This window comes from Scyliorhinus canicula, chromosome 3, assembly GCF_902713615.1.
Source record: "Scyliorhinus canicula chromosome 3, sScyCan1.1, whole genome shotgun sequence".
In the NCBI taxonomy this organism is placed as follows: Eukaryota; Metazoa; Chordata; class Chondrichthyes; order Carcharhiniformes; family Scyliorhinidae; genus Scyliorhinus; species Scyliorhinus canicula.
Window position 1 is genome coordinate 148,786,083 of NC_052148.1, and position 229,275 is coordinate 149,015,357.

At 46.3% G+C, this 229,275-nt stretch overlaps 2 protein-coding genes and 1 pseudogene across 4 annotated transcripts; all 3 read left to right on the plus strand.

Moving 5' to 3' along the window:
- The first annotated feature begins 51,855 nt into the window (after positions 1 to 51,855).
- anapc4 (anaphase promoting complex subunit 4) lies at positions 51,856 to 167,663 on the plus strand. Of its 3 annotated transcripts, none has more exons than XM_038791465.1 (29): positions 51,856 to 51,922; positions 59,040 to 59,154; positions 62,788 to 62,893; positions 62,983 to 63,115; positions 65,883 to 65,957; positions 75,277 to 75,303; positions 75,396 to 75,440; positions 78,080 to 78,164; positions 85,715 to 85,825; positions 86,132 to 86,215; positions 87,059 to 87,145; positions 91,729 to 91,793; positions 100,350 to 100,392; positions 100,597 to 100,673; positions 119,143 to 119,243; positions 120,868 to 120,919; positions 126,136 to 126,191; positions 130,260 to 130,306; positions 132,185 to 132,241; positions 134,676 to 134,732; positions 136,156 to 136,249; positions 140,474 to 140,571; positions 140,661 to 140,722; positions 140,951 to 140,986; positions 141,114 to 141,215; positions 143,049 to 143,126; positions 158,997 to 159,167; positions 162,850 to 162,973; positions 166,648 to 167,663. In XM_038791465.1, the coding sequence occupies exons 2-29, from the start codon at positions 59,047 to 59,049 to the stop codon at positions 166,876 to 166,878; spliced, it is 2,412 nt and encodes an 803-aa protein (XP_038647393.1). In that variant the 5' UTR covers positions 51,856 to 51,922; positions 59,040 to 59,046; the 3' UTR covers positions 166,879 to 167,663. The 3 variants fall into 3 exon arrangements, with proteins under 3 accessions (XP_038647393.1, XP_038647391.1, XP_038647390.1); XM_038791463.1 differs by lacking the exon at positions 51,856 to 51,922 and adding an exon at positions 51,976 to 51,994 and having other exon boundaries at positions 166,648 to 166,878; XM_038791462.1 differs by lacking the exon at positions 51,856 to 51,922 and adding an exon at positions 56,957 to 56,996 and having other exon boundaries at positions 166,648 to 166,878.
- A 10,464-nt stretch (positions 167,664 to 178,127) lies between these two features.
- On the plus strand, positions 178,128 to 178,679 carry LOC119963644 (annotated as a pseudogene).
- Positions 178,680 to 180,794: 2,115 nt separating this feature from the next.
- On the plus strand, positions 180,795 to 220,671 carry LOC119963012 (chondroadherin-like). Its single transcript, XM_038791466.1, has 7 exons — positions 180,795 to 181,312; positions 182,550 to 182,736; positions 193,559 to 193,662; positions 208,256 to 208,409; positions 211,234 to 211,451; positions 219,749 to 219,914; positions 220,024 to 220,671. Exons 1-7 carry the CDS (start codon positions 181,115 to 181,117, stop codon positions 220,203 to 220,205), a joined length of 1,209 nt encoding a protein of 402 aa, XP_038647394.1. The 5' UTR covers positions 180,795 to 181,114; the 3' UTR covers positions 220,206 to 220,671.
- Positions 220,672 to 229,275: the final 8,604 nt, after the last annotated feature.

Below are 229,275 nucleotides of genomic sequence, written 5' to 3' on the forward strand. Positions count from 1 at the left end.
GCCTTGCCCCAATTTAGAATTTTGACTTTTGGGCCAGACGTATCATTCTCCATAGCTGTCTTAAAACTAATGGAATTATGGCTACTGGTCCCAAAGTGATCCCTCACTATCACTTCTGTCACCTACCCTTCCTTATTTCCCAAGAGGAGGTCAGGTTTTGCCCTTCTCTAGTCGAGCCATCCACATACTGAATGAGAAATTCCCCCTGAGTACACACAACAAATCGCTCTCCATCCAAGCCCCTAATTCTATGGCTGTCCCAGTCAATGTTGGAAAAGTTAAAGTCTCCAACTATTACCACCCTATCTTTCTTGCAGCTATTTGTAATCTCCTTACATATTTGCTCCTCAATTTCCCGCTGACTATTTGATAGGATTGCCTGTAGTGCAATCCTATCAAAGTGATCACTTCCTCCTTATTTTTTCAGTTCCGTATAGACTCAGTGGACGGACCATCGGCTATGTCCCCTCTCAGTACTGCTGTGATATTCTCCCTAATCAAAAACGCAACTCTCCCTTCTCTCTTACTGTGGTGATATGATTTGCATACCTGTCTGCCATTGGGGCAGAACACCGGCTTACCATTGGCCCTGGTCGGTCATGTGCCTCTCGACCGATTGGTCGAGAGGCTGAGTTAACCACGCCTTCTTGCCGAGGTATAAATAGTCAAACGCCCGGCGGTAGTCCATTTTATTGTAGACAACCGCAGGGCTAAGTTCTAGTTTAATAAAGCCTGACATTTGTAAAGCAACTCGTCTCTCGTGCAATTGATGGCTCATCACTTACCTCCTGGGCTATCTTTCCTATAGCATCTGTACCTTGGAACATTGAGCTGCCTGTCCTGTCCCTCCTTTAGCCATGTTTCAGTAATAGCTATAATATCCCTGTCCCAAATACCCATCAATGACCTGAGTTCATCTCCCTTGCCCGTCAGGCCTCTTGCATTGCATTAAATGCAGTTTAATCTAGACTTCCCTTGCTCTCTGCCCTGCTTTCTCAGCCTATCTGTCCGGTCATGGTTTGTGCTCTCTCCCTGTGTTTTATTTTTCTTAGCCTTACTGAACCCATTCACTGAATTCTCCACAGTCTCTGTACTCTGTACTGTGGCCCTTTTTGATTTTTGTTTGTCTGCCTTTCACTTTTCCCCTTCCTGCCTTTTGCTTCTGTCCCCACTTTAATTTCCTCTGACCTCCTGCATCGATTCCCATCCGCCTGTTTAAACCGTCCCCAACAGCGCTCACAAACACTCCACCAAGGACATTGGTTCCAGTCCTGCCCAGATACAGACCGTCCAGTTTGTACTGGTCCCACCTCCCCCAGAACTGGTTCCAATGTCCCAGGAGTTTAAATCCCTCACTCTTGCACCATCTCTCATCTTATCTATCCTTTTAAAAAAAAATTTAGAGTAACCAATTTTTTTTTCCAATTAAGGGGCAATTTAGCATGGCCAATCCACCTAACCAGCATGTCTTTGGGTTGTGGGGGTGAAACCCACACAGACACGGGGAGAACGTGCAAACTCCACATGGACAGTGACCCAGGGCCGGGATTTAATCCGGGTCCTGAGCGCCGTCATCCCAGTGCTAACCACTGTGCCACCGTGCTGCCCTCATCTTTACTATCCTAACATTCCTATCTGACTAGCACGTGGCACTGGTAGCGATCCTGAGAGTACTACCTTTGAGGCCCTACTTTTTTTTAAAATTTAGTGTACCCAATAATTTTTCCAATTAAGGGGCAATTTAGCGTGGCCAATCCACCTAGCTTGCACGTTTTTGGGTTGTGGGGGCGAAACCCACGCAGACACGGGGAGAATGTGCAAACTCCACACAGACAGTGACCCAGAGCCGGGATCGAACCTGGGACCTCAGCGCCATGAGGCGGTTGTGCTAACCACTAGGCCACCGTGCTGCCCTGAGGCCCTACTTTTTAGTTTAACTCCTAACTCCCTAAATTCAGCTTGGAGGACCTCACCACGGTTTTCCCCATATCATTGGTGCTTATATGCATCATGGCAGCTGACTGCTCCCCCTCCCCTTCCAGAATGCCCTGCAGTCCCTCCGAGACATCCTTGACCCTTGTACCAGGGAGGCAACATACCATCCTGGAGTCTCGTTTGCGTCCGCAGAACCGCCTGTCTATTCCCCGTACCACTGAGTTCTCTATCATTACAGCTCTGCCACTGTTTTTCCTGCCCTCATGTGCAGCAGAGCCAGCCATGGTGCCATGAGCCTGGCTGCTGACACCTTCCCTGGTGAGCCATCTCCCCCAACGGTATCCAAAACGGTATATCTGTTTTGGAGGGAGATGACCGCAGAAGACCTCTGCACTTCCTTCCTACACTTCCTCTGCCTGGTGGACAGCCATTTTCTATCTCCCTCAGTAATATTTAACTGCGGTGTGACCAACTCACTAAACGTGCCATCCACAACCTCCTCAGCATCATGGATGCTCCAAAGTAAATCCATCCGCAACTCTAGAGCCATCAAACGGTCTAACAGGAGGTGCAGTTGGACATATTTCTTGCATGTGAAGGAGCCAGGGACACCGGAAGGGTCCCTGAATTCCCACATCGCACAAAAGGACAATGACACAGTGGGAGGGATTTGTCATTCTGTATGGCATTATCAACTCACATGTGACAGGTCAATGGGTGGTGGCCGGTGGAACCTTATCTCTGCACCTTACACCAACCTCGATGTTGATGACAGACCTGTCCTCAGCCATGCCAGCAACGTCCAGAGCCCGTTCCTCAAAGGGGGTGAGGTCCGATACCGCACCACCCATCTGAACCCTCTCCCGTCTGTTGTGTGCCAACTTTTGCTGCAGGGGGTGCAGAGGGGGTATCATGAGCCTTGTCGTTCATCATGGAGGTGGGGGGGAGTTTGGTGGGGGCGCAGGGAAATGCTGAGTATGGGGGAAAGGGCAGTATGCGGGGAAAGGGGAGTATGGAAGGTGAAGGGGAGCATGAAGGGAAGGGTGTATGGTGGGGAAGGGGTGTATGGGAGGGATGGGGAGTTTGATGGGATGGGGATTATCGGGGGAATGTGGAGTTTGGTGAGGGAAATGGACATGGGTAGGTCGGGGCATGGAATAGTGCTGGACGGGGGTAGTACCAGGTGCATTCTTGGGGAGGGGTTAGGGGTAGCGGGTGGGGCTGATGCCAGGGGGCCAGTGCCAACTCACTCGTGCAGCCCTGCGGAGGTTGTTGACCGTCTTACGGCACTGGGTGCCAGTCCCCTTGATGATGCTCCTCGGACTGATGGCCATTGCCACTTCCTCCTCGGGGGCCTGGCTGCGAGCATTGAGGGGTTGACTGTGCATGAGCCATTTAAGTGCTGCTCTCCCTTGTAAGGGGGGGTGGTGAGCACAATCCCAACAAATCAGCCACGTAAAGCCTGTGGGGCCTCGTCAAGTTGAACAATTAATGTTTTATAGCAGTGAGCGCCTCACCAGGCTGAACATCGGGAAGCTCGGGGCAGTTCTTCCTCGCTACTGCACTTAGAAACTTTTCCATTCAATCGCATCCACTATGTCTGATAAGCAATCTGGTTATTTGGTAATAATGGAGGAGTCCAGAGAGGTGGGAGTGAAATAAAGCAGCGGGTCATCAGCGTAAAAGTGAAAACTACCCGCTTTGGCGTCTGGACGTGGGGTTGTTGGCCAATGAGGAGGTGTGTAGGAGGGTCCAGGGATGTATTGAGAGGTACATTGAGGTTAATGATACTGGGGAGGTCCGGGTGGGGATGGTGTGGGAGGCTCTGAAGGCAGTGATTAGGGGGGAGCTGATCTCTATCCGAGACCATAGGGAAAGGGGGAAGAGGAGGGAGAGGGAGAGACTGGTGGGGGAGCTGTTGAGTGTGGATAGGAGGTCCCGGAGGAGGGATTGCTGGGGGAGCGGCGAAGCCTGTAGGCCAAGTTTGATTTATTGACCACCAGAAAGGCGGAGACACAGTGGAGGAAGGCGCAGGGAGCGGTCTACGAGTATGGAGAGAAGGTGAGCAGGATGCTGGCGCATCAGCTTCGCAAGCGGGACGCGGCTAGGGAGATTGGTGGAGTGAAGGATAGGGGTGGGAATGTGGTGCGGCAGGGGGCAGAGGTCAATGGGGTCTTTAGGGACTTCTACAGGGAACTGTACCGGTCGGAGCCGCCGGCGGTGGGAGGGGAAATGGAGAGCTTTTTGGAGAGCGATTTCCAAGGTTGCAGGAGGAGCAGGTGGAGGGACTGGGGGCGCCGATCGAGTTGGAGGAGCTGGTCAGAGGGATTGGCCACATGCAGTCGGGGAAGGCGCCAGGACCGGATGGGTTCCCGGTGGAATTTTATAAGAAATACGCGGACCTGTTGGGCCCCCTGTTGGTCCGGACCTTTAACGAGGCATGGGAGGGAGGTGTTTTGCCCCCGACGATGTCACAGGCGCTGATTTCCCTGATCCTGAAGCGAGATAAGGACTCCTTGCAGTGTGGATCATACAGGCCGATTTCACTGCTGAATGTAGACGCCAAGTTGCTGGCGAAGATCTTGGCCACTAGAATAGAGGACTGTGTGCCGGGGGTGATAAATGAAGATCAGACGGGTTTTGTGAAGGGGAGGCAGCTGAACACCAACGTGCGAAGGCTGCTAAATGTGATAATGATGCCGGCAGCAGAAGGAGAGGCGGAGATTGTGGTGGCATTGGATGCGGAGGAGGCCTTTGACAGGGTTGAGTGGGGGTACTTGTGGGAGGTGTTAGAGAGGTTCGGGTTTGGGGTGGGGTTTATTAAATGGGTGAGGTTGCTGTACGAGGCCCCGATGCCGAGTGTAGCAACAAATGGGAGGAGGTCCGAGTACTTCAGGTTCCACCGTGGGACGAGGCAGGGGTGCCCCCTGTCCCCCTTGCTTTTTGTGTTGGCAATTGAGCCTCTTGCCATGTCTCTCAGGGAGTCGGGGAGGTGGAGGGGTCTGGTGCGGGGTGGGGAGGAGCACCGAGTGTTGCTGTACGCAGATGACTTGCTGCTGTATGTAGCAGACCCGGTGGGGGGAATGCCGGAGGTGATGGAGATTCTTGCTGAGTTCGGGAGTTTCTCGGGATATAAATTGAACCTGGGCCAGAGTGAGCTGTTTGTCGTACACCCGGGAGATCAGGAGGAGGGGATTGGTAGGCTCCCGCTAAAGAGGGCAGTGAGGAGTTTTAGGTACCTGGGGGTTCAGGTGGCTAGGAGTTGGGGGACTCTGCACAAGCTTAATTTTACTAGGTTGGTGGAGCAGATGGAGGAAGAGTTTAAACGGTGGGACATGCTGCCGTTGTCGTTGGCGGGTAGAGTACAGTCCGTTAAAATGACGGTGCTCCCGAGGTTTTTGTTTTTGTTTCAGTGCCTCCCCATTTTCATTCCGAGGGCCTTTTTTAGGAGGGTGAACAGCAGCATTCTGGGATTTGTTTGGGCGCACGGGACTCCGAGGGTAAAGAACGTCTTTTTGGAGCGGGGCAGGGATAGAGCGGGGCTGGCGCTGCCCAACCTCTCTGGGTACTATTGAGCGGCTAACGTCTAGATGGGACGTTAGTGGGTAATGGATGGGGAGGGGGCAGCATGGAAACAGATGGAGATGGCGTCCTGTGGAGGCACGAGCCTGAAGGCACTGGTAATGGCGCCGTTGCTGCTCCCTCCAATGAGGTACACTACGAGCCCGGTGGTGGCGGCTACCCTCAAAATTTGGGGGGCGACACAGAGGGGAAGTGGGGGGCTCGGTGGAGGCCCCGCTGCGAGAGAACCACCGGTTTGTCCCAGGGAACATGGATGGCGGGTTCCTGGGGTGGCACAGGGCAGGTATTAGGAAGTTGGGAGACCTGTTCATTGACAGGAGGTTTGCGAGCCTGGGTGAACTGGAGGAGAAGTTTGAGCTTGCCCTGGGGAATATGTTCAGGTACCTTCAGGTCAAGGCGTTTGCTAGGCGGCAGGTGGAGGGGTTCCCTTCGCTGCCCCCGCAGGGGGTAAGGGATAGGGTGCTTTCGGGGGTGTGGGTCGGGGATGGGAACGTGTCTGACATCTACCAGGTGATGCAGGAGGTGGAGGAGGCGTCGGTAGAGGAGCTGAAGGCTAAGTGGGAGGTGGAGCTGGAGGAGCAGATTGAGGAGGGGTCATGGGCGGACAACCTGGAGAGGGTGAACTCCTCCTCTTCATGTGCGAGGCTTAGCCTCATCCAGTTCAAGGTACTGCACAGGGCTCATATGTCCGGGACGAGGATGAGCAGGTTTTTTGGGGGTGAGGACAGGTGCACTAGGTGTTCGGGGAGCCCAGCGAACCATGCCCATATGTTTTGGGCATGCCCGGCACTGGGGGAATTCTGGCAGGAGGTGGCGAGGACGGTGTCGGGGGTGGTAGGGTCCAGGGTCAAGCCAGGCTGGGGACTCGCCTGGGGTTGGGGTGGAGCCGGGGGTGCAGGAGGCGAAAGAGGCCGATGTTTTGGCCTTTGCGTCCCTAGTTGCCTGGCGGAGGATCTTGCTGCAGTGGAAAGATGCGAGACCTCCGAGCGTGGAGACCTGGATTAATGACATGGCGGGACTCATTAAGCTGGAGAGGGTCAAATTCGCTCTGAGGGGGTCGGTACAAGGGTTCTTTAGGAGGTGGCAGCCTTTCCTCGACTTTCTGGCTCAACGATAAGGTACTAGGTCAGCAGCAGCAGCAACCCGGGGGTGAGGGGGGAAAGTGGGGAGGGGGGGGGGGGGGGGGGTGGGGGGGCGGTCTCAGGGGGGGTATGGTTTAAGTTAATTTGCTTATTGTTAATTTATTATTTTGTTGTTTATTGGGTTTGGGGGGGGGGGGGGGGGGGGTGGGGGGGTTTGTTACATGCGTTGTTACGGGTTCCGGGGGGTGTTTATTATTATTGTTATTATTATTATTGTTCTGTTGATATATATTTTTCAAAAAATTCCAATAAAAAATTTTTTTTTTTTAAAGTGAAAACTACCTCTGTGAGGTTGCTGAGGGGAAGTATGTAAACGAGAAATAGGAGTGGGCCAAGGATAGATCCTTCAAGGACAGCAGGGGTAAAGGTGAGGCAGTAGACGAGATCCATTGCAAGTGATACTCTGGCTGTGAGATAAGAATGAATAAGAATGAAACCAGATGGCAGCAGTTCCACCCGGCCTGATGATGTGGGGGAGGCTTTGAGGGATGATGGTGCAGGCAACCACGTCAAAGGTTGCAGACTGGATTAACAGAGAAGGGGAAATTTACATTTGTCACAGTGGGTAAAATGTTCCAACATTTAAACTAAGGGCTGGTTGTGGTGAACCGTCTCCAGTGCTGGCTTTTCTCTCCATATAGTGCAGCACTCACTATAGTAAAGAAATACTGCAGACATCTCTGACGTCGTACCACTGGGAGGTGGAGCCTGACAGAGCCGGCAAAGCCAAGGCACTACAGTCTGCACAGTCTGCACTGTGAAACCCCACAGAGAACCCCCCATCTCACCACACAAGCACCAGGAACCCCTCGACATGCAACAGGGCAAACCTTCCCATTGCGCCCCTCCCCCCCCCCCCCCCCCCCCCAACCCCCCAACACTCCCCAGGTATAGAATCCTCAACCCCACACGAACACCAGGACAACCCCTCCAATGGTGCTCCCCAGAGAGGACTGTTTGTCACTGTCCCCAGCACAGCCATGCGAGGGGATAGTGCATGGGTGCCAAGGCATTGCCAGGGCATACCACGCTCCCCCCTGGTGGCTATATTTACCAGTACACTCCTGGAGAGTTCCCTTTGACTGCTTCACATTTTTAAATGCCTGTTGTAAACCTCGCACATATCACGTTGGCAGGGGGTATTTCTTTTTTTTGTAAATAATTTTTATTGAAAAATTTTGAATTTACACAACAATAACGCACCATAGTAAAATACCAAAAATAACAACAATATTAACAATCATAAACATTCGCCCCACCCCCATGCACAACACAGCATTTTAACAACAACGCAAATTAACACAATATAAAGTTACAGAGTAGAAACTACAATAAGGAACACCCTCCCCCCCCCCCCCCCCCCCCCCCCCCCCCTCCCCCGGGTTGCTGCTGCTATTGACCAAGATACCCATCTTTGAGCCAGGAAGAACAGAAAAGGCTGCCATCGTTTATAGAACCCTTGTATTGATCCTCTCAGGGCAAATTTGACCCGTTCCTGTTTTATAAATCCTGCCATGTCACTGATCCAGGTCTCCACACTTGGGGGCCTTGCATCCTTCCACTGTAGCAGAATCCTTCGACGGGCTACTAGGGACGTAAAGGCCAGGACACCAGCCTCTTTTGCCTCCTGCACTCCCGGCTCTACCGCAACTCCAAAAATCGCGAGTCCCCACCCTGGTTTGACCCTGGATCCGACCACCCTCGACACCGTCCCCGCCACCCCCTTCCAGAATTCTTCCAGTGCTGGGCATGCCCAGAACATATGGGCGTGGTTCGCTGGACTCCCCGAACATCTGGTGCACCTATCCTCACACCCAAAGAACCTACTCATCCTAGTCCCGGACATGTGGGCAGGGGGTATTTCTAAATGTGTGTGGGAGCAAATGGCGGGGAAGTCCACTTACCATATTAAAATTTATTCAAATATATTGAAATGAGGTTTCCATCCTTTTTGGGCAGGAATCTTGTGATGTCATTGGTGCGGGACAGGGACAATCAGAAAATGAGATCTTGTTGGCGCAAATCTTATTGTACGATTCTCGCAAGATTTTGCACTCACATCGCATCGTCGCTTGCGCTCATGACAAACGCAGGCACAAAATCTCCTCCAGCGGCATGGGGGAGGGGGGCGATTCTCCAAAATGGAGACTAAGTGTTCACGCCCTCGTGAACGCCATTGCATTTCACGCTGGCACGAAACGGGCACGGGGACGACCAATTCTGTCCCCCACAGGGGGCCAGCACGGAGCTGGAGCGGTTCACGCCGTTCCAGCCTCCCCTCCTGGCGCCAAATGGGCGCCGTGCCAACCCACGCATGCGCAGTTGGGCGGAGCCAACCTGTGCATGCGCAGTTGCGCTGCGCCAACCCGCGCATGCGCGGGGGACTTCTTCAGCGCGCCGGCCCCAACGCAAAATGGCGTGGGGGTTCAGGGGCCAGCCACGTAACAAAATAGGCCTGGGGGGGGGGCGAGGGGCTGGCCTGCCAACCGGCGGGCCCCGATCGCGGGCCAGACCCCATCGGAGGACACCCCCGGTGAAGGAGCACTTTTCCCCGCCCCACAGGCTGCCCCTCGACCCCTCGCGCAGAGTTCCCGCTGCTAGCAACCAGGGGTGAGTGGCCCCGGTGGGACTCTGCTTTTTCTGCGTGGCCGCTCTGCCCATTCGGGCTGGAGAACGCCGATTCCAGCGGCCTGCGGCCAGCGCCGCATCAAACGCACTGGCGCCAATTTTCCGCACCTCGGAGAATCGCGTGCCGGTGTCGGAGCGTCGGGGCACATTTGCGGCGATTCTCTGACCCGGCCCGGGGCTCGGAGAATCATGCCCAAGATGTACGTTGTCTCTTTGGCAAGAGCTATTTCGGTATCTGTGCTGTATTTTTCTATGTTCTATGTTCTTGATTGTGACAGTGGCAGAAACCTGATGACTTCACATTGTTGCTGTACTGGAGTTAAAATACAGATTGGGGCTTGCTTGACATTTCTGTCAGGAGCTCCACTCTCAAGCATAAGGGGTAGCAATAATGTCCCAAATATCAATGACCAATCAGCTGATCTTAGTCAAACTAGAGAGTCATATGTAACATAACACTTGCTTAACCCCTTCTGTTTAAGCCAACATATGTAAAGCCCTACATTTAACTTGGATGAGAGAAAAGAAAGCCAGTGTTCTTTCTCCTGATTGCTCTCCTGTGAGCCATTGTACAGTGTATGCAATTGGACTTTTGAAGCAGAGCTGGATTCGATTATTACCCTCCAGAATGAAATAGCCTCAGGTTCCCTGACTAGACACTCCCATCATAAATTATCATTTGGGTGAAGTACATCGGAAGGATGGCTGATGACATCCCACTGCATCAAGCATGAGTCACCGCTTTCAGGAGACGGAAGAAAAACTGGATAAAAAACATTACTAAAGTAAGTTCTGAAATTGTATTTTTTTTAAAGTCAGTGGAATTATGAAAGAACTCCCTTGTCTGTATTTTAAACAGTGGGGTAAAATATTTTCAAGGCATTTTACTTCAGCAAAATAAATCAATAAAACCTTTTATGACCTAAATAAGTTAAAGATCTTCAAGGCCTTTATCATGTAGCCTAAATTATCATAAAGTATTAAAATAAAGAATGTTTAGACTTTTTATTTCCGGTAATAAAATCTAATTTTAGATAACTTACCTGAAAAATTCTAAATTTCACAAACAAAGTAGTTCAGAATAAAAACCTCGGGAAAAGTAATTTCAGAACATAGACACCACAGGAATAGAGAATTACATTTTGCGCACTAATCACAACTTTATTAAATCTTTCCCTATAATGTAACACAGTTTTGAACTTCCAACAAGATATGGGGCACCATGCCGCCCCGACTCCGGCACGCGATTCTCCGAGGTGCGGAGAATCGGCTCCATTTGCGCAGCGTGTTTGGCACGGCGCCGGTCGTGGGCCGCTGTACGAGGCCGGGCCGCTGATTCTACGGCCCACATGGAAAAAGCAGAGTCCTGCCGGCGCCGTCCACACCTGGTCGCAGTTTTCGGGAACTCTGCGTGAAGGGTCGGGGGGCAGCCTGTAGTGGGGGAGGGGAGCTCCATCCCCAGGGGGGCTTCTGATGGGGTCTGGCCCGCGATCGGGGCCGACCGATTGGCGGGCCAGCCTTTCCCCCCCGGGCCTACTTTGTTGTGCGTCCGGCCCAGAAACCCCGCGTCATTTTGCGTTGGGGTCGGCGCATTCCGTAAAGCCACCACGCATGTGCGGGTTGGCGCGCATGTGCGGTTTGGCGCGTCGTCACTGCGCATGCGCAGGTAGGCACCAACCCCAGTACATGCCAGGAAGTGAGGCTAGAGCAGCGTGAACCGCTCCAGCGCTGTGCTGGCTCCCTGTGGGGGACAGAATCGCTTGTGCCCGCGCCCGTTTCGCACCATCATGAAACGCGATGGCATTCACGACGGCACGGACACTCTGTCCCGCGATCAGAGAATCGCGCCCATAAGCTTTCAGCTGGTCTCCTATCAACAACTATTTGATATGTATATTGAATGTCAGTGACATCACTGCCCTGATGTTTTGAACAAAATGAAGAAAAATTAATTTTACTTTAGGAGCTTATCCTGGAGACATCTTTACTCTGGTTTGCATACTCTAATAATATTCACCGCTGAAGGTTCTTTCAATCTGGTCTATTGCATTCTCTGCTCCCAATTGAGTGTAGGCCAGTAAGGTAAATTTGGTTGCAACTGAATCTGAATTGATACAGTACAGGCAGCTTATACGACTCCAACACTGGGGATGAGGTGAGGAAGTTGGGTGGGGGTACCAGAGAGAGGTAGGAAAACGAAGCCCTTTGAGAAGATGGGGTAGATTGGGAAGATATTCTGGGCTGTATTGGATAATTTTGAAAGATAAGACTGAAACCATAGTCCCACAATATTAGATGATAGAGTGGGTTTGGAGGAAAGAAGTTGAACCGTGACATCACAGTCTGCAGGTAAGTGATTGGCTGGTGACTGGTAAGTAGTTTTTCTTTTCCCTGAGGTGTTCTCGTGTGGGGCGCAGAGGTTGCTGACTTAGTGGTTGCTGAGAAGGGGAGTAAATTTTTAAAACACTTACTGTTGGGAGTTTCCAGCTGAATCCGGTTGGAGTGAGGACAGAGTGAATGCTGGGTAAGTAGTAAAGATTTAAATTGTTTGCGCGGGGCCCGTAGCAGCTGATTGCTGTTCTTGTGAGGGGCGCAGTGGTTGCTGGTTAAGTGTTTTATTTTTACCTGTATTAAAGTTGGGCAGTTCCTAAACGTGAGACACTACTCTTCCACCTCCTTTAACCTAAGGGGTAGAGTGAATAACAGGTAAGCTCTTTCTTTCTTTTTCTTTTTTTTATCTAGAGGGGATGGCAGGGAAGGCAGTGCAATGTTCCTCCTGCAGAATGTTTGAGGTGAGGGACGCCGTCAGTGTCCCTGCTAATTTCACCTGTGGGAAGTGCACCCATCTCCAGCTCCTCAGAAACCACGTTAGGGAACTGGAGCTGGAGCTGGATGAACTTTGGATCATTCGGGAGGCAGAGGTGGTCATAGATAGCAGCCTCAGTGATGTAGTTACTCCGAAGAATCAAGATAGTTGGGTGACAGTGAGAGGTGCTGGGAGGAAGCAGTCAATGCAGGGATCCTCTGTGGGCGTTCCCCTCAGTAACATGTATACCGTTTTGGATACTGTTGAGGGGGACGACCTACCAGGAGTAAGCCACGGTGAATGGATCTCCAGCACTGAGTCTGTCCCTGTGGCTCAGAAGGGAAGGAGGGAGAGCAGGAGAGCGATAGATTTTTTTTTAAAAATAATTTTTATTGAACATTTTTTACAAAATATATAACAAACAGTAAAAAAAACAACAATAAAACAACATAATAAGCATAACACCCCAAGACCGTAACAATGCCTATATAGAGCCCCCCCCCCCATCCCCCCAAACCCGGTAAACAACAAGAGAACTTGAAAATAAATTAAATTAAATAAACATAGTCAACCCCCCCCCACTTCTTCCCCCGCTCCTCCCCCCCCCCCCGGGTTGCTGCTGCTGCTGACCTAGTTCCCTATCGTTGAGCCAGAAAGTCGAGGAAAGACTGCCACCGCCTAAAGAACCCTTGTACCGATCCCCTCAGGGCGAATTTGACCTTCTCCAGCTTAATAAAACCCGCCATGTCATTGATCCAGGTCTCCACGCTTGGGGGTCTCGCATGCTTCCACTGTAGTAAGATCCTCCGCCGGGCTACTAGGGCCGCAAAGGCCAAAACACCGACCTCTCTCGCCTCCTGCACTCCCGGCTCCACCCCAACCCCAAAAATTGCGAGTCCCCAGCTTGGCTTGACCCTGGATCCTACCACCCTCGACACTGTCCTCGCCACTCCCTTCCAGACCTCCTCCAGTGCCAGGCATGCCCAGAACATATGGGCATGGTTCTCTGGACTCCCTGAACACCTGACACACCTGTCTTCCTAGTCCCGGACATATGGGCCCGGTGCAGCACCCTGAATTGGATGAGGCTAAGCCGCGCACATGAGGAGGAAGAGTTAACCCTCTCCAGGGCATCCGCCCATGTCCCATCCTCGATCTGCTCCCCCTGCTCCCCCTCCCACTTAGCCTTTAGGTCCTCTACTGACGCCTCCTCCACCTCCTGCATTACCTTGTAGATATCAGATACCTTCCCATTCCCGACCCAGACCCCCGAAAGCACCCTGTCCCTCACCCCCCTCGTGGGTAGCAAAGGGAATCCCTCCACCTGCCGCCTAGCAAACGCTTTTACCTGCAGATACCTGAACATGTTCCCCGAGGGGAGCTCAAATTTCTCCTCCAACTCTCCCAGGCTCGCAAACCTCCCGTCAATGAACAGGTACCTCAGCTTTCTGATGCCCGCCCTGTGCCACCCCAGGAACCCCCCATCAATGTTCCCCGGGACGAACCGATGGTTCCCCCTTAGCGGAGCCTCCATCGAGCCCCCACTTCCCCCCTATGTCGCCTCCACTGCCCCCAAATCTTGAGGGCAGCCGCCACCACCAGGCTCGTGGTATACCTCGTAGGAGGGAGCGGTAACGGCGCTGTTACCAGGGCCCCCAGGCTTGTGCCTCCACAGGACGCCATCTCCAACCTTTTCCATGCTGTCCCCGCCCCCTCCATCACCCACTTGCGCACCATCGACACATATAATACCCCGAGAGGTTGGGTAACGCCAGCCCCACCATCTCTGCCCCGCTCCAAGAAGACCCTCTTCACCCTCGGGGTCCCATGCGCCCAAACAAAGCTCATGATGCTGCTAGTCACCCTCCTAAAAAAAAGGCCCTAGGGATAAAGATGGGCAGGCACTGAAACAGGAACAAGAACCTCGGGAGAACCGTCATTTTGACGGACTGCACTCTACCCGCCAGCGACAGCGGCACCATGTCCCACCTTTTAAATTCCTCCTCCATCTGCTCCGCAAGCCTGGTAAAATTAAGCTTGTGGAGAGTCCCCCAACTCCTGGCCACCTGCACCCCCAGGTACCTAAAACTCTTCACTGCCCTCTTAAATGGGAGCCTACCAATTGCCTCCTCCTGATCACCCGGGTGCACTACAAACATCTCGCTCTTACCCAGATTCAGCTTATAGCCCGAGAAGCCCCCAAACTCAGTCAACAGCTCCATCACCCCCGGCATTCCCCCCTCTGGGTCCGCCACATACAACAGCAGGTCGTCCGCATACAGCGATACCCGATGTTCCTCCCCACCCCGCACCAGACCCCTCCACCTCCCCGACTCCCTCAACGCCATAGCCAGAGGTTCAATTGCCAGTGCAAAAAGCAAGGGGGACAGGGGGCACCCCTGCCTGGTCCCACGGTAGAGCCTGAAGTACTCTGACCTCCTTCCATTAGTAGCTACACTCGCCATCGGGGCCTCATAAAGCAACCTCACCCATTTGATGAACCCCTCCCCAAATCCAAACCTCTCCAGCACCTCCCACAGGTACCCCCACTCAACTCTGTCAAAGGCCTTCTCTGCATCTAGCGCCATCACTATCTCCGCCTCCCCTTCAACCGCCGGTATCATAATAACATTTAACAACCTCCGCACATTCGTGTTAAGCTGTCTTCCCTTGACAAATCCTGTCTGATCCTCATGTATCACCCCTGGCACACAGTCCTCTATCCTGTTGGCCAGGATCTTTGCCAGCAACTTAGCATCCACATTGAGGAGCGAGATTGGCCTGTATGATCCACACTGCAGGGGGTCGTTATCCCGCTTCAGGATCAAAGAAATCAGTGCCCGTGACATCGTCGGGGCAAAGCCCCCCCCCTCCCTCCCATGCCTCATTGAAGGCCCGCACCAACAGGGGGCCCACCAGATCCGCATACTTTTTATAAAATTCCACCGGGAACCCATCCGGCCCCGGCGCCTTCCCTGACTGCATTTGGCCAATCCCCCTGACTAGCTCCTCCAACTCAATCGGCGCCCCCAGCCCCTCCACCTGCTCCTCCTGCACCTTTTGGAAACGTAGCCTGTTCAGAAAGCTCTCCATCCCCCCCCCCCCCCTCCCCCCACACCCCCCACCAGTGGCTCCGACCGGTACAGTTCCTCGTAAAAGTCCCTAAAGACCCCGTTCACCTCTGCCCCCTTCCGCACCACATTCCCACCCTTATCCAACACTCCACAAATTTCCCTAGCCGCATCCCACCTGCGGAGCTGATGCGCCAGCATCCTGCTCGCCTTCTCCCCATACTCATAAACTGCGCCTTGTGCCTTCCTCCACTGTGTCTCCGCCTTTCTGGTGGTCAGCAAGTTGAACTTGATCTGCAAACTACGCCGTTCCCCCAACAATCCCTCCTCCGGGGCCTCCGCGTACCTCCTATCCACATCTAGGAGCTCCCCCACCAGTCTCTCCCTCTCCCTCCTCTTCCTCCTTTCCCTATGGGCCCGGATGGAAATCAGCTCCCCCCAGGAGAGCAATAGTTATTGGGGACTCGATAGTTAGAGGGATAGATAGACGGTTCTGTGGCAGCGAAAGAGACTCACGGATGGTATGTTGCCTCCCAGGTGCCAGGGTCCATGACGTCTAGGACCGTGTTGTCAGAATTCTTAAGGGGGAGAGGGAACAGGCACAAGTCATGGTACACATCGGTACCAACGACATAGGTAAGAAAAGGGACGGGGATTTAAAACAGGAATTTAGGGAGCTAGGATGGAAGCCGAGAGCCAGGACAAACCATGTTGTCATCTCTGGTTTGTTGCTGGTGCCACGTGCTAGTGAGATGAGGAACAGGGTGAGAGTGCAGATAAACACTTGGCTGCAGGGATGGTGTAGGAGGGAGGGTTTCAGGTACGTGGATAATTGGGGCACATTCTGGGGAAGGTGGGACCTGTACAGACAGGACGGTTTGCACATGAACCAGAGGGGTACCAATATCCTGGGAGGGAAATTTGCTACGGCTCTTCGGGGGGGGTTTAAACTAATTTGTCAGGGAGCTGGGAAAACGAGCTGTAGTCTAGAAGCCAGTGTTGAGAGTAGTGAGGTACTGAGGAGGGTATCAAGGTCACAGGAGTGTAGCGGCAGACAGAAAGGTGGGTTGAAGTGTGTCTACTTCAATGCAAGGAGCATCCGGAATAAGGTAGGTGAACTTGGAGCGTGGATTGGTACTTGGGACTACGATGTTGTGGCCATTACGGAGACATGGTTAGAACAGGGTTAGGAATGGTTGTTGGACGTTCTGGGGTATAGATGTTTCAGTAAATGTAGGGAAGGCGGTAAAAGAGGTGGAGGAGTAGCATTGTTAATTAAGGATAGTTTAACGGCTGCAGAAAGGCAGTTCGAAGGGGATCTGCCAACTGAGGTAATATGGGCCGAAGTTAGAAATAGGAAAGGAGCGGTCACATTGTTAGGAATTTTCTATAGGCCCCTAAATAGTAATAGAGATGTTGAGGAAGAAATTGCAAAACAGATTATGGATAGGTGTGGAGGTCTCAGGGTAGTTGTCATGGGTGACTTTAACTTTCCAAATATTGATTGGAACCTCTATAGGTCCAACAGTTTGGATGGGGCAGTTTTTGTACAGTGTGTGCAGGAAGGTTTCCTGACACAATATGTGGATAGGCTGACAAGAGGGCGGGGGCACATTGGATTTGGTACTGGGTAACGAACCGGGCCAAATGTTAGATTTGTTTGTGGGAGAGCCCTTTGGGGATAGTGACCACAATTCAGTGCCTTTCACTATTGCAATGGAGAGGGATAGGGCCATACGGCAGGGCAAGGTTTATAATTGGGGGAGGGGCAATTATGATGCAATTAGGCAAGAATTAGGGAGCCTAAGATGGGAACAGAAACTGTCAGGGATTGGCACAAATGAAAAGTGGAGCTTGTTCAAGGAACAAATACTGCGTGTCCTTGATAGGTATGTCCCTGTCAGGCAAGGAGGAAATGGCCGTGTGAGAGAACCATGGTTCACAAAAGAGGTTGAATGTCTTGTCAAGAGGAAAAAAGAAGAGTATGTAAGGATGAGAAAACAAGGTTCAGTTGGGTCGCTTGAGGGTTACAAGGTAGCAAGGAATGAGCTAAAAAAAAGGGCTTAGGAGAGCAAGGAGGGGGCATCAGAAGTCCTTGGTGGGTCGGATACTCTTATGTGAGAAATAAAAGAATGACCAGGGTGAGGTTAGGGCCGGTCAAGGACAGTAGTGGGAACTTGTGCATGGAGTCAGAAGAAATAGGAGAGGCATTGAATGAATACTTTGCTTCAGAGTTCACAAAGGAGAGGGGCCATGTTTTTTGAGGATGAGAGTGTGATACAGGCGGGTAGGCTGGAGGAGGTAGATGTTCTGAGGAAGGATGTATTAGCAATTTTGAAAAACTTTAGGGTTGACAAGTCCCCTGGGCCAGATGGGATATATCCAAGGATTCTTTGGGAGGCAAGGGATGAGATTGCAGAGCCTTTGGCTTTGATCTTTGGGTCCTCACTGTCCACGGGGATAGTGCCAGAGGACTGGAGAGTGGCGAATGTTGTTCCTCTGTTCAAGAAAGGGAATAGGAATGACCCTGGTAATTATAGGCCAGTTAGTCTTACTTCGGTGGTCGGTAAGTTAATGGAAAAGGTCCTGAAGGATAGCATTGATGACCATTTGGAAAGATGCAGCTTAATCCGGGATAGTCAACACGGGTTCGTGAAGGGTAAGTCTTGCCTTACAAATTTGATTGAATTCTTTGAGGAGGTAACTAAGTGTGTAGATGAAGGTAGAGCAGTTGATGTCGTATACATGGATTTTAGAAAGGTATTTGACACCCCATGGTCAGCTCATGAAGAAAGTAAGGAGGTATGGGATAGAGGGAAATTTGGCCAATTGGATAAGTAACTGGCTATCATATAGAAGACAGAGGGTGGTGGTGGATGGAAAATTTTCAGACTGGAGATCAGTTACCAGCAGTGTACCACAGGGATCAGTGCTGGGTCCTCTGCTATTTGTGATTTTTATCAATGACTTGGAGGAGGGGGCTGAAGGGTGGGTCAGTAAATTTGCTGATGACACCAAGATTGGTGGAGTGGTGGATGAGGTGGAGGGCTGTTGTAGGCTGCAAAAAGACATTAATAGGATGCAGAGCTGGGCCGAAAAATGGCAGATGGTGTTTAACCCTGATAAGTGCGAGGTGATTCATTTTGGTAGAAAAAATTTGAATGTGGATTACAGGGTCAACGGCAGGGTTCTGAGGAATGTGGAGGAACAGAGAGATCCTGGGGTTCTATGTACCGTTCTATGTTCTATATTCTATTATCCTCAATCATATCAAATGCTGTGGACTCAGAATCACAGAAAATACAGGGCGGAAGAGGCCCTTCAGCCCATTGAGTCTGCAACAACGCATGAAAAACACCTGACCTACCTCCCTAATCCCATTTGCCAGCACTTGGCCCATAACCTTGAATGTTACGATGTGTCAAGTGCTCATCCAAGTAATTTTTAAACAATGTGAGGCAACTCACCTCTACCACCCTCCCAGGCAGAGCATTCCAGATCATCACCACCCTCTGGGTAAAAAAGTTTTCCTCATATCCGCCCTAAATCTCCTGTCCCTTACCTTGAACTTGTGTCCCCTCGTGACTGACCTTTAAACTAAGGGGAACAGCTACTCCCTATCCACCCTGCCTATGCCCCTCATATCAGGTCCTCGATCAGGTCCCCACTCAGTTTTTATTGCTCCATCGAAAACATCCCCAGCCTATCCAACCTCTCTTCATAACTTAAATGTTCCATCTTAGGCATCATCCTGGTGAATCTCCTTTACACATTCTTACAGTGCAACCACATACTTCCTATAATGTGGTTACCAGAATTGCACAGTACTCCAGCTGTGGCCTGACCAAAGTTTTATACAACTCCAACATGATCTCCCTGCTTTTGTAATCTATGCCTCAATTGATAAAGGCAAGTGTTCCATATGCCTTTTTCACCACTTTATTAACCTGCCCTTCTGCTTTCAGAGATCTATGAACAAACACGCCAAGGTTCCTTGGTTCTTTGGAACTTCCTAGTGTCATGCCGTTCATTGAGCATCAAGGAGGATGCAGAGGGATAATGCGTGGGCACAGAGAATGACATTTATGATAGGGCTGCAAGAAAGGCCTAAGTTGAATGGACGAATGTGATTCAAACATGAAGTTACAGGAGAGGTATGCATAGAACTGGGAGGTATTGAAAGAGAGGCAGTAACTGATGGTCTTCCAGCTGCCTTCCATTTAGCTAACCTGTGCAAATCGTCCTGAAGTGTTGTGCAGTCTTGCTGTGATTTGGAGGTGTGATACTAGGGAGCACGGAGGTTTAAAACAACGGAGTTCTTTTACAGTGTGTTATCTCTGACATGCCTGTTCCCCTCTCTCTGTTTCCTGTGCTAGGACTTATGATGTCACTTCCAACAAATTCATTAAGACAACAAAGCTTCCCTCGAACTAATAAAAATTATTGCAAATACATAACATTTCCTCCCTCCTTAAATTGAACATCCCTAACAAATTAAAAATACGTTCAACATGAACAACAAGTCAGTCAGTCTGGAGGACATCGCTCTCAGAACGGTTGACAGCAAACCTCTGCTGTGTTCCTTTTCAAACTGGTGGGGCCCACTGGTGTTTTCATTGTTGCATAAACATCATTGGTGTTTGGTTTCACCAGCGTTGGCATAGGAACTAGAGGTTGTCCCTGTGTCTGGTCAGAAGGTGAGGGTCGCTTTCCTCAACAATGACTATTAGTGTAAGGGTTGTAGGAAAGGTCGTCATGACTTTGTAGGTTTGAGGTCCTGCCGGATAGGACCACATGAGAACGATGCCTGCAGGACTTGGCCGAACTCAGCGGGCACTCGACCCATCGCGGGGGGGGGGGGGGGGGGGGGGGGGGGGGTCGTGTTGAGCCGCCCCAACCGACGGTGCTATGTCTTTTCGTCCGACGTCATTTCGTCCAACGACACTTCGTCCACGTCTTTTGGTCCAACGTCTTTTTGTCCGCACGTCTTTTGGTCCAACGTCTTTTTGTCCGATGATTTTTTTCGTCAAAGACTTTTTGTGACTTGTTACGTTTTTTTGTCGGATGATTTTTTTTGTCAAAGACTTTTTGTAACTTGACTTTTTGTAACTTGCTTAGTAGCACTCCACTCCACTCCCCACATTAACTTTTTGTAAATAGAAATCTTCTCTAATGCACATAGCAAGGTATAATATGCAATAAAGGATTTTTATTACCGGTCTCTTTCCTTTAACGAGCCTCGTTAAAGGATAGTTATTTTCGTTCTCTTTCCTTTAACGAGCCTCGTTAAAGGATAGATATTATCGTTCTCTTTCTTAATTCACCCATCCCGAAATGGCAAAGTTCATTGTGTCAACGAAGAGTAAAAGGAAGGTAGCTGATGGAAATAACTATACAGTATCTACGATTTTCATTCGAGCAGTCCAAACCTAGGAAAAGAATACTGGAGATGTGAGAAAAGAAGGCTGTGCTCAGTGCGGATTCACACGGTAACGGAAAACAATGAGCCGAAAATTATTTATTTCTCTAATGAGCACCTTCATCCAGCTGATGTTGATTCGTTAAATGCTAGAAAAGCAGTTGCAGAAATAAAGCATGAAGCAGTGGAAAACATAGCAGCAAGTTCGCGTAGCATACTAGCGGCCAAGTTTACGCAGCTATCAGAAAATACCTGCTCTCAACTCCCTAGGTTGCCCGTCGTCTCAAGGACTATTCAAAGGTGCCGACAAAAAAATTCTGGATTTCCCGCTAATCCAGCGGCTAGACACGGTTTTGAAATACCTGACAAATATTGTAAACTTGACAATGGCGAACAGTTTCTGAGATACGATTCGGGCGCCGAGGATCAACAGCGCTTACTAGTATTCGCATCAGAAAATGCTCTTCAGGATTTAGCATCATATCGTCATTGGGCATGCGATGGGACATTCAAGATTGTGCCACAACAGTGGTTTCAACTGTTCTGCATTCATGTACAAGTTAAAGGAAGCAGTTTTCCACGGGTCTTTGCATTACTGCCGAATAAAAGAAAGCAGACATACGAATTATTCTTTGACCAATTGAAAATTATGCAACCTAATGCAGATCCGATTGATATCATGGCAGATTTCGAAGTTGCAGTTCACAAGGCAATTAATTCATCATTCCTTAATTCATCTGTCGTGGCATGTTTGTTTCATTTGAGCCAATCTGTGTTTCGAAAAATTACCGATTTAGGCCTCAAAGAAAAATACAATACAGACTCTGAATTCTGTCTTAAAATTCGATGTTTTTCAGCATTAGCTTTCCTCCCCGTTGAAGATGTCGAAGAGGCTTATGAAGATTTGATAGACGATGAAGAAATACCTGCTGAATTCATCGTTTACTTCGACTTGACTTACATAGGCATTGTGAGAGGACGTGGTGCCAGACGAAGGAGAGAAACACCTACATTCCCGACAGCTGTATGGAATGTTAATCAGCATGTTCTACAAGATCTACCAAGAACAAATAATGCTGCTGAGGGGTTTCATTCTGCGATAAAGCGTTTGGCGGGTGGAGCTCATTTGAATATCTGGAGGTTAATCAAAACTCTGAAGGAAGAGGAAGGGTTCATAATAGGCAAAAAGGCTCAAATTCTTCAGGGAGATCAGTCGACTTCATGTACGCGATATAAGAAAATAACTGAACGCCTCAAAAGATTGGTCGTTGAATATGATTCTACAACAAAAATTGATTTCTTGAGGAATGTCGCTTACAATTTACATCAATTTTAAGTAATTTCGGGAATTAGATTAGATTTTAACTGCATTTTTAGATTTTTTAACTGCATTTTTCAACTTGCATTTTAGATTTTTTAACTGCATTTTTAGATTTTTTAACTGCATTTTTCAACTTGCATTTTACTTGCATTTTATCAATTACTTGCATTTTAGCAATTAAATTCACTTGCTGTATTGTACTTGCATTTTATCAATTAAATGGTTTTATACGGAGTTAATTTGTAATTGGATAATTGGACAAAAAGACGTTGGACCAAAAGACGTGCGGACAAAAAGACGTTGGACCAAAAGACGTGGACGAAGTGTCGTTGGACGAAGTGTCGTTGGACGAAAAGACGCGACACGCAACCGACGCCATGCTGACCGTGCCGGTGCCATTGCCGCCAATTCTCCAGTTGCCAGAGAATCGTTGGGCTGGCGTCGGAGCGGCGCTGCGGGATTCCCCACCCCCCCACTAGGTGTTAGTTCTGAAGTCTTCCCTCATAATACCATACACGTCACTTCTGAGAGTATCGGGACTCTCTGTGTATGTTTCCTCACTTGCTCATAAGTGACTGGTTTGTTGTCTACTTGTTCAAAGTAGAAAATACTCCCATTTGAGCAGTATGATGAACTACCTGACAGTGGTAATCTTGAAAGTTAATTTGCATTAACATGTAAACTTGACTGTTTTACTTAATGATATAAGTATACACAGTTCAAAGCAATGTCCATCTTTACATTCTACTTGCGACAAGTGACGGAATTCCCATGTGTGGTCCAAGAATGGTAGTTAATGGCTAATGGTCAAAAATGTGAACTTCTCTTGTAAGGAATTGATGGAATTTTCTAACTCCAAAAATCATCCTAATGCTTCCCTCTCAATCTGGGCACAGTTACTTTCAGCTATTCTCAAGGTTTGAGAAGCAAAAGCATTGGCTCTTTCTTCGCCAATGACACGAACCACAAAAGAATAAAGAACAGTACAGGAACAGGCCCCTCATCCCACCAAGCCTGTGCCGAGCCAGATTCCTTATTTAGACATATATGCCCAAATGATCTGTGTCCCTCCATTCCCCGCCCGTTCATGTCTCTATCAAAATACATCTTAATCATTGCTATCATGCTGCATCCACAACCTCCACTGGCAACGCATTCCAGGCACCCGCCACCCTCTGTGTGAGAAACTTGCCCCCCCCCGCCCCACATCCCCCTAAACTTTCCCCCTCTCACCTTGAACCTGTGCCCCCTTGTAATTGAGTCTTCCATCTTGGGAAGAAGCTTCTGACTATTCACCCTGCTCGTAATTTTGTACGCCTCAGTCATGTCTCCCCTCAACCTCTCCTCAAACCTAACAACCTCCAGACCGGGCAACATCCTAGTAAACCTTATTTGCACTCTCCAAAGCATCCACGTCCTTCTGGTAGTGTGGCGACCAGAACTGAACGTAATGTTCCAAATGTGGCCTAACTAAAGTTTTATACAGCTGTAACATGACCTGCCATCTCTTGAACTCAGTGACCTGGCTGTTTAAGGCAAGCATGCCAATTGCCTTCTTGACCACCTTATCCACCTGTATTGCCACTTTCATGAAACTATGGACCTGAACGCCCAGATCCCTCTGTATGTCAATGCTCCTAAGGGTTCTGCCATTTACTGTATAATTCACACTTGAATTTTATGTTCCAAAATGCATCACCTCACATTTGTCCGGAATGAACTCCATCTGCTATTTCTCTTCCCAACTCTCCAATCTATCTATATTATGCTGTATTGTCTGACAGTCCCTTCACAATCTGCAACTCCACCTACCTTAATGTCATCTGCAAACTTCCTAATCCGATCATCAACATTTTCCTCCAGATCATTTATATGTTTTACAAACAACAGTGGTCCCAGAACGGATCCTTGTGGAACACCAATAGTTACAGATCTCCATTCTGAAAAACTCCCTTCCACCAATACTTTCTGTCTTCTATAGCCAAGCCAGTTCTGTATCCATTTAGCTGGCACACCCTGAATCCCATAATAATAATAATTCTAATCTTTATTATTGTCACAAGTAGGCTTACATTAACATTGCAATGAAGTTACTATGAAAATCCCCTAGTCGCCACACTCCGGCGCTTGTTCGGGTACACAGAGGGAGTGTTCAGAATGTCCAAATCACCAAACAAGCGTGTCTTTGGGATTTGTGGGAGGAAACCGGAGCACCCGGAGGAAACCCATGCAGATGCAGGGAGAACATACAGACTCCGCACAGGCAGTAACCTAAGCCAGGAATCGAACCTGGAACCCTGGTGCTGTGAAGCAATAGTGCTAACCACTGTGCTACAGTGCCGCCCATACTTTATCTTTTGTACCAGTCTGCCATGAGGGCTCTTGTCAGATGCCTTACTAATGTCCATGGAGATGACATCTACAGCCTTTCGCTCATCAATTAATTTTGTCACCTCCACTAAAAACTCTATAAAGCTGGTAAGACATGACCCTCCCTGCACCAACCATGTTGACTATCCCTAACAAGTCCATTCACTTCCAAATGTGTCTAAATCCTGTCCGTCAGTATCTTCTCCAACAACTTCCCCACCACTGATTTCAGTCTCATCGGTTTACAATTACTTAGATTATCCCTGCTTCCCTTCTTAAACAAAGGGACAACTTTGGCTATTCTCCAGTCCTCCAGAACCTCGCCTGTGGTCAAACATGATGCAAAAATATCTGCTATTTCCTCTCTTGCATCCCACAGTAACCCTGGAATATATCCCATCCAGCCCAGGGGACTTGTCTACCTTAATATGTTTTAAGATATCAAAAACTTCCTCCTTCATTCTGCTGACATGTCCTGGAGTATTCACACACCCATCCCTAACCTCAACATCCTCATGTCCCTCTCCTTGGTGAATACCGATGCAAAATACTCATTAAGGATTTCACCCACTTCCTCTGATTCCAAGCATAACCTCCTTGTGTAGGCCTACTCTTTCCCAAGCTACCCTTTTGCTCCTTATATACGTATAAAAGGCCTTGGTATTTTCCTTGACCCTGTTTGCCAATGACATGTCTTGGCCTCTTTTAGCCCTCATCACTCCCCTTTGAGTTTGTTCATGAATTCCCTATATTTTTCAAAAGCTTTGTGTGTTTTTATTTGCTGAGACCTTATGTGTGCTGCTTTTTTCTTTTTGACTAGTCTCACATTCCTCTGTCATCTATGGTTCCCTAATCCTGCCATTTCTGTCCTTCCATTTTCATAGGGACATGCCTGTCCTGCACTTTAATCAACCGGCCTTTAAAGAACTCCCACATGTCAAATGTGGATTTACCCTCAAACAGCCGCTCCCAATCCACATTCTCCAGCACTTGCCGAATTCTGTTGTAATTAGCTCTCTCCCAATTTAGCACCCTCACTCGAGGACCACTCTTGTCTTTATCCAGGAGTATTCGAAAACTTACGGAATAAGATCATTATTCCCGAAATGTCCCCCTACTGAAAGTTTGGTCACCTGGCTGGGCTCATTCCCCAACACTAGTTCCAGTAAGGCCCCTTCCCTAGTTGGACTATCAACTACATTTATAAAATAGATTATCCCAATCTATCACCTAATAAATTGCTCTCCATCCAAACCTCTGGCACAAGTCAATATGGGGGAAATTAAAATCACCCACCACAACAACCCTGCTATTTTCACATCTTTCCAGAATCTGACTACATATCTGTTCCTCTGTATCTCGCTGGCTGTTGGGAGACCTATAGTAGAACCCCTAAATTGCGATAGCACCCTTCCTATTTGTGGAGGGGTCTGTCACCAGGGGGCATAGGTTTAAGGTCCATGGAAGTTTAGAGGAGATGTGCAAGGCAGATTTTTTCTGAAGTGGGTAGTGAGTGCCTGGAACGCATTGCCAGGGGAGGTTGTGGAAGCAGATACTGTTTTATTACACTTCTGGTAGTATATTATGATATACTACTGAATGTAATATATGTTACTCAATACTGTTGTTGATGAGGTTTTCTGAATCTTGATGAGAAAGACTCGAAGTCGTCCAGTAAAAGCAGATTTATTCTGTAACTAAAACAATAATTTTGTGAGTTTTTTACTTTAATATTAATACTAGCAATAAGGTTAACAAGATCTAAATACAGTATCTTGTCATGTGAGAGTACTTTTAAGAAATGGGTGTTTATCAAATAGCTGCAGTGATGTCAGAGTGTGGGTGGAGCTGGGCTGTCTGTCTGTTTTTACTTTCGTTTTTGAGCTGGCAGCTACAGTGTGTGTTTAGTTTCATTTTCAGAGTTAGAGCTGCACGGCCAGAGACCTCGGCAGTCAGTGGGGGATATGAGTGGTCTGTGGGACAGATGGGCAGGGACAAGGGTTGCCCGCAGAATGGGTACACATGATCCAAGGGTTGGTATGCTTGTGGTTGACCCCCCGTTGACCCCCCAGTGCCCCCCCACCCTCCCATGGCAGCCCACTCCTGCGGAGAGTCCGCCACCCTCCGCCAAGCACTGGGATGGAAACCCAGCACCCCCGGGCTGAGGAGCAGATAGTTTGAACCCCAGCTACCCCTGCATCATCTGGCACTGCCAGCCTTGGCAGTTCCCCATGTCCTGCACCATCGTGTCAACACCCTCGGCGATGCTCCTCAGTCACTGGGACATGCGCTGCAGAACCTCGGCAATGCCCATCTGTGACTGGGATAAGCTTCACAGGGTCTCGGCCATTCCCATCTGAGAGTGGGACATGTCCCATAGAATTTCATCAAGGTCAGCCTGGCGCTGGGTCACATCCCCCAGCGAGTCGGACATGCTGCCAAGACCCTGAGCCATGGCCGTCACCGACTGTGAGATGACTTGGACACCATCACTAATGGTGCCAATGTCATGCACCAGGTTCTCCACTGCGGTCGGCACCCTAGCAGTGTTGGCCTCAGTGCCACACATTGCCAGCAACATCTCCTGTGCGCATAGCCGCTGGGACTCCTCCAAGCGGCTATGGACGTGCTTGAGTGTCACTAACATTTCCCACCATGAGGCATGTATCTGCGTTGTGGAGGGTGAAGAGGATAGCTGTGATGCCTCGAACGTGTCTTCCTCAGAACTCTCCTCCAAGGTGTTCTCATCGTGCTCAGGAGAGGGGGCCCACCAGGGATGGGCCAGTGCCATCGGCTGGAGGGCCTGCGGGAGAATGGTCAGTGGGAGGGATGGGTCAGTCAGTAAGGCTGACTGAGTTGTCAGTCAGCAACTCATGTTTGACAGGTCCTTTGGCTGAGGCACGGTGATTCCTCATCTCTGCGACGTCCGCCAGCCTCCGCGTGGGTGACCGCTCTGTCCTCGGCCAACTCAGTCACCTCCAGGGCCAGCTCCTCGAAGGTGATGAGGATTCTTATGTCCGGCACCGCACCGCCAGTCTGAGCCCTCTCCCGGCGATTGTGGGAGAGCTTTTCCTGAGGAGGCACAGAGAGAGCATCACTAGCCACACGCATGGTTCACAGTGGTGGTGGAGGGGCGGGGTGGGGGGATGGAGGGGAGGAAGGTTTGAAGGGAAAGGGGTGGGGAATGTTGATGCCTACTTATTTGTGCTGCCTGGCGTAGATTGTCCGCCTTTTTCGAGCACTGCATGCCAGTTCTCCTGGTCACACTCCCGAGCTCACAGCTGCCGCCCCCATCTCGTACCGGCTGCCCCATGGCTGACCCTCCAGGACCCTCAAGGGAACAGGACATCCCTCCTGGCCTCCAATGCATCAAGCAGCTTCCCCAGATCTGCATCCCTGAATCTTGGGGACGGTCTCCTGGGTGCCATTGTTGCGAGCTGGCTTTGGTTGGCTGAGCAAGTGCTGCTTCAGTGCAGCTCGACCTGGTTAGCGGGTGGCTGTCATGCGAGGAGCCGGTGAATCAGCTGGTGAGCCTTCATTTGTAGCAAGAAGCCCGTAGGGCCTCATTAAGTGGACCAATTAACGTTGAATAGCGTTGCCGACCTCGTTGGGCCGAGCACTGGGAAGCCTGCAGCAATTCCCGCTCGCTACAACACTTTCTCGAGAATCATTCCCTAAGGCTCAAGCTCTTCCCCAGTCTCTATACGTGCTGCCCCGGATCCTACCCCCCCCCCCCCCCCCCCCCCCCCCCGCCATACAAGTTTAAACCCTCCCGAATCACATTAGCAAATCTCCTGGCCAGGATACTGTATTGGTTCCCTTCCAGTTTAGATGCAACCCGTCCTTCTTGTATAGATCCCACCTTCCCTGGAAGACATCCTAATGATCCACATATCTGAAGCCCTACCCTGAACACCAGATCCTTAGCCATGTGTTCAACTGTAGTATCTCTCTGTTCCTAGCCTCACTAACACGTCGCACAGGAAGTAATCCTGAAATGACTACCCTAGAGGTCCTGCTTTTTAGCTTACTACCTAACTCCCGGTAATGTTTTGGCAGGATCTTGCTACTCTTCCTGCCTATGTCATTTGTACCAATGTGGACAATGACATCTGCCTGTTTTGCCTTCTGTTTCAGGATGTCCTATACCCGCTCAGAGACATCCATGGCCCTGGCACCTGGGAGGCAATACACCTTCCTGGAGTCTCGCTCATGACCACAGAAGCGCCTATCTGTGCCCCTGACTATCGAATCCCCAATTAGTATTTCTCTATTATGCTTTGCACTGTACAGTAGGGCCATGTGAGAGATGTAAGAGACCACTACACCTACACCATAAGGAGATGCATCGCAAGCTAACTGTAAGGACAACCTAGGATCAAAGTGTGTGAGAACTTCAGATTTGAGCAATGCTTCTTTGGCTTGCACAAAAGCATTATTGAATTGATCCGTCCACTCCCACTTCTTGTTCTGACACAAGAAGTTATGTACTGTTTTCAGAATTATTGCCAGGTTTGGGACAAATCTTCCATGTAGTTCAACAATCCCTGGAAGGAACGTAACTGGTTAACATTCTTAGGGGATGGCAACCCGCCATGAAAGGCAGAAGTGCACAGTCCCCCCGCCATTTCGCACTGGCCAACTTTTCAGCTCTTGTTACATTGCCCCTTACCTGCCATCAAACCCGCAGAGCTGCGGGTGGGGCTGGAAAATTCCATCCTAAACGAACTTGCTTCAATCATAATTTTGGAATACTTTTGTTCAGTAAGAGGCCCCATCTAGCGGCTGTTGTGTGCTGAATTGTTTCAGTTTCATTTTACTCTTAATAGTAGCATAAAACCTCACTTTTATAGGCCTTGAAATTAAAACAATAGCAGACCTTGGTTAATTACAGGGAAGGGTGGTGGTGTAGGAGGATGTGTGGAAGGGTTGGGAATAGGTTGGGGATGTGAAGGCCCTGCTGATCACATAAGCAGGGGGAGGTTGCGATATTATTGCTGGACTAGTAATCCAGAGACCCAGGGTGATGCTCCAGGGATCCAGGTTCAAATCCCATCATGGAAGATGGTGAAATTTGAATTAAATAAAAATCTGGAATTAAAAGTTTAATGGGGGCCATGAAACCATTGCCAATTGTCGTAAAAAGCAATCTGGTTCACTGATGTCCTTTAGGGAAGGAAATCTGTCATCCTTACCTGGTCTGGCCTACATGTGACTCCAGATCCAATGTGGTTTATGTGGTGAATTATAAACACTAATAATCCACACTGTATTGTACAACATGTGTTGAGCCTGTACCTTGTACTAGATCATGTGTAGTTGCGCGGCTCTACCCATAGGGGGAGATGAGGAGCTTGTACTGGGCTCCACCCTTGGCTCCGCCCATGGCTCCTCCCCTAACCGGAAGTATAAAGGTTGCTGTTGTGAGCCTGCCTGCCAGTTCATCTAGAGTTCATCTCGTTACAGGCAGGCTCTGTTGTAAGACAATTAAAACCACTGTTCACTTCTAACCACGTGTCGCGTGAATTGATGGCCTCATCAGTTTATTCTTTTGATTGATTGATTGATTTATTGTCACATGTACCGAAGTACAGTGAGAAGTATTTTTCTGTGGCCAAGGGGATGTACACAGTACATACAGAGTAGGCAAAAAGAATAATCAACAAAGTACATCAACAAATAGTGATTGGTTACAGTGTGGAACAAGGGCCAAACAAAGTAAATACCCTCAGGGATGGGCAATAAATGTTGACCCAGTCAGCGATGCCCACATCCCATGACTGGATTTAAAAAAAGAATCTCCTCCAAACACCCCTCCAGCCAGTCTCACTCCACAACCAAGGGGCAGGAGGGGACATTTGGTGCAGGAGGCCACAGCTGGGGAGCACTGGGAACAGTCCTCCATTATATCAGCTATACTATCCCACTTTGCTATCATCTGCAAACTACAACGCTGTGATACCAATTCTCACTCCAAATCATTCTAGTTGTCAGCCTTGGCGCAATTGTAGCACATCAATTATGCGTTCAAGCTTGACTCCAGAAATCTAAGCACATAATCTAGGCTGGTACTTATGCATTGAGGGTATATTGCAGTAGTGGAGGTGCTGTCTTTTGCTGAGATCTCAAGCCTGTCTTCAGGGGGACACTATCCTTCACTATTCCAAGTTCAGCAGGGTATTCTCTGATGTCCTAACCATCATTTATCCCTCAACCATCAACTTAAATAGTTGGTCTGGTGCTTTATTTCATCACTGTTTAGAAACATAGAAAATAGAAGCAGGTGGAGGCCATTCGGCCCTTTGAGCCTGCTCCGCCATTCATGCTGATTATGGTTGATCATCAAGTTCAATAAGCTGATCCTGCCGTCCCCCCATATCCTTTGATCCCTTTAGCCCCAAGAGCAAGATCTAATTCCTTTTTGAAATTAGACAACGCTTTGGCCTCAACTACTTTCTGCCGTCGCAAATTCCACAGATTCACCATTCTCGGGGTGAAGAAATTTCTCTTCACTTCTGTCCTAAAAGATTTACCCCTTATTCTCAAACTTTGACACCTAGGGCTGGATTCTCCGCACCCGGGCGCCAAAATCGCAGCCGGCGCCAGGACGGAGAATCCATTTGCCCGCATGGAATTGGGAGTGGCGCCTGTTCCCCGATTCTCCGGACCCCGAAAAGTGGCATACCCGGAGAGTACACCGCGCCGCATATCATCGACCTGCAGCCACTGCTAGAGGCATGCCCCACCACTCTCCGTTCCTGACCGGCCGAAGTCCCGACAGCGTGGATCTAACATGGTCCTGCCGGTCGGGAAACTAGCGTGGCAGCGGCAGACATAGTCCGCCGCCACCCTGGTCGGGGGCGGGACGATTGGAGGGCAGGGGAGGCCTTATACTCAGCCGGGCAATTTTTGGGCGGGCGGTCAGGGTCGCGCGCGTGGCCGATCGGAGGCACTATGTTTAAGGTCTGAGTCCGCCATGGAGCACAGCGTGCCGCTGGAGGCCGTCACTATGTGCATGCGCGGCCTCCGACCCATACCTGCAGCAAAAGCTGCTAGTTTCACGCTGGTTCACTGCTAGCCCCCTGTAGGGCTAGGAATATACGGCCCTTTCACGCCAATTTTTCTGGCGTGGGGATATAGTCCCAAAAACGGAGAATCCAGCCCCTAGTTCTTTTTTATGTATACATTTAGACTACCCAATTCATTTTTTCCAATTAAGGGCCAATTTAGCGTGGCCAATCCACCTACCTTGCACATCTTTGGGTTGTGGGGGCGAAACCCACGCAAACACGGGGAGAATTTGCAAACTTCACATGGAAGTGACCCAACGCTGGGATTGAACCTGCAGCCTCGGCACCATGAGGCAGTGTGCTAACCACTGTGCCACCGTGCTGCCCTAGCCCCTAGTTCTTGACCCGCCCACCATCAAGAACAATCTTTCTGAATCCATCCTGTCTAACCCTTGTTGGAACCAACAATTCTACGGACACGTGCTTGTAGGATTAGAATAGCGGTTTTAATACACTCACAACAGAGCCAGCCGGTTAGCCATTGAACTTTCGGTGAACTGGCCGGCTGACCATGTGGCCTGATCTTTTATACAGCAGCTTCCGGGGGAGGAGTCCTGGGCAGACCCAAGGGAGAAGCCCCCATACAACTCGAGCATTCCCAGAGCTACTCCCCCTGGAGGACAGGTAGTGCATTGCACTTACAATACAGACACATGTACATACAGATTATAATCCGGTGTGAATCACATTCACCACATTCCTGTTAGAATTTGGTAAGTTTCTATGAGATCCCCTCTCACTCTTCTAAACTCCAATGAATATAATCCTAACCGATTTAGTCTCTCCTCATATGACAGTCCGCCATCCCGTTTATGGGAGCTTGCTGTGTGAAAATAAGCTGCCACTTCTACATTACAAGAGCGATGATATCTGAAAAGCAATTCATTGGCTGTAATGTGTGAAATAAATTTTATCGATACAAGTCTTTCTGTATATGCACAAGGTGAACAATTCTGCGGTGAGTAACTCATCTCCTGATGACCAAAAGCCTGTCCACAATCTACAAGCACAAGTCAGGAGTGTGGAAGACTCTCCACTTGCCTTGATCAAGAAGTTCAACTTCATCCAGGAAAAACAGCTCGCTTGATGGGTACACCAACTACAGATGTTCACCTCCTCCACCACAGATGCACAGTGGCAAGTGTGTACCACCGAGAAGATGCACTACCAAGGCTCCTTAGGCAGCTCCTTCCAAACCAATCATCTAGAAGGACAAGGGCAGCGAAACCTGGGCACACCACCACCTCGATATTTCCCTCACCATCCCAACTTGGAGATACATCGCCGTTCCTGTACTAATAAAAGCAAATTACTGCGGATGCTGGAATCTGAAACGAAAGAGAAAATGCTGGAAAATCTCAGCAGGTCTGGCAGCATCTGTAGGGAAAGAAAAGAGCTAACATTTCGAGTCCGATGACTCTTTGTCAAACCTTTACTGTTGCTGGGTCAAAATCCTGGAAATCCCTTCCTAACAGAACTGTGGTTGCAGCTGCACCACATGGGCTGCAGTGGATCAAGAAGGCAGCTCCCACCACCTTCTCAAGGGCAATTAGGGATGGCCAATAAATGCTAGCCTAGCCAATGAAGCCCATGTCACTTGAATGAATGGAAAAAAACAATCCACGTAGAGCCCGCTGTGAGGCACACCACTTTCTACTTTCTGCCAGTCCTAGAAATTTACCTTCATACCCTTATACAAAAAAAAGGCAAATAAAATGTTGGTTTTTATCTCCATGGGGCTGAAATACAAAGGGGTGGAAATGATGTTGCAGTTACATTCAGTTGTCATTTTAGATCCCATTTCAGTTCATTTCTGGGCACTGCGTTTCAGGAAATACAATATTGGAGCAGGCGCCCCACTGATTTATCCAAATGAAACTGGAGCTAAAGGGATTAAATGACAGAGATAGCTTATTTAGAGAAGGTTTGTATTCCCTTAAGTTTACTAGATTGGTTTACCTGTCCAGACGTGGGTTGGAAAGGGATGATATATCATATTTGCCTAAAACAGAAGAAAGGTGAGATATGTGTGCAGTTTGAAGTAGTATAAGGGAATGACATGACAACCACTTCAGAGCAGACTTGTCCATTGTCTCTACGGGGGTGTTTTGTTGTGAACTGACTTTTAAGGGAAAAAGTTAACATAAGATAAATTTGCAACATACTGTATATTCCTTGAATTTCCTTAAAGTTCAAATAACCATTGATTTCAGCCTTGAATATTGTTATGATCCCAGCTGATGTTATTACTGGACAAGTCAGAACCCTGAATGGAACTTGGCCTGACAGATCATAATTTTCATTTTTAAACCATGGAGGGTATTTACTAAACAGATTCAGGAGTCTGTTGTTGATGTTTAAGCAAAGGGATAAATCATTTATTAAACTTGAAATATTAACTATACTTGTGACACTAATAAAGATTATTATTTTACACTAAAAAATTTGAAAAGATTTTAACACACACCAAGAAAAAATGATTCAACCTCACTGTATCCCTTTAATCCCAGCAATGCTCTTACAGATGCAACAAACTCCAGATAGAGTTCCTTATTCTGCTTGTGGGACTTTTCTTGAAGTTAAGAATTGAGGAAGATTAAGAGTTAAAATGAAATTGAGATCAAATAAAGAATGGGGATAAAAGGGGATTGATAAGTGCAGCTGTCTGAAGGGATGTTTTAGCGTGAAATAGCATACCAGTGACTCGGGGGAAGCAATGTTGTGTAGAAGAGGTGACTTCAAAATGGAGAGATAAGGGAATTAGCAGACATATTCTAAAAGCTGGGTCCACAGGGTGATTAACATTAAAGGGAAAGAATGATAAGAAGGAGTGGTTGAAAATACCAAGGAGACTTCACCTCAAAGTAAAAAAGACAGCGCTGAGGGATATGAGGAAAGTTACATGCTTTGATTGTAATTAGCTTATTATACTGGCATTTAAATGGCAATAGTTGTATGTTGGAGTTATATGTCTCAAGAAAGGAAACATTAGACTTCCGGTGGCGGCGATGACATAGGAAGCCGCACATTTGGGAGCTCCCGATTCAAACTGACTTTTCGGCTCTATTTAGAGCCCAAAATGGAATTTTTTCGACATCTCCCGGTGGGAGAAGGTGTGCTGATCGACTTTCTCCGCATTTCATGACTCGAACTCAAAGTGGAAAGGGGGAAAAAATGGCAGCAGCTCCCCAGAAAAAACAGGGGAAGGATTCCAAGATGGCGGCCGGCGGAGCACCAGAGGAGTGGAAGCAGTGGGCCCAGGAGCAGCAAGCTGCTCTCCTGCGCTGTTTTGCAGATTTCAAGGCTGAGATACTGAGCTCTCTGCAGGAAACTAATAAAAAGCTCTCGGAGATTCAGACGACCCAGGGTGCTGCCATCCAGGCGTTGCAGGCGTAGGCCACTGAACGAGAGAAGGAGGCCGTGGTCCTCGTGAGTAAGGTGGAGGGGCACGAGGCACTCCACAAGAAGTGGCAGGACCGCTTCGAGGAGCTTGATCACCGCATGAGGCAGAAAAATCTGAGGATCTTGGGCCTTGCGGAGGGGCTGGAGGGGTCAGATCTGACAACCTACGTGACTACGATGCTGAACTCGCTAGTGGGGGCAGGATCTTTCCATCTGCCCCTGGAGCTGGAGGGAGCCCACAGGGTACTGGCCAGGAGGCCTAAGGAGAACGAACCCCTACGTGCGGTGCTGGTGAGGTTCCACCGGTTCAGTGATCGGGAGTGTGTGCTGAGCTGGGCCAAGAAGGTGAAGAGCAGCAATTGGGAGAATGGGGTAGTACGGATCTACCAGGATTGGAGTGCGGAGGTGGCTAAGCGGCGGTCCAGGTTCAATCGGACGAAAGAGGTGTTCTACAAGAAGAAGATAAAGTTTGGAATATTGCAGCCTACGCGCCTGTGGGTAACTTATTTGGACCGGCATCATTATTTTGATTCCCCGGAGGAGGCATGGGCCTTCGTGCGGACGGAGAAACTGGACTCGAACTAGGGGTTGGGGGTTGCGGGGTCGGTTGTAATACTTTATTGCTGGTTTCTGCTGTTGCTGTGTTCTCTTTTTCTGTACTTTTGTAATTTTGATATGGTTATTTATTGGGGTGTTGTTCTGTTTCTTGTTGTGGGGCATTGTTTGAGTTTTGTATCTTGTGGGAAGGGTTGGGGGGTTTGTTGTATTCTATGTCAGGTTGGGGGTATGGAGTGGGGCTGGTATTTGGGAGCTGCGTCAGAAGGGTGTGGTGGGGCAGTGCGAAAGAGCGGGCTTTCCTCTGGTTTTCCGCGCTGCGGGGCTGGGGGGTGGAGACGATGACGGGGGGAGTCGGGGCCTCAACTGGCTCTTCCCCGCGCTGGAGCGGTGCCTGGAGGAGGGATAGGATGATGGATGATCCCACTTTGGGAGGGGTCGGGTTATTGGCAGGAGTTTCCGGGGTCAGCAGAAGTTAACTGACCCACGGAAGTACAATGGAGGACGGTTCGCGGCTAGGAGGGTTCCTAGCCTGGGGGGGGGGGGGCAGGGGGGGGGAATACCGGGTTGCTGCTGGCAGGGTCAGGAAGGAGCTGGTGGGGGCCGGGGGGACAGAGGTGAGGTGTTGTCGCTGTGGGGACTGGGTCGGGCGGGGGGTGCTGGCCTGGGGCGGGCTGTCGCCGGGTTATGGCTAGTCGACGGGGGAGGGGGGCGGGACGCCCTCTGATTCGGTTGGTCACCTGGAATGCGAGAGGATTGAATGGGCCGGTGAAGCGGTCGAGGGTACTTGCTCATCTGAGGGGGCTAAAGGCAGATGTGGCAATGCTTCAGGAGACCCACCTGAAGGTGGTGGACCAGGTCCGTCTGAGGAAGGGGTGGGTGGGGCAGGTTTTCCACTCTGGGTTGGATGTGAAGAACCGGGGAGTGGCGATTCTGGTGGGGAAAAATGTGTCGTTTGAGGCATCTGAGGTGGTGGCGGATAAGGAGGGTAGGTATGTTATGGTTAGGGGCAGGCTACAGGGAGAGAAGGTGGTACTTGCTAGTGTGTATGCCCCAAATTGGGACGATGCAGGCTTTATGAGGCGTATGCTGGGACGGGTCCCGGATCTAGAGGCGGGAGGTCTGATTATGGGGGGGGGGACTTCAAAACGGTGTTGGATCCTCCACTGGATCGGTCCAGTTCCAGGACAGGTAGGAGGCCGGCGGCGGCCAAGGTACTGAGAGGGTTTATGGACCAGATGGGAGGGGTGGATCCATGGAGGATTGTGAGGCCGAGGGCACGGGAGTACTCTTTCTTCTCCCACGTACATAGGGTCTATTCTCGGATTGACTTCTTCTTGATGAGTAGGGGACTGATTCCGAGAGTGGACGAGGCCGAATATTCGGCCATTGCAATCTCCGACCACGCTCCGCATTGGATAGAGTTGGAGATGGGGGAGGTGCGGGACCAGCGCCCGTTGTGGCGGTTGGATGTGGGGTTGTTGGCGGAGGAGGAGGTGTGTAGGAGTGTCCGGGCAAGTATTGAGGGGTACCTCGAGGTGAATGATACAGGGCAGGTCCAGGTGAGGATGGTCTGGGAAGCCCTGAAGGCAGTGATTCGTGGGGAGCTGATATCCATCCGGGCACACAGGGAGAGGAGCGAGAGGAGTGAGAGGGATAGACTGGTGGGAAAGATGCTGGAGGTAGACAGGAGGTACGCAGAGGCACCAGAGGAGGGACTGTTGGGGGAGAGGCGCAGCCTACAGGCTAAATTTGATTTGCTGACCACTAGAAAGGCGGAGGCACATTGGGGAAGGCACAAGGGGCAGTGTATGAACATGGTGAAAATGCGAGTAGGATGCTGGTTCATCAGCTCCGCAAGCGGGATACGGCTAAGGAAATTGCTGGAGTGAGAGACAAGAGTAGGAATGTGGTGCGGAAGGGGGTAGAGGTGAATGAGGTCTTCAAGGACTTTTACGGGGAACTGTACCGGTCGGAGCCAACGGTGGAGAGGAGGGGAATGGAGAGGTTTCTCGAAGGGCTTTCTTTCCTGAAGGTGCAGGAGGAGCAGGTGGAGCTGTTGGGGGCACAGATTGAGCTGGAGGAGCTAGTTAAGGGGATCGGGCAGATGCAGTCAGGGAAGGCGCCGGGGCCGGATGGGTTCCCGGTGGAATTTTATAAAAAGTTTGTGGACCTAGTGGGCCCCTTGCTGGTGCAGACACTTAATGAAGCGTGGGAAGGAGGGACTTTGCCCCCGACGATGTCGCGGGCGCTGATTTCGTTAATCTTAAAGAGGCACAAGGACCCCCAGCAGTGTGGTTCATACAGGCCCGTATCTCTCCTCAATGTGGATGCCAAGGTGCTGGCAAAAAGTCCTGGCCACCAGGATAGAGGACTGTGTGCCAGGGGTTGTACACGAGGACCAGACAGGTTTTGTGAAGGGAAGGCAGCTGAACACAAATGTGCGGAGATTGTTGAATGCCATCATGATGCCGGAGATTGAGGGGGGGGCTGAGATAGTGGTGGCGCTGGATGCGGAGAAGGCCTTCGATAGAGTGGAGGTACTTATGGGAGGTGTTGGGGAGGTTTGGATATGGTGAAGGGTTTATTAGATGGGTTAGGCTGCTATATGAGGCCCCGATGGCGTGTGTGGCCACGAATGGGAGGAGGTCGGAGTACTTCCGGCTTTACCGAGGGACCAGACGGGGTTCCCCCTTGTTGTTTGCATTGGCAATCGAGCCGTTGGCGATGGTGTTGAGGGATTCAGGGAGGTGGAGAGGTTTGGTGCGATGTGGGGAGGAACATAGGGTGTCGTTGTATGCCGATGACCTGTTACTGTATGTGGCGGACCCAGTGGGAGGGATGCCGGGGGTGATGGAGCTGCTAGCTGAGTTTGGGACCTTTTCAGGCTATAAACTAAATTTAGGCAAGAGTGAGGTGTTTGTGGTGCACCTTGGAGACTAGGAGGAAGGAATTGGTAGGCTCCCGCTTAGGAGGGCAGGGGAGAGTTTTAGGTACCCGGGGGTGCAGGCGGCCAGGAACTGGGGGACTCTTCACAAGCATAATTTCACCAGGCTTGTGGATCAGATGGAGGAGGAGTTCGAGAGGTGGGACATGCTGCCATTGTCGTTGGCGGGGAGGGTGCAGTCCGTCAAAATGACGGTGCTTCTGAGGTTCTTGTTCCTCTTTCAGTGCCTGCCCATCGTCATCCCCAGGGCCTTCTTTAGGAGGGTGACTAGCAGTATTTTGAGCTTTGTGTGGGCACAGGGACTCCGAGAGTGAAGAGAGTTTTCCTGGAGCGAGGGAGGGATAGAGGCGGGCTGGCGCTGCCCAACCGTTTGGGGTACTATTGGGCGGTCACTGTGTCAATGGTGCGTAAATGGGTGATGGGGGGGGGGTGTGGAAAAGAATGGAGATGGCGTCATGTAGAGGTACGAGCCTGGGTGCCTTGGCAACGGCGCCGTTGCCGCTCTCTCCTAAGAGGTATACCACGAGCCCGGTGGTGGCGGCGACCCTAAGAATCTGGGGACAGTGGAGACGGCATAGGGGGGAAACAGGGGGCTCGATGGAGGCTCCATTAGGTGGAAATCATCGGTTCATCCCGGGGAACACTGATGGGGGATTTAGGGGGTGGCATAGGGTGGGCATCAGTAAATTGAGGGACCTGTTTATTGGCGGGAGGTTTGCGGGCCTGGGGGAATTAGAAGATAAATTTGGGCTCCCCCAAGGGAACATGTTCAGATATTTGCAGGTAAAGGCGTTTGCTAGGCGACAGGTAGAGGAGTTCCCTTTGCTGCCCTCGCGGGGGGCGATGGACAGAGTGCTTTCGGGGGTGTGGGTCAGAGAGGGGAAGGTGTCTGACATTTATAAGGTAATGCAGGAGGTGGAGGAGTCGTCAGTGGAGGAGCTGAAGGCTAAATGGGAGGGGAAACCTGGGGAGCAAGTAGAGGACGGGACTTGGGTGGATGCCTTGGAGAGTTAACTCTTCCTCTTCATCCAATTCAAGGTGCTGCACTGGGCCCACATGTCCGGGACTAGGATGAGTAGGTTCTTTGGGGGTGAGGACAGGTGCATCAGATGTTCGGGGAGTCCAGCGAACCACGCCCATATGTTCTGGGCATGCCCAGCACTGGAAGAATTCTGGAAGGGGGTGGCGGGGACGGTGTCGAGGGTGGTAGGATCCAGGGTCAAACCAGGGTGGGGACTCGTGATTTTTGGAGTTGCGGTGGAGCCGGGAGTGCAGGAGGCGAAAGAGGCCGGTGTCCTGGCCTTTGCGTCCCTAGTAGCCCGGCGGAGGATTTTGCTGCAGTGGAAGGATGCGAGACCCCCAAGTGTGGAGACCTGGGTCAATGACATGGTGGGATTTATAAAATTGGAGAGGGTCAAATTTGCCCTGAGAGGATCAATACAAGGGTTCTATAAACAGTGGCAGCCTTTTCTGTTCTTCCTGGCTCAAAGATAGGTATCCTGGTCAATAGCAGCAGCAACCCGGGGGGGGGGAAGGTTCCTTATTTTTGTTTCTTTTTTTCTCTATGGTTATGTAACAACTTAACATTGTGTTAATTTCAGTTGTTGTTAATATGTTGTGTTGTTCATTAAGAGGGGCAAATGTTTATGATTGCTATCATTATTGTTATTGTTGGTATTTTATTATGGTTCGATGTTGTTGTATAAATACAAAATTTTTCAATAAAAATTATTTTTTTAAAAAAGAAAGGAAACATTAAACCAGAGACTGCAGAACTGGAGAAATTAGTCGGGTTTGTACTCAGAGAATGGCAAACAATAGGGGTGAATGAGGGGTGGAAATATGTGTGCAATTTGTACAGGGGCAGAGTAAAAATTCATAGAATCACGACAGTGCAGAAGGACGCCATGTGGCCCACCAATCTGAACCAACCCTCCAAAAGAGCACCCTACATCAGCTCACTCACTATCCCTGTAACCCCACCTAACCTGCACATTTCTGCTCTCCAAGGGGCAATGTAGCATGGCCAATTCACCTAACCTGCACATCTTTGGACTTTGGGAGAAATCCTGAACACTCAGAGGAAACCCACGCAGACACAGGGAGAATGTGCAAACTCCACATGGACAGTGACCTGGAACTGGGATCAAAAGCAGGTCCGCAGCGCCACTGCACCACCATGGTATTTATTATTCAGAAGGGATTTAGAAGGTTGAGGTTCTAGTTCGCAAAATTCACGGAGAGGTTTAAAAACTCCTCTGGTGAAAGTGAACTTAAGGACTAGCTTGAAGTCAGGAGAAGTGGTTGTAGGGGTGGTACAAATATTTCCCATTGCAGGGATCAAATCATTGCAGGGAATCAGATAATAGTGATGCCGACAATGGTTGAACAGCCAGTAGAAAATCAAGCTAGAGAAAAATTGCAAATGGACCATCCTGGAATGTTTCCTGATTATGTGGCAATGAGATCACAGGCACATAAGATGAGACAAGAGAAGGAAGAGTTAAGAGCCTTGGATGAGAAGAATGAGATCAGGTTATCAAATACTATCTTTAGTAAGCTGAGTTAAGAGAAAAGAGATGAAGCAATAGAAGCAGATGTGTTTCGCTCAAAGATTGATAGAATTACAACAGGGCAATTCCAAATTAAAATAAACTTATCGAACAGCTTATTCGGAATTGGAAACTCAGTGTATTTATGAACATTATTGTATAAAGGACTGCATATAAATCATTGGTGTATTATCTGGAGCCACAGGGATCATTAGAGAGGTGGCATCAAACTTTAAAAACAATGGTATAGTCAGAATTACCCTCATGGTTGGGACAAAGGGATTCCATTTTTATTTTTGCCATTCGGTTTGCACCAAATGATTCTATAAGATTTAGTCCTTTTGAATTGGTTTCTGAACATGAAGTTAGAAGACCAGTGAAATTAGTCCAACTAAAGTTATTGAGAAATTAGAGACTACACTTTTGGGTTAGTTATCAAATTTCGGAGTAAAACTCCTGAGTGTTACGACACTCTGGGTTAGTGTGCGGTCGATTCCAGCCCCACAGACCCCAGAGTCCCAACACAAGTAAATTAACCAACAAAGTTTCTGAGATCTTTGGCCCTAAACTGCTCCAATGACTTACAGGCACCATATTTGTAAGTGAAACACAACAACTATTTATTTTATAACAAAAATAGACGTAACACATGCAATACTTATAACAGAATAATGGCCACTTAATCTACTACCCCCCCCCCCCCCCATTTTACTATCCCACCTTCTACCAAAACACGCACAAGACATACACACGCAGAGGGAGGGGAAGTGTAAAAGTTAAAGAGGATTAATGTGAGATGGAAGATGAGCGCCCTTGCTTTGGATGTTGTAATTGTTTTCTTCAGCTGACAGTCCTTCCAGGACGTGGAATGATTGAGAACCACCGGTTGGATAGCTAAAGAGCATCTTCTGGCTGGAACATTCAGTCCGAATCCCCAGACTGTGGGATTCCCTCTGGGGAGTCACCTTAACGCTCATTAAAAAAAATATTGTTATTGAACATTTTGTAATGAATATAAACAATAAAATAAAACAAACCCCACCCTCAAACACGACAGCAACCCTCACCCCCTAACAGCTGACGGTGACTAGCTCTTAAAGATCAGAATGAAAGGCCACCAACTTTTATAGAACATAGAACAGTACAGCACAGAACAGGCCCTTCGGCCCTCAATGTTGTCCCGAGCCTTGTCCGAAACCAAGATCAAACTATCCCACTCCCTGTTGTTCTGGTGTGCTCCCTGTGCCTATCCAATAACCGCTTGAAAGTTCCTAAAGTGTCCAACTCCACTATCACAGCAGGCAGTCCATTCCACACCCTAACCACTCTCTGAGTAAAGAACCTACCTCGAACATCCCTCTTATATCTACCACCCTGATATATGAATTGTAGTTATGCCCCCTTGTAACAGCTACATCCACCCAAAGAAATAATCTCTGAACGTCCACTCTATCTATAAAAACCTTTAATTGCACCCCTTAATATGTACTTAATTTTCTCAAGATGCAAAGACCCTCAGTCATACCGAGGCACTGGGTGGAGCAGCTGACCTCCACTCCAAAAGTACCTGCCTGTGAGCGATCAGCGAGGTGCAGGCTAAGACTTCCGCCCCCGCACCTGTCTGCAGCTCCGGCAGGCCTGACACCCCAAATATGGCCACGAGGGCACTGAGCTCCAATTCCATCTGTGAAAATGACAACGTGATGCTGAAGAAGGAGACCCAAAATCCCATCAGCTCAGGACATGCCCAGAACATATGCACATGATTTGCTGGGCCCCTCCCACAATATTCATACTTATTTTCCAACCCTTCAAACAACCGTCTCTTCCTAGTCCTAGTTAAGTATGCCTGGTGTACCACCTCGATTGTATCAGCCCCAGTCTCGTGCACGATGAAGAAGCGTTCACCCTACGCAAGGCCTCATGCCATACCCCTTCAACTAATTCCACCCACAATTCCTCCTCCCACTTGGCCTTAGTCCCCACCATGACGCAGTATCCTCTGCCATTATCCTCCCATAAATTCCCGATGTGCTCCCCTCTTTCCAACAATGAGGCTGGTGGCGCTAGTGCAAACAATGGGGAGACCTTCCTCGCAAAGTCCCTCACCTACAGATACCTAAAGTTCTCTGCCTGTGAAAGCCCAAACTTCTCTGATAACTTCTCTGGACTCACAAACTTACCTCCAGTAACAACGGTAGTACAGTGGTTAGCACTGTTGCTTCACAGCTCCGGGGTCCCAGGTTCGATTCCCGGCTTGGGTCACTGGCCGTGCGGAGTCTGCATGTTCTCCCCGTATCTATGGGGGTTTCCTCCGGGTGCTCCGGTTTCCTCCCACAAGTCCAGATAGACTTGTTAGGAAATTTGGACATTCAGAATTCTCCCTCTGTGTACCCGAACAGGCGCCGGAATATGGCAACTGGGTGATTTTCACAGTAACTTCATTGCAGTGTTAATGTAAGCCTACTTGTGACAATAAAGATTTTTTTTTTTAAAGTCCCCCATACGTACCACTCCCCTGTCCACCCAGGTTTGAAATCTGGAATCCAAGCTTGCCAGTTCAAACATGTGAGGCTGGATTCTCCATTTCAGTGGCTAAGTGCCGGCTCGAATGGAGAATCCATGGAGGTTTACGTGGAAAGAAGGAAAGAATCGGCGCCCATCCCTCACCGATTTCAGGACTGGTCATGCGCTAGCAGCGGCGCCAGGTGAAACCCCTGGCTCCCGCGCCACAAACAGCCGGATAATGGCCGTGTGCCTGGCTGTTCACGTGTACTGCTGACAACCTGCAGCGGTCGCACTGTACAACATGACGCCGGCCTTGCGCGGAATGGACCCGCCATCCGCGACCCCACTGACCATACCCTGGCCATCCCTTACCAGTCCCCCCATCCCTCGCGGAAAACCCCTGGCCAGCGGCACGGATGTCAGCCGCATGTGGCGGCACTGGACACAGTCCGCAGCTGCCATGCCGGGTTCCTGACCACTGAGACCACACGTGTCACATGCCATTGGGAACTTGGCCCATCGGGGGCGGAGCATCACGGCAGGGCCGACCAATGATGCGCCAAGCTGTTGCAGCAGCGGCAACGCGATGACGCCGTTTGCGAGGGGACGGAGCCGGCCCCGATTTGGGCACGATGTCAATTCTCTGCCCAATCGCCGATTACGATTTCAACGTTGGGCAACGGAGAATCCCACCCGTGGTCATCACAAATTGATGCCAACTCCGAGATCCTACCTAATTTAAAACGCTGCAACAACTGACCCTGCTTTCAGCTGGTGGCTGGATTGAATCCTTAAGATGCTTTGTCTCCCATCAAACCCAACTCTCAACTTGGATCTTATTCTTACTTGCTGTCCAGTCTACCAGCTTTGCTGAGTCTCCAACGGGGGTGTTTGACAGAGATTTACCCTTTATGCGAAATTTGGAAGAGCCTCCTTCATCTCAGAGTTCAAAACAAAACTAAAAACTAGATGAAGCCTTCCTGCCCTTAGCAGAACATTCTGGAACGACAAACACCAATAAGCATAGATTGGCAGCCAGGAACCCGTCACAGTAAATAGCTCATTGACCAACCAAGTCCATCAAGATGAGTTATTACCTATGTCAGCACATCCTTGGCCGGGATTCTCCAGCAACCGGGGGGGTGGCCTGTACCGGTGCCAAAGAGTGGCGTGACCCCGCGAACCGTCCTCCAAGCCAGGTCCTGCCGGTGTGGACCTTGTCTATCTCACGTCAGTGGGACTGGCTGAAAACAGGTGGCCGCCCAGCCCATCGGGGCCCGGAGAATTGCCAGTGGAGGGGGGCGCTGCCAAAGGCCCCAGACCAACACGCCGCGATCCCCGCCCGAAAACCGGCACCGGAGAATTCGGCAGCCGGCGTCGGAGTGGTGGGACGGGATTCACGCCCCCCCCCCCGGGTCGGGGGGGGGTCAGAGAATCCTGGTCCTTTTGCTTTTAAATTAAAGGAGGTCCACCTTAAAGCGATAGGTGAATTTCTCTGCATGTACAAAAATTAAAATAGCAGAATGGCAGAAATTAAAAAGGAAATACAAGAGACAGACAGGGAGAAGTAGGATCTTTAGAGGTTTGTGCGGTGGAAAGGAAGATAGCACAACAGGGAAGGAGAGCACAGACCCATTATGTAGCAGTGGAGAAAGTGCTAATGTTATTATCTGTGTCGGGCAAACCATTGAAAGCTAGATTTAATGGACCATATCAGATTGAAAGAAAACTGAGTCAAGTAAATTATCTGGTACGCACAACAGATAGATGTAAATTTCACAGAGTATGTCAGAATTAACATGCTTAAGAAGTAATGGGAGAGAGGAGATTAGGACAAGCATGAGGTCTTGATAATAATGAAGCCGGAAAAAGAGGAAGAGTTACATTCTAAGAGTGAATTTCCTCTAATTCATCTGGGTAACGAGTAAGTACTGGAAAATTTTAAACAACTGGCTGTTATCTTCCAGATAAGAGCCGAGGCAAATTGGGAGAGTTACAGCAATCTTCTAAATGTATTTCTGGGAATAAATGAGGTAGAACGGAGATAGCAATGCATGATGTAGTTGTGGGTGAAACTGTTCCAATAAAGCAACATCCATATAGGTTAAATCCAGCAAAGTTATCACAAGTACAGAGGAAATTGAATACTTGCTCCAAAATGACATCATTGAATGAGTTCTAGTAATTGGACTTAACCTATTGCAGTGGTGCCAAAGGTTGATGGAACACAAAGACTTTGTGTGGACCACAGGTAAGTGAATGTCATCACCAAGAGGGATTTGTTTCCTATGCCACGACTGGATGATTGCATGGAAAGAGTTTGGGCAGTCTAAACTCATTACAAAAGTAGACCTGTTAAAGCGATATTGACAAGTACCTGTGTACCAAATTTCAGCATTCATGTCGCCAAATGGACTTTATCAATTTAAAGTATGGAATGAAGAACGCACCTGCAACATTTCAGAGACTACGAATAAAGTTATTCAAGGGCTGAGTCATTGTGTGGTGTACATTAAAGATTCAGTGATGTACACTGAGTGATGGATAGTCGAAGTTGGGAAGAACATCTACAGCACCTAAAAAAACTGTTTGAACGCTTAATAGAAGCCTGTCTAGTCATGAATTATTTGGAAAAAGCGAATTTGCTAAAGGACATATCATGAGACACGGTCAAATGGCTACATGAGATGTGAAAATACAGGCCATTTGGGAGTTTCCAGAACCTGCAAGAGATTTTAAGATTTCTGGGAATGAGTGAATTTTGTCATAAGTTTGTGCCAAACTTGAGCAATACGGTAGCACCACTAACAGAACTCTTGAAGAACAAGAAATTTAACTGGATGGAGGATTCCAAACTGCATTCCAACATTTGAAATGTGTTGACAACAGCACCAGTGTCAGCTGCACCAAATTATGACAAACAATTTAAACTGGTTGTGGATGCTACTGACATTGGTGTGGGCGCTATGTTGTTACATGAATTTGGAATTGAGAATCCTGTGAGGTATTTCTCAAGGAAACAAAATACTCATCAACAGATGTATTCAACAATTGAAAGGGTGACTTTAAATTTGGTATTGGCATGACAACATTTTAAGATGTAATTTGCCAGTAATTCAGCGGAAACAATAAAGACCATAATCCCCTATACAGGTGGCTGGGGGAGCAGGGGAGAGTGCAGGTGGTGAGGATTAAGGAGAAATAGGAGGAAGAGCTGGGTGGAGATAGGATGGAGAGTATGGAGTGAGGCAATGTGCAGGGTGAATTCGACCTCCTTATGTGCAAGGATGAGTGATACAGTTCAAGGTGGTACATAGGGTGCCTATGACTCGGGTGAGGATGAGTGGGTTCTTCCAGGGAGTGGCAGACGAGTGTGAGAAGTGTGGGTGAGGACCAGCAAACCACGCGCATATATTTAGGGGGCTGTGAGAAGTTGGAGACACTGGGAAGGGACGTTCACGACACCAACAAAGATTGTGGGGATAGAGGCCGGGGCGGACCCTATGGTGTCGATTTTTGGGGTACCGTAAATGCCAGAGCTGATGGAGGGAAGGAAGGCCGATGTTGTAACTTTCGCCTCTCTAGTTGCTTGGTGAAGGATTATGCTGGAATGGTGGTCGAAAATGCTACTGGGCGGGGAGAGGGATGGGTTGGCCTGGCTGAGGGACCTGTATGACTTACAAGGCGGGGACAGTTCATGACCATGTTTGAGGAATTGTTCGTTGCGGGGGGGAGGGGGTGAAAAGCTTGTATGAACTGTAAACCGCGAGGTGCGGAGAATGTTCTCTAATTTATTTATGTTTTTGTACTTTTGAATATGTTTGGAATAAAATACATTTTTAAAAAATGTTCTGCACAATGGTATCTGCTGTTCTTTGCTGGTGATTTCTTGTCAGATATATAAGCACATTTACTTTGTCTAGAAGCTTGTCTATGTCATTGTTAAGCCAGTCTTGGTGCTTCCGTTTAATGAATCCTAAGATCTCAGAAGCTCTGCTGTAAGTAATGAAAGGCAAAGTCAGCATAGTCCCAGATGACCATAGGTTGCTTCCCCTTTTGAGGAGAGAGCTGATTGGTGGTGATTTAACCTGAGGATCACCACACCTTAGGTGAGGGGCATGGTTGATGAGGCGAGCCTTCATGAATAACCTCAGCAGGTACGGGAATTTAACCTGCACTGCTCGTCTTGCTCTGCATCATGAACCAGCTGTCCAGCCAAGTGACCTAATCTAGCCCCAGTAACTAATAGCCTGTGTATAGACATGGGGTTGGATTCTCCTTTTGAGAGACTAATTGCTGACGCTGGGACTGAATCCCAAGTGTTCTATGTTCATGGTGCCGTTCTAAGAGCGATTCACAACAACCTAATGGCCTAGTACAGGTGCCACATGGATCGAGTGCAATTCCAATGCATGCCGGCTTGTGATACGAAAAGGTCAGGATTGGTGGTGGAGACCGTGACAAGCGGAAGCTACAGATAGGCATTTACCCCACTCCCCACGCACCCTTATTCCAGTACTGGTTGCACTGGAGTATGGGCCGGCTGGGGCCAGGGGGTATCTAGGCTGGGTGTCCTGAGGAGGCACCCATATGACCCATGCCGCTAAGTCCACAGTGCGCAGCCAGATGGCTGCCTTGCAGGCTTGGAAATGGTGGTCCGTTCCCGTCCACCCCGACCGTACTTCCTGCCCCCCCCCCCACCTCGCTACTCACCCCAGCCCTGGCAGAAGCCCTCGGACAGTAGCACAACTGTCAGCACACTATAGCAATGTTGGACACTTTTCATACCCTCAGCAACCACGGCGCCTACTTCCCAATTTTAAATACAAGTCAACCTCGCCGTTGATAATTCCCTTCTGGTGAGGGTGGAGCATTGTGGGGGGTCCGGAAATTGCCAGTCGGGCCCGTTAATGATATGCCCACAACGTTTACTGTACAATTTTCATGCCCACGCTGGCATGCAATGTTGAATGCATTCGCGCCGCTGTCGAGGCACCAGAACCTGCCACTCCTTTGCGCGCTGGTCTCCATTTTCGGCTGACGCATGATTCTCCGCCCGATGGCGTTTCCCAATTTCGGCGCTGCTGAATCATGGAATTTATGGTGCAGGAGGCCATTCGGCCCATCGAGTCCGCACCAGCTCTTAGAAAGAGCACCCGACTAAAGCACACGCCTGCACCCTATCCCCATAACCCAGTAACCCCAACTCATCTTTTTGGACACTAAGGGCAATTTATCATGACCAATACACCTATATGACCAATACATCTTTGGACTGGAGGAGCAAACTGGAGCACCCGGAGGAAACCCACGCAGACACGAGGAGAATGTGTTGACTCCGCACTGACAGTGACCCAAGCCGGGAATCAAACCTGGGACCCTGGAGCTGTGAAGCAACTGTGCTACCCACTGGACAGAGAATCCCTTCAATGACCTCTTTAACGTTGTACCATTGCACTCATATTGGTACAGATGGACGTATGTATTAATTCTAAATGAGTGTTGTTTTGTTACCTGTGTGGTAGGTAACATGTGCTACTCAAACCTTGGTTAGTGATGAGGTTTTCTGAGTCCCGATGAAGAAGACTCAAACTCGTCCAGTAGTAACAGGTTTATTGAGTAACTATAACCCAGTAACGCATTGCATGCGTTCTTTACTTTAACTTTGATACTAGTGATAAGGTTAACAAGATCTAACTACGGTAACTAAACGTAACTCGCTGCTGTTCGCACTAGCAATCGAACCGCTAGCAATCGCGCTCAGGGCAGCAAAAAATTGGAGGGGGATCCGAAGGGGAGGTAGAGAGCACAGAGTCTCACTCTATGCGGATGATCTGCTCCTCTATATCTCGGACCCACAAAGCAGCATGGACGGAATCATCGCGCTCCTGAAAGAGTTTGGAGCCTTCTCGGGCTACAAACTCAACATGAGCAAAAGTGAGATCTTCCCATTACACCCGCAAGGGGGGGGGGGGGGGGGGGGGGGGGGGGCAGCACTAAAGGGGCTGCCGTTCAAACAAGCCCGACATAAATTCCGCTACCTGGGGATCCAAATAGCCCATGACTGGAAAGGGATCCACAAATGGAACCTCACCAGCCTGACGGAGGAAGTTAAAAAGGACCTGCAAAGATGGAACACACTCCCGCTCTCCCTCGCGGGGAGAGTTCAGACGATCAAAATGAACGTACTGCCCAGGTTCCTCTTCCTGTTTAGATCCATTCCGATCTACATCCCCAAGGCCTTTTTCAAAGCGCTGGACAAACTCATCATGGCGTTCGTATGGGGGGGTAAAAATGCTAGGATCCCAAAGAAGGTCTTACAAAAAACAAAAACCAGGGGAGGGTTAGCCCTCCCGAATCTACAATTCTACCACTGGGCAGCAACAGCCGAGCGAGTAAGGGGATGGATCCAGGAGCCAGAAGCTGAGTGGGTGCGTGCGGAGGAGGCCTCCTGCATGGGAACCTCCCTCCGGGCCCTCGCCACGGCAGCACTCCCATCCCCACCCAAAAAACACTCCAGCAGCCCAGTGGTGACAGCCACCCTCCAATCCTGGAACCAACTGCGGCAGCAACTTGGCCTGACCAAAATGTCGAACAGGGCTCCCATCTGCAACAACCATAGGTTCAAACCAGCACTGACCGACGCCACCTTCAAAAGGTGGAGGCAGGACGGGGGGACACTGACAGTCAGGGACCTATACACGGACGACAGGATCGCAACACTGGACGAACTGACAGAGAAATTTCAGCTAGCTGGGGGGAACGAGCTACGGTACCTGCAGCTCAAAAACTTCCTACGAAAGGAGACAAGGACGTACCCACAACCGCCACGACAGACACTACTGGAAGACCTACTGGACGCAAGTATCCTAGAGAAAGGGAACTGTAGTGACATGTATGACCGACTGGTAGATAGGGACGACACCGTACTGGACGCAACAAGGAGGAAATGGGAGGACGACCTGGGGATGGAGATCGGGTGGGGACTCTGGAGCGAAGCACTGCATAGGGTCAACTCCACCTCCACGTGCGCAAGGCTCAGCCTGACGCAACTAAAAGTGGTACATAGAGCCCACTTAACAAGAACCCGTATGAGTAGGTTCTTCCCGGAGGTGGAAGACAGATGTGAACGGTGCCAAAGAGGCCCGGCCAACCACGCCCACATGTTCTGGTCCTGCCCCAGACTCGTGGAGTACTGGACAGCCTTCTTCGAGGTAATGTCCAAAGTGGTGGGAGTGAGGGTGGAGCCATGCCCGATAGTGGCGGTCTTCGGGGTTTCAGAACAGCCAGATCTATTCCTGGGGAGGAGGGCGGATGCCCTTGCCTTTGCCTCCCTGATCGCCCGCCGTAGAATCCTGTTTGGCTGGCGGTCAGCAGCACCGCCCAGAGCTGCGGACTGGCTGTCCGACCTCTCGGAATCTCTCCAAATGGAGAAAATCAAATTTGCCATCCGAGGGTCGGACGACGGCTTCCACAGAACGTGGGAGCCATTCATGCAACTGTTCCGGGACCTATTTGTGGCCAATGTACAAGAGGAAGAATAGTCGGGGGAAGGTAGCGGGAGGGGGGGGGGGGGGCTACAGGTTTGTTACGGGGGTTCGATGGCTAGCTAAGGCCCAAAACCAAGCTAAATAAACATGTTGAGGGGGGGGGGGGGGGGGGGCGCAGTTACTACTACGAAGATGCTTACCTGTAAATATGTATGTTAATTTTTGCGTGTTTGTTTTTGTTTGTTTTTTTTTGTTTCTCTCTCCTAACAATTTGTAATTTGTTCAATATAAAATACGAAAACTGAATAAAAACATTTATAAAAAAAAACTAAACGTAACTCCACTAGCCATCTGAACTAATCTGCTATTGCCCTGATCACAGTGCACCCAAGAGAGAGAGAGACCCAATGTGGTTGCCTTTTATACCCCTGTTGGTCCGACCCTCTAGTGATCCTGTGGTGCTACAGATTACACATTAACTCCTTGTGTGCATACACATAGAACATAGAACAGTACAGCACAGAACAGGCCCTTCGACCCTCGATGTTGTGCCGAGCCATGATCACCCTACTCAAACCCACGTATCCACCCTATACCCGTAACCCAACAACACCACCCCCCCCTTAACCTTACTTTTTTTAGGACACTACGGGCAATGTAGCATGGCCAATCCACCTAACCCGCACATCTTTGGACTGTGGGAGGAAACCGGAGCACCCGGAGGAAACCCACGCACACACGGGGAGGACGTGCAGACTCCGCACAGTGACCCAGCCGGGAATCGAACCTGGGACCCTGGAGCTGTGAAGCATTTAATGCTAACCACCATGCTACCGTGCTGCCATATAGAGATCACTACAAGTGTGAACGGTTGTGATGCACTCGCCACTCTGTCTAATTTAAAGCTTGCTGCTCCTGGGGTATCCTTACCCGGTGTTTCCCAACACTCGTGCAACCCCAGCCTCTGGCGCGGGAGCGAGCGCCCCCGCCGTGCGCGGCCCAGACGCATGCGCAGCCATCCAGCCGCGAGCCGTGTTTTGTTCTCGCGGTACCTCCGCGGGGAGCGAGTGCGCATGCGTGCTGCCGGTTTGAAAGTGAGCGGCGCTGCGTGGAGTTGGACGCAGGTAAAAAGAGCGGCTGTTGCCGCTGTCGGGTGCGCCAGGACACCCCCTCCCGGCGCGCTACATTTATCTTCAGTAAGGCAGTGACCGGCGGCGGCTGCTGGGAAGCTCCGGGTGTAGCCCCCCAACCTCCGGCAAGGCCGCCCTCACTCCCCAGGGTGGCAGCTCAGGCGCTTCTTAAGGATGTGACCTGTCTCTTTGGTGCATTCAGCCAAATAAATATCTTAATGGGTCAGTAATACTGCAAAAGTATTGTGCAGTAGGTCAGTTACAGATATGTACAATCTGTGCATGTTGCACGGGCAATCCCTGTCTTATTAGTAACACGGAAACAGCAGAAACCAGGGAGATCACACTACATCCACCTGCTTTGATTGTATTCCTTAATACCTTGAATTAGTAAGATTCTGTTGCTTTCGGATTTAAAATTAATTGAGCTTGCTATTTTTTTAAATGGGAGAAATGTTCACACTTCTTACACCCTCTGTGTGAAGTAGTGTTTCTTAGCTTCTCACCAGAATGGCCTGACATCTGAGTTATGTTCTCTTGACCAGCATAAAGGTTTCTCTCTAGCTTGTTAATTCCTTGCATACATCTAAAAGTCAAATTGTCCTTTTAACATGTCAGAAAACTGAAGCCAAATTTGTGTAATCTACTGGTAACCCTTGGAGCCATAGTAACAATGCTGGTGAATCTGTGCTTCACTCCTAGAAGATTAATATATCCATGTCAAGGTGGAATAACTTAACAGAGTTTTTAATGAAATAACAGATGGTTGTTGAGGGTAATGTGGTTGATGTGTATATGCTCTTCCAAAAGGTGTTGGATAAGGTGTCACATCATAGGTTTGTTAACCGTGTTGAAGCCCATGGAATAATCTATGATGGGTAGTGGTAATATGGATGGAAATAGGCTGAGGAATGGGAAACAACAACGGTGAATGGTTGTTTTCTGATTGGGGGAATACAGTCTGGTTCCTCATGGGTAGGTACTGGAACCACTGCTCTTGATATACTAATGACTTGTACAGGCCAGTTTTCAAATGACAGAACTTGGAAGTATTGTGAACTGTGAGGAGGATAGTGATGAGCTTCAAGAGCATGGAGGTGGGCCAGTGGAAGCTGAAACTTAATACAGATAAGTGTTTGATTGACAGAATGAGAAGCAACAATTTAAAATCAATAGTTTAATACTAAAGGGAGTTCAGAAACAGAGAACTGGGTATATATGTACACATTGTTGAAAGTGGCAGAGGAGGTTGAGAAAGTGTTTAAAGCATACTGGATTCTGAGGTTTATAAGAACTTGAGAAAAGGGAGTAGATCACATGAAATCTTGGACTGCTCTGCCATTTAATTCTATTCCTATTTGATTTACAAATCAAAATATGTGTAGAATACAAAAGTTATGATGAATGTTTACAAAACATTGGTTTGACCTCAATTGGAGCATTGTATCCAATTCTGGAGATGACACTTCAGGAAGGATGTGAAGGTTTTAGAGAGGGCCTAGAAAATATTTGAGAAAGATTTCCAGGAATTAAGGACTTCAGTTATTTGGGTAGATTAGAGAAGCTGGAGCTGATTTCATTAAGATGTTCAAAATCACTTGGAATCTAGACAGTAGATGGAGAGAAACTTCCCATTGGTGGAAGGGTTGCGAAGCAGATCTAAAGCAATTGGCAAAATAAACAAGTTGGTGCTGTGAGTGGTTATGATTTGGAACAAACTGCCTGAAGGTGTAATGGAGGCAGATTCACAGGGGCCTTCAAAAAAAATTGTTAATTATCTGAAGGGGAGAAAAATTGTTGGGCTACAGTGAAAAGATGAGGAACTGTGTGCAATTCTGGTTGCCACACTTGGAAAGAAATGATTGCACTAGAAAGGGTGCAGAAGAGATTCACCAAGATGTTGCCTGGGCTGGAGTATTTCAACTATGAAGAGATGCTGGATAGGCAGGGAGCAGAGAAGGTTGTGGGAGGACCTTAAGAAGGTGTATAGTTAGGGTAGATGGGAAGAAACATTTCCCCTTAGTAGAGGTGGCAATAACCAAGGGGCATAGATTTAAGGTGAGGAATCTGCAATTGCTCGTACTTCAAGTTTGAAAAAGAATCCTTTTGAAAATTATTCAGGGAATTCAGCCTTTTAGACATTACATTGCAGATTATAACATTGCTATGTAAATTCTCCCCCCCTCCGTTCTTTTGTTGATTACTTTCAATCTGTGCCCTCTGGTTGGTGACCCTTCTTCCACCAGAAACGATTCTCCTTATTTATGCAATCAAAATGTTTCATGATTTTGAAAACCTACTGAATCCCTTATGTGCTCTGAAGGAGAGAAACCCACAATTCTTTAATCTCGCCACATAAACTGAAGTTCTTTATCCTCATTCTTAGAGTCACATAGTCATTCATGGCACAGGAGGAGGCCATTTGACCTATTGAGTCCATGTAGGCTCTTCTCCATAGCTTGCATGTTTGTGGGGCATCATGGTGGCGCAGTGATTAACACTGCTGCCTCATGGCGCCGAGGACCTGGGTTCAATCCTGGGTCACTGTCCGTGTGGAGTTTGCACATTCTTATCGTGTCTGCGTGGGTCTCACCCCCACAACCCAAAGATATGCAGCGTAGGTGGATTGCCCACACTAAATTGCTCCTCAATTAGAAAAAAAAGAATTGGGTACTCTTAATTTTTTTTTAAACTTGCATGTTTATTTGCTCAAGTGCCTATCCAATTTCCGTTTGAAACCATTGATGGTCTCTGTTTACAATTTATGTAAATGACTTGGAGGAAGGGATTGAAGGGATGGTTGCCAAATTTGCTCATGACACAAAGTTAGGTAGGAAAGCAAGTTGTGAAGAGGACTTAACGAGGCTGCAAAAAGATATAGTATGTTAAGTGGGTGGCAAAGATCAGGTAAATGGAATATAATGTTGGAAAATGTGAAATTGTGCATTTTAGCAGGAAGAATGAAAAAAAAAACATCCAAATGGTGAGAGATTGCAAAGCTCTGATGTGCAGAGGGATCTGGGTGTCCTAGTACATGAATCATTAGATTAGTATACAGGTTCAGCAAGTAATAGGAAAGGCGGTAGAATGTTATTTATTGCGAGGGAATTGAATACAAAAACAGGAAGGTTATGCTTTAGTTGTACAGGGCGCTAGTGAGACCACATCTGGAGTACAATGTACAGTATTGGTCACATTTAAGGAAGGATGTCAATGTGTTGGAAGCAGTTCAGAGCAAATTTATCAGAATGGTGCCTGTAATGGGTGAGTTGTCTTCTGAGGAAAGGTCGGAGAGACTAAGCTTGTATTCACTAGAGTTTAGAAAAGTAGGAGGTGACTTGAATGAAACATATATGATCCTGAAGAGTACTAACAGGGTGAATGTGGAGAAGGTGATTCCTCTTGTGGGAGAATCTAAAACTAGGGGTCATTTAAAAAAAATAAGTAGTCACCCTTTTACAACAGAGATGAGGTGAAATTGTTTTATCTCAGATGGTCATGAGTCTTTGGAACTCTTCCTGAAAATGTGGTGGAAGTTAAGGCAGAGGTGGATAGATTATTGGTAAACAAGGGATGATAGGTTATTGAGGGTAGGCAGAATGCAGATTTGAGGTTACAATCAGATCAGCCATGATTTTAGTAAATGGCGGAGCAGCCTCGAGGGGCTGAATGGCCTGCTCCTTTATCATATGTCCGTATGTGCAATGATGTGGCAGATAATTCCATGTTCAAACCACTCTGTAAATGGAATGTAGGTTTAGTTTTCTTTATGATTTTCTTTTATTCACAGCATATAGATATCACTGGTGCAGCTGTTATTTATTGCCCATCTCTAATTGCTGTTTTTTAAAATAAGTTTTATCCTTGAGGTTAGAGCGTGGACAGGGCAAACCCTTAATCCATCTCATTGCTTGCTCCAAAAAACAATTAAAATTCAAATTGAATCCAATTCATGGTCTCCACAAGAGAGATATGCAAGATCCAAGCTGACAAGAAAGGGCATTCCACCTCATCTTGGGCTTGATCTGGTGCTTGATATTAGCCAAAAGTCCAAGAAGCGATCCCTAATTGCTGTTGAGAAGGTGGTGGTAAGCTGCCTTCACATAAAACTGAGTGACTTGCTCAGTCATTTCAGAGGACAATTAAAACTTAACCACATTAATGTGGGTCTGGAGTCACAGAGGGCAGACTGGATAAGGACGGCAGATTTCCTTCATGAAACATTAAAGAACAAAATAGTTTTTACAATAATCTTTTAGTTTTATGATCACCATTATTGATACTTTTCCAAATTTTATTTCATGAAATTGAAATTCCTGAGCTGCCATCTTGGGATTTGAACTTGTGTCTTTCGAGTAACATAACCACTATAGCACCTTGTTACAAGTGTCCTCTCGTTAACTGTTATCTGATAAAATAATCTTTCAGATTCTATTAGGTTATGCCTTGATCGGACTGGAAATAAGTTTGATCTCTCAATGCTCTTTTAATTCCTCTTATCTTCTGGTTATTCCATGCTCTACCTTTTCCACTGCTTTTATATCAAGTACAGCTGTAGCCGAACAAACATCAAGGTCTGCCTCTTCCTCTAAATATGAAGCCAGAATTCCATTGGCCTTGTTGTGACTTTACCTACATGTATTGTCACTTTTAATAATTTGTACCTGCACACTGAGACTCCTCTGCCACTGTACTCATTTAAAATCTTAGCCTTGAATGTGTATTTTCTCATTCTTGTTTCCTAACTCTATTACTTCAGATTGCTATATTGAACTGCACCTGTCACCTATCAACCCATTGTGCAAGGTTGTTATGTGCATTCTACAAATGTTGTTATTTCTTTCAAATACCTCTGCAAGGTATTGTGAGCATATTTCACTATTATTGCCTCAATTCTTCAGACCGAATCATAACTTATTAATTAAATAAGAGCAGTGCTAATCCTGATCCCTATGGGACACACTCCTATTTACATCTTGAAAAACTTCCTTTCAACCTGTCCTTTGCTTTCAGATTTTCAGCCATCTCTTTATCCCCTTTCGTTCACTTGCCATTCATTATCTTTGTGGTAAGTCTGTTTAGTTTACAAATGGACAATTTGTTTTGAAAATTCATGAAAGCCATCATTGTGCTAGTGTGATTACAATGAAAGAGAAATATACCTGAGATTGAAGCTCTTGTTCACCAGTTCATTTTTTACTGGCCAAAGAATAACAAAGGGATTCATGAAATCTCCTTCACACTCATATTTTTCATTGAGGTTGCATACTCCCAAGTTGCTAACGTTACTCCAAGAACTGATGAGACTACTTGAAATTATTATTTTGAACTGTTTTACTGTTTGTAGGTGAAAATGTTGATGAGAAATCAAGCATAAATGATTGTAGAGTTATAGAGGTCCACTGTACAGAAAAGGCCCTTTGGCCCATCACATCTGCGCTGGTCAAAAACAACCACCTATTCTAATCCCATTTACCATCACTTGGCCCATAGCAATGTATGCTTTTGCATCACATGCACATCTATATACTGAAATGGTATGAGGCTCCCTGCCTCCATTACCCTTTCAGGCAGTGAGTTCCAGACTCCCACCACCCTCTGGGTGAAAAAGCTTCTCCTCACGTCCCCTTGTCCTCATTCTGCTGGTCTATTCTGCTTCCATGTTATTTCTGAGAGTTACTACTATCCCTACGGATTTAGATTCAGACACTGACCATGCCATGGGGTATTGTCTGCCAGTATGTTGGCAACGCTCATACCCTCAGTTTCTAAACAGTTGATCTGCTATCCTGAAAGTTATCATCTTTTTTAAAAATTGGATAATGAGGCAGAATGATTAGTTATTTAGAGTAAAATGTTAGTGGCATTGAGCAATATTTTGTATGTGACTTCTTCATTGAGGTCAGAGCGCTCATTCTGAAAGCTAAAGCACTCTGCTGAGGAGTTGGAGAAGGTGTATGGAAGCGTCCCTGTCTGGGCCTTCACTGCTCAGCCCAACGTTGAGGGAGTCAAATCCATTTCCTCAGCATGTGTCTGAAGGCTATTCACCTGATTACACAAGACATAATTCAGTTTCACCTGGTTAAATGTTTTCTTTGCTTTCAGGGAGGATACAAAGCAGAAAGGAAAGTAGTTGCTTTTGCAATGGTCCCCAACAACGGTTCAACATCTGGTTTTGCCTCTGCAATAATTGCCCCCTCATGATCCCCTATGGTCAGTGTGGACTAAGCTGAGGATGCCACTGGCCAGTGTGGTGTCTGGGATCACTTTTGAGCATGTATGCAGGTTCATAAGATGTCCAGAGGATGGGGTCTATATATTTTTAGCAGAAGGGTGTAATTGCACTTTTCTCAATTGTCTTGAGAAGATCACTGGCTTCTTAGCCAGGCTGTTTAGCCTGGTGGAAAGGTTTCAGTAGGAAACATGCTATTTTGGGGAACATCTGAGTTGTCTGAGTAGTTATTGGCTGCCGGCAATATCTTGGGATGGAGGTTTTGTATTCCACTTGGACTGCTTTAGCTGTCCGTTATCTGTGTTTTCTGTTGGAGGAGGGTGAAGTTTGACAAGACATTGGATAGCTGTTTGGATTACTCTGAGGTGTATAGTGAGATATAGATGTCCACAAACACTTTTTTTGCTCTTATTTCGTTAACCCTTTGTTAATTGTACTTACAGCATTTTGTATACTAATAGCCCTGTCTCATCTAAATAAGAGATTGCTCGGGGCTGATTTAACTCACTGGTTGGTTGGGGCTGGTTTAGCTCACAAGGCTAAATTGCTGGCTTTTAAAGCAGACCAAGCAGGCCAGCAGCACGGTTCGATTCCCGTTACAGCCTCCCCGAACAGGCGCTGGAATGTGGCGACTAGGGGCTTTTCACAGTAACTTCATTGAAGCCTACTCGTGACAATAAGCGATTTTCATTTCATTTCGTCCTCAAATATGGCACACAGACCATCCCGACAGATGATAATTATGAAACGCAAACACAGTATCATGCCTGAAATCTGTGTCACTCTTTCTAAATGTATTACCCTTCACATTTCTGTTGTTTACAGCTGTGTTGTGTTTAATCTCAGTGATTGGCACTGACTCTTTTTCTTTACTGACAGAATCATCATGCCAGCATTTCGACAGGTTGGAGAGAAGCAACTTCCCAATGAAATACTTTACATGGTGTGGTCCCCTAAGCGGGACCTCATTGCACTCGCTAACAAAACTGGAGAGGTAACTAACTGATTTCTTCTGGAGATGGATTCATAATTTGATATGAATATAAACATATATTTAAATGCAATGTCAGTATTGCTTATAACATTACTGCAAGTCCAGATCATGAAAAAATGGCATTGCCGTTGTGTTTACCTTGTAAAAAAAAAAGTGTTTGACTATGATAATTCACAACTGCCATGTCAATATTTCAGGTAAATGAGATGATTTTCTCCATATAGAGATAAGGCTGTTATACCACTTAATGGACAATGTATTTCTCTGCCGCCAAGATGACAATGTATCCATCCAACACTGCTAATGTCTAATGTTAAGTGAGCACAAGCTCAATTCAGAGAATTTTGCTAATTGTAAAGTACTTCAAAGTTTCAGGTGCCAGACCAATTACTAGCTTTCTTTGATGATTGTTTCTTTGTCGAAAATATATCTGGTATGTGGTTGATACGTAAAACAGGGAGAAAGATGCAGAAGAGTAATGCAAAATCAAAAATGGATTTTAATACACTAAATATGTGGTCATTTGGCAGAGTTTTTGTTTTTGTGTTTCCCAGAAATTAACGTCTGAATTTAATATTAACATGCTCTGAAGCATTTGATTTCTCTTTGCTTAACTTCAAATACTGAACATTATAAGGAAGGATGGGAGTGATATCATGGCACAGAACTTACAATATCCAAGGCAGGGGTGTTGTACCTGGGAGATATCTTAGAAAATATGCTGTGGATCCACCCACTATCCCACGCTCTAGAAATCCATGCAAAGATTGCACAGGATTTGCTCGGTAAATTCAAACTTCCGATGGGCAATTTCCCTGCAGTAGGACCCATCTAATACTCTGATTTAAACTGGGGACTTGGATGTTTTTGATTTTCGTAGTTACCCATGAAAGTTGGAACTTATAGTTAACCAGTCAGGTGGGTAATTATGGTACTGACCCCCGCCACTTCCCCACCCCCAACCAACCTCCGATTAATCCCCCCCTCCCCCCACCCTCGACTGCCTATCCAATTCCCTCGATCCATTCAACCTCCCTCAACCCATCCTACCCACTCCAACCCATCCTACATGTTTACCTTCTCTCGTGTCAATGACTGGGAACTTCAAACACTTTACAGCATCTAGGGACAATATCTGAAATGTACAGAGATACATTTATTATTTTGACCCTAGAAATATAGAAACTTATTAAAACAGAGTGGGCACTATTGAATAGCTTCATCACACCTGGTTTGGGAACCGCAAGGCCGTTGCGATGCTTCGAACTCCTTGCAAGATTTAACATGTTCTCGCGAGAAATCGCGATCTGGTGCTAGACCTCGCTGGGCACGAGCCAGATAAACATATTTAAATGACCCATTAGGCTGATTTAAATATTTTGGCACCGGATTCTCCCGCAGGAACTAACCCCCGTGCCTGGGAGTCCGAGCCATTTAACACTGGTCCCCACAAATGTGCGCCAGGCTAAATGGGGTCTCCCACACTATTGGAGGCTCCCGGCTGGTCGGGCTCTGGGCATGGTGTACTCTGGCACTCACCCTGGCACCCAATCACCTTTGCACTGCCAACCTGACACCATGGCACTGCCACCCAGGCACCCGACAATGCTGCCATGGCACTGCCTGGATGGCACTGCCAGGCTGACGGGGACACTGCCAGGTTGCTCATGCCAAGGATCGGCCGTGGGTGCCCCCCCTTAAGAGGTGGAAGGGTCTCGAGGACCCCCTAAGAGGTAAGTGGGGCATTGGGGGGTTCGGAGGGGGGGGGGGGGGGGTTCAGAGGGGGATGGGGGGGTTTGGATGTCGGGGGGGGTGTGGGGGGGGGTTCGGATGTCGAGGTGGGGTGTCCGAGGGGGCTTCAGAGATTGGGGCAGCATTTAAAAATGGTGCCCCAATCTCTTCCTGCAGAGCTCATCAGTGCAGGAAATGAGGTAGGTGTGGCTCCAGCGAGGCTTGTTCGACCGAGGCCAAAAAAATCAACAGAGTTTTGTCTGGTAGCAGGGTCCCTGAGAAAGACCCTGCTATCCGCGCCCAAAACAGGACTCTGGTTGCGTGTTAAATCTCTTGCAGTATGTTACAATCTGTAGGAAGCACAATGTCAGTTAAATGGATATATCCATTTTTAAAATCATTTTGTACTGCCCTTCTGCACAGAATTACATTTTCATTTTCAGCTCAATCACCAGTATTGATTGGGTAACCTTGATGTGAAAGTGCCAACAACAAACCCTTCCTATTTTTATGAGTTGACTGTGTAAATCGATTTAATTTAGAAGGAACTAAACTTGTGTAAAATGAAAAATAGATCTTAAGAAAGTGATGGATAGCAAAAATAACATTTCAGAATTGTAGGTGCCCATAGATTTAAATTCACCCAAAACTAAATTGCCTGTTTGCCTTCCTGTACTAAGCTCCGCTTGATTCCTAAAACTTGCGCTACTCGCCCAAAAAAGACCAAAAGATTTTTTAATTTGGTTCTGAGCAATGAAGTGGGTGAACAGTTCATGTGGAAGTATGAGAATTTTGAAAAGAGCATCCATAATGTAAATTATATCAAGTAATATGGTGCTGGTTTAGAAATGGCAATGTTCAGTGAAGAAAGAAGGGATCCCGTTTAAATTAGTTTGAGTCAGTTGCAGGGAATTTTTAATTATGAGATGGATAAAAGGCAAAGCAAGAGTTCTTTTGTATTCGTTCATGGCTGAGCCAACATTTATTGCCCATTCGGGGGGGGGCACTTAAGAGTCAACCACATTGTTGTGGATCTGGAGTCACATGTAGGTCAGACCAGGTAAGGACAACAAATTTCCTTCCCTGAGGACATTAGTGAACCAGGTGGGATTTTACAACAATTGACAATGGTTTTATGGTCATTTTTAGACTTTTAATTCCAGATTTGTACATGAAATAATAGACTTTTGGAGAGATATGGATTGAAATGCAACTAAAGCTTATAAAGAAAGCATTTGATAAAACATCTGATAACAGTGGTTGCTAAAGAAAACATGAATATTGAGAAGTGAGGTTAGAAAGGCTAAAAGAGAATTTCTGTACTGAAGGATTGCTGCATTTTTGGAGATGTTGCTTTTAGGTAGGCTATTAAATCATCGAGGCCCATCCACCCTCGGGTGGATGCGAATATTCGCATGGCATTCTATGAATGTCTATGAAAAAGAGCAGGGGAGTTCTCTCCACAACTATTGTAATCAAAGGTTATGATCAGAGTCTCTGAAATTAGAGAAGGAATGTTTCTCTTGTTGCTCCAGGATGAATGCTATCACGGCCAGATGACCTTCCACCTTTTCAATGCATCATTCATTTTCGGTACTACCTGCATTTTAAAGAAATAGTTGGATATATGCTTGAAACACTTGCAACCTACCAAAATTTGTAAAGTGGGATTAGGCTAGATAGCACTTTTTCGGCCAGCGCAGACATGGTGGGTTGAATTGACTTCTTCTGTACTGTAAAGTTTCAGTTTTTTTATCCAGGTTGTATTGCCAATTGTGTAGATAATCTGTTATGTGTTACTAATTTATACTGCAACATAACTATTGGTGGACAGAATGTAAAACTGGGTGAGACACTCAATATATCAAAAGGATACCATAAAAATCTTTTGTTTAATTTTAGGTTTTACTTCATCGTCTTGCTCACTTTCAGCGTGTGTGGAGCTTGGCACCTAATGAAAACACAGGCAAAGAAGTAACATCATTAGCATGGAGACCTGATGGAAAAGGTAAAGCACCAAAGGCACCGGAGTTCATGACCTTGCACAGTTGTTAAATTGTATTTGTTTATAATAAATCCTCTTTGTTTTTCTACTAGTTTTAGCCTTTAGTCTTGCGGACACACGGCGAATTGTTTTATGTGATGTGGAGAAAGCAGAGATCCTACACTTTTTCTCCTTGGAAAACATAGTCACTTGCATGCACTGGACCGAGGTGATGGATCCAAAAAGGTAATCAAGAACATTAGGTCTGGCAGCATATGTGGAGAGGGAAGCAGTTAGCATTTCAGGTCTGTGTCCTCGCATCAGAACCAGCGTCACAGACCTGCAAAGTTAACTCTGTTTCTCTCTGCACACATGTTGCCAGACCTGCTGGGTATTGCCAGCATTTTTATGTTTTTATTTCTGATTTCCAGCATCCGGTGTTTTATCTTTTTGTATCAAAAACATAAGCCCAGTCTTACTGGAATTACAGCAAACAATTTTTTTTAAAACCTCATTTTGTAGAAGTAAAATCCATTATCTATGTTTTGGAGGCAGCAAAGCCTTAATGCTACTTTATTTGGGCCAAATCTTGTTGTAGTGGGGCATCTTGTGGCATCTGCTGAGTCGTTTTTTGGTTGCTTTAAATTTGACATTTTTTTTGCGCTGTAACCTACTCAAAATATGAGCTGCTAATGACATGGGGAAAGCAACAAAGACATTGAAAATTTCAGTGAATGATGGCGCCAGCAGTTTATCTCCTTAACTGTCATGATTTAATAATTGAGAAAGAAACAGAAACAACAGAGAAACCAATGGAATTCAGTGACTGTGTTAAAATAATTATGTACAGAAAGAAATAAAGTGAGTGAAAGAGAGGGTGGTTACGAGAAAAAAAGTATAAATAAAGCTAAACAAATTAAATATTTGAATTTTTAAAGAACTAAATAGTTTAAATGATTCTCTTCCTGGGAAGAGAGATTGATTGCTATTGTATTAATCATTATAAAGGGAACATACGTTCTTTATTACCAACCCTAACTTGCTGCAGCAAGATTAATGAACAATGAATGTGCAAGTACTTTTAAATAATGAAAACGTGAAGATTGAGATGCTGCCTGTGCAAATCAACTGGCTGAGTAAAGCAACCAAGTTCTGGAAATTCCCAACTCGCGTGTCTCTTAATCCCCTAAAATTACACTAATTTGCTCTTTAATAATTACATTCACTTACACACCCTTATTTGTTCAACAACATTTGGTCTGTTATATGTCCTCAAAATGTTCCATCAGTAATAAACTGTTACGATCCCTGTGGGGATTGATAACGTGAAAGAACCGAACTTCCCAAATGACCCCAGTGGAAAATTCAAGTGGGAAAATATCGCTTTTTAAAACGAACACTGTAACAATTGAGCCAAAATTAACATAAGGTAAAGATAAATTCACAGGCAAATTATACTCAATAGAAACTAAATTATATTTTAATTAGGAATATAGGAGCAGGAATGGGCCATTTGGCCCTTTGAGCCTGCTTCACTATTCAATAAGATCGTGACTGATCTGGTTGTGTCTTGGCTCCATTACAGCAGAACATTACATCAGAGGGGAGAGGCCCTTCGGCCCATCAAGTCTGCACTGATCCAGGTTCCTTATATTGACCTACTACTTAGTGCCCAAACGATCGGTATTCCTCCATTCCCCGCCCGTTCATGTGTCTATCAGGATACATCTTTAAAGTTGGTATCGTGCCTGCCACTACCACCTCCACTGGCAACGCATCCCAGGCACCCACCACCTTTGCGTGAAAAACTTTCCCCACACATCTCCCCTAAACTTTCCCCCTCTCACCTTGAACCTGTGTCCCCTTGTAATTGAATATTCATCCTGGGAAAAAACTTCTGACTATTCACCCTGTCTATACCTCTCGTAATTTGTAGGTCTCCCCTCAGTCTGCGTCTTTCCAAGTTTATTCAACCTCTCCTCATAGCTAATACCTTCCAGACCGGGCAATATCCTGCTAAACCTTTGCACTCTCCAAAGTATCCACATCCTTCTGGTAGTGTGGCGACCAGAACTGCATGCAATATTCAAAACGAGGCCTAACTAACATTTTATACAACTGTAATATGACCTGCCAACTCTTGTACTCAATGCCCCGGGCGATGCAGGCAAGCATGACCACCTTATCCACCTGCCTTCTTGACCACCTTATCCACCTGCCTTCTTGACCACCTTATCCACCTGCACTGTCACCTTCATGGAACAATGCACCTGAATGCCCAGTTCCCTCTGTATGTCAATGCTCCTAAGGGTTCTGTCATTGACTGTATAATAACCACCTGAATTTGATCTTCCAAAATACATCACCTCGCATTTGTCAGGATTGAACTCCATCTGCTATTTCTCTGCCCACCTCGCCAATCGATCTATATTCTGCTGTATTCTCTGATGGTTCCCTTCTCTATCTGCAACTCCACCTATCTTAGTGTTATCTGCAAACTTGCTAGTCGGACTATATTAAAGATTTATTGTTCCTAGCTTGACATCGATCGCTTTTTATTTTAAACATTCAGCATACTTTCAATTCATTGTCAGAGAAGATGAGTGAAGTTTTGCGTCAGGGATGATATCCATTGCAGCTTTGCATAACAGAATCGTATGACTTGTTATGTATAGTTGCAGCAGAAATCTTCCCCATCATAACTCTTCACTCACCTATAACTCCTATAATTAATGTATAAATGGCTTTATATATACAGCACAGAGAAAACTTTCCTTCATGGTCAGACTGTAACTAATTTTTAATCTATTAGTACAATATGACCCCAAGTGACATTGAGCAAATTGCATGTTCCTTTGGGCAGACCTGATTTGGAGAGACTAATAAAAATATATATGGAACCATATACCAGCTTCCAAATACTCTAAAGAAGAGGGAAAATAGATACAGTTGAAGATGTATAGCTATTTCAGATTATTGTTTCATATTTACTGTTCTTTACACTTCTTTCCAGTGCGACTACCTCAGTCAATTTGCTCGATGAAGAAGGAAGCCTTTTCTTGCCCAAGTTGCCTGCACTACCAAAAAGGTAAATTTAATGAGATGAGACCAATGATATGCCATTGTCCAGGATTTTGCAGTTGTAGTAACAACAAAACTTTACGTTTGCTGTCATTAAAACTAAGTGACAGCAACTTTTGGCATCTACAAATTCAGACTGCTGTCAATGATTCACTGCTTCCCCACAGAGTGCACTGTTAAAGTGCAGACAGCAAACCTTAGAAATCACTTGGACTGCGTAAACGCCCCACTTTACACTAAGATTGCTGTAAAAATGCCTGATAAAATGATGCTATGAGTGAGGTGTAATTGGTAATTTAATGGTGCACTAAGTGATAACTAGTGCTGTACAAACTCTCCGGCCCTGAGAAACTAAATTTATATTTGTGGAATGTCAGATCTCTACATTATGATGAAAATTCTACAGATTTTTAATTTTTAAAAAACTTGCATATCCTTTTTTTCACTTCTAACTTATTTCCATGTGTATGCCCCGAAGTTTATTTCCCTGTCTGTAAAATATAAGTGAATCATATACGGTACATTTTACTTCCTGGCTTACTGCTTTTGAGAATTCTTCAATGTTGTTCAGCCTGTTTGGTGGCAGCATCATTGCTGGGTGCCTTGAGATCACCTTGACGCCAGAATATGACTAGCATTGAGAAAGGTGAAATCCGTGCCACAGAGTATGCTAAATATTTGTCTGCAGCTTTTGGTGAGATCAGTGACAACTGCTACCATGACACTCCTGACATCACGGTAGCATGGTGGTTAGCATCAATGCTTCACAGCTCCAGGGTCCCAGGTTCGATTCCCGGCTGGGTCACTGTCTGTGTGGAGTCTGCACGTCCTCCCCGTGTGTGCGTGGGTTTCCTCCGGGTGCTCCGGTTTCCTCCCACAGTCCAAAGATGTGCGGGTTAGGTGGATTGGCCATGCTAAATTGCCCGTAGTGTAAGGTTAATGGGGGGGATTGTTGGGTTATGGGTATACGGGTTACGTGGGTTTAAGTAGGGTGATCATTGTTCGGCACAACATCGAGGGCCGAAGGGCCTGTTCTGTGCTGTACTGTTCTATGTTCTATCCATTTGTGATCAGGCCCATGCTATTGAGACACAGCAAAGGCCCTAATAATCATATTTTTCCAGGAGGGTGATTGACGACATGCAGTGAGGAAGCTCCATAGATCTTCACATTGCATCTGTAAACATCTGGCTGAGGGCAACTTGCTTGCGCTCTTCGAACAGGGTCATATCATAGAGATGCAATAGTGATACTTTAACAGTTCATCCTTTGGTGGCCTTCATCACACGTCCCTTTTAGGAACACACCGTTGGACTCGGATGCTGAAGAGATGGGGCGCCATCCTCACTTCAAAGTTGCTGACAGCACTCAGAGAAAATCACAAACCTCTGTGGCGCCTGTCCATGACATTCTGGCAGCAATGACAAGCCACATTGAGGTGCGTAGGCATCACTGATGTGTTGAGTGACTGTGAAGTTGGACAATCACTTTGTTCTGAAGGTTACACACCACAGGGAAAACACCGTGAATTGAGACACTTGCCTTCAGCTTGTGCAGAAGCCAAGATTTCACATCTGAATGACACAAACTTTGCTCATCAAAACAAGGAAACATAGACAAGGAGACATTCTTGGGAGCTTATTTACAATCGTGAACATTATGTACAAGTGGTTAACGCCTGTGCCCATACTGTGCAAGTTCATCGTCTTAACCTTCCTAACCCTTCCGCTCTAACAACATGCACAGAGCAGGTGTAAGCAGCCTGTTGAATACTATGTCCTGCCTGTGATGACTTTGGCGGAAGTCCTCTTAAAGATGGAGATTTGGAGGACCCCGATCTGCTTTCAGGGTACTACAATGAGGTAATAGCATCCTCGTTGGCCTGTGGTGATGTAGCTGCGTGGCTCACAGGACGAGGTGAATCATGCAGGTGCCGCATCTTGGAGTCACCTGGGAGAATGGCCCCAAGTTGTGCACCTACTGACTCTCCTCCCTATGGGTGCCCAAGAGTCCCTGGCTGACTCCTTGAAGAGAAGGAGGAATCTTGAGTAAGTTTAAGATCCACCAACCTCTCGTGTTAATACTGAAGGATGCCAGCAAGTGATTCAGCGATGGAATGCAGCTCCCATAGCAGTGTAGGACCAGTATCCTGGACCAAGGTCTTCACGGTGGCTGCCACCTTGCCTGTGCTGACCTCTGTGTATTGGTATGCCCAGGCTATTGTCTCTTTTTGAAAGCGGACAGACTCCTCCATGGTGCATTACAATCTGAGGAGTGCAGAAGATAGCCCTTTTTCATGTTCCTGCGCTTATCTTTGCAGTTCCACCCACTGAAATAGAACCAAGTCCAGAAGCTTATCTTCTGACTTGTACTCAGTCGTTCATGACCTCCAACTGTACTCTTTGGATTTTTCTGCCTCCACCTGCATATATCAGACAGTGCAGTATGCACACCAGCTTGTGAACCCAAAGTTAATTTAGAACTAGGTCCCAATGAGTCACGTGTTAGGAATGGTCAACATCCTCGCCAAGATGGGCTCTATTTTCCAAGTCCTTGAGGACCTTCAGCTCAGACATGTCTCGGACCTTTCCTCTTGTAGGCTAGCTTATCCTGCATAGAGACAGATGGACAGAGTAGCAAAGGCCTCAGCTTCATCCCTTTATGTCCCTACCTCAATGAATTTCAAGTTTGACAAGAAACTGAGATCTTCAGCTGCATTTCGCTTCTATGCCTACTTCTTTGGTCAGGAATCTTTCCACTGTATATTGGATTCTTTCTCCCATCTTCTTAATTCTCATCCCAGATGGATCCCTCCCTCTGGCTCCCTGCACTGTCAGAGGTGCCATCTTTCAGGTGAGACAATAAACCATCTGTTCCCTCAGATTAACATAAAATATCCCATTTGACACTATATTTCGAAGAAGAGCAGGGAAGTTACCCGTGGTGTCTAATTAATATTTATCATAAGTATTGCTACGTATTTTATCGAAGCCTTTCACCTTGCACTGAACAGAACCATCTGACCCTCTTCAATTGGGTCAATGGTTTTTCTTGACACTTTAATAGTTTATCCTGTTTTACCAAATCTGCTTCCTCAGTACCTTTCTTAAGCTACCAACACTGACTTCACATGTCCAACTTTATTACAAATGTTTTCTTATCTCTCCCATTATCATTGGTTTCCTTTTACTCTGAGGTACACTCTCCTTAACATTACCAATTAAAGCACTTTTGCATTGACCATCTGTGAATTTCTCATTTCTGAGTTTTTAATCCTTCACAGGTTGAAATTGATGTTGAAAATCAAACTTTGCTTTGTGAACCAGTTCAAAATAATCTGCCATTTTGGCTGCTTGTCTAGCAGTTTTAACTCTTTGCTTTTCCACATGAGTTCTCACTACTGCGGGACGTGAATCTTTAAATTCCTCCAAAATAATTGTTTCCCTAAGAGTGTAATATGTTTGGTCTATTTTTAATATCCACCTATAAAATTATTTTGTTTAATTCTTTCAAAATCCATATATGTCTGACCTGGTTCTTTCTTTAGATTCTAAACTTTTGTCGCTAGGCTTCTGTCACTAGTTCAAGTACACTCAATATGTTTTTGCTAACCTCATCATAATTCCAAGATACATACGCTGATAGCGATTCAAACACTATCTATACCTACCAACTTTGTTTGAACCATCACCATCCACATGGTCTTTGGCCAATTCAATTGTTTAACTACTTTCTCAAAAGAGGTGAAAAAGGCCTCCACATCTTTCTCATCAAATCTTGGCCATGCTTGAATATAGTCAAACATACCCCTGCTAAGCTTTTAACCCGGAAGTAGTTCTTCCTCTAGACTTTCCTCAGCTTCTGTCTTTAACTCAACCTTTAAAGTTGATGCTTTCCTTGCAGTGCCAGTTTCCGAAGTTCAAATTCTCCGTCTTTCCTTGTCCCTTTCTTCCTTTCCTAATCTTTCCATTTCTACATCAACCTTCCTCCTTACCATTTCCTGGTGACAAACTCTCCCTTTTCCCTTTGCTTCTGCCATTGCCAATCTCTCCCTTTCCTTTTCTTCTATTTCCTTTTTCTTCACTTCTATTTGTAATTGAATTTTAGTTATTCTAATGTCTCTGGCAATTTAAATATTGAGCTATGGCTTGTGTTATCTCTACCTTCCTCGCCCCTTTAGATAAGGTTAACTGCAGCTTCACTGCCAAACCCAAAAGTATTGCTTTTGTCTCCCTTTTGTAAACCATCCCGAGTAAAATTTTTGCAACTGAAAGAGTCATCTCCAGTCACTCCCTATTTAAATTTCAACACCTGAAATAATACAATTGTTCCACACACATTCACTGTCTTTAGGGTCAATAACCCCAAGCCAAACAAGGAGCTATATTTAAGATCCTGGACGAGCCCCCAACAGTGGCTGTGGTACTAGACCGAAACCCTAATATTTTATTTTATTTTTTAAAATAAATTTAGAGTATCCAATTCATTTTTTCCAATTAAGGGGCAATTTAGCGTGGCCAATCCACCTAACCTGCACATCTTTGGGTTGTGGGGGTGAAACCCACGCAAACACGGGGAGAATGTGCAAACTCCACACACAGAGTGACCCAGGGCCGGGATTCGAATCTGGGTCCTCAGCGCCGTAGGCAGCAATGCTAACTATTGTCACACGTGCCACCCCTAGTTTCTTTAATTTTTTTTATAAATGTTTTTTTATTGAGCTTTCATATTTTATATATGACAAATTACAAATTATTAGAGAGAGAGAAAAAAAAAGGAAAACACAAAAATTTAACATGAATATTTACAGGTAAGCATCTTCATAACAACAATTGTGGCCGCCCCCTTTAGCCAGCATACATATTTTACATTCCCCAATATGGCCGAGGCACATGTTTATAGGCATTTATTTATAGTTTGGTTTTGGGCCTTGGCTTGCCATCAAACCCCCATACCGAGCCCGTAACCCCCCACCCCCCTCCCCCCGGCTACCTTCCCCCGATTCCCGTCCATTTTCCCCTGGTTCTTGGCCACCCGAATATTCTTCCTCATGTACGTTGGCCACAAACAGGCCCCGGAACAGTTGCATGAATGGCTCCCACGTTCTGTGGAAGCCGTCGTCCGACCCTCGGATGGCGAATTTGATTTTCTCCATTTGGAGAGATTCCGAGAGGTCGGACAGCCAGTCTGCAGCTCTGGGTGGTGCTGCTGACCGCCAGCCAAACAGGATTCTACGGCGGGCAATCAGGGAGGCAAAGGCAAGGGCGTCCGCCCTCCTCCCCAGGAATAGATCTGGCTGGTCTGAAACCCTGAAGACCGCCACTATCGGGCATGGCTCCACCCTCACCCCCACCACTTTGGACATAGCCTCGAAGAAGGCTGTCCAGTACTCCACAAATCTGGGGCAAGACCAGAACATGTGGGCGTGGTTGGCCGGGCCTCTTTGGCACCGCTCACATTTGTCCTCCACCTCCGGGAAGAACCTACTCATACGGTTTCTCGTTAAGTGGGCTCTATGTACCACTTTTAGTTGCGTCAGGCTGAGCCTTGCGCACGTGGAGGTGGAGTTGACCCTATGCAATGCTTCGCTCCAGAGTCCCCACCCTATCTCCATCCCCAGGTCGTCCTCCCATTTCCTTCTTGTTGCGTCCAGTACGGTGTCGTCCCTATCTACCAGTCGGTCATACATGTCACTACAGTTCCCTTTCTCTAGGATACTTGCGTCCAGTAGGTCTTCCAGTAGTCCTAGTTTCTTTAATAAGACTGTGGAAAGAATGATCCACCCCAGGGGTGATTGCATAAAGAAATAGGATTTGGAATTTTTATATAAAACAAAATTTTATTATGAATGCAATATTAACCTCTTTACCTTCACACCCAAAAAGAACAGGTTACATTTGGGGCAGCACGGTAGCATAGTGGTTAGCATCAATGCTTCACAGCTCCAGGGTCCCAGGTTCGGTTCCCGGCTGGGTCACTGTCTGTGCGGAGTCTGCACGTCCTCCCCGTGTGTGCGTGGGTTTCCTCCGGGTGCTCCGGTTTCCTCCCACAGTCCAAAGATGTGCGGGTTAGGTGGATTGGCCATGCTAAATTGCCCGTAGTGTCCTAAAAAGTAAGGTTAAGGGGGAGTTGTTGGGTTACGGGTATAGGGTGGATACGTGAGTTTGAGTAGGGTGATCATTGCTCGGCACAACATCGAGGGCCGAAGGGCCTGTTCTGTGCTGTACTGTTCTAAATTCTAAATGTATCCCTTAAAGATTCCTACTCAATTTCCCAGTAAAATAAGGGCCCATGGTATTCAAGGCAAGGTACTAACATGGATTGACGATTGGCTGTCAGACAGAAGGCAGAGAGTTGGGATAAAAGGTTCTTTTTCGGAATGGCAACCGGTGACAAGTGGTGTCCCGCAGGGTTCAGTGTTGGGGCCACAGCTGTTCTCTTTATATATTAACGATCTAGATGACGGGACTGGGGGCATTCTGGCCAAGTTTGCCGATGATACAAAGATAGGTGGAGGGGCAGGTAGTATTGAGGATGTGGGGAGGCTGCAGAAAGATTTAGACAGTTTAGGAGAATGGTCCAAGAAGTGGCTGATGAAATTCAACGTGGGCAAGTGCGAGGTCTTGCACTTTGGAAAAAAGAATAGAGGCATGGACTATTTTCTAAACGGTGACAAAATTCATAATGCTAAAGTGCAAAGGGACTTGGGAGTCCTAGTCCAGGATTCTCTAAAGGTAAACTTGCAGGTTGAGTCCGTAATTAAGAAAGCAAATGTAATGTTGTCATTTATCTCAAGAGGCTCGGAATATAAAAGCAGGGGTGTACTTCTGAGGCTTTATAAAGCACTAGTTAGGCCCCATTTAGAATACTGTGAGCAATTTTGGGCCCCATACCTCAGGAAGGACATACTGGCACTGGAGCGGGTCCAGCGGAGATTCACACGGATGATCCCAGGAATGGTAGGCCTAACATACGATGAACGTCTGAGGATCGTGGGATTATATTCATTGGAGTTTAGGAGGTTGAGGGGAGATCTAGTAGAAACGTACAAGATAATGAATGGCTTGGATAGGATGGACGTAGGGAAGTTGTTTCCATTAGCAGGGGAGACTAGGACGCGGGGGCACAGCCTTAGAATAAAAGGGAGTCACTTTAGAACAGAGATGAGGAGAAATTTCTTCAGCCAGAGAGTGGTAGGTCTGTGGAATTCATTGCCACAGAGGGCGGTGGAGGCCGGGACATTGAGTGTCTTTAAGACAGAAATTGATAAATTCTTGATTTCTCGAGGAATTAAGGGCTATGGGGAGAGAGCGGGTAAATGGAGTTGAAATCAACCATGATTGAATGGTGGAGTGGACTCGATGGGCCGAATGGCCTTACTTCCACTCCTATGTCTTATGGTCTTATGGTAAACAACAAGAAAAGAAACATACAGCTCTCAGTCCATCTTAAAATCTTACAACACCAGGTTAAAGCCCAACAGGTTTGTTTCAAACACGAGCTTTCGGAGCACTGCTCCTTCTTCACCTTAGGAAGGAGCAGTGCTCCGAAAGCTCGTGTTTGAAACAAACCTGTTGGACTTTAACCTGGTGTTGTAAGACTTCTTACTGTGCTCACCCCAGTCCAACGCTGGCATCTACACATCATCTTAAAATCAGCATGGGGCATAGAGGAGTACTTGCTTCTTGGTACAGATTTACGCTCCGTTTAGAACCCCTGCCAACTCTGGCTAGATGTCTGCAAAATGTTGATTCATCTGTCGTGTTTCATCTTCCTTGTCCTCAGACATGACTGCTCTGCTTTAAAAATTGTTACTCTTTTTATAACTGTCCTACGGTAAGAGAAAACTGCCTTTACTGTGGTCAAAGGGAGGCGGTGGCATAGTGATATTGTCACTGGACTAGTAAACCAGAAACCCAGGGTAATGCTTGGGGACCCGGGTTCGAATCCCACCACTGCAGATGGTGAAATTTGAATTCAAAGTCTAATCGTGACGATGATACCATAGCCAATTGTCATAAAACCCCATCTGGTTTACTAATGTCCTTTAGGGAAGGAAATCTGCCATCCTTACCTGGTCTGGCCTACATGTGACTTCAGACCTGCAGCAATGTGGTTGACTCTTTACTGCCCCCTCAAGGGCAGTTAGGGATGGGCAATAAATGCTGGCCCAGCCAGTGACACCCACTTCACTGTTTGAAAAGGTGACAATGCCAACTGACTAAAAAGATTGAAAATCTAAAAAACCGAATGGTTGAAGATAAAGAGCTGGTGCTTTCCCAGAAGTGGCTAAACTAAACTGGAGTGTTATTGTGTCATCTGTTGGAAAGGAACTGGAAAACTACATCTTAACAATTGTCATGACCCAAAGGAGAGAGGGTTCTTCGAAGTGTGCCTTTCTCATAAATATCGTACTGTGAAGCTCAGTAGTTAAAGCTATTGTTGGATAGGATCCCTGACCAGTCTGCATGAATAAAGAACAGCATTTTTTGAACTGTGCCTCATTTGATGGGGAGTAATGTATAAGCTTGTAGCAGCATAAGATGCTGTTTAAAATAAAATGTACCTTTTGTGGAGGGGATCTTGTAATACCTGGTACTTCACACATAAAAATTACAAAAAATGGAATTTATTAATTTCTTCAATTGGGGGGTCATTCAGTGAATTTGGATATCTTGGTTTACTGATCCCCCACGGGGATTGTGACACTAATCTGTTGTTCCTTGGGCCATACCCTACCTGTGCACCAAGGTTTGTTGAAATCCATCCATTCTTTTTTGGAATGTATTAGTTACACTAGCTGGCGAAAACATAACCATAAGAATTGTTTTTAAAGTTAGTCTGTGGTATAAAAATATCACTGAGTTGAGTGGGGAAGGAGCTTCCTAATCTAAATTTTGGTTGCAGATTATCCTTTAATTTCATCGCTACCTCGTATTTTCATAGTTACTTAAATAGCTTTGGGGCAGCACGGTGGTACAGTGGTTAGCACTGCTGCATCACAACACCGAGGACCCGGGTTCGACCCTGCGTCACTGTCTGTGTGGAGCTTGCACATTCTCCCCATTCTGGGTGGGCCTCACCCCTACAACCCAAAAAGATGTGCATGGTAGGTGAATTGGCCATGCTAAATTACCCCTTATTTGGAAAAAGAAATTGGGTATTCTAAATTTATAAAAGAAAAAGAAAAATTAAAGACATTTAAAAAAAAATACTTAAATAGCTTTTATAATTGTAAAATTATCTTAAGAATTGGCAATAGTGTACTCAGTCTTTTAAGTATCTACTTCTAATGATGTGTATTTGTTTTTCCTTTTCCTTATCAGTTACAATACCCCGGCAAAGATTTTCAGGTATGTCCATATGTAGTATGTTTTTGAAATCCATAGTTCTTAGAAATGACTTTGTTTCCCGAGCCACTAACATTCATCTTCTCTCTTTTTAGTGAAGAAAAATCAGATGAAGTCACAAAGCTGTTAGGTGACAAAAGGTATTTTTTCTCCATTCTAAAAATGAAATGATGTAATAATATGTGTAGTTTGGTTGCTGAAAAGGATATAACCAAACTGCTATTGTATTTTATTTAATAGCAAGAAGAAAATTTCAATCTCAGCAATTATTCTAAAGCTATGCATTTCCTTTATAATTTAAATTGGCATTGCTTATATTATGGGTATAACTACAGCATATGAACTGCAACCCAGATGATGCAAGTCAAAATATTTCACAATGTCAAATTGTGAAAATTGAATTCATTAAAATTTGGCAAATATTGGGCTGATGTTATTCATGAAAGCCTGCCTTCTCGCCCTCTCCTTTCCCCTGAGTGTAGTCATCCTCAGGTTAAATCACCACCAGTCAGCTCTCCCCATCAAAGGGGCAAGCAGCCTATGGTTATCTGGGACTATGGTGACTTTATTTATTTATTTAGATTGTGTAAATTTTATTTGTCCTTGCAATGCAGATGATGCTTGCAAGTTGGTCTACAGGCTTGAAGAATTAATTACATCATTTGGAACTAGATCTCATGCAGGCTAGACTAGTTAGGGGTTGCATTTTATGACAAGTTCATGGTCATTCTCTGATGCAAGCCCAATATTTGCTAAATTTTAGTGAATTCAGTGTTCACTATTTGCCACTGGAGTTTTTTGAACTCAGGACACCGAGGTTGCTAGTTCTGTATGATAACCATTTGGCTACTTCACCCAGCACACTCCTGGAAAAATTGTCTACTGTTAATGATGGGGAAAGTATGGGTATTGAATCCAGTGTCAAGAGTGCTTTTCAAGTGAACTGTTGTGATGTTAATTTCTTGGACATCCTATGTACTCAAGTAATAGTCAATCTCATGTAAAAATGGACCCCTGACCTTTGACCAAAAGATCCTTAAATTTGCACATATCTCTTCTATAAGTTGACCTTGGTTTTTGAGGGCTAGTAGAATAATGTATTTTTCATGTTTTTTGGGGTAAAATTTGGGGTGAAAGTTATTACTGGTAATAATTTCCTGATATATTTATACTGTTAATACTATTAGATTATTTACACATTAATCACAATAACCTCTGGTACCACGGTCTATATGACGCCTAAAAGCTGTTAAGTTGAGAAATACTGTCAGTTATTAATCCATTCAGAGGTGGGACGCTAACATAAACAACAGATGCTACCAACATTGTTGACAGGTCAGAAACTACGTTTCTGCCAATCACATCTTCTAAGCCAGTCGATACTATAATAAATACTCTTACTACCAGCAATTTTAATTTCTTGATACTATGTCATATCTACCAACTTCTTTCGGTGATATACATTTTCTTCACGTTTTCTTTTGCTGTTTTTTTCCCCACGTGTTGCAATGAAGAGATGTTCCTGGGAAGCCCACATTCTATGACATCAAACAATGAAAGCGTGAAATGGAATTTGGTGATTAATTGTGGTTTTGTTCTCATTGCACCCAAGAATAAAATCTAGGCTACGGCTCCGCTGCTTAGCCCAGGCATTTTCAAAGTCGGGGTCGCGACTCGCGGGTGGGTTGCGGGCGGGTGTTGGGAGGGTCGCGGAGCCATCCGTCGCGGCACTCCCGATTGCGCAGATTCGCGCGTAACAGCCTCAGCAGCCGGATTTTAACAATGCCGGCTGCGAGTGGCCTTCAAAAAGTCTGCGACCATATTTTAAAAATGCGCCCGCGCGCATGCTAGCCTACCGTTAATTGTGCACTGTGCATTAGAATCATAGAATTTACAGTGCAGAAGGAGGCCATTTGGCCCATCGAGTCTGCACCAGCTCTTGGAAAGAGCACCCTACCGAAGCCCACACCGCCACCCTATCCCCACATCCCAGTAACCCCACCAAACACTAAGGGCAGTTTTGGACACTAAGGACAATTTAGCGTGGCCAATCCACCTAACCTGCACATCTTTGGACTGTGGGAGGAAACCGGAGCACCCGGAGGAAACCCACGCGCACATGGGGAGAATATGCAGAATCCGCACAGACAGTGACCCAAGCTGGGAATCGTACCTGGAACCCTGGAGCTGTGAAGCAATTGTGCTAACCACTATGCTACCGTGCTGCCCAATGTCTGTGCACCGATGAGTGGGCACGCATGCGCAGTGCGGCCACATTTTTTTTGTTACATGGTCGTGGCCTTTTTGAAGGCCGCTCACAGCCGGTGTTGTTGAAAGCCGACTGTTGTGTGCGGATTTGCGCAATGGGGATCGCTGCGACAGACGGCTCCGCGACCCTCCCAATGCCCGCCTGCGACCCACCCGCAGGTCACGACCCCGACTTTGAAAATGCCTGCTCTATACAAAACTCTTATCACCACACACCTCAATTGCCACCTGCAACCCCTTTACATAATCAGTGTCAATTATTGGATACTTGATATCAATTTGACATGTAATTGGATAGTCTCTTAACCCATTCCTAAGATTAATTGGTAAATATTATTCACGTTTTGAGTTAACAGTTCTCCCTCAACATGCATGGATTTCAACCCCTCAAATGTTACTTATTCCCATAAATTTGTTGTAAAAAAAAATTGTCTTTTCCGGAAGTATATGTGGTATTGAAGATGATGAATGGCAACTTTCAAATTAAAATTTTCTGTCCGTGTCCTACCAGGCTAAATACCCTTGTTGTTGGAGGAGATTCTGGATTCATTGAACTATATGCATATGGAATGTACAAAATTGCAACAGTAGCACAGGTATGTGGAATGGTTTTTGCATAGATTTATTATGAAAATTGTAGAGTTGTGTTTCTTTGCACTTCTTATCACTGGACCAAATTTGTATGTTCAGGTTATGTCCATGGCCCCAAGGTTCGTTTTACGGGCCTTAGTGCTTGGAATTGTAGGAGGAATGTCTTCTGTTGTTACAAGCTTGATCATGCCTTTTGGCCAGGTCTTTTAAGCAGCCAGAAAGCCTCCAGCCCAGATGATTGGCCTAATGCCTCTGCATGGAGTGGCACAGTATTTAGCTCTGCTGCCTCACAGCGCCAGGGATCCAGGTTCAGTTCCGCCCTTGTGAGACTGTGTGGAGATTGCATGTTCTCCACATGTCTAAGTGGGTTTCCTCCAAGTGCCCCAGTTTCCTCCCACAGTCCAAATATATGCAGGTTAGGTGGATTGACCATGCTAAATTGCCCATGGTGTGCAACGGTGAGTTTAGGGGTTGTAGGGATAGTGTGGGGGAGTGAGTGTAGGTAGGGTGCTTTTTCAGAGGGTCAGTGCAGACTCGTTGGGCCAATGGCCTCCTTCTGCACAATAGGGATTCTATGAAAAAAGATTAATCTTGGTCATGCCAGTTGGCTGCATGTCCATCCCTATTTTTGTGCAGTGTCAGACCCATTACTTTTAGGTATTCCTCAATAATAATTTTGCATTTGCCACTTTCACCTGTGACTTGTTACAAGCTGTATTTCAAGTTGCTGCAACCCAGTTCTCAACATGAGACAGTGTAGCTCCCTGTTTACTGGATTGAGGGAAGGATTTAGGAGGCATCAGAGAGAGGTGTGTTTATACTCTGAGGTGATCGCACTACACCTGTCCTTAGCCAATTACTGATGCATACAAACTAAATCACAACAACCTGAATGGGCCTGAGAGGGATTCACTAGAGAAACAATCAAAACAATAACCTGCAAGGTTTTATGTTCAGTAGCAAAGGCCCAGCCGTTGCTGTTCATTATGCTTACAGCTGCCAGTAGCACAGTGGTTAGCACTGTTGCTTCACAGCACCAGGGACTCGCATTCAATTCCAGGCTTGGCTCATTGTCTGTGTGGAGTCTGCCCGTTCTCCCCGTGTTTGCGTGGGTTTCCTCCGGGTGCTCCGATTTCCTCCCACAAGTCCCGAAAGATTAGGTGAATTGGACATTCTGAATGCTCCCTCAGTGCACCCGAACTGGAGCCAGAATGTGGCGACTAGGGGATTTTCACAGTAACTTCATTGCAGTGTTAATGTAAGCCTCTTGTGACACTAATAAAGATTATTATTATTAATTTATGGTTATTATGGTATGTATAGGAAAATGGCTGGGTGTCTCTTGAATTAATTAGATTGAATAATTTGCACGGAGAACACAGAGTCCAAAATAGGAAGTATAAATTAGAATATTTAATTAAATGTATAGTCACATACAGAAAGCAAAATAAAGAGAAGGAAAGAAAGATAGGAATTGGAAAGTGAGAAATAATGGGAGGTTTTAAGTTTAAATTGAAAATAATCTCCAACAATAATTAAATTCTTTCTGACTGAGACTCCACACTTATAAAAGTACAGTAAAAGGTAAAGAGGTATAGCAGTACTTGAAACTTGAATCATGAGAGACTATTCAGCCTGTCATGTCAATGCTGGTCCTCCAAATGAGCAATTGACCCAGTGCTACTTCCCTGTCTTTTCCTAGTAGTGTGTAAGATCTGTACTTTCTGTTATTGCATATATTTTGTGACGCCCCACCATGCAACTAACAATGCAGAATCTTTGACTACTTTTCGGTGCAAAGTAATTTTATTTGGTATCTATTGATCGATTATAACAGAAATTCTTGCTGCAGAATTTACAAGGTTCTCCGTTCAGCCCTTGCCTGCAAAAGACTGTTTTGAGAATTAGATTATCCTTAGTAACATACAGAATGACTTGAATTCAAAATACAATAGCAGTAACCGTTTCTTTGCATGAAGCAAAATATCTGCGTAGGTTAGAAGTAGAGATGGAAAATATGAAACAAAGACAGTAGATAGTTTCTCAGGCAAACAGTATAGGATGATTCTAGAATGGAAATAATAGCCTAAAACTATTACCTTTAAGGAATTTGTTATCAGTCGAAGTCAATCTATTCCTGCCCCTGTAACATGCTGATTGGTCTGGATGGGTCTTCAATACATTTGGTTCGATGATTGGGTTGTCAATCTTCAATATGCAACACTAACTTGGAATTATCTGTCATGTCTTTAGTGTGTGTTGATATGCAAAATCTGTTCTTATCATTGCACTCGTATGCACTTTGTCTTATGATTCCTTCTTTTCGAACAGTGGAAGGCTCATATGAACTCTCATGTCAACCTGACCTTCATTAGAAATATTGTACTCGTTGCAAGCTGTTTCTTGCAAACAGATATCCATTTTGCAAAGGCAAGCCATATCCATTTTGCACACTCATGATGGAATCCATTTTAAATGGTTTCTGATTGAGCTTTTTAAGTCAATTATTAATTCAACTTATTAATTAACCCTCTTTAAACTAAAAGAAATAGCTAGTTTCTTTCAAAGTGTTTCAATTTTTTTGAGATAATGATCCAATTCCCTTTTGAAAGTCTCAATTAATCTGGCTTCACCACATTTTCAGGCAGTGCATTTCAGATCCTAACCACTCTGCATGGAGAAGGTTTTCTTCATGTCACCATTGCTTCTTTTGCCAATTACCTTAAATCTGTGCCCACTGGTTCTCAATACTTACACCAATTGTATAAATTTCTCCCTATCTACTGTCCAGATCGCTCATGATTTTGAATACCTCGATCAAATATCCTCTCAACATTCTCATCTCCAAGGAAAACAGCCGATACTTCTCCAGTTTATCTACCAAACTGAATTTCCTCATGCTAGGATTCTCCTGAATCTCTTCTGCACCCTTTCTAATGTCTTCACATCCTTCCACTGTTGTGCCAAGAGCTGGACACAATACTCTAATTAAGGCCGAAATAGTCTTTCCCATTCGACCCATCTCGCCACCTTTAATGCATTAAGCACATATGCACCTAGCGTCCTCTGTTTCTGCCCCCACTTTAGAATTATAACTTTTATTGGATGTTCTCCATGTTTTTCCTACCAAAATGATTCACTTCTCTGCATTAAATTTCATTTGCCACTTGTCATCGTTAGAGTCATCGAATTTTACAGCATGGACTTGTCTACCTATTTCACCAAACTTTATGTCCTTTTGAAGTCTACACTAACCTACTTATGGTTCACAATACTTCCAAGTTTCGTATTATCTGCAACTTTTTAAATTGTGCCTGTGCATCAAAGTCTGTGTCGCTAATGTATGTCAGGAAGAGCAGGGATCTAAACAGCAATCCCTGGGGAACTCCGTTATAAACCTTCCCCCAATTCTAACCTGTTCACCGCTGCTTTTTTTTTTGCTATCACTATATCGATGTTGCTACTGTCCAATTTATTCTATGAGCGGTAACCTTGCTCCCAAGTTTGTAATGTGCACTTTCCCAAACAACTTTTGGAATTCCTTGTGCACCAGATGCATTTCCTCATTAACCTTCTCTGCAACCTCATCAGAAAACTCAAGTAAGTTGGTTTAATACAATTTGTCCTTCAATCCATGCTTGGTTTCCTTAGTTAACAGCATTTAACCAAATTACACGATCAAGGTTAAACTGACTAACCTGTTTTTGCTGGGCTTAACTTTACAGTTTTTTTTGAACAATGGTGTAACATTTGCAATTCCCCCGACTTTATTGCACCACCCCTGATAGTTTGGAAAATTATATCCAGTACTTCTACAATGATAGTTTGGAAAATATATCCAATACTCAATGCATACTATGCTCGGTTCAAGCAGGTAACCAACAATCCGCTGTCGAGTGCCCCAGCAGCCCATAACTCACCCATCTTGACAATAAGGACTCCTACATCAGACTCCTATTTATTGACTACAGCTCTGTCTTCAACACCATAATCCCAGCCAAGCTCATATTAAAGCTCCAACACCTAGGACTTGGCTCCCCACTCTGCAACTGGATCCTCGATTTTCTGACCAACAGACCACAATCAGTAAGAATGAAGTAAGAAGTCTTACAACACCAGGTTGAAGTCCAGCAGGTTTGTTTCAAACACGAGCTTTCGGAGCGCAGCTCCTTCCTCATAGCTGCGCTCCGAAAGCTCGTGTTTGAAACAAACCTGTTGGACTTTAACCTGGTGTTGTAAGACTTCTTACTGTGCTCACCCCAGTCCAACGCCGGCATCTCCACATCGTAAGAATGAACAACAACACCTCCTCCACAATAGTCCTCAATGCCGGGGCCCTGCAAGACTGTGTACTTAGACCCCTACTCTACTCCCTGTGCACACCGGACTGCGTGGCAAAATTTGTTTCCAACTCCATCTACAAGTTTGCTGACGATACGACCATAGTGGGACGGATCTCGAATAACGTTGAGTCAGAATACAGGATGGAGATAGAGAACCTAATGGAGTGGTGCAGCAACAATCATCTCTCCATCAATGCCAGCAAAACTAAAGAGCTGGTCATTGACTTCAGGAAGCAAAGTACTGTGCACATCCCTGTCAACATCAACGGGGCTGAGGTGGAGATCGTTAGCAGTTTCAAATTCCTAGGAGTGCACATCTCCAAAAATCTGTCCTAGTCTACCCACGTCGACGCTACCACCAAGAAAGCACAACGACGCCTATATTTCCTCAGGAAACTAAGGAAATTAACCCTTACCAACTATTACAGATGCACCATAGAATGCATCCTATCTGGCTGCATCACAGCCTGGTATGGCAACTGCGCGGCCCAGGATCGCAAGAAACTTCAGAGAGTCGTGAACACCGCCCAGTCCGTCACACGAACTTGCCTCCCATCCATTGACTCCATTTACACCTCTCGCTGCCTGGGGAAAAAGGGCAGCATAATCAGAGCCAAAGTTTCTTCGAACCAGATTCCAACAGCTCTTGCCAGTGCCTGTCCAGATGATCACCACCTTGAATTTTGCACAACTAACTCCATCCAAACAACAGCAGGGGATATTTACCGATGTTGCCAAATAAAAGTTCACTGCATAAAACAGGCAATGGATGCTTTGTTTGGGATGGTTAACTCATTTTCTACTTCCCCAGTGGGAATCAGAAACAGGGCAACAGAGCTCTTGTTTTGTATAACAGGTTTTCTCAAAACATGGTATTACTGATGGCGCTTATGCATCTGTGTAACCTCCACACCCCATAGAACAGGAAGGAATTTATCAATTGATGTGCAGCCAGTCTTTTATAGGCACACATGTTAGTCATAATTTGCTAAAAGGGTAGCAGGCTCCACTACTTATTGTTTTCTACGACACCACCATTACCATTATTTAGCAAGGTGAGAAGATTGGTTAGATTGCTCCTTGAGGCTGTCATGAGCAAAATATCAATATAATGAAACATGGAGAGTTGTCCGAATTGTGGTTATACAAATCATGGGTGTTGAAAGAAAGGTTCAGTTGTTTGGACAGGTCATCAATAGTTTGTATTTATATAGTATAGAATTTTTTAAAATCCTTAAGCATTTCACAGAGGTATTGTCAGACTGAAATTGATGCCGCGCAAAAGGAAGAGATATTAGAAAGGATGACCAAAAGCATAGTCAAAGAGGTGAGTTTTAAGGAGGGAAGGGCATTAGAGAAGTGAAGGAGCTTATAGACCAAACATTGGAGTACAGAGCTTAAAGAATTGAAAGCATAGCACCAATGGGGAGTGGGAGATCAAGGAGTTTTGCAATATAACACAGGTAAGTTCTTAATGATCGCAGTTACCATTTGTCACTCACAAAGCTGTGAATAGTTTAGTGGATCAGTAGCGCAGAAGCTCTGGATAAAGTGCGCCTGCTGAATCAAGCATTGGTGCAAACTGTATTTTCACACAAACTACTCGTCACATGGAACTGCTGCCAAAATTAATCAGCAGTTTCAATTTAATGTAATTTAATAATCAATGTACATTCAATCTTCCATGCTGGAACCGTGATCTCTTCTGAAAGAAATTAGGATTTAAGAACAAACTATAATTTGTGAATTTAAAATCTTGAGCTTGCACTATTAAATCATTGGCATTTTGTTCCATTGTTTTACTTTACGCCCCATTTCATTTTCTTGAAATTTCTTTTAAGTATCTTGACATTATATTTACTTTTGTTGCCATTTAAATTGTAAATATGTGGGATTTCTCATGAGAAAATCTCTTCTAAATATTTCAAAAGGAGATGGTAGAGTTTGGGGAAGAGGTAATCCCAAGACAGGAAGCCAAGCAGATGAGATGGCACTAGTGATGTACTTACCAAACCAGCCACTGACCTACATTTATCAACAGAAGTACATGCCTTCAGAGGCTACTGTTCATAGGCAAAGCTTTGATCAAGATATGCTGAATGTTGTAATCTGACCCATGTATTAACAAGCTCCACCACTAGTCCTCAATTTTCAATCTTAGGCTCTTTCTAAGAAGTCATTCAGCAGCATGCCAGTCAAGCAGGTGACTGATGCATTGTTTACAAATCCATCACGCTTCCAGTGTCTGAATAACTAGCATCTGCATGAAAGTGCTCTTCATTTTTCCCAAATAACAGAATTCTCCAAAGTTGACCTGCGATATTGGCATCACCCATGTGGTATTTTAAGTTGTCATCGCAATTCTGGCATATTGGTAAACTGCTAGGACAGACACTATGGTTGTCAAGGTAGAATTTTAGTTCAGGTCAATACTCAGGCAATAGGAATGAGCTTTTTTTTTTCTTGAGGCAATCCAGTGTCTCCAGACAGACTGACTAAAATAGGATTGACTCTCTTAGGTGGGCAAAAGTATCCCCTGAAAGCATGACTTCAGACAATTATCAAATAGCTATGACCATTGGCAGAGTACCAGTGCAGTGAAGTATATGTAAATGCAAGGCTTAATACATGTAACCCATCTTAAAGCAACACTTGACATACTTCTTCCAAGACGCAGTTTGGCAAAAGTATCTAGCTGTAACTAGATGTAGTGTGGCATAAGCAACACAGAGCAGTGGGAGGACAAAGACAACTAACCAAAACCAGGAATTCACCTACAGGCTACTTGGTTCTTGGATGCTAAGTTCTCCTAAGTGTCCAATCCACCCAAAGCATCGCCATCTCTCTGGCCAAAATCACCCTTACTTATGTTACCAGTTGTTATATTTCAACTGCTATGGATCCTATTCCTTTTGAATGTTGCAATATTATCCAACAGTACCAGGATATACTAAGGGCACTCTGGGTATCAGAATTGAATAATGCAATGATGTTCAAATGGCAACAATAGTTTTTGGCAAAAAGAAGAAGACTGAGGGCTTTGATAAGGATATAGAATGTGGGATTTGGATTAGTCAAAAATGGCCTTTGCCTGTTGCTAAAAGTTATTTTGTTTTGCCACATTTTGTGACAAAACAGTTTAGGTATTTTATTTAAAAGATGAACAGTGAAACCTATACCAGTGTTGCACTAAAAATTATTTCCTTCCGAAGATTGCAGGCCGCTGTCTGGATCTTTGCTTGTCCAGTGACCTGAAAGCGTTGTCTGTGATCACAGAAGTTCAACTTTCCAAGGAACCAGAACCAATTATCAGTTACTTTCAGGTAGGATTTCCTGAACTTCGCTCAGAAACATATGTAATACCTATTCTATTTGATTTAGGTGTGAATAATTAATAAAACAAATGTATCTTAATAACATGTCCTTGTAACCATGTGAAAATTCTCTGCATTTGCAACAGAGAACTATTGCAGTTGATTAGGATATCAAATTCAGTGAGCTGCCGGTATAATTATTCAGTTGAGCATCAATTAGAAGCATTGTGATTCAAAAGGTTACTTCAAAAAAAAATTGTAATTTTGAACAGAATATTGACTCATATTCTATGATCTCATCATTTGTTTACACAGTTGGATACCACTTTGCTGTCGGATTGTTTGCCTGAGGTAACTCGCATGGCCCGAAAGTTCACTCATATTTCAACACTGCTCCAGGTAAACTCAGAGTGGCAAATGTGAACTGGTTGGAATCCAAATATTGAACTCGTCTGTTCATCCATAAATTTTTGTTATGTCTAAAGCCATAACTGAAGTTTTTTTAAATTGCCAACATTCTGCCACATAGATATACAATAATTTAGTTTAGCTTTGCTTTCTGAGTGGTTCACTGGACCAACAAGTCCTATCACACTTGTGACTTAACTAAGCACAATTCCATTACAGACCAAGAAGTTCTAAATTTAGTTCCTAGTCAATTACAAATTCACTGTAGTAGGCCTCCATGCTTCTAGCCCAAGGAGGAGGGGAGGAACCATCATCCAGGACAGTTGATGCAGATCAATAACAGTTGAATCTTTCTGAAAAGCTGAGTGCATGAACGGCTGGTTGCAGTAGGATTGAGTTCTGTAATGGTAGCTTCCCCTGTTAAACAGCCTCTTTGTATAAAATGTTGTGGTAAATGCATAAAGAACTTGCATTAGATATGAGAGGTAATGACATATTCTTAATGTCTTGAATAGCATCATTACTGAATTATTAGGACATACTGCTATTTGTGTCACAATTTAAATCCTGAAAAAATAAACAGCATAGCAAGTCTTCCGGTGATGTACAGGTTAAGAGCTGTATACAATGGAGGAGGACAGTTTAAACTTGATCCAAAGTATTTGTCTTGGTGGAACACTGACCCCTGGGCAGCAATATCATGGCAGAGAGTTTATAAATCACTGGATTGGATATTTTATTAATTGATAAACCTTTAACAGAAAGTTAATCTTGGTTGTCTTTGCTGTATTTTTTTATCATTAACTTCCTTGTACTTTTTTAAAAATTTAACAGTACCAAAAGCTGTCTTTGGCCTGCATGTGTGAAGCATGGGAGGACATTTTAATGCAAATGGACTTAAGACTGACAAAGTTTGTACAGGTAGGACTGGTGTAAATAATGCTAGTAATTCTATTTCAGCTGTGCCAATGTATTAAATTTTGTTTCCAAAATGTTCACTAGTACCTACAGTATAAATTGTGTTCTTCAAGAGCTTTCAGATTTTAAATGCTTTAGTTAACACCAGAAGACATTAGAGCAGAAATAGGCCATTCAGTCAATTGAGTTTGCTCCGCCATGACTGTGATGTGATAATCCTCAACTCCACTTTCCCACCTTATGCCCCATAACCCTTGATTCCCTGGCTGATTGATTAAAAGACATCGAGGGCTCACCGTGGATTTTTTGTATCAGTTCAGGTATTCAACGTAGGCAGAAATCTTCTGTCATGGGATACCTTCTACTTTTCGATGACACTTCATATTTCTGTTGCATCGACACAAGATAAGACAGCAATTTTGATGTGCTATTTATTAGAGTACTTCCAAGAAAAATAATTTAATCAAATAATTCAGTTGACATCAATTGTGAAACTTAATGGATGGGCTTTTCATTGCAAAATTGTTGTCCAGTAGCTGCAAGGTATTCAAATACTAAGTTGTAGCTACCACTTACTATGGCAACTCGTCTTGTCGAATGTATGCTCTACCTGACATTAAAATGTGGTGCATCGATTTGTCAACTATACCTGGTATGCATGGTCTGTACTTGTATAGAACATTTGAACTAAATATTTTGTTTCCTCTGGTAAAAATAAATCTTGAAAGGCAGCACGGTGGCACAGTGGGTTAGCACTGCGGCCTCACGGCGCTGAGGTCCCAGGTTCGATCCCGGCTCTGGGTCACTGTCTGTGTGGAGTTTGCACATTCTCCCCGTGTCTGCGTGGGTTTCGCCCCCACAACCCAAAAATGTGCAGAGAGGTGGATTGGCCACGCTAAATTGCCCCTTAATTGGAAAAATGAATTGGGTACTCTAAATTAAAAAAAAAAAAATCTTGAAACACAAAATCTTGGAAAGACTTCTTAGATCTGGAGAACGATACTGATTTACTGGAAGCCTGTCTCATCAACGTAATTTCCGGAGACATTCAATTTTCCAATTGATCAAAGTTCCAATACAGTAGGTCCAAAAGTCCCTGTATTCAGAGTGGAGTCTTTTTTTGGAATCTTGGAATGCACCTACTTCATGGCTTTCATAGACTTTGGACACTGTACAAGGAGTCTGGGGTGAATTGCGAAATCATGAAGCTAGAGCCAAAGTAGATAAAACATAATGAGTCTGCTGGATCTCTGTGGAGACCTGTTTACCACAATGATCAGTGATTCAGCAGTCAGGTTTCAGTTGTTCTCCTATCATGCTAGGGCAATTACCTAGAACATGATCTTGAATTGTCCAAACATGAGTCAAAAGCAGCTGAATCTCTTTCACAATCAAGACCTACTGTTTATCAAGCCCTTTGGGTGGAATTTGTTCATCAATAAATCTCAGTTTTAAGCTGAGATGAAATTAGCACACGATCTTCACTACTAATTCCTTTGTAAACTCCAGTCCCTTGCTACTGAATATATTGGCCATCTCGGGTCGAACTAGCCTGTTTGAAACCTCAACATCCTTGTTCCAGTATACCCATCACAAAGAGCGCCTATACCCACATCCATAATAACCTGTCTAGGTATCTGTTGCTGAAACCTTCTTCCATGTTTTTGTTACCTCGAGATCCACTATTACAATGCTTTCCTGGTCTCCATTCTGCATGAACCATAGCCTATTCAACCCTCTACTGTCTGTATCCTAAGCCCCTCCCCCGAGACCTGCTTCCCCTGTGCTCACTGATCTATATTGGCTTCTGTTTGTCTGAAGCCCACATCTTAAAATTCTTAGTTTGGTATTCAGATTCCACATGATCTCTGTTTTCACTATCTCTGTAACTTCCAACTCGACAGCTTTTCAAACTCTGGTATTTCACACAACTCCTACTCCTTTCCCTGCACCACTGGTGCTGTCCCTTCATTCATTTATGTCCTAAGCCCTGAAATTCTCTTCCTAAACTTCCACTCATTACCTCATCTTGTCCGTTAAGACCCTGCTTAAAACCTGCCTTTCTCATTAAGTTTTGTTTTCCCCCTCCTAATGTCTCTAGGCTCAGTTTTAATTTCTGAGTGCACTTCTGTTAAGTGTCTTGTGAAATGTTAATGGTGCTCTTGATTGAGGACTGATTACAGACTATCTTTCTGCAGTAGCAGGCTATTTACCTTGGATATAGGAATTCCTTGTATTTAATTTCAGATTGGTAAAATAAAGAGTAATGATTTATTTCATTTGGCAGTAAAACTTTGGAGAATTCCATCATCAAGCAGTATGCTGTAAGATCTCTTCTTTGGAGATCACTTGCTAATGAGTATGATTGCCCATTGGTCATGGATTCTGAGAGTCCTTGTGTGACCGATGAGCCCGTTCCTAGAGCCGCATCTCTGAAAGCACACTTGGCAGGTGTTTCCAGGAGGTGGGATTGGTCCTTGGACTCAACATCACTGGTATTCCTTTCTCAGGATCTCCTTTTGTGGTTGGATGTCTCAAAGAATTGTGTCCCTTCAATCTAAGTAGGTCTCTTCTGAGAAGGGTGTCCCAGGCTTTGGTTTCATGTTTCATTTCTTGAGGTAAGCCTCTACGGTGTCTTTGAAGCGCTTCCTTTGTCTTCCTCATGTTTGGGAGCCTTGCTAGCGCTGGGCGAAGAAGATTTGCTTTGACAGTTGGGACTCTGGCATCCTAAGTATGCGGGCAATCCAGCAGAGTTGGTTTTGGCCTGGGAGACCCTTATCAAGGTTCACTTGTTTCCATTGATGGGGCCTGTTCCCGACATCTTGAAGTGGAGGAGTCAGAGGATGTTAATTAATTTCTCTGGACAGCCAGCCTTTGACAGGGTCCTCCATCGAGCTTCCCAAAATATAACCCAAATGCTTCAAATGTTATAAACTGGCAAATGAATAACTGCACAGTATGGCAAAGTTAGGTTCACCTACTATGGTCCTCAAGACTATCGCTAAAAATTAGAATAGATTGGGGTGGGAATTAGGAGGGCAAATATCCAAAAGTGCACAGGAACAAACTGCATTGTTTTTCCTGCTTGTGCTACACTAGATGCTCGAGGTACATGGCTGGGCAATTCTCGAGGAGATTGAGGAGAAGTGGAGAAATGCTCAGAGGAGATCTCCCTGTGCTTAAGGGAAACGGCATAGAACTGCAGTGACCCAATTGTGGGTGCTGCCGGAGCAGATTTTGTGTGTAACTTTGCAAATCGTGTTTCTTTTCAGCCTGCACTTCACCAGGAACCCCTTTCTTTAACCCAAGCTATGTACTCTGTAGCTATTGCACAAGCAGAAGAATAGTTTTCTAACCCTGAAAGGTGAAGGATTACAATTATAACCAGCATGCTATGTGTCAGCAAAAGGCTGCACATTGTACAGCTCGGTTACTTATTAATGTCTTGAGATGTTATGTTAAGATGAAACCATTCTCCATTTAATCTTGAGGGCAGATCCCAGTAAACATCAGTTGTAATAAAAGAACTGTAAAAGGTTGCGTGAGGGCTTGACATAGGTAAATGGGAACAGGTTTACTTTGGTTTGGGTCATCTACCCGATAAAAGGTGCAAGATTCCTTATTTATTCCAGTAACTGTTCCCAGCTTCTAAAGGTGCTGTGTACAACACTGAGCCTGGTCACCATCTATTGACAAAAATTGTGTGCTGCTGTTCTCTGGGAAAAGCCTCCTGAAGATCAAACTTGGAAATCCTCATTGCATCTTCCTTGATCATCTTTGTATTCATTTCACCACATGCTAAACTTTCATTTAGTGCTGTACCTTTTCATTTCTTGTTCATAGATCCCATTTCATGCTTCCATATTGAACTTTTTAGCCTGCCATTTCCTCTTTGTCAACACAGCCCTTAGTTTTGGCAAATGACAAACATTTTCCATGTATTTTGGAATAATATAATAGCTGGTACAATAATTGTTCTCATATAAAGCTTTTTCTAAATTAAATGCATGCATTCTTTTAAAATTGACGAGCATAGGGCAGCACGGTGGCGCAGTGGGTTAGCCCTGTAGCCTCACAGCGCTGAGGTCCCAGTTTCGATCCCGGCTCTGGGTCACTGTCCATGTGGAGTTTGCACGTTCTCCCCGTGTTCACGTGGGTTTCGCACCCACAACCCATAGATGTTCGGGTTAGGTGGATTGACCACGTTAAATTGCCCCTTAATTGGAAAAAATGAATTGGGTACTCTAAATTTTAAAAAGAAAATTGACGGGCATGAGGGGTGATCGGATAGAAACAAGAGAAAGGTGCAAGTTCAGGGTCGGGGCATTAAACAAAATTTAGCCTGGTGGACTAGTGGAAGAAAGGGGTTTGGCAGATGCTTTTGATCAAGATATCTTCATAAAATTGACTGGAGTTTTCAGTTCTCTTTTCCCCTCTCATTGTTAATGATTTTGATGTACAATTTGGAGATTATTTAATTTTTCTAAGTCATTTCCATTGTTCTGCAATAAGGTATGCTGCTGTTAGAGGCTATGGTGAGAGATTACATGTCACAGAATCTTCAAGTATTATATTTATGTTTTTAGGAGAAAAGTACAAAATCTTCAGTCCAGGAGGAATTCATGGAACTACTAATGTGGGGTAAAGCTAGGTAGGTTTGTTGAAACAGTTTGTCTCAGGAACATATTAATAATATCTGCGTATAACAGCATTTGAATGTTAATTATAATTTGGCCTCAGACACACTAATAGTAAGTAGGAAATTAAAGCAGATTCAAACAAAAGTGTTTTAGTCTTGTGCTTTGTCAGGGAGTGGTATGCAGTAGGTAGCTAGGGAAAGGAATTTGGGGGGGATACTGAAAGTAATTACGTCAGTCTTCCCAATATTTAATTGGGGGAAATTCCGCATCCAGTACTGGATGTTGGTAAATTTAACAACAATGCAGGCATTGAGAGTGGTGGTAGTGAGATAGAGCTGGGTGTTGTCAACATATATGTTACAACACTGTCCCTGTGGATGATTGTGTCACTGGGCAGCATGTAGATGAAGAATAGGGAAAAGACCAATAATAGATCTTTTGGGGAGACCAGAGGTAGCGGTGCTAAAGCAGGAAGAGAAACCATTGTAAGTAATATTTTGGCTATGATTCTATAGATAAGAATGGAAACAGATGAATCCCACCAAACTGGTGACCGTGGAGAGGTTTTGGAGCAGGACAGTGTGGTCAGCCATATGCAAGGCTGCATACGGCCAAGAAGGATGAGGAGCGATCATTTACCTCGATCACAGTTGCATAGGCTGCCATTTGTGATTTTGATGCGAGCTATTTTGATACTGCGGAGGAGTAGAAACTTGATTGGAAGTATTCAAACATGGTGTTCGAGGGAACGTTGAGCACAGATTTTGGATATGACGACGTGCTCAAGGATCTTGGAGAGGAAAGACTGGCTGGAGATGGGGTGGTAGTTTTTAAGGTCAGGAGGGTCAAAGGTTGGTTTTTCGTGGACGGGTAATGATGGCAGATTTAAAGGAGGGCCCAAACACCAGAAGAGGGAGAACCGAACAATACCAGCTAACATGGGCCCAGCATGGGTGATCAGCAGTTTAGCGGGAATTAGTGTTGATCAAACAGGAAATGGGTCTCATGGATAAGATAAGCTTGAAGCGGACATGAGGGGTGATCGGATAGAAACTAGAAAGATGCCAGTTCGGGGTCAGAGCATTAAACAAAGTTTAGCCTGGTGGAAGAGTGGGGTATGGCTGATGATTTTGATCAAGATAGTCTCCATCTTAGTAACAATGATGCCCGTGAGTTCCTTGCACTTTTTGTTGGAGGTGAAGCTGGAGAAGACAGCTGAGAGGCGTTCAAGAGGACTGTTTGCAGTCAAAAAATGAAGCTGGGGCATTCCAAGCTAATACTGGAATGGGAGCAAATATAGTGGATGCAAGCTGAACTGGGCAGTGTTTTAGGTGGACGGGTCTGGCAGTGGATGGTTGAATCAGTTACCATATCCTTTAAAGATGTGTCTCCCAGACTTAAGAACATGGAGATGAGGGGCGCGATTCTCCGACCCCCACGCCGGGTGGGAGAATCGCGGGAGTGCCAGGCGATTCATGCCACGCCGTCCTGGCACCCGCACGCGATTCTCCACCCCCCAAAACGGCGTGTCGCGTTTTACGACAGGCCGCTCAGAGAATCGCCGCTCGCCGTTTCTGCCGGTCGAGCGGCAATTCTCCGGCCCGGATGGGCCGAGCGGCCTGCCTAATCCGACCGGTTCACGCCGGTGCCAACCACACCTGGTCGCTGCCGCCGTGAACAGCGTGCGACCCCTGCGTGTGGGCCTGTGGAGGGCGGAGGGAGAATGGAGCACCAGGGGGGTACTCAAAAGGGGTCTGGCCCACCGATCGTCGGGGTGTCATCTCTAAAAGACGCACTCTTTTCCCTCCGGCACCCCACAAGATCAATGCTCCATTCGTGCGGGGCGCCCACAGGGAGGACGGCAACCGCGCATGCGCGGGTTGGCGCTGGCCAACCTGCGCATGCGCGGGTGATGTCATTTAGGCGTCACCGGCCGCTTTGACGTGGGCGCCAAGGCCCGACGCGTGAAATTGACGAATGGGGGCGAGGAGCGGCCTCCGACGCCGGAGTGAAACACTCCGGTTTTCACTCCGGCGTCGGCATTTTGGGTGCGATGCTCTGCTCCCGCGCGGCATCGGGAAGGCCGTTGTGAACTCGGCCGAGTTTCACGACGGCCCGAAACGGCCCCGTTCACGAGCGATTCAGGCCCCGGAAATGGGCTAGGAGCAGGGCCGCGGGAACCACGTGGGGGATGACGCCAGAAGCCAGCGACGGCAGAATGACGCTGCTCCGCGTCGTAAAAAGGCGCAAGCGACGAAAACAAGTGAGGGGGAGAAGATGACGGAGCTACCGAGGGCCGCCCCGAGGTTCGGTGAGACTGACCTCGAGACCCTCCTCGATGAGGTGGAGCAACGGAGGGGCATCATCTGCCCTAGGAGAGGGCATCGCCACCCTGCCACTGTTGTGCGACGGACCTGGCGTGAGGTGGGTACGGCAGTGAGTGCTGTGGGGCAGACCCCTCGGTCTGGGGAGCAGTGCCGGAAGAAGCTCCACGACCTCACCAGGGCTGCCAGGGTAAGTGTCAAGAGGGTGCCCCCGGGTCACAACAATCCACCCCCCCCCCCCCCATGTCCCTCATCACCCACCTCCCCCCCGCGCACGAGGGGGAGGGGGGGCGAGAGTGAGTGGAGGGTGGTTAACCAAGTTGTCACAGACCCACACGAGCGCTGCGACCCCCTGGAGAGATGCCATGGTTTAGCTGCAACTTTCCCCCCAACCTGTGCCAATATCTGAACGCCCTGATGATACGTGCCAAATTGTCTTGATCTATCTATGCCCCCCCCACCCCCCCAAACAGGACAAGACTGCTCACAACAATCGGGAACGCAACAGGACCGGAGGGAGTTCACCCATTCTGCATCCCCTGACCGTGTTTGAGCAGAGGGCACCGGACCTTGCTGGGGGTTCTGCCACCTGGGTGGTCGCGGAATGCGAGGTTGGCGGTGCAGAACCAAGTGAGACAACCCCCCCCCAGCAGCCCCTCCTCTGTGCCCTCACACTCTGCCCACTGGACCATCCATCCTCTCTCCCCTCACACTCAGCCCACTGGACCATCCATCCTCTCTCCCCTCACACTCTGCCCACTGGACCATCCATCCTCTCTCCCCTCACACTCTGCCCACTGGACCATCCATCCTCTCTGCCCTCACACTCTGCCCACGGGACCATCCATCATCTCTCCCCTCACACTCTGCCCACGGGACCATCCATCCTCTCTCCCCTCACATTCTGCCCACTGGACCATCCATCCTCTCTCCCCTCACACTCTGCCCACTGGACCCCCCCCCATCCTCTCTCTCCTCACACTCTGCCCACTGGACCCCCCCCCCCCATCCTCTCTCTCCTCACACTCTGCCCACTGGACCATCCATCCTCTCTCCCCTCACACTATGCCCACTGGACCATCCATCCTCTCTCCCCTCACACTCTGCCCACTGGACCATCCAATGCCCGGCCGAGCGTGTCTACATAACCCCGTCTTATTCTGTTCCCTAAGGCGTTCTGCCGAACATCCAGGGCTGTCTGCTGCGACAGACAGCCGAACATCCGCCACCACCACCGCACCCAGGGCCGCACGCCAGAGGGTGGCAGGAGGTCAGCAAGGAGTGCCATCCTCCCAACCCGGGACTGTCGAGCAGGTCGCACACATGACACCGACACAGTCAGCAGGCTCACATGAGGGAGAACCAGACATGGGCCGCGTGCGCCCTGCGGCCGGATATGACTGGGACGACGACACTGTTGATATTATGACGGACGAGGACCTAGAGCTCGCGGCGCTGCTATCTCCCACACCATCCACTATCCCAGAGACACTCACAATTAAGTGATGAGGCTCCTGGGTCACGGTCTGGTGTGCACCACACAGCTGAACTAGTACAGCAGGTGGAGGTCGGAGCAGCCGAGGGGCTGGACAGTCGGAGGGCAGGCCAGGCCCAGCATCCAGCTGGCTCCCAGACGTTTCCCGGGTTCCTGGATTTACTCGACCCACCCGCACAGCCGATGCATTTTGAAACCCAGGGACACAATGACGGTATGAGGGCTGTCTTCCAGCAGCTGCAGACGCAGTTAGAGGAGTCAAACAGCGTCCAGGAGCAGGGAGTGTGCCGCTCATGGCAGCCACCCAGGCCGACACCGCACAGGTGGCGTCCGCGGTCGAGGCAATGGGTGAAACGGTTTTGACCATGGGTCAGGTTCTGCAAGGCGTTGGGCTTAATGTGCACGCGTCATCCATGGCCCTGGAGAGGGTTGCCCTCTCACAGGCAGCAATGCACCAGAGCCAAAACGACATTGCCGGCGCACTACGGGCACTGGCCCAGTCTCAGCAGGCCATGGCACAGTCCCAGCAGTCAGTCGCGGGGAGCATCAATCGCCTGACGCACGTGCTGGATGTCGTCGCGCACTCACAGGTTGAGGTCGCACAGTCCCTGGCGGGAATGTCACACTCCCTGGACTCCGTCTCAGCGAACCTTCTGACCCTGGTCGATATGGTTGCAGGCCTCCAGGACTGGCAGCGCCAGGTGTCGGTGGGGCGACGGGGCACCTCCCCGCTCGCAATTGCGTCCCACAGTGAGGCCCGGGGGCCACCGGGCTCACCGAGGGAGGAGGAGGTTCTGCGGTCCGTCCCATTAACTCCATCACAGGACGTCTCTGAACACTCGGCCTCCCCCGTCCCATCCCTGGTGCATCGGGTGGGCAGCGGGCAGAGCAGGGTGGCACCACGTCATCCAGCACGCCCGCCGAGCAGCCTGGCCCATCAAGGCTGGGTCGCCCCAGGAAACGAGTGCCGACGGGGAGACATGTCGCAGGGGGTGATTCTCAGCAGTCCGCCTCCACTCCTGCTGCATCATCTGGGGATTCACTTAGACGTAGTGGTAGGGCCCGTAAGTCGGCACGGGTGAAGGGCACAGATTATTTGTAGGGGCTAGGGCATCTGTACATAATGTTAACCATTAAACTCACTGTTGCACCTAACTTGTAAGACAGTGTGATTTTTCCGTTGCCACAGGGATCGTGATGGTGACCTAGTGTCGCTGGGGTTGACGAGCGGTGAAACTTCGGTGCCGGGTGTGCAGTCCCTTCCCCCACCCCCTCCCACAGCTACCCCACGCGGGCACGTGATGGAGTGTCCCTGACGTACTCAGCGACCACCGAGATGGATGGTTCAGCTATTGCCATGAGTCAGACTTTGTCTAACGATTCTGAGCTCACAGCTCATCGCAGAGCGAGCTGTCATCATTCAACATGGCACTGATCACACCCGCTGACACAGCCATCAATATTGTGCCATACCGTCTGGCTGCAGTGGTAAGGGTGATGTTGAAGTGGAGCAGTGTACACAGAGGGGGGGGGGGGGGGGGGGGGGGGGGGGGAGAGGTGTGTGTGCTGACCGTCTACGCGGCTGGCGATGCAGGTGGTAGTGTTCGTGTTCAGCGGTGCCATCGCACGCGGCACGTGAATCTTGCTGCCACCAACGTGCTGCGTGCCCGCTGTCCTCGCCGGTGCCATCTCCTGGACATTACCAGCACCCGGGTCGTGTCTGCGTGATGCGCCCGACACACCACCAACCTCCTCCTCCTCCTCCTCCTCCGTGTTGGCACCAGTGGCTTGTCTCTCCGCCTCTTCCACCAGGGCATCTCCCCTCTGCATCGCGATGTTGTGCAGCGCACAGACAATGCGAGCGACCCTCTCAGGCTGGTACTGCAGGGCCCCTCCGGAGCGGTCCAGGCACCTGAATCGCATTTTCAGGAGACCAAAGCAGCGCTCCACCACAACCCTGGTTGCTGCATAGGTCTCATTGTAAAGGGTCTCCGCGTTGGTCTGAGGCCTCCGTATGGGCGTCATCAGCCAAGACCTCAGTGGATAGCCCCTGTCGCCCGCAACCAGCCTCTCAGCCGGGTGGGCCATCCCTCAAACAGAGCAGGGATGAACGACTGCGCATGAATGTACGCATCATGCACACTGCCAGGGAACCTAGCGTTTGCCACGTTGGCAAATCCACGAGCTCGTGATTCTTGACTTGCTCGGTCCTCGGGAAAGGTGATGTAGCGGTCGGCGATGGCATACAGGGCGTCGGTCACATCCCGGATGCACCTGTGTACCGATGCCTGCGCGATCCCGGAGAGGTCCCCGCTCGGAGACTGGAAGGAGCCGGTTGCATAAAAGTTAAGTGCCACCGTCACCTTGACGGCAACCGGGATCACGTGTCCTCCTCCGTTCCACGTGGGCGAGGTGCGCCACGAGGTGACAGCTATGTCTCACCGTCTCTCTGCTCAACCGGAGTCTCCTCCTGCAGGTGATGTCCGGCATTGTCTGGAATGAGATCCGGGCACGGTACACCCTAGGCCTCGGTCGTCGCCTCAATGTCTCCTTCACCTCCTCCTCCCCCCCATGCTGCTCGACGACGGGCCACTCCGCGGCCATTCCCTCAGCTGCTGCAGCTGGCTTTGCATCCACTGTGGGATGCCGCTGTGGACGCTGGTGGATGTCCAACTGCAGTGCAGCGGCCCCAACCACTGCGCTGAACATAGTTGTTCGGTTTGAATACATTTTGCTCACCTACAGAAGGGTGGTGGGGGGCAGAGAAACGACATGTTAGACAGAGGTTATTCGACACCTCGGCAGCCACCTGCCACGGGATAACTGTGTGTCCCGGTGGCCTGGTCGCGATGCTGACACGCGGCCAGCCTAACCCCTGGTCACTTTCTGCATCCAACGGGCAGTTAACTCCGTCCTCCTCACCGGTGCGTCAGTGTCCTGTGGCCGTATGCCACAGGGCAACCAACGGCCGTGTCCTCGTGACCGTCCTGCCATGGCAGGGCGGCTGACATGTTACATCCGGGGGTGGACGACTCACTCCCCCCCCCCCCCCCCCCAATTCTCCCTCTCCCCCCCCACCTCCCACTTCTCCCTCCCCCCCCACTTCTCACTATCCTCCCCCCACTTCTCCCTCTCCTCCCCCCTCCCACTTCTCCCCCTCCCTCTTTCCCCCCCACTTCTCCCTTCTACCCCCCTCCCTCTTTCCCCCCCCACTTCTCCCCCCTCCCTCTTTCCCCCTTCCCTCTTTTTCCCCCCTTCCACTTCTCCCTCTCTTCCCCCCCCCCACTTCTCCCTCTCTCCCTTCCCACTCTCCCCCCCACCCCCACTTCTCCCTCTCCCCCCAGCACGACTGGCTGACGACTTTTAAAAGCAGGTGTGGACGATGACGGCGTGACCTGGTGTCACGACGTCGGGACTTTGGGCCGGAGAATAGCGGGGGTGCTGGAGAATCGCCATTTTGGCTGCACGGGCGATTCTCCGGGTTTTTGCTCACGAAACCCGATAACAGAAATTTGGCTGGTTGGGAGAATAGCGGGAGCGCGTCAGACTGGCGTCGCGTGAAAATCTGGCGCAGCCTGCTATTCTCCCAACCGGTGTGACAGCGAAGAATCGCGCCCCTTGTCTTCATTTGGGAGAATTGTGCCCAAGGTCTGTACTGAGGGGAAGATTCAGGGTTAGAAAGAGGAATGGCCTGATTGAGGACTGGACCATCAAAACTGGAAGGGAAAGTGAGATTTTGCAAATCAGTAGTTGCAGAAATGTGGCGAATGGAGGATGAAAAACTAGACAGTTGGGATTTTGAATGTATATTTGTGAGTGAATTGGGGAATAGATTTTTTTGAGGGGTGGGTATAAAGGATTGGGTCATGGTAGGGGATGTGGGTATAGAGTGAAACAAACAAGTGATCTGAGATGGCCTTATCTGTAATTGATATGATGGGTCTAACGAGATCAAGGAAGTGGCCATGAATGTTTGTAGGTGAGTTTACGTGGAGGGAGATACATGAGGAAGATGAGACATCTGTGAACGAGAGAGAGCATGATGGGTTGAGATGGAGGTCTCAGTGAAATATTTTTGATTATACTTTGGGGAGATAGTAGGGAACAATGATTTTAAATGAGAGGTGCAACCATTGGGCAACACGGTAGCATGGTGGTTAGCACAATTGCTTCACAGCTCCAGGATCCCAGGTTTGATTCCCGGCTTGGTTCACTATGCGGAGTCGGCACGTTCTCCCCGTGTGTGCGTGGGTTTCCTCCCACAGTCCAAAGATGTGCAGGTTAGGTGGATTGGCTATGCTAAATTGTCCTTAGTGTTCAAAATTGCCCTTAATGTTGGGTGGGGTTACTGGGTTATGGGGATAGAGTGGAGGTGTGGGCTTGTGTAGGGTGCTCTTTCAAAGAGCCGGTGCAGACTTGATGGGCCGAATGGCCTCCTTCTGCACTGTAAACTCTATGTCTATGTCATTACCTAATTTTGAAAACCAATCAGGGATGGGAGACATTTCTAGCAAAATTCTTATGTTCTCTATACAAGCATTTGTAATTCTGTGATAATGAACAGTGAAAACCCGATCTCTGTGAGTGTAAACCATAATGATGCTTATGCCGAGGGTGCAAAATTGATTAATTTGTAGCGTTCCCTCAAACAGACTGTATGTGTTATAATCTATTGGGTAAAAATGGACACGATGTCAACAATGTTATATTTCCTGGCTGTGACTTATGCTTCCTATTTTGTTTTGTAGTCCAGAGTTACAGTCTTTGTTAATGAACCAGCTAACAGTTAAGGTGAGTGTATTGAAATATACAAATATAGAATTAAGAATTTTTCTTTGTACACTATTAGTGATTTTGAATATAGACTCCGTTATTGATTTTGTATATGCCAATGTAAATGTATGTGGTATGGTTTCTCTTCTCCGTAATTTGTGAGCAGTACAATTAGTTATATTTTTGCATAAACATATATTTTGCTTTCTTTGAAACCAACAGGGTTTAAAGAAGCTTGGCCAGTCCATAGAGTCGTCTTATTCTAGTATTCAGAAACTGGTTATCAGTCACTTACAAAGGTAGAGTATCATTCTTATTGAATTGACAGGGTGGGGATGTTTATATACTTCGGGATTTTTTATTCGGCTAAATTACATTTCAAAGCCTTTGTACAAGGTAAGTGAGCTTTGCGCATGAGCAGAGAGAACACATCCTGAGTGTGACACAACCAGTGAGTGGGCATGAGGAATTTGGTGCAAAAGGGGAAAGAGGTGCTCCTTTGCCTTTTGCTTTCTAACCTTTTCATTCTTCAGAGAATGTTCTTACCCTGCTGCAGCAGTAGAGGCTACAAGGGGGAGAGCTGATCGGTAAGTAATAGTTTGTAAGATCTTTTGTGGTTTATATTTTGTAACGGCTCTAATAAGTTGTAACGAGGACCAGGAAAGAAGGGCTCCAGAGTAATTGATACTGTCTGATATTAAACATCCTCCAAAGGTTTAATTTAAAGGGGTAAGTTATGACAGGAGAGTTCCAAGCCATTGTGTGCACCTCGTGTCCGGGGCAGCGTGTATGCAGGAAGTGTCTCCAACTACAGTTCCTGGAAATCCGGGTTTCGGAGCTGGAGACACGGCTGAGGATGTTGTTGAGCATCGTGAGGCAGAGAGTATTGTGGATAGTACATAGAGGTGGCCAAACCGGAGGCTCAGACTCCGCAGGCAGAAAGGGAATGGGTGACCACCAGGCAGAGGAAGAGGGCTAGGCAGAAAGTGCAGGAATCTCCTGTGATCATTTCCCCGCAAAACAGATGTACCGCTTTGGGTACTTTGGGAATGGCTTCTCAGGGGAAAACAGCAACAACCAAAATCGCTGTACAGGAGTGGAGTAAAAGTGTAGGAATACAATAATTATAGGGGATTCAATTGTGAGGGGAATAGATAGACGTTTCTGTAGCCGCAAATGAGACTTCGGGATGGTATGCTGTCTCCATGGTGCTAGGATCAAGGATGTCTTGGTGCAGTTACAGGACATTCTAGAGGGGGAGGGTGAACAGCCAGTGGTTGTGGCACACGTTGGTACAAACGACATAGGTTTAAAAAAAGGGATGAGGTCCTAAAAGCAGAATGTAGGGAGTTATAGAATTTACAGTGCAGAAGGAGGCCATTCGTCCCATCGAGTCTGCACCGGCTCTTGGAAAGAGCACCCTACCCAAGATCAACACCTCCACCCTATCCCCATAACCCAGTAACCCCACCCAACACTAAGCGCAATTTTGGACACTAAGGGCAATTTATCATGGCCAATCCACCTAACCTGCACATCTTTGGACTGTGGGAGGAAACCGGAGCACCCGGAGGAAACCCACGCACACACGGAGAGGATGTGCAGACTCCACACAGACAGTGACCCAAGCCGGAATCGAACCTGGGACCCTGGAGCTGTGCTATCCACAATGCTACCATGCTGCCCATAAGTTAGGAAGTAAGTTGAGAAGTCGGACCTTGTAGGTACCTGTAGTGATCTGAGGATTACTGTCATTGCCATGTGCTAGTCAGAGTAGAAATAGCAGAATATATCGGATGAACACGTAGCTGAAGAGATGGTGCAAGGGGAAAGGTTTCTGATTCCTGGGACTGCTATCCTAGGGTGTGTATTTGTTAGTGTGGTTGGGGAGGGTTTAAACTAGAATGGCAGGGGGGTGGGAACCAAAGCAGGGTGACAAGGGAAAGAGAAACGAGGATAGTAATAAACAAAACAGTAAAATACAAGAGCAGTAGTCAGCATCATCAAGGGGCACAGTAGAAAGAAAAGTTAGGATGATTAAAAATGGCAAAAAGGAAAGCCGATAGGCTTTGTATTTTAATGCACAAAGTATTTGGAATAAGGTAGACAAACTGACACTACAAATCAAGGTGAATAGATGAGGGGCGGGATTCTCCGATCCCCCACTGGGCCGGCGTCAATCTCCCCCCCCCCCCCCCGCCGTATCTCGAATTCTCCGCCCCCCCCCCCGAGATTTGGCGGGGGTGTGAATCGCGCCGCGCTGGTTGGCGGGTCCCCCGCGGCGATTCTCCGGCCTGCGATGGGCCGAAGTCCCGCCGCTGACAGGCCTCTCCCACCGGCGTGGATTAAACCACCTACCTGACCTCCGGGATTGGCGACGCGGGCGGGCTCCAGGGGGGAGGGGGGGGGTGCGGGGCGATCTGACCCCGGGGGGGTGCCCCCACCGTGGCCTGGCCCGTGATCGGGGCCCACCGATTGGCGGGCGGGCCTGTGCCATGGGGGCACTCTATTTCTTCCGCCTTCGCCATGGTCTTCATCATGGCGGAAGCGGAAGAGACCCCCTACCCTGCGCATGCGTCGGTATGACGTCAGCAGCCGCTGACGCTCCGGCCCATGCGCGGACTTACGCCGGCCGGCGAAATCCTTTCGGCCCTTGCTGGCGTGGCGCCAAAGGCCGTTCACGCCAGCCAGCGGAGTGGGAACCACTCCGGCGCGGGCCTAGCCCCTCAATGTGAGGGCTTCTCCGCACCTTTGGGACAGCCCAACGCCGGAGTGGTTCACGCCACTCCAACACGCCGGAACCCCCCGCCCCGTCGGGTAGGGGAGAATCCCGGCCATGATCTCATAGCCATTACAGAAACGTGGTTGCAAGGAGATCAAAACTGGGAGCTTAATATTCAGGGATATTTGACCTTTCAGAAAGACAGGAGGGAAGAAAAAGGTGGTGGGGTAGCACTGTTAAGAAGAGATGAAATGAGGATAGTTGTGAGAGACGATCTAGACTCTGATGTAGAGTCCATTTGGATAAATTTAAAAACAGCCAGGGAATGAAGACATTGGTAGGAGTAGTATATAGACCCAAACAGTAGCCACACTGTGGGGAAAAATAACCTATCAACAATAACAGGAGCATATAAAAAGAATAGAGCAATAATTATGTGTGACTTTAATCTCCATGTTGATTGGGTTAATCAAGTTGGAACTGGTAGCTATGAAAACAAATTCATAGAGTGCATTAGAGATCGTTTCTGAGGGCAATATGTCATTGAGCTAACCAGGGAACAAACAGGCTGTCTTGGATATGGGAATGGATAATTAGGCAGCTTTAATAAATGACCTCAGAGTAAAAGATCCCCTAGGAAGCAGTGATCGTAACATAATAGAAATGAGTTTCAGTTTTAGAATGAGAAGCTTGAGTCGGAAACAACTGTGTTTAACTGACACAAAGGGAATTGCAATGAAATGAGGATAGAGTTAGCTGAAGTGGAGGGGACAGATAGATTAACAGGAAAGACAATAAACGAGCAGTGACAGATATTTAAGGAGGTAATTCATGACTCAGCAAAAATATATCGTTCCAGTAATTCAATTACAAACGTATTGGATTATTGTAGATTATTTGGAAGCTTTATCTTCTTGAAACTGGGTCTTGGCCCCATCCTTTGGAACTCTCTGAACTCCTGTTCCTTTCCAATTCCCTTTGGAAATTCTGGCACTCATCAGTTAGATCCTGGGGCGGGATTCTCCATCCCCCACTGGGCCGGGGGGGCGGCGTGAATCCCACGCCAACGCCAGGGGCTGGTTTATCTCACCAGGCTAAATCGCTGGCTTTTAAAGCAGGCCAGCAGCCCGGTTCAATTCCCGTACTAGCCTCCCCGGACAGGCGCCGGAATGTGGCGACTAGGGGATTTTCACAGTAACTTCATTGAAGCCTACTCGTGACAATAAGCGATTTCATTTTTTTAATTTTTCAGCTGCCGGATTTCTCAGGCACTGGTTTTTTTCGTCGGGGGCGGGAATCGCACCCTGCCAGTCGGAGGCCGTTGTCAGCGGCCTCCCCCAGCAATTCTCCGGCCTGTAACGGCGTAAAATACACCAAGTCAGTACCGGTGGGACCTGGCTCTGTGGGCGGCCTGCTGAGTCCTCGGGGGGGGGGGGGGGGGGGGGGGGGGGCTGTGCCTTGGGGGCACTCTTTCCCTCTGTGCCGGCTGGTGTAACGGTCCACCATGGCCGGCGTGGGGAAGAACCACCTGCGCATGTGCTCGGATGACGGCTGCACACGCTGGCGCTCCCGAGCATGCGTCAACTCGCACCGGCCAGCGGAGGCCCTTCGGCATAGGTTGGCATGGCGCCAAGCACTTCGGTGCCAGCTAGCGCGGCGCCAACCCCGCCGGCACCGGCCTAGCCCCTGAAGGTGCGTAGGATTCCACACCTTCCGGGCGGCCCGATGCCGGAGCGAAGCATGCCACTCCTCAGCGCCGGTACAGCCCGCCCCGCCGGGTAGGGGAGAATCCCGCCCCTGCATCTCACCCTGAATTACATTGCTTTCAATCAATGTACAGAAAATGGTACCCACAGCAACCCCCGAGATCATGGGGCAGCCACATTGCATGACGATATAAGTGTCTACAGTGCGATCAAATGAGGTCTGTTCGTTTCCGCTCCCAAAGCCTTACATATTATATTGACCTTGTATTCTGATTTGACGTGATTTAGCAAAAAAAATTCCAATATCATGAATCCTGTTATCTCTTAAGTATTTACACTTTGAAGTAAACTGAAAGGGCTGTGGAAGCAAATTAAATGGCAGCTATCTGGCGGTATTTAGATATGACTGAGGGTTTTTGTGGGAGAGAGGGGGAATATCAGACAAGGTAAATGTGTGCGTGAGAGTGAGGGGAATATCAGACAGTGCTAATGTGTGTGAGCTGACTTTTAGACAGGGGTAACGGGTGAGATAGTTGAGTATCAGATGATGTGTGTGTGGGAGATAGGTGTATATCTGACCGGGTTTGGATGTAAATGAGAAAGGGCAATATCAGATCGGCATTGTGTGTGATTGAAAGTGGGGAATATCAGACTGGGCTTTTGTGCTTGAGAGAGAGAGGGTAGAATACCAGACCAGACAGGGTTTGTGAGTATGGGGGGGGGGGGGGGGGGGGGGGGGGGGGGGGGGGGGGGCAGAATGGGGCAATATTCAGTCAGGGAGTGTCTGTGAGAGAGGGTGATATCAGCAGTGTCTTTGTATGAGTGAGGGGGGTGAAATACCTGTTAGGATTTCACTGAGAGGAAGAGAAATATCAGACAGGGGTGTGTGAGAATGAAAGGAATTAACAGATATGGATTGTTGTGTGAGAGAGGGAGGAATACCTGATAGGGATTGAGTAAATAAGGAAGGGGAAATATCAGGCAAGCTTTGTGTGTGAGGGAGAGAGGGGAATGTACCAAATAAATTGCCCTCTACACTGTTCCATCAAACACTTGACGAGCAAGTCCAGCATGGGTTAGATGCAGAGTAAAGCTCCATCTAACCCCTGCCCCATCAAATAGCCCCACTGCCCTAACATAATTTGTTAGAGACACGATAAAGCTCGCACTACCTTCCATTATCCAACAGACCCAGACTAGACAGTTTAATGCTCACTCTACATTGTCCACTCTCTAACACTTCCTGGAAAGGTACAGCATGGGTGAGATACAGAATATGGACACTTCTATATTGTCATCGTCGAACATTCCCCGCACAGTTATTATAACTGGAGGTTATTGACATCATTGGGGGTGGAGTTTGATGTAATTTGGGGCGGGGTTGGGGCAGGTCACCAGAGGGCGGGGTATGACGTAGGGGGCTCCCCAAAGGAAGAGATGCGGGGCCCCCAAAAGTTTACATATGCCTAAGTGAAAGGGGTGGTGCTAGAGGAGAATTGCAAATGTTACACCCCGCAAAAAAAAGGTGTAGGGATAAACCCATCAATTACAGGCCTGGCAGTTTAGCTCCGGATTTAGGAAATAAAATCTGGGCCAAAATTTAGTCACTTGGCTAACAGTGGATTAATTAAGAAAACACAGCATAAATCTGTTAAAGTTTTAAAGGGAAATCATGTTTAACTAACTTGATTGAATTTTTGATTAGGCTAATTCAGTTGATGTGTATATATGGATTTCAAAAACGTGTTTTTGGCAAGTATTGTATGGCGTTTTATCAAAGTTGAATCCTATGGCTGGGAGTTTCCCGCCCTTCCCACTGGTGAGATCGTACAGTCCCGCTGAGGTTAAGGCCCCCCTCTGGTGGCAGATTCCATGGCGATGTGGCTGGCAAGCAACACAAATGGCCATCAACTTCGGCAAGACTAGAAGATCCCGCCGCCGGCCAATGACAAATCGGCTCTACTGCTGCAAAATCCATCCTATGGAATAAACGGGAAGATGGTAGTATGGATACAAATTTGACTGAGTTGCAGAAAGAGAATTTTGGACTGGAGAAAGGTATACATTGGAATTCTGTAGTAGTCAGTATTAGGACAGCAACTTTTCATCCATTTTAATGACCTAGACTTGGAAATATAGGGCACAATTTTAAAATTTTCAGCTGACATAAAATTAGTATGTATTGTGAACTGTAAAGAGTATAGTGAATAGAGGATTGGTTAACAGACATTGCCCGGTGTGAGTGCGGTATAGTGAATAGAGGATTGGTTAACAGACATTGCTGGTGTGAGGTGCGGTATAGTGAATAGAGGATTGGTTAACAGACATTGCCTGGTGTGAGTGCGGTATAGTGAATAGAGGATTGGTTAACATACATTGCCTGGTGTGAGTGCTGTATAATGAGTAGAGGATTGATTAACAGTCATTGCCTGGTGTGAGTGCGGTATAGTGAATAGAGGATTGGTTAACAGACATTGCCTGGTGTGAGTGCGGTATAGTGAATAGAGGATTGGTTAACAGACATTGCCTGGTGTGAGTGCGGTATAGTGAATAGAGGATTGGTTAACAGGACATTGCCTGGTGTGAGTGCGGTATAGTGAATAGAGGATTGGTTAACAGACATTGCCTGGTGTGAGTGCGGTATAGTGAATAGAGGATTGGTTAACAGACATTGCCTGGTGTGAGTGCGGTATAGTGAATAGAGGATTGGGTTAACAGACATTGCCTGGTGTGAGTGCGGTATAGTGAATAGAGGATTGGTTAACAGACATTGCCTGGTGTGAGTGCGGTATAGTGAATAGAGGATTGGTTAACAGACATTGCCTGGTGTGAGTGCGGTATAGTGAATAGAGGATTGGTTAACAGACATTGCCTGGTGTGAGTGCGGTATAGTGAGTAGAGGATTGGTTAACAGACATTGCCTGGTGTGAGTGCGGTATAGTGACATAGAGGATTGGTTAACATACATTGCCTGGTGTGAGTGCGGTATAGTGAATAGAGGATTGGTTAACAGACATTGCCTGGTGTGAGTGCGGTATAGTGAATAGAGGATTGGTTAACAGACATTGCCTGGTGTGAGTACGGCATAGTGAATAGAGGATTGGTTAACAGACATTGCCTGGTGTGAGTGCGGTATAGTGAATAGAGGATTGGTTAACAGACATTGCCTGGTGTGAGTGCGGTATAGTGAATAGAGGATTGGTTAACAGACATTGCCTGGTGTGAGTGCGATATAGTGAGTAGAGGATTGGTTAACAGACATTGCCTGGTGTGAGTGCGGTATAGTGAATAAAGGATTGGTTAACAGACATTGCCTGGTGTGAGTGCGGTATAGTGAATAGAGGATTGGTTAACAGACATTGCCTGGTGTGAGTGCGGTATAGTGAATAGAGGATTGGTTAACAGACATTGCCTGGTGTGAGTGCGGTATAGTGAATAGAGGATTGGTTAACAGACATTGCCTGGTGTGAGTGCGGTATAGTGAATAGAGGATTGGTTAACAGACATTGCCTGGTGTGAGTGCGGTATAGTGAATAGAGGATTGGTTAACAGACATTGCCTGGTGTGAGTGCGGTATAGTGAATAAAGGATTGGTTAACAGACATTGCCTGGTGTGAGTGCGGTATAGTGAATAGAGGATTGGTTAACAGACATTGCCTGGTGTGAGTGCGGTATAGTGAATAGAGGATTGGTTAACAGACATTGCCTGGTGTGAGTGCGGTATAGTGAATAGAGGATTGGTTAACAGACATTGCCTGGTGTGAGTGCGATATAGTGAGTAGAGGATTGGTTAACAGACATTGCCTGGTGTGAGTGCGGTATAGTGAATAAAGGATTGGTTAACAGACATTGCCTGGTGTGAGTGCGGTATAGTGAATAGAGGATTGGTTAACAGACATTGCCTGGTGTGAGTGCGGTATAGTGAATAGAGGATTGGTTAACAGACATTGCCTGGTGTGAGTGCGGTATAGTGAATAGAGGATTGGTTAACAGACATTGCCTGGTGTGAGTGCGGTATAGTGAATAGAGGATTGGTTAACAGACATTGCCTGGTGTGAGTGCGGTATAGTGAATAGAGGATTGGTTAACAGACATTGCCTGGTGTGAGTGCGGTATAGTGAATAGAGGATTGGTTAACAGACATTGCCTGGTGTGAGTGCGGTATAGTGAATAGAGGATTGGTTAACAGACATTGCCTGGTGTGAGTGCGGTATAGTGAATAGAGGATTGGTTAACAGACATTGCCTGGTGTGAGTGCGATATAGTGAGTAGAGGATTGGTTAACAGACATTGCCTGGTGTGAGTGCGGTATAGTGAATAGAGGATTGGTTAACATACATTGCCTGGTGTGAGTGCGGTATAGTGAATAGAGGATTGGTTAACAGACATTGCCTGGTGTGAGTGCGGTATAGTGAATAGAGGATTGGTTAACAGACATTGCCTGGTGTGAGTGCGGTATAGTGAATAGAGGATTGGTTAACAGACATTGCCTGGTGTGAGTGCGGTATAGTGAATAGAGGATTGGTTAACAGACATTGCCTGGTGTGAGTGCGGTATAGTGAATAGAGGATTGGTTAACAGACATTGCCTGGTGTGAGTGCGATATAGTGAGTAGAGGATTGGTTAACAGACATTGCCTGGTGTGAGTGCGGTATAGTGAATAAAGGATTGGTTAACAGACATTGCCTGGTGTGAGTGCGGTATAGTGAATAGAGGATTGGTTAACAGACATTGCCTGGTGTGAGTGCGGTATAGTGAATAGAGGATTGGTTAACAGACATTGCCTGGTGTGAGTACGGTATAGTGAATAGAGGATTGGTTAACAGACATTGCCTGGTGTGAGTGCGGTATAGTGAATAGAGGATTGGTTAACAGACATTGCCTGGTGTGAGTGCGGTACTCCAAACTAGCATGACAATCTCACAGTTGCTGCAGAGAAAGACAGTGGGCTGCGTAAATACCGGATTCCTGTTTTATTTGGGTCTACTTCTTGACCAGCTGAGCTTTTTGTAGTACTTCACTTTGGTACTAAAAGAAAAGAACGGCAGAATTGTTTTAATTGTGAAGTTTCTAAATGTTGATGATGGTTTAGCACAGGGCTAAATTGCTGGCTTTGAAAGCAGACCAAGGCAGGCCAGCAGCACGGTTCAATTCCCGTACCAGCCTCCCCGAACAGGCGCCGGAATGTGGCAACTAGGGGCTTTTCACAGTACCTTCATTTGAAGCCTACTTGTGACAATAAGCGATTTTCATTTCATTTCATTTCAAAGAAACTTGCATTACGAAAAAAAAGTGACACGTTGGCTGTTATTTCAAGAGTATTAGAGTGACAGAGTTTTACAGCAAGGAAATAGGCCTTTTGGCCCATGGTGTCCACGCTGGCCATCAAACACCTATTTTCTCTAATCTCATTTTTCAGCACTTGGCCCGGAGCCTTGTATGCTACGGCATTTAAGTGTTCATCTAAATACTACTTAAATATTGTGAGGGTTCTTTTTTTTTGTATAAATTTAAAGTACCCAATTCTTTTTTTCAATTAGAGGGCAATTTAATGTGGCCAATCCACCTACCCTGCACATCTTTGGGTTGTGGGGGTTAGACCCGCGCAGACATGGGGAGAATGTGCAAACTCCACACGGACAGTGAACCGGGGCCAGGATCGAACCCGGGTACTTGACGCCATGGGGCAACAATGCTCACCACAGCACTGCCGTGCTGCCCTTTTCACGCAGTGAATTGCATAGAATTTACAGTACCATTCAGTCCACCGAGTCTGCATCGGCCCTTGGAAAGAGCCCTCTACTTAAGCCCACACATCCATCCTATCCCAGAAACCCCACCTAATCATTTTGGACATTAAGGGCAATTTAGAATGGCCAATCCACCTAACCTGCACATCTTTGGATTCCAGATTCCCACCACCCTCTCAGTGAAACAGATTTTCCTCACATCTCCTCTAAACCGTCGACCCATTACCTTAAATCTGTGCCCCTGGTTATTGACCCCTCCGCTAAGAGGAAAAGTTCCGCCCTACCTATGCCCTCGTATTATACACCTGAATCGGATACTCCCACCGCCTTCTCTGCTTCAAGGAAATCAACCCTAGCCTATCCAGTTTTTCTTGTTATCTGAAATACTCCAGCCTAAGTAACATCCTGGTGAATCTCCTCTGCACCCTCTCTAATGCACTCACTTCCTTCCTATAGTGTGGTGACCAGAACTGTACACAGTACTCCAGCTGTCGCCTAACCAGCGTTTTATGCCATAACCTCCTTGCTCTTGGGACTTCAGGTGATGGCCATGGTGTGAGTGGTCGCACACAGGCAGTTCCTGCTTGAAGCGGTAGAAAAGAGCTCTTTTTACCCGGAATCAGGGGTAACTTTGAAAAAGTGTAGCTGAAGGTCGAAGAAGAAGTCCCCCTCCCCCTGGAAGTGACATGTCTGCTGGTTACCAAATGTGGCAGAAGAAGGTGAAAGACCCGGTGGAAGAAACCCGTGCTGCAGCAGCTATTGCAAAGATGGTGGAGGGGGAAGGTTCAGTGCAAGTTGGAATGCCCCAGATGGAACAGTTGATGGACTTCATCAGGGAAGAGTTCCGTCAGCAGACGAAGGAGATGCAGGAGGATCGATCGAAGGTCATCGATGGGGCGGTGGCACCCCTGAAGGGCTCGATGCAAGGGTGGAAAAATGTCTGGAGGCACAGGGGTCGCAGATCCGAGAGATGGATAGGGTGATGTCGGAACGCAGCAATAGGGTGATGCCACTGGAGGCGGAGGTGGGGCTCTTAAGAGACGTTTGTAAGGCGCTGAGAGCAAAGGTGGAGGAGCAGGAAAACCGGTCGAGAAGGCAGAATCTGTGGATAGTGGGCCTGCCTAAAGGAGTGGAAGGTGCGAGCGTCACGAGGTACGTTTCGTGGATGCTGGTGGGGCTGGTGGCGGAGGAGGTACTAGACAAGGTCCCTGAGGTGGACAGAGCACACAGGTCTCTGAGGCTGAAGCCAAGAGCTGGGAACCGCCCCGGGCGGCGATCATAAGACTCGTGGAGAAACAGAAGATTCTGCAATGGGCCAGTCAGAAGCAGAATTGCTAATCGGAGGTGAACAAGGTCCGAGCATACCAGGACATTGGAGTTGAACTGGCAAAACGGAGTGCGGAGTTCAACAGGGCCAAGGCGGTGCTGTATCGACGGGTTCGGTGTGCCCTACCCAGCGAAGCTATGAGTGACTTATGAGAGTCGGGAATACAATTTTGAGACCTCGCTAGCCACTAATGACTTTATCAAGGAGCATAAACTGCGGGACAACTGAACATTTTTGGGAGACAGGAGGTGCTAGCACTCTGAAGTAATGGAGAATATGGGTAGAGCAGGGGTTGGAGAGAGGAGGAGACTTTCTTCTTCCAATGTGGAGGATTTATCTTTTTTCTGTTGGATTGACAACGGGTAGCAGGAGTGAAAAGTTTGTAAGGGGGGGGTGAGAGAAGAGAGGGCAATGCAGTGCGGCGGGGTTGGAGAATAAGCGTGGTCGGGCGAAGAAAGGGGCCTTCTTGGATGGGCCAAGTACAAGGTGAAATCAATAGGGGTAGAACCTGACGGAGAGAATGGTGGAGGGGAATGGAGGCGCAAGCCCCTGGTAAGGCTGATAACATGGAACGTGTGAGGGCTTAATGGACCGGTGACAAGATCTCAGGTCTTTGTGCACTTCAGGCATTTAAAGGTGGAGGTGGCCTTTCTGCAGGAGATGCACCTCCACGTGAAGGACCAGATTAGGCTGAGAAAGGGATGGGTGGGTCACTCCACAGTATAAATATTTCCCACTTGCTGTCTGTTAGCTTTGACAAAGAGTCATCGGACTCAAAACGTTAGCTTTTTTCTCTCCCTACAGATGCTGCCAGACCTGCTGAGATTTTCCAATGTTTTCTCTTTCGTTTCAGATTCCAGCATCCACAGTAATTTGCTTTTATAAAGGGATGGGTGGGTCAGGTGTTCCACTCGGGGTTTGATTCAAAGTCGCGTGGGGGGGGGGTGACCATTCTAATGAGCAAGCAAACGGGGTTAGTGAGCGTGAAGGTCACTGGGTGGGAGATATGTGATGGTGTTTGGGGAATTGGAGGGGACACTAGTGGTACTGCTGAAAGTGTATGCACCTAATTAGGACGATGTGGGCTTTATGAAGGGGCTGCTAGCAGTGATTCCAGACTTGGCCATACACCTGTTGATCATGGGAGGAGACTTCATTTGTGCCCTACAGCTGAGGGTAGATGGGTCGAGTCCCAGGACAATGAGTAGGATACAAATGGCAAAGGAACTGGGAGAGTTTATGGAAAAGATGGGTATGGTGGACCTGTGGCGTTTTAAGAACCAAGGGGGAAGTGAGTATTCCTTTTTCTCATATGTTTATAGGGTGCATTCAAGAATCACTTTCTTGTGGTGAGCCAGGAGGTTTTGGTTGGGGTGGAGGGAGCCGAGCACATGGGGATAGTAATCTTGGAACATGCAGCCCACTGGCTGGAGATTCTGCTTAGATTGGGACTGGACCAGAGGCCAAGATGGAGACTCAATTCAGGGTTGTTGGCAGATAGAGGGTTTTGTGATAAAGTGCGGGCTGTGATTAAAGATTGTGTAGGATTGAACCAAAATGGGGAGGTATAAGCGGCCACATTGTGGGAAACACTAAAAGTGGTGGTCTGAAGGGAGGTTATCTCGTTCAAGGCACATGCAGGTAGGGAAAGGAGGGAGGCGTAGGAGCGTTTAATGAATGAGATAGTTGAGGTAGATAGGGAGTACTCGAGGACGTGGGCGAGGAGGAAAAGATTGCAGAGGCAATTTGCTACGTTGACGACAGGGAGGGCGGTAGGACAGCTGCGCAGGGCAAGGGCGGTGCAGTATGAATATGGGGAGAAGGTGAGTTGAATGTTAGCGCATCAGCTACGGAGGCAGGCCATTCCCAGAGAAATATTGAGGATATGGACTGAGGCAGGGGAGATGGTGTCAAAGCCGGGTAAGATAAATCAGGTGTTTGGGGATTATTATAAGGAGCTGTACAGAGCGGATACAGGCGATGAAGAGGGGGGCATGGGGCGGTTTTTAAACAGACTGGAGTTTGCACAGTTGGAGGAAGAGAAGAGGCAGGCACTTGAGAAACCTTTCGGGTTGAGGGAGATATTGGACAGTATAAGGGGTATGAAGTTGCGGAAGTTGTCCAGCGGAACTTTATAAGGAGAGTGCGACGGACCTGGCTCCTTGAGGGCGTTTAACAAGGCATTAGAGAAAGGAGAGCTGGTGGAGACGATGACGTAGCAGCAATCACATTGACACCAATAAAGGGGAAGGACCCGTTGGAGTGTGGGGCATATAGGCCCATATCACTGCTAAATACGGATGTGAAAGGGCTGGCTAAGTTGGTGGCGGGAAGGACGGAAGCTCGTGTCCCGGGGATGGTTGCAGAGGATAAGACAGGCTTTGTAAAGGATAGGCAGCTCTCCATTAATATAAGGAGGCTGTTAAATGTGATCATGACTCCGTTGAGAGTTCAGGTACCGGAGGTAGTGATGTCCATGGATGCGGAGAAGGCATTCGACCGGGTGGAGTGGCGGTACCTGTTTACGGTCCTGGGATGGTTCAGGTTTGTGCCGAAGTTTGTGGCATGGGTGCACCTGTTATATGCGGCACCGGTGGCGAGTGTATGGACCAATGAAATGGGTTCACAAAACTTTGAACTGCACAGGGGGACAAGGCAAGGGTGCCAGCTGTCACCCTTGATGTTGATGTTTGCCCTGGCTATAGAGCCTCTGCTAATGGCTCTTAGGGAGTCGTCAGAGTGGCAGGCAAGGGATTACGAGGGGACGTAGGGAACATTGGGTGTCGCTATATGCGGATGACCTGCTATTGTATGTGTTGGTCCCGCTGGAGAGCTTGCGGAAGATCACAGGGTCTGTTGGGGTGTTTGGGACATTCTCGGGATATAAATTAAACGTAGAGAAAAGTGACGTGTTTGTGGTGAACAAGCTGGGTCGGCGAGCCAAGCTTGGGGGGGGGGGGTTGCCATTCAAGGTGGCCAGAGACATGTTTAGATGCCTAGGGATTCAGGGAGCGAGAGAATGGGCGATGCTGCATAACTGGAATCTAACAAAGCTGGTGGAGGAGGTCAGGGAGGATCTGATGAGGTGGGACACGCTGTATTTGACTCTGGCAGGGAGGGTCCGAGTGATGAAGATGAATGTTTCCAAGATGCCTGTTCACCTCCGATCTTTGTACCGAAGGTCTTCCGAAAACTAGATATGATCATATCAGACTTTGTGTGGGCAGGGAAAGTGCCAACAGTTAAACGGACCCTGTTACAGAGGCAGAAGGGAGGCTTGGCATTGCCGAACCTGCTGCATTATTACTGGGCAGCGAACGTGGAGAAGGTGAGGCGGTGGGGGTAGAAGAAGGGGCAGATGGAGGAAGAATCCTGTAGGGGGTCCAGCCTAAGGGCTATGGTGACAGTGGCATTGCCAATGGTGCCAAGAAAATACGCGGAGAGCCCAGTGGTACAGTCAATAATAAAGGTCTGGAACCAGCTGAGGAGGCATTTCAGGATAGAAGGGATGTTGGTGTTGACGCTGCTATGTGAAAACCACAGATTCAAGGTGGGGGGGGGAGGGGGTAAACGGTATATAGGAAGTGGAGAGAAGTGGGCCTGGTTAAGGTGAGGTATCTGTACTTGGAGGAGGGGTGTGCCAGTATTGAGGAACTGAAAGAGAGGGTAGAGCACCCAAGAGGAAGTGAGTTCAGGTACCTGCAGGTAAGGGACTTTGCGTGGAAGGTTTGGAAAGAGTTCCCCAGGTTACCAAGGAGCCTGTTGAAGCAATTGCTGCTTCCGGATGTGGAAGGGGAGGGTAGGATGGGAGACATATACAGGTGGTTGGCGAGCAAGGAGGTGAGAAGGTGGTGAAGATTAAGGGGAAGTGGGTGGGGGAGCTGGAAGGGGAGATAAACTGGGGAGTGTGGAGTGAAGCGCTACGAAGAGTGAATGCAACTTCCTCATGCGCGAGGTTGATACAATTCAAGGTGGTACACAGGGTACATATGACCCGGGCAACAATGAGTGGGTTCTTTCAGGGGGTGGCAGACGAGTGTGGGCAGGTACCAGCAAATCACGTGCTTATGTTCTGGGGCTGTGAAAAGTTGGATAGATTCTGCGCGGGAGTGTTCGGCGCTAACTGGGATAATGGGGGAGGAGATTGAGTCGGACCTTTTGGTGGCGATTTTTGGGATATTGGAGAAACCGGAGCTGATGGAGGGAAGGAAGGCCGATGTTCTGGCCTTTGCTTCTCTGATTGCCTGGCGAAGAACTTGACTGAAATAGCGGTCGGCAACACCACCCGGGGTAGCGGGCTGGCTGGGTCACTTATATGACTTTCTTAGGCTGGAAAAGATCAAATACAAATTATGGGGTTCAGTGGAGAGCTTCAAGGCAAGGTGGGGATTATTCCTGGTTGTGTTTGAGAAATTGATCGTCGCGGGGGGGGGTGGTGAAAAAGGGGAAACATTTTGGACAAAACTGTATAGTGTGTTGGGGACGTTGGTCCCCGATTTGTTTATGTTTTGTAACCTTTTATATAAGTTTGGAATAAAATACATTTAAAAAAAATTAACCTCCCTGCTCTTATATTTTATGCTTTGGTTAATAAAGGCAGGTATCCTATATGTGTTCCTAACCACCTTCTCTATCTGTCTTTTGTATTCAGGGATCTATGGACATGCACACCAAGGTCCCTTTGATCCTCTGTACTTCCTAGGGTCTGCCTATTTATTGTATATTCCCTTGCTTTTTAGTCCTCCCAAATTGCATTACCTCACACTCACACTTAGATTTCAAGAATCAGGAAGTCCTGTAAAAGTTGTTCAGGACTTTGGTGGGACTAGAACATTGTGAGCAGTTTTGATTTTCATAGAGTGGTCCTTGAGATGAGAGGATAGTTCTATGATGTGAGACTGAGTAAATTGTTCTAGATTCTCTGGTGTTTAGAATAATGAGAAGTAATCTCATTGAAATATACAACATTTTGAAGGCACCTGACTGAATAGGCAGGTGTTGTTTCCTCTGGCTGAGGAATCTAGGACACAGGCTCAGATTAAGGGGTCAATCATTTGTAACTGAGGCGAGGATAAGTTTCTTCACTCAAGAGGTTGGTATTGGAAATCTTTGGAATTCTCTCCCCGAGAGGTTGTGGATGTTCTATCATTGAGTATATTTAACTCTAAGACAAATTTTGGTCTCTTGGCGAATCAAGGGATAAAGGGAGCTGGCAGGAAAGTGGAGTTGAGGCAGAAGATTAGCCAAGAGATTGCATTGAATGGTGGACCAGGTTCAAGGGGCAATCATTGAATCCCTATAGTACAGAAGGAGGCCATTCAACCCGAAGGGTGGGTCCCACGCCCGGCCCTGGGCATTTATGTCCCATGGAACCCTTGATTAAGGGTGCAGTTCTATCCCCTTATCTGGGGAGATCATATTCATGTGAGGCCACGGAAACTCTGATGTTTCCGACCCTGTGGCGTCCAGTCCGGGTTATAACAAAACCAAAACAAAGGTTTGAGTCAGCTTGCCGTGAGGGAGGTGTGTTGCAAATGTAACCTTTGAGATCTGGCTACATTTTCATTTTAATTAAATTGGATAACTGCATAATAAAGTGATTTGATTCCTAATCAGTCTTGTGATTGTACACATAGTCAAGTTGCTGAGCTTTATATATTACCATAGAGAGGAGATGACTGAATGTCATCTTGACCCAACTCCCTGAGCAAATATCAGCATCAGAAAAATCGTGAAATTTTGCAACTCTGTGAGATTCTGAGTGAGGCTGATTTCTGTTGAGAGTCAGCCAATGGCGCGCTGCCTCTGCTGCCGCCAAACATATGGCAGGTTGTGTGGTAAATCCCACCTCATAATTGATAACGGGAATTGGCATGCTTGCAACTAGCACAGACTAGATAGGTAGCCAATTTTATTCCCTAAAGGACATCAGTGAGCCAGTTGTGTTTTGAGTTGTAGTTTTCATGATTATTTGTTCTGGCACTAGCCTGTGAGATACAAGATTTAGGTCAATAATGTCACAATTTTTTTGGGTCGAATTTAATGGACTCATTGTAGGTCATACACTGCCATACCTTTTCCACCAGTATGGAAAAAAAATCAATCTTAGTCCTAAATGACATAATTAAGTCAAATTTACAGAAGGCAGTTCATAGATTTTTAAAAATTCATTCACAGGATGTAAGCATTCTCTCCATTTCAGACTGCATTTAAGAGTCAACCACATTGCTGTAGATCTGGAGTCATGTGGGATTTTACAATAATCGACAATGTTTTCATTCCAGATTTTTATTGAATTCACATTTCACAATGTGCCATGGTGGGGTTTGAACTCGGGTGCCCAGATCTTGCCCTGGATCTCTGGATTACTAGTCCAGTGACAGTACCACTACACCATCACCTCCCCTATCTGCACTAGTAGCTTTGTATGGTAGATGATCTGGTAGCCCACTTGTTATAAAGCAGATAGTAAGGTGATTGGAATATAGCAGAATTTTGTTACCCTAGATTGCCAACCATTTAACATCCATTTCTGTTTTCTCGTGAGATTTTAATTGGTGGATGTAGATATCACCAGTTTGCAGTTAATTTTATTTCAATTAGGCACCAATAATGGCACTTGCCTTCTATCTTTATTAGTGTCACAAGTAGGCTTAACACTGCAATGAAGTTACTGTGAAAATCCCCTAGTCGCCACACTACAGCGCCTTTTCAGGTACACTGAGGGCGAATTCACTTAAGCACATCTTTCGGGACTTGTGGAAGGAAACCGGAGCACCTGGAGGAAACCCACACAGACACGGGGAGAATGTGCAGACTCCGCACAGACAGTGACCCAGCGGGGAATCGAACCTGGGTCCCTGGTGCTGTGAAGCAGTCCTAACCACTGTGCCACCGTGCCGCCCTCTGACATGCATCTTTTGCTGTTAAAGCACTTGGGGATATCTACAGTTGTGGAAGTATTACACAAATACAGTTTCCTTCTTTCAGGGAGGTTTGTGTGGGCATCTAAAGTTTGAAGTCCCATGTTGTAGTAGAAATATGAAGAAGTAGGTGTGACTGCTACAAAATGGTGATGTTCAATAAATATGTGTGATATACAATGGATGGAACAGGCTTTTAAATTGCAACAATTTACTTTTTCAAGTTAAATAAGTTTTATATGGTAATACTTTCAGGGTGAAGAATTTAAATTAGTTGGCACAATATTTTATCTTGTAAAGTGATTTTCTTGTGTTGTCTTTCTGTCTTGCTATCAAACAGTGGCTCGGAGGCACTCCTGTACCATTTAAATGAGCTAAAGGGAATGGCTATGTGGAAACAGAAATACCAACCTTTAGGTTTAGATGTGCCAGCCATAGAAGGTACATTCAAAATGATTTTAAGCTTTGAAATGTTGAATACCATTTACATTTTACAAAGTATCTGACCATTATGCCAAAACAATATTAATAAAATGTTGGTGGGGCAGCACGGTGGCACAGTGGTTAGCATTGCTGTCTACGGCGCTGAGGACCCGGGTTCGAATCCCGGCCCTGGGTCACTGTCTGTGTGGAGTTTGCACGTTCTCCCCGTGTCTGCGTGGGTTTCACCCCCACAACCCAAAGATGTGCAGGTTAGGTGGATTGGCCATGCTAAATTGCCCCTTAATTGGAAAAAATAATTGGGTACTCTAAATTTAAAAAACAAATAAAATAAAATGTTAGTGAGAATTAAAGAATTGCTTGACTTGAACATTGCTGAAAGAGAGACATGTTACCCAAGCTTTTCATCTTGCACTTATCCGGACAAACACAGGATCATCAAATTTAAAGCGATCACAATTTATACTACAGGAGAAAATCATGCTGATTGGTTGGCAAGTTGACCCTGATTGACTGCGGCATTACCACGGAGAAAGCAGTGGTGGCTATAGGCTCTGCAAGCTCCTAGATAATTCAGAAAAGCTTGAATATATTGCATATGTTTACAGAGAATAGGCCCCTATGTATGTTGACATACATTCATACACAGGGCCCCATTTTCTGCAAACAAAATTAATATGTTCAATCCTCGCCCCCTTTTTTAAATTACCCAGGAGCTTGCAAAGTCTATAGCCCCCATTGCTTTCCCCATGGTGATGCCTCGGGTAATCAGTCAACTTGCCAACCAATCAGCACGATTGGGGTCTATAGCCCCTGCTGCTTTCTCCATGGCAAAGCCTTGGTCAACTTGTCATCCAATAAGCACCATTTTCGTCTCTAGTACAAATTATTGTGATTGTTTGAAGTTTGGCATTCTTGCATTTGTCCTGATGAGTGCAAGATGGACAAGATTTGACAGCATGTCTCACTTTTCAGCAAAATTCCTGAAGTCTATTCAGAGCATTGTTTTCATAATATGTTTGACTCTTATCCAATTCTATTCTTATACAATTCATAGAATCATAGAATTTACAGTGCAGAATTCTGTTAAAGTATATATTCTTTATATTTTGAACATTGTGTGGATTGGACTAATTAATTTAATTTCAGTTGAAACACGTCCTTTAAGTGCTCTATTCTGGACTTTTACGAATTATAATAATGGGCTGTCATTTAGTTTATTGTTCTCATAACTGGCTGACTTTATTGCAGATATTGTTGATTCATTCTTGGCTTGAATTTAGGTATTTTTTATATGCCAGTAAAACACTGACCAAATTTTGCCTTATGAGACACAGAGACAGCCTGCTCATGGGACTTTGCCAGTGCTTCTCTCTTTATCCGTTTTATTATCACATGTTGCACTCTTGGGGCTAAAGCAACTTAGGATCACTTACTGTCCATTACAATCTCTTTTACACTCGCTCAGCACTTAATGGAAACTTGAGTTTAGGAATCAAGGTTGTAACTCCCTGGCTTGCTGTTTTTTGGTATGGCATATTAGAACAACACCAGAACAGCCTATGATTAACTTTGTGTGTTTTTCAGTACTTAACTTATGTAAATTATTTGTTTTCTTTCAAAGATGCTATAAATGCTGTGGGAACATTTATATTGAAAGCAAATGAATTGTTACAGTAAGTACAATGGAGGCAAGGAGTTGGGTAAGATATGATTTTTTTTGTGTGCTGAAATTGTTTCACCAGTGACCATTGAAAAGTACAATTGAGCAAGAATTGCAAGTGAGTGAGGAAATGTATGAAAACTGGGTGCCTTGAAAAGGTGGATACCTGTAGTTGAAAACCACAGTTCAGGCTGCAACAAATGTAGTGGATGGCATAATTAATGAGGACAGTACTGTAGGTAGAAGTACATTTAATTTGGTACTCTTCTTATCTTCACAAATGTAACTTATGTTTTAAAAAAGTTTCTGCTCATTGAAAATAAAATCTGCATAGCACCCCTCAGAAATTCCAACATTTCAAATTGAATGAAGACATTGATTCCTTCTCTGTCAATAAATAGTTTGAAATAACGTCGTTCTCTATTTTTTGTAATACTTCGATCTTTTATGAGTAATATTTCAATATTAAACTCTTGGTCTTGATTTTGCAGTCAGCAGAGAACAAATGGCACCAGCCATTCATTACACTTACCCATAGACTTACTATTTTTGACTGAAACTTGCAGTGAATAGAAATCCATTTTGGTGCTACATTCTCGAGAAGGGATCTTGGACCCATGTGAGCAGAGCAAGCCAGTCTGTTTACCCAGAACCAATCTGATTGAAAAGTCCTTATATTAGGCATGCAGATTCTGAACAAGGAAGTGCAAGTTAGAATACATAGAAAAATACAGCACAGAACAGGCCCTTCAGCCCACGATGTTGTGTCGAACTTTTGTCCTAGGTTAATCATAGATCATACAATTTTGGACACTAAGAGCAATTTATCATGGCCAATCCACCCAACCTGCACATCTTTGGATTGTGGGAGGAAACCGGAGCACCCGGAGGAAACCCACGCACACACTTGGAGGATGTGCAGACTCCGCACAGACACTGACCCAAGCCGGAATCGAACCTGGGACCCAGGAGCTGTGAAATAATCATGCTATCCACAATGCTACCGTGCTGCCCTTAAGAACAAATTAATCTACACTCCATTATTCTATCATAATCCATGTACCTATCCAATAGCCGCTTGAAGGTCCCTAACGTTTCCCACTCAACTACTTCCACAGGCAGTGCATTCCATGCCCCCACTACTCTCTGGGTAAAGAACCTACCTCTGACATCCCCCCCTATATCTTCCACCATTTACCTTAAACTTATGTCCCCTTGTAATGGTTTGTTCCACGCGGGGAAAAAGTCTCTGACTGTCTACTCTATCGATTCCCCTGATCATCTTATAAACCTCTATAAAGTCGCCCCTCATCCTTCTCCGTTCTAATGAGAAAAGGCCTAGCACCCTCAACCTTTCCTCTTAAAACCTACTCTCCATTCCAGGCAACATCCTGGTAAATCTCCTTTGCACCTTTTCCAAAGCTTTCACATCCTTCCTAAAATGAGGTGACGAGAACTGCACACAGTACTCCAAATGTGGCCTTACCAAGGTTTTGTACAGCTGCATCATCACCTCACGGCTCTTAAATTTAATCCCTCTACTAATGAACGCTAGCACACCATAGGCCTTCTTCACAGCTCTATCCACTTGAGTGGCAACTTTCAAAGATCTATGAACATAGACCACAAGATCTCTCTGCTCCTCTACATTGCCAAGAACCCTATCGTTAACCCTGTATTCCGCATTCATATTTGTCCTTCCAAAATGGACAACCTCACACTTGTCAGGGTTAAACTCCATCTGCCACTTCTCAGCCCAGCTCTGCATCCTATCTATGTCTCTTTGCAGCCGACAACAGCCCTCCTCACTATCCACAACTCCACCAATCTTCGTATCATCTGCAAATTTACTGACCCACCCTTCAACTCCCTCATCCAAGTCATTAATGAAAATCACAAACAGCAGAGGACCCAGAACTGATCCCTGCGGTACGCCACTGGTAACTGGGCTCCAGGCTGAATATTTGCCATCCACCACCACTTTCTGACTTCTATCGGTTAGCCAGTTCGTTATCCAACTGGCCAAATTTCCCACTATCCCATGCCTCCTTACTTTCTGCATAAGCCTACCATGGGGAACCTGATCAAATGCCTTACTAAAATCCATGTACACTACATCCACTGCTTTACCTTCATCCACATGCTTGGTCACCTCCTCAAAGAAGTCAATAAGACTTGTAAGGCAAGACCTACCCCTCACAAATCCGTGCTGACTATCCCTAATCAAGCAGTGTCTTTCCAGATGCTCAGAAATCCTATCCCTCAGTACCCTTTCCATTACTTTGCCTACCACTGAAGTAAGACTAACTGGCCTGTAATTCCCAGGGTTATCCCTATTCCCTTTTTTGAACAGTGGCACAACATTCGCCACTCTCCAATCCCCTGGTACCACCCCTGTTGACAGTGAGGACGAAAAGATCATTGCCAACGGCTCTGCAATTTCATTTCTTGCTTCCCATAGAATCCTTGGATATACCCCGTCAGGCCCGGGAGACTTGTCTATCCTCAAGTTTTTCAAAACGCCCAACACATCTTCCTTCCTAACAAGTATCTCCTCGAGCTTACCAGTCTGTTTCACACTGTCCTCTCCAACAACATGGCCCCTCTCGTTTGTAAATACTGAAGAAAAGTACTCGTTCAAGACCTCTCCTATCTCTTCAGACTCAATACACAATCTCCCGATACTGTCCTTGATCAGACCTACCCTCGCTCTAGTCATTCTCATATTTCTCACATATGTGTAAAAGGTCTTGTGGGTTTTCCTTGATCCTACCCGCCAAAGATTTTTCATGCCCTCTCTTAGCTCTCCTAATCCCTTTCTTCAGTTCCCTCCTGGCTATCTTGGGAGGGGACTGGCCCGCGATCGGTGCCCACCGATCGTCGGGCCGGTGTCTCAAGGGGACGCACTCTTTCCCCTCCGCCGCATGCGCATGCACGGCTGACGTCATTAGGCGCGCCGGCTGCGTCATTCTCGACGCGCTGGGCCTTGACGCCAGTGACAAGGCCCGGCGGCCGAGAATAACGGAGCGCTGCTCATAGCCCCCCGGGTGGGGATGAATCAGGTGAGAGGAGCGGCCTCCGAGACCATCGTGAAACTCGGCCGAGTTCACAACGGCCTTCTTGATTTTCCCGGGAGCGGAGAATTCCGCCCCCTGTGTCTGCGTGGGTTTCCTCCAGGTGCTCCGGTTTCCACCCACAAGTTCCAAACGATGTGCTGTTAGGTGAATTGGACATTCTGAATTCTCCCTCCATATACCCGAACAGACAATGGAGTGTGGCGACTAGGGAATTTTTGCAGTAACTTTGTTGCGGTGTTAATGTAAGCTTGCTTGTGAGAATAATAAAGATTATTATTATTATTGAAAGCAAACTCAAGAGAAGGTGAGATTCAGAGAGTGTTAAAAAAACAAAGGGAAAGTCAAAAATAATGATTAGCTTTTTAAAATCACCAACATTCATTAAAATCTGAAGGAACGAGACTCCACTTGAAAATGTTCATTTTTTGTGCTGGAAAGATAGTCGTTAAGACCACGTTGGTACACAATTGCTTACCCAGGGATGGGCGAGCCCCAACCTTTTCTGGCAAGTTTAGTTGGTCTGTATTATGTAAGTAACATGACTTTTTTGTCCTTTAGTGACTCAATGCTGGTTCTCTTGCCACAATATCATTATAGCAAAGCTTGTGTAGGAGTAGGGGAAAACTTTCCTGATTTTGCAGTTAACTGTACATATGTGGTCTCTGGAAGTTGCTGTCCAGTTTAATGCTGGTAGTCTCACTTAACTTTACTGCTAAATCTGAATAGCTAGCATTTAGGGACATTTACTTAAAAATCCAAATGAGGTGATGTTTAAAACTTAATAAATTTTAAAAGAAAAAGTTGGTCTGCTTTATTTTCCATTGTGCAGAGGTAGAGGGGAAATAGGCTTTCAAGGAAAGTGATGATACAGCTTCATTGATGAGGGAAAGGTGCATATCAATATGCTGGGGAGGCAATGACATTGCGATATTGTTATCGAATCATAGAATTTACAGTGCAGAAGGAGGACATTCGGCCCGTCGAGTCTGCACCGGCCCTCGGAAAGAGCACGCTACCTAAACCCACACCTCCACCCCACCCCTGTAACCCAGCAACCCCACCCACTGGACTAGTAATCCAGAGACCCAGGCTAATACTCAGGAGAGCCATGTTTGAATCCCACTGTGGCAGATGTTGAAATTTGAATTCAATAAAAAGTTATTAAAAGTTTAATGATGACCATGAAACCATTCTCTAATGCCCTGAAGGGAAGGAAAATGCCATACTGGTCTGGCCTACATGCAAATCCAGATCCAGACAATGTGGTTGACTCTTAAATTCCCTCTGAAGTGGCCTAGTAAGCCACTCAAGGCAATTAGGGATAGGCAATAAATGCTGGCCCAGTCAACGATGCCCACATCCCATGAACAAATTTTTAAAATGTATACCTTGCAGATGAGGTGCAGAAGGAGAAAAGATATCAGCATGCTTAGAAATGAGGGAAATTATTTTGTTAGTGTGTACTTCAATACCTGGGGTCTATCTTATAGACTGTTTAGAACAGTGCTCAGGAATGCTGAAAGCAGTGTTAGCAAAAGTCAAATGTGTGCATACATTTTGGGGACCTTTTCTGTCTTCCTACTAGTAAATGTTCCAATTTTGAAGTGGGGTGACTTTTGTAGCAGAAGGATTTGCACTACTGTTTTTCATGGAAAGAGGAATCTTAGTCCATTTCCCTCCGTGTGCATTTAAAGAAAGAAAATGTACATAGAAAGTGCCTTGGTAAGCTTGGAAGCTCCACATCATCCAGACTAATGTGAATTGTTACCTCTGAAGTAGATTGAACTCTCTCTACTCACTTCCCCACCCCAACAATAGTATTTCACTAAATTGAGTCATCGTAAAGGGTAAATAATTTTTTTAATAATTCCAAGTGTAGTTATGGTACATGGTTGTAGAATCGCCATTGAATCTCATTTTATGCAATTCCTCCCATTGCCTCCCCTCATTATATTTAATTGTCCATCTTTTATGGCTCAGAAGTGTGGAAAATTTGTTGCACTCTCCTCTGAACTTGAACCGTTATTATTACTATCCCTATTGAGTGGTGCTATACCATTTACGGAGCCAAGAGAATATTAATGTCATCTTGAATACAATTATTGCTAAAAAATTTGAGTTTTATATAAAGGTGGCCTGTTTTTTTTTCCAGAGTTATAGACAGTAGTATGAAAAGTTTCAAGGCATTTTTCCGATGGCTTTATGCAGGTGAGAAAAATCTCATTTACTTCACATTCTATTTATTTACCATCTTGTTGTTTTATGTTATTGTTTCAAATGTTGCTTCACTTGTACTTCCCTGACATAAATCCAGCTGAGAGTATTGAATGAAAGATGAGCTGTTAAGCATAAGAGTCTAATTCATCATTCAAAGTTAAGCATGTCATGTACATTGTCAGGGTGATTTAAAAGGAACTGTATCAGACACAGATATATTTAATGTTACTTAATGTAGAGTTGGAAATATGTTCACTTTGCTACCCTTCATCCTGATAGGAATTGTCAATCGAAGCAGAGCATGGTCAGCCATTGATAACAGATTTATCGTTAAAACCTATTTTGTGGAATTCTGTCCTGCCTAGTTAAATATGTACTAAGCTATCGGTTATCTCATGAAAAAACTTGATTCAGGGTCATCACTGTAAGAAGTCTTACAACACCAGGTTAAAGTCCAACATGACTTTAGTGTTTCAAACTAGCTTTCGGAGCACTGCTCCTTCCTCAGGTGAATGAAGAGGTATGTTGCAGAAACATATATATAGACAAATTCAAAGATGCCAGACAACGCTTAGAATGCGAGCATTGCAGGTAATTGAGTCTTTACAGATCCAGCGATAGAGGTAACCCCAGGTTAAAGAGGTGTGAATTGTCTCAAGCCAGGACATTTGGTAGGATTTCGCAAGCCCAGGCCAGATGGTGGGGGATGAATGTAATGCGACATGAATCCCAAGTCCCAGTTGAGGCCGTACTCATGTGTGTGGAACTTGGCTATAAGTTTCTGCTTGGCGATTCTGCGCTGTCACGGGTCCTGAAGGCCGCCTTGGAGAACGCTTACCCGGAGATCAGAGGCTGAATGCCCTTGACTGCTGAAGTGTTCCCCGACTGGAAGGGAACATTCCTGCCTGGTGATTGTCGCGCGATGTCCGTTCATTTGTTGTCGCAGCGTCTGCATGGTCTCACCAATGTACCACGCTTCGGGGCATCCTTTCCTGCAGCGTATGACATAGACAACGTTGGCCGAGTCGCACGAGTATGTACTGCGTACCTGGTGGGTGGTGTTCTCACGTGTAATGGTGGTATCCATGTCGATGATCTGGAACGTCTTGCAGAGATTGTCATGGCAGGGTTGTGTGGTGTTGTGGTCACTGTTCTGAAGGCTGGGTAGTTTGCTGCAAGCAATGGTTTGTTTGAGGTTGCGCGGTTGTTTGAAGGCAAGTAGTGGGAGTGTGGAGATGATCTTGGCAAGATGTTCATCTTCATCAATGACGTGTTGGAGGCTGCAAAGAAGATGATGTCGTTTCTCCGCTCCAGGAAAGTACTGGACGACAAAGGGTACTCTGTCGGTTGTGTCCCGTCGGTTGTGTCCCATGTTTGTCTTATGAGGGGGTCGGTGCGGTTTTTTGCTGTGGCGCATTGGAACTGTCGATCAGTGAGTCGAGCGCCATAACCCGTTCATACGGGGGCAACCTTCAGCGTCTGTAGATGTCTGTTACGCTCCTCCTCGTCTGAGCAGATCCTGTCTATACGGAGGGCTTGTCCATAGAGGATGGCTTCTTTAATGTGTTTAGGGTGGAAGCTGGAGAAGTGGAGAATCGTGAGGTTATCCATGGGCTTGTGGTAAAACGGTGCTGAGGTGATCGTCCTTAATGGAGACGAGTGTGTCCAAGAATGCAGTTGATTTTGGAGAGTAGTCCATGGTGAGTCTGATGGTGGGATGGAACTTATTGATGTCATTGTGTAGTCGTTTCAGTGATTCCTCGCCGTGGGTCCAAAGGGAAAAAATTTAATCAATGTATCTGGTGTATAATGTCGGTTGAAGGTCCTGTGCAGTGAGGTCTTAGTCAAACTTGTGCATGAAGATGTTGGCGTATTGAGGTGCGAATTTGGTCCCCATGGCTGTTCCGTGCGTCTGGATGAAGAACTTATCGAAGGTGAAGACGTTGTGATCCAGAATGAAGCGGATGAGTTGCAGAATTGCGCCTGGAGATTGGCAGTTGTCTGTGTTGAGTACTGAGGCTGTTGCAGCAATGCCGTTGTCATGGGGGACGTCCATTGTGACGAGGAATGTTCCTAGTTCAACTGGTCCATGGGTGCTGAGTTTCTGTAGGAAGTCCGTCGTGTCGCGACAGAAGCTGGGTGTACCTTGTACGATGGGTTTTAAGATGCCCTCAATGTAGCCAGAGAGGTTCTCGCCTGAAACGATAGGACAGCCTGGTGTGTTGGCCTTGTGTATTTTCGGGAGGCATAGAGATCTCGAATGCGGGGAGTACGTGGGATGAGAGCATGTAGGGTGCTCTGAAGGTCTGGTTCCAAGGTCTTGATCAGTCTGTTGAGTTGGCGGATATGTTCCTTGGTCGGATCTGCGGGTAAATGTCTATAGTATTCCTGGTTGTTGAGTTGGCCGTATACTTGTCGGTATCACTGACTAAAAATTGCTGAATGTTATTTATTTGGGCTTCCAGAGGGTATTAAGGTTCAATGCAAGCGACTAAAATTTTCAAATCTTCTCTCCACCTCCCATCCATTGGCTCTGTCTACACCTCCTGCTGCCTTGGGAAAGCGGGCAGCATAATCAAAGACCCCTCCCACCTGGGTATTCACTTTTCCAACCTCTCCCACTGGACAGGAGATACAATAGTCTGAGAACACGCACCAACAGATTGAAAAACAGTTTCTTCCCCGCTGTTACCAGACTCCTGAATGACCTTCTATGGACTGATCTGATCTCTTCAAACATCTTCTCTTCTGAGTAGTACTGCACTCCTGTATGCTTTATCCAAAGCCTGCGTCTATGTATTTACATTGTGTATTTATGTATGCCCGATGTTTTTTTTCATGTATGGAATGATTTGTCTGGACTGTATGCAGAACAATACTTTCCACTGCACCTCGGTACATGTGACAATAAAACAAAACCAATCCAGAGGACTGGAGGACACAGCTAATGTGGTGCCATTATTCAAGACGGGAACTAGAGACAAACCAGGAAATTATAGGCCAATGAGTCTAATTTCAGTGGTAGGAAAACTACTGGAAAAAATTCTGACGGACAGAATTAATCTCCACTTTGAGAGGCAATGATTAATCAAGGATAGTCAGCATTGTTTTGTCAAAGGGAGATCATGTCTTCCAAATTTGATTGAATTTTTTTGAAAAGTTGACTAGCTGTGCCGATGATGTAGTCTACATCAAATAAAGGCTTTTGACAAGGTCCCGGATGAGAGTCTGATGAAGAAGGTAGGTGCCCATGGGATCCAGGGCAATTTAGCAAACTGGATCCAAAACCTGCTCAGTGTTAGGAGACAGAGGGTGATGGTTGTTTTTGTGATAGGAAGCCTGTGTCAAGTAGTGTTCCGCAGGAATCAATGCTGGTTCCCTTGTTGTTTGTAGTGTACATTAATGATCTGGCCGTGAATGTAGAAGTTATGATAAGTAAGTTCGCAGATGACTTACGGAGGTAACCCTTGGATTACAGGATGATGAAGACAGGCTGGTTAGATGGGCAGAGGAATAACAAATTAACTCAGCTCCTCGGTGTCATATTTTGTTAAGTGCTGTCTTCATGTCACTCTAACCTCACATCTGGAATTCAGCTTTTAGAAATGCTAGATACTAAGCAACTCAGGGCCACTTTTTGCTGTACCCCATCAAATGTTGCAGGAGAAGGTAGATTGTACTGCAAGGTAATACAACTCAATATAATATTTTTATAATGCCACCTCTATAAAGTAATGTTTAAAAATACATATTAAACAGTTTTAGTTAAGGAAACAATTATTTTAAACTAAGAAACTTTCCATACTCAGTGAGTAGCTCTTGAACTTCAGGGTTTTATGGTAATGGCTGGCATTTAACTTCCATCTGTCTCTCTTGACTTTTCATCCAGCTGGGGTTAATTGGCAACTTGCTAAGCTGATGTTTGTTTCAAATGGCAATATTTGCAATATTGTCTTTCATAATTGTGTGAGCTGATAAGTATGGGCTAAATATTTCATTGAATATACATAATATTGCTATAAATGCTTATGGTATAATCAGGCTCATTTTGTTTTTCAGCAATGTTGAGGATGTCTGATGACCATGTTTTGCCAGAGTTAAACAAGGTAAATTGCAGAACTTCATTAAAAGTTTAAGTTATATTGTTATTTTTAATATTAGAAAGAACTAAAACATCTTGCATTTATATAGCATACTTTAAATAGAGGAATCCACATAGGGGTGGGTGGAGAAATTAAATGGGCACTTAAATTGAAAGAGGTACTCAGAAGAGTGCCCCAAAAAAAAGGTTTTTAAGGAGGAATAAGAGGTGGAGAGACTTTTGGGATGGAAATTCAAAGCATGGGGCTTTGGAAGCTGAAGGCACAGCTGTCAATGATGGGTTGAAGGCGAGGCAGGGGTACACAATTGGCCAGAGAGCCAGGAATAGAAAGTTCAGAGATGAAAATTTTTGGGGTGGAGCATGTTACAGAGATAGAAGCAAGACTATGGTGGACTTCGAATATAAACATGATGCTGCATTATGGTCTAGATGTAAGAAAGCCCTAAAATGGCAGGTCACGGTACAGTTTGGAATATAAAAATATTATTTTTCAGCTATTTGTGTTTTAAAATTAGGGATTACCTGGAATTTAAAAAAGGAAATGCTGCTTGAGCTTTTCCTCCACTTTAAGACTTGGTCCAGGGACTGGTTTAGCACACTGGGCTAAATCGCTGGCTTTGAAAGCAGTCCAAGGCAGGCCAGCAGCACGGTTCAATTCCCGTACCAGCCTCCCCGAACAGGCGCCGGAATGTGGCGACTAGGGGCTTTTCGCAGCAACTTTATTTGAAGCCTACTTGTGACAATAAGCGATTTTCATTTCATTTAATTTAATTTAAATTTCAGTTGTATCGCATTTTGTATTATTTACCCTTTTGATGAAATAGTTACAAATAAAATTCTTTCTCATTTATAATCAGTGGTATAGACGCATCATTCCAGAAATAGGCAAAATGTTCAAATGTAAAATACTGGCTGTTATTGGCCAACAGCCCCTTATAACAAGCCAACTTAATAAGAAAAAACTAGAAATCTGAAACAAAAGCAAAATGCTGGAAATAGACAGTAGGTCAGTATACCTAAAGGGAAAGGCAGGCTAACATATCAGGAGTGTAACCTTTCATCGGAAAGGAACTAAAGTGTCATTTGATGTTTCCAAAGAAAGCACTGTCGTCTGCAACAGCTACTCAACTTTATTAAAATAGTATCAAGGGCGGCATTGTGGCGCAGTCACCGACCCCGGATCACTGTCTGTGTGGAGTTTGCACATTTTCCTCATGTCTGCGTGGGTTTCACTCCCACAACCCAAAGGTGTGCAGGGTAGGCGGATTGGCCACGCTAAATTGCCCCATAATTGGAAAAAAATTATTGGGTACTCTTTTAAAAAAAAATAATAATAATAATTTTAAATAATAATTGGGTACTCTAAAATAAGAAAAAAAGTAATATCGAAGAACATGACTGTAAATTTACATTCAATTTCATGAAAGTTCACCAGCTGAGGTCATTGATCAGCAGCAGATATTATGAACAATCGGTATCTTTGTTTGTAGACATTACAATTTATAATTGGAATAAAATACAATTAGAACTGACATTCAACCTCCTTCATAGTTTCAGTTTTTTTTGTTAAGTAAGGGCAGTAAGGAATATGGAGCAAAGGCAAGAAAATAGTGTTGAGTTGCAGATTAGCCATGATCTAATTGAATGACAGAGTAGGTCCGATAGGATAAATGACATGTTCCTGTTCCAAATATTCCTATGGCCTTCCTCTTACAAATATACTTTTGTGAAACAATCTGCTTTGGAACCATGCCATTTTGAATAAGTTAACAGTGTAAATCTGAGAACTGCCAAGATAGAACTATTGAGGCTTATTAAATCAAATGGAAACTCATGCTTAATATTTACGCAGCCATTTACTTTAATGTTATTTTAAATACAGATGACACATAAAGATGTATCATTTGTGGCTGACTTCCTATCTGAGCACTTTAAAGAGGTAAGCTTTCAATTGTAATTATTTATTCATTCGTTTTTTAAATACAATTTTACAATTATTCATTGGAAAAAAGAAGGAAGCGCTGAGGAATTCTGTTCCTTTTGGAAATTGATGGCTTATCAAACCAATGCTACAAACTCATATTATTCCATAATGAATTCTTGCAATTTAGTCGTGCGAGAGATTCTGGAACTTTATATACTTTGATATTTTATTGATTTTTTTTTTTTTTGCAGGTTACTTCAAAGAACATAAAGAGAAGCAGGAATAGGCCATAAGGCACTTTGAACCTGCACCACCGTTTAATGAGATCACAACTGATCCTCAACTTTACTTTCTTACCTGATCCCCATATCACTTGATTCCCTTAGCGTCCAAAAATGTATCAGTTTCTTGAACATATACAATGACTGAGCAATTCAGGGAACTGAGAGTCCAATGATTCACAGCCCTCTGAAGAAATTTCTCCTTATTTCAATCTGAAATCACAGTCCCGTTATTCTGAGACTTTGCTGCTTGGACTAGACGCACCAGCAAGGGATACATCCTCTCAGCATCTTCCCAATCACTCCCTTTAAGAATCTTGTATACAGTATTTCAATGAGATCACCTCTATTCTTCTAAATTCCAAACAGTATATGTCCATTCTACTCAATCTCTCCTCATACAAAGCACTCTCTTTCCAAGAATGAATCAAGTGAACCTTTGTTGGACCCCCTCGAAGGCAAGCTTGTCCTGCCTTGAGTAGAGAGACCAAAACTACACACACTACTCCTGCACACAGTACTCCAGGTATGGGCTCACCAAAGTCCTGTATAAGTGCAGCAAGACATTCGTACTTCTGTACAACAACCTTCTTGCATTGAAAGCTAATTTACTTTCCTAACTGCTTGCTGTACCTGTACATCCTTATTGGCCATTGGTCACTTTTGCCAATGTCAGCCCTCGGAAAAAGACTCTTTGATGAGCAAGTTAAAACTATCTTGCAAGGCTTCTAAACTCCCAGTAAAACTATTCCCAGTATGGTTTCTCAAAATATAGAGCATGTCCATTCAGCAAAAAAGTTCTCTTCATTATCTTTCGGGAAATCACTCATGCTTTCAGGCCAGAACAGCATTCAAATAATCCGTTTATTTTTGTCTTTCCCTGACGGAGCAGAATCCAGCTGGATAACTTGGGTTCATTCTGGTGATGTTCCATTGCCAACTTATTGAGGGTTTTTTCTCAGTATTATCTGTAAGATAGATAACTGGAGTCGTGTGTATTCACTCAACAGACATTATTGTCTTAATCTGACATTTGAAGATAAGAAAGCATCAAAGCAGTGTGTCATTTTAAACTACCTGTAATATTTAGTTCCACTGCTGGTTTCTGTCCACCTCTGATTGTGCCTGTGTGAATCCTGAAGAAACAAAGTTCTGGTTTACTTCTGGATAGGTTAGGTCACCTTTCATTTGGAAGATGTTTACCCTCTTAACCCAAAAGTGCAGGACTGTTTGGAGCTGTTATGTTTAGTTTGTGTAAGGACAGCATGGTGGCACAGTGCTTAGCACTGCTGCATCACGGTGCTGAGGACCTGGGTTTGATCCTGTCCATGTGGAGTTTACACATTCTCCCCATGTCTGCGTGGGTCTCACCCCCACAACTGAAAAAGATCTGCAGGGTAGGTGGATTGGCCATGCTAAATTGCCCCTTAATTGGAAAAAAAATTGGATACTCTAAATTTATTTAATTTTTTTAAAAATAAATTTAGATTACCCAATTATTTATTTTTTTCCAATTAAGGGGCAATTTAGTGTGGCCAATCCAACTACTCTGCACATTTTTGGGTTGTGGGGGTGAAACCCACGCAGACACGGGGAGAATGTGCAAACTCCACACGGACAGTGACCCAGAGCCGGGATCGAACCTGGGACCTCAGTGCCGTGAGGCAGCTGTGCTAACCACTAGGCCACCATGCTGCCCATTATTTAATTTAATGTTTAGTTTGTGTATTACATTGCTCGTACTGTTTCTTAACGCCGGCGTCCAGAAAATTAAATGTTCAGTTTAGAATTCGATACTGTACAAATGGAATAGAGAAAGATAACCTTACTAACAAGTCAACGTGAATTTCCAAAAGGTCATTGATTTATTTTCCCCCTCTGAGTGAGCAAATTCTAATTCTTATTAGAGATTAAACAAGGAATGAAGAACTTAAATAATCACTGATTATCTAAATAACCTGTTCTAAACCTTTTAATAAATAATGCTAGGGGTTTTCAGTATACTTATGCTTATGTAATTGTATGTGCACCAAATTTAGGGGATGTTTTTATGTTGGATAACAGTACAATTTAAAATATAATCTATACCACAATTATGTTTAGAGATTATTCAGGAAATATCACCCGGTGTTGATTTTCAACCAAGTTTTGTCTCTTGTTTCGCAAAGGCACCAGAGCTTTATGATCAAAAGGGTCAATATTTTAACGTGGAGAGAGTTGGTCAGGTATGTCATTTTGTATCATTAAGCTTGGTCTGACTTAATATGTGATAGATTTTCTAAATACTGACATGTTTTAGGTTACACGAATAGTGTGTCTCAAGTATCATCTTTCTGTTTACAATTTGAGAATGATATGCTGAAATTAATAAATGTTATCTCAAGTTTACAAGACAATTGGAGGAAACAATTTTCCATAATTATTTTACAATGTATATGATAATTATAGCATAGTTGATCCCTGCAGAAATTTTAGAAAATGTATTGTAAGGATCCTACTGTTAATCCCTTTTAGTTTCCTTTTAATTTCTGTTATTCTGTTTCAATTTTTGTACCTGGAGAATTAATGGGACCTATGCTTTTAAGATGGGCTTCACCTTTATTTTAAAAAGCAGCACTCCAGCAGGATGTGCTGTTTGGTCTGATATTAGTGATGGTCTTGGCTGGCAGTCAATGAGCTGATATTTGATGCTGATTGGTGCTGGCTATTCTGGAATGTTCCTTCTTTTGTGGGAATGTGTTTTGCTCTTAATTCTGATTTTGGCAGAAGCTGGAAGGTTACAGCTTTGATTTCTCTCTCTCACCTGATGGATTCTTTCTGAAGGATCAGAGTAAAGACCTTTCTCTCTGCAAAGCAAGTTTGAGCTGCAAATAAAATCCAGTCCAGCATCAGCTGCAGGCAGAGTCAGTTGTTTAAAACCTTTTTAAAATCACGTGTGGGGTACTCTGCTCTTACCTCAGGAAGACTGTTGGACATTTTGGTGGAGTTGGGCACAAATAAGAATTCACAGGTCAGAGGCTATTCTTTTGGAGTGAAGGCCAAGGTTCATAAATTTAAAGTGATTTCCCCAGAGGGAATCCTGCAGCCTGGGAGTTCTGACTGAATATTACTACCTGAAGATAACTGTTGGTTTCAATCACTCTGAAGGACAGCCTACTGTTGCAATGACTCCAACATCCGAAGCAAGGACACTCATATTCCATTAAAAAATTTAATTCCTATTACTTTTACCTCTCCCTCTGTTTTTATCTGTCTTGCATGTGTATTTGGGTAGAGGTGGGACGGTAAAAGGGAGGAGTAGTAGATTAGCTGTCCATTATTTCATTATAAGTATTGCATGTCTTAACTCTTTTTGTTATAAATAACTTGCAGTTAAGGGCTAAAGATCTCAGAAACTTTAAAGAAATTATTGGTTAATTCACTTGTGTTGGGACTCCGGCGTCTGTGGGGCTGGAATCGACCGCGCACTAACCCAAGGTGTCGTAACAGTATAAATTCTTGTAACAGTGTAATTGAAATGTGATGATTTTTGATTAATCTTAAAGAATAAATGTTTTTTGCATCTGCTTTATTTCATTCTTCCCCTGAAAGCCATGCCTTTTCAGCACTGAATTGGAAGTTGGTTAAATTCTGCAATTTGTTTTACAGTATTTAAAAGATGAGGATGATGACCTCGTAACTCCTCCAGAGACTGAAGGGAATCCTTGGTTTTCTTTCTTACAGAACAGTGTCCATCTTAAGGGTACAAATAGTACTTACCATTTTGAATTCAATGTTGGTGGGAACAGGGGGTCTAGGGTCAAGGACTTAAAATCTAAATCAGACCATTCTATGGGTTGATAGTTTTCCCTAATGGTACTTTGAGTAGCCTCAATTAAATTCCTAATAATTTCCTAACTTGCACAGATTGACCATTCTACAAAGGTGAATTATATTTGGGAAATAATCTACTTCTGACAGAGGTACATTGTTGGGCAGAGTAAAGAGAGCTGTCCTCCTGATCTAACTGTGCTGCACTTCCTGCAGGATTTACTGCTACTATTACTTGTCTCAAATTGTAAACGTTCCATTAATCCTTCACCTTCACGAATACAAGATTAATTGTCCCAGATCTTCCAATCAGTGTCAGAGAGGGTGCCTCTGCCATTGACGGCAATTTAATCCAACCATTTACCATTTTAAACAGAGCCTTTGCGTCTACCAGATGCTGGCTCCAGCAGGGAAAACGGTAAGGGGGCAAATTGTTGAGTATCATTCCAGCACAGACTTTCCCCTTTTACTTGTCATGAACTGACAAGGTCCTTAAGGTCTGTCTTCAGTTTATTGATTTACATGGTTTAAAATTATCTGCCAACTGCTAACATTACATAATCTCCTCTCACTGACAGTGCCTTCAACTTCCGACAGTCTTTACCACCCCTCCCTCACCCCAGACAGTCTTTACCCCTCCCTCACCCCCGATGATCTTCCCCCCTCCCTCACCCTCGACGGTCTTCACCCACCTCTCACTCCCGACGGTCTTCACCCCTCTCTCACCCCCGACTGTCTTCCCCCCTCCCTCACCCCCGACGGTCTTCACCCCTCCTTCACTCCCAACAGTCTTCATCCCTCCCTCACTCCCCACCGATCTTCACCCCTCCCTGACCCCCGACGGTCTTCACCCCCCCCTCAGCCCCGACGGTCTTCACCCCTCCCTCACCCATCTTCACTCCTCCGTCATCCCCGACGGTCTTCACTTCTCCCTTACCCCAATGAACTTCACCCCTCCCTCGCCACTGACGGTCTTCACCCCTCCCTCACTCCCAACAGTCTTCACACTTCCCACCACTGCAGTCTTCACCCCCGTGGTCTTCACCCGTCCCTCACCCCTGGCGGTCTTCACCCCTCCCTCATGCTGGACTATCTTCACCCCTCCCTCACCGCCAGACTGTATTCACCCGTCCCTCATTGCTGGACAGTTTTCACCCCTCCCTCAACCCCTCTCCCCCTTTGGCGGTCTTCACCCCTCCCCCACCTTCACCTCTCCTTCATCGTCTGACGGTCTTCACCCCTGACAGTCTTCACGCCTCCCTCACTCCCGACAGTCTTCATCTCCCTCCTTCACGACCGACCGTCTTCACACTACTCCCTCGCCACCCAACAACATTCACCCCCCTCTTTCATCACCAATAGTGTTCAACACCTCCCTCACCCCCGACAATGTTCAACCTCCCACAGCACCCTCCTCTCAACCACAAAAAAGCTCAACCCTGCTCCACATACCTTTGTCCAGCAATGCTGACTCTTCCAACCAAAGAGGAGCTAGGGAATTCGGAAGATGAGTTGGGAGAGGAGGGACAGCACTCTGTTGTGGGGAAAGGGAGGTCAGCACTATCAGCTGAGGAGCATGGGAGTGGGGTGGTGGTGGTATCGAACAAAGCTGGGGTAGTAGGTGCATCAGAGGAGAGTGAATTTGCTGGGTGTGGACAGGCTAAGGGGAGTGAACATTGACAGGTGTGGAGAGGCCATGAGGAGTGAACATTGCTGTTTGTGGAGGGGCCATGATGAGTGAACATTACAGGGTGTGGAGGGGCCAAGGAGACTGAACATTGCCGGTTGTGGAGGGGCCATGAGGAGTGAACATTGCTGAGTATGGAGGGGCCATGGGGACTGAACATTGCGGGATGTGGAGGGGCCATGGGGACTGAACTTTGCAGGGTGTGGAGGGGCCATGGGGACTGAACATTGCCGGTTGTGGTGGGGCTATGGGGACTGAACATTGCGGGGTGTGAAGGGGCCATGGGGACTGAACATTGCCGGTTGTGGAGGGGCCATGGGGACTGAACATTGCGGGGTGTGAAGGGGTCATGCAGAGTGAACATTGCTGAGTGTGGAGGGGCCATGAGGAGTGAACATTGCTGAGTGTGGAGGGGCCATGAGGACTGAACATTGCGGGTTTGGAGGGGCCATGAGGAGTGAACATTGCTGAGTGTGGAGGGGCCATGGGGACTGAACATTGCGGGGTGTGAAGGGGTCATGCAGAGTGAACATTGCTGAGTGTGGAGGGGCCATGAGGAGTGAACATTGCTGAGTGTGGAGGGGCCATGAGGACTGAACATTGCGGGTTTGGAGGGGCCATGAGGAGTGAACATTGCTGAGTGTGGAGGGGCCATGGGGACTGAACATTGCGAGGTGTGAAGGGGCCATGGGGACTGAACATTACAGGGTGTGGAGGGGCAATGGGGACTGAACATTGCGGGGTGTGGAGGGGCCATGGGGACTGAACATTGCTGAGTGTGGAGGGGCCATGGGGACTGAACATTGCGGGGTGTGGAGGGGTCATGAGGAGTGAACATTGCGGGGTGTGAAGGGGTCATGATGAGTGAACATTGCTGAGTGTGGAGGGGCCATGAGGAGGGAACATTGCAGGGTGTGAAGGGGCCATGGGGACTGAACATTACAGGGTGTGGAGGGGCCATGGGGACTGAACATTGTGGGGTGTGAAGGGGCCATGCGGACTGAACATTGCCGGTTGTGGAGGGGCCATGAGGAGTGAACATTGCTGAGTGTGGAGGGGCCATGGGGACTTAACATTGCGGGGTGTGAAGGAGTCATGCAGAGTCAAGAATGCTGGATGTGGAGGGGCCATAGGGAGTGAAAGTTGCCTGGGTGGGAATGTTGCCGGGATGTGAACATTGTCAAGACAGGAGGGGGGTTCAACATTCCTCAGACGATGGGGGGGGGGGGGGGGGGGGGGGGGGGAAGAGAGGGGGAGGGGGGGGGAGGGGAGAGAGAGATGAACATTGCTGGGGGTACTTTGACACTCCAGCTTATTTACTTGTGGTTAAGCTGGTTTTAACATGTTGGGGGAAAGTCTGAAGTAAATCTGTGCAAATACAAGGTTAAGCATAGCACAAACAGCCCACGTTTCCATGGTTCTGGCCAATCTTATCCCACTGTTAGAATCATAGAAAAATCCAGGCAGGGTAAAACCAGCGATCAGAACATTAAACTTCCTGCATAAATACTGCAGATCTGCACAACAAACATCAGTGATGTAAATTAAATCAGAGGCCTCTTCACATATTGAAAGATTTGAGCCATTGGGCGCAATTTAATAGGAATGAAACAGAGTCCTTTTTCGAGGCTTGATTTGCTGGGTGTTTCCTTACAGCGCCGAGAGCGACCCCGCTATTAAACAGGACTCTACTTTCCTGGGCCTCGGCGAGGAACGCCCCGCTGAAGCCACACTGAGGCTTATTACCAGCACTAGCGAGCTGACCTCTTTTTAAATGGTGCCCTGATCTCTGAACCCCCACCACCCTAAATTACCAATTAGGGGGTCCTCAAGCCCCCCCAGACCCCATTCATTAGGGCAGCGCACCCCCAGGCCCGATCCCTAGCAAGGGAAAGCCTGGCACTGCTACCTGGGAACCCTGGCACTGCCAGAGTGGCATCCAGGTGGCACTGATAAAGTTCCAGGCTGATGATGCCTGGTAACATCGGTGGTGCCAGGGTGCCACCTGGCCCGACCACCTTGGGGTCCCCAATCGCCAGGGAAACCCCACCCCCCTCCCCCAAGTGCCAGTATGCCTGGTCCACGTTTATGGAAACCAGTGCTGAACGGTGCCTGTTCAGGGTCTACAGGGTGAGGCCATTAGATCCTGTACCTTTGCACCTTGGGTAACTCCAGCGCAACTTAACCTCAACCTAACTGCTCACTTGAATATGCAGATAAACGGAATGAGGTTGATAGATCAAGCCCCTTATGTTTGTATTAACTGGTATAAGTTTACAACCTCTTTCTTTTCCTTTGATTCCATTTATGATTGCTTTGCATACAATTTTTCAATATCTAATATACTGAGTTTAACTTCCAAAAGAATATTTTTAATTATCTGCATAATGTAGGATTTTGCACAAAACGTTAGCTTATTTGTAGCACAATGTCAGGATAATTATTGTGATTTCTAACATTTCTTCGCAGAAAGTCCGTTGCTTTTTCCTTATTTTCCCAAGAAATCACTGCATTATGTTAAAAGGCTAGTGGAAACACAAATTGATAGTTGCCTACAAAAACCAGCTGTAAGTATTCTATCACTTTGTTATAGTGAAACCACAACAAAATCTGTTTCATTATTTTCTGTTAATTGTTTTTTTGGTTTCTTCCATAGGAAGTGATTGGAAATTCTGTACGTCAAGTTGTCTACATGCCTTTATACAAGCTGCAGCCAGCGTAAAATTTCATTTTTATATTTGCTACAAGAAAATGAGCAGATTTTTAACTGTGTTAAATAAAAATTATTTTGTTAAATATAATTATTTAAATTGAAAGAAAGCACTTATTGTAAATTAATTTTGACTCTGCATAACCAACTGCAATTTTATTGGAGTAGTTTACAAATGTTGTTGAAATGAAGAGTCGTATAGATTTGTGACGATAATTGCTTCTGTTTAATTTCAGGGAGGGTATCGTGCCCAGATTTTCACTACCATCATTGTAAGTTCAAGGATAGCTTTAATTGTTCGCGTTTACAATCAGTCATTTCTGGAATTGAGATAGTAATTTTGGTTTCCCCCAATTTTCTGGCAGTTAAATTGAAATGTGCTATGTATTTTCTTAATAGTTGGAATGATAATTCTTCAAATCTACAATATGTAGTCTTCACGATGCACAGCATTGAATCTTCTAGAATCTACATTATGCGAAGGCCCACTGACCTTTCAAGGTGAGACCGGGTGCAAAGTGGTGATATTTGCAACTCAAGATTTTGTATTACTTGTGGATTATTTTTCTGATTATGAAAATTGTATGCAAGTGTTATGTATTTGCAAACTAAAACATGAAAGACCAGCCCATGATAAAATTCATAATTACCCTTCATTGATTTTCCACTTATGAGATTTGTAGATCACTTATTTATAAATCACATTCTACAGAACCTTATAGCATAATACATGTTCTTGAACTGCTCAGGATCAGGCAAGACGTTCAATTGATTTTTATAGATGTACGTGTAAAAAATAAAATAAAAAATGCCTACCTTTAGTTCTTGAACATCCCATGATTCTTCAAAAACATAAGTAATCAATGTGCCACTCATTGTGTAACAATTTTGCTGCATTATTTATTTAAGGTACCAGCTGCTCACCCATCAAACTACCATCTAGTTTACTAAATATTCATTGTAAGAATGCTATTTTTAAAAGTTGTTCAGTCCACTAAACCCACTTCTACTTCATTTTTTTTGCTGATTCTAGAAACCCTGCATGGTTCGATTAGCACTAACCCCTTTCAGTACAATATGGCCCACGTGACCATTGTTCGTGTGTGATTTGAGTGCTGACAAATTATTTGACTGCAGGAATGTCACAGCCAAACTCAATTCCTGTCATGCATATATATTGACAAGGGAAATTGAGTAGTGCCCAGTGTTAATTATGTATTAGTTGCATCCACTTTGCAGGTATTGTGAATTAACTTTGGATTAATTTGATCCTTCCTAATAGACACCAGCTTTAAAAATATAGAAACAGACTAAAACTGTGGTTGTTGAGTTATGAGGTTGTAATGTATAACTCTGTAAATAAATTATAAGTCTGTAAAGATTGGCTGCATCTTTTTTATTTTCCAAATGCCTTTCTGAAATATAACTCAGAAGATCTGACTAGTTTTCCTTTCCCCAATCTCAGGTGAACAATGGTCATGTGGGCCATATTGTACTGAGAGTGGTTAGTGCTAATCAAACCATGTATTGGCATCAGCAGGGTTTATAGAACTAGCAGAACAAATGAAATGGAAGTGGGCTTGGTGGTGTGAACAATTTTAAAAATAGGATTCTGGCAATGGATATTTAGTAAACTAGGTGGTAGTTTGACAGGCAAGTTCCTGGTATCTTGAGTAAAGTATGGAGAAAAAATTTATATCTGAAGAATTATAAGTTATCATGCCCTGAATGGCAGTTAGCTGAGATCAATGAATGCATCATAGACCAGGTATCAAATCTTGTGCCTTCCTGGTCTGAATGTTTAGCGTACTCAGTGAGCTGTTGGGGGGTCATATGCTTATTTTTGAAAATAAAAATTCACATGCTAAAATCTTGACCAATGACAAAGAAAGCTATGTTTTGTACTGGTGATTCGGTGGTTACCCCTAGACAGAACCCAGAGATTAATCGGATTCTCCTTTTGAAAGGGACTTAGTGAAACCTTGAACCAATAACTAAGGTGCATACATTCATGGTACTTAACTAGCCATGATCTGGCACAGTGCACAACATTTATTTACCGATAAATGCCGAATGGTGGACATTTTTTGTCTATCTTAACAATTGCAATAATGTAAGAGCTTTAATGAACTGTTTAACTGGATTGGATTTAGGCTGTTGTTTAATTTGAAAATGTTATGATTTTTAATTTCAAAAGGGTGAAGATTGTGTTGAACACTGACCTGAAAAAATAAATATTTGTTTTTTGATGAAATGTCTTAATGCCCATACAGGTGAAATCTTATGGACTCTCACTTAATTTTTAATATTCCTATTTGTGATGGTTTTGTACAGGTCTATTTCTAACTGGCTGCTTGCTGTAGAGTTTGGAGACCTTTTGTGTAGCACCAGAAGTGACAATAACAAAGAAAGGTGAGATTCCAATTATGCAATAATATGTTGAGCTTGTTCATGTGTTCGAGCATGAGCTCGAGAGGAACTTTGGTTCTAAATATTTAGTCTTATAAAGTCAGTTGAAATTACTCTTTATGATATATTGAAATGATTTAACAAATGAGGTATTGTGTACATACACTTTAAAAGGTATCTGTAGAACTTCTGTTTTTGTTCGGTGTTACTTGCTGATTATTGATGTGGAAAATTGAGTAAGCATTTGTGAAGCAGATATGGGGAATATCAAATGCAGAAAATATAGAGTAGGTTAGTACAAATCTAGGAAGACAAGTTCTAATTGTTTTCAGCGTACACATTTTATCAGAGCAAATCAAGTAAAGAGTACTATGACATAATTGCCAGACAGAAAAGAGACTGTACCGATGGGGTTCGATGTACCCAACAAACTGGGTTATTCCGGTTTGACTATATCATGAAAATGAAAAATGAAAATCGCTTATTGTCACGAGTAGGCTTCAATGAAGTTACTGTGAAAAGCCCCTAGTCGCCACATTCCAGCGCCTCTCTGGGGAGGCTGGTACGGGAATCGAACCGTGCTGCTGGCCTGCTTGGTCCATAAAGAACAAGTACACAATCTTCAAATTCAATACAACTGACATACATGACAGGGGCTGGTTTAGCTCACTCGGCTAAATCGCTGACTTTTAAAGCAGCCCAGCAGCACGGTTTAATTCCCGTACCAGCCTCCCCGGACAGGCGCTGGAATGTGGCGACTAGGGGCTTTTCACAGTAACTTCATTGAAGCCTACTCGTGACAATAAGCGATTTTCATTTTTCATTTCATTTCATTTGTTGTTTTTCATTTCTTTATAAATCTAGCTAGCTTCCTATACCTAAGAAGATGCCTCCTTTCTTGACCTAAACTTTCAGAAATTTGGAAGGACCTCGACCCTTGGCATGAGTCTGAGGAAAAGTTTTTTCAACAAAGACTGATTTTGCTCTTTACGTTGCATTGAAAATTTCACTTCATCAGCTATGTCTGTCTAACTCTGACTCAGATCTGAACTGGTTACAGGCACCACTTGTGTTGGAGTAACTATTGGTACTTTACTATCTCAACTGTCCAATTCATTTGATTCCTCCAAACTTCCTTTTTCTTTGTGAACTTCTGAAGGTAAAAAGGTTTTCTATAGATAGAACATAGAACAGTACAGCACAGAACAGACCCTTCGGCCCTCGATGTTGTGCCGAGCAATGATCACCCTACTCAAGTCAACGTATCCACCCTATACCAGTAACCCAACAACCCCCCCCCCCCCTAACCTTATTTTTTAGGACACTAAGGGCAATTTAGCATGGCCAATCCACCTAACCCGCACATCTTTGGACTGTGGGAGGAAACCGAAGCACCCGGAGGAAACCCACGCACACACGGGGAGGACGTGCAGACTCCGCGCAGACAGTGACCCAGCCGGGAATCGAACCTGGGACCCTGGAGCTGTGAAGCATTTATGCTAACCACCATGCTACCGTGCTCTATATGTACAAGCCAAACCTTATCACTACCCAACATTGTGGCTAAATATTTGTGAGGGCTTCATGACTCTTTCTGAGAGCTACTACAGCCATTTATGATGTTCTTTCATTTTAACCGCCTGATTCTCTCTCTACCCCTATCACAACTGTCTTTCTGCCTGAATTGTTCTTTTGTTTAGAAAATATTTTATTGAGGCATTTATAATTTTAACATTGCAAACAACAGAGATCTAACACACCCAAAAACCCCACAATAACATGCCCAACTCCCCCCAGCACTAAACCCATACATGATTCCCCGCCCTTATTCGTCACTTGCGTGGCTCTCTTTCCCCCCGCCCCCCCTGCTGACGGTCCATTCTCCTTCAAGAAGTCAATGAACGGCTGCCACCTCAGAGCGAACCCTGTAATGAACCCCTAACGGCAAACTTCATTTTCTCTAGCCGAAGAAACCCTGCCATGTCGCTGACCCAAACCCTCGACTTTGGAGGCTCTGAGTCCCTTCTTCCCAGCAAAATTCGCCTCCAGGCCACCAGGAGTCATCAGTGACCACACCGATGCCCCCTCCAGTCTCATGTGCTGCCTCCATTGCCCTCACACTCTCAGCTCTGCCATTACCACTGGCCTTGTGGAGTACCGAGCCAGCGAGAACGGCAGAGGTGCCGTTAACAAAGCTTTCAGACCCGTGCCCTAGCAAGATGTCGCCTCCACTCGCTCATACCGATCCCTCCCCCACTACCCATTTCCTAACCATCGATATATTAGCCGCCCAGTAGTAATTAATAAAGTTCGGAAGGGCCAAGCCCCCCTCCCCGTGCCCTCGCTCAAGAAGAACCTTCTTCACCCTCGGGCTTTCCCAGCCCATATAAAACCCGAGATCGCCTCATTCATCTTCCTACAAAATGCCTCGGGGATGAAGATTGAGAGACACTGAAACACAAACAGCAATCTTGGGAGGACTATCATTTTCACAGTCTGTACCCTCCCCGCCAATGACAGTGGGAGCACGTCCCCTACGGATGCCCCCTTTCATTTGCTCAATCACCCTGCACAAATTTAGTTTATGAAGCTGCCCCCAGTCTCTTGCCACTCGAATCCCCAGGTACCTAAAACACCCTCCCACCACTTTGAACATAAGCTGCCTCAGTCTCCTCTCCTTCCCCCTTGCCTGGATCGCAAAAACCTCACCCTTGCCCATATTCAGTTTGGAACCTGAGAACCGACCAAATTCCTCCAATATTCCCATAATCCCTGCAATTTCCCCAACAGGTCTGTTATATAAAGGAGCAAATCGTCCGCATAGAGTGAGACCCTATGTTCCACCCCCCTCTCACTATCCCGCCAAATGTTCGATGCTCTCAGCGCCATTGCCAAAGACTCTATGGCCAGGGCAAACAGTAGTGGGGAGAGTGTATACCCCTGTCTTATCCCCCGACACAGACTAAAATATTCCGATCGAACCCAGTTTATCCTTACATTCGCCACCGGTGCCTGATATAGCAACCGGACCCAATCCACAAAACCGTGCCCAAACCCAAACCTTCCCAGGACATCCCACAAGTACTTCCACTCGACCCGATCAAAAGCTTTTCTGCATCCATGGCCACCATCACCGTGACCTTGCGCCCCTCCGCAGGCATCATTATCACATTTAGGAGCCGCCTAATGTTGGACGTCAGGTGTCGTCCCTTAACAAATCCCGTCTAGTCCTCCCTGAACACAATCCTCTATACCTATGGCCAAGATCTTTGCCAGAATTTTGCATCCACATTTAGCAGGGAGATTGGCCTATGAGAACCACAGCTCTCCAGATCCTTATCCCGCTTCAAAATGAGGGAGAGCGATGCCTGCGATAAAGTTGGGGGGAGCACTCCCAGCTCCTTGGACTCATTAAAAGCCTTTACCAGAACGGCTCCAACAGCCTGGAAAACTTTTTATAAAACTCAACCGGCTATCTGTCTGGTCCCGGGCATTACCCGATTGCATCACCCCTAACCCGCCTATAACCTCCCCAAGCCCAATTAGGGCACCCACTGCAGTCTTGACGCTCATTGTAAAGCCCATCATCCAGAGACTCCGCATACCTCCTGTCCACCTGTAAAATCTCACCTCCCAGCCTGTCCAACTCCACCTGCTCAGCCTTCTCCTTATGGGCCCGAATTGAAATGAGTTCCCCGCTAATAACCGCTTTCAGTGCCTCCCAAACCACCCCTGCCGAAACCTCACCCGTGTCATTGATCCTTATATATCCCTGGATGACCTCCCTCACTCGCTCACATGCCTCCTCCTCTGATAACGGCCCCACATCCAACCTCCATTGCGGGCGCTTGGCCTTTCATCTGCTAACTTGCAAATCTACCCAGTGCGTGGCGTGGTCGGACACCACTATTGTTGAATATTCAGCAACTATCACCTCGGCCAGCAGCGACTTATCCATAACGGAAAAAGTCTATCCGGGAATACACCTCATGCAGATGGGAGTAGAACGAAAACTCCTCACACCTCGATCTCCCACATCTCCACGGATCGACCATCCCCCCACCATGTGCTCCATGAACCCCCGGAGCTCTTTTGTCATAGCTGACACCTTCCCAGACCTAGAACTCGACCGGTCCAATCTTGGATCAAGGACCGTGTTGAAATCTCTTCCGATAATCAGTCAATGTGAATCTCAGTCTGGGATCTTCCCCAGAACCCGTCTAACAAACTCAATGTCATCCCAGTTCGGGGCATATTTATCTACCAGTACCACGGTAATTCCCTCCAGCTTCCCACTAACCATAACATAACTATCCCCCAGGTGCGCTTCTATATTCCCCACCTCGAATGCCACCCGCTTATTAACCAAGATCGCCACCCCCCTTGTTTTAAAGTCCAACCCCGAATGAAACACCTGTCCAACCCATCCTTTCCTTTACCTAATCTGGTCCCCCACCTTCAGATGTGTCTCCTGCAACATAGCCACGTCCACCTTCAGTTGCCTTAAGTGTGCGAAAACATTGGCCCTTTTGACTGGCCCATTCAGTGCCCGAATGTTCCACGTGACCAGCCTGGTCGGAGGGCACCCTGCCCCCCCCCCGCCGACTCGCCATACCTTCTGCCAAATATGCGACTTCTCACTCCATGGCTGCCACCGGAAGCGACTGTTCTTCTACTGACCGTGCTAAATGTGGCTTCAGCAATTAAAACCACCTTCTAGGTTGTCGTGTGAGCAACAATCAGCTGGCATTGTGCTGGCAGTAGTGTGAGGTTTGTTACAGTAAATAAACAATGAATTGCCCTCAACTCATTGAGACCTGGGGCGGAATTCTCCGACCCCCCGCAGGGCCGGGGAATCGCCCGGGGCCGGCGTAAATCCCGCCCCTGCCGTAGCCGGAATTCTCTGCCACCCGGGAATCAGCGGGAGCGGGAATCACGCCCCGCCGATCGGCGTGCCCCCGCGGCGATTCTCCGGCCTGCGATGGGCCAAAGTCCTGCTGCTGACAGGCCAATCCCGCCGACGTGGTTTAAACCACCTCTGGTACCGGCGGGATTGGTGGTGCGAGCAGGCCCCCGGGGTCCTGGGGGGGGCGCGGGGCGATCGGACCCCTGGGGGTGCCCCCACGGTGGCCTGGCCCGCGATCGGGGCCCACCGATTGGCGGGAGGGCCTGTGCCGTGGGGGCATTCTTTTTCATCCGCCGCTGCACGGCCTCCACCATGGTGGAGGCGGAAGAGACCCCCCTACCGCGCATGCGCGGACCGGCAAAGGCCTTTCGGCCAGCCCACAACGCCGGGCGGCATTACGCCAAAGGCTGTTGGCACCAGTTTTGGCACCGGCCGGCGGAGCAGAAACCACTCCGGCTCGGGCCTAGCCCCTCGGAGTGGTTGTCGCCACTCTGCTCTGCCAGGACCCCCTGCCCCACCGGGTAGGGCAGAATCCCGGCCCTGATGTTTCTTCTAATTTGTATCTAACATTTGCTTAATAGGGCCATGTTTAACCATTTGTACTGTGCGTTCTACTGCTCCATTTGAAGCAGGATAATGCTAAAAGCTAACCTACCTGAAAGTTAACATCCATGTGCAGCAAGCAATTAGGAAGCTAATTGTATGTTCGCCTTTATCGCACGAGGATTTGAGTACAGGAGTCTTGCTTCAGTTAGATAGAACCTTGGTTAGACTGCACCTGAAGTACTTTGTGCAGCTTTGGCATCCCTTACCTGAGGAAGAATATTATTACCATAGAGGGAGTTCAACAACGGTTTACAGACTTGTTCCAGCGATGGCGGGTCTGCCCTACGAAGAGACATTGGGGAATACTGGCCCAGTATTCTCTAGAGTTTGAACAAATGAGAGGTGATCTCATCAAAACCTACAAATTACTTTATGGGATAGATAGGGTAGATGCAGGTAAGATGTTTCCCCTGGTTGGGGAGTCGAGAACTAAAGGACACAATTTCAAAATAAGGGAGCAGTCAATTAGGGCTGATATGAGGAGAATTATGTTTACTCAAAGGGTAGTGAATCTTTGGAATTACCGATCCCAGAAGGCTGTGGAAGCTCAGTATGTTTAAAACAGAGATTGACAGATTTCAAGATCGCAATGACAAAGAGATACACGAATAGTGTGGGTGATTAACCATGATCGTACTGAATGGTGGAGCAGGCTCAGTGGGCTGAATGGCATATGTTCCTACATAGTGACACTCTAATGTGTTTTACCCAATTCATTCTCATGAATTTTGCATATTCTGAACAAAACTGTGGTCCAATGTCGGACGCGATTTCCTCTGGGAACCCATAAGCAGGAAACAAACTGTAAAATATCTAGAATTCTGCTAGTAGTTTGCTTTATCGGGACCCCCTCAACGCACTTGTAATGACCATCTATCATGATGAATAGTTATTGCTTTTCAAATTCTGCAAAACCTGTGTGTCAATTCTGCCAGACTGTAGCTGGCCATTTCCTTTGTTGCAAAGGTACCGATGAGGTCTTCCTTTTTGGTGCTTGACATGCTCTACACCATTTCGCTGTCTTCTGTGTCCTTATCTAACCCTGACCACTAAAGATGGCTTCTTGCTAGACTCCTAGTCAAGCTCGTCCCGAAATTTTGATCTTTTCAGGAATTGTAACTTCCCGCATAACAGTGGATAACTCATTGTTTCTGGATTCGAAAATCAGGCCATTTCTTATAAGTATCTGTATCAGCCACCGATTTGCAATATTGTCATACATTCTTGCCAATACAGGGGCCCTATAAGTCCTACAATGTCATCTATTGTGACTGGCATCCCATTTACATGTGAAAAGAAAAATATAAATACATAAGCACTGGCATCGGATGAAGCATACAGGGTGTAGTGTTAATGAATACCTTGTATTTGGGTCACAAGGTAGACAGATGGGTTACAACCTACCAAGAATAAGGTTCAAGCAATAAGATTATCTCTGAGCTCCACGCAGCCTCTTTAGGGCTTAGTGAATTATTATGGTAAACTCATACCAAATTTCGTAAGCCTCTTGTGCCCATGGAATGGCCTTTTGAGGAAAGGTCGCAGCAGCAAAAGTGGGAGACTTTGGATTCAAACTAGCCATCAGTGGCTTATGATCAGCTTCGATCGTGAAACTATGGGCATACAAGTATTTGTGGAGATATCTTATTCCAAAAATCAAACACAATATTCCATGTTCTGAGCATAATTCTGTTTACTGGCACTCAGAATATTTTGTTTATTAAACATTCAACAGTAACAAAGATTTGAAAATCAACTCCATAACATTGCACTATTCACACTAACCATTAAACAAGGAAACGCCACTGTTCCATATTAGTACCAATACAAAAGGCAAATGCAATCAGTCTCTCCTCACCATTATCCAACACAGCACGTACTCTGCATGAAGGAGCATCACATGCTAGCTTAATCTTTTTGGACACATCATAACGTATAAGCATTGTACGATCTACCAATTTATGTCGACACAACTGGAAATCCTTGTCACTTTCATCCAATTCCACAGAACACTCTTCCTCAAAAGGTCATTCCATGGGCACAAGAGGCTTACGAAATTTGGTATGAGTTTACCATAATAATTCACTAAGCCCTAAAGAGGCCGGAGCTCATAGATAATCCTATTGCTTGAACCGTATACTTGGTAGGTTGTAACCCATCTTTGTCTACCTTGTGACCCAAATACAAGGTATTCATTAACACTACACACTGTATGCTTCATCCGATGCCGGTGCTTATGTAGTTACATTGTATACCTTGTGTTGTCCTATTATGTATTTTGTTTTATTCCCTTTTCTTCCCATGTACTTAATGATCTGTTGAGCTGCTCGCAGAAAAATACTTTTCCCTATACCTTAGTACACGTGACAATAAACAAATCCAATCCAATATTCTGCAGAGCTTTGAAACATTTTATGTCCCTTCACTTGAACTCCATGCTTTTCCAAATGCTGAAACACCTTATTCAACCTATCATCATGAGTTTGCCTGTTTGGAGCAACAATAAGTATGCCATCCACATGCGCACTACTCCCTGAATTCCTTGCAAACTTTGATTCAGTAATGCTTGAAAACTCCCAAGGGCTGAAGAAACACCAAGTGGCAGCCTATCAATCTAAAACAGACCCCTGTATGTATTAATAAGCAAATATGACTTGTACTTCTAACTCAAGCTACAGGTAGACATTTGTCAGATCTAATTTACTTTTTAAAAATCTGGCCTTCTGATAACTTTTAGAGCCATAGAGTTTTACAGCACAAAAAGAGGCCCTTCGGCCCATTGTGTCTGCACCAGCCATCAAGCACATATCTATTCTAGTCCCATTTTCCAGAACTTGGTCCGTAGCCTTGTATGCTATGGCGTTTCAAATGGGCTTCTTAAATGTTATAGGGTTCCCGCCTCTACCACCCTTTCAGACTATGAGTTCCAGATCCCTAGCACCCTCTGGGTGAAAAAGGTTTCCCTCAAATCCCCTGCCTCTCAACTTAAATCTGTGCCCCTGGTTATTGACCCCTCTACTAAGGGGAAATGTTTTTTTCCTATTTATGTCCCTCATAATTTTGTACACCTCAGTCAGGTCCCCTTCAGCCTTCGCTGCTCAATAGAAAACAACCCCCAGCCTAACCAGCCTCCCTTCATAGCTGAAATCCTCCAGACCAGGCAACATGCTACTGAATCTCTTCTGTACCCTTTCCAGTTCAATCACATCCTTCCTATAGTGTGACGACCAGAACTCCACATGGTACTCTAGCTGTGGCATCATGAAAGTTAATAATTTTATATAGCTTTATAAGTTTTATACAGCTCCATCATAACCTCCCTGCTCTGACATTCTATGACTCGGCTAATAAATACAAGTATCCCATATGCCTTCTTAACCACCTTATGTACCTACAGATAGTCCAAGATTTGCAAAGTATTGGGTAGATTACATTCCAGTACCTGATTTGTAGTTGCCTTATAACCCCCATATATCCTTACACTACCATCTGACTTTAGTAATACCACAATGAGAGGAGCAAATTACTCTGTTCTACTTTTGAGATAATGTTCTTGGTCTCGAGTCTTTTAGAGCACAGGGCACTGATTGATGTGTGCAGTAAATTGGTCTTGCACTCCCCTGGTTTTCCAGTTTCACTTGGCAATCATATTGTATTGTGTTGTGAATTTTGCTTCTACACAAAAAAGCTTGTTCTAATTTTACTTATGGTCTTTAACCAGTTTCTCCCTACTACGGCTAATTTTTCTCCCTTCACCACAACAATGGACAATTTTGTACATTGCTTCTTCTGTGCCACTGATACGGACACACTTCCCATTATGAGAATGTTCTTTCCTCCATAACTTCATAATTCTATGCATGATTTCTCCATTTAAAGTTGACTCAACTTTTCATGGTATTGTGATTTGGGAATCAAACTGTCTGCTCCATGTTTATTGGAGCTCCACCCAACTCTACTTAAACTATGTGTTCAGTAAATTTCTACTGAACATCCTTGATATCAGATCAGATGGCTCTAAACCAACCCTTCATCGACCTTTTGTCGTTCGACAATCATATGCAGTGACTGCCATTTCCTCCAGACAGCATTTACTCTGTTTACATTCCTTCGACATGCCTTGGCAAACTGACTCTTTCAGCTGTAGCATTCTGCCTTCTAAAGCTAATAATTCTGTGCCCAATTTTCGTCTGAGCATAGGACTTTGTCATACCACTGTTACTACTAGCTGCTATCGTTAGGGCCTTTGCTTGCTCAGCTGTAGCTTATTTACTTCAGCAGATGACTGCCAATTGTTAACTCTTGAATTTTTTGAAGTCACGTTCTGGCATGTCCATGGGCAATGGTGTTTCTCTGTTGAAATGCTCCAAAATTACGATGGATAGTTTTTTGAAAGCCACGATTAAGTCTCCAATGTCCTCACTGAGCAACTGATTTCTTGTTCCAAACATCGCTTTCAGCAATCTCCAATACTTGGGACTGTAGTGCTTCTCAAGCTTACACAGAATATCCAACAGCGGCATGTCTTGGCTTTACTGGGTGAGCAAATTCTTGAACGTTTTCATCAAGAAGATCACCATTTTCCTTTTTTTCCACTGCCTAATTGAAGCCAGATTATTGGGAACATCGAGGATATTATTAACAATGAAATACCTCTGTAGCTACTCCACAGATGCACTAAAAGACCCATGACTATACTCTAGCAGTAACCGAGTTATACATGTTGATTTAGCAATCGCAGATGGTCAGTCCACCCATTTGTAAAACAGCCATTTCATTAAAACTAGATTTTGGGAACCTGTGTCACCTCATTGCCAGACTGTGATATCTTTGCAGGACAGAAAATTGACTGTGTACATGCATGGAGTTTACTCTAGTTTGACTCTAATTGTATACATAAATGGCCACAAGAGGGTGATGTACCTAAATGAGAACTAGGGCGGAATTCTCCCCCCCCCCCCCCCCCCCTCACGCCGGGTGGGAGAATCGCCGGGACGCTGTGCGAGTCCCGCCACGCCACCCCGGCTCCCGCATGTGATTCTCTCCCCCCCCCCCCCAAACCAGCGCGGCGAGAATCACGGCTGGCCGCTCAGAGAATCGGCGCTCGCCATTTGCAAAAGGCGAGCGGCGATTCTCCGGTCCGAGCAGCCGCCCCAACGCGACAGGTTCCTGCTGGCGCCGTCCATACCTGGCCGCTGCTGGCAGAAACTGCACGGGAACACTGGGCAGGCGGCCTGGGGGGGGGGGGAGGAGAAGGGGTAGGCGGGTTCCTGCACCAGGGGGAGGGCCTCCGATGGGGTCTGGCCCGCGATCGGGGCCCACCAATCGGTGGTACCGACCCCTCTAAGGGAGGATCTCCTTTCCTCCGCTGCCCCCGCAAGATCCATCCGCCATCTTCTTCCGGGGCAGCCTCGGGAGGACGGCAACCGCGCATGCGCGGGTGACTTCATGTACGCAACGCCGGCTGCGTCATTTACGCGGCATGGCTTTTTACACAGCGCCAAGGCCCAGTGCGCGTAAAATACGCGACGCCGCTCCTAGCCCCCCAGGGGCGGGAGAATAGGGGGCTGGGAGCGGGCTCCGACGCCGGAGTGAAACACTCCGGTTTTCACTCCGGCATCGGGACTTTGACTCCATTTCGGAGAATCGTGCCCCCAGTGATTGCAGTATAATAGTGCATTGTTGAAAGGAGATCAAATCACTATATGCTGAATGTGGTCATGTAAAGAGTTTACTTATCTGACCAAGTATCTACGAGTACTTCAGTGATGCACCAGTGTTGCCTTTAGCATTGTTTTCTATACTTATTGAATATGCTAAAAAAATCTCAATGCATGAATGTAACACAATGCAGGATGCATTGAGAAAATACCATGAAATATATTTTTAAAATATTTCTTTATTCTCCTTTTTCGTATTTTCTCCCAAATTTACACCCACCAACAATAATTGGGGCCTCACGGTAGCATGGTGGTTAGCATCAATGCTTCACAGCTCCAGTGTTCCCAGGTTCGATTCCCGGCTGGGTCACTGTCTGTGTGGAGTCTGCACGTCCTCCCCGTGTGTGCGTGGGTTTCCTCCGGGTGCTCCGGTTTCCTCCCACAGTCCAAAGATGTGCAGGTTAGGTGGATTGGCCATGATAAATTGCCCGTAGTGTAAGGTTAATGGGGGGATTGTTGGTTTACCGGGTATACGGGTTACGTGGGTTTAAGTAGGGTGATCATTGCTCGGCACAACATCGAGGGCCGAAGGGCCTGTTCTGTGCTGTACTGTTCTATGTTCTATGTTCTAATAATCAGTAATAAACAATAATCAGTAACAAATATGTCAATCCCCAAACCAATAACAATAATCCCATCTTCCCACCAAACCCACATTCGTCCACATGTTCACATAAACAACTGACAAAAGGGAATCAGGAATCACCCATGGCCACCATTAACACCTATTGCCTCCACCCCCAACTAATGTTCGATGTTATCCAGTTCTTGAAAATGCATAATGCCCATGAATTGTAGAACCCCTTCATCCTTCCCCTCAGTTCAAAGTTAACCTTCTCAAGAGTCAAGAATTCCGACAGATCCCCATGCCACGACAGGGCACAGGGTGGAGAAGCTGCCCTCCAACCCTTCAGGATCCGCCTTCGGGCGATCAAGGAGGCGAAGGCTACAACATCTGCCTCCGCACCCGTTTCCAACCCTGGCTGGTCCGCCACCCCAAATATGGCCTCCCGGGGCCCGGGTCCAGTTTCACGTGCACCACTTTAGAAATTACCCTAAAACCCTCCTTCCGGTAATCCTCTAGCTTTGGACAGGACCAAAACATATGAACATGATTAGCGCCACCCCCAGCAACGTTCAGACACATCTTCTACTCCTTCAAAGAATCAGCTCATTCTCGCCCTCGTGAGGTGTACTCTGTATACCACCTTCAGCTGTATCAGCCCCAACCTTGCGCACAAAGTGGAGGCGTTCACTCTCTGGAGCACCAGACACCAGAACCCACCATGAAATATTTTTAATTTGTTTTGTGACATTCCTAAAGACTTGTTTATAATGCATTTGAGTTACTCAGTTTAAATAATGCTTGTGGCTTGGCATTTTAATTGCGAGTAAATGGTGGTGTTTTATTTACTCTGAAGTAAAACTATGTACCTCTGGATGCCACTATTTGTTGGGAAATACATGGCAAACATTGAATAATGAGCTTCACCTAGTTTACTGAAGAAAAAACCCCATCATCTATCCATAGTGAACTAAATAGGCACATAGATAAATACACAAATTCATTTATATCTTCATGCAGGGTTACTGTAACTTTCTGAAAAAAGTTTGTTGACTTCCCTTCAAAAAATGAATCTTTTTTTGCAGTTTTGCTGTGCATAGAATCAAATCTCATAAGATGTTACTGTCTTTATCAGATGAACCAATTTTATTTTTTTTAAATAAATTTAGATTACCCAATTCATTTTTTTCCAATTAAGGGGCAATTTAGTGTGGCCAATCCACCTACCCTGCACATCTTTGGGCATGTGGGGGTGAAACCCATACAAACACGGGGAGAATGTGCAAACTCCACATGGACAGTGACCCAGAGCCGGAATCGAACCTGGGACCTCGGTGCCGTGGGGCAGCAATGCTAACCACTGTGCCACCGTGCTGCCCTAGATGAACCAATTTTAATCTATTAATTTCAACTTTTGAGATCCTGGATAAGCATAACACTTCTTGGCAAATCAGTTGGGTGTATCAGGATTTCATAGAACCGAACTTCCCAGGCCATTGTAATCTTGCACTTGTCAACACAGAAGAACTGCGGAAGAACGGGAATGCTTTGCTAATGGACATTTCACATCAAACCAAACTATGCAGTCACCAACAAGTCATAATGTGGTTTCAATATGATACTGGAATTTAAACTTCTCATCCACTACATGTAATATCTTGTCTGTTACGTTTTACCTCAGTACATATCGTCAGTGTGTGGTTTTAGAATGTAAAGAAGCAATTCTTTGAAAAGAAAATCCACTTTATAATTGCTATATTTACTTCTCTTTAAGCTTTTCTCCAATTTTGCTTTTCGTACATATGATGATCCAAATACAAATTTGTTAATCCTCTTGGTTTAGGCTATGATTTGTCCGTGTCTTGAGAAAATTTCCAAAATTCCTTTTTTTAAAATAAATTTAGAGTACCCAATTCTTTTTCTTCCCAATTAAGGAGCAATTTTGTGTGGCCAATCCACCTACCCTGCGCATCTTTAGGTTGTGGGGGGCGAGACCCACGCAGACACGTGGAGAATGTGAAAAGTCCACACGGACAGTGACCCAAGGCTGGGATCATATCCGGGTCCTTGGTGCCAACCACTGCCCCACCGTGGTGCCCCTCCAAAATTTCTAAAGGTTAGATCAGTATGTCAACGTCTTTTAGCACTGTCAGCCTAGACTTGGCGATACCACTCTTGTCTCTTAATCAGAACAGCGTGGGTTCAAGCCACATTCCAGACAGTTGAGCATATAAACTAGGCTGACATTTCAGTACAATACTGCTGCACTGTTCCTGATGCTGTATTTTGTTGTAAAGTTGTTTGTTGTGTGACGCAGAGGTCTCGAGACTTGTATGATTGAACACTAACTGTTTATTGGTAACCCACAACTATATACAACTCTGAGGTACAGCCTTCGTGGGTGCTGCCTGCATGCTGGCTCCTTCCAGACTTGGCTACACACAGTCCACCACCATGTGACTACTTCATACCATGGGTGATACTGTTTCCTCTGTCCCACATTAGCCGTTACTCTGCCAGAATACACTTATACTACATCTTTCAGATGAGATGTTAAAATAAAGGCTACCCCTAAATTTCTATCTAGTCAGGTGAATGCAAAATATTTCATGGTACAATTTGAAAAAGTCAAGGAATGTTTACAGGTTACCTGGCCAAAATGTATCTGTCATTCAATATAATTTTTTTTAAATACCTGGGTATATGCCACATTGCTGCTTGATGGCTATTACTGTCAGAACATTGGCCGTCCCATTGCCTACATTACAGCGGTGTACTAAGTATTTAATTGCTTCAGGGGCTTTGGGGCATCCAGAGGTCTCTCGCAAAAAACATTTTTGATATGATAGCTGACTTAATTATCTACAGTGTTGTTGTGGATCTACCATCCATATTAAATACCAATGCAAAATTCACTTAAACAATCTCTCACCATATTAAAAATGGCTATTAAATGAAATTAAAAGTTCAAGAATTTGCATGACTGAAGTTTTGTAAGGTGGCACGTTATTGACCAGCGTGTTAAGACCAATATTCTGTTGGACATGACGGAAAATGCTGGAAATACACATCGGTAGACGGGCAGTATCTATGGAGAGAGAAATAAAGCTAATGTTATCAACCTTTCATCAGAACTGGGAAAAGTTAAAAATGTAGGTTTGGAGCAAGGAGCCGGTGGAAAAAAGGAAGGTCTGTTAGGGTGGAAAGCAGGCGAGATTGAACAGGGCAAAGGGAATGGTGATGGGGAAAGAAAAAGAAACAAAAAAAATCTAACGATGTGTCGAGAGTACTTGTGCTGCTGACTGAAAGCAAAACAAATGTTTTAAAAAACAAAACCGAAAAATAAAGGAAACAAAGTGGAGCCGGTATTACATACATAGAATTTACAGTGCAGAATGAGGCCATTCGGCCCATCGAGTCTGCACCGGCTCCCGGAAAGAGCACCCTACCCAAGGTTAACACCTCCACCCTATCCCCATAACCCAGCAACCCCACCCAACACTAAGGGCAATTTTGGACACTAAGGGGAATTTATCATGGCCAATCCACCTAAACTGCACATCTTTGGACTGTGGGAGGAAACCGGAGCACCCGGAGGAAACCCACGCACACACGGGGAGGATGTGCAGACTCCGCACAGACAATCACCATACACGATACCATAGACAAGACAGGTATGGTCTGAAATAGTTGAACGCTACACATACTGCCTAACCTGCTGAGTATTTTCAGCATTTTCTGTTTTTATTTCAGATTTCCAAATTCCACAGTATTCTGCTTTTCGATTAGCCTTTAGTTTGAATTCAATTTGTTGCTTAGTTAGTATATGTTTTTATTCCCTTGTACATGATTTTACCTTATGAGTTTTAAATATTTCTTCAGAATCTTTCACAGTCTTTTACAATTCTACTTTATAACATTGGGTATTAGAAATCGATCAAATAAGCATATTTTCCAAAGGAAACCTGTGTTGAAAGCTATGGTGGCCAAAAGATAAAGGCAAGGAGTACAAATTAGACTTATACTGATAATTTGGATGAATAATCAGTTCAGAAAATATGGATTCTTTCTTCTAGTCAGTTCAGCTTTTTGGACGTTGGTTTTTATGATGATGAAATGCTGACCGTCCTACTGAAGGGATATGTTGACAAAGAAGAGAAAGGACGAATCTTGGCACAGCTACCACTATCATCAATTTACATCAATGAGGAAACTGAGGAAGAATTCAGCTTGGATACTGATAAAAGGTAATACAGTGCTTGACCTATATTAATAGCAGACTTGCCATTCAAATCCTATGTTTTGTTCTAATCTACATAATTTAAACATTCTGTGTCAACGGCATTGCATAAATATTGTAAAGACCTCTCAACCAATTAGATATGTAGCCATAAATCAATTGGATCTCATGACTGTATAATCATCTGGCAATCTAGTTTTAGAACCAGTTCTGTTATCATTTCTGATTGCAGCAAAAAGGATTGCGTTGGGAAACAACTGCAGCAGTAATTCCTCATCGATACCCTATATAGCCCTAAAATAAGATAATAACATGCATATACACACATGAGTCCACACCCAAACTATCTGCAATTGGTCCAATCATTTAGTCACATATGCAGCGGGATTCTCCCTTCCAGGGACTAAGTCCCACGCCAGCGGGAAAACAGGCGTCAACGGGCCCCCAACGTGAGGAATTCTCACCTGTCTCGGGGACTAGGTGGATGTCGAAGCGGTTGGCACCGCTCCAGCCAGCGTCGAAGGGACGGCGCGAGTTCGTGCATGCGCCGAAGGGACGGCGAGATCTCGCACATGTGCGGAACCGCCGGCGTGGATCCGAGCATGCGCAGACCGGCCGGCGTATTTTGGTGCATGTGCGGGGGGTTCTCTTCGCGCCAGCCTTGGTGGAGCACTACAGGGGCCGCCGCGGAAGGAAGAAGTGCCCCCACGGAAGGAAGAAGTGCCGCCACGGAACAGGCCCACCCACAGATCGGTCGGTGGGACCCGATCGCAAGCCAGGCCCCCGTGGGGTTCAGATTCCCCCTGGCGACTTACCTGCCAGGTCCCGCCGTGTGGGACCATACGTAACTCACGCCGGCGGGACTGGCCAAAAACGGATGGCCGCTCGGCCCATCGGGGCCCGGAGAATTGCTGGGGGGGCGCTGCCAACGGCCACCGACTGGTGTGTCGTGAATCCCGATCCCTCCCGAAAAACACAACCGGAGAATACAGCATCCAGCGACGGGGCAGGATTCACGCCTCCCCCCGGGGATTCTCCGACCCGGCCGGGGGGGGGGGGTTGGAGAATCCTGCCCATGGTTTGAAGCTTCCCCCCATACCTCGTGAACTTTGTACACAGTCTTCTAATTATGAAATCATGCATTTGATCATGATGTGCTCCTTTATCAGCTGGAGCAAAAGGAAATAGGAATCCAATTAATATCTGTTCATCAGCCATCCATACCTTGGACGAGGTAACTGGTGTGGTGATATGCATCACTGTAAATACACAAGGAGTTAATGTAAATACACTTAGACTAGATAGACACTAGAGGGAGCACCAGAGACATGACACACAGACATTCAACCAATAGGTCAGTCAGATAGAACATGACCAGTGGGCATTCACGACACACACACAGGTGACACTACCACAGGGGGGCATTACAACAACCCATATAAAAGGACACAGCACACATGATCTTCCTCTTTCCAATGGAGACTCTCAGTGAGTACACAGGCTTGATTGAACACATCACACGCACCACCTGGATTGTAGCAGACTGGTTCGTCAGTCTGAGTAGCTATAGCAGGATTAACAGGAGAGTCGAATCCAAGTAGGAGAATCGTTAACAGTTTAATAAATCTGTTAAAGCTATCTTCAAGTCTGAACCTTCCTTTGTCAGAGTGCACATCAAGGAAGCAGCTTATGCTACTTCAAGAGCATAACAAAACAACTGGTTTGATTGAAAATGGAATTGTAAGGGGCAGCACAGTGGCGCAGTGAGTAGCACTGCTGCCTCACGGCGCCGAGGTCCCTGGTTCGATCCCCGCTCTGGGTCACTGTCTGTGTGGAGTTTGCACATTCTCCCATGTTTGCGTGGGTTTCGTCCCCACAACCTAAAGATGTGCAGGCCAGGTGGATTGACCACGCTAAATTGCCCCTTAATTTGGAAAAAATGAATTGGGTAATCTAAATTTTTTTTTATGGAATTGTAATATTCTAACATTTCTCCAATTATGTCATTATATTTTTATTTTCATGGTGTATCTTATGGGATCATTTGCAAGGATGAGCGAGTTGTCTAATGATGATTGGTTGGGTAAATTAGGTCTGTGCTCTGTGGGGTGTAGGGGAGCTGATCTTTTGAAACATATAAGATTCTGAAGGGGCTTGACGGGGCGGACACAGAGGTTATTTCCCCTGGATGGAGACTCAACAACACTTTGGGTACAGCCTCAGGATAAAGGGTCAATCATGTAGAGCTGAGATGAGAAGGAATTTCTTTGCTCTTTGGAATTCCCTAACCTTGAGGGGTGTGGATGCTCCAGCATTGAATATACTTAAAGCTGAGAAGGACAGATTTTTTTGGAGTCACAGGAAATCAAGGGAAGTGGGGAGTGGGCAGCAAAATGGAGTTGAGGCAGAAGATCAGCCGTGGTTTTATGGAATTGCAGAGCAGGTATGGTCTCGTCCCATTTCTAATTCTTCTGTTCATCAATACATCAAGCTGTTTAATGGTTGAAATAGTATTTCCTGTAAACATTTAGATGGTTAAAAAGGAGATTTACAGTTGTTGAACTTTTACACGCAAGTTTTTGTACTCGTGAACTGCAAAATTGTTTCACTACCATTTTTGCCAATATCTTATCCTACTTCAAAAATGTGCTTTCAGAAAAACAAACCAAGTAAAGGGAGAATATCCATTGCCCAAACTATTGTTAGATAGACAGAATGCAGTCATAAATTATCTGAAGTAAAAGGTTGACTCCCTGCCAAATTAAGCATGTACGTGATTGGACACCATTGGATATGCATGCACAAAAGACCTGAATGTTCTTTCCCGTGGAAAAGGAAAGTTGCCTTTTAATTTAGGGAGAGGAGGGGGTTCTGTCTTGTAAATTTTCTATCTGCGCCATGGTGCCTTTTAATATTATGCATAAGATTGTCCACTGAAGTTGTGCAATCGTGTATATAAGCAGTATGCAGATATTTTTCATGCCATTTGACACAATTATTTTTTATCCTCCCAGAATAATTGGGAAGTAGTGATACCGCAGAATTTCCCACAAATCACTTGATAGGTGGATTATCATTGATTGCCTTAATGTAATTCACTAATTTCAAGTATTGGATATAACAATATTTTTAAAATTTTCGTGGACCGTATGAAATGAAAGTTTCAGAGCCACTGTCTGAGTTTCCCCAAGTTAAAAATTATTGATCATACTATATGTTAACTACGCTTAAAGAATGACAAACATCATACTGAAGCAAAGGAATGTAATTTTAGTCATGAATTGGCCTATAACTCTCATCACCCACAAATAATTGTGTATGGGTCTCAAAGACCATTTGTGGAGTTGAGGCAGAAGATTTTGTAGAATGGTAGAGCTGGTTCAGTGAGCTGTATGCTCTACTCCTCCTATTTCTTATGTTGATCAACACTTAAGACATTTAGTAATTAAAATAATTTTCCTTTCAAAAGTAGATGGTTAAAAGGCGACTTACGGTTGTTGAGCATATCATTTGCACGCAAATGTATATAACTGAACTGCAAAGTATTTTCACTACTTTCACCAGGTCTTGACCTTTTTTTCAATCTTACTTTTACTTAAAAAGATGTGCTTCTGACCTATATGTTATTCTTTGTGATGCTTTGTCAAATTTCAGTTCAATGTTCCAAAATTAGTTTGTTTTATTTCCAGATTAGATGAGCAGACGAATCAAATTCCTGTTCAGACTGTAACTGTTGAAAATCAATCCCGGAGTTTAGAGAATATGAAAGCACAGTACATTGCTGTAAATGGTATTCGTAAAGTATCTTGTGTGGTAAGTACTTTCAATAAACCAGGACATGTATTTAAACTCGAACTTTGTCACATAGCCTGAAAGGCTTGGTATGTAGAGGCTGATATTCTTTTGAAATTTGTTCATAGCATATGGGCGTCGCTGGTTGGGTCAGCATTTACTGGCCATCACGGGGGGGGGATTTATATATATATAATAAAAACCATAAAAGACCATTCACAAAACACATTCATTGACCATTACCCTGTGATTGAGCCAATTTTGGATTCAACCTACCATCTTCCCCTGTATTTCATGAGATCTCATATTTCTGGCCAATCTGTCATGTGGGATCCTTGTCAAATACCTTACTAAAATTGTGTAGACAGCAATCACTGCACTACCCTCATTAATTGTTAACTTGTTACTTGCTCAAAAAATTCTATTGGGTTAGTAAGACATTATCTTCCCTGAGCAAATCCCTGCGGACTATCTCTGATCAACCTGTCTTTCTAAGTGGCAGCTTATCCTGTCTCAGAATTATTTCCTATAATTTGCCCATCACCGAAGTCAGATTGACCAGCCTATAATTATCTTGCCTATCCCTTGTACCCTTTAAAAAATAATGGTACAATGTTCGCAAGCCTGTAATCCTCCGGGACCTCGCCTGTATATAGTGAGGATTGGAAAATGATCCTCCTAGCATCTGCTGTTTCCTCCCTGACATCTTTCAATGCAGTCCATCTGACCCTGGTTTATTTATCCACCTTCCAAGAATGCCAGTCCCAACAATATTTCCTATTTCAAAATGCTGATTTGAGTCTACTATTTCATACTCATCTTATTTAACTTCTTTAACTCCTCTTACCTGGAACCATCCTCATGAATCTTTACTGCACTACGTCCAATTCGATTACATCTTTCCTCAGGTATAGGAAACTGGATGCATTACTCCAGCTGAAGCCGAAAGCGTGTTTTATACAAGTTAAACACGCGGGTTGGGGGAGGAATGTACCAAACCACAGGGAGGAGGGGAGTTGATCATTTACCAACACATCCATTTCAAATTCAATCCAGCTGATAATGGAGGCAAGGATTGTTAGATCCAGCAGGTACGTGTTAACTGCTTCCACTTCCACCCATGATGGACCACTCCCCACACACTATGATATTCCACTTCTTCCTCAATCATTCTAATTTCTCCCGTCCTCCTCTACACTCTCAAGGTACAGACTTCTAGCCCCATCCAACCAACCCCCCAAAGCATTTCTAATCTCCTCCCCTGCCCGAACTCTCTTCCCCCCCCCCCCCCCCCAGGTCTCCAAATCTGGCGCAAAGGCATTAATGAGGGTTTCAGCAGTAGATGAGCTGAGGCAGGGACAGAGTCAATTGTATTGGACAAGTTCAACGTAACATCAAGGTGAACATTCGACCACAGAATTACTATCACTAAGACTGCCTAAAACTTTAAATATCATAAACCAAACACAAACCCATCCTTGAACCCATTGACTGTTGGGTTTAAATGAGGCAGAATTTAAAATGATGGGCCAGATTTTACTGAAGCAAGTTAACTAACAGCATTTGCAGCACGGTAGGTCAGTGGTTAGCATTACTGCCTCACAGCGCCAGAGGCCCAGGTTTGATTCTAGCCTTGGGTGACTGTGGAGTTTTGCACATTCTCCTTGTGACTGCGTGGGTTTCCTCCCAGTACTTCTGTTTCCTCCCATTGTACAAATATGTGCCGACTAGGTGGATTGGCCATGTTAAATTGCCCCTTAGTGTCCAAAGATGTGCAAGTTAGGTGGATTGGCCATGCTAAATTACCCTTTAGTGCCCAAAGATGTGCAGGTTAGGTGATTTGCGGGGTTACTGGGATAGGGCACGTGAGTGAGCCTAGTTGAATGCAGATTCAATGGGCCGAATGTCCTCCTTCAGTACTGTAGGGATTCTGTGGAAATTTGTTAGATTTGCCCTGTACCCTTCAGCTAAAAGTTTATTTACCCACAATGTTCCCAAAAGTTCAAGTGCTTAACATCTCACTGAAGGAAATGGGGCAGCTAGGCAATGAAATCAACAGACATCTTAACCTATCAGATGTAAGGATTGTGAAATGGACACAGGATGGGCTTGGGGAAAAGTTAAAATGGGTAACTTCAATGTCAAATCGGGTCCAGAGAGAGAATTATAAAAATGGAAATAAAGACTGGCTTAAGAGAGAACAAGGTACTAAGTAAACTAGGCCTAAGCATCATCAGCTAAATGACCTTCTTTACATCATAAGGTCAGAACTGGGGATGTTCTCCGATGACTGCGCAATGTTCAGCACCATTCATGACTCCTCAGATACTGAAGCAGTTCATGTCCAAATGCAGTAAGGCCTCGACAATATCCAAGCTTGGCTGTCAAGTGGGAAGCAACCTTCGCACCACACAAGTGCCGGGTAAAGATCATCCCCAACAAGAGAGTATCTAACCATTAACCTTCGACATTCAATGGCGTTACCATAGCTGAATCCCTCATGATCAACATCCTGGGCGTTACCATTGATCTGAAACTCAACTGGACTCACCATATTAATACTGTGCCTACAGAGCAGGTCAGAGGTTAGGAATCCTACGGCAAGTAACTCACCTCCTGAACCCCCCCCCCCCCCCCCCCCTCTCTTAGTCTGTCCACCATCTACAAGGCACAAGTCAGGGGTGTAATGGAATGCTCTACACTTGCTGGATGAGTGCAGCTCTAACAACACTCAAGAAACTCAACACCATTCGGGACAAAGCAGCTGCCTGATAGTTACCTTTCCACAAACATTTAATCCCTCCACCACCATCGACATCTGGTGGCAGCCTTGTGTACCATCTACGAGATGCACTGTACAACTCACCAAGGTTCCTTAGGCAGCAACTTCCAAACCCAAGCCGCTATCATCTAGAAGGACAAGAGAAGCAGACACCTGGGAACCCCACCACCTGGACGTTCCCATCCAAGTCACTCACCATCCTGATTTGGAAATATATTGCCGTTCCTTCACTGTTGCTGGGGCAACATCCTGGAACTCCCTCTCTAACAGCACCATAGGTGTACCTACTCCTCAGGGAGTGCAGCAGTTCAAGAAGGTAACTCACCACCACTTTCTAAAGTGCAATAAATGCTGGCCTAGCCAATGACATCCAAAATGAATTTTTAAAAATATGGAATATCTTTTGACATCCTGCAAACTTTGAAGGATGGAACTCCACATTGGGTAACAGTTATATTGGGTTGCCAGAGGATGGCCTAATTAACAATTATCATGTCATTAAAAGTGTACGTACGCTACTATCCCTAAATATTAACAGGTCATTAAGTTCATATTGACTGTGAATACAGCTGTGACATTCAATGCATTTCAATGGTGAGGCAGTCAGCGAAATGCCATTTTCGCAAAGCTAACAGCAGCTTTGGATATCTGCTGCTTGCCTGAAGTTGCTGTACTTGTGTGCCATTGGACTCATTGTTACTTTGATAGCACATTCTGGCCTGGTAGGAACCTCAACTGACCAGTTTTCTTCTCCCCCACTTTACTCAAATTATTCCCATTCTGTATTGTTTACCTAAACATTTATTTTTTTTAAAATAAGCATACGTATCAAACCTCATCAAATTTCCATGATTTTCTGAACTAGGTGCATGGAATAAGTATGTACAATAACTTACTTAACTTCATTTCACAGCTCAGTTCAAACCTGCGACATGTGCGTGTTTTTGAAATGGATGTAGAAGACGATGGAGAGGTGGATGAAGAGGAGGAAGAACCAGAGTCTCGAGATGTTAGTGGGCTAAAGGAAGATATGTTGAATGCTCAAGATGATTCTGATGTCAACAATGCTGCTGGTATTGGGAACGCGGTGTTGCTTGAGGATGATGCTTCTAGCCTGGAGTCTGTACCTGGAACCTGGAATTAATTTGTGAAATATGAACTGCTGTCATGAAAGAAACAGCCTGGATCTGCCCAGAACTGTTCAGTTTCCTTTTTATACATGTTGGAGATGAATGTATACTGAGTCAGTACTGGCTCGTGCAACTTCAACGATGATGCCACATTGCACATACTGTGAAATTTGGTACTTTAAAAAGGAGAACTCTGGTGCAACAGTGGAATGAACACTTCTTCGTCTCTACTTGAATCCACTCCAAGTCATAAGTTTGCACTGATTTAAGCCTTGGTCTGACAGGGTGTGACCCTAGTACATAAGACCACCCCAAATTTGCAGCTGTTAGTAAATTGATCAATTTTCAAGGCATCAAAATGTTTCCCTGGTACAGGACGGGGGGCATGGTTTAGGGGAAAGGTACACAAGGTAAGTTTTCACGTGTGTGCTAATTGTAGTGGGATCATAAGCCTATTTGTAAATTCAATGACAATTTCATAAAAGCTGACACATAGAGGAACTTTCCCTCCATTGTTAGAGAGAATAGAGGGGGATTTATTGTGAAGTTACCAGTGTTGTACCTGAATTAGGAGTGCAAGGTGCTGGCACTGGGTGCTTGCACTTCATTAATGTCTTAATGAACACAAAGCATAGGAAGGTTGCTCTGATGAATTCTTCAGTTCTACAGAAAAGAAAAACATTTGTTTTGCTGAACTTTTGACATTGCCAAATGAATGAATATTGTATTATTTTATGTATGATATTGTAAAGACTTTTAATTAAATTGGAGTGCAAAAGCAGTCATCTCTGTCATTTAATTGTGTTATCTTGTGCACATCATTAAATGTAACTACAGTGCAGGAAGTGTTTTGTAATGAAAACAGAAAATGCTGGACAATCTCAGCAGGCCCAACAGCATCTGTGGAGAGAGAACGGAGCTAACATTTCAAGTCTGGATGGAGTGGGGCTGGATAGAGGGCCAGCGATAGATGGAGACTGACAAAGTTGTCATGGACAGGACAAAGGGAATGTGAATGGTGGTGATAATGACTCAGAAGGATGCTGATAGTGGCACATTAAGAGATCAGAATTTGTTAATGGCAGAACATGGATAAGCAGTATGTCAAAGGACAACTTGGAACACAGAACAGATTGCCTTGGTTCTGGGAGTGGGTGGGGGAGGGGTGAGCACAGAGGTGCAGGGGATGGGTTGGACACGGAGAGCCATGTCAACCACATTGGGTGGGAAACCACGGTTAAGGAAGAATCGTGCAATCCCCAGGAACACGTTCCCCACTGTCCTCACTTTCACCCCACCAGCCTCCCGCATTCTAAGGATCATCCTCCGCCAACTCCAGCATGATGCCACCACGAAACACATCTTTCCCTCACTCCCCTGTTGACATTCTGCAGGGACCGTTCCCTCCTGGATACACTGGTCCACTCCTCCATCACCCCCAACATCTCATCCCCTTCCCATGGCACCTTTCCATGCACTCGCGGAAGATGCAACACCTGCCTCTTTACCACCTCCCTGCTCACCATCCAAGGGCTTTTCAGGTGAGGCCACATTTCATGTGCATCCCCTTCAATCTGGTCTGTTTCATTTGCTGCTCCCATTGCAGTCAATTCTACAATGGAGAGACTAAATCAGACTGGGTGACTGCTTTGCAAAACACCATCCGCAAGCAAGACCCAGGCCTTCTGTCGCTTGCCATTTCAACTCGCCGTCCTGCTTTCATATCCGTTCTTGGCCTGTTGCAATTTTCCAGCGAAGCTCAATGCAAACTGGAGGAACAGCACCTCATCTTCCGATTAGGCATGTTGCAGCCTTCTGGACTTAACATTGATTTCAACAACTTCAGACTGAACCCTCTCCTCCACCTTCAACCTATTTATATTTCTATCGATTTATTTTCATTTCTTCCATTGATCGGATTTTCCCTCAACATTAACTCCCCTCCCCCACCCACGTCACTAGGGCCATCTGTTCCCTATTCCTAGTTGTCCTTTGACCAACTCTTAGCCCTGTTCTGTCATTAACAAATTCTGTTCCCTGCCACAATCTGATGTGCCACAATCGGCACTCTTCTCAGCCATGAGCATCATTTACATTCCCTTTGTCTTTTTGACATCTTTGTCAATCTTCACATATCGCTGGCTCTCTATCCAGCCCCACTGCTCCACACATTTCTCCCGACACCCACAACAACATTTTGTGGGAATCATGGATCACTAGTGGTCTCTACCAGCATGGCCCTAACGTGGAGGACCTTGCGGAGGGTCAGGCTGGTAACTCCTCCAAGGAGTCACCTACTTGGCCCAGCACGAGATTCACCACGGGAGCCCAACCGAGCCCCCACCTCCACCATACACTGCCAGGCCACACCACCTCTACCACACATCCCCCGGCCAGGACCCCTGTAATAGGGAGCACCACCACAGGGACCTCTGTAATAGGGTCCCCTCCCCATGATCACTGTAATAGGGAGACTCTCCGACCCGGACCCCCTGACCAAAGTGACCTCCAAGGTACCCCTGTAATAGGGGGACTAAACATGGGGACCTCTTGTCTAAATAGACTGCCCACCCCCCAAACAGACCCTTGTCTGGAAGCTAGGTCGCAGTCCAGACAGGGCAGTGAGAAGAATTATAGCTGCAATACTTCTTACCTTGAAGCTCCACATGTCAATTCCTGGAAGGAAAGCAGCTGTGACCTGCTTCTGATTCCCAGAGATGCATTAGCTGCAAGCCATTCATAGCTCTCTAGTAGTGATCTGTGATTGACAGCCTCTACAAACCATCTGCAGCTTTAATTCATTCATCTGCCTTCATGGTTTAGTGGCCGAAGTGGGGAACCCCTATGTTTCCAAAGATTTACCACATCAAAGACCGGTAAGTGCAGTGCAATCGCAGGCTTGAGTGACTGGGATGCACTTGGTGCTTGGATTGCACATATTGCTGTGTGGGGCGGGGGGGGTTTCGGTCTGATGTGTGGGGGGGGGGGGAGGGTTAGCCGGCCGAAGGACCTTCCTGTCGAGCCGCCCACTCACAATGGCAGCCTGATAGCGGGATTCCTTCCTAATCCACGCCGTCCATAAATTTGCATGGCAAGGATACTGAATTGCTTGTCATGTCATTCTGGGCATCCCATGAGAAGAATGATATAAAAGACAAGTGTACAGTACTAATGCACGAGAATTCACCAAGCATGAGAAGTAGAGATTTCAAAAAAGGTTTAAAAGTTGGGGTATCTTTTATAGAATGGAAAGGTTATGGGTGTATCTGTTATATCAAAGGACTCCCTACCTGATCAGACCACCTATACCTTCGTCCAGATCATTTATGTATATCACAAACAACAGTAGTCCGAGCACGGATCCCTGTGGAACCCCACTAGTCAGCCTTCTCCATTTTGAGACACTCCTTTCCACCACTACCCTCTGTCCCCTGTTGCCCAGCCAGTTCTTTATCCATCTAGCTAGTACACCCTGAACCCCATGCGACTTCACTTTTTCCATTAACCTGCCATGGGAAACTTTATCAAACACCCATAACCTGAAGTCCATGTATATGACATCCACAGTCCTTCCCTCATCAATTAACTTTGTCACTTCCTCAAAGAATTCTATTAGGTTTGTAAGACATGACCTTCCCTGCACAAAACCATGCTGCCTATCACTGATAAGTCTATTTTCTTCCAAATGTGAATAGATCCGATCCCTCAGTATCTTCTCCAACAGTTTGCCTACCACTGACGTCAAGCTCACATGTCTATAATTCCCTGGATTATCCCTGCTACCCTTCTTAAACAAAGGGACAACATTAGCAATTCTCCAGTCCTCCGGGACCTCCCCTGTGCTCAATGATGCTGCAAAGATATCTGTTAAGGCCCCAGCGATTTTGTCCCTCGCTTCCCTCAGTAACCTGGGATAGATCCCATCCGGTCCTGGGGACTTGTCCACCTTAATAACTTTTAGAATACCCAAAACTTCCCCCTTCCTTATGCCGACTTGACCTAGAGTATTTAGACATCCATCCCTAACCACAACACCCGTCATGTCCCTCTCCTTGGTGAATACCGATGCAAAGTACTCATTAAGAATCTCACCCATTTCCTCTGACTCCACGTATAAATTCCCTCTTTTGTCTTTGAGTGGGCCAACCCTTTCTCTAGTTACCCTCTTGCTCCTTATATACAAATAAAAGGCTTTGGGATTTTTCTTAACCCTGTTAGCCAAAGATATTTCATGACCCTTTTGGCCCTCTTTATTGCGCGTTTGTGATTTGTCCTACTTTCCCGATATTCCTCCAAAGCTTCATCAGTTTTAAGTCGCCTAGATCTTATGTATGCTTCCTCTTTCATCTTCGCTAGTCTCACAATTCCACCCGTCATCCTGGTTCCCTAATCTTGCAATTTCTATCCCTCATTTTCACAGGGACATGTCTGTCCTGCACTCTAATCAACCTTTCCTTAAAAGACTCCCACATTTCAAATGTGGATTTACCCTTAAACAGCTGCTCCCAATCCATACCCTAGCTTCTGCCGAATTTTGTTATACTTGGCCTTTCCCCAATTTAGCACTCTTCCTTTAGGACCACTCTCGTCTTTGTCCATTAGTATTCTAAAACTTACGGAATTGTGATCGCTATTCCCAAAGTAATCACCGACTGAAACTTCAACCATCTGGGCGGGATCACTCCCCAATACCAGGTCCAGTATGGCCCCTTCCCAAGTTGGACTATTTACATACTGCTCTAAAAAAAAACTCTCCTGGATGCTCCTTACAAATTCTGCTCCATCTACGCCTCCAACACTACATGAGTCCCATTCAATGTTGGGGAAGTTAAAATCTCCCATCACGACCACCCTATTTCTCCTACATTTTTCTGTAATCTGTCTACATATTTGTACCTCTACTTCACGCTCGCTTTTGGGAGGCCTGTAGTAAAGTCCCAACAATGTTACTGCACCCTTCCTATTTCTTAGCTGTACCCATATTGCCTCAGTGCTCGAATCCTCCATACTCAAGGAAAGAGCATCTGACTATCCACTCCTTAATCACAGCTGTGATATCATCTCTGACGAGTAATGCAACTCCTCCACCCCTTTTACCTCCCTCTCTATCCCGCCTGAAGCATCAATATCCTGGGATATTTAGTTGGAGGATGCTAGCCAAGCTATATGCACCACGATAACTGGCTGTTCACCCTCCCCCTTCAGTATGTCCTGCAGCCGATCTGAGACATCCCTGACCCATGCACCCGGGAGGCAACATACCATTCGGGAGTCTCGTTTTCGATCACAGAAACGCCTGTCTACTCCCCTAACGATTGAATCCCCTATGACTATAGCCCTGCCAGTCTTTATTCCGCCCTTCTGTGCAGCAGAGCCAGCCACAGTGCCATGAGCCTGGCTACAACTGCCTTCCCCTGGTGATTCATCTCCCCCAACAGTATCCAAAACGGTATACCTGTTTTGGAGGGAGATGACCACAGGGGACACCTGCACTGCCTTCCTGCTCTTTCTCTGCCTTTTCGTCACCTATTCCCTGTCTCCCTCACCAATCCTAATCTGCGGTGTGACCAACTCACTGTACGTGCTATTCACGAACTCCTCAGCATCGTGGATGCTCCACAGTGAGTCCATCCGCAGCTCCAGAGCCATCATGCGGTCTAACAGGAGCTGCAGCTGGACACACTTCCCGCACATGAAGGAGTCGGGGCATCGGCCACGTCCCTGAACTCCCACATTGAGCACAAGGAGCATAACACAGGAAAGGATCTCCTGCCATTTTTACACTTTACCTTAACTGATTACAAATATAATATCAAATAATGAATAAGTGAAAGGAATAAAGATTTTACTTACCAATCACAATACTTACCAACACACGAAGAGTTAAATTTCTCCCAGCTACTGCTAATTGGAGCACTTTCCCTACCAGCCAATCAGGTCACTGCTTTGCTGTGATGTCACTCTTCAAATTTATCCCCAATGACCCTGTGGCCGCTGTTTAAGCAGCGAAGCAGCTAGTTTAATACTCACCGCTCGACTCTGTAGCTCCACCCACTCCAACAGCTGAATTCCCGCTGAAAAGACTCGAATTCGCGAAGCAGCTAGTTTAATCCTCACCGCTCGACTCTAGCTCCGCCTACTCCAACAGCTGAATTCCCGCCGAAAAGACTCGAATCCGTGAAGCAGCTAGTTTAAATACTCACCGTTCGACTCTGTAGCTCCGCCCACTCCAACAGCTGAATTCCTGGAGGCTGGGAGGATCCCAGAGGACTGGAAAGTGGCTAATGTAACACCGCTGTTTCAGAAGGGAGGGAGGTAGAAGACGGGTAATTATAGGCCGGTTAGCCTGATTTCGATCATTGGTAAGATTTTAGAGTCCATTATTAAGGACAAGACCGCGGATTACTTGGAAGTGCATGATAAAATGGGACTGAGTCAACACGGCCTCGTCAAGGGAGATCATGTCTGACAAATCTGTTAGAGTTCTTTGAGGAGGTAACAAGGAAGTTAGACGAAGGAGAACCAATGGATGTGATTTATTTAGATTTCCAGAAGGCCTTTGTCAAGGTGTCACATAGGGGATTGTTAAATATGTTGAGAGCCCATGGTGTTAAGGGTAAGATCCTTGCATGGATAGACTGGCAGAAGGCAGAGAGTCAAGATAAAGGAGTCTTTTTCAGGATGGCAGCCGGTGACTAGTGGTGTGCCTCAGGGGTCTGTGCTGGGACCACAACTTTTCACAATAAACATTAATGATCTGGAAGAAGGAACTGAAGGCACTGTTGCTAAGTTTGCAGATGATACAAAAATCTGTAGAGGGGCAGGTAGTATTGAGGAAGCAGGGTGGCTGCAGAAGGAATGGAACAGGCTGGGAGAGTGGGCAAAGAAGTGGCAGGTGAAATGGAAATCGCTTATTGTCACAAGTAGGCTTCAAATGAAGTTACTGTGAAAAGCCCCTAGTCGCCACATTCCGGTGCCTGTTCGGGAAGGCTGTTACAGGAATCGAACCGTGCTGCTGGCCTGCTTGATCTGCTTTCAAAGCCAGCGATTTAGCCCTGTGCTAAACAGATGGAATACAATGTGGAAAAGTGTGAGGTTATGCACTTTGGAAGGACGGATGGAGGCATTGACTATTTTCTAAATGGGGAAATGCTGAGGAAATCAGAAGCGCTAAGGGATTTGGGAGTCCTTGTTCAAGATTCTCTTGAGGTTAACTTGCAAGTTCAGTCGGCAGTTAGGGAGGCAAATGCAATGTTAGCATTCATGTCGAGAGGGCTAGAATACAAGACTAGGGATGTACTTCTGAAGCTGTACAAGGCTCTGGTCAGACCCCATTTGGAGTATTGTGAGCAATTTTGGGCCCCATATCTAAGGAAGGATGTGCTGGCCTTGGAAAGGGTCCAGAGGAGGTTCGCAAGAATGAAGAGCTTATCATATAAGGAACGGTTGAGAAACTCTGGGTCTGTACTCGTTGGAGTTTAGAAGAATGAGGGTGTAGTGATATTCAGATATCAATATACATGATCAATGTATGTAAATACAGTACAGTCATTTCAACACTAGATGGCTCACAGTCAGATACTATAAGAACTAGTTTCCTGCCTTTTCTAAGTCAGATGATGCAGAACAGTGAACAAGCAAGTCATAGAATAGCTAGAGTGAGAGAAGTTAGAACTAGTTTGTTATAATAGTGTATAGTTATATAGTTATCTGTATTGTGCTTAAATTCTTTATTGTTAGTTTAGTATTGATAAAAGTACTCATAGTTTATTATTTTATTACTCATTAAATAGTTCATCTTTCAACAAGAAGACTATTGGTCATTTTATCATCCTGGTGGATTCAAGAATAATACTTTGAAGCACAAACAAGAACCTTGGAAGTACGTTCATTTTAACTGTCTGGACCCTTCCCACCAATGATACCGGGAGGGTATACCATCTCTTCAAATCCACCTTTGCGCTCTCTACCAGACTGGCCAGGTTCAACATGTACAACAAGGCCAATCATGAGCCACCCATATCCCCAGGTACCTAAAATTAGTCTTGGCCAATCATAACGGCAATATCCCCAGATTAGCTCCCTTGCAACCTCTACGTTATACATCCACCCTTGGTTACAGATATCCTCAAAATAGTCAGTATTTCTTAAACCACATTTGACAGCAAACATTAAAATGTGCCAAGTTGCAATGGACAGTCCACTCAATAACAAGGAGATATTGGGAACGATTCAGCGGAAAAATTTCTAAATTAATTTGTTGCGAATTTTTCAGGTCGTTTCCCATCCACGAATTCCCCCATCCAATGACACTCTTTTGGGCCCTGGGGAGTTTCTCACGGGTCTAGCCCACACTTAGCATTTTTTTCAGCACCGGGGAGCTAAACTCTGATATCGGGCCATTATTTTGAAAGGATGCCTGATCTCTAAGTGAGCTTTTGGGTCCAGCACACTCCCCACCCATGGACAATGTCATCCCCCACACATATGGGCAATACCCCACACCCCCCCAACTGAGGATACCCCCCCCCTTCCAGGACCCCCACCCGTCAACCTCCCAGAGGCCCCTACTTACCTACCCTGCACCCCCCACCCTTCAAAACCCCCTCCACCCTCCTCTCATGGCCATAGCCCCCTCACCCCTGAGCCTTACCAGTGCCATCCTGGCACTCGGGCGTGATTGCACTGGCACCAAGGCAGAGCTCCTTCCAGCTTGGCAATGCCATCCAGGCACCTTGGCAGTGCCAGGGTGGCAGTGCTAAGGTACCAGCTGTGCTGTGCCAAGATGCCTGCATTCCAGGGGAGGGCCAGGGGGCCATCCTGCACTATCCCTGACCACACAGGGGTCTCCGATATCCCGGGAGCAACCCCCCACTCGGGTGCTGTTCCACCTGGTCTACGTTTGTGTGGACCAGTACTGAATGGCGCCTGGCTGTGGCATCACTGGGAAAGCCGATAGATTCCGGGTAAGTTCGCCGAAGAAAACTGACGTGCATCATTTGGACCCCGGCACTTTTGGCCGTGCTTCTGACTCCAATGCTTTGTGGGACTTGGGTAGACCCCGCGAGGTGTGAAGGCTGCCACAAAACCCACGGGAGACCTCTCCCGGAATCCACCGGCCGCACGGTGCTCAAGCGAGAGCACAACGCGGCCGTTGGATCATGCCCATTAGGCCAGTTGAAAGATTTAGGTTTTAAGGAGCAACTAAAATCAGAGATGCCCAGACCAGAATTAGAGGAGCTATCTTGGAGAGTGGTGGGGTTCAAGGAGATTATCGAAATCAGAACCAGTGAAGCCATGCTGGGATATGTAAACAAGGATGAGAATTTTTAAAACAGCATTGCTTTATCAGGCGCCGTTTGTGTGAGTTTGAGTGATCTCACCTTTACAGAGAGAGATCATGGGAGGCCAGCCAGCAGTTCACTGGAATAGTCTCGAGATAACACACGCGTGGATGAGCTGAGGCCGAAGTAAAGAGAGGTGGAAATAAGCATTTTTTATATCGGCGCAGGGGCATTGAGATGCGATAGTGGTTTCGAACCAGGTTTCAGCAGCCTACATGGGAACTGGCAGATGGTGTTGCGAAGAGACAGCAGGAGATGAGAACGAGAAGGCCAAGAATAGATCCTTGAGGGAATACCAAAGAGAACAGTGCCAGAGCAGGAAGAGAAGCCAGTAGATATCAATCTCTGGCCAATTAGATAAGACTGGAACCAGGTGAGTGCAGTCCCACCCAACTAGATGTCCATGGAGAGGTTGTGGTCCTGGAAATAAATATATTTGACTGATAGCCAATTCCTAGGTGCGGCTGCAAAGTGAACAAGACTGCGACCTGAATATTCACATAACCTGAACAGAAAAACACTATATTATTTAAATGGAGAGAGATTGCAGCACTCTGGCATACAGAGGGATCTGGGTGTCCGGGCACAGGAATCACAAAATGTTAGTATGCAAGTGCAGGAAGTCATTAAGAAGGCAAGTAGACGTTTTGCGAGGGAAATGATATAAAAAGTAGGGAAGTTTTGCTACAGTTGTACAGGGCTTTGGTGAGACCACGTCTGGAATACTGTGTGCAGTTTTGGTCTTACTTAAAAATGGGCATCATTATATTAGAAGCAGTTCAGAGAAGGTTCACTCAATTGACTGATGGAATGAAGAGGCTAGCTTATGAGGAAAGGTTGGCTTGTATCCATTGAGGTTAGAAGAATGAGAGGTGATCTTAATGAAACATATAATTTGGCAGGGTAGATGCTGAAAGGATGTACCCCGTTGTGCGAGAGACTAGCATTAATGGATGCAGTTGACAAATAAGGAGTCTCCATTTAAGATGGAGATGAAGATTTTTTCCACCAGAGGGTGGGGGAGTGTAGGTCAGGTAGGTAGGGGCCTTCAGGTTGGGGTGGTGATGGGTAGGGGTCCTAGAAGGGAGGCTATGCTGTAAGGAGGCTAAGGGGGGGGGCTGAAGAGGGGGGACCCCAGAGACCCCATAGCAGGGTGTCCTCACTTGGGGGGTGAGGGGTAGTGTCCACGTGTGAGGGGGATGACGACCCACAAGCTCACTTAGAGATCGGGGCACCTTTCAAAATGGCGGCCCAATGTCAGAGTTCAGACCCCAGTGCTAAAAAAAATTCTAAGTGTTGGCTCAACTGGTGAGAAATTCTCCAGGGCCGAAAAAAGTCACTAAGGGTGGGATTCTTCGCCCCGCCGCGCCACATTTCTGCCCCGACCGGCCGGCGGGATTCTCCGTTACGCCGGTGCCCGGGGGTTTCCCATTGTGGGGCAGCCCTACGCTGTCGGGAAACCACCGGCATAACGGAGAATCACGCCGGTGGAGAATCCCGCCCAATGTGTCATTGAATAGCGGTGGGGAGCTCACCGGCAGAGCTGGCGGGAAACTCCCTGATGGACCCGCCACAAATTGCCTTTGAAATCTTTTCGGTGAATCGTGCCATAGGTCATTGAATCGTTTTAAGGCTGAGTTAGATTCTTTTTTTTTAGAAAATGTTTTATTGAGGAATTTATAATTTTAACATTTTTAACATTTTAAAGAACAGAGAGATCCAACACACGCCAAAACCCCACAATAACACACCCAACTCACCTCACCCCTAAACCCTGACTACCCATTCATTAGATTCCTTGCCCTTATTCCTCACGTCCGTGCCTCGCCTTCCCCACCCCCCGCTGACGGTCAATTGTCCTTGATGAAGTCGAACGATTGCCACCACCGAGCGAACCCCTGTAGTAAACCCCACTGAGAATGAGAATGCAACATAACCTGGAACAACAGATACAGGCCAGAAACACAACTGGCGTAACAGAGGAAGCCTTTAAAGAATTCAGCATGATGTTCAAGCACTTTAACAAAGACAAATCAGGACGCTTGAACCATCAGGAATTCAAATCGTGCTTGCGCTCCTTGGGTTATGATTTGCCAATGATAGAGGAAGGAGAACCTGACCCTGAATTTAAAGCTTTTCTGGATGCTGTTGATCCCAACCGAGATGGAATACATGGCCTTCATGATCAGCAGAGAAACAAAGAACGTTAAGTCTAGTGAGGAGATTGAGAGTGCTTTCCGTGCCCTTAGCTCAGAAGGAAAAGCATTTGTCAAACGTGAAGAACTCTATCAGAACCTGTCAAGGGAACAAGCCGATTACTACCTCTCACACATGAAGCCATACACAGATGGCAAAGGCAGAGAGATCCCTTCAGCCTACGACTATGTGGAATTCACACGATCGCTGTTTGTGAACTAGAAGCTCAATCTAAGCATTATCTGCTAATATTAGCTCTGCCTAATTATGTCTAATCTTTGTGCAACTATAACTTGTTCAGTCAGACTCCGGTAAATTGGCTTGCTTTTTGTGCTGCTTGGAATTTTTTTTACTACAATAATCGTTAATGCAGTGTACTCAATAAATATTACTGATTGAAATTGGGGAGAAAAAAGGCAAACTTAATTTTCTCTAGCCTAAGAAACCCTGCCATGTGACTGACCCAAACCCCCGACTTTGGAGGCTCCAAGTCTCTCCATCCCAGCAAAATCTGTCTCCAGGCCATCAGGGAGGCAAAGGCCAAAATGGCGAGGAAAGCTCGGGACCTACCTGCGGACAAACTCCCGTACCTGCAGGTACCAGAACCCATTCCCACCCGGTAACTCAAACTCCTCCTCTAGCTCCTCCAGGGCTCGGGAAACCTTCCTCAATTAAGAGGTCCCCAAATCTCTCAATCCCTGCCCGCTACCACCTCATGAAGCCCCTGTCCAGGCGCCCCCCACCCCCCGCCGGAGCAAACTGGTGGTTATCACATATCAGAGGCCAGACCGACTCCCACTCCAGTCTCAAGTCCTGCCTCCATTGTCCCCACACTCCCTTGGGACTGCCAATCCCACTGGGTTTGTGGAGTATCGAGCCGGTGAGAATGTCAGAAGTGCCATTAACAAAGGCTTCAGAAGGGCAGCATGGTGGCGCAGTGGGTTAGCCCTGCAGCCTCACAGCGCTGAGGTCCCAGGTTCAATCCCGGCTCTGGGTCACTGTCCGTGTGGAGTTTGCACATTCTCCCTGTGTTTGCGTGGGTTTCGCCCCCACAACTCAGAGATGTGCAGGGTAGGTCGATTGCCACGTTAAATTGCCCCTTAATTGGAAAAAATGAATTGGGTATTCTAAATTTTTTTTAAAACAAAGCCTTCAGACTTATACCCTTGCATGATACTACCTCCACTTGCTCCCACACTGATCCCTCTCCTACCACCCATTTCCCAACAATCGATATATTAGCCACCCAGTAGTAATTAATAAAGTTCGGAAGGGCCAAGCCCCCCTCCCCGTGCCCCCGTTCAAGAAGAACCTTCTTCCCCGTCGGGGCTCTCCCGGCTCATATAAAACCCGAGATCGCCGCATTCATCTTCCTAAAAAATGCCTTAGTGATGAAGATTGAGACACTGAAACACAAACAGCAATCTTGGGAGGACTGTCATTTTCAGTCTGTACCCTCCCCGCCAATGACAGCGGGAGCAGGTTCCCCCCCCTACGGATGCCCCCTTTCATTTGCTCAATCAACCTGTCCAAATTTAATTTATGGAGCTGACCCCAGTCCCTTGCCACTTGAATCCTCGGGTACCTAAAACACCCTCCACCACTTTGAACGCCATCTCCCTCAGTCTCCTCTTCTGCCCCCTTGCCTGGATCGCAAAAACCTCACTCATCCCCATATTCAGTTTGTAACCTGAGAACCGACCAAATTCCTCTAGTATCCCCATAATTCCTGCGATTTACCCCCAAAGGGTCTGTTATATTAAGGAGCAAATCGTCCACATAGAGCAAGACCCTCCCCATCCCCCCCTCTCGCTATCCCCGCCAAATCTTCGATGCTCTCAGTGCCATTGCCTAAGGCTCTAGGGCAAACAATAGTGGTGAGAGCAGGCACCCCTGTCTCGTCCCCCGACAAAGACTAAAGTATGAGTTTGATTCTTGATTGTCAAGGAAGACAAGAAAGTAGTGCTGAAAGAGGCCACATCTTATCAAATGGCAAAGGAGCCTTGAGGACCTAATTCATATATTGATTGAGATTACCCACCATGCTAGATTATGTCTACCCTGGTTTAGACCAGATGCTGCACGAATCTGTCATCTTTACCTGCTGGCACAAAAATTGAACGAAATGTACAAGTCAGTCAGATTGTTGAAGTGGAAATTAGCCAATACCCAGAAATATTAAAAACATCAAGAACCAGAATTGTGTTGAATAGTGCAATTAAAAGAACAGATGAGGGCTAAATTCCAAAGCTGTTATCGGAAACATTTGAAATGAAAGAAATTCAGAGTTGTTGGTATTAACTGCGAAACACATCCCCCGTTTTTTTGGACTAGTAGAAGGTCAACAGCTGAGCTTCAAACAGTACAGCTTTGTTCTTGAGCAGTAGAGTTTAGGGAGCGAGATGTACTTATCAGGTTCTGCAGGCTCAGCTGCATCTGCCGTTGAAAACCTAATTTGATACTTGTACCGAATTTTGATAGACTGCTGCTCCTGCTTTTACAGATAAGAATCAAGGCATCTGTTACATTCAACAAACTGGATATCAATCCTTCCAGGACATCAAAAAATACAACCACTTAAAAGGTCACTGTTGAGCCAAAAAACTGATAAAGCCGAAGTTATAACAAAAAGAAAACTGGACAAATCGTGTTTTTACAAAACTGGCTGATCATTCTGACAAGGGATTTGAAAAGACGGACGGACAGGAACATGGGTTCTGCTCTCCTTTTCTATACATCCGCCTGCTTTTTGTATGTTGCCTCCTTGGAAACCTTGGTCACACATTCGACCCAATGTCCACCAGAACTGAATGAACCCATTACCAAAAATATATCTGTTCTGAACCTCAGTGGCCTCAGACTCCGAAGAATCTATCATGACTGCCTGCGGCGCTGCACCCAATTACAGGTGAGGAGCTGGAGTTTCTTCTTCATCTTCAATTAATTATGAACTTATTGAAGAAGGGTTTATAGTTCCTTTAAAGCAAATTGTATTACTTTGAGTAAGTGTACATGTTTTAAGTGTCATTGTATTTAGAATACTTTGGTGCTGTATAAATGTTTTCCCAAAGTTTAAGCAGCAGGTGTTTTCTTGCTGCGGATAACCGGAATAGCTTTAGACATTTTTTCAATTAAAATAACAGTGTTTGAATTATTGCTTGGAGAGGCAGAGTGACAATAAATGTGTGAATATGTGTTGCCAAAATGCTGTGTTCAGATCCATCTTTCAGAAATATTCCAAGAACAAAGTGTGTTGTTTGATTTTGGTAAGTGAATGTGGCTCTGACTGTATTGTGAAACTTAAACCTTAGCTACTTTTGCTGTTCAAAATGAAAGGAAGAGCTAATTTACCTATGGTAAAATCCAATTCAAGTATTTTTTTTAATTCCCAGAAGGTACAATTGCACTTTGCAGTGCTGGTATATAAATACTCTTCATGTTCATGTGAAATTATATTGCTCCTTATTTTAATAGATGCATTAACATATTCAGAATAAACAGGGCAATACTCCAACAAGAAGAAGGGACTAAAGAAAGAATTTCACGCAAAGGTGTTTGTAGGTAATTTGTCACCGAATAGATTTTCCAGAGAAGAAATATTGACATTAAATTTGAGCAAAACATTTAGGTCTGGTTTATTTTAAAATGGGAAAATTTAACTTAAGAAGTGAACACTTATGAGAATGTTACCTGTGCACCAAATTTTACAAGCCTGATAATTACTGCAGACCTACATGAGATACGACTGTCATTTTAAAATTGCTCTGGTATGTGGGTCTGTATGCTGAGAGCACATGTCAAATATCTGGGGGGAAGAAGCTAACTCTCATGAATAGTAGAAATTTTGCGGACATTGCACTCACCCACGTGCTCTTCAAGTAACCCCAGGCTCCTTGAATCTATTCAATGTCTATTTTTTTTGTGCTGTTTAATGATAAATGACTGCAACAACAGTGTACAGGGTCGTTCAACATGGCAATCCGAAACAAAATTAGTAACCTATATTGTGACCTGGAAAGTGAAGGTTATCAACAATTCTCCTGACAAAATACTAAAGATCAAAAAAGGAATTAGAAATGTTCATCAGGTTTACGTTTAACATCAAATATATTTGGTTAATCTGCGTCTTTCATGTTTGGTTCTAGGTGCTATTTCTGAACAGTTCTAATTTAGAAGCTGTAGAGGACACAACTTTTACAAACATATCCAGTCTTAGGCAACTCTATCTACATGACAATAGGTTAACGGATTTTCCTTCCAAACCAATGGCTCCACTCACTTTGCTTCAAGTCCTAGTTATCAGCAACAATTACATCAAGGAAATTAAATCAGGTATGTCCATTTACCCAACTTCATTGACAAATAGTTTATTTATGACACAAGTGATAAGTGACTTTACCACAAATTTTTCCCTCAACCAACACCACCAAAAATAGATTAACTAACTGATCATGGAATGTTATTAGGATATGCATATTTTTCCTTTGTTCTTCCATCAAGGTGGCAGCAAGGCCAAAATGCATTGCCCACCTCTAATGCCTTGAATTGAGTGACTTACTAGACTATTTCAGTGGGCATTTAAGCACTGCTGTGGTTCTGGAGTCTCATAAGGGCAAGAGCGGATTTATTAATATAATTCAAACTCCACCAGCTTCTGTGGTGGGATTTGAACCTATGTCCCCAGACCCTTAGCTTGAGCCTATGGATTACTAGCCAAGTGTCATGACGACTACACCACAGTCTCTTACTAACACCTCCATTATAGTCAAAACACCTAAAAAAAATAACTGATTAAAATAAAATGAGTTTAAACTGCAGTGAAAAATTTCAATGTGATCAAGTAAATTGTGTAGTATTTTAATTCCACAAAATTAATCTTTCTCTGGTCATTGAATAATATGCTAATAGTAAATTTACTTTTAAGTGTTTCAAAAGAAAGGACTTGCATTTATGCAATCTCCTTAATGACATCAGGATGTCCCAAAGTGCTTTAAAGCCAATTGCATACTTCCCCAAGCTGTAATAAAAGGAAGACAACATCAAACATCCACAGTAGATTCAAGTATTTATAGAATACATCATTTTAGACAGACCTAATAAGATGGCGGTTACATGCATAAAAATTCCAAAACAATTGCTTCTCAGACTCTTGAGAGAGATACAAGTAGAATTGGAACATTTCATATGAAATTTACCCCTTGAAATCAAGCTTAATTCTGTTTGACCTACATCCTCAAGAAATATTACTGTGCTTTCTGTTTTGGGTCGGCCAAATTAACTATCATCACTCAGATACAGCATTTTTGATACTTTGTGATTTTAAATGACAAATTGCAGCACTTGGCAAAATATATGCTGCACATGACGTGAAATCTGATTAATTGGATTTCACACTCCGACAATTCAGTTGTCCAGAAAATGTGAATGAACTGGATTTCGAAGGATTGTAAGTGAGTGACGCTTTCTTTGGCATTCATCATTCTAGCACAGTAGCACGGTAGCATTGTGGATAGCACAATCGCTTCACAACTTCAGGGTCCCAGATTCGATTCCGGCTTGGGTCACTGTCTGTGCGGAGTCTGCACATCCTCCCCGTGTCTGCGTGGGTTTCCTCCGGGTGCTCCGGTTTCCTCCCACAGTCCAAAGATGTGCAGGTTAGGTGGATTAGCGATGATAAATTGCCCTTAGTGTCCAAAATTTGCCCTTAGTGTTGGGTGGGGTTACTGGGTTATGGAGATAGGGTGGAGGTGTTAACTTTGGGTAGGGTTCTCTTTCCAGGAGCCGGTGCAGACTCGATGGGCCGAATGGCCTCCTTCTGCACTGTAAATTCTATGTCTAATGTTGTTCTGAATATATATCCAATGTATCAACCATGTGATTCTCATTAATTTGTGGTGTACTAAAATAAATATTTTCTATGAAACCTTTATATTTTGATTATGCTGGCTGTGTGTTCATCAAGATGATGTAGGTCAGGGCTTTAAAATGGAGCATTTCTGCCACTAATATGGGGAAAGGTTGAAGACCTCCACCAGCAGAGGCACATTGGTCTGAAAGCTTTCTTCTGTGCTGTCAATTTTTTTTCTTTTATAAATTTAGAGTACCCAATTATTTTTTTTCCAATTAAGGGGCAATTTAGCGTGGCCAATCCACCTAACCTGCACATCTTTGGGTTGTGGGGGTGAAACCCACGCAAACATGGCGAGAATGTGCAAACTCCACACGGACAGTGACCCAGGGCTGGGATTCGAACCACAGTGCTAGCCACTGCGCCACCTGCCGCCCTGTGTGCTGCCATTTTTATGGTTCAACTCTTTTCCACCATTACATGAAGCGTCAGCAATTTCTAATAGTGGTATGGGACACCAGAGTACGGACACACACATGGCAATATTTACATACACCTACATGCATACAAGTTAGGGGAAGGGGAAGGCTATTTGGTCCCTCAAGCCTGCTCTGCCACTTGATTGTGGCCTCAACTCCACTTTCCTTCCTAGCCCCTACATTTTGATTCCCTTGTCAATCAGGTATTTATCTACCTCAGCCTTAAAAATATTCACTGACCTGACCTCCACCATTCTCTGGGGAATAGAGTTCCACAGACTCATGACACACTGAGAGAAAACCATCCCCCCCCCCCCCCTCCCCCGCCCATCTCCATCTTAAAGGTAAGACCATTATTTTTAAACTATGTCCCCCAGTTTTAGTCTTTCAAAGAGCAATATACCACAGGAACAGGCCCTTCAGCCCGCCAAGCCTGCACCGACCATGGTACCTGCCTAAACTAAAACCGTATGCACTTAGTGAGTCCGTATCCTTCCATCCCCACCCTATTCATATATTTGTCTAGATACCCCTTAAATGCCACTATCGTACCTGCCCCCACCGCCTCATGCCCTTTCAGGGCAGCATGGTGGCATAGTGGTTAGCACAATTGCTTCACAGCTCCAGGGTCCCAAGTTCGATTCCCGGCTTGGGTCACTGTCTGTGCGGAGTCTGCACGTTCTCCCCGTGTGTGCGTGGGTTTCCTCCGGGTGCTCCGGTTTCCTCCCACAGTCCAAAGATGTGCGGGTTAGGTGGATTGCCTTTAGTGTCCAAAATTGCCTTTAGTGTTGGGTGGGGTTACTGGGTTATGGGGATTGTGTGGTGTTTGGTAGGGTGCTCTTTCCAAGAGCCAGTGCAGACTCGATGGGCCGAATGGCCTCCATCTGCACTGTAAATTCTATGAAAAAAAAACCTCCCCAAGCAGCGCTTTCCCTATATTTACCACCCTCTGTGTTAAAAAAAACATGCCTCGCATATCTGTTCTAAACTTTTCCCCACACACTTTAAACCTATGTCCCCTAATACATGACTCTCCTACTCAAGGAAAGAGCATCTGACTATCCACGCTGTCCATGCCACTCATAATCTTATCGACCTCTATCAGATCGCCTCTCAACCTCCATCCTTCCAGTGAGAACAGACCGAGTTTATCTAACCTCTCCTCATAGCTAATGCCCTCCATACCAGGCAACATCCTAGTAAACCATTTCTGTCCCCTCTCCAAAGCATCCACATCCTTCTGGTAGTGTGGTGACCAGAATTGTACACAGTATTCCAAATGAGGCCTAACTAAGGTCCTGTACAACTGCAACATGACTTGTCAATTTTTATATTCAATGCCCCGAACGATGAAGGCTAGCATGCCGTATGCCTTCTTGACCACTTTATCCACTTTTAGTGATCGGTGGACATGCACGCCAAGATCTCTCTCTGCCTGTCAGTACGCCCAAGAGTTCTACCACAAGGGGAATCCTCCTCTTAGCATTCGCCTTGTCAAGTCCCTCCAGGATCTTACATGTTTCAATAAGATCACCTCTCATTCTTCTAAACTCCAATGGATACAGGCCTAACCTGTCCAACCTTTCCTCATAGGTTAACCCCCTCATTCCAGGAATCAGTCGAGTGAACCTTCCTATGATTCCTGTGGAGCACTCACAGAGACCAATTTCTATGCTGTAACCTCTTTGTAACCACGGAATACATGGTAAGTTTATACAACCTGTCCTTGTAATTTAACCCTTTCAGCCCCAGTATTATTCTTGTGAATCTGCCTGCACCCCCTCCAAGCCCAATATATCCTTCTTGCATCACAGTGTCCAGAACTAAATACAATCTAACTAAGGCTCTGTGTAACAAAAGCAGGACATCTTCCCCTTTGTATTCCAGCCCTCTCGAGATGTCGACCAATCAACTTTCTGCTTGTTTTTTTGTACCTGACCAGTTGCGTTGTAATTTCCAGCTCCAATCTATACTACTCGCTAGGTTTCCTATATTTGGATGAGGTGTCAAATCGAGAGCCTATCTGTGCACTTGGGTGGAAGCAAAGATCCCACCTCATCATCTGAAGAAGAACAGAGGAGTTCACCTTCTGTGTACTGGGTCAATATTTATTCATGAATCAATATCACCAAAGTGTAGTCATTACCATTTGGATTATTTGATCATTATCACATTAGCCCCCGGAACCTCGAGTACTTACCTGGTATGGTCTTGGGACTTAGGCTCAGGTATGGCATTGCAGTACTTCTTCAGACCACTGCAACATTGTCTGTGCCAATCAGATTGGCTGACAGCTCTCTATAGCAATTAACGCTCAATTGAGCTTGATCAGAGTTGGCGGAAATGCCAAGTGGGGGAGGAAGTGGAGTAGTGTTATTGTCATTGAACTAGTAATCCAGAGACCCAGGAGAATGCTGGGACCTGGGTTCAAACCTCAAAAGGAGCCAAAGAAATGCATGCCTTTCTTCTTTCACCAACTTGGTGTCATTTTCAAACTTTGACATATAACACTCTAGATCCCTCTTTCAGGTCATTGGTATGATGAAAAAATGGGGCCTGCAATGGATGCCACGGGAACACCATTCATTCCACCCTGCCAATTTTATCCTCACTCTCTGCCCCCTACTTCCCAACCAATTTCCAATCCATGCTCCCAGTATACCCCGGGTCTTTATTGAAATGTCTGCCCACATTACTTGCTCACTTCTTAGGAGTGGGGCCTGAACACCAACATTTTCCTCCGATGATTCGCAAGTTCAGTGTTAACCGCAACACCATTGATTATAGAAAACGGATGTAATAACTCCCATTCTGATGCTACATCCATAATTAAGCTGGTTGGAAAATAACCTATGCAAATCATAACCTTCAAGGTGAGGTGGACGTAAGGGAAAAGATGAGTGATAAGGAGGGTGTGGTAAACACCACTAGTGATATATTGTATGTATTACGGTACTGCCCATGTATTACAGATACCACGGTAAATCCCGGTCTGCTGGCTCCTCCCTGCAGGCAGTGTATAAAAGTGTGTGCTCTCCTGCGCTGCTCCCATTCTGGTTCCAGCTGCAGGTGGCACAACATCTTGTGCAATAAAGCCTCGATTGTTTCACCATTCTCGTCTTGTGGTAATTGATGGTACATCAATTTATTGCACAAGATTTTAAAAGATGGACTTCCTAATCAAGCCTGATTGCCTGCAGCTGAGCCCTCATGCAGCCAATGCCATGTCCACCTTCAACCACTGGCTAGCCTGCTTCGAAGGCTACCTCAGAGCAGCCACTGAAGAACTCTCGGACCCACAGTAGCTCCAAGTCCTCTACTCGCGGGTGAGCCCTGAAATTTTTCCCCTCATCCGGGATGCGCCCACCTACACAGAAGCGATGACGCTACTAAAGGGACATTACGTTAAACCGGTGAATTACGTGTACGCCAGGCAACTCCTGGCCACGAGACAGCAACTCCCGGGGGAGATTCTGGACAAGTTCTTTCGGGTCCTACAGATTCTCGGTAGGAACTGTGACTGCCAGGCAGTTTCGGCAGTCCAGCACATCGAACTATTAATCAGAGATGCTTATGTCACGGGCATGAAGTCTACGTACATTCACCAGCGGCTATTGGAAGGGGGCACGCTCGATCTTGCAGAGACTAGGCAGCTTGCTAATTCACTAGAAGTGGCCTCCAGTAATCTGCAGTCCTACACCCCCGACCGCGCGGCACCCTAGTGGGCATTGTGGGCCCCACCATCTGCCGACTCCAGATCACCGCAAGCCTGCGCCGCGTGGCAGCCAGCCAGGTCCGGGGGGGCCCAAGTGTTATTTTTGTGGACAGAGCAAACACCCCAGGCAGCACTGCCCAGCACGGAGCATGACCTGCAACGGGTGTGGGAAGAAGGGCCACTTTGTTTCCGTTTGCCAGGCCCGGTCGGTCGCCGCAGTTTCCAGGCCCGGCATTGCTACACCCCCCATGTGCGATCCAGTGACAGCGCCATCTTCTTCACCGCAAGCCACGTGCGGCCCACCGGCGCCACCATCTTTGATGTTGCCCGCCATGTGCGCCTCATGGGCGCCGCCATCTTTGGCACCATTTTGGACCGCGCCTCAGGACCCCTGCTCGTCTGGCCATTCGCTGCCCGCTGATACCTCCGCCACCCGTGATCAGCCCGGGACCTCCCAACATCTTCCGCAGCTCGTCTCCATCACCCTGGATCAGTTTCAGCCCCGCAACCTCGCCACCGCTACTACAACGGTGAAGATCAACGGACACGAAACGACCTGCCTCTTTGACTCCGGGAGCACAGAGAGTTTTATCCACCCCACCACGGTAAGGCGCTGCTCCCTCCCGGTACTCCCCGTCACCCAGAAAATATCCCTGGCCTCCGGATCCCATTCCGTTGAAATCCAGGAGTACTGTATCACGACCCTCACCGGTCAGGGCGTAGTGGATTTGGATTTGGATTTGGATCCAGTGGATTTGGTGTTCAGCAACTTCAGGCTCTACGCCCTCCCCCACCTCTGCGCTGCCCTGTTACTTGGCCTGGATTTTCAATGCCACCTCCAAAGCCTTACTTTGAAATTCGGCGGACCCCTGCCCCCCCTCACCGTCTGCGGCCTCACGACCCTTAAGGTCAATCCATCTTCACTGTTTGCGAACTTCACTCCGGACTGCAAACCAATCGCCAATAGGAGCAGACGGTGTAGTGCCCAGGAGAGGACCTTCATCAGGTTGGAGGTCCAACGGTTTCTGCGGGAGGGGATCATTGAGGCCAGCAACAGCCCCTGGAGAGCTCAAGTGGTGGTAGTGAAGACTGGGGAGAAGCACAGGATGGTCATTGACTACAGTCAGACCATCAATCGGTACACACAGCTCGACGCGTACCCCCTGCCACGCATATCTGACATGGTCAATCAGATCGCGCAGTATCGAGTCTTCTCCACAGTTGACTTGAAGTCCTCCTACCACCAGCTCCCCATCCGCCCGGAGGACAGTCAATACACTGCGTTCAAAGCAGACGGCCGCCTCTATCACTTCCTTAGGGTTCCCTTCGGCGTCACCAATGGGGTCTTGGTCTTCTAGTGAGAGATGGACCGAATGGTTGACCGCTAAGGGCTGCGGGCCACATTCCCGTCTAACGTCACCATCTGCAGCCACGATCAGCAGGACCACGACGCAAACCTCCAAAAATTCCTCCATACCGCCAAACTCCTTAACCTCACCTACAATAAGGAGAAATGCGTGTTGCGCACCAACCGCTTAGCCATCCTTGGCTATGTCATGGAAAATGGTGTCCTAAGGCCCAACCCCGACCGCAAGCGCCCCCTCATGGAACTCCCCCTTCCCCACTGCCCCAAGGCCCTGAAACGATGCCTGGGGTTTTTCTCCTATTACGCCCAGTGGGTCCCGAATTATGCGGACAAGCCCCACCCACTCATCAAGTCCACAGTTTTCCCCCTGACGGCTGAGGCCCGCCAGGCCTTCAACCACATCAAGGCAAACATCGCCAAGGCCATGATGCACGCGGTCGACGAGACCCCCCCCCCTTCCAGGTGGAGAGCGATGCATCAGACGTAGCTCTGGCCGTCACCCTCAACCAGGCGGGCAGACCCGAGGCTTTCTTTTCTCGCAGCCTCCATGCCTCCGAAATTTGGCACTCCTCTGTCGAAAAGGAGGCCCAAGCCATTGTGGAAGCTGCGCGATATTGGAGGCATTACCTAGCTGGCAGGAGATTCACTCTCTTCACTGACCAACGGTTGGTTGCCTTCATGTTTAACAATATGCAGCGGGGCAAGATCAAAAATGACAAGATCTTGAGGTGGAGGATCGAGCTCTCCACCTATAATTATGAGATCTTGTATCGCCCTGGGAAGCTCAATGAGCCTCCTGTTGCCCTATCCTGCGGTACATGTGACAGTGACTTCGGGCTCTCCACTATGGCCTCTGCCACCCGGGGTTCACCCGGTTCTTCCATTTTGTCAAGGCCCGCACGCAACCTGCCCTACTCCATTGAGGAGGTCAGGGCCGTAACCAGAGACTGCTAAGTCTGCGCAGAGTGCAAGCCACACTTCTACCGGCCAGATAGAGCACCTGGTGAAGGCCCCCCGCCCATTTGAGCGCCTCAGCATGGACTTCAAAGTGCCCCTCCCCTCCACCAACCGCAATGTGTACTTCCTCAACGTAATTAGCGTGTACTCCCGGTCCCCCTTCGCCATCCCATGCCCCGACATGACTTCTGCCATGGTCATTAAAGCCCCGCACAACATCTTCACTCTGTTTAGTTTCCCCACCTACATCCACAGCGACCGGGGATCCTCTTTCATCAGTGATGAGCTGCGTCAGTTCCTGCTCAGCAAGGGCATCGCCTCGAGCAGGACGACCAGCTACAAACCCCGGGGAAACGGGCAAGTGGAGAGGGAGAACAGGACGGTCTGGAAGGCCGTCCTGCTGGCCCTACGGTCTAAAAATCTCCTGGTCTCCCGCTGGCAGCAGGTCCTCCCCGACGCGCTAAACTCCATCCAGTCGCTCCTCTGCACCGCCACTAATGAGACCCCTCACGAACATGTGTTTGCCTTCCCCAGGAAGTCCACCTCCGGGGTCTCGCTCCCGACATGGCTGACAGTTCCTGGACCTGTCCTCCTCCGGAAGCATGTGCAGAGCCATAAATCGGATCCCCTGGTTGAGAAAGTCCACCTCCTCCATGCAAACCCGCAGTACGCCTACGTGGCACACCCCGACGGGTGACAGGACACTGTCTCCCTCCGGGACCTGGCACCCGCTGGGTCCCCACCCTCAACCCCCGACCTGATACCGCTCTCCCCCCCCGGTTTCTTCATTCACCCCTGCGTCACCCACCCTCCCACCAGCGAACCTCACCGCAGTCCCCACCCCAGCAGGATCTGTCCTCCCACTGGATCCCTCAGGGGTGACGAAGACAAGGACAACATGCTCCCGGAGTCGCAGGTGACCACGTCGGCACCCACATCACCACCAGGACTGAGGCGATCGTAGCGGAGGGTCAAACCCCCGACAGACTGAATCTGTAATGTTTTTGTGACCCTCGCCCCACTCTTTTTTTAAACAGGGGTGAATGTGGTAAACACCACTAGTGATATATTGTATGTATTACGGCACTGCCTGTGTATTACAGATACCACGGTAAATCCCAGCCTGCTGGCTCCTCCCTGCAGGCAGTGTATAAAAGTGTGTGCTCTCCTGCTCTGCTCCCATTCTGGTTCCAGCTGCAGGAGGCACAACATCTTGTGCAATAAAGCCTCGATTGTTTCACCATTCTCGTCTCGTTTTAATTGACGGTACATCAGAGAGAAAACTTGAAACTTAACATTCAAATAAAGTCTTTGGTGATTACTTTCAAGGGCGAGTTAGATAGATATTTGATGGGACTCATGTTCAGGGTCATGTGGAATGGTTGGGGTGTAGCACAACTGGGATGAAAATACCACAAAAGTGTGAAATAATAACAAAATGCATGAGTTACACAATTTCCAAACCATTTTTGTGCATCGTAAAATGATCATGGACGGGATTCTCCTGTACCTGGCGGGGCGGGGAGTCCCGGCGGGATGGAGTGGCGTGAACCACTCCGCCGTCGGGCCACCCCAAAGGTGCGGAATCCGGAATGGTTGGCGCCCCGCCGGCTGGCAGGATAGGGGCTTGGAGCCACGCAAACTGCCGCCGAAGGGCATCCGCCTGCCAGCGCGAGTCGGCACATGCGCGGGAGCGCCAGTGCGTGCTGGGGTCATCCCCGCACATGCGCGTGAGGGTCCGTCTCCGCATCGGCCATCGCGGAGGACCACCATGGCTGATGCGGAGAAATAGAGTGCCCCCATGGCACAGGCCCGCCCGCGGATTGGTGGGCCCCGACCGTGGGCCAGGCCACCGTGGTGCACCTCCCGGGACCGGATTCCCCCCGCGCCCCCCCCCCCCCCCCCGAGAATCCTGGAGCCCGCCCGTGCCACCAGGTCCCGCTGGTAAGGGACCTACTCTGATTTATGCCGGCAGTTCCGGCTACAGATGGGCGGAACTTCGGCCCATCACGGGCCGGAGAATTCGGGCGGCCCCAGCGCCCATTGAGTCGCGCCGGACCCCGCCATTCTCTGAGGCGGGTGGCGCGACTCACGCCGGGCCGGTTTTTGTGGGGCGGAAGAATTGGGAGGACGGCGGAGGTGGGACTCACGCCGACCCCCGGCGATTCTCCCACCCGGCGGGGGGGTCGGAGAATCCCGTCCCATATCTCCAAATCTAATGACTAGTGCAGATACTTCAATATATGAATTATTAATAATTTGTTTAATCCATTACAGTGGTTCAAAATATGGTTTTAACAAGAACTTCAAAAGGACAGATCTCTGATAGGAAAATCTATTTTGATTTACTTTCTGACATCATGGGGAGATGTCCAGTTGCTGAATGGGCTGTATTGGATAACTTAGAAGAAAAATAGGAGGGGAGGATCACAAACTCTGCCTTGTTTTATGCCCATAGATGAGAAATCCTGAGGGGCCCACTGACCCCCGTGCCCACACTCCTGGGCTGCAAAGGTGCAAAGCAGGAGCAGCAAAATAGTAAAATCTTTCTTTATGAGATGCACCACATTAGTATGTGACAGATTTTGTTTCAAGTTCACAGGCAGTGGGGTGACTTTTCATCGGCGTTGGCTGGGAATCAAAATCATGTGGTTTCTATGGTGGGTGGATAATCTGCTCTGTTAGATTAACGCACAGTTATGTAGTAAAAAATCTACCCTGATGTAATTCAAAATGTGTCGTGTTGATATCAAAGGAATATCTTGATGATAAACTTTGTTTTTGATTAGGTGCTTTTGAGAATTTGCAGGAGCTCAGGGAGCTATACTTGGGGCCTCAAGCGCAGTTTCAGGACTTTCAATATCAAGCACTAATCCCTCTGAAAAAAATTAAGGTAAGAATAAGGTTTAGGTGGGAACAATGCTTTGGCAAGATGAGAAGGTAGGTACAGATCCCCAAGACCATTTTGCCCATCTCTGCTTACCACTTCCATAAGAACTACAGTACTTGCTGTTTTCTTTTTTTTAATCAATTCTTTATCCATTTATAATTTCAGTTTTAAAATAATTTTATCAAAGGCCTTTTGGAAATCCAAAGGCACATCAAAAAGGTCAGTGATTCCCAGGCAGAAACTTTTGCCTCTAAAGCCATGCAATCCACCAGATGATTCAGATACAAATAGTCCTTAGATTTGTTTTTAATGAGGTGGCACAGTGGTACAGTAGTTAGCACTACTGCCTTACGGTGCTGTGGATCCAGGTTCAATCCTGGCCCCGGGTCACTGTCCATGTGGAGTTTACACATTCTCCCCATGTCTATGTGGGTCTCGCCCCCACAACCCAAAAAGATGTGCAGGGTAGGTGGATTGGCCATTCTAAATTGCCCCTTAATTGGAAATAAAGAATTGGGTACACTAAATTTATTTTTAAATAATCAATGTCATTACTTTACTGGATTGTGATGCAAAACCACTGGGTTTTTAGTAGTTCAGATCCATTATTGATTATAATACCAAGTTTCCAATCGAATGACACCCTCTCAACATTTGGCAACTCCCTTATGGTGATTGTCAGCATTTGTCAGATTTCACCCCAGTCTCTCACTGATTTAGGACGGGTGCCATTCCTTCCCAGATGATTGGGATGTTGATAAATAATTTCTCTCAAAATCTAGTCATCAGCCTTTTTAAAAATGATATAGATCGAGACTATAGTAGTGGGCACTGTTGAATCTGATAGTTATGTTGTAATGAATCATGCTATGATGACAAGCATTAAAAGATACCTCAAATATCATTTTCTGTCAACTGTTAGGTCATCAATAAGTCAGACTGCAAACTGCCCCTTGTGGGTTCTCTGATGCACTGGGCCACAAAGCAAATGTACATTACATTTACCAGTTCTTACTCTAAACTGCTTCATATTTGGTTGGTTCAATTCAACAAATAGTGTAATGGGGGTGGGAGGACTGAAACCTCCTGTAGAATAGTGACCTGGAACGCTGTGGGCCTTAACGGCACAGTGAAAAGATCCAGTCTTCGCCCACCTGAAAAGTATGAAAGCCGACATAGTCTTTCTCCAAGAGACGCACCTGAGGGAGAAGGACCAGCTGCGGGTAAGAAACAGCTGGATGGGACAGACCCACCATCTTTGCTATGGGGATGTGAACCAAGGGGCAGCCATATTGCTCAGTAGGAGGACGGAGTTTACAGCGATAAGGAAGGTTACGGACCCTGGGGAACGTCATGGTCAGCGGTGTCCTGAACTGGGCACCAGTTGTCCTGGTTAGCGTGTAAGTTCCGAACTGGGATGACACAGAGTTCATAAAGAAGACCATGGTTGAAATCCACGTCATAGACACCCAGAGACTAAACATGGGGGGGTGGGAAGTTTAATTGTGTACAAGACTGACAGATAGACAGGTCAAACCTCAAAACAAGGAAGACCCCTAACATGGGGCAAGAGAACTCAGCACATTTATGGACCAGATGGGGGCAGTGGACACATGGAGGTTCACGCACCCAGGGGAGAAGAAGTTATCCTTCTTCTCCCAAGTACATAAGGGGCAAAATTCTCCCAAATGGAGACAAAGTGCCGACACCGGAGTGAAAACCGGAGTGTTTCACTCCGGCTTCGGAGGCCGCTCCTCTCCCCCTATTCTCCCACCCCCAGGGGGCTAGGAGCGGCGACGCGTCAATCTCGGGCGCCGGGCCTTGACGCTTGCGTCAAAGCGGCGCCGCCTGAATGACGCGGCCGGTGGCGCCTGAATGACGCAACCCGCTCATGCGTGGTTGCCGTCTTCCCCTCCGCTGCCCCGCATGACATGGAGGACTGATCTTGCGGGGCAGCGGAGGGAAAAGGGTGCCCCTTTCAGAGATGCCGGCCCGACGATCAGTGGGCACCGATCGCGGGCCAGACCCCTCCTGAGCACCCTCCGGTGCTCGATTCTCCCTCCGACCCCCACAGGCCCACACGCAGGGGTCGCGTGCTGTTCACGCCGGCAGCGACCAGGTGTGGTTGGTGCCGGCGTGAACCGGTTGGATTCGGCAGGCCGCTCAGCCCATCCGGGCCGGAGAATCGCTGCTCGACCGGAGCGGAGATTCTCCGAGCAGCCTGTCGCAAAACGCGACACGCCGTTTTGGGGGGGGTGGGAGAATCGCGTGGGGGTGCCAGGGCGGCGTGGCGTGATTCGCCCGGCACTCCCGCGATTCTCCCACCCGGCGTGGGGTCGGAGAGTCGCGCCCAAGGTATACACATGCCTAGATCTCTTTGTGGTGGGGAAAACTGTGCTTTCAAGGATAGTAAGAGTGGAATACTCTGTGATTGTAATCTCCGACCATGCTCCACACTACATGGACGTCAGTTGGAGACGTGCCATGCCCAATCATCCCATGGAGGTTGGACACGGCTCTCCTTGCCGACAAGTTTTTTTTGCGAGAAAATATCACAAGCCTAGAATGGGGGGGGGGGGGGGGGGGGGGGGGGGGGGGGGGTGATCTCTGTGTTGGTGCTTAGGGAGGGGGAGGAGAAGGGAGGGCTGGAGTTCCCAGGTCCTTGAGGAGAGCGCTCCCCAAATCTGAAGGGGCCTTCTGATCCAAAATCAAAAATGGCAGTCTTCGAGGTATCAGACCAGCCAGAATTCTTTATGGGGAGGGTGCCGATACCCTGCCTTTTGTCTCCCTAATCGCACGCCGGAGAATCCTGCTCGGCTGGCGATCAGCAGCATCAGCCAAAGCTGCCGGCTAGCTGGCCGACCTATCGGAATTTCTCTAACTGGAGAACATCAAATTCGCCATCCAAGGCTCGGAAGAAGGCTTCCACAAGACGTGGGAGCCATTCACCAACCTGTTTCAGGACCTGTCAGTAGCCAACAGCTAATAGAGCAGAGAGGAAGGGGGTGGGGGGGCCACAGAAGGACCACAAGCACCAATAAAAGAGAAGGTGGGTGTAGTGGGGAGGAGGGGAAGATAAGGAGGCGGGCAAAAATAAGGAGGCATATACGCCAACCACACCTGTGCAGGGGGTGTGGGGGTCACCACCACCCCCCCCCCCCCCCCATCCTCCCCGCTGACCCCAATAGAAAATTTGTAAATACGTGCTGTAGACTAGGATTGACTTATCACTGTGTAATATACGTGTCACAAGACGACCTTTCATATATGAAAATGAAAAAACAATAAAAAACATTTTAAAAAAGACACCCAGACAGCAAGTGGTTCATCACACCAAGAAAAAATGAAAAATGAAAATCGCTTATTGTCACGAGTAGGCTTCAACGAAGTTACTGTGAAAAGCCCCTAGTCGCCCATTCCAGCGCCTATCCAGGAAGGCTGGTACGGGAATCGAACCGTGCTGCTGGCCTGCTTGGTCTTCTTTAAAAGCCAGCGATTTAGCCGAGTGAGCTAAACCAGTCCCAGGACATCAAGATGGCTTCCAGAAAACAGCAAGCATAGCCCCATATTTCAGTGATGATTCCTTGGAGACTCTCCTCCAGGCCATGGAGGACAAGAGGGACACCCTCATCCCCAGAGATGGGAGCAGGAGGTCTAGCTGACTCACCATGGTGGCCTGGCAGGAGGTTGCCAGGGTGGTCAGTGCCACAGAGATGCAGAGGACGACCGACCTGTAGTTCAGAAAACAAAGGAATGATTTAATCCATGTCGCCAGGGTAAGTGATCCCTGTACTCTCCATACTTCACCTCTTCATTCACTGAATGGGTCTTGAGATGTGGGTGTCAATGGCAAGGCCAGCTTCCAGAGTGCTGTTGCAGCTACACAATTTTTGGGGCAGATTGGTGAAGCAAACACTGCCAAAAGGATTCCCTCTCTAAGCGGGCATTAGGGTAGCATGGTGGTTAGCATAAATGCTTCACAGCTCCAGGGTCCCAGGTTCGATTCCCGGCTGGGTCACTGTCTGTGTGGAGTCTGCTCGTCCTCCCCCTGTGTGCGTGGGTTTCCTTCGGGTGCTCCGGTTTCCTCCCACAGTCCAAAGATGTGCGGGTTAGGTGGATTGGCCATGCTAAATTGCCCGTAGTGTCCTAATAAAAGTAAGGTTAAGGGGGGGTTGTTGGGTTACGGGTATAGGGTGGATACGTGGGTTTGAGTAGGGTGATCATGGCTCAGCACAACATTGAGGGCCGAAGGGCCTGTTCTGTGCTGTACTGTTCTATGTTCTATGGGCGAAATTCTCCGCCCCCCACGACGGGTGGGAGAATAGCGGGAGGGCCTTCCCTGACATTGTTGCCGCCCTCCCGCTATTCTCCCCCCCCCCCCCCCGCCGAAGTCCCGACCCGAATCGCTGCCGCCGTTTTTTTACGGCCGGCAGCGATTCTCAGCTGTTAGATGGGCCGAAGTCCCAGCCCTTTCCGCCGTTTTTACGAACGGCAAACACACCTGGTCTTGCCGTTCGTAAAAACGGCGTCACAAACTCGCTATTAATAACCATGGCACCGATTGGCACGGCCGTACCACGGGCGTGCCAAGGGTGCCATGGGCCCGCGATCGGTGCCCACCGATCGTGGGCAGCGGGCCCGATGCCCGCGCACTACTTGTCCTTCCGCCGCCCCGCAGTATCCATTCGCGGGGCGGCTGAGGGGCAACCCGGCCCGCGCATGCGCGGGTTTCGCGCAAAAACGCGATGACGTCACCCGCGCATGCGCGGGTTGGAGTCTTCCAAACTGCGCATGCGCGGCTGACGTCATATGACGCGTCAGCCGGCGCTAACTCCGGCAAGCGGGCTTAACGATTTTCGTTAAGCCCGTCTTGCCGGAGCCTACGGCGTCGGGCTGCTAGCCCCGACCGGGGACCAGAATCGGTCCCCCGTCGGGAAGGGGCGCGCTGCCGTAAAACCCGCCCGGGTTTTACGGCAGCTTTACGATTTCTCCCGTTTTGGGAGAATCTCGCTCTATGTGTCCATAGCAGGAGGAGGCCAGCACAACCAAGGTCTCCGGCACTTGGAAGACAGCTGGAGAAGACTCATCTGAGTCAGATGACTGAAGATACAGGAGTATCAGTGAGATGCAGGGGAACATTGAGAAGAGGTGTCAGCGAACCTCAACAGAGTGGCATGTGAGGCAGAAGAGTCCGTCCACTTGCTCCCTGATGGCTTTGGCGTGTGAGCACATGGAGGTCTCCATGGGGATTATGGCAATACCATTAACACCCAGTTTCTGTCGAAGATGCACTCTGATCTGCATTCCATCCCTGCATCTGTGGATTAGTTTTCACATTGGCTCCTCCAGGCCTTGACCCTCTAGAGGACCCCCACCAAAGTCATCAGGGGCAAACGTAGCAGTCAGCGGGCTGCCTCCACTCTGCTCTGGATGTCGGGTAAGCATCTAAATGTAATGGTCGGGTAAGACAAATTATGAAGTATTAATTTTACACTGGTAGCGCAATATATAATCATTATAAATCATCCGGCAGCACGGTGATGCAGTGGTTAGCACTGCTGCCTCAAGGCACCGAGGTCCCAGGTTCAATCCTAGCTCTGGGTCACTGTCAGTGTGGAGTTTGCACATTCTCCCCGCCTTTGTGTGCGTTTCGCTCTCACAACCCAAAGATGTGCAGGTAGGTGGATTGGCCACGCTAAATTGCCCCTTAATTGGAAAAAATGAATTGGGTACTCTAAATTTATAATTTAAAAAAAGTAAATAGTTATTGCATTTTTGTAAATATATGAATCCTTGCACTTTATGGAGGTCTCCTGGGTTTTTCCTGCTGCTTGTGTTATTCGCTGTGGACACTCCCCTCCCCTGCCTTACTAAGTGGGCTAAGTCTGGGTCTATTTGCCCTGAATCATGCCTGCACATCGAAGCATGACTCTCTGCCAAACAGAGCCATTTGCGAGAATCCTCCCACTCACATTATTCCCGTTCCCTCCACTGTTCTTTGGACCCTCAAAGATTAAAATTAAAATTACTTTTGGATTCAACAGAATAAAAAGAGGCAAATTATTTCCTCTCGTATGGGAAATTTAGAACAAGAGGGCACAGTCTTACATTTGGAGTAAAGTCATTAGGGTTAAAATCAGGGAGAATATTTCCATAATAAAAGGTAGTGCAAATTTGGAATTTGTTTCTCAAAAAGCTATGAATGAATGCTGCACTGGGTAATTGAAATTTTCCAGACTGAGTTTTTGTTGGGTATAAAGGGATATGGAACAAAGACAGAGGGCAGGATTCTCTCATCTGAAGGCAGAGTGTTGACGCCAAAAAGTGTAGCGATCCTCTGCCCGACAGGAGGTCAGCACGGCACTGGAGCAACCCAAACTGCTCCAGCTGCCGATACCGACGTCAAATGGGCGCCGCGGGTCTGCGCATGCGCACTGCGCCCGGCGCGAATGAGCACATGCGCCTTCTCCACACCGGCCCGGACGTAACATGGCGTAGGGCTACAGGGGCCGGCGCAGAGAAAAAATAGTCCCCACCACGAGAGGCCGGCCCACCGACCGGTAGGCCCCGATTGCAGGCCAGGCCACGGTGTAGGCACCCCCACCCCCCTAGGGTCGGACCCCCCCCCCCCCCCCCCCCCCCCCCCTCACCAGGCCACCCCAGACAGGATGGATGCCGAGGTCCCGCCAGGTAAGACCAGATGTGAATTCCGCCGGCGGGACTCGGGCTTCTTTGGTGGCCACTCGGCCCATCCCGGTCGGAGAATAGGCGGGGGGGGGCCGCGTAGAGCGGCGCCGCGCGACCGCGCCAATGGCACCGATTCTCCGGTCGCCGGAGAATCATTGGCCCAGCGTCGTGCAAATCGCACCTGGCCTGGAGATTATCCGACCTGGCGTGGGCTGAGAGAATCCCACCCAGGAAATTGGGGTTGAAGTGCAGAACACCTAAGTGAAGGCATCAGAACATATTTGAGGGACTCAATGACCTACCCTGGTTTGTATGTTTCTTGAGTCCAGAACATTCTGGGCGCGATTCTCCGAAATGGAGACAGAGTGTTCGCGCCATCGTGAACGCCGTTGTGTTTCACGACGGCGTGAAACGGGCGCGTGGACTACCAGTTCACACCGCTCCAGCCTCCCTTACCGGCGCCAAATGGGTGCACCGCCAACCTGCGCATGCGCAGTTGGGCCCCGCCAACCCGCGCATGTGCGGGGGACTTCCTCAGCGTGCCGGCCCCGACGCAACATGGGTAGGGGTTCAGGGGCCGGCTGCGTAATAAAGTAGGGCCGGGGCTGGAGAGGCCGGCCCACCGATTGGTGGGCCCCGATCGCGGGCCAGACCCCATCAGAGGCCTGCCCCCCCGGTGAATGAGTGCTTTTCCCCACCCCACAGGCCGCCCCCCGACCCTTCACGCAGAGTTCCCGCCGGCAGCTACCAGGTGTGAACGACTCTGCCGTTTCCGCGCGGCCGCTCGGCCCATCAAGGCTGGAGAATTGGCAGCCCGGCCGCGGACAACGCCCCGTGACCGGCTCCGAGCCAAACGCGCTGGTGCAAATGGCGCCGGTTCTCTGCACCTCGGAGAATCGTACGTCGGCTTCGGGGCAGTGTGGCGCGATTGCAGCGATTCTCCGGGGCTCATTGCTCATTTACATCTACTGAAGTAGCCATGGTTCTATTATTCTTAATATATTACCAGGTGTTATTACAGGCAATTAATTACCAGTTATTTATGGAAATAGTGTCTTAATAAATAATTTCCTCCTTGTGTGAACAGCCCATTTCTAAACTACTTTCTTATTTGTTTTTTGGTTTTATTTTTGCCGATTTCCCAATTTGGATTTTTTGGGCTCAGGAAGCAGCCAGGTGTCTCTCTGAAGACAATGGAATGAGGAACAGGAAGAAAAGATGAGCATGAGTGTGAGATCAGTCAGAAAATGTTACATTATTTAGGACTTGCAGTTGACAGCATAAAATTCTCGAAAATCAATTTGTGTTACAATAATATTCTGCTATACGAAGAGACTAGAGTCAGTGCAGATCTAATTCTCCATGCCAAATGAAATCTTCCTTGGATTTTGAATGACCTCCAGACAGGACACAATAAGGTAGTATGTATCTTTAGGCAACAGTCCTCAAAATAAATAGGATTTGCAAAAGTACATAGGTTTGATGCAAGATTAACAGAGGCCTACTGAATAGGTCTTCACTGTACAAGGTTTGGTACTAGACTCACTAAGAACCACCAAGGTAACCGACGATATCACATAAGTCAAGTGACTCAGATTCTTAAAGAGACATTGCACACAACTACAAAAGCACACATATATAATATCCCTCCCCCTTTACTTCTGAAGTCCAATGTAACTATGAACTAGGATATTAACAGTCATTTACATCTATATACAAGTATATGCATCGTATTATTACGTTGTAATAACACAGCAATAAAATAGATTTTCAGATGGGCGACTATTTCTTGCTTGTTGCCTGCCCACTTCCGGGACTTTGTCATTCTCGACCTTAGTTGTATTTTCAATATCTCTAGTAGATGTCTCTACCCTGGAAAGCATTACAGTCTCCTCTTCCGAGTTAGAATGATAGTATCAGGTACTTCTGGTGCAATCTCTTTTTCTATTGATGAACGAGAAATTACAGTCAGATGGAACAGAAACTGTTACTCCTTGAGGTAGTTCTGGCACTGGCACATTAACGCGTGTTGATAATAATTGATCTGCATGGCGTCTCCACACGAGTTTGTCTGTCGTTTGGACTATATAGCATATTGGACCAGTCTGAGGCAATGCCGTCGCAGGTACCCACTTCTCACCAGTGGTGTAGCTGCTGACTAACACTTATTCTCCTTGTTAAAACAAGCGCATACTTGAATTACTTTCTCCTCTCGAGATCTGAAATTGCTGGTTTTCCTCCACTATGTCAGATGTCTCCTCTGGCAAGAATAAATCAAAGGTTGTCCTCAGCTTCCTTTTCATCAATAGCGAAGCTAGTGAACTGTGTTGTATTTTGGTATCTGCTGTGTTCCTTGGTCTTTTGAAGCCTTGGGTGGGAAGGTGCTGACTTTTTATGTTGAACTCCACACATCCTCAAGGAGTCTTCGAACTCTTGGGCTGTAAACTGTGTCCATTGTCTCTCGCGATCTGCTCTGGTTTTCTGAATCTCGCGATGATCTCTTCAAGTTTCTCCATGGTTTGTCCTGCCATGGTAGAATGCATTACAACCATCTCAGGCCACTTTGAGTGTGTGTCCATAATGACCTTGAACATGTGTCCTTCGACTGGACCAGCAAAGTCAATGTGCAGACCTGCTACAGCAATTTAGGCCACTTCCATGGATGTAATGGGGACAACGGGACTGCATTCCTTACCCGCGCACATGATTGGCACAGTCCTGCTTTTTCTTCCATATGGGCATCAATTCCTAGCCACCAAAAGTAGCTCCATTTGCACAATGCTTGGGTGTCCTTCGTATAACTGCTCCAAACATTTTTGTTGTGATTTTGGTGGACTAATTACTCTCATCCCTCACAATAGACATCCGCCCTGTGCTGTTAATTTGAGTCTCCTGGAAATGTATGGATTTCTGCTAACTTCCCTTTTAATACCAATTCCAGTACCTTCCCCACCACAGGATCATTTCTGGTATGTATTTGGACTTGAGCTGTAGTCACTTGAACATCGGAATCTGCGAACAGTAAAAAATATTATCCTGACTAGGTGGTATTTTACCAGTTGGTAAAGGTAAGCGTGATAATGCATCTGCATTAGCAAGATTTTTGTATTGATGGTATTTGTTCTCGTCGTACGAATGTACCGATAGGATTAGCGACCATTGTTGGTCCCTACTAGCAGTCAACAAAAGGACACCTTTGTGTGACCCAAAAATAGTTGATAAGGCCTGTGGTTTGACAGCAATGTGAAGTGACGACTATACAGATATTGGTGAAATTTCCGAACACCAAATTTAATACTCAGTGGCCCCCTCCTCCAACTGAGCGTAGTTAGATTCTGCACTTGTTAACATACAAGATAAAAAAGCTATTAGTCCTTCATCCAGCTCTAACACTGTACGACAAAGTATCACAGGCAAGTTGTAATGGTATCTTCGGGTTGAAATGTACCAACAATTCCGACTTCTTCAGAACTTCTTTTGCAGATTGATGGTTTTTCGCATTCTGTGTCCAGCATCATGCCTGTTTGTGCACAGCAGTGTGTGCAAGGTTTTCAATAGGGTTGCCAGATTCTGGACGAATTTTCCAGAGTAGTTCATTAATCCTAAGAATGACCTAAGTTGAGTGAAGTTCGTTGGCATTGGAGCCTCCATAATGGCTTCCTTTTTTAGATGCTTTATGCAGACGCTTACAACTCCAAGATATTGTATAGATGTCTAGAAGAAATCACATTTATCTTTCCTGACATGAAGCCCATGCGTTTGAAGTATTTTCAGTGTAGCTTCTACGTGTTGTAAACGTTCTTGCTCATTTGTGTCGGTGATCAATATATCATCTAGGTCCTTTCAGCGCTGAAATAAAGCTGGTGCTGACTTTAGTCCAGAAGATACTCCTGTAGCGGAATAGGCCTTTGTGAATGATGATGGTGAACAGGTGTTGAGGTTCAGCAGTCATATTCATTTGCAGGGAGGCCGGTGATAGGTCAAACTTGCCAAACTTCTGTCCGCCTGCTAGGCCTGCAAACTAATCTTTAATCAACGGTAGCCGGTATTGATCCGCACGCAGGACCAAATTGATTGTTGTTTTTAAATTTCTACAGATATGAATTATGTCATTCTGATTGCTAGCAGGTACAGTAGGAGTTGCCCAGTCATTAGTAGTGATGGATTCTAAGACTCCTGTTTCCAGAAGTCTCAGTAGTTTGACTTTAACCTTTGGACCCTATTACAGAGGTTACAGCTCTCATCTTGAGATATTTTGGCTGGCTATTTTTCTTAATCTTCAGAGACACCTGTGCTCCTTTCATGGACCCCAGTGTGTCTTTAAAAACACCTGTATTTTTCCATTATGGTCTGTAAATCTGACTTTGAATCAACTTAAGTGTTGACAGCGTTCCAATTCAATTTAATTCTTTCCAGCCATAAGTGGCCAAAGAGGACTGTAAAGTTTCCTCGGGACCACATGGAGAGGTAACTCTGCAGTTTCTCCACTTAGCTCAACCTTGACTGTGATGTAAACCCTCAGTGGTAAAATCTCTTCAGTATAGGTCCTCAAGATCACATCTGCTGGTTTTAAAGGCCGGTGGTTAAGTTTTCATTCATAGGTGGTCTCAGGAATTAGGGAGCCTCAGCTCCCATATCGAACTCCATTTTAATAGAGTGCCCATTCAACTTTGGCACTACCCAAAAACAGTGTGACTCATCCTGAAGTGATAGCACGTTCAACTTTAATTCTTCATTGGAATGAATTGTTTTCGTTTCATTGTGGTTGTTATTCTTTTCTTCCACATTATGAATTTTCTGAGTTGAATTTGGTTTGTTTAATCTTTTGATTGAGTTCTGTGTCTTCCTTTGAGTGTTCTTCTCTGGAGAAGTGATTTTACCGCAGCAAGCTCTTGCTGTGTGGCCAGCTCTGTCACAAGTTTTACATTGGCTGTACTTGCGCCAACAATCAGCCTGTGAATGGCTTCTTTTTGCTCAGCGATGACACGCCTGTTGTTGGGCAGCATTCTTCTGACCAGTTTATGGATTCCCGCGCTTGCTCCAAGCAGTAAAGTCTCCTTAGCCATGAGCTCCATTGAACGAACAATATCTAATGCAGTCTTCAGACTTAGGTAACATTCCTTTAATATAGGCAGCACGGTGGTTAGCACTGTTGCTTCACAGCGCCAAGGTCTCAGGTTCGATTCGCGGCTTGGGTCACTGTCTGTGCAGAGTCTGCACATTCCCCCTCTGTCTGCGTGGATTTCCTCCAGGTGCTCCGGCTCCCTTCCACACATCCCGAAAGATGGGTAATTTGGACATTCTGAATTCTCCTTCAGTGTACCTGAGCAGGTGCCGAAATGTGGTGACTAGGGGCTTTTCACAGTGGCTTCATTGCAGTTAATGTAAGCCAACTTGTGACAATAAAGATTATTAAATGAATTAAATAACCTTCTTTTGAATAGCCTCATTTTTCAAACTACGCACTAAACACTCCCTGTGTCATCTAACGAATTGCCAAATTCACAAAACTCTGCAAATCACTTGAGGATTGCAACTAACTGCATAATATGTTCACCTTCTAACTGATTCCTTCAATGAAAACAAAACCTCTCCACAATAAATATTGGTGAATAATGATCTTTTAATATTTTCACCAGTTCATGATATACCTTGGCGGGCTTCTGCAGTCCACCAGCCGTGTGTTCCTAGGCAGCACTGCCTCGCTAGCAGTGGGATTCTCCCTTCCTGCCACCTGCCAATGGGATAGCCCGTTGCGGCCACCCCACGCCGGCGGAGAACCCGTGAGGTGGGTGCGCTGCCGGTGGAACGGAGAATCACGCTGGTGAAGAATCCCGCTACTTATCTCTGGGGATTTCTTAGCAAATTAGCAGCTTTGCCTCCGATTGTACTCAAGAATACATGGACCTTAAATTCTTCTGAAATTTTGTTGTCTTGAATATAATAAGGGAATCTCTATGGATATGACTTCCACTTCTCTGAGTCCTCATCTCAAGAGCCCATTGGGCAAGAATTTCCCACCATTTTCATGGTATCAGAAAGCTCTTCACTTAATTCAGTGGTCCAATTCATTCAATTTGTACAACTTTTACTGTCATCAGCGTTTACTTGCAACAGTTTTAAATTCCAACAGCTTACTTGCATTCAAGTTATAATCTATTGTGCTCTTCCCCGCTTTACCTCTATGTCTTACTGTTCTGCACTTGGCAAGCCCCACAGCCTGACCCCTCGGATTGCCGGTTTAAAATCTGTATGGGCCCTTCCTTTGAATCTTTGCCTCAAAACCTTACCGGTTCCAATGCCAGCGACATTTGACCTTCTGTTAAACTGCCGATCAATTGATCTGTTCAGGCTGCTCCACTCCAACGATTTTTGAAAAATAAAAGTGTTTCTTCTTTCTTCTAATCCTGACCTCATCGCCACTTTAGTTTGTACACTGTTGTCACTTCAAACTAACGGTACAAAATTAATAGGATTTGCAGACGTACGTGGGTTTGATGCAAGATTATCAGATTTATTGAACAGGTATTCCCTGTAAGTCACGTGACTTGGATTCTTAAAGAGACATTGTACACAACTACAATAACACACATATATAATTATAATCTTTATTGCCTCAAGTAGGCTTACATTAACACTGCAATGAAGTTACTGTGAAAAGCCCCTAGTCGCCACATTCCGGCGCCTGTTCGGGTACACAGAGGGAGAATTCAGAATGTACAAATTACCTAACAGCACGTCTTTCAGGACATGTGGGAGGAAACACACGCAGACACGAGGAGAACAACAGACTCCGCACAGACAGTGACCCAAGCTGGGAATCGAACCTGGGACCCTGGAGCTGTGAAGCAACAGTGCTACCCACTGTGCTACCGTGCTGCCATATGGGGATGAAATCTTCTAATGTTGCACAACAGGATAGAAAGCAATAAGAGATTCAACTTGTACCATTAACCCAAAACAGCTTTGAATCAATTCAGCAAGTTAAAATGATCAATAAATAAAGAGCTATGCCCTACCTTACCATGGGGTGGCAAGGGAATATATATATTGGGCACAAAACTTTATCACTTTCAAAGTTCATTAACAAATTAAATCAAAAGGGTTCATGCAAGTGCAATGTTGAATTTTGTCCCACTGCCTGGCAGAGTTATTTAACCTTTTTCCAGACAAAAGAGCTGAAGGCTCCATAAGCATTGTTCTGACAAAAAGGTCAGAATGCTAAACTTTGCTGACTTGGACCCAGTTTGAGCCAGTGTTGGGTCTGTGCCATTGCATTTGTTAATGAGGAAGCCAATTACAGAAGTAGCTTATTAGCTCAGATCTATCAGAACAGAATGAGGTTTAGGCATAAAAACAGCAGTAGCCCCACAGAACTGAGTCCAAAGGCAGGAGTTTGGTATGTGTGTGTGGTAGTGGGGGGGGGGGGGGGGGATGCTGTTCACCACTCTAAGCAAACCCACAGCGTTACTCTTTTGCGATTAATTTGGCTCGCACTCTAAGAATTTGGCATGCTTATCTAAATTAAACATTTCTGTTACGCAGGTCAGAATGACTGCAAATATCCTACCCAGATTCTGATAAAAGGCAATTTTGTACTAGTACAGTTCTCCAAGGTCTCTGGAACTTTACATTCACGATCAGCTCAATAAATGAGAAAGTAATGTAAATATTTGATAAATCAGATGTGCTGAAGTCCGTCATTTTTATTCATCAGCAGCCAAAAAGCAAATACGGATACAGTCCCAACACAAATGCAGACAAATTATGCAGGAAGGCAGTGAGACCAATACTTTGGAATGCCCTCCGATAAGCTGGCAAACATTTGGGGCTGAAGAGTGTTGATGTGAATATCTTCATGCATTTTGAGCATGAAAAATACTGACTAAAGTTAAATTATTCCCTCCAGGTGTTGATCCTCCGAGGCCTCAACCTCACATTTGTACCAGTCATTAATCAAATGCAGCTGCTTCAGGACCTAGACTTATCCAATAATAAGATCGATAGAATATTATCTCAGTACTTTTATAAACTGACCAAGCTACAGACACTACGATTGTCAGGTAACAGCATACACTAACTTGTGTTTCTATTGAATGTTAAAAGCTTATTTCTCCGAAGATTATTCAGGAGTCGTTTTCGTACTTCCAATTTACTTTCAATTCATTGAAATTATTTAATTGCAATTTTTTTCCCAACTGGAAGGTAATGGGCTGGGTTCTCCATTCTGGAGACCACGTGCCCCCACCAGCGGACACTGGGTACTGGTCTCCGCTGGTGTCCAGGTGCGATTTCTCCCCCCCCCCCCCCCCCCCCACAATTCAAATCCTGCCCCCTCCCCCCCACTGACAAATAGGGACATTATCTCCACCCCCCCCACCATGAGAAAAATGGATCACCCCCCCATAGCAAACATGCATGAAGGTAGGTGACCCGGCCCCCCTCCACTGACCTCCCATCAGATCCTCCCCCCAGGCCCCCCCATTAGAGACCCCCCAACAGAGACTCCCATCAGACCCCCCACCCCCCAAACAGTCCAAGAATTTGCAGCCTAGGTGGAGTTACAGAATAGAGTGGTGAAGTGTGCCTGGGCATGGTACTCTTTCAGAGGGTCAGTGCAGACTCGATGGGCCGAATCGCCTCCTGCACTGTAGGGATTCTGTGGTTCTATGGACAGATACCCCCATCAGCCACCCCTGCCTGAAAGTTGAAGAGCAGTCCAGTCAGTGGAGTGAGATATCACTGCAATTTCAGTCACCCTTCCCTAACATCTGCCGAATGACTCTTTGACAAAGCTTTGACAGAGTCATCCAGACTCGAAACGTTGGCTCTCTCCACCGATGCTGTCAGGCCTGCTGAGAATGTCCAGCATTTTCAGTTTTTGTTGCTAATGTGCTTGTTCATCTTCTGGGTTTCAATTTTGAAAGTTCTGCTCAGACATTAATTTTTCCTCTTAACAAACCTACCCTGAACTGCTGACTGACCGAGTGTGTATTTCCAGCATTTGAGATTGTTCATTTATTTTATTGGCCATGGTGTACCTTTCTGACTAATTTTGATTCAAAATTTCATGAGAAAATGTATATTTTTGGATAATTTTTATTAACGATTACCCTCATGCTTGGGGCTACTTTCGTAAACATACTTGGTGTCAAATTGTGTCTAATAACACTCAATGGAATGCTTTCCTGCATTGAGGATGCTATTTGAATAGAAGCTGCTGTGAAACACAGATTTACAAATGAGAATAAATCTATGGCAGAGCCAGATCTTGACTGAGCTGTCATTTGTTTCACTCAATTTATTTTCTTTTTTTGCATTTTCTTTTGTTAAACGAACAGGTGAAAAAGTTCAGACAACTCATCTGATACCAGATTAAGTCGGCAATATTTAGCAACCCAACCCAGTAAAATGTTCCTGTACCGTCTCCCCGAAGAGACGCCGGAATGTGGCGACTAGGGGCTTTTCACAGTAACTTCATTGAAGCCTACTTGTGACAATAAGCGATTATTATTATTATTAAGTAGGGGCATGAAACTGAACCCTTAAGTCCAACACAGAAATCACTATGATGAGAATCATACAGAAAATTTGATTTTCTTTCCTGTCTGATGAGCCTTTATATTAATACATTGACTACCAGGGCAGGTCAAAGGCTTGGAATCCTACGGCGAGTAACTCACCTCCAGACCCCCCAAAATTTGCCCACCATCTACAAGACACAAGTCAGGAGTGTAATAGAATACTCTCCACTTGCCTGGATGAGTGCAGCTCCAACAACACTCAAGAAGCTCGACACCATCCAGGACAAAGCAGATCATTTGATTGCTCCTCCTACCACAAACATTCAAAATTTCCACCACCGATGAACAGTGGCAGCCATGTGTACCATTTACAAGATGCACTGCAGTAACTCACCAAGGTTCCTCAGACAGCACTTTCCAAACCTACAACCACTATCATCTATAAGGACAAGAACAGCAGATACCTGGGAACCCCATCACCTGGAGGTTCACCTCCAAGTCACTCATCACCTTTACATGGAAATCTATTGCCGTTCCTTCGCTGTCGCTGGGAAAAATTCCTGGAACTCCCTCCCTAACAGCACAGCGGGTGTACCTACACATCAAGGACTGCAGTGGTCAATAAGGCAATGGGCAGCCTGGTAGCACAGTGGTTAGCACAGTTGTGTCACAGCTCCAGGGTCCCAGGTTTGATTCTTGGCTTGGGTCACTGTTTGTGCGGAGTCTGCACTTTCTCCACGTGTGTGCGTGGGTTTCCTCCGGGTGCTCCGGTTTCCTCCCACAGTCCAAAGACGTGTGGGTTAGGTGGATTGGCCATGCTAAATTGCCCTTAGTGTCCAAAAAGGTTAGCTGGAGTTACGGGGATAGGATGTAGGTGTGGGCTTGGATAGGGTGATCTTTCCAATGGCCAGTGCAGACTCGATGGGCCGAAAGGCCTCCTTTCTGCACTGTAAAATCTATCTATGAAACTCACCATCACCTTCTGAAGGGCAAATAGGGATGGGCAATAAATGCTGGCCTAACCAGCAACGCCCACATCCCGTAAGTTCATTTTTTAAAAATCCATTGACTGATGACCCTGATTACAAAATCACTTCTACTCTTGTTTGCTAATATATTAACCAATTTATGCAAACTGCTTACTTAATTATCTTACTTCATTCGATTGTCTTTTTGCAAACAAGATATGACAATATTCGCAATTAAATGTAACATAAAATAAACCTGCCTCAAATGTCACTGTTTGTCTCAGTTTAACACTTGGACCCTTATGCCTATATTTTCCATTCATATAGAATTCATGAATCTACTTTTTGATGAATATTTTGTGTTTCTTCACTTCAAAACTGAATTGTTTTTCCAGGGTCAGGAATTACATTTATAAGCAAATCAGCTTTCAACTCTCAGAAGGATTTGAGACTATTGGACTTGTCCAGGAATGAGCTCGTCACTCTTTCCAAAGAAACACTCAGTCCCATTGTTCGGTCAGTAGGTGGTGCTGTGGGCATCAAACTGGCCCAAAATCCATTTCACTGTGATGCCAGCATGTGCTCTATGAAGAAATGGTTGGACACTGTTAAGGTAAAAGTCTTAAATTAATAGTAGAACATTTCATTTATAGGAGATTATTGAAATTGAAGTCAGCTTTTTCAAAAATAAAACACTAAGAACATAGAACTTGGAGCAGGATTAGGTAATTCAGCCCCTCGAATCCACACTGCAATTCAATACGATCATGGCTGATCTCCCCACGGCCACAACTCCACTTTCCTGCCCATTCTCCATAACCCTTCAACCCGTTACTAATTAAAAATCTGTCTATCTCCTCCTTAAATTTACTCAATTCCCCGGCATCCACTGGGTTAGTGAATTTGACAGATTCACGACCCTTTGAGAAGTAATTTCTCTTCATCTCTGTTTTAAATCTGCCATCCCTTACCCTAAAACGATGGCATCTCATTCTAGGTTGTCCCACAAGAATAAGCATCCACTCCACGTCGACTTTGTCAATACCATTTATCACCTCAAATACCTCAATTAGATCTCTTTTCATTCTTCTAAACTGGAGAGAGTATTGGTCTGAACTCAATCTCTCTTCGTAAAACAAATCCCTCATTTCTGGAATCAATCTAGTGAAGCTCTTCTGAACTACCTCTAATGCAACTACATCCCTCCTAAAGTAAGGGGACCAAAACTGTACACAGTGCTCCAGGTGAGGTCTCACCAATGCCTTGTACAGTCGAAGCAACACTTCTTTACCTTTATACTCCCTATTCCCTTAGCTATAATGTCCAAAATCCATTTGCCTTCTGTTATGTTCTGGTGCTTGGCCGGACGGAATTCGTGCACTAGAGAACGTCTAGTTTGTGACATTGAACATAGAACACACAGTGCAGAAGGAGGCCACCTGGCTCATCAAATCTGCACCGACCCACCCAAGGCTTCACTTCCACCCCACCCCAGCAACCCAACAACCCCTCCCAACCTATTACTTCCTTAATAATGGTTTCTTTTTTTTTAATAAACATTTTATTGAGGTATTTCTTTGGCATTGTAACAGCAACAAAATCAATAATGTACATAACAAGGAAAATATTAACATAGTGCAAATACCGCCTCCCTCTCCCACAGGTTCCACCATTACTTACCCCCCTAATCTACACTAGCCTACCCCCCCCCCCCCCCCCCCCCCGCTTCTGCTGACGATTAATTCTCTGCAAAGAAGTCGACGAATGGTTGCCACCTCCGGGCGAACCCTAACAGAGACTCTCTCATGGCGAACTTAATTTTCTCCAGGCAGAGCATGCCAATGTTTATTGTTAAACAATAACGTGGGGCAGATAACAATCCCAAAACTATCAAAATCTACTAACTATAAGTTACTATGATACAATTATCTAAGAGCTACGATAAATGCGACTATCCACTGCGACTACTATCTCAAGACTCCCCGAGGTCACAGCATCATGTGGTTGTTCTTTACTGCCAACTGCTGGTTGGAAGTCATATCTATTAACATTTACATGATTGTTAATGCATATCATCACACCTTCCTTATTACCTGCTGTACCTGCATGCTAGTTTTCTGCAATTCATGCATGAGGACACCCACATCCCTCTGCACTAAAACACTCTGAAGTTTCTCTCCATTTAGATAATAAGTTGCCTTTCCATTTTGCTGACCAAAAACACGATTTACCCTTCATAAAACCATGCTGACTCTGATGGACTGTGTCTTAAGATTCCAAACATAAGTTATTACTTCCTTAATAATGGATTCTTTTTTTTTAATAAACATTTTATTGAGGTATTTCTTTGGCATTGTAACAGCAACAAAATCAATAATGTACATAACAAGGAAACACTGGTATTTCCAGTGCCCCCAGATTTGTGCCCTTACAAGAATCCGCCTCCATACGCACCCATGCCGACTCCCTCCCCCCCCCCCCCCCCCCCCCCCCCCCCCCCCGCCAGCCACCTCCTCACCATGGCTATATTAGCTGCCCAGTAATAATTGCTGAAATTCGGCAGCGCCAGCCCACCATCCTCCCAACTCCGCTCGAGCATTGCCCCCCCACACAAAGCCCACAATTATTTTATTGATCCGCTTAAAAAAGGACCGCGGAATGAAGATGGGGAGGCATTGGAAAATGAATAGGAATCTCGGGAGTACCGTCATTTTTACCGATTGAACTCTGCCGTCAGAGACAACGGAAGCGAATCCCATCTCTGGAAATCCTCTTTCATCTACTCCACCAGCCGGGCCAAGTTCAATTTATGTAGCCTGTCCCAATCCCTCGCCACTAGGATACCCAGGTACCTGAAACTGTCCCCTACAGTAGGTCATCCGCATACAGCGAGACCCTGTGCTCAACCCATCCGCAGACCAGCCCCTTGAGGCCCTCAGAGCAATTGCCAGCGGCTCTATCGCCAGCGCAAACAGCAGTGGTGAGAGGGGGTATCCGTGTCTCGTCCCCCGGTGCAGTCTGAAACAGTCCGAAGTCGTCCTGTTTGTCCATACGCTTGCAACCCGGTACAGCAACCTAACCCAGTCAATAAAGCCCCTCCCAAAACCGAACCACTCCAGCACCTCCCATAAATAATCCCACTCAACCCGGTCAAAGGCTTTCTCCGCATCCATCGTGACCCCAACTCAACCTCCCTACCTTCCGGGGGTATCATGATCAGCCTTCTTACATTGGCCACCAGCTGCCTGCCCTTAACGAATCCCGTCTGATCCTCCACAATAATGTCTAGTACACAGTCCTCAATCCTGGAGGAAAAAACTTTGGCCAGAAGCTTGGCATCTACGTTCAACAAGGAAATCGGTCTGTGAGGCACCCTCAATTACGACGCGAGAGCGAGGTCGGTAATCAAAAGGCTTTAATCTACAGAGAACAGGACAGCATTCGAGAGAAGTGTGCTCGCCACATGGAGCCTTAACCCAAAAAAACGTTTCCTGGGGGCATAGCCAGAGGCGGAGTCCCCCAGGGTTCCAAGCCTCTTAAAGGGGCAAGGTATTAAAGGTCAGGTACTGTTTACGGCAGTTATTAATACCGTTCATCACAGTCTGTAAGACCCACATAGCTCCCGGTCCTTGGCCCGTTTCAGGATGAGCGAGATCATGGCCTGTGGCATCGTCTGGGGCAGAACCCCTCTTTCCTTAGCCTCATTAAAGACCTTCATCAGCACCGGCCCCAATATTCCGGAGAACGTTTTATAGAACTCGACTGGGTAGTCGTCTGGTCCCGGGGTCTTAGCCGACTGCATGGCCTTCAAACCCTCCACTATCTCCTCCAGCCCGATCGGGGCCTCCAGCCCTTCTACCAGCTCCCCATCCACCTTCGGGAAAGTCAGCCCCTCCAAGATGTGCCTCATCCCCTCTGGCCCCGCAGGGGGTTCTGACCTATACAACCTGCTATAAAAGTCCCGAAAGGCCTTGCTCACCCCTGCCGAGTCCGCAACTAAGTTCCTGTCCCCATCAATAACTTTCCCTATTTCTCTCGCCGCCTCCCTCTTTCTGAGCTGCTGCGCAAGCATCCTGCTGGCCTTCTCATGGTGCTCGTAGATCACCCCCTTAGCCTTTCTGAGCTGTTCCTCTACCCTCCCTGTGGTTAACAAACCAAATTCCGCCTATAGCCTCCGGCATTCCATTAACATCCCTGCCTCTGGAGCCTCCGCATACTTCCTATCAACTCGTAGAATCTCTTTTACCAGTCGGTCCGTCTCTGCCCTGTCCGTCCTGTCCCTGTGAGCCTGGATCGAGATCAGTTCTCCTCTCACAACTGCCTTCAGCACTTCCCAGACCACCGCTGCTGAGACCTCCCCCGTATCATTTACCTGCAGGTAGTTCAGCATGCACTTCCTCAGCCTCTCGCACACCGCTTCGTCCGCCAACAGCCCTACATCCAACCTCCATTGCAGCTGCTTGCTATCGATAGTCAGCTGCAGGTCCACCCAGTGCAGAGCATGATCCGAGATCGTGATTGCCGAGTACCCAGTGTCCACCACCCCAGCCAGCAGGGCCCTACCCAAGACAAAGAAATCGATCCGGGAGTACACCTTATGTACGTGGGAGTAAAAAGAAAATTCCTTTGCCCTCGGCTGCCTAAATCTCCATGGAACCATCCCCTTCCCCCCCCCCCCCCCCCCCATCTGCTCCATGAACCCGTTCAGCTCCTTTGTCAATGGTGGAACCCTGCCCGTTATCGAGCATGACCGGTCCAGGTCGGGATCAATAACCGTATTAAAATCCCCTCTCATAAACAGCTTGTGCGAGTCCAGATCCGGAATCTTCCCTCGCACCCTCTTTATAAAATCCCCGTCATACCAATTTGCCGCATATACGTTGACCAGCATTACCTTCATCCCCTGCAGCTTGCCACTAACCATGATATATCAACCTCCCATATCCAAGACTATTCCCTCCCACCTCAAATGTCACCCGCTTGTTAACCAAGATCGCAACCCCTCTAGTCTTTGTATCCAGCCCCGAGTAGAAAACTTGACTGACCCAGCCTTTCCTCAACCTGACCTGGTCCACTACTCTAAGGTGTGTCTCCTGCAGCATTACCATGTCCGCCTTCAGTCCCCTCAGGTGCGCAAACACACGAGCCCTCTTTACCGGCCCATTTATCCCCGAACATTCCAGGTGATCAGCCTTGTTGGGGGCAAAGTGCCCCCCCCCCCCCCGCCAATCAGCCATCCCCTTGCTTGGGCCCGCCTCCAGTCCCTGCGCCGCACCTCTTCCAGCTTGCCCCATGGCGGCCCCCACCCCCGACCTCCTCAGTGTCCCTCCACCGAAGTCCCTCCCTTGTCAGCAGAACCCATCCCCCCTCCCCCCCCCCCCCAGCAACACTACTCTAAAACCTAACCCATCTAGTAAACTAAACGTATACACCCCCCCCCCCATTGTGCTTCCATGAGCTAGTTCACCCAGCTAGCTTGGTGGCCCCCGCCCCCAAGAAGTCTCCCACCTATTGTTCCCTTGCTCCCCACCCCCTGCTCATCCAAACAAACTCCTACATCTAACAATCCTCAAACAAACACCCAACAGCAAGAAAACACAAAAACAAAATCACCACCCACCGAAACTCAAACAGGCACGTCTCCATCCCACAAAAGTGCACATCAATAAAAACAAAAGGGACATTGCCAACATCTACCGAGAAAAAGAACCCAAAAACAAAAAATCGACTTTTACCCCCCTCCCTTTTTCTTAAACAGAGCCCCAAAAACAGACCCACGAAACAATAAGAGAAGGCATAGCCAATTTAAAAACAGGAAAACAAAACCCCAGAAAAAACCCAAGGGGAAAAAAAACAGAAAAAAGGGGCCCAATATAGGCCAACAAGTTGTCTCAAAGTCTGAGAATTCTCAGACCCCCACCAGGTCTTTTCTTTTAGCAAAGTCCAGCGCTTCATCGGGTGACTCAAAATAGTGATGCTGGTCCTCATGCGTGACCCAAAGACAAGCTGAATACAGCAGACCGAACTTCACCTGCTTCTTGAAGAAAATAGACTTGACTTGGTTAAAGCCTGCTCTCTTCGTCGCTACCTCCACGCTCAGGTCCTGGTACACCCGCAGGATGCTGTTGTCCCACTTACAACTCCGCGTGCGCTTTGCCCACCGAAGAATGCATTCCTTATCCAGGAACCTATGGAATCTCACCACCATTGCCCTCGGAGGGTCTCCCGCTGGTGGCTTCCTAGCAAGCGCTCGGTACGCCATGTCCACCTCCAACGGTCGGGGGAATGCCCCCTCCCCCAGCAGCTTTTCGAACATACCTGCCACGTATGCCCCAGCGTGTGCTCCCGCCGCCCCCTCCGGGAGCCTGACAATTCTTAAGTTCTGCCGACGGGACCTATTCTCCAGGTCCTCCACCTTCTCCAGGAGCCTTTTCTGCTGGTCCTGAAGCATCCCCACCTCCAGCTCCACCACTGTTTGATGCTCCTCCTGCTCAGCCAGCGCCTTCTCAACCTTCTGAATCGCCTGATCCTGGGCGTCCAATCTGCTCTCTAGCCGATTGATCGATTCTTTAATAGAACATAGAACAGTACAGCACAGAACAGGCCCTTCGGCCCTCGATGTTGTGCCGAGCAATGATCACCCTACTCAAGTCAACGTATCCACCCTATATCAGTAACCCAACAACCCCCCCCCCCCCCCCCATTAACCTTAACCTTATTTTTTAGGACACTAAGAGCAATTTAGCATAGCCAATCCACCTAACCCGCACATCTTTGGACTGTGGGAGGAAACCGGAGCACCCGGAGGAAACCCACGCACACACGGGGAGGACGTGCAGACTCCGCACAGACAGTGACCCAGCCGGGAATCGAACCTGGGACCCTGGAGCTGTGAAGCATTTATGCTAACCACCATGCTACCATGCTGCCCTGCCCTAATGGGTCCAAACATTCCTGCTTCTGCCTGGCGAAACCATACTGGATGGCCAGCATCACCAGGTCCGTTGGTCACTGCGCTGCCACCCCAGGGCTCCGGCCCTCGGCCATACTGTCTCCCGCTGCAGCTTCAACACAGCTCATGGCTAACTTCTTATTTCTGCCCTTTCGTGCACTTCTGGTCCTTTTCTCCACACAACGATACGTGGAAACAGTGCCCAATTGCCACAGCCTTCGAATTTGCCGTTTAAAACCGGAAAAAAGTCCGGGGGAAGAGGTCCAAAAGTCCGACCAGAGCGGGAGCCACCAAATGTGCGACTTACTCCTTCATAGCCGCCACCGGAAGTCCTTAATAATGGATTCTAACAATTTCCCAGTAACAGATGTTAAACTAACTGGCCTATAATTTCCTACTCTCTGCCTCCCTTCTTTTTTGAATAAGGGCGTTACAAACCTTTCCTGCATCCAGGCAATTTTGGAATATTATAACCAATGGATTCACTATCTCTGCTGCCACTCCCTTTAAGACCCTAGATGTAGGCCATCAGGCCCTGGGTACTTGGCTGCTTTCAATCCCAATTGTTTGTTCAGTACTTTTTCCCTATTGATGATGATCTTTCTATTATCTCTGCATTATCTGTTACTATTGAGATGGTAAGAGTATCCTCCACCGTGAAAACTGAGGCAAAATATTGATTTAGCATCTCTGCAATTTCTGTGTTCCCCATTATTAATTCCCCAGTCTCATCCACCAGGGGACCAACATTCACTTCAGCTATTCTCTTCCTTTTTATAGACATGCCTGATGAAGGAGCTACGCTCCGAAAGCTTGTGATTCCAAATATAGACTTTGGCTGATAATTGGGAAGTAATATTCACGCAAGTGCCAGGCAAAGACCATCTCCTAGAGAGAATCTAACCATCACCCATTAACATTTAATGGCATTACCATTGTTTAAGCACACAGTATCAACATCCGAGCAGCTACGATTGACTAAAAACTGATCTGGAGCAGCCATATAAATACTGTGGCTACAAGAGCGGGTCAGAGGTTGGGAATACTGTGACAAGTAAGTTACCTCCTGACTCCCCAAAGCCATCTACAATACACAAGTCAGGGGTGTGATGGAATACTGTCCACTTACCTGAATGAGTGCTGCCTCAACAACACTCGAGAAGTTCAACACCATCCAAAAATAAAGGACAAAACAGCTCTCTTAATTGGCACCCTATCCACCAACTTAAACATTCACTCCACTACCACCAATGCACAGTGCAGCAGTGTGTACCATCTACAAGATGCACGGCAGCAACAACCAAGCCTCCTTAGGCAACACCTTCCAAACCTGCAGCCTCTACCTCCTTGAAAGACTAAAGCAGCAGATGCATGGGAACACCATCACCTGCATGTTCCCCTTGAAGCCAAAAATCTTCCTGCCAAGGAAATATATCGCCGTTCTTTCACTGTCACTGGATCAAAATCCTAGGCCTCTCCCTAACAGCACTGTGCGTGCACCTACACCACATGGACTGCAGTCCTTTAAGAAGATAATTCACCATCACTTTCTCAAGGGTAATTAGAGATGAGCACCATATGTTGGTGTTGCTCGTGATGCCCACATCCCGTGAAGGATTAAAGCAAAGTATACAATGTTCAATTACTCCCCCATTTCAATTGTACTCTCTTCCCTCTAAGGACAACATTCCATCGTGCATGACTGACTAGTATTATTAGTCTAGGCCATGAGCATTTTCCCCTCTTGGTCACGTGTCTCATACAGCATCATGTAGGTGGTACTGTTTATCCACTCCCAAACATAAACCCATTCAACCCAGAGCACCCTATTACTACATAATCTACAGCCATTTCCTTGGTAAAATGTTATGAAAAGTGTGCTAACAACAAATGTACACCATGTATATTCCAAATTTGATGCAGGCTATAATATTGGGCTCTTGTTCTTCACGCTGTAGGTACAGCTGGATATGTTGTGTAACAGTCCCCACAGCCTTCGAGGACTCTGGATGAGCCAACTTTCACTTTCTCTATTTAACTGCTCAAAAGAACCTACTTTTGCATTTTTACCGAAAGCATCTCAGGCAAATAAGACTGGTAATGCACGTTCATTCCTGGGAAAAGGTAACATTCAACTGTTATTGTTTAATTTTAATGAAGTTGTGGACTTTCACTTTATTTTCATGGCAGTTTGTTCACTTCAGTTCGTGATTTTATTTTTGCATTTTATCAGGGATCACCGGTGTCATAATTGTTGCTGCAGCTGCATTTTGCACTCTCATCCTCTCCGTAATTTACTTGTCATCAGTGAAGCCAATTCGACAGTCATTTCTCATGAGACACTGTGGCTGCAACAGTGTGGAACCTGCTCAGCAAGATAATGAAGAGCAAGACACCAACAGCTCTTTTATATAACCAGGATGCATGCTTATTTTCAGATTCTGCTTTAACAACACTTAAATGATTATGAAGAGACTCAATTCTGGCCTACTGCAGAACACAGGGCTCATCAGTGTGTGATTCTTGGCCTGTACTAACAGACTCTGCCTCCAATATAGCGAATGAAGATTTGGAAAGAAAGAAAAAGTTTGCATTTATATACCACCTTTCCCAATCGTTGGATAGCCCAGGCATTTCACTGTCAACAAAGTACAAGCAATGATTTGCTGAATTACTTTTATTTTGCAACAAATGGAACAACAAGGGCTCATCAATATTTAATAATATGGAGATTGTAATATTTTTAGCTGAGTACTCTATGTGCTCAGAAACAGTTTGTTTGGAGCATGGCCTCTTTAGCTTTGTTTTCTGCTAATTACAGAACAACATATCTAGAAAAGTTTTCCCATTTAGTTCCATTAGTCATATATTTAAGACAAGGCGTACTTTAAATATATGCTTCATAAATTGTGGAAATTAAATTGTGATGCAATAATTTACTGCTTGTTTACAAATGCATTATTTTAATATACTTGGGTCAGTTTACATTTGAACTAGCCATGCAATCTTTCCAGGAGACAATTATATTGAGAGACTGAGAAATGTTCTTAGGATACACACCCAAAGGGCAGTTTCAATATCGTACAATATCGTACTAAGTGTCTCTTATTTCAAGGACAATCTCTACTGCTAAATCTTGATTGCAGAAGTTATGTCATTTAAATTCATTAAAAAGAAGGGATGGATAGGGGAAGAGGGCAACAAATGATAACAGGTCTTTTGGGCAGCGATTACACACAGGACCAGCAACGTGGAGATTCTTAGGTGGACAATCATACTCGTTCGTGAGTGATCGCCGAAGAGGGCAGCAGACCGAAGAAAACAGTTCAAACCTAATTAAATTCCAAGACTTCATGTTAGGCTGGTATGGAGAGTAGTAGATTTTGTGGAGAATAAATGACATGCAAAATCCATACCAGATGTCATTAATCATACTTTCTGCTTCAACGACAACCAACACTTTAAAGTAACCGATTAACTAGTCATTTCCAGACATGCCAAATCTACAAATGTGTCACGAGAGACAAGATTTCAAAGTAAGATTGAAACACATTTTAGAATTTTTCAAAAGGAGTCTAAAATCTCAGGACTTCTGAATGGCGGCTCAAATCTGTCTCCTCAGAAGAGGGGATGGGTCCTGCATTGGTGGATCAGTGATCCACGTGCACAGTCTCTGTCAAGAGGGATGCAGAGTCTGGAGGTGCACTGTCTGCAGCTGTGTGCTGGAAGCTTTTTGCCTTGGGTTGGTCTCCAGACTATGGTGAGGTTAATGATGGTAACGTCACAGAGCGTGGTCTTAGGCTAGGCGTTGACTGGGCTCAGGGGTGGCTTCCTTTTAAATCACTCTCTTTAAACCAACCGTCGTTTTTTCTCTCTGTTGATATTCTGACAGCAAGTTAACACTAGACCCTAGGGGAGGCTCAGTGTCACCAGGCATTGCAGGAACTCCAAATGGGGCAATTTTTTAAAAAAGAACAAAAAAAGACAATATGAAAAAACCCAAATCAATGACTCGTTGCCTGGCTGTATCTAAGTTGAGAGAGTGCCTGCAAGGTTAAAAATGAGAAAAATAATTGCCATGCTATATAACCAGAGACTTAAATAGCTCAGCAATCCTCTGTATTTCACTCACCATTTACCTTAGCTGCTTATGTTAATATAAAAATGTTCAAAGACTGTAAAACCTGGCTGTAAATGACTATAAAAGGGTGGCAGGTGACACACAGGAATATCAAGCTAGTCTCAGTAATGGTGACCACAAAACTATCAATTGTCATAAAAAAACACCTGGTTCACTAATGTCCTTTTGGGAAGGAGATTTGCCATCCTTACCTGGTCTGGCCTACATATAGATCATAGAATTTACAGTGCAGAGAGAGGCCATTTGGCTCATCGAGTCTGCACCGGTTCTTGGAAAGAGCACCCTACCCAAATCCACATCTCCACCCTATCCCCATAACCCAGCAACCCCACCCAACACTAAAGGCAATTTTGGACAGTAAGGGCAATTTATCATGGCCAGTCCACCTAACCTGCACATCTTTGGACTGTGGGAGGAAACCGGAGCACCCGGAGGAAACCCACGTAGCCACAAGGAGAACATGCAGACTCTGCACAGACAGTGTCCAAAGCCGGGAATCGAACCTGGGACCCTAGAGCTGTGAAGCAATTGTGCTAACCACTATGCTACCGTGCTGCCCAAGATGTGGCTTGTCTGTATGGCTCCAGATCCACAGCAATGTCCTCTGAAATGGCCTAACAAGCCATTAAGTTCAAGGGCAATTAGGGCTGGGCAACAAATGCTGGCCTTGCCAGTGACTCTCGTATGCCATGAAAGAAAATAGAAAAAATAGGAAACTCTTTTTAAAGACAAACTATTCAACCTTTTATGAGAATGCGAAAATTCCTTTGATTTGATTTCATGCACAGTAAAATGTGTTGTGGAATATGTTTATCCATTTTGTTATCTATTCTACGTGTCATTTCTCTCAAAGGTGAACGTTTCTGAAATACCTGCTTTTTTAAACTTAGGTTTGCCAGCCTCTCCTCGATCAGGTGGATGTGGCACCCCTATCTCTAAACTCCTCCATCTTTACACCCTTCCTGGGTCCCAGCTTTCCTCCAATTCTGACTTCTCCGCTTTAATCCTTCCACAATTGGTGGCTGTCATTTCAGCTCTAAAAGGGAATTCCCTCCCTAAACTTCTCCATCTCTCTACGTCCTCTTTCCTCTGATGAGGCACTCCTTAAAACAAGCTTTTGGTCACTGATCCTAATGCCTTATGTGGTTAGATGTCAAAATGCTGTCTGATAAAGCTCCTGGGAAGCATCTTGCAACATTTTACTACACTAAAGGCACTATATAAATGCAAATTGTCAGAGCTCCATTTTCAGATCTGGGTCAGGGTGATGATGAAGATGCATGATTAGTGTCCGGATCCCTGGATTTGGAAGGTTAAAAATTCTTCCAATTTTTTTTATTTGTTCCTGATTCATAACCAAAATAATTAAAAATATCATAATTCACAAATTCCTACAAGTCACAGCCAGAACTTTCAGATGCAGTAAAACCTGGTCTTACAGTGTTTATGTTCAGCAATACTTCTAATGGAACATGTTTAGGTACATGCAGGTGAGGGCATTTGCCAGGTGGCAGGTGGAGGGGTTCCCCTTGCTGCCCCCACGTGGGGTGCGGGACAGGGAGGATTTCGGACATATACCGGGTGATGCAGGAGATAGACGAGGCCTCGGTGGGGGAGCTGAAGGGTAAATGGGAAGAGGAGCTGGGTGAGGAGATTGAGGAGAGGACGTGGGCGGATGCCCTGGAGAGAGTGAATTCCTCCTCTTCCTGCGCGAGGCTTAGCCTCATACAGTTCAAGGTGCTGCATAGGGCCCACATGACTGGGACGAGGATGAGTAGGTTTCTCGGGGGCGAAGACAGGTGTGCTAGGTGCTCGAGGGGCCCAGCGAACCACGCCCATATGTTTTGGGCGTGACCAGCGCTGGGGGAGTTTTGGAAGGGGGTAGCAAGGACGGTGTCGAGGGTGGTGGGATCCAGGGTCAAGCCAGGCTGGGGACTCGCAATTTTTGGGGTTGCAGTGGAGCCGGGAGTACAGGAGGCGAAAGAGGCCGGTGTTCTGGCCTTTGCGTTCCTAGTAGCCCGCGGAATATCTTGCTCCAATGGAAGGATGCGAACCCCCAAGCGTGGAGGCCTGGATCTCTGATATGGCGGGGTTCATTAAATTGGAGAAGGTGAAATTTGCCCTGAGGGGATCAGTACAAGGGTTCTTTAGGCGGTGGCAGCCTTTTCTAGACTTCCTGGCGGAATGGTAGGGAAATAGGCCGACAGCAGCAGCAACCCCGGGGGGGGGGGGGGGGGGGGGGGGGAGGGGGGGGAGAAGAGGGGAGTGGGGGGGGGGGGGGTCTGGTTCGGTGGGAGGGAGAACTGTGTACATGGGTTTGTGGGATGTGGCGGGTGTTATTTCTTTCCCTTTTGTTGTTTGGGTGTTCTTTTGTTTTTTCTTTTGTTTGTAGTTGCTTTTGAAGTTGGGTGGGTGTTGTTCTTGGGTGATTTTATAGAGGTCTATAAAATAATGAGGTACATAGATAAGGTAGATAGTCAACATCTTTTCCGAAAGGTCGAGGAGTCTAGAACTAGAGGGCATTGGTTTAAGGGGAGAGATACAAAAGAGACCAGAGGGGAACTTTTTCACACAGAGGGTGGTGAGCATCAGGAACGACCTGCCAGAGGCAGTGGTAGGGGCGGGTACAAGTTTTTCCTTTAAAAAATAGACAGTTACATGGGCATGGTGGGTATAGAGAGATATTGGCCAAATGCGGGCAAATGGAACTAGCTTAGTTAGTGATAGAAACTGGGCGGGGCCGAAGGGCCTTTTTCCATGCTGTAAACATCTATGACTCTATGAGCTATTACTCTCCTAAAAACAGCTTTGATCATTGCACATCCTTATCAGTCAAGTTAATTTTATTTAAATAACACCATTTAGCTGAATCAAAATAATAAACTTCACTGTCCCACTGTTGAAGCAATTACTAGAAAATTATGAGAAGAATGTATGGCACTAAACAATATATCTTTACTTTGTAACTCATTCAAAGACTTCCCGATTCACAAACAAAATAATTAAAAATATCGTAAATCACAAATCCCTACAAGTCACAGCCAGAACATAAGAACTAGGAGCAGGAGTAGGCTATCTGGCCCCTCGAGCCTGCTCCGCCATTCAATGAGATCATGGCTGATCTTTTGTGGGCTTTCCAGCCCTTAATCCCTTTATTCTTCAAAAAGCTATCTATCTTTATCTTAAAAACATTTAATGAAGGAGCCTCAACTGCTTCACTGGGCAAGAAATTCCATAGATTCACAACCCTTTGGGTGAAGAAGTTCCTCCTAAACTCAGTCCTAAATCTACTTCCCCTTATTTTGAGGCTATGGCCCCCAGTTCTGCTTTCACCCGCCAGTGGAAACAACCTGCCCGCATCTATCCTATCTATTCCCTTCATAATTTTATATATTTCGATATGATCCCCCCTCATCCTTCTAAATTCCAATGAGTACAGTCCCAGTCTACTCAACCTCTCCTCGTAATCCAACCCCTTCACCTCTGGGATTAACCTAGTGAATCTCCTCTGCACACCCTCCAGCGCCAGTACGTCCTTTCTCAGGTAAGGAGACCAAAACTGAACACAATACTCCAGGTGTGGCCTCATTAACACCTTATACAATTGCAGCATAACATCCCTGGTCTTAAACTCCATCCCTCTAGCAATGAAGGACAACATTCCATTCGCCTTCTTAATCACCTGTTGCACCTGTAAACCAACTTTTTGCGACTCATGCACTAGCACACCCAGGTCTCTCTGCACAGCAGCATGTTTTAATATTTTATCATTTAAATAATAATCCCGTTTGCTGTTATTCCTACCAAAATGGATAACCTCACATTTGTCAACATTGTATTCCATCTGCCAGACCCTAGCCCATTCACTTAATCTATCCAAATCCCTCTGCAGTCTTCGGTATCATCTGCACTTTTTGCTTAACCACTCATCTTAGTGTTGTCTACAAACTTGGACACATTGCCCTTGGTCCCCAACTCCAAATCATCTATGTAAATTGTGAACAATTGTGGGCCCAACACTGATCCCTGAGGGACACCACTAGCTACTGACTGCCAACCAGAGAAACACCCATTAATCCCCACTCTTTGCTTTCTATTAATTAACCAATCCTCTATCCATGCTACTACTTTACCCTTAATGCCATGCATCTTTATCTTATGCAGCAACCTTTTGTGTGTCACCTTGTCAAAGGCTTTCTGGAAATCCACATATACCATATCCATTGGCTCCCCGTTATCTACCGCACTGGTAATGTCCTGAAACAATTCCACTAAATTAGTTAGGCACGATCTGCCCTTTATGAACCCATGCTGCGTCTGCCCAATGGGACAATTTCCATCCAGATGCCTCGCTATTTCTTCCTTGATAAGATTCAACATCTTCCCTACTACCGAAGTTAAGCACACTGACCTATAGTTACCCGCTTTCTGCCTACCTCCTTTTTTAAACAGTGGTGTCACGTTTGCTAATTTCCAATCCACCGGGACCACCCCAGAGTCTAGGGAATGTAGGTAAATTATCACTAGTGCATTTGCAATTTCCCTAGCCATCTCTTTTAGCACTCTGGGATGCATTCCATCTGGGCCAGGAGACTTGTCTACCTTTAGCCCCCATTATCTTGCCCATCACTACCTCCTTCGTGATAACAATCATCTCAAGGTCCTCACCTGTCATAGTCTCATTTCTATCAGTCACTGGCATGTTATTTGTGTCTTCCACTGTGAATACCGGCCCAAAAAACCTGTTCAGTTCCTCAACCATTTCCTCATCTCCCATTATTAAATCTCCCTTCTCATCCTCTAAAGGACCAATATTTACCTTTACAGGGAACTTACAGATGCAGTACAACCGGTTCTTACAGTTTGTATGTTCAGCAATACTTCTAATGGAGTGACCAGTGTTGCTATTATTTATTTTAAATTATTATGCTCCTTCTTTGCAACAATAAATGACTTAAAGCTCAAAAGAAAACAAAAGCACAAAGCAGTGTATTCAAATCCACAGGATACATGAGCTGTTAGGAAGGAGAATTTTGCAAATTATGTCTCAGAGCTGTGCAAGCTACTTAGATTCCATTTACCTTAAAGAACAGAGGTCTTTGATGTGGTTCCTTTGATATTTATCAAGTGAGTTATTTTGTTAAACAGTACTGTGCAGGGTCAAGTATCTAAATTCAACATTAATGCAAAGCAAAACATGAAAGCAACTTGTGTGCTCCTCCTCCAGAGTAATGCAATCTTGGCAAACTCAAATTAAAGAAACAGATCAAATATAAACAAAATCCAGGAATAGTCTCCATAAGTTATGATGATGGTGCGTTAGACAGACTCAGGTAACATGGTTTTGCTTTAATGTCATTCATAAAGTAGTGTCAATATATCCATTAAACATTGTGAGTTTCAGTTTGACGTTATTTACCTCGACATCCCGTTCTGTTGCCTGCCTGTACACATGGGGCTGGATTCTCCAGTTCCCCAGCCATGCGTTTCTCGGCGGCTACTTATGTTTGCTGACAGCGGGATTCCGTCTTCCCGCTGCTTCTCAATGGGATTTCCCATTGAAGCCACCCAATGTCGCTGGGAAACCCATGGGGTGGGGTTGTGCTGCAGGCAGGAAAAGTGAATCGCAACGGCTGGAGATATCCAGCCGTGACCTTCTCCCTGGTGCTTCTGCCCTGAAGTGGCTCCCTCCAAAGCTCCCATTCACATCCTATATTCTTACTTTTAAAGTCCCCGGTGTCCATCGTCACCACAGGGATCCAGCACCCCACTCCCCCTCCTTTCTCTTGTCCTCAAGTCTCTCTTTCCCCACTACCCCCGGCTCCCGTTCCCACTTGGTGTCAGTTTTCACCACTGCAGACTTGTTCAGCTACTCTGCTTCTGGCTCCTGTTCTGAACTCACACTGAAGTCCTGGGGCTTCATCGAGTGGCAGAGGTTGGTCAGTGTAGGTAGTAGATGAAGTCCCAGGTCTTTAGCTGCTACCGACACCCACTAACGTCTGCTACTACATGGAGCCTGATCAATCTTAAAACTAAGTGACTGTAGTTTTTCTAACATTTGTTTACATTTACTGTTTTCTGTATTTCTTTAAAATAAAATACATTTTCAAATAAAGTATTAAATTTGGGAAAGTACTTCAACTTGTCAAGTTTTTAATGTTTTGTTTGCTGAGAAAGATCCTAAAGTACTTAATTATATAGTATTTCTTTCATTTTGAGTGTCTGTATTTTGCAGGTTATTTCAGTTAGGAATGCACAATACTGAAACATAGTAAAGAGAAGCCTGCTCCACCACTCAATGTGATCATAGAACAGAGTGCAGAAGGAGGCCATTCGGCCCATTGAGTCTGCACCGACCCACTTAAGCCCTCACTTCCACCCTATCCCTGTAACCCAATAACCCCTCCTAACCTTTTTAGTCACTAAGAGCAATTTAGCATGACCAATCCACCTAACCTGCACATCTTTGGACTGTGGGAGGAAACCGGAGCCCCCGGAGGAAACCCACGCAGGCACAGGGAGAACATGCAGACTCCGCACAGACAGTGACCCAGCGGGGAATCGAACCTGGGACCCTGGTGCTGTGAAGCCACAGTGCTATCCACTTGTGCTACCGTGCTGATCTTCTCAACGTCACACTCCCACAAATCTATTTCTTTCTTAAAACATTGTGACTTGGCCTCCAAAGCCTTGGGTGGTAGAAAATTCCACAGGTTTACCACCATCTGAGTGAAGACGTTTCTCCTCATCTATCCATCACAATGGATTATCCTGAGACTGTGACCCATTGGTCTAGAGCCCCTAGCCAGGGGAAACATAGGCAACATGGTAGCACAGTGGTTAGCACTGTTGCTTCACAGCGCCAGGGTCCCTGTGCGGAGTCCGTATGTTCTCCCCGTGTCTGCGTGGGTTGCCTCCGGGTACTCCGGTTTCCTCCAACCAGTCCCAAAATACATGCTGTTAGGTAATTTGGACATTCTGAATTCTCCCTGTGTACCCGAACAGGTGCCGGAATGTGTGACATGGGGCTTTTCACAGTAACTTCATTGCAGTGTTAATGTAAGCCTACTTGTGACAATACACATCTCACCTTGAACTACAGTCCTGTTTGCTACTAGCCCTCAAATTTCCTGTGCTATCCACTTTTCTATCTTGGTTTCTCTCTCCTGTGTTCTACTCAGGTTCCCATCCCACTGCCACTCTATGTAGAACCAGACAGGTTTCTATGAAAAATCGGTGATAGTCTCCATTACTGAGACTAACTTTCAATTCCCGATTTTATTAGTTGAATTTCTAAATGCCAGCAGCTGCCACGGTGTGATTTGAACCCTTGTCCACTGACCA

What these genes read in the sequence shown, in the direction of transcription:
- anapc4 (XM_038791465.1), top strand. Translation starts at nt 59,047, where the DNA reads ATGCCAGCATTTCGACAGGTTGGAGAGAAGCAACTTCCCAATGAAATA. An exon ending in CAATTATCAGTTACTTTCAG is followed by an intron (nt 85,826 to 86,131) that starts GTAGGATTTCCT and finishes TTGTTTACACAG; the next exon opens with TTGGATACCACTTTGCTGTC. An exon ending in AGATTTTCACTACCATCATT is followed by an intron (nt 140,987 to 141,113) that starts GTAAGTTCAAGG and finishes TTTTCTTAATAG; the next exon opens with TTGGAATGATAATTCTTCAA.
- LOC119963012 (XM_038791466.1), top strand. Translation starts at nt 181,115, where the DNA reads ATGGGTTCTGCTCTCCTTTTCTATACATCCGCCTGCTTTTTGTATGTT. An exon ending in GGCGCTGCACCCAATTACAG is followed by an intron (nt 181,313 to 182,549) that starts GTGAGGAGCTGG and finishes GTTTGGTTCTAG; the next exon opens with GTGCTATTTCTGAACAGTTC. An exon ending in AATGGTTGGACACTGTTAAG is followed by an intron (nt 211,452 to 219,748) that starts GTAAAAGTCTTA and finishes TTCACGCTGTAG; the next exon opens with GTACAGCTGGATATGTTGTG.